Source organism: Periplaneta americana, chromosome 6 (assembly GCF_040183065.1).
Source record: "Periplaneta americana isolate PAMFEO1 chromosome 6, P.americana_PAMFEO1_priV1, whole genome shotgun sequence".
Taxonomy (NCBI): domain Eukaryota; kingdom Metazoa; phylum Arthropoda; class Insecta; order Blattodea; family Blattidae; genus Periplaneta; species Periplaneta americana.
Window position 1 is genome coordinate 103,167,547 of NC_091122.1, and position 288,358 is coordinate 103,455,904.

General features: G+C 35.8%; 2 protein-coding genes, 1 long non-coding RNA gene and 1 other non-coding gene across 6 annotated transcripts in view; 2 read left to right on the forward strand and 2 right to left on the reverse strand.

Moving 5' to 3' along the window:
• Nucleotides 1–22,995: 22,995 nt before the first annotated feature.
• Nucleotides 22,996–188,886, forward strand: LOC138701589 (cytosolic carboxypeptidase 2-like). Its single transcript, XM_069828630.1, has 18 exons — nt 22,996–23,448; nt 69,316–69,434; nt 95,408–95,583; nt 101,352–101,504; nt 101,598–101,830; nt 105,333–105,479; nt 113,843–113,981; nt 116,212–116,325; nt 119,451–119,561; nt 119,928–120,097; nt 121,765–121,924; nt 129,066–129,293; nt 135,554–135,645; nt 146,169–146,328; nt 151,982–152,201; nt 153,114–153,282; nt 156,434–156,799; nt 179,128–188,886. Exons 2-18 carry the CDS (start codon nt 69,407–69,409, stop codon nt 179,684–179,686), a joined length of 3,225 nt encoding a protein of 1,074 aa, XP_069684731.1. The 5' UTR covers nt 22,996–23,448; nt 69,316–69,406; the 3' UTR covers nt 179,687–188,886.
• On the reverse strand, nt 35,884–73,402 carry LOC138701590 (uncharacterized). The gene is made up of 4 exons (XR_011332626.1): nt 69,202–73,402; nt 69,014–69,110; nt 48,322–48,507; nt 35,884–37,541 (listed from the first exon to the last, which is right to left on the reverse strand). It is a non-coding gene; the product is annotated as an uncharacterized lncRNA (long non-coding RNA).
• On the reverse strand, nt 186,007–186,079 carry TRNAN-AUU (transfer RNA asparagine (anticodon AUU)). The gene has a single exon. It is a non-coding gene; the product is annotated as a tRNA-Asn (tRNA).
• A 15,077-nt stretch (nt 188,887–203,963) lies between the features above and the next one.
• The window catches only part of Synj (synaptojanin), a 137,345-nt gene continuing 52,950 nt past the window's right edge, over nt 203,964–288,358 (forward strand). For all 3 annotated transcript variants that reach the window (XM_069828632.1, XM_069828631.1, XM_069828634.1), the window contains exons 1-16: nt 203,964–204,162; nt 220,116–220,202; nt 223,211–223,478; nt 236,674–236,838; nt 237,142–237,286; nt 237,970–238,143; nt 239,914–240,083; nt 240,446–240,527; nt 242,389–242,541; nt 242,623–242,779; nt 246,138–246,320; nt 256,402–256,510; nt 257,982–258,169; nt 263,447–263,592; nt 271,823–271,960; nt 279,592–279,766. In XM_069828632.1, the coding sequence (XP_069684733.1) occupies nt 204,036–204,162; nt 220,116–220,202; nt 223,211–223,478; nt 236,674–236,838; nt 237,142–237,286; nt 237,970–238,143; nt 239,914–240,083; nt 240,446–240,527; nt 242,389–242,541; nt 242,623–242,779; nt 246,138–246,320; nt 256,402–256,510; nt 257,982–258,169; nt 263,447–263,592; nt 271,823–271,960; nt 279,592–279,766 (2,467 nt within the window). In that variant the 5' untranslated portion in view covers nt 203,964–204,035. The remainder of the gene's footprint in view (nt 204,163–220,115; nt 220,203–223,210; nt 223,479–236,673; nt 236,839–237,141; nt 237,287–237,969; nt 238,144–239,913; nt 240,084–240,445; nt 240,528–242,388; nt 242,542–242,622; nt 242,780–246,137; nt 246,321–256,401; nt 256,511–257,981; nt 258,170–263,446; nt 263,593–271,822; nt 271,961–279,591; nt 279,767–288,358) is intronic.

Below are 288,358 nucleotides of genomic sequence, written 5' to 3' on the forward strand. Positions count from 1 at the left end.
AATAGCTGTTGTACTTACAATGTCATTTGACAAAAAGTGATTGTATTTCTTCTATCAAGTAGTAAAGAATAAGTACCGGTAATGAAAATGTTAGCTTGAAATACTGATATAGTATCCGAAGTGTTGGCAGTGATATTTCTTTCATACAGAATGAAGAAAAATTACAGAAGAATCGTTATGAAATGAATTTGTTGCACAATGTTATTTTGTCGTTATCTCCTGCTGAAGTAGAAAATAATCATTCAGAGAATAGAGAAACAACAAAACTACCTTTCCCTCAGTCCCGCACAAAAGAAAGGCAGATTTATGATACTCATGTGTAATCATACTTCTGTGGATATATCAGCAGTATTTAATAATCTGAGTAAATGAATATCTGTATATGTTTTGTTTAAAAAGTGTTAGACTCTGAAAACATAGTAATGCAATGTAACATTGCTCTTGCAAGTCATTTTAAATATTAATTTTATCACGAAGCCTATAAGATCATGTAGATAATATTTGGGATCCATTATAAGTTCCATATGCCTCAAATGGAATGTCCAGTGCAGACAACTTCCGACTATCCCAAAATTGAAATGATCAAAGCCATTAAGATGTAATAATATAGTTATTCAAGTTTGTCAGTTTTCCACGAACTTGTGGCTGCAAGTCTGTCCAAATGCAGGTTTTTGTGTATCTGAACCGATGTCGAAAAAGGGTAGATTTACAAAATTATCTACGTGAGATGTGCAAAAAATTTAATCATCTAGTTTTATTTAATTTTACTGTAAGCCTTAGAATTGACAGAGTAGCAACATGAACATATTGTTTATCTTGGCATAGAAGCAAGTGATTACTTCTCTTCAGATTTTTTTTCTTTAATATCTGAACATAGCATTTTCCTTTCCTTGATGCTCAAGTTCTTATCAGTATCCAGTCTTTTCCTTTTTTTTCATAACTTAGTCTAGAATCTTTCGTTTAACTGTTCATATACCAGCATTTGCTAGACAGATAGTCATCTTCAACTGTGAATGTCCAGTAGATTTACGCACCTGTTACCAAGACTAATTTAACATGATAAGACTGAACTAAGCAGGTAACTCGTTCTCGAACATCTGAAGATTACAGTTTATGTATTGCAGCTTACTCTAATGAAGAAAACAGTAATTCAGTTTTAATGATGGATAATTCATTTCATTTGCCGATTACACTATGGTACTTTAAATGCCATGTTTCTACAGTAGATACGATTATAGTCATAACATCTACTGTACATTGTGAGTCTGTAACTATTTATGTGCATTTGTTCATTAAATAAAATTAATAATATAAATATATCAGATTTCATAAATCATGAAGCACAAGGTGGGGCAGAAATATCTCCCCATTTTGAAAGTTTCGTAACTTCAAGAAGTTTAGTGATTAATTGCGAAAATGTAGTAATACTTCTTGTGTAATGCCATTTTGTCACTGTACTTATGTTTTGAATATCACACCACGGAGATGACGTCCTTGATTTTGCACACTCTTTCTAGCATGTCTGCAAGTTTCCACACGCACGTTGCACCATATTTAGAGGCACAGCTGCAATTTCCCTTCAGGTGACATCTTTCAGTTCCTGAATGTTGCATGGCTTGTGAGTAAACACTTTCGCTTTGAGATAACCCCAAAGAAAGTAATCACATACAGACAGGTCTGGAGAGTGGGCAGGTCCAGAACATCACTACCTCTCGACACAACATGACCAGGAAACAAGCCACGCACCATCGCCATGGATAGTCTAGCTGTATGTGCTGTTGCCTCATCCTGTTGAAACCATATCATTGATGCTTGAATTCCATGACATTGAACTTCTGAAGAAAGAAAATTCTGACCATCTCATCATATCGAGCACAATTCAATGTCATCACATTTCCATTTTCACTTTAAAAAAAGTATGGGCCAATAATCCCGAACTGTGTGACACCACATCAGACAGTAATGCATTCACTATGAAGCAGTCGCATGCTGATCTCTTTCTGATTTTTCTCTGACCAGTACTGGAAGTTCTGTTTATTTACACTTCCGAACAAATTAAAATGTGCTTCATCTGACACTAACAGACAATATTGTTGGACAGGATTTCAGGAAACTGTTCAGCAAATCTCAGACAATTTCCCATATCACAATCTTTAAGTTCGTGGACCATTACCATTTTGTATGGATGAAAGTTTAGATCCTGTTGCAAAATTCTCCTAAGGTGTGATTACTTAATTGCAAAGCTGCTGCATGTTTTCTCGCTGAACATTGTGGGTTCTTTACGAATGCTTGACGCACAATTGCTATGTTTTGTGGAGATTGCACTGATCTTAGTCGCCCTGGTGGTTTCTGCTTTAGTGCTGAAGCCATATTCCAAAATGACGCAATCCACAACTTTATGGTCTTGCGGCTAGGAGCACGTTTTTTACATGAAATCTGAAAATGTGTTTGGAAAGCATGCTGTGTTATTATAACAGACTCGCCAGTCTTAAAATAATGTTCCACGATGTTGTGCAATCCACTGTTACATGTTTACTAAGCTATGCAGAAAGCACAATTACTGGATTTGTTTATCTGAACACTAAAGATAGTACAAATATTGCTTCAGTCACATGCTCACGATAACAATGAATTAATATGCATGCACGAAACAATTGAACTGAAGGATAAAATGGCATACCATAAGGAATAAATTTATGAATGAATGAACGTGTATACGTCACCAAACATCGTAAGATGAAGATTACATGAATAAATTTATATTACTGTTTGATATTTGAGTTAAATATTTTCCATTTTATGTGCAGTTGAAAATGGGAGATATTTCTGCCTAACCTTGTATATTGTAACAGTGAAATAAAATTTGATGTGCATAATATTGACATTGCAATTCATTAAACACTGATCTAATCACAACATATGTGATAAATACAAAGAATTAATATAACTATGAAACACAATTGAAACACATCTTCATTAGTCTTGTAATCATATTTTCACAAAAATCATCATAAAGAATATTTGAATATATAACTGAAAATTTATCATTATCATTAACTACGTATTTATGAGTTAGATAGATTACTATTTGGTCCTATGTATCTTGAGATAGTTGCTCTTGACTTTGCCGTCAATGCTTCGATTATCCCTGTTTTCATTGTTCTCTTAGAAGATAAAAATTAATTTTAGAAGTCTGTCTTTTCATGCAAAATTGTTTTTGTATTTCTCTATTGATTAGATGTGGTGAGACCTAGTAATGGTCTCAGAAGTGCATTTGTGCTTCGTTTTTAATAGACTATACATGTATGATCTAATCTACTATAATTCTCTTTAATCCAAAGTTTACTCACATATCAAAGTAGGCTACTGGTTTTGATGTTATATTGCATATCTGTGATTTTATGTCAATTGTCAAAACACCATTCATCATATATTTTTTAAAAACTCTTGAGGTAGAATACATCAATTAACTTCAATTAAAGTTCGCATTATATGCCATAAAGCTAGTAATGGAGTAAAAAGTGCTATTGAAGGAGGAGGAGGAGGAGGAGAAGGAGGAGGAGGAGGAGGCGGCGGTGGTGGTGGTGGTTGTTGTTGTTGTTGTTGCGCTGTTGCTGCTGATGATGATTATTTATTATTATTATTATTATTATTATTATTATTATTATTATTATTATTATTATTATTATTATTATTATTAGTTCAGAAGTAACCTTTTAATTGTACATAATTCTGAATATTTGTCTAAAAATTGGATCCCTCTACAATTTTTCCTGAGGAGATTTACATTTTGTTATACACATCTCCAGCAGATGAACAGCCAGAAAAACCAGACAGTATGGACAATCTTTTCATTTTGAATCCTGTGTACGTTGAGTATACATGAAAGCAAATTTAGACATCTGGCCAAGAGAGATTATTTGATTAAAATACAACTTTTCTCAGAACTTCTTTAAATGATAACTCTTTCCTTTCTGACACATTCAAGAAGTGGTCATAGGATTCATCACTTGTAAGTTTGTCTGTGTTAAATGTATTCTTTTTCCTTTAAAAATTATACAACTCTCATTGAAATAGTAAATATAACAATAAAAACTTTCCAAAACCTAGACAAGAAAAAGTAGCAAATTCATGAAATAATAGGTCTCTATTGTAAGCAAGAGAAAAAATTAAATCTCATCACTACTGAACAACAATAACAAGATAATAATAAAAGTAGCTGACTCCTATGAAACCTTTACCAACTTCATTTACCTGTGGGGAAACTATACATGTAGTAAGTCCAAGTATATGATATGAACATAAATATTTAATGAAAATTAAGGCATAATCTATGTGAAGATTAATTTTTTGGTCCTACAAAATTATCTGTGATGGTTACCATTTGTTATTAATGGAGAAAATTCATGCTTTAACTATCATGTATAGCCTATGAAGAAGACAAGCAAATTTGAAATATTTGTAGTTTTTACGTGAAAATTTAATATGCAAATTGTATTTATCTTAACAGTATTGAAACTGGTTATGTTTCCAATGTCAGTTTTTCTCTTCTGATTTTGACTTTTTTATTCCATGAAATTTTTCTTAAAATTAGTCATATTAATTTCTGAAATTATGAAAGTAAAGCATGATGAAGTGATATCGATTGGGAATGCCCAAGCGGTATGCTGTAGAACTTTCATGTGTGGTTTTCAACTTTCGAAAAGATTAGGAAGGCAAGTCAATCCCAAGTGTCACATTGATTGATTTTAAAATATCGTACATTTTGTATTCCACAATCAAAAATCTTTCATTATGAGAAAATGTACTGTATAACATGTTAGTATTATGTTAAATGTAAATTAATTTGTCCTAGTTGTTTCAGTATTTACCCCATTATAACATATAAATAGCTAGAGCATGTCTAAAGAGAGCATTTATAAATCAATATGGAATATTAATATGCTGTGCTATTACAATACACTGTGTCCACACTAAAAGTATACACAAATATCAGCTTATATCGTAACTTGGATAAGATTTATTAAATAAATTTCTTCTGCATTGTATAGAGTAACAGAAAAAGTTTTTATTTCCACTAGTACAATTCAACATGAACATCATTTATAGCTCGACAGGTACCAAAACGATACTCAACCTCTCGCCAGGTTTTCACCAACATATCAGGTGTTATAAGCTCAACTGCTTGAATGATACGCTGTCTCAAATCAATCAAATTACAAACTTTTCTGCTGTACACAAAATTTTTAATAATTCTCCACGCAAAAGAAAGCAAAGGAGTGAAATCCGGGGATCTAGGCAGCCAGGAAGTTGGCTCATCCCTACCAATCCAATTTCTTGGGAAGGTTACATCCAGAAACGTTTTAACATTTCGATGGAAGTGTGGTGGAGCACTATACTGCTGAAATGTTAAACCTGGCGAAAATTTCGGAATAGCAAAGTTTTTTCAGCTTTTCAAGGTGCGTGACTCCCATCACTGTGGGTCAATTACTCCATTTTAGTGGATTCTCAACCAGACATTGACGTTTGTCGAGTCCCTTTCATGTTCAAACACTCTGTAGGCATTCTGAGAACCCCATATGCGGCAATTATGACAATTAACCTTCCCGCAAACATGAAAGGTTACTTCATCATTGAATAGCCACAAATCGACATACTTGGGATTTTCATCGATATGCTGAATCATCTCATCACAAAAATTAGCTCTCATGCAACAATCATCTGGTTTGAGTTCATGAAGGAGCTGAAGTTTGTAAGCATGCATATGGAAACGTTTGTATAGAATCTTGTGAACTGTTGAATTAGGAATCTGCAGTTCCCTACTAGTCTGCCCAATTGATTTACGTGAGCTTCTAGCAAATGATTCACGCACCTGATCCACAGTCATTTCAGCCACATGCTTTTTAAAATGTTTCCCTGTCTTTGAAATCAAGCTTATATTATCTTGTAGAGTTTTATTCCACTCGTAAATGGATTTGCGTATAGGAGGATCCACATTCCATTCCCTCCATATGCGCTGTTAAACACGCGTAACTGAATTCAATTCTGCAAACCAGAGCATGCATTGAACTTTTTGCTGTACCATCCACATCTCTATTGACAAGGAACTAGACTGATAATGCAAATTTTCGTTCATGCAACAATAAGCTTGAAACGAAACATTTCACACAACAATGGCCATGCAACAATAAGCTTGAAACAAAACATTGTACACAACAATGGCCATGGAAAAGGTATGAAACAAAATCTTGCAGAATTTTTTCTATTGATTGAGCTTTATCTTAAGGAATTATAATATGTAGGCCTAATTGTGAAATTATAAGCTATTATTTCTGTATGCTCTTAGTATGGACACAGTGTATAAATCAATAATACTGATATGCTGCAGAAGAATGTTTTTCAACATAGTGTGACCCAAAGTGGGAAAAGCTGGGAATTCCTACTGTAGATATTTGAAAATTGATATCAAAATATAATTGTTAGGTGCATAACTCATAAAAATATATAATTTTATATACAGGATGAACCGTATGTAGTATCATTAATTTCAAGGAGTTATTCGTTGAGATATTTCAAACAAAAAAGTTCCACAAAATTTTGTTCGTTTTTGCTTCCTTTCCAAGATAAAAATTGTTTTATATGAAACATTTCATAGCATATTCTGGGAAAGCCATTGATTTAATTCCCAAAATGCTCAGTCAATTTAAAAGAGCAGTTTTTTATGGTAATAAATTACTTAAAGAATTTTGTTTTGTCCTTTCTGGAGAAATTTTATCCGAACAAATGTAACTTTTCGTTCTGCAAAGTAATTTTAAAATGTATACTTGTTTGGATGATGATGATGATGATGATGATGATGATGATGATGATGATGATGATACCAAATAAGATTACCATAATCCTGGTGAAATTCATAAAAATTTCGCATCTCGTTTAGTTTTGATACGAAATGCTTGTTCTCTGTATGTATTTTTTCCTAGAATTTCACTTCTGAAAAAATGTAAATCATTTCAGAAGCCATTAATAGGAGACTAATATAAATCTCATTCTACAAATGTGTTCATTCATAGAATATCAGCTGTCCAGAAGCCACAGTCATCAAAAGGACATAATTTAAGTCTGTAAAGTATTTTTATTCCTAAAATATTATGTTTCTTTTTTATCCTTGCTTTACTGCTAGAATGGCAAACACCACTTTTATTATCTTCAGCATATAGCTTTATCATTCAAGTTGGGCAATAGTCTTCCATTTCCTCATCCTCCATCTCTCTTTCTCATTATCGTCTCCAATTCTTCATTTCTTATAGACTAATGCTATTTTGTCTTCATTGCATTCTTTTATCAACAATTTAGCCTTCTGCAGATCTTTCTCAAAAATGTGCTCTCGCATTCTTCTGGGCATCTCTTGGTCTTCCATTTGAATAATAAATGGTTCACATTTTTTAGATTTAAATGACTACAATAACATGCAGTAATTTTTTTTAATTCACTATTTCTTCTGATTATCCAATATCTATTACCTTCAACTCATCGCAAATTCTTCGCAAGATTTTCTTTTGAAATGAAATAATTGTTAAGAGCATTTTGGAAATGGGTCCATGTTTTATTTCTATATAGCTGTGCTGGTCATATTATTGTTTTATACACCTTTATTCTAAGAACTATCAATGCCTCAATTATGACTTCGACCTACTCACAGCAATGGAAACTTGCTTTTGTCCACCCACTTCCCAAGACCAAAACACCGACATCTCTTAATGACTATAGACCTATCAGCATCCTATCTGCCATATCCAAACCATTGGAACGCATTGTACACAAGCAACTGACGGAATACTTAAACAAATACAAACTTTTCGACTCTTATCAATCAGGTTTTAGGACTGGACATAACACAAGTACATCATTACTTAAAATCACGGAAGACCTATGCGAGGCCCGGGACGAACGTAAATTGACAATAATGACTTTACTTGACTTCAGCAAAGCCTTCGATTCTGTATACATTGACTTATTAATATGTAAACTCAGAAGACTACACCTAGAAGAACACATCCTGTGGTTTGCCTCTTACCTTAATGGCCGCCAACAAAGTGTGATAGCTGGAAATTGTTCTTCCTCTTGGCAGGCCGTGAGGTCAGGGATCCCACAGGGATCAATTCTTGGCCCTTTACTATTTACAATTTATATCAACGACATATCAGAATCTCTAAAGTACCGGTACTGCCGACACCATCTCTATGCAGACGACCTTCAAATATACATAAAATTCCACACTGACAAAATAAATGATGCAATAACTAAAATTAATGACGACCTCGACTCAATTTGGACATGGACACGGAAATTCCGACTTAAACTAAATCCAGAAAAATCACAGTCAATCATTGTGGGCCATTCACGTTTGTTAAACACTATTACCATACCAAATTTGTCCCCGATTAAAATATATGGCACCGAAATTCCGTTCAGTGAATCAGTAAAGAATCTAGGTATTTATATGGATAAAAGTTTAAATTGGAACATTCAAGTTGCAGAAACCTGCAAAAAAGTATTCTCATTAATCCATTCGTTTAGGTGATTGAAGAATTTTCTACCCTTTTCCCTGAAAAAGATGTTAGTGCAAACACTCGTGATGCCCCACTTCGATTACTGTGATATTCTGTTTACTGACCTAAGCGTTACTTTGGTGCAGAGTACTGACCTAAGCGTTACTTTGGTGCAGAGACTACAACGTGTTCATAATATGTGCGTCCGTTTCGTCTGCAATATTCGCCGGGCTGATCACGTAACACCATCCCTCCAAATGTTGTCCTGGCTCTGTCTAAAAGATCGTAGGAAAATCCACTGTCTTTTCCTTCTCTTTCACATATTGCATTTCTCCATTCCTGTCTATCTTGCATCTCGTTTTCAAAATTTATCCACCCATCATAACCTAGACACACAATCACAACACTCCTCAATATTATCCATTCCCTCCCACCGAACATCCTCATACTTATCTTCTTTCACTGTGTCTGTTCCTCTGCTTTGGAATTCCCCTCCGAGTAATGTCAGGGACTGTCAGACATCAAACCAATTTAAGAATAGACTAACAAAATATTTTTCTAACAATTCTTGTTAACAATAATAGCTGTTTCAGGTTTCTCAGTGTTTAATGGTTAGGCTATATATATCACAGAATAAATATTTAAATTATCTCATTATTACTATTATTATTATTATTATTATTATTATTATTATTATTATTATTATTACCATCACTATTTCTTACCAATGTTTATTATTGTCACACTAACATTACTTATCCAACTTTCATTATTTATTTCATGTTTTTTTATGGTCTAGATATTAATGTAATAACTATGTAACCAATTGTATTCAATTAGAATAATAGTCTGGCTGGGTGGAAGGGAAGGACTATTGGTCTTAGCTCTGCCAGATTAAATAAATAAATAAATAATAATAATAATAATAATAATAATAATAATAATAATTATTATTATTATTATTATTATTATTATTATTATTATTATTATTATTATTATTATTAGATATAAGAATGGACACTAATGAAAAATATTATGTAATACATGTGCCTAACTGTAAATGAAACCATCTACTGATCTGTGATAATCATAATTTTTTCTTATTGATAATATGGAGTCCTATGTCCTTTGCTTGAGCTTTGAGTTCTGTTACTGAACTCATGCTAGATTTGAATGATCTTGTTAATAGCTCTATGTCATCTTCATGCTCTATCATTTGAAATGATTACTAGGGGTGTTGATTACTCGCCAGTGATAATTTTCTGACATATTTTAATGACAAATAAAAAGTACAGAAACAAGTTGATGCTTGATTATGAATGACTCTGCGAAATTATAATTTAGTTTTATTTGTGCTTCTGTATTTATCATTGTATTTTTTTTTAACTTTCGTGGAATTTAAAACTCCTGCAAAATTTTATACAACTTAGTCCTAAAAATACTGAACTAAATTCGGCGGAAATAAACACATATTTGGCGTACATTTACATTATATTCTCTGCATTTTTCTAGTTTGTTTTAACAACAAAATCTAATCTTTCAGTCAGTCATTCCACTTATGGTTGTAATTCCTTTTTTGATTACATTTATCTGTATTTTATTGGTGTTGTCTAGTAGAGAAATTCTCTGTAATTATTGGAGTTGATTTTATGTTCCTTCTCATATACCGTACATATATCGTACTAGTTATGTACTGCAGTGCCATTCTTTTGGAATACATTCTCTTTCCAAATATCTTGTTTTGTCATGCAACAATGACATTAATTGGTGTGAGGTTTTTGGTTCTTGCACATTCTCATAGATGCAGAAATATCTAATGGTTCAGAGCTATGTGCTAGTATGACAACCAGGGAAGATAAGGAAAGGAGAATGTAAACTAGCTATTGCGTCCACTGCAAAGAGTTAGTTTCCAGGACTAGGCATTGAATACAATAATTAGTGGTGGATGTAGGGAGCAAAAAGAGGTACTATTGATTATCATTCAGAAATCAGTAACCAGAAATCATACTTACAATAAACATTGACCCTCTTGAGGCCAAGAAATTATTATGCAGGACTGTGGAAGGAGAAGAGCTGCCAAGATCATTGATAAGAAATAATACCACAACATTGCTTTTGGCCCTTCTGAGGATCAAGTAAAAGCAGGCAGGACTGCAAGAGAAGAGCTATCATTGGTTATCACCAAGGAACTATGTCGTCCCTTTCAAGGGCCAGAAAATTGTACAGGACAATGGAAAAGAGGAAGTACTATTACTAAGTAATTCAGAAACCTTACAAATCTTGAAATATTGGTCGCCATGAAAACTAAGAAATAAGCAGGTCTGTGAAAGAATAAGAGCTACCAAGATTATTAAATGGTTACTTCTGATTAATCATACCAGAATATATCTTCCAGCACTTATGAGGATCCAGAAATATGCATATGAGGGCTGAGAGAGAATATGTACCATTGGTTATCATCGAAGTACAGTATATTAGTACATTTAAGGACCAGAAAATTGTGCAGAACTACAGAGAGAAGAGTTAACATGATAGTTATTATCTACATCTACAACATGGTGCAGAAAAAGCAAACTCTTCTTCACATGAAAGCCCTAAATCATAGTGATACTTATTGTTCACCACTAAATTTGAATATCTTAGTTTATATGTCATATATTCCATGTGCCCTTTATTCTTGAGACTTGTATAGGTGTTAAAATATCTTGTATTGAATCTTTGTACTTATCATCTTGTTGTTATGGAATTGCAAATATTTCAGTATAATTCTTTTTGCCTCAGTAGATTTTGAAAATAATGCTTCCGTCTATTTTGGATCCCTTCTGAACTGCTCAGAAGACGCTCTCTATCTCTACATAGATCTGTTTTAGTCATAAATCATGTTTTTATGCTTTGTGTGTTTCCTCTTGTCTGAAATCCCAATCTATTTTTAATAAATTGCCATTCATAGCTTGATTTCTAACTTCGGTAACTTCTTCATCATATAGCTCTATTGCTGGATTTTATTTTATGAAAGATTGGAGAATGCTGGGTTTGCAGTGCCCTTGGGCAGAGAACTATGAATGAATGAATATATTCTCTGTTGTCTTTATTATTAAGAGTTTTAAATAGTACCATTTCTTCCAAATTTTCTTTGTGTAATTCAATTTACTATTCGAACTTTAATTTATTTCAATTACTAGCTCTTTTGGCAGTATGACCTGTTAAAATTTAGATACTGTGTCAGGCTAATGTAATGCCTCTATAGTTAAGTTGTTTGGTGCATTTTTGCGTACCTTTTATGTACTATAGCCCTAACAAGATAGTGATTGGAACCACAAGATAACCTCTAATGATGTTTTGTTCACAGTGCTACTAACACCTCTCTTTGCAATCAGGATATGATCTGTCAGGCTGTTTCTCTATACTGATACTCATATGTATTTATGAATACTTTTATGTGGAAAGAATTTTAAGCTAATAAGATTTTTTTTTTTTTTTTTTTTTTTCCAAATTTACTATGAATCTGTCATTATTGCAATAACACCTATGAAGATTATATGTTCAAATAAATTGTCCCCTTATAAATCTCTTGTCTTCCAAACTTACTATTTAAGTTTCCAACTATTTTGATGTCATTAAATGGAATTGAGTTATATACTCCTCTCAAACTTTCATAAAAACACTCTTGAATTGACTGTTCTATATTTTAAGATTTATACATGCAGTATTTATTCAAAATTGATACATTAAAACATTTTGTTCTTAGTTGAATAGACAACTTTATATTTAGGCCTACTGGTACAAACTGTATAATGTTGTTTTTCACTAATTTATCAGTAATAAATGCTGTCCCAGTTTCTCTGGGTCTGCTCTCATTCTTATTACTTATGGTGGTGTAAATTAATATTCCTTATGGGAGGATAATATTAAAATGAATTTGAGGGAAGTGGGATATGATGATAAAGATTGGATTAATCTTGCACAGGACGAGAGTTAACCTGCGGGTTCCTTAAAAACCATAAGTAAGTAAGTAATGGGGTATAGTTTTCGGGCTAAGACACCATGGTCTACTGGTGATGTTATGTTCAGGCATTTCGTCTACAGCTGCTGCAGACATCATCAGTGGCGAGGCACTCAAAGTATAGTGATTTCTTCAGCATGCCAGGGATGACGACCTCTTAGTCCGGAAAACTCTCACCCCATTGACGCATACATTCGAAAAATATTCCTTATATTGTTTACTCCTCCGTATTTCTCTTATTGTCAGTATTTTGATCTTACTATTTTGTGATATGAATTGTAAAATTGATAAGAAGGACCAGACTTGCATAGATTTCTCACTTTCCCCATATCATTTACAATGCTTAGTTTCACTAACTTCTGTCATCTTTTATGTGACAATTTAATTCAGGGTTCCTGTTAGGATTTAGTAACAGCTCCCACCCCCTTCTCCCCCAAAGTTAGTTACCTTTGCATCCAAACCTCCAAAGTTTAAGAATCAGCTTTTTTTTTTCTGAGCATTCACCTTTGATCTGCTCAGCAGGGGAAACTTTCCAATAACGATGCAAACATAGTTTTCAAGATCATGCGGCCACAAGCTCCCCCACAACACTGCAACAAAGTAAAGGTACCTTCAGACTTTCAAAGGGCGTTTGTCTTTCGTCATGCAATTGTATCATGTCTTTCGATTTACAATAAACATTGAGGATAGTCAGGTTTCTGCAGTGTGCTGATAGATGAAACCAAAAGAATTATAATAATAGGCACAGAGGAATGGATGGATCTCTTTATTGTGTTGTTTTTTGTTAAACATATTTTCTTGTATCATAATGTTTGTACATACAAATGTATCATATTTTTACTGTCTATTGTGAAATAATTGTATACCAGGGTCGTCAGAAGAAAACATTCTGTTTTATTCATCCACTGCCAAATGGAGATGCATGTATGTCCAGCAAGACTCGTTCCTGTCAGGTTATTTTGGTGGTTTCAGATCATCACCAATTTTGCATAAAATATAACAAATTTAATACTTTGTGAAAATATAAAAGACTTAATGTATTTTAAGAGCTGTGTTTTAATGGCTTATACCTTAATACTCGTGTTTCAAAGTTGGCCTCACAGAACACAAGAGATGCACAATTGCACATTCACTACCACTCTGCTCAGGGCTTTTTTCCTTACAAAATAATTTCCAGAATGCATCCTTTCTGGGACTTTACTGGTATGATATTAAACGAAAGATGAAGAAAAGAGCATCTATTCTGTTATGTTTCCTAATACCATCCCCAAAATTATTTGAATATTAAAAGAGATAACTACTCGTAACTCATGAAACACAATTGACAACTTAATTTAAAACAGTACTGGTATACATGTTTTACCACTATTTTCGATTAAAAATCCTTAAAATTAGATTAAAAAATCCTTAAAATTAGATAATCAACAGATTATATGTTTGGTTATGACAAAAGACCAATAGTAAGGTTACAGGACATCAGGTGGAGCAGTTCTGTAGAAAGGCTCTGGAACATCATTCTGGTGTGTTCTGGCAGAAAAATAGCCCTGATTCCAACATTTTTTAGCCATTATCTTTACTGTAATAGTATGAACTACTCCTGCTTTTCGGATTTTACCTTTCTTTTGTAGTAGACTTCCTGCATGAAATTTTGGCATTAAAAATTACATTCTGACCATGCAGTTTAGGAGAATCGTGTGCAAAACAGAAACTGATTTAATTAATGTGGTAGTAGCAATTAACTTCTGCTATCATTCAAGTGTGCAGAATGTACAGTTCAAATAATTACAGGTATTCAGTGTTTTTCATTATTTTAAATCAATAAAAAGGCTGCCTTGATATTGTAATACAATATTATTGAAACCATATGACATGTTAAAATGCCAATAACGCGATATAAATTTGAGATGATATAGGAAAGTCTTCTCAAGAGTCTACATATTTCTGCATAATGATTTTCCTCACTTTTTGAGCTATGAATTAGGTCTCCATATTATGAATGACATGCTGAAGCTGTACCAGTAGTTCTTTTGCTGCTGTAGGCATTGCCCTTAGTGCACCATGGGAAGCGACCAACATAGCACCACATGCTGATGATTAATGGAGCAATGGTGGAATGCCAGTAGGAGAAACGGGAGTATCCTGGTAAAACCTATTATCAAGCACTGTCTTTGTTCACCATAAATTCCACTTGCACCCATCGAGATTCGAACCTGGGTTACCAATGTGGAAAAACTGCGGTCTAGTTCAATTTTTTCCTAATACAGAGAAACAATATATTAAGCATTTATCTCTCCATTTATGATTCTTCATAATGCTTACTAGAACTATCTTCTTGTATAGAAGCTTTATACTACTACTATTCTCTTATCTACATGAAAATGTTGGCAATTGCATACCTATTAGAGTGACTAAAATAAATCAGACATAGGGATGAGGGGGGGTCAATCCCCCCCCCCCGAAAATCAAGAAGATGAAGAAAATTAGTTATTACAACAACCTACATTTGGTGGTTCAGTTGCGTCCTAAGTAGAGTTCCTTTATGGTGTGTGGATAAGCTTCAGGGCTTCTACCGCATTGTCTTGGTGTTATTGGCTGATGTTTCGACCGCTGTGTTGTGGCCATCTTCAGAGCAGTTGTTGGATAAGGAAATAGTATGCCAGCTATTATATATATAGTAGTCTCGATGGAGGGAGTACTTGCTGTGATAGGTCGTAGGTTCTCCTTCTGGCATCTGATTGGTCCTACGTTGTGCAATCCGGTTGAGGTCTGTATGAAGCGGAGTATTCATATTAAATACTGGCCCTCATAAGGTCCGAAAGAGTGACCTTGATACCGTGCCCGATGTCCGGATGAAGGGGGGGGGGGGGCGCCGCGTACATGTGGAGACCTGGTTTCTCGTTCCTAAGTATAGGTCGTAGATTCTCCTTCTGGCATCTGCTTGGTCCTACGTGGTCCAATCCAGTTGGAGTCTGTGTGGAGGGGAGTATTCATATTAAATACTGGCCCTCATAAGGTCCGAAAGAGTGACCTTGATACCAATCCGGTTGGAGTCTGTGTGAAGGGGAGTATTCATATTAAATACTGGCCCTCATAAGGTCCGAAAGAGTGACCTTGATACCGTGCCCGATATCCGGATGAAGGGGGGGCGCCACGTACATGTGGAGATCTGGCTTCTCATTCCTATGTATGATCTTGGAATAGACTTCCCCATGAGTTGCTGAGTTGTAACCCCCTCGTCCTTGTTGATGTTGTTAGGATGTTGTTTGATGTGGAAGGCTTCTTTAACCAGTCTTCTTTATAAGTTTTCTTCTTTATCTATTATCTTGATATTGTCGAATTTGATGGCGTGGCCTGAATCTGCTGAGTGTAAGGCTATTGCTGATTTTTCGTATGGTCCATATTTGCAGAGTCAGATGTGTTCCTTCCTTCTATCTTCTACCGTACGTCCAGTTTGCCCTAATGTATTTTAAACTGCAGGAGCAAGGGATCATGTATATTCCGGCTGATTGGAGGTATGGAAGTTTATCTTTGGCTTTGACTAATGAGTGGGAAATCTTGTGTGGGGCATTGTATACCGTCTTGATATTGAATTTCCTAAGTAATTTCCCAATTCTGTCTGTGGTTCCTTCTATGTATGAGAGAAAGGCCTTCTGTTTCATGTTCATAAGTTCAGGATCTTGTTCATGTGCTTCCGGTCTTGAGTTCTTGTATGTGGACTGCCTTATAATGTTGTTGTCATATCCGTTGTTTTTGAAGGTTTTGTGTAGTAACTGAAGTTCTGCTCGTAGGTTGTCAGAGTCACAAATTCTATGAGCTCGCTCGGTGAGAGTTTTGATGACCGATCTCTTGACTCCTGGGTGGTGGTGTGACGAGGCGTGTAAATATCTTTTGGTGTGGGTAGACTTCCTGAAAACTGAGTGGCCGAGAGAGCCATCACTTCTCTTCTTAACCAGTACGTCCAGGAATGGGAGTTGATCTTCGTGTAGGACCAAGCAGATGCCAGAAGGAGAACCTACGACCTATACTTAGGAACGAGAAACCAGGTCTCCACATGTACGCGGCGCCCCCCCCCCTTCATCCGGACATCGGGCACGGTATCAAGGTCACTCTTTCGGACCTTATGAGGGCCAGTATTTAATATAATACTCCGCTTCATACAGACCTCAACCGGATTGGACAACGTAGGACCAATCAGATGCCAGAAGGAGAACCTACGACCTATCATAGCAAGTACTCCCTCCCCATCGAGACTACTATATATATAATAGCTGGCAGACTATTTCCTTATCCAACAACTGCTCTGAAGATGGCCACAACACAGTGGTCGAAACGTCAGCCAGTAACACCAAGACAATGCGGTAGAAGCCCTGAAGCTTATCCACACACCATTTACACCAGCTGCAGAAGCCTACGCGAACAGAGAGCTCCTTTATGTTTTATTTATTATAAGAAACGTGGAGTTTGTTTAGTTCTGAGCAGTATAATCTGGAAACTGAACACTTGAACCATATGTAGCTGACCGAGACATCCCATTGTAATGCATGCGTATGACTACTAAAATCAATTTTCAGTTACATTTTTTCAATGATACAAATATTGTCTGCTAAAGTTGCCTTAGAACTCAAAACGTTAACAGCTCTTCACATTATCTCATGTCAAACTCAGATCAAATATTGAAATTACTTGTGAAAGCAGCACTCCAGAAGATACATCAGAAGAAATGTCTTTCTGTCATTCCTGGATGATTTTTTTTTATTTTTTGTAGTTGGTTATTTAATGACGCTGTATCAACTACGAGATTATTTAGCATCGATGAGATTGGTGATAGTGGGATGGTATTTGGCGAGATAAGGCCGAGGATTCGTCATAGTTTACCTGGCATTGACCACGGTTGGGGAAAACCTCGGAAAAAACCCAATCAGGTAATCAGCTCAAGCTGGGATCGAACCCGCACCCTAGCACAACTTCAAACTGGCAGGCAAGCGCCTTAACCAACTGAGCCATAGCAGTGGCTTTCCTGAATGATTTAAGAGGACAATTATATGAAAGATTCATTAATAATAAATCAATGATTTCATCATTATCTTTGAAACTGCCAAAACAATGTACTGAACAGAAAAAAATTAGGAGAGTATACAGTTAAGTGCTATTACTGCATCGTTTTCTGTGCTGCTCCATAATGATGGACTAAAATCAGAATTTGAAATATGGAGTAGCAGTAGTAGTAGTAGTAGTAGTAGTAATAGTAGTTTTGAGTGGTTAGGAATGGGTTAGGGATGACCCTTCAGCACATCGACTCGACAGTGGCCTATTGTGCACTCCAAATTATGGGATGAATGAGAATGAGGTGTATCAACTCACTGGGTACATGAGACCCTTTATTCGCTCACCCAATGGGTCCCCTACATCTTCCCTCCCCCCCGCCTTAAGTTCATAATGCCAAGGTGGCTAAGCAGCACAGAATCCATTCTGACAATCCTTCTATGGTGTTGAAGCACCTTCGAAAGTGCTCTTAAGAAATTAATCCTGGCGAAAGGCTCGGAACCTAGAAACGGTTTCAGAGATGATGCCCCTCCTGCAAGATGTGTAGATGTTGGCAATGGTACGAGGTGAAGGACACCTTCGATCTGGGTAGTGTTCAGCATACAGTGTCACAGCTGTGGTTGCACTTCTGTAACATTCACCATAAATGAAAATCAGATGGGAAGTTTGAAGTTTGTTTGAAATTGTGCCGGAGGAAGGGTAAAGCTGCAGTTTGTTTACGGCAATCATCATCTGGTGCACATCGCTAGCGTTTGTTGCCTGGAGTTGCTAGCAATTGAAATGAATGGGCACAGTTTCTTTACAGCAATGTTCGCCAACGTAGATCGTTGGACGCAACACAGATCGCTGGAGATTGCTTCTGAAGCAAATTCAGGACGCACATCGCCACATACATATTCAATAATCGATATTTAGAGAAGGCCATGTAGAAATATTGAATCGAGTTATGGCAGCAAAACAAATGAGAATTGACAGCAATGTAGCTGATAAAGAAACCACTTCCTGGTGATCATCGCCGTAAACAAACCATAGCTTTAGTGTTGAAATCAAGTTGTGGGAATAATTTACCAGGTAATAATAATTGTGCTGAATTAACTGCATAATATTATTTAGGGGATCTTAGTACCTGGCTACCTATTGTTAATAATCGTTTATTAGAACTCATAATTCAGAAGGGATCTGTAACACCTCAAAATATAAACTTTCCTAAAAATGGCAATGGAAAATAATTTTCGACGTCTCAATTTATGAGACTCTTACATAATGGCGAAAAAGTTCAAAGAACTTGGTTAATCTATTCCGAAAAATTCAATAATGTGTTTTGCTTTTGTTGCAAGCTGTTCGCTTTGAAGAAAAATAAATTAACAGATAGTCAGAGGGTGCAGAATATGTGCAAAACTGTAAAAAGTGGTGTGAATTAAAAACCAAGGATAATAATTGTACAATTAACAAAGAACAACAGTATTTTGAGTCTGAAAAAATAAGATGGCGAGCCATCATTGAAATTGCACAGTTCTTAGCAGGGTAGTGTTTAGCTTTCAGAGGTACAAATGATAAATTACGAGGGTCATTCCATATTGATTTACACTTTCAAAGTTCCTCGTCATTTGGCTTGTCATTACAGTTGCAAGCATGTAGTACATTGATCTGCCTGCAGGTGGGAACACAATATAGACGAGTGTAATTCCTGCAAACTACAGCGCATTTCCCCAACTGCTGTCATAAGTGTCATTACGTGAGTGGACAGCATGGAGTCAGGGACTTGGGGACTCACCTGGCAGATACCTTCCCCAGCTTAAGGTTTTCATGCACTGCACGATGCAGAGTGATTCTGGCAAGTCCTGTGGCCGCCTCCAGTTCCGTGAATGTGATGCACCTGTTCTCTAGAATAGGTCTCTCCACTCTAGAGATGTTGACTGGCTTTGTCACAATCACTTTCCTTTAGAACTGGTTCCCTTCTCCATTGATGTGCTGCCACGTTTCCAGCTGTCCACCCAGTTGTACACGGTTTTTCGTGATGGTGCATGCTCACCACTCACTGTCACCAATCGTCTGTGAATATCTGCAGTGTTTACACCCTCTTTTCACAGAAACCACGTCGTCAAGCTCTGTCCTTAATGATCACTCTCCATGCTGTTCACCATGTAATGACAACAGTTGAGGAAATGCACTGTAGTTTTTTTTTTTTAATTAATTTAGACCGGCCAGAGGCCGTTTACCAAAGTTATCTTTGTTTTCTGTTTTCTTTTTCATTTGTTTTCTTTTTGTTTTACTGACACTAATACAAACACAACACCCATGCCCGAGGCGGGACTCGAACCCACAACCCTTCGGACCAAGCGATAGAGACATGCCGTGCCTCTACCGCTTGAGCCATCCGGGCCGGCATAATTTGCAGGAATTACACTCCTCTGTATCATGCTGCCACCTGCGGGCAGACCAATGTACTACATGCTTACAACTGTAATGACAACCCAAATGGCGAACCATGGATGGTGCGAAATTTTAAAGTGTAAATCAATATGGAACACCCCTCGTATATGAAACAAATAATTGAAATTCTTGAAGGCTATAGCAATGTTGGCGAAATTTGATCACATATTTCACAGCATGTCAATGACACAACTAATTCTCAAACTGCTAAAAGTCATATGCCTCATTACTTAGGCCATACTTTTCAAATTGAAATTATATCTGTTTTAGTAAGTGGTATTAAATAAAAAATTTAAACAATAGTAAATATCTATGCAGGAATGTGAAAGACCAGCAGGACCAAATGGTTGAGTGACAATAAATCATATTATATCATATCATAAATATCTATGCAATTTCATATTGGAGTTAAATGGCAAGTTGTAGCCGATTTAAGTGAACACCATATTTTAACGTTTTGTATTCCAATGGATACCATCCCATTGTGGAATCCTGGGAAACGGGAATGCGGATGCTTTAGCAAAGAAGGGCAGCACTGCTACTTACAGACCTGTTACTAAATCTACGTATTACTCTGTGAAGAGATTTATTAAATCTACATACTTAGACTTCAACAAACAAAATTTGATAACTCAATCCCAAGGGAAAAAATGGAACTCTCTGCATCAAAATCCACAGTTAATTCCCGATTTACCACGAAAATCGTCTGTAGCTGCATTTAGATTGGCAACAGGCCATGATTGTTTGGCCAAACACCTGCATAGAATTGGAATATATCAGTCCCCTAACTGCCCATTGTGCAACTCAAACCAAGAAATGGATTCGGAACACTCAAAATCTGTGCTTCAGTGGCTAGTCATGATAATATCTTTGAAAAATATTGGAGTGCAAGAGGTCAAATGACTTTATTGTCAAACGCCTGGCATTAGAAAACAACAACAACAACAAATATCTATGCAATGCAAACACACACTCTCAGAGACGCTCTGTGCTCTCCACTGAAGCTATGTAGTGATAATATCTTGAGATGTGCAACAAAATTTGTAACAATATTAATCTAAGAAGCAATTCGAATTTCTTGCTACAACCGCTTTTATTAACATTACATTATGTAATGACATAAAAAATCGAAGTCTTAAAAAAGTTTGAACCCAATAAACAATTCAGGCACCACATAAAAAAAATTTTAGTCGCCATGGCTACATGCTGCCCAAAATTTGTCTACCCCTCATTTTTACAGTAAGTAAGAGCCCCGTCAGACGAGGCCACTTTTAGAAGTGCTGCTGAAGTACTGCCGCTTGTGAATAATGGATTTAAATGGAGGCCTTCAGTGACAGCCACAGAATAGTGGCACTGCAGATGCTCTGAGTGGTTGGCTTCACCACTGGTGACGACCACTAAAAGTGGTGCTTCCCGTCGCAATACATAGAATTAAATAATTGTAGGTTTCAGATGGGGCCACAGCCAGGTCACTTTTAGTGGTGCATCTGTGGCGCTGGTAACAGACGACTGTTGGGCCACCAATTCCTTACACAGTAGCCTATACAGTCTGTTGTGCCACGGTGTCCTTTTTTCGAATTTCATTGGTAATTCCTGCTAGAAACTGATGAAATGATTTCTTAAACATGCGAAAATATGAAAAAAGAAAAGAAACTTTTTATCATCCTGATGTAAATCACCAAACAAAACCTGAAGTAGTCCTCGATTCTGTCTTTCCAAAACCAATCGATGGACCCAGACTCTTCTATTTTTACGTCTATTCTTTCTCCTTATGAGCAAAGTCCCCAAAAGTATCCTTGTTTGTACATATTCACTGGAAGACTGAAAAATTCTCTACAAAAATTATTAAGCAGGGCCACTAAAGTACGTTTGTAGCGCCAGTAGTGGCACTGCTAAGTGGCCTCGTCTGAAGGGGCCCTAAAACGCATTAAAATACTTTACATTTGATTAAAGTGTGGAATTAACAAATGGAAAAAAAAAAAAAAAAAAAAAAAACATAAATGTCGGCACAAACTTAAAATAAAACAAATTGTGAGTGTGTGCTTTACGAGTACCTACACATTACGATGAATGACATATCAGCAGTAACAAACACAAGAGGCAGCAGCTTACCGATCAGAGCACCAAACTAGGAAACAAGCATCGTGGGAACTGGCCTTCAGTGTTTCAAATGATAAATTTCTCCTTCTTTCTGATAAAATACACATTCTTCTCTCCTAGTGAAGTGCTGGCTACCAAATTCTTCTATTAAGGTGCATCTGCATGGCTCAACTTTTCTTTCAACTTCATGCATTCAAGATTGATATTTAATATTAATTGATATAGGTAGGTATATACACAGTGAAGGACCTTTGGGGAGGCAGAGACGTAGATGGAAGGATAATATTAAAATGGATTTTAGGGAGGTGGGATATGATAAAGACTGGATTAATCTTGCACAGGATAGGGACTGATGTCGGGCTTATGTGAGGTCGGCAATGAACCTCTGGATTTCTTAAAAACCATAAGTAAGTAGGTAAGTAAGTATACATATACGTAGTGAACATGACGTTCAAAACAGCGCACCACGTAGACAAAATCTTCACGCATGTTAATTGAACGCGCGTTTTAAACCTGATTATTTCAATATTCTTTTCAGATTGCATGTGTATGCAGATGGAAAATTGAACAGTGTAGATGCAGCTTTTTAGCACTGATCTTCATATGCCCAATTTTGATTTGTTTTTGCAAACCGTGGGGCTTTTTTAAGCGCTTCAGTAAAGATGAAGTCTTAAGCTATTCGTTTCCCATTTCATTATGTGTCGATTTTTGTATTTTGCCTTATTTGCGGGAAATTTTTCTCGAGAGGGAAATTTTAACCTCTATGGAGGGACCCTGGAGGGAGAAAGTCCTGTCGTCTGACAACATCTGAGAAGATAAAAAGAACACTCAACACAAGTATCGCCAATACAGAAGTTTTTCTCACTAGATCTGACATTTTTAGCGTGTAATATTTTTTATATTTGTATTGCCAATATAGGGATTCAGTGTTGTTTCTCAACACTCACAACGGCAATATAATATCATTTTACATCACAGATCACATACAGACATATTTTGACAATACAGCAAATTAGCGACTTCGCTATTTCATAGGGAGTTTTTAAGAATCATATTGGCTACCATACTCAAACTGCTCCTGTCACTCATTTTGTAAATTTTAGATATGTCAATTATTCCTTGAAAGTGTAAAACTGTGGTTGAAAGCTATTCCAGCAACATTTGACTACAGTACCAAACCTGTTAAAAGCTTCATGGGATCCTCATGTATATTTCTTATAAATAAGCTGTTAGCAGAGTGTTACAGTAATCGTTATCGATGGAAAACCATTGCAATGTCTTCACAACTGTCCAGATTCGAGTCACTTGGCCGGTTCTGAGGTTAGTATAATTTGCACTTTTATGCAAGCAAAACATTGAATTTTAGGCTATAATCATATTTATTACAATCTGTAGTATACCAATATAAGGAGTTGCTCATTAAATGAGTCGTACAGTATTTTGTGGATAATAGATGCCATTACCCATCTTCTGTGTTACAATTACATTGAAATAGGTAGGCTAAATGGTGGTCATTCTTGATATTAAAATATATTAGATATTATAAATCTTTCTGTTCTTCAATTGATAGATCATATCTTTTCGGAAATAATGAAAAAAAAAATTAATACATTTTACATGAGCACTGTAGCCTACTCTTTTCGCGTATTATTATTATTATTATTATTATTATTATTATTATTATTATTATTATTATTATTATTATTTTACTACTACTACTACCACCACCACCATATTATTTTCCATAGCCCTGAATTAATAATTTAAACATTTGTAAGTAGGCCTATTGCTTAACTTTTCCATTTCTTAAAAAAAAATACATTGACTTTGAAGTGTTATGATTTTTACTAATTGATAGGAAACTGCAATCACATTACATGAGAAGTACAACTGCGCGATTTTTTCTTGCAGACCTTGTAGTCTTGAAATAAATGTCTAATAGGCCTGCTGATTAATTTGTAATGGATAGTAATAGCTAGGGGACGGATGTTGATGAAAAGTCATCTTATTTTTCACATTAGAACGATGCTTTTTAATATAGAAATCCTTTCTATGTTGATATTAACGTAAAAAAAGTAATTAATATTGCATTTTTTGACGTTTTTTAACTAATAGGTCATTTAAAAATTTGTTCGGCATTTTTTTGGTAATTTTTAATACTTTGAAGAACTTTTAGATCATTCGGGATGCATTTTACTTCCTTCTTTACCGATAGGTGTGTTAAATCATTTTCTAACCAAATAGGTCAGAAGTAATTACCTACTGAATTAGTGAATTTAGTGAAGTTTGAGTATTACAGTTTGGAACAAACTCTAAAGTCCAGCCCCTCATTCCACTGAAGGCTTCATTTCACACAACGAAGTAATATAAAATGCTTGACAGTAGCTTCAGTGAGGACTTTGACCACTACTGTTCTTTTGTCGGTATGAGGATGTCTTTAGAATTTATATTTGAAGGGGGGAAACTTTCACTATGTCCTGGACAGGACGTTGTGTCCTCAACCTGGTTCGGAAGGGATGTCTACAGTACTGTAGAAGACAGTATTTTTAACACAAATATAGGAAGAATGCACTCTGCACCCACAATTTGTTTCGTCATTCACACTCCCTCATTGGAAGATTTGGTAACAAAAGTGAAGCGCAGAAGGAGGAGGAGACTGAGAATGAAGGCACTGACATGAACCACCTCTGATTGAAACACATTAAGCCTTATTAAAATCTATAGTTTTCCCTTAAAACCTTAATTTTGTTGCATGTTCTTTTCCTTTATCTTAGCCAAATTCCAGGAAGTTGCCTCCTCTCTCCGAGATTTGCAGGGCAGTCACTGAAACAAGGTGACTAATTTTTAAGAAGTTGTGGTGTGAGTACGGTGAATAATATTTAAATGTCATTTTCTTTTAATTTCATGTCATTTTCCATTAATTTAAGGGCATTTTAATGATCATTTTAAGTAGATTTTTATGTCATCAACATCCGCCCCCTAGTAATAGGAAATGCTGTAATATTTTAGTGTGTAAACATTTTTTAAAATTAGAAGTTAGAATTAAATTAGGCCTAAATTAGGAACTTAGTCTGCAATACTTTTTTTTTTTTTTTTATCCAGTGCCACCAGGTTGTCTTTTCGACATTTCTGGTCTTCTCTCCTGGCTGTGGCTTAATTGTAACTCACTTCTGAGGTTGGGGCGCCTGGAAGGCGGAGTTACATTACCCCGATGATGTGATAGGATGATTATGATAATGTAGTTTCAGGAGAGGTCTTAAATCTAAACTTAACCTAAATTCCAGACCATGGACGAACACAGGAATAATCCCCTTTAAGGAAAAATTCCTGTGCTCTAACCGGGAATCGAACCCGGGACCTCATGAACTATAGCCAGAAGCTCTGACCACTAGACCATGAGGCAATATAAGTTATGTGATTAGATATGGTTTCCATATTTGAGGATTTCCCAAAACATAAATATCTCAGATTCTTAGGGACGCTTTTTATAATTTTGCTACCGATAGGTGTTTGCACATCTGCTCTCCCAATCCCCATTTCTTTTTTTTTTTTTAATGTCTGAATCCCCTGAGGTGTTTTCTGTCATCACTCATGACTTTTAAATTTAATGAAAGGATTTGAAAAATCTTTGATATACCATATGGTGATAGCTGTACCTTATCACAACGAATAATTTTAGTAATTAGCCTATTATTTATTTATTATTCGTAATGTCGTAATAATATTTGATTTCACTTGGAGGATGAGGGGAGCATGTTACACTAAACTCGGCATACACAACACTAAAATCACTTTGCTGCATATCTTGTATCCTAAATAATGCAAATCGTATATAAGCCTATGTGTCAATTTTCAGCAGTAGGCTAATAAATAACCATTGTAGAATATCTCGCCATTACGGATGATTTTTAATCATACCCTTTTCCTGCAAAGTATTGAATTGCACTACTGATTGTCTTAACACAAGGCAAACTAAGAACTATATTAGTTTAATAATGATAATAATAATAATAATAATAATAATAATAATAAGTTATTCATAGATTTCAAAAAGACATATGACTCTGTTAAGAGGGAAGTTTTATGTAATATTCTTATAGAAGTTGGTATTCCGAAGAAACTAGTTCGATTAATTAAAATGTGTCTCAGTGAAATGTACATCAGAGTCCACATAGGACAGTCTCTGTCGGATGCTTTTCCAATTCACTGTGGGATAAAGCAAGGAGATGCACTGTCACCTTTGGTTTTTAACTTCGTTCTAAAATATGCCATTAGGAAAGTTCAGGATAACAGAGAGGGTTTGGAATTGAACAGGTTACATCAACTTCTTGTCTATGTGGATGACGTGAATATGTTAGGAGAAAATCCACAAACAATTAGGGAAAATACGGAAATTTTAGTTGAAGCAAGTAAAGTAATAGGTTTGGAAGTAAATCGTGAAAAGACAAAGTATATGATTATGTATTGTGACGAGAATATTGTACGAAATGGAAATATAAAAATTCGAAATTTATTATTTGAAGAGATGGAAAAATTCAAATATCTTGGAGCAAGAGTAACAAATATAAATGACACTTAGGAGGAAATTAAACGCAGAATAAATATGGGAAATGTGTGTTATTATTCGATTGAGAAGCTTTTGTCATCTAGTCTGCTGTCAAAAAATCTGAAAGTTAGAATTTATAAAACAGTTATATTACCGGTTGTTCTGTATGGTTGTGAAACTTAGATTCTTACTTTGAGAGAGGAACAGAGATTAAGGGTGTTTGAGAATAAGGTTCTTAGGAAAATATTTGGGGCTAAGAGGGATGAAGTTACAGGAGAATGGAGAAAGTTACACAACGCAGAACTTCACGCATTGTATTCTTCACCTGACATAATTAGGAACATTAAATCCAGAATTTGAGTTGGGCAAGGCATGTAGCATGTATGGGCAAATCAAGAAATGCATATAGTGTTAGTTGGAAGGCCAGAGGGAAAAAGGCCTTTGTGGAGACCGAGACATAGGTGGGAGAATAATATTGAAACAGATTTGAGAGAGATGAGGTATGATGATAGAGACTGGATCAATCTTGTTGAGGGTAGGGACCGATGGAGGGCTTATGTGAGGGTGGTAATGAACCTCTGGGTTCCTTAAGAGCCATAAGTAAGTAAGTAAACATTATAGTGATGCATTAAGAAGTCAAGTATTACTTGTGACTATTAAAAAATGATGCGGACAAAGATTCTTCCTTCGTTTATTTCCAAACGTCTCAGAGATATGGTCTCTTCAATCCTCTCAACATAATTATTGTTGTCATGTAGGCATATAATAAGTTGGTAATAATGTTTTGGGAACCCCGGAACAGAAAGAGAAATTAAGCATATTCGGTATACATACAAAGAAACCTGGAACAGCCTGTAACATTACTCCCCTGTGCCATTTGTTTTTTGTGGTAGTGCACGAGTTAAGAAATGAGGTGTCACTGTGATAAGTTCTGACATGGGACAATGGCAGTGGAATAGAATATAATTAGTGACAGTGGTCCTAGTAGGCCCTACTTCCAAAAAACTACATGCAGTGTACTTGAATATAAAAGTCATAAAAAAATTATATAGAAAATTATGCTGAACTACCCTTAAATTTACGTAAAAATTGGTTGTGTGGTGCCAAAATGAACTGTGAAAGGGTTAGATGTAGGTTCTGGTTCTTCTGTTGCTGTTCCTCCTGAGGAAGATTATGTCTTCCATTTCTTAGCATTGTCATAAATTAAGCAGGAAAAAGTGTTTAAAAATAATTTTATACACCCATATTTAATTTTTAGCAGTTATTTACTTATAAAAACTAAAAAAAAATAATAATTTAAATAAATCACTATCAAGGCAGTTTAGGTAAAATAATCCAAACAGATCTGGTTTTATATGTAGTGTACAATCCTCCACTGAAAAGTACTATAATTTGGAAGCACTTGTGCAATCCAATCAAGCTACAGGATTGACAACACTGCCTTGGAGAGATCACACTATATTATGCTGATAGCAGACGGATGTGAACCAGTATTACGTGGCTTTCAATCAGCTGATGTGTGACAAAACATACGTATAACATTGTATGATGTTTATGTTGCAGGCTTAGTGTTTTCATAATTTTTTTTAGCTTCATATGATTGTGCCTGTTATCCTTCTGAATCTGATTCCTATGTAATTAGAGTATTATTGAAACAGTTTCGACATGTTACACAGGCAGCTGAACCAGATCTTGAATGATGTCGTTCGCGAGCTGTCTAGCTACTCGTGAACGCACAAATTGGCAATCAACTCACAAACGAACTGATTCTTTTGAATGAGTCTCTCTTGAGAGCACAAACTGACAAGAGTCGGTTGGACCCATCCCTACTTAGTTTGTCATAGACCAGTTCTGACATGACAAGAAAAAATCACCAGCCTTTCCCAGCACTTGAAAATCACCAAACTCAATCTTTGTCATCTGAATCTTCTTGTAGAACTCCGGGATAGAGTGTCTTGATGTCTTCTCAACCGCCGGGCCTCGGCCCAGTCCCGGGTCCTGGCATCAATTATACTGAGCCACAAAATATTCTCCTGAGCATTTTTCGCAGATAAATATTTTATAGTGGAAATGTTCTTAGGAGAATAATTTTCGTAATTGTGTTGGATAGCACAGATCTAGATTGTCCTAAACACTACATTCTAAAATTTAACTTAATTACGTCGATGTAACAAGTGTCGGTGAACAAGCCACTTATTTTTTTCAGATTTATAACATCAGTTGTAAGGAAATACTGTGGTTTATGATCTCAAAAATTTCCTGCAAGCCGATTGCAACAAAACGTGTGAATTTTGAACCCTTTTGTCGAACACAAAGAGATAGTCTTTTTCCACGAAGAAACTCTTTAACTTCTTGAATTATCATCAAAGTACTGGAAACTAATTACTTTTAAATTTATGAGTAATTCGAAATTCTGGATAAGAATAAAAATGAATATCCAAATTTACATGAAATATAATCAGATTTCTTATTTGCTTTTCCATCACATCTCAATTTTTCCCTTTATATCCATACAACTCGAGTAGGCTGATCAGATGCCAGAGACCCACATCGAGTGCACACAAACTCTGTGACTTGAAATTGTGGTTTCCTATTAACATACCTACAGTAACATATATATTATGCAAGTCTAGTTTTCAGGTAAAGCTCCCTGTGAAGCAGACTTGAAAAATTTCAAGGGAAAAATTGTTCTGGTGTCGGGTGGAGTTCCTGGGTAGCTCAGTCAGTAGAGCACTGGTATGTTCAACCAGAGGTCCCGGAATCGATTAGTGTTCAGTGGCATTTCCAAATAAAGTACCAGATAAACTCAGCTACTGGGAAAGCCATTCGTAAGTGGTATGTGCAATTCAGAGATTCGGGCTGCATCTATAAACAAAAATTGGCTGGTCGTCCGTCGATTGGGGAAGAGATAGTGGAACGAGTTCCTGCATCTTTCATGCGGAGTCCACGGAAGTCCACCTACTGGGCAGCAAGAGAAAAGATTTATGGACCCTATTTTTTCAATGAACGCACTGTGACAGAACATGTTTTCCTTGATATGATGCAACAATGGCTCCTCCCGCAGCTTGAGGAGGATAGTGCAGACTTCATTCTTCAATTGGATGGTGTTCTTCCGCATTGCTATGGCAGCGTTCGGGACCATCTCAATGGGGCATTGCAGTAAAGATGGATAGGCCATGCATGTGTGAGGGATGTATATCTGCTTTGTTGGCCACCTCGTTCTCCTGATTTAACCCCATGTGATTTGTTCATGTGGGGCTTTGTAAAGGATTATGTTTACGTACCTCTACTTCCAACGACACTGGACGACCTGCATGCCTGCATCACAGCAGCCATTGCTGAGATTGACCGTGACCTGCTACAAGGAATTCCGCAGGAGATTGACTATCTACTTGATGTATGTTGTGTTACGCATGGTGCCCACATAGAACACTTATTATGTGTGTGAAGAAAGCTTGGAAATTTTACTTTCGAAGCATGTCTCTCAATACGATATGTTCATTAGATTTCACACAATAAATTACTGAAATCAGGTCCATCATTTTGACTTGCCCTGTATATATGTATGTAGCATATGTGTATTTCGAAATTTTTTCTGAGACCAGTGCAAACTTATTTAGTTTCTTGATGCCTTTATATATCTCACTGTTTTTGTTCCGCAGTAATGTATTTTTTTTTATTTTAGTAGGTTATTTTACGATGCTTTATCAACAGATTAGGTTATTTAGCGTCTGAATGAAATGAAGGTGATAATGCCGGTGAAATGAGTCCGGGGTCCAGCACCGAAAGTTACCCAGCATTTGCTTATCTTGGGTTGAGGGGAAAACCCCGGAAAAAACCTCAACCAAGTAACTTGCCCCGACTGGGAATCGAACCCGGGCCACCTGGTTTCGCGGCCAGACGCGCTGACCGTTACTCCACAGGTGTGGACCGCAGTAATGTATATTGTCCACTTGGGATATTAACAAGACAGTGTCTATCAGATCGAGAGACACATTTTAATATGAGAAGAACAAAGTCTGTGTTTGTGTGTATTGGAAGTAACTGACTGGCATGTATGAATTCGTGTGCAGGCAGAAGGTGGAGCTTAATAGTTTCTTGCAAACTGGGATGTGTGTATGTAGCAGTAGGATAGCCGTGTCTGTGGTTCGAGTGCTAGTGCACTCTTTTATCCAGGCGTTACAGGTTCGATTGCTGGCCAAGTGGTGATGGAATTTGTGGTGGACAAAGCAGATGGTGTAAATGGTTTTTCTTTGGGTACTCCTCTTTTCCTCTGTCATTCCACCAATATCCTCTCATTTTATCTATCATCTGCAATAGACTGGGATGAAGTCTTATGGTAATACTGGTTTCCAATGCTGATATAGGAAGGGTTTGATGCTCTGGATCCTGGGGCTTATCAAGTACTTATCTGAGGATGGGACCTGACTCTGTCAGCAGTGAGGCTGGATAGTCATCCTATCAGCATTGATTCATGAATGTCGCTCAAGCCGCCTGTCATATTTAAACAGTCACCTCATAATGTACCAATGTAAACCTAAGTGCAAGGATCTGTCCCAGATCGGCCCTTGAAAAGCCAAGCCAAGCAATAGGATAAGCACATTCCAGTGACAGAGCTTCTGTCCAGCGACTGGATTGAGTAGTCAACAGACCCAGCTGCAATCCATTCAATTTGTCGCCTGATTTAAAACTGGATGGTGTATGTGTTCCTTTGCTTTCATATACTTCACTACTCATCTGGCTTAACTACCAGTCCCAAACCGGAATGTGTGAAACTAGCCTTAATGATAACATTTTAATGGCCTATCAAATATCTGTACCATTAAGTTGATGTTTGGTAATGTTCATCACAGAAATGTACTGAACGAGGAGAGAGCATAATAATTGTTGTTTATAAACTTGTTGGTTCATGTTAATATTGATACTTGGGAACCGAAATGAAATCTTTACAATTTAATACCATGCAATATTAAAGTTTTGAAGCTGCAGAAAATCACCAACAAATTGAGATGGATTAACTTATAGACCTTTTGAATACATGAAGGTGCACAAAGTGAAAATTTCACACGTTATTAAGCATTTTTAAATCCTAGAGGGTATTTCTTCATCCAAAAGGGTAGTTAATTAGTTTTTCTGTAAGAGAATTACATGGTGTCCTCGTTTAATGTTGAGGTTAAGTTCTGAAAAATGACGAGGTTAATTGAAACAACGTAATGCGAGATGGTTTTTCTCGTAAGAAACAATAGCAAAAGAAGAGATTAGGTTCTAAATTATGCTGAATTCATTATGAAATACACAATTCTGACATACAAAATACAGTATTTATTATTAGTACCATACAGTACTGTAAATGTTACTTACATTCTATGCCCATTAATCCTTCACAACAACTTCTGAACAGTATTCATCATTCTTTAGCTGGAATCACTAACCACTTCCTAAGTCGTCTGTTCACCTCCTGCCTTGAAGAACGAATGGAGGGTTGACTGTTTCGTTGCATTTTTCTTCTTTTCTTGATAGCACCTCAGATCACATTACTCTGAACTTTTGAGAAACGTTCATGGTCCGAGTCTTCATCACCCAACATGTGGAGACCTTCCTCAATAAGCTGAAATGCTGCTGCCAACCCCTTCAGTGTCAAATGTCGCTTCAGTTCTCCTTCTTCTTTCTTGTTGCTTTCATTTTCTTCAGGATTTTGAGAGAGTTCTGTCAGATCCTCATTGCTAAGTTCTTCTGCATGACATTCTAACAGTTCTTCTATGTCACTTGGTTCCAGTTCCAAGAAACCTGCCACTCTTGCTATATTCAGAGTTTCTTGATTCACAACGTGTAAATTGTCTAAGACATGAAATTGTGTGGCACACTGAGTCCATAGTTTTTTCCATACACCATTCATGCATTTCTGGGAAACCTCCATCCAGGATTCTGCAATGTTTTCTATTCCTTTGAGGATATTATAGCTCCGCCAATATTCACGAATGGTTGGTTTATCTTCACTGTCGGTGTCCTTGACAAGTTGATCAGAAGTCCGGCGTAGGTAATATGCTTTGAAAGTGACAATGACACCCTGATTCATCGGTTGTATTAAAGCTGTAGTATTGGGTGGGAGAAAAACAACCTTCACATTCTCATGCAGATCATCTAGGTTTACTGGGTTTGACGGTGCATTGTCGATACGGAGCAAGATCTTAAAATCAACATTTTCTTTCGCACAATATTCTTTCCAGGCAGGCATGGCATAGTTTGTCACCCATTGGCTGAAACTGTGTCCAGTGATCCAGGCCTTTTTGTTTGCCTTGTAGATGACAGGAAGGTGTTCTTTTGAATACCCCTTAAAAGCAGGTGGATTTTCAGCCCTAGAAATTAACAATGGCTTCATCTTGAAATCACCATATGCATTTGCACTAAGAAGCAAAGTCAGACGATCCTTTGCTACTTTAAATCCTGGAGCTGTTTTTTCTTCTTGTGAAATGTAGGTTCTAGAAGGCATGCGCTTCCAAAATAGCCCCGTTTCATCAACGTTGAAAACTTGCTTCGATGTGTATTCACCATCCTCAATTATTTTCTGTAATTTTGTAACAAAATCGTTTGCTGCAACACTGTCGTAACTTGCAGCCTCACCAGTAACTTTAATATTGTGAAAGCTATAGCGGTGTTTGAAGTGCTGAAACCATCCCCGACTGGCATTAAATGTTTCTTCATTCTACTGTCCACCTTCACTTTTCACATGTTCAAATAGTGATTTAGCTTTGCATTGTATGACCGTTAAACTAACCGGAGCATTGCGTTAGTTTTGGTCTTCAATCCACATTGCAAGCATTTTCTCCATTTTTTCCATTATCACGTTTCGTGTATGAGTTACTTTAGAAGCACTGACAGCAGAGGCACTTTCAACACTTGATTTTATTTTTTCTGCATTGTCCCTTATTGTATGGACAGTAGTTGAAGTCAGGTCTAAAGCAGATGCGATATCTACAACATGCTCACCTGCTTGAAACCGATGTATTATATCCATTTTCATCGACAAGTTTATAGATTTCCTGCTCTTCTTCACCTTCCCTATAGTAGAGACAGATGACAGACGTTTTGAACTCATTCCGTTATGTATAACTCAGCGTAATTAAATCACTATCATACACACTGCACTGCAAAAAATAACTTCAACGTACAGTATATAGACTCTCTTCTTCACGTCAAGTGTAAACTGTTTTAAAATGTCTGTACAATACAATGTACATACGTATAAGAGACTGAGAAAGAAGTGAATGTACTTACTACAAGTCTATAAGCTTACACTTCAATGCTTAGTCGTTACGAACAATAACAAAAGAAACATTCCTACCCCGGCACAGCAGGTATTACTTACACAACACATCGACACAGAGCTAGTCTCAAACTATCTGATATTTTCAGCCACATTATAATTAAACATCATGTGGTGACTAAGATGTCATTTGTTTAGTGTCATAAGGGTCAAACTCGTAACAACTTATCTTTGGTCAATTCTGTGCTCCATTCATCAATACCTCCCCGCACCGCACCTAATTAAAATACATCTCCCAAGAGATTTTCTTGTCAGCTCCTCACAGTATCTTTCTGCTCCATTGCATTCCCATTATGCCAACACTAGCGACATTAAAACGAAACCACTACCAACTTTAAAAGAGGACTGGTGAGTAAAGTGACACGACGCAATAACAAAACGACATTCATTGGGGAAACATAAAGCAAGGACTTCCTGCATTTGGTGTATTTCCACTTCTGCCATCATTTCACCATTTCTCCATTCATTGTCATTAATAAAAGAAACAAACATATAGAGATCATACTATCACTTATGACATTCCCACCGTTTTAATGATCAATGGAAATTGCAGCAATTATTCGTCCAACAGGATAGCTATGAATGTCATTTGAAACTTCAGAAATACTGAAGGATTAGAAATTGTGTATGATATAAAATCATGAGAGAGAATTCGGAAAGAGATAGCTAACCTGTAAGAAGGTGCACCATTTGGTTATTACAATCACGTAATTAATTTCTTTGCGGATATGCAAAAAAACGATATTTCTACATAGTTTTTTTATAACAGTCATCCCTAAAACCGAATAATTTACTTATTCATTTATAAAACTGCACAGATGGTGATTTACAATTAACAAAGAGAAATTAAAATTTTGTGTAGATATATCCTGGAGATATGATGTATTAATATGAAATCTAAGGAAAATTTTGAAATAGATCCACGTGCTCCAAACAATAATCCAATCACCTCCCAGTGATATTCAGGTATATTATATTTTTCTTCCAGATATTTGAATGCCACGTATTTCATAATGCCTCTTTTTTCATGATCTACTTCTTTGCTCTGCATCACTTTTTTCAAAAAGTCAATTACAAAGCCAGTATTCTTCTTCCTGTCGATTGCAATGATGTCAGCGCATTTGTTTCAGCTGAGATGCATAGATTAAAAAATTTTCAGATTTCCTAAGGCATTTGGCAATGTTACTCCTTACCATGTGGTTTCTATTGTTTCTTAATAGTTCCCCTTTGTGACAGAAACAAGAACATGAAGGAGAGTTTCATTTTCATTGCAGTGACAGAAATGAGGATCTTGGTTCTTATCTGGGATCTGCGGATAGGGATAACATTACAATTCATTTTTATGATATTTGCCCATTAGGAAGATGAAAGGTCTTTTTCTGGTGGAAATTCAGAAGTTTGATTTTGACCATTCAGAAAATAAGTGACACCCCTCTATTATGATATAATTTTTTCCATATCTTAAACTGCTTGTTCCATATCTTTTTCCGAAGAATGCATATGTTAGACTGCTTCATCAGGAATGAAACCAAGACTTCTTAAACTGCCATTAATTTCCTGCTTGAAATGTCGTGTTCGTTTCAATAATAAGTCAACAATGGCATCTAGCCGATCACAAATGTTGATATGCTGAAGGAAAGCTTTTCATGAAGCTTTCATCATTCTCAATCCACGAACTTTTCTAGATTAGAGTAGCATGCTTTCTGCACCATCTATTGATTAGCCAATTATTAGCATATATTGTTCTATTGAGTATTTAAATTTGGCGAGAAATGTGTCGTTAATAAAGTAGTAAATGTTAGCAAGGAAATCACAAGTTCTATACAGCCAAGTTGATTTGCATTTATCTCAGATAGATTAGAATTTTGGGAATGCTTACCTGGTGAAATATTGCACAATTTTTCTTAATGTGAAGAACAATAAGCTTTCAACAGTGGGTCTTATGTACCAAGCATTATAGAGAATTTTTGTGTAGTAATAAAGAAAGAAAATTCGAGTAGGCCTAATAATGAAAAATCTTTCAGCAGCCAGTGTAGCCAGAATTTATTTTTGTTAAGTATACCTGTAGTATTGCGATAGTGCTGAAGCCTCTTATTGCATATCAGAGTAATATTGTGATTTTTAACAAACTTACAATTACAATAAAATTATGAAAAAAGATTGGTAAGGAACCAGTGATTGGAAGAAATGCCGCTTTTAATTTTGTATATAAGATAGGCCTACATACTGCAATATGATATTGACTGATCTAGTAAGGGAAGAAGCAATGTTAACAATCGCTCAAATACTGGAAAACATTGTGATAATCGGAGGTTGGTAGTTCAGAATAGTGCATTAGACATGTCTTTTTAACCACTTAATGCTAAGGACGAAATTACTGCTTTTGAACTATCACACAATTAAGCATCACCATTCTTTCACAATTTTTGTGATGTGCCGAAGTACATATGATATTTCCGTGCAGAAATTCTGCATTATCATATGTTGAAGGATGGGTGGAGTGGAGGAAAAAAAAATCTCCCTGGCACTGGGACTTGAACCCAGGTTTTCAGCTCTACTAAGCCACACCAGATTCCAGTTACAATGCTAGATTGTATCCTCTCAGTTTAAGTTCGACCTTTTAGTTTCCCTTTAGTGGCCAACCCTCATGCACTGTGTCGCAGATGTGTGACAGTGGCACAATGTCCAACACATTATGTGCAGAAGTGCACTCATTACGACTAAGTGGTTGGGATCCGATGGAATGAGTGCCATCTTAAATCACTAAGTGATTATTTACGCATATCATATTATTGTGATGTACCGAAGTACATATGATATTTCTGTGTAGGAATTCTGCATGTTCATATCATATGATGAAGGATGGGTGAAGCGGAGAGAACCCCTGGTTCGAGTCCCGTGCCGGAGAGAATTTTTTTTCTCCACTTGACCCATCCTTCATCATTCTTTCAGAAGTTTAGATTGTACTGTAGAGCCAAATGGAATAGGAAAATATTTTCTGCTTCTAAAATAGCCAATAAAGAAACATTAGCCTGAACAAAGGCAGCAGATGTCAGAAATTTCTAGCTCCTTCTCTAGGCTATGTAACTGCAGAAATTAAAAAGGAAGAAGATTATTTTTCCATATTAATAGATGCCAATAACAAAACAACAATAAAATGTTTTCCAATATTTTAGCAAGAAACTAAATAAAATACTGTCTTTCTGGACTTCTATCAAGATAGTGATGAATGATGATTCTTCAGAGGCAGTTATCAAACAAATTTTGAGGGGAAAAATAGTCCATCACATGGTGGAAAACCAAAACTTTTTCGTTTAGGATAAATCATAATACAATATTATTATGTGAAAACAGTTTATTCTTGTCATACTGCTGTTTAGCAATCTCTTAAACATGGTCAGATACAATCCTTGACAAGTTGGGTCACACCTTCTATATTGCAATCTTGTGAAATTTAAGCATTCATCCAATTTCTTCTGATTTTCTATTCCCTCTGTAAGCTTGGTCTCGATTTTTTATATTGTGAAAACTCCTTGGTTCTACCTGAAAATGAGATATAATATGTATTTAATATTGAAGCAAACCTTAATGCTGACCAATTAAAATATTTTGATTTCAAAGGTTTTAATATGAAACTGTTACCCAAAGGTAGACAGATCAGTAGTGGAATTCTCGCAGGTATATCAAAGAAATTAATTACAAATTTTCAAATCATAAAAGAAATGGATAATCAAGACAAATTAGAACTAATAAGAATTGAAGTATGGAAAAATCAACAACATTTCAAAATCTACAGTGCCTATAACCCACCTAATAATCCTCTTGATCTAACTTTGTTTGATATACAACCTAAAACTATCATAATTGGTGACTTTAACGCCCACTCCCAACTTTGGGGCTACAATAATGTAAACCAACCCGGAAAAATGATCATGGTCCTCCTAAATACTACAACCGCAGAACTTGTCTACAGAAAAGAAGATTCCCCTACTTTCATACATTATTCTGGTTCTGGTACAAATCCAGACTTATTACTAGTAACATCAGATGATATCCATCACGAAACCAAGAAAAAAATAATTGAAGACCCTGGATCTGGCCATAGAGTCATCATTGCTTCTATCCATCTCCACCAAAACCGAAGATAAGAACCCTACAATAATAATACAACATGGAACTTTAAGAAAGCGAATTGGAAACTATTTATTACAGAACTAGATGAACACCTCAAGCTCAACACACCGCTAATGGAAAATACAAACTCAGATAGATTGAATAAATATTTCTGTGAATCTGTTCTTAAAATTGCAAAAAAGCACATTCCACGAGGCAAACCAACAGAAAACCTGAATTTATTGAAACAAGATAGAGATAAAGCAAGAACCAAAGCAGAACATAGCAAAACACTGGAAGATACTCAAGATTGGAGGAAGAAGACTGCCATTCTTAAAAAAGCGGTAATAATAGCAAAAAAGAACAGTTTTAATAAATTTATTGAAAATATTAATTACAGAACCGATAGCGCTAAAACATATAAATTTCTGAAGAACATTTCCAATACACAGGAAAATACTAGCCAACCTATTATTCATAAAAACAAAACGCTAACAGATAGTAGAGATATAGCAAATGCATTTAATAAACACTACTCAAACTCTCACAGATTACATCCCAATATCAAAAAAACTGATAAATTTATCAAAAGAGAATTATATGAAAATAATAAAAACAATATTACTTACTAGCAATATCACAAAACCTGAAATATTTCATCAAAATTTTACTCTCAAAGAATTAACTATAGCTATACAAAATTTAAAAAACCAAGAAATCTCCTGGCCCCGACAACATTCATTCCTAATTTTTTAAACATCTGGGGGAAAAAGCCAAGTCTGTACTTTTATCCATTTTCAATTTATCATGGAACACCTCAATTCCTGCAGTTTGGAAAAAAGCAATCATTGTACCAATTCACAAAAAAGGGAAACCTGCTCATGATGTTAATAGTTATCGACCAATAGCACTATTAAGCATGATAGCAAAAACCATGGAGTCCATGTTCTCCAACAGATTAACTTGGTATTTAGAATCCCAAAATCTTTTATCACCAAGACAAGCCAGCTTTCGACAACTACACTCTACCAATGAACAAGTCACACGCCTCGGCCAAGAAATAAAAGATAGTTTTAACAAGAAAGAAGATACCTTGGCAATATTTATTGACTTTCAGTTAGCATATGACTCTGTTTGGAGAAATAAATTATTACTAAAACTCCAGAAATTAGGTATCTCCAGCAATATGTTCAGATGGATATCAGAATTCCTTAGTCAAAGATTCATTGCCACTAAATTCAATAACTCACTTTCTAGTTACAGACAAACATATCGAGGTCTACCTCAGGGCGCTGTCCTCAGCACAACTTTATTCAATATTTATATAAATGACTTACCCTACCTATTAGAAGAATCAAACATGAAAACAGCACTATTTGCAGATGATATAGTTTTGTGGACTTCCGGATCTTACAGACATAGAGACAAAACTCAAAATTCTGCTCTTAAAGCTCTAAATCAACTACATGAATGGAATATATCAAATTTATGACACTCAATTTAAGCAAAAGTAACTACCAAATATTTTCACTTGGTAAAAAAGAAAGAGAACTCAATATCCAATACAATGGCCAACACCTTCCTAGGACTTATGAATCCAAATATCTTGGAGTTATTTTCGATAGTAAGTTAACATGGAGCAACCATTTGAAATACATTTCTGAAAAAGCTCGTAAAAGATTCTCCCTTCTAAAAAGACTAGCAGGAAAGAAATGGGGATGCTCTAGGAATACTTTAAACACTACATACAAAATGTTTATACAGCCAGTGCTGACATACTGCGGAGAAATTTTAATTACTTCACCTTTCATAAACGAAATAGAATATGTTCAAAACCAGGCTCTCAGGCTCATTACTGGTGGAATCAAAACAACTCCAATAGATTCTATGAGATTCCTCACTAATATTAACAGCATCAAAATGACAATAGAAGAAAAAGCACTGATTCAATATGAAAAACTTATCAGATTACCAGGAAACAATTGGCATTCATACAGTCCTCTCTGTAGATTGAAAACTCAAAAAAGTTTCATATCCATGGTTCAAGAATTAAAACAGAAAATCAATATCCCGAATTTAAAAGAAAACTTACAAATTAAACCAAACCCTTTAACTCTATTAAATATAGAATATAATCTAAATTTAACAGAAGAAATACTGAAATCAGAAGTAAGCACTGAAATAATGAAACAGTTGTCTTTAAGACAATTAATATTAGGTACCTTCCACAAAACTGGCTTCATTTATACACCGACGGATCCTTGATCTCCAGAGAACAAGGTGCCGGTGCAGGTGTTACGTGCTGTCTCTTCTCACTTTATAGATCTCTTGGGTATGGAAAAACAAGTTTTGATGGAGAAATCATTGCAATAAGTGAAAGTCTCAGGAATCTTCTATGCCACATCAATAAATTTAAAAATGCAGTTATATTGTCAGACTCCAAAGCAGCTATTTTATCAATAGTCTCTAAACACACACCTTCATCTCTAACAGCAGAAATAACTAAAATGCTCTCTCAATTAATATCACTCAATAAAAGAATTGTATTCCAATGGATACTATCCCATTGAGGAATCCTGGGAAATGAGAATGCGGATGCTTTAGCAAAGAAGGGCAGCACTGCTACTTACAGACCTGTTACTAAATCTACATATTACTCTGTGAAAAGATTTATTAAATCAACATACTTAGACTTCAACAAACAAAATTTGATAACATAATCTCAAGGGAAAAAATGGAACTCTCTGCATCATAATCCACAGTTAATTCCCGATTTACCACGAAAATCGTCTGTAGCTGCATTTAGATTGGCAACAGGCCATGATTGTTTGGCCAAACACCTGCATAGAATTGGAATATATCAGTCCCCTAACTGCCCATTGTGCAACTCAAACCAAGAAATGGATTCGGAACACCTCAAAATCTGTGCTTCAGTGGCTGACCATGATAATATCTTTGAAAAATATTGGAGTGCAAGAGGTCATATGACTTTATTGTCAAACGCCTGGCATTAGAAAACGACAGCAACATGTATTTAATATTGCAATGTTAGCTTTTATGCACATTACAGTCTCAATATTTCTGGGTTTTGATTTGATTATTAAAATATATTCGAAGAAATTAACATATAATTCAGAATGATGCATTATTCAATGTGTGGTGTAGTGCATGGCCAGAAAGGAATACTCCCCGCTTTGGCAATACAGAATTGGAGCATGCCCATATGGGAACATAGGTTAGTAGCTGAGGTATCTGCAGTACTGTGCGGTGACGTGCACTATGTGGGACTGTATAGTTGTGCTGGACATTAGTGACGCGGCTGTGGAAGATCATGCTTATTTCTTATCAGTAGTACCACTGCTTGTGTGATTGCAAATAAATTGTAACTAATAAAATAAACAGTAGGTTAACTAGAGAAATAAACTAAATTAACAGTAACTAACCATGTTTATTCTACTCGTATTAAATTATAATGCTATGTATTATGCTTGAATAATGGTGGTGGTGGTGGTGGTGGTGGTGGTGGTGGTGGTGGCGGCGGCGGCAGTGGCAGTGGGGATGGGGATTGGGGGTGTCCAGGAACTTGGATTGTCTCTATTCTTCTTCTTGCTTTCCACTATAATTTTGATGCTGAGTCCAGTTGCAGTGGGATTAATGCAGTGCATTTGTGCAAGTGATCTATTGTTATTATTGAATTTTCTTCATTGCATAAGACACACGTTGGAGATGGATGTATGAAGATCTTATGTAGGTATGTTGCCAGTTAGTCGTGTCGTGTTATGATGCAAAATTCAGCCACTGCTTCATGTCTAGGTGAATCTGGGATTAATTAATCGTTAGTTAGGACAGATCATAGCTTGTTACTTTCAAATTGACGTCTTTCTTCTATTTCTTTTTTAATAAATAACATCACATTTAGAACATCTAAAACTTTATAAACAACATAAACGTACCTAGCAAACAAACACATTATAGTGAAAGTAATAAATAACGTAACAGAAACGAATACCTAAAATTCATACATGCCAACATTGATCATCAGAATACAAAATAATAAATATATATTATTGCCAAAAAAAAAAAAAAAGAGAGAGAGAGAGAGAGAGAAAACAGATTTACAAAGGTCTTAGATTTGTCGTCTTTCCTCTCTCTTTTAATAATATTTTCAATGGATCGTGTAATGAACTTTGATACAGCAAACCTCTCTACAGCTCTTAATCTACGAAGTGCAATCTGTTACACTTGCTCTTATTTGTCTTCATTCTTTTCATTCTCGGTATTATGCTTCAGGATTCAACTTTAGATTGTTAAACACATTAAATACAAATTGAAATAATATCACTTAGCCTGACGTCCTCACTTACTGTAGTACAGTGAGTAAATTCATCCTTTCATCACTAACAGTGTCTTTATATTTTTCAACATGGAACACATCATAATGCTGCTTTAAATTACATTTTCTGCTCGTGACATATTTTTACAAATAAGATACTGTCCTTCTCCCTACTTTGGTTCTTTAGAAAAAGAATAACAATTTTCAGTCATTGTTAAACTCAGTTCCATGTTTCTGCTTTGCGACATCCATGGAGATATATGTAGTACACAGTTCACCCCTGATCTGTAAGAAATGAACTGCCTTGTTTCCCCTTCTCCACTATCTTAGAGAGGGGTAGCAGTCCTCCCAGCGAGGGAACAAACATGATTTCACTTGCCTGTATGGGTAAAACGCTCATATGGGAAGCCAATTGCCAGCGCTGGTCTAGTGATTACCACACTCCACATTAGAGTCGAGGTTTTGGGGATTTACGAAAGTAATTTCCTAATTGATAGGGCTTCAAGAAAAATTGACTGACGATTTCTGACCCCTGTGGAAATTGAATTTTACTATTCATCATACTATTATTGTGAATAATGAATTCCATCTTACTAGTCACTCACTACAGACTAACAGATCTAGTTGACCATATTTGGAGACGATGGAAAATAATATTCGATGTGTAATGAATTTCTTTCCTTCTTTGTATGACAAAAGTATTTCTTACTTAAATAGTTCTGTTCTTTTTTGTTAATAATAATCAAATTACGACCACTTGTCATAACAATATTTTTATCACGCTCATAACAATATTTTTATCACGTTCATTTTAGCATTTTTCAGAGTATGACGCATGGACCAGGATTTTCAAGGCGTAGCTTAATGAATTGCAAAGTAAAACTAATATGTAGCAAACATTAATATACATTACATTTCATTAATTCAAAATTGATAAAAGATTATGGTCTACAAGTTCACAACAACTGGCATGAAATGAACATTCACAAGTACCTATCAACTTGACAGGAAGGTTTTTTTCAATGCCAAAATCTTCTTTTAAATAAGTTCTACAACTATAAAAAAGTTTGGTATTGCATACTTGTCAGAAAGATTTTTATAAGGACGTGTTTTAACACTGTTACATAATATTAATAATTATATAATATTGCCATAACCTATCAGTATCTAACAAGATGCAGGAATACGAAAGTTTGTGTTCTATTTTATGTTTTTGCGAAATATATTCATTAATATAATTAAAACTGACTTCAAACGGGGACGTAAAATAGAATGTTATTGTTGATTTTACTGCTAACCTTGTGGCATACATAAATGGAAAAATTACGGGGATACTCTTGGCATGGCTTTTTGAGGGATCAGACCTGGCATGGATCCTTGCATTTAGATTTATATTGATTATATGTGTCCTATATATGCGATGACTTCAAATTCGACAGTGGCCTATGTAGCAGTGGCCATCCTGTCAGCCCTGATACAGCCAGGTTTCATACTCAAAACAGTACCTGGTAAGCTTCAGGACTCGGAGCCCTAAGTCCTTTCTACAGAGTGGGAGAAAAGTCTGTATACCCCTGTCATCCATATAGATTAACTATGATTTAATATGCCTGTTACGGATCCAAAACATCCACATGTACTCTCCATGATCTTTGCACATACAGATCCATCTCCAGATCTATTTTCTCATTTTCCATGGCATTTGTAGCATCACAGTGAGCTATCAGATCTGGATTTAAAACAGCTCAAAGAAGCATGCAGCTTGCTCCTTCACCATTTCCAAAGAGATAAGTTAAAAGGAAAAGTTTTTTTTTTTTTTCCTGATGAATGTGATATTCGTCGAAGTTATAAAGACCTGAACTTTCCTTTTTTATCCAAGGAGAATCCACATTTCTATCAAGAAATTGAACAAAATCCATCTCACATGGGGGGGGGGGGGGGAGACTGCCTCTACCATATTTCTTTAATGGCCAGTGAATCACACGACTTACCTCCATATGGTTAACAAATTGTTGCTTTCTGAATTCCAGAGGAAAGACATATCTCACATTGTGTGGCTTCAACAAGATGGCGCACCAGCTCATTTCGCCATGAGTGTGAAAATGCGTTTTATCGAGCTTTTCGCAGATGGATGGATTCATCAGGGATCCGAAAACTTTTCTTCACTTTAGACATGATTATTACGAAGTCAAAATCTCACCACATTGTACAATTTTCTTTGGTGAATAATAAAGCAGGATGAATAATTTCAAAGAAAAAATTGTTCCATGGCCGGGTATCGAACCCGGGACTTTTGGCTGAGCGCGCCAACGCTCTACCAACTGAGCTACTCAGGAACTATATCAGACTCCGGCTCAATTTTTCCATTATATCCATATACGTCAAGTGGGTTGACAGAACGCCAGAGCCGAGCATTGAGTTCACACTTACTGTGTGACTTAAATTTGTGGCTTTTTGTTATCGAAACAGTAACGCATATTATACAAATCTGGCTTTTCAGGTAAAGGGGAAAATTGAGCCAGGGTCTGGTATAGTTTCTGGATAACTCAATCGGCAGAGCGTTGACATGCTCAGCCAAAGGTCCCTGGTTCGATACCTGGCTCTGAAACAATTTTTCTCTTGAAATTATTCAAGTCAACTTTACAGGGAGCTATACCTGAAAAGCCAGATTTTTATAATATTATATTGTGTTACTGTTTCGATAACAGCAAATTTAAGTCACAAAGTGTGCACTCAATACTGGGCTCTGGCGTTCTGTGAACCCACTTGAGGTATATGGATATAAGGGGAAAATTGAGCCGGGGTCTGGTATAGTTCCTGGGTAGCTCAGTCACTAGAGCATTGGCGCGCTCAGCCAAAGGTCCCGGGTTCAGTACTCTGGAACAATTTTTCCCTTGAAATTATTCAAGTCAGCTTTACAAGGAGCTATACGTGAAAAGCCAGATTTGAAAAAGCAGGATGTCCGCAAATGATGCTACATTTCAAATGCCAATTGAAGAAAGATGTGAGTATTGTGTTCACGACTGTCATGCCACAAATAGATATATAAAACATCCGTCTATGCAGAGACCATGAAAGAGTATATGCAGATGTTTTGGATTTGTAATAAGCAAATCAAATCATTTTAAACTTATATATATATATATATCAACATCAGAACCCCTATTACCTCCAAGAATTCACCTTAGCCTGGTTTTGACTATTGCAGATGAAAGATGAAATGAGGGGAAGGTGGATATTGTAAGTGGGATGTAGAGGGAAATAGAAGTACCCTGAGAAATATGAAACCAGGGATTGAAACCAGGCTACCTGGATAGAAGGTAAGCGTGGTGCTAACGCTTGAGTCACAGATGCAGGTTCACTCCACACACCCTGGGTCTAGAACTACACCTTCATATTTTCAGTATGATGCAGTACGTAGAAATTATCTTATTTATTTATGACTGATTTTTTTAACCAATGTCGGGTACTTGACTGTCGTCATTCACCATATGAAGCCAGTTGTGTAGACAAATTTACTGACAGAGTCGTTGTCCAGAATAAGCCATAGAAGACTGGTCTGTGCTACACCTGTGATGAGATGAGATGATGAAGATTTGTTGGGATGCCCCAGGGGAAGCGGAGTTTCCAGAGAAAACCCCTATGTTACCTGGACCGCATGCTTGACTAACACAAGTCATAAATTGAGGCTACACCGGAGTTCAATGCTATAACCATTGGTCTATAGTGGCAGCCTGATTGAAAATTAAAAGGTTATACAATTTTATTATTATAAAGATCATTGTAAAAAAGGCATCTAATAGCTTATTACCTATGGTGGTCCATGAAATTTTTTAAGTATTTCCTTCCTTTAAATAAGTTTGAGAAATCATTCCATGTGAAATAAAACACTGATTCTGACTGGCGTTTTCAGATTTTGATGAAACTGCCTATATCAGTGACCTTACATAGTTTGCTACGTCCTGAAATAGTTGATTATCATTTTCTCCAGAACCAAATGAGATTCAGAAGACCTGGGCAATGGGGTGGATTGAAATTAGATAAAATTTTTATTTTATTATATCCATTAACGCCTATATTCACAATAACTGCCTATTGGTTAGATAAGTTTTTCTGCAAAATCTGGTCTTGATCAAGTTACATCTTCAGGTGGTGCCACAGTGGTAAAGTTAATAAAAAATATTTAAAACAATTGGTAAACACAAAACATAGTATTTTACTTAATTTATGAAAGCCTATATCTACAATGGCGGCTGATTAGTTAAGTAAGAGCATATGTAATGTTTTAGTATCTCTAGGCACCATCTTCAGGTGGCGCCAAAACACTAGATTTTGAAAAAAAAAAACTGTTTGTCTCAAATTGAGATAAACAACAACAAGACTTCAAAAGGCTTCTTATAAACCCATCTCTAGCATTTTTCACCACAAATGCTCACTGAAGCTTCAGTTATCAGTTTTATATGTTGCTCAACTGCTTGAAAGTGACAGGGAAAGTTAGCAATTTCCATAATAGATCCCATTTTCATAATCTATTCAAGTCCATCAGTCATCAAATTTTGGGTAATTGGTGGCTCGCTTCAATGTTAATCTAATCAATTAAGTCGAAGTGTTCTTGTGTGTCAAAATTAATTTTGGCTCTTCGAATTGACGTACATTCCAATGCTGTGCCAGCAGTGCCTTACGCCAGTAGAGCATCCAGGGAGAATACGGACAGGTACCACTTGTGCTGCCATTTTGAGGGACTTCCTCCTTTCAGAAGATGACAGACCAGATCGCTTCATTATTCAAGAATTCGCAGCTGGTACTTCAGCAAACAGTTATACACTTCTATCTTTTTGAGGTTAATTACACACTTTTAAATTCTCTCATTTTTAGGATCTCTCGAAGTTGTTTCACAGAACAGGACGCCATGTCATCACAAATTTGTAGTTCAGATAAACAGTATTTTCTCACAGTAGAAACGTGTGGCTCATCCAAATTTTCAAACTTGTTATTAATATTAAATTGTTGAAGATAGACTTCCCAAGTAGCGTGCAGTATATCCAAGCCTTTATTTTTATGACTCATATAGAGCATACTGTTTGGAGTATCATTAGGCAGTTGGAGAATTTCTTGAACTGTGTGTTCTTAATCATATTATCTACCAATACAAGATTTTTTTGGGAACTCTGTTAGCATCAATTGATTGGGAAGTGTAGATTAATGTGGGGTCAATAAAGTCTAAACTCTGTTAATTTGATATGAAATGACTGAGAAGCGCTGGTTCATGTGATAAAATTACATGGATTGCTGTTGGAAGTAAAGTCAAACATTCTGGCTATTCCGGTTATTTTTTCAAATTAATTAAAATAGTAACATTATCTCGTAAATTCGCCCTATGAAGCAGAATGTACAAGCGAAATAAACTGCTCAAATTATAAAAGATTGAGCAGACCTCTGAGATATTTTAGACTATCTTCTTCTTCTGCTACTTCTTCTTCCTCTTCATCTATTGGACATTTCCATTTTTATATTTCGTTCGACTTAGCCTCCTTCAGACACCTCAATCCTCCCAAGATTTTTCACTCATCATTGTTGTCCATTCCATTCCTCCTGCATTTAAGTTCTCCCTTATCTGGTTCAACCATCTCTATTCTAGGCAATATGGATGAGAAAGCATAACTGGTTTCCATTGCCTTCACATAGATCATTACATATGACCTTAGTTGTCTCTGCAAGCATCTGCTTTTGTTCAAAACCATTGCTAAAATTAGTGAATTAACTCTGTTTTTTTCAAGTGTGGACTGACAGTAAGACAGAATGTTGTTTGTAAGTACTAATTAGTAATATGTTCAGTGACTCCAAGGAAGAGGAATGCTAATGGGAGATATACTATATTACCATGTATGCCGGTAGTCTTCCATTATTTGGCGATTCCGCTCCAGAAGTTTAGCATTGACCTCCTTTATGAATTTGAGATATGCTTGCCATTCCTGTACTTTCTGAGCTATTTCGTCAGCTAATGTGTAGATTCCCATTATGGTAGGCTCAGGACACAAGGTTGGCACAGGTACATAATACCATTTCCTATAGGAAAAGTAAGAAGTAAAAATTATGTTAAGCATAATCGAAGAAATGTTAGCATGTTTCAGAAAATACTGTATGTCATCCACATTCGACAACAAGAAAACGTATCTTTAAATTAGTTTTTTAAATGACACTGTATCAAGTATGTGGTTATTTAGCACCAATGAAATTGATAGTAACATGGTATTTTGACTTGACGGGTCTAGGAATTTTATGAGACATGACATTTGCCTTACAGTTGGGGAAAACTTCGAAAAACACTCAAGTAGATAATCAGTCCAAGCAGGATTTTAACTCATACCTAAATGTTCCCTTGGAACATTACTTGCTACTCCTACATCATGCTGGTGGCATTTCAGCTGTAAAGTACAATAGATATGTCTAATTCCCCCCCCCCCCCCCCCCCCCAGTCTTTGAGGAACTTATAAAGATCTGAACCTGAAAATGGAACTTTATGTTCGGACAAGCAAGGGTATAAATTTGATTTATTGAAAACTCAGAAGCCTGGAATAACTGAGTACTCTTGTTAAAATAATTATTCGCTATATTCAATAAACTTTGGGAACTATTTTCTGGAACTTGTGACAGGGTAGTAAGCCAATGATGAAGTAGTTCGATTTAAATTTTTATCACAGGTATAGCTTAAAACAGACTGTATAAAAAAAATGTCGAAAATTGTGAGCTTTTTGAATACAGTATGTGAATATTTGAAAATAATTTGGTGAGACTGAATATCTGATGAAATAGGGGTAGACACATATGATGGTTTTAGACCAGTGATTCCGAAACGTTTTTGATCATGGATCCCTTTCGACTCGAAAAAAGATACACAGATCCTCATATTAAATTAAATTAATTTAATCGCTAGATTAATATAGATATAAATTTAATATGCCTCCCAGCCACCGGCGTGGGTCAGTTGGTTAAGGCGCTAGCCTGCTGGTCTGAAGTTGTGCTTGGGAGCTGGTTCGATCCCTGCTTGGGCTGATTACCTGGTTGGTTTTTTTCCGAGGTTTTCCCCAACCGTAAGGTGAATGCTAGGTAATCTATGGCAAATCCTCGGCCTCATCTCGCCAAATATCATCTCGCTACCACCAATCTCATCAACGCTAAATAACCTCGTAGTTGATACAGCGTCGTTAAATAACCAACTTAAAAAAAAAGCCTCCATATTTATATTTTGTATGTATTTAACAGCGACAATATGTCTACAACTACATTAACACCATGGATAGCCATGAGTTCATAGACATGAACTAGTATATTTTATAAACTGCGTATATTTTTTCATTCATTACATGCATAAATTAAAAAAATTATAAAAAATTACTTTCAAATTGCTAATGTGAAGAATGGTGTTGTTTCCTCGCCTCACAAATTTATTTCAAGTTGGGGGAGATGGAAGAAACTTTAATTCTCATACCTGATGTGGCATCCAGACGATGGTGGAATTTTGATTTTGTTTCTGCATATAGTGAAAATTCTACTTCACACAGAGATATGTTGTTAGAAATGAGAGGAGTTTCGGCACTGCATATACGTAAATTTTTATTTTAGTAGGTAATTTTATGACGCTTTATCAACATCTTAGGTTGTTTAGCATCTGAATGAGATGAAGGTGATAATGCCAGTGAAATGAGTCCGAGATACAACACCGAAAGTTACCCAGCATTTGCTCATATTGGGGTGAGGGAAAACTCCGGAAAAAACCTCAACCAGGTAACTTGCCCCAACCGGGAATCGAACTTGGGCCACCCGGTTTTGCGGCTAGACGCACTAACCGTTACTCCACAGGTGTGGACTACACACATAAATCCAAGCTGAATATGATTAATCATGTTTTAGTTTTTTGGTTGATTCACCCGTTTTTAAATTAGCAGCAGTGGGGTGTGACACATAACAAAGTGATATACTGATTTCTGAATTTGTAGAACTATCATTTTTATTGTCTTTTATTAGCCACCGATCCATTGAGACAACACTGCATACTATGAAAATTAAAATTTTTCGTAATATTAAATTAATATTATTATGTTTGAAGTCAAAGACACGCTATTAACACACAGTTTAATACGAACACCTCACATAAGCCTGTTCGTACTGAATGAATAAAAACTGACTTCACAATAAAAGTAGCGGAAGTAGAATGTGTGCACAACAATGGACGAAATTCGTTTCTTTTTAAAAATACGTGTCAAAATTTATTGCTGACTAACATTGTCAGTCAAATTTATTTTACAATTAAGACATAATATGGTCGGTTTATTTTAATCTCATATAAAATAATTCTTGTTGTTTGATATTGATATCATCTCTCGGCATAATTTTATGCAACAGCAGTTTAGTGCTAAACTTCTCTAAAATACAGAGTGATTCAGTGGCTATGTTATAAATTTTTAGGAATGATAGAGGAGACAATTATGGATAACTTTCATATAGGAACCTATGTCCGGAAACGTTCCATTTACTAGTTACAAGCCTAGATATGTTAGTCTGTGTAACCAGCTAGAATCGAACTCAAGGTTTGAAGTTTGGTTGCAGACGACCTGTTCTTGCAAACGTTGGTGATTTCTCATAAACACAGGATAAGCTAGTTGGCATAAATGATATTTTGATTCATTAAGCCTTGCAACTTCGCTTGCATTTCTTTTTGCTCTTCCATAAATGAAATGCATATCAGCATGTTCGAATTTTGCTTCACTCCTGTCTATGACCTCACTATACTGCCTTCTTCCCGCATACGTCTGTGAAATGAATTAATATTGAAATACATGAAATATATTTCGGCCCTGATGTTTCAACTTTTGTTCATTTAGAAATGTATGCCTATGTGGGTTGTTTTTATCTCCACATATTACCGACTCTAATGCCACATTCTAGAAATTAATTATGAATACTTGTTTTACACATGAACATTGTACCTGGACACAGTCTATGTATGTACACATCCATAAATAAATAAATATATTAAAAATAAATTGCGGAAATTATAGTAATGCAATAAATTAAAAACTGTAAAAATAAAATTGTTTACACAGATTACTTTCTTCTTGAGTTCTTGTTTTGTATCGGCATATTGATGCCTTACTCACTGAACAGCAGACCTGAACTTTGTGTCTGGAGTTCATTGCCAATGTCCTATACTCCATACGCAACTACACTGTTTCAAGTTGCTTGGTGACTCTAGATAGCCAAACGCAGAACTCTAATTTACTGCCAGAAATAAATGCCGATAATAAGATGTTTCTGAAACTTAGTGACAATGTATGTAGTTATAATAATATAGTACTGATAATTATTATTCAAATTATAACCTACAAATTTTCATGTAGTGAATTATATAAGAAAATAGAGGGGCAATGAGATATTTTCATGTTTTGTTGTGTTTATGATGCTTAGTTTTTATGAAATGCCAATGGAATTGAAGCATTAGCTCCAAACAGGGCATACATACTGGTGTGTGCCCTTTTATGGAGAACACTTTAAAAGGTTTGCCATCTTGTTTTACACTATTCTTTGTGAAATCTTTAAGATATTTCAGTATTTGAGTGTGGTATCCCCATTTGTTTGGAAGAAGTGAGTACTGCAATAAGTCCCATTCTGATCACACATTTTGTTTCTTCTCATTTTGTCTGTGAACTATTATATTTTAGAAGAAACTTGTGATTGTATTTTTATATTATACGAGGGCTATTCAGAAATCAACTTCCGATTGGCTACAAAAAAAACACAAACAATGTTACAAACTATTTATTGCCTGGAAAACATTCCTGGATAGTGACACTATTTTTCAACATAGTCGCCATATAAAATCAAGCACTTGTCATAGTGTAGGACTAGGTTATGTATTCCTTCTTCATAAAAGGACACCGCCTGTGTACTCAGTCAGGTTTTCACTCCGTCCATGAGCTCCTCGTTGTCATTGAAGCACTGAGTAGCTAACCAGTTCATCTTGGGAAAGAGGTGGTAGTCACCCAGTCTGGACTGTAGAGGGGATGTTCGAAAGTTTCCAATAAAACCTTTGTGCGAGCAGCAGTATGGGGCCTCGCATTGTCATGGAGAAGAGTGACATCCTTGGAGAGCAATTCGCGGCATTTGTTTTGGATTGCTCTCTGAAGCTTCTTTAGCATTTCACAATAAACATCTGCTGTTATTGTGGTCCCAGGCACCATAAACTCTGTCAACAATACTCCTTTTTGATCCCAAAAAACTGTAGTCATCATCTTTCTGTTCGACAACTCCTAAGATCCTAGGATTAATTTTTCCCTGCAATATATATTTACTACACCCCAACTCTGGCTATTAGCAACAGGCATCTATAATGAACACCAATCAAAATACTCCTCATTTCTCATGAAAAGCAAAAACTGAATAGACTATAGAGGATGTTGTCAGCAAACAGCTGGATACATTAAGAAGATTGATTGATTGATCTTTTTTGTTCGAGAATATTTGTTTGAATTTTTTTGGCTTGTTTGGGGATTGGGAGTGCATCCACAGCTTTGACTGTTCTTTGGTTTCAGCATTTACGATCTGTACCTATGTCTCATCTCCTGTCACGAATCTGTCCAGAAATTGAACACCATCATTGTGGTAATGCTGAAGGAATATTAAGGCCGAGGTCATTGTCTGAACTTTATGCTAGTTAGTGAGATTTTTTGGCACGCATCGTGCACAAAATTTGTGGAAACCTAACCTTGCCGTAACAATTTCATAGAGACTTGTCCTTGAAATTTGTGGGAAATTTTCAGAGAGTTCAGAAATTGTGAAACAATGTCTTTCACACACAGTTTGTTCAATTTGTTGAACGAGTTCATCAGTCACAATTGAATGTCGTCCTTGATCTCCCTCATTGTGCACATCTTCATGCCCAGTCTTAAATTTTCTGCAGCAGTCCCGTACAGCACTATCACTTATAATGTTGCCATAAATACGACACCATCGACTGCGAATCTCAGGAGCATTAACTCCTTCTGCGTGAAGAAATCAAATAACTGAATGGACCTCACAACTCGTGGGACGAGTAATAACCGCATCCATTATCAACAGCTGTTTCTCACAGACTACTGAATGGAAATGTGTGTGCGATGCATGGAAGCATTATTATGTCTTTACTTGTTGCTACTGTGCAAGCGCCATCTTCCTGCAACGATCTAGCAATCCACAAGCGACAATCGGAAGTTGATTTCTGAATAGCCCTCGTATTTATACAGTAAAAGCAGTAATGATTAGGCCTACTGTTAGCTCATAACCACCAGTACAAGTTTCCAAACTTGGTGGAAAGAAAGCAATAAATAAAATTGACTAGAAACAGGAAGTAAAGAAGAAAAACAGAAACTCAGAAGCTGCCTACATCTACAGCTCAGTAAGCTTAAATTAAATGCTACAAAACATCTGCTGTCAAAGATGCCGTTCGAAACCAGCATTTTGCCCTTTTCGTTTCTGGAAAACAAATTCTGTTTCCGTGTTACGGTCTATTCATCCAGAAGGTGCCAAAACACCAGGAATTAAAAGTGCAAAATTGACTGACATAAGAGCATTGTTCAAGTTCATGGAAGCTGCATTAGACGAAGGTTCACCACATCTCTTACATGACGCTATTGTTAAGGAAATGAGCGATGAAGATAATGCTTAAACAATGGGGAACATCCAAAAACTTACTTTTTTCACTAATCATGTGAATCTGCGTCATGTTATCTCAGTAAACAAACAGTTGTTAAATGCGTTGTTTAACATCTTACATATTTTTCATTTTATTTGTTCTATGATATACAGTATATATATTCTTTTTTACGTAGTGAAGAAATTGGTTGTTCGTAGACACATATTTTTAACTCCTTATGAATATTGAATTTTATAGAAACGACCTTTTCGTAAAACAGTGAAAAATTTTATTAATTGAATATACTTACATCAGTTCAGGTGGTGCAAAACACACCACTTTTTTATCTTTTGTCATATTTGATGACATTATGCAAATTGTTTTCCTACGATTCCAAATCTTGTTTTAATTTTGTTTACCATTACGTAATTTTTAAGGCACAAGCTTACCAATAATAACCATAAAATTTACTTTCTGTGTGTAGTTATTGTTGCCCGCGTACGTAATATTAATTATTCCCAGTCGGGTTGAATTCCCTGGTTGAGGTTTTTTCAGGCTTTTCCCTCAACCGTAAGGCAAATGCCAGAAAATTCGGGCCACAACATCCCTGAATATCATCGGCCTCATTCATCACCGAAATAATATTCATAACAAATCAGCAATACATACACAGTCGCCATATAGTTCACAACAATAGAACCAGTCTCAACAATAGTACACAGGCCTTCGGATTTCACACAGAAGATTAACACGCGATATGACCAGAGATGTTAAAGCGAATATAAATAACAGCGAGAAAAAAAAATACAGTTGTCGTATGTGATACAAATTACTGTTTTAAATTATTGCAAAAAGCAGTTCTTGCATGGAAGATTATTTCGTTAAATATGTGTCCTTTTCATTCAGAATTAGTATGATCGTTTGGCATCTAAATTTTAGTATTTCGTCGTTTGACCTGCCCGTTAATAGAAGATTAGATTAGATTAGATTAAATCTTTATTAGCTGAATAGAATTACAAGCATTCATGGCGTCGTCAGTACACAAGAAAAATGACATAACATACAATATAATACAAAAATAGACTTAATTCTAAATAAATTTAACAGTTTAATATTAAGTGGCATGCAAAAAAAAAAAAAAAAAAAGAGAAAAAAAAAGAAAAAGAAAAAAAAAGAAAAAGAAATATATATATATATATATATATATATATATATATATATATATATATAGGACAAGCTTGATCTTCAGTCTCCACTGTTCTATCTAGTATCTTCTCTTTTTGCAAGTGCAAGTGGTGAAGGATTTTGTTTTTTCACATAATGTACAATATTATTTTAATTTATTATGAGCATTGATGTTAAAAGAGAAGGGAGACGGATGGGACGTTTTTTCAACTTGTTGCAACAATGCGAAACAATACAAATTGTTTTAGATTGTGCCAACATAATTTATGATTTATAATAATCGTAAGCGACTATAATAATAATAATAATAATAATAATAATAATAATAATAATAATAATAATAATAATAATAAATTAAACATTATATTAACTTTAATTAATGGATAATGGAATGTATTATACTGTGTATGAAGTTTCTTCGATTGAGTTTGAATTTTAACTTATTCAGACACTCAACAATGACCTGGGCACAGTAATATTTGGCGCGTTAACTAACGAATGCAGAGTTCAGATCAACGACAGTTTGCTTCTGCTCTCTGAATTTTTATTAGGCGAAATTAATTACATAGGGTGACCGCAAATTTCTTGACATAAAAGAGTAGGCCTATACTACAGTATACGCCTTGGTAAAGGGAAACAGTTGAGTGCGTACAGATCTTTTATTGTATCTCTGCCTCTGTGCAAGTGCAACATCACAGTTTTCGGTTATGTGGAAGGAGACAACAAAAGGTTGTAAAGCTTTTTAATACTCTTAATGCTTACCACTAAAATAAGCCATTTGAAATTTAATGGTCACTAATTTGCAGAGGTGTAATGCATCATCTGTACATGCCAGTTTCGCGTTCGCATTCGTGACTTCTTAGACACTAGACTGCGAAACTGATAGATTGGTCGTATCAGGATGATGATCACGAACTGTCATGGACTCCATGCTCTCTCGACTTTAGGCTTCCCTCCACAGACGCGATATTGAGTTGGGGATAGTATGGAATGATATCTGATAACATTGCGGTAAATGGAAGTCCCCACACTGGCGCAGAATTCCGAAGAGCACGATATTATCGCAATCGGTATATCACCTCGGTACTTCGGTCTACTAGGTGAGTTTGGTAGACTGCGCTGTATCGCTGTGATAATAGTCATGGGTCCATCTTTGGAGGAAGTTTTAGCTTTTGGTGGTCGGTCTTGATGAAGGCGAAAGTGAACTCCAGTATACCCTAAGTATTTTACTTACACTAAATTTGCGAAGTTTTTTCTCGATGGATTCAGAATAACATATTTACAGTTATTCATAATTATGTAAGGATTTTTTAAAATGAAATGTGTCTGTGGTTGCTATTTAATGTTATTTTCGGCAAAATAGAAAAAAAAAACACTCCGTTCCATGGTACAAAGATGTCTAGAGAGGAACTGGGAGAATTTTATACATTGAATCCCCCACTCCTGAAGGATAAAAACGATTTGGGGAGAATTCTCGAGGAATCTCAAATGGGTAGGGAATTTATTAATGACGATTTTGATCTTCCAGAAGACCTACCACTTCCCGGGCAAACAGAAGCTATGCTGCACATTCTTTTTGGAGACGAGGCTTTTGGACTTAAACCATACTTAATAAGGCCATTTCTACACATGTAATCCAAATTACGGAAAGATAAATAAATAAAGCTACAGTTTATGTCATGCACGGAGAATGATCAAAATTTGTTTTTGGTATCCTTTCCATGAAGTGGAGAATTTTTGAGGCCCATAGAACTGAAAGGAGAAAATATAAAACATATTTCGACCCTCCCAAATACTAACATTGTAACTCAATTTTTAATGTTTTTGAGTTATGCTAGTTAATATGATCTTAAATTGTTTCTTTTTCTTCCAGTACTATCATTGTAGCTCTAAACCTTCCCAATCGTATGTAAAATCTTATTGTTACTATCTGTATACACTGATTTACATGATCCTTTTAAAACTTCATTTGCTTCTCATGAAAAATGGAAGAAAGTGAGTTACAATGTTAGTACTTGTGAGGGTCGATTTGGTCCGATAAGTATGATATATCCATATTTGTTTATTTTCGTCAAATTACTTATCTTTTTTTTTTTTTTTATAAACCATCAAGCCATTAAATCATGACATAAAAATGGAATATATTGTAGAACTTACAAGAGACGAACGTTTTCACCATGAAATGGCATCATCAGGTATCATAATAGTGAGTAACACACAATGAACACTTAACAAATCTGGTTAATTTAACATTCTATCCTTAAATATACATTTAGACAAAGATTAATAAAGCAATAATAAAATATTGATAAAATGTAATATGTACTTATGGTTATTAAAAATGTAGGTTACATATGTAACATCAGTAGAATTTGGAGGTAATAATTGAGTCTATATTATAAAATGTAATTACATGGTTACATATAGAAACCAGTAAAAGAATGTTGAGGTAGTAACAGAGTATATATAATTTCTTAGAAGTAGAGTACACAGTGTGTAATGTAATTATCTTGAGAATATTCATGATTGCACACTATGGAAGATAAGGGAAACTTATTTGTTGGATGCCCCTTGTGTGTGTGTGTGTATACGCATGCACGCGCATTCACACACACACACGCGTCATTTTACGTAATCCATTCTATGAAAAAAATTACAAATTTAAAAAAGTCTTTGCAGCATGTTATATGTGCCGTGTTAGTGAAGGTGAAGTTGGTGAACATTAATTTGTCGTATCAACTGAAACTGTGTGATATTTGCCACATAAAAATTAAAAAACCCTAAACATGTAAGTAGTGAGCTGTGATTACTGGGGAGTAATTCACAAAATCTTCCTGAACTCCAGTCCCATGAAAGTTCACAAAGTGGTGAAAGTGGTGATAAAAACTCCTCTGGTACGGTTTCCATAAAAGAAGCTGAGAAAAGGGTCAACATATCCATTTTTAATGACAGCTTCATGTCATTAGGGGAAAATCCCATTAAGAAAAGAAAACTCAGTCAAAAACATTATCCATGTCAGAAATTTGAAAAAATAAAAAGTAAACTTAGAGATAAAGTATTTCATAACATTGAAAGTGACTCTACATCAGTCGAAAAACACGACAAAATTCATGACAGTTCAGATCATATAGCACAAAAATTGATTGACTTATTTCAATAGTACAAAAGTAGTTGTTGTTGTTTTCTAATGCCAGGCGTTTGACAATAAAGTCATTTGACCTCTTGCACTCCAATATTTTTCAAAGATATTATCATGACCAGCCACTGAAGCACAGATTTTGAGGTGTTCCGAATCCATTTCTTGGTTTGAGTTGCACAATGGGCAGTTAGGGGACTGATATATTCCAATTCTGTGCATGTGTTTGGCCAAACAATCATGGCCAGTTGCCAATCTAAATGCAGCTACAGACGATTTTCGTGGTAAATCGGGAATTAACTGTGGATTTTGATGCAGAGAGTTCCATTTTTTCCCTTGGGATTGTATTATAAAATTTTGTTTGTTGAAGTCTAAGTATGTAGATTTAATAAATCTTTTCACAAAGTAATACGTAGATTTAGTAACAGGTCTGTAAGTAGCAGTGCTGCCCTTCTTTGCTAAAGCATCCGTATTCTCGTTTCCCAGGATTCCACAATGGGATGGTATCCATTGGAATACAATTCTTTTATTGAGTGATATTAATTGAGAGAGCATTTTAGTTATTTCTGCTGTTTGAGATGAAGGTGTGTGTTTAGAGACTATTGATAAAATAGCTGCTTTGGAGTCTGACAATATAACTGCATTTTTAAATTTATTGATGTGGCATAGAAGATTCCTGAGACTTTCACTTATTGCAATGATTTCTCCATCAAAACTTGTTGTTCCATACCCAAGAGATCTATAAAGTGAGAAGAGACAGCACGTAACACCTGCACCGGCACCTTGTTCTCTGGAGATCAAGGATCCGTCGGTGTATAAATGAAGCCAGTTTTGTGGAGGGTACCTAATATTAATTGTCTCTAAAGACAATTGTTTCATTATTTCATTGTTTACTTCTGATTTTAGTATTTCTTCTGTTAAATGTAGATTATATTCTATATTTAATAGAGTTAAAGAGTGTGGTTTAATTTGTAGGTTTTCTTTTAAATTCGGGATATTGATTTTCTGTTTTAATTCTTGAACAATGGATATGAAACTTGTTTGAGTTTTCAATCTACAGAGAGGACTGTATGAATGCCAATTGTTTCCTGGTAATCTAATAAGTTTTTCATATTGAATCAGTGCTTTTTCTTCTATTGTCATTTTGATGCTGTTAATATTAGTGAGGAATCTCATAGAATCTATTGGAGTTGTTTTGATTCCACCAGTAATGAGTCTGAGAGCTTGGTTTTGAACATATTCTATTTCGTTTATGAAAGGTGAAGTAATTAAAATTTCTCCGCAGTATGTCAGCACTGGCTGTATAAACATTTTTATGTAGTGTTTAAAGTATTCCTAGAGCATCCCCATTTCTTTCCTGCTAGTCTTTTTAGAAGGGAGTATCTTTTACGAGCTTTTTCAGAAATGTATTTCAAATGGTTGCTCCATGTTAACTTACTATCGAAAATAACTCCAAGATATTTGGATTCATAAGTCCTAGGAAGGTGTTGGCCATTGTATTGGATATTGAATTCTCTTTCTTTTTTACCAAGTGAAAATATTTGGTAGTTCCTTTGAAAAATAAGAAACTACAGGGTGCGGCATTTAACGTTTCTCATTTTAAGTTGGCGATTCTGTTCACATTGTTGGTAAAACATGTTTGCAAACATAGGGATTCGGTGTAGCAAAGCCTTGGATTTAGTTAGCCACATCCCAACACAGGAATTCGGTGTAGCAAAGCCTTTAGTTAACCATGGAACGTTGGCCGGTGCAACAGCGCATTTTCTGTGTTGAACAGTTTGTTTCAACGAAGTCAGTTGTTGCTGTCCAGTGCGAGTTTAGGCGGATTTTTGGTAATAATCAACGTGGAGTTGCACCATCACGAAAGATAATCAGTGTGTGGGTGCGTCAGTGGCGTGAAACGGGATCGGTTCAAAACAAAGCTCGAGTTCTTCAGAAAATGGCGCGGACTCCTGATAATGTCGAACGTGTGAGAACGGCTCTGCAGATCATGAATTTGTCGGACAGAAGTGTGCGAAGAATATTACACAATGATTTACACGTCCATCCATATAAACTCCAGGTCGCACAAAAATTAACAGTAGTAAACAAAGCCCTGCGCGTCCATTGTTGTCAGAGAATGCTGCAAGTGTTTAACACTCACAATGACTTTCACAGCTGCCTGATGAGTGACAAAGCAAATTTCTGTCTCAATGGTTATGTAAACAAGCAGAACTTTCGTTATTGGGCCCCACAAAATCCACGTGAAATCTTTGAACGACCACTACACAGTCCTAAGGTCGTAGTCTGGTGTGCAGTTGCAGCAGAGGGTATCATTGGTCCTTACTTTTTCGAGGACGATAATGGTGCTGCAGTGACTGTGAACTCTGAGCGTTACAACATAATGTTGACAACTTTTTTCCTGCCTGAGTTGAGACGCCGTAACTGGAACATTCAGTGTCTGTGGTTTCAACAGGATGGAGCCACATCCCATACAGCACGTGTTTCAATGAACACACTTCGTGCTGCTTTCCCTGGGCGATTTATCTCCAGATTAGGTGACATTCAGTGGCCCTCTGTTTCCCTTGATCTCACTATACCAGACTTCTTTTTGTGGGGGTATCTTAAGAGTAAGGTCTACGGTCGTATCCTTCATGACATCGAGGACCTTAAAACCGCGATTCGTGAAGAAATTGCCGATGTTACACCTGAAACTTTGCGGCGAGTAATGGCCGGTGTGCAGGGAAGATTGCAACAATGCATTGACGCCAATGGAGGACATCTTAAAGACATTATTTTCAAAACATAAGATGTACTGTAATTCCAAGATTATAATGGTTGTAAACTGATTAATTTCTTGTAATTTACTTGTAAATTAAATAAGTTATGGGGGTTTGAAAATAGGAAACGTTAAATGCCGCACCCTGTATATTTACGTACTTTGCTTCTATTCGAGTCATATGTATCATAAACAAAAGAAAAATTGAGTGCTGACAACACTTTGGCATGGAAATAAGGATGGAAATTTTCTGTGAATGTGGGGTCCAGCAGAGAGATGTGGGCAGACAGGATTACTTCGTTGAGGTGGAATGAGTAGGTGGTGGGGAAGGGCAGCATATCTCATTTCCGTGCATTTCCATACTGATCATAGAAAAGGCGAGTTTTCTTAAGGTCGAATCAGTGATATATTAGTTTAGACTTTTGGTATACCTTGCATATAATTATTCACAATTGTATAGGAGTGTCACGCACCCAAACCTCCTCTCTTCCACACTTTCCTACAGTGTTTTTGGTGGTAATTTTTGTTATTCGCCTTGCTATGGTAACGCTATTATAAATATTTACCATTCATTAGAGTATCCAGATAAAGCGATTTTTATATTCAAAATATTTATGAATTTAAATACTATTAGAGTCACAATCATACCATGGTATGAAAGAAAAATTACACAACCTCGAGCGGGAATCGAACCTGCGACTTCCTGTTCTCTGGTCAGGCGCTCTACCACTGAGCTATCGAGTTCGTCTCACGCCAAAGGCTTGGAATCATCCTTTCATACTGGCGACTCTGTTATAGAGTACTGTCCATAGTGTCTGATCTAGTCAGCACTGCTTATGGGTGTGAAGAAACTTTTTTACAAATGTAATCATCTTACGATATTTGGTGACGTATATACGTCCGTTGATGTGACATATTAATGAATTTAAATACTATTATAGTCACAATATTTGTTGACTTTTATATTCAAAGTATTTGTTGTTGCAAACTAAACCACGTGTTAATCACTATATACATACCAAATGTTTATCACTATATATCTCACAGAAGTCAGTAAAACAAAAGAAAATTGTGCCTTCCTTTTTGTAGCTTTTCTGGAGAAACAGCTATGAGATTTAATAATTAATAGTAATCAAAACTATTGGATATACTGTATATTGGTTTTCACTTAAGGAAAATAAAAGCGTGTTGTGTCATGTTTTACTCAAGTTACAAGCTTAGAGGTAAAGATTGTTTACTACAGTTAGGGCCTATTTTCATTCTATAATATCTTAAGGTATAATAAATAGTTTTGCAAGGTGTAAAGACTGGGAAAACAATTTAATAAAATCGCCCAAATCATACTTGTTCATTTTATAGGCAGTCTTGCAGGTCACATTAAAAAAAAAAACTTCAGAATATTAACATTTCCTTCAGTATATTTACTAGAACTCTTGTTGTACGTACATGACAGTTTTGCTCTATAAGGGTATTCTTTTAAACTTTTCTTCTAGGAATAGCTGAAGTGTTTTAAATTTAGCATACATAAGTTCTGTATTTTAGATTAAGTTACTAGCACGTAAGTCAAATTTTTGACAAAACGCTAGGTTTTTCCACTTCAGGCGAAAACGTAATACAGCGAACGCCAGTAGAGGAAGCTATCCCCACCCACATGAAATGTGCATTCGACACAACACTAGCCTATCACGTACAGTGTGTGGTGAGCTTGTAGGGGAAAAGTGGAAAGGGGTCGTGGGCGGAGCTTAGCGTTCGCCGTATTACGTTTTTACCCCACTTCAGTTTAACTGATTTATGCAAACGAAATTTTGACTCCAACCTTACTTATCGTCACGCCCACTTTATTTGGGCACTTATTTTAATGCTGGATGCATTTTCAATTTTCTTCAAACATGGCGGTGCAATGGCCACTGTACGTGTGTGTGTGTGTGTGTGTGTGTGCGTGCGTGCGTGTGTGCGCGCGCGCGCGCGCGTGCTTTTTTACACTACAGAGTTCAGGTTTGAGAAGCTACTTTCTGAAAAAATAGGCACATTTATCGCATTATTTTTTACTTTATAACTACTGAAATATTTTTGTTTATATTTTTATGTTCAACGTTATGTTTACGTTTCTAAATACAAAATAAATGTATGTTAATAATGAATTTTTTGTTTTATTTTGTAAATCATCTCGTGACCCCCTCAGCTCCCTACACGACCCCACAATGAATCGTGACCCACACTTCGGGAACCACTGGTTTAATTTCATGGCCTACTCTGCACTGTAGAATGAGATGGAATAGATCAGTCATGTAATTATGAGAAAGACAATGGACTGATAGACTGTTTCGTAATAGACTGGGACATTGTTTGGCTGTGAATGGTTCTCATTTTGAGCATCTGTTGTAAAGTTTAGTTAGTAATAGCACAGTCCAGTATATACACTCACGAAGCACAATACATAGGGAATATGCATCCATAGATAATTGCTAACCACTAGGATCTCGAATAATTTCAAGGGAAAAATTGTTCTGAGGCCGGGTGTCGATCCCGGGACCTCTGGTTGAACATACCAGCGCTCTGCCAACTGAGCTACCCGGGAACTCCACCCGACACCATCTCAACTTTTCCCTTTATATCCACACAACTCGCGTGGGCTGACGAAATGCCAGAGACCCATATCGAGTACACACAATCTCTGTGTGACTTGGAATTGTGGTTTTCTGTTAACATACACAGTGACGCATATATTATGCAAATCTAGTCTTTCAGGTAAAGCTCCCTGTAAAGCAGATTTGAATAATTTCAAGGGAAAAATTGCTCCCGGGCCGGGTATCGATCCCGGGACCTCTGGTTGAACGTACCAGCGCTCTGCCAACTGAGCTACCCAGGAACTCCACCCGACACCGTTTCATGATTTTCGTGGTGAAGAGGTCTTTATTTTCTGAAAACTGACAGATTTCGCGGATTTATTTTTCTTACACCTAATTATGATACATGTGGTGAAAAGTGAAATGCTGCTCAAAATGACATTTGAAATGTTTTCAATTTCATTTTTGTTACCAAAAATTGTGCCCCTAATGATTGTGAATAAGAATAATACGTTTTAATGAATTTGTCTACAAATCTTGTTTCCATATAATTTCATTGAACAGATATTTTACCCAGGACAGATTAAATTAATTAACTCCATAATTAGCTCTATAATATAGTACATAAGGTTTAATGGGATAACGAACATTTTTGATAGTTTTGTCGCAACTTCTTTACTTTTGGTTTATTTATGGATATTGTTTGTTGCCTTGAAAGTTGTAGAGAACTTAGCATAAATGTTTTTGTATTATTCTTCCCATGTAGGTATAAAGGTAATATTGGTTCATAGGTACCCTTCTTATGAAGCACACTGTGGTTGACCACGTGGGATTTGTGTTGTTGTGGAATTGATTGCATGCACGAACAGTTTTCTTCTCTCATTAACGAAGTCAACCTGTGTTGGAGGACAGACTGTCTTTGATGGGGTGAGTTGAAGTGAGGGTTTGTGAATGAGTAAAATCAATACATTCGGAATTCTTGCAAGCTGGTGGTACCAGGAGACACCAGCGAGGGATGAAGAGAAAGAATGAAGAGAGGAGAACTTATTACATAAAGTGGCAGGACCCCGACTCAAAGGATCAAATGGTAATGAACTCGAAATAAAGTTTTCATTCAGTCAGAGATGGAATATTCTTAACCTATAGAATTGCAAAGTTTGAGCAAACTGCAAACTCGGTTTTATCCATAATAAATAATATCCATTTATTAAATACAGTTTCTAGTATATAATAATAATAATAATAATAATAATAATAATAATAATAATAATAATAATAATAATATTCATTTATAGTTGTCAGCTCAAGGGCAGATCTTCCACTGCAAACTCAGCTTTCTCCATTATTTCTTATTTTTGCCTTCTTAGTCTCTGCATATGATCCATATATCTTAATTTCATCTGTCTTTTGATATATTCTTCTGCCACGAACTAATAATAATAGATTAGATTAAATTTTTTATTAGCCTAATAATTACAAATTCCAGCAGAATTAATACAAGAGGATGGAAGGGCATTATCTAGCGAAATTTATAAACTTGTACTTGCTATTTGGGAAAAGGAAATTGTACCAGAACATTGGAAGGAGTCCATAATTGTACCTATTTTTAAGAAGGGGGACAAGACTAACTGTAGTAACTGTCGAGGAATATCACTTTTGTTGACGTCATACAAAATTTTGTCTAATATTCTTTTGAGAAGATTAACTCCGTACATAGATGATATTATTGGGGATCATCAGTGTGGTTTTAGGCGTAATAGATCAACTATTGATCAGATTTTTTGTATTCGAAAGATATTGGAGAAAAAATGGGAGTATGAGGGTACAGTACATCAGTTATTAATAGATTTCAAAAATGCATATGACTCGGTTAGGAGAGAAGTATTATATGATATTCTTATTGAATTTTGTATTCACAAGAAACTAGTTCGATTAATTAAAATGTGTCTCAGTGAAATGTACAGCAGAGTCCATATAGGCCAGTTTCTATTTTATGCTTTTCCAATTCACTGCGGGCTAAAGCAAGAAGATGCACCATCACCTTTACTTTTTAACTTCGCTCTAGAATATGCCATTAGGAAAGTTCAGGATAACAGACAGGATTTAGAATTGAACGGGTTACATCAGCTTCTTGTCTATGTGGATGACGTGAATATGTTAGGAGAAAATCCACAAACGATTAGAGAAAATACGGGAATTTTACTTGAAGCAAGTAAAGCGATAGGTTTGGAAGTAAATCCCGAAAAGTCAAAGTATATGATTATGTCTTATAACCAGAATATTGTACGAAATGGAAATATAAAAATTGGAGATTTATCCTTCGAAGAGTGGAAAAATTCAATTATCTTGGAGCAACAGTAACAAACATAAATGACACTCGGGAGGAAATTAAACGCTGAATAAATATGGGAAATGTGTGTTATTATTCGACTGAGAAGCTTTTGTCATCTAGTCTGCTGTCAAAAAATCTGAAAGTTAGAATTTATAAAACAGTTATATTACCGGTTGTTCTGTATGTTTGTGAAACTTGGATTCTTACTTTGAGAGAGGAACAGAGATTAAGGGTGTTTGAGAATAAGGTTCTTAGGAAAATATTTGGGGCTAAGAGGGATGAAGTTACAGGAGAATGGAGAAAGTTACACAACGCAGAACTTCACGCATTGTATTCTTCACCTGACATAATTAGGAACATTAAATCCAGACATTTGAGATGGGCAAGGCATGTAGCACGTATGGGCGAATCCAGAAATGCATGTAGAGTGTTAGTTGGGAGGCCAGAGGGAAAAAGACCTTTGAGGAGGCAGAGACGTAGCTGGGAGGATAATATTAAGATGGATTTGAGGGAGATGGGATATGATGATAGAGAATGGATTAATCTTGCACAGGATAGGGACCGATGGCGGGCTTATGTGAGGGTGACAATGAACCTGCGGGTTCCTTAAAGCCATTTGTAAGTAAGTAAGTAATTACAAATAGACTATTCATGACATCATCAGTTCACAGGAATAATTACTTATAAACACATCCTGCAAAACAAACATATAAATTGCATGCATAAATTTTAGCTTTGAAATGTGGCTTTCTGTTTTCAAGTATTGAAGAGGAGTCAGTACCTCAGTGCGTAATTTGTTTTAAACATTAGCAAACGCAAGCATGAAACCATCAGAACTTGAAAGGCATTTATCAACTAATCATCCAGAGTACATAAGCCAAGCCTCTTGAATTTTTTCAAAATAAAAAACGACATTATCATATAAGAAAATCTACAATAGAAAAGTCCATGTCAGGTCAGCAAAACAAACAAGCTACCATAGCGTCTTACCAGTTATTCTTGTTAATAGCAAAAAGGGGGCAGCTTTACTTGCTGCAGAAATTATATCCAACACTTTCTTTGTTGAAAAGTGCACGAAAAAATAAGGGAGATCCCTTTATCAAACAGTAAAAAAAAAAAAAAAAAAAAAAAAAAAATCTATGAAATATCTGATGCTGTCAAAGAAGCTATGATTGCAGCTTTGAAGGAAATTGAGTAGTTTTCGTTGTAGCTTGATGAAAGCACAGATGTTGCTGGTCAGGCTAATTTATTATCGTTTGTTCGTTTTGAGTTTAATGGGTCTGTAAAAGAAGAAATGTTGTTTTGCAGGCCTTTGCCCACAAGAATGACTGTACAGGATATTTTTGAATGTGTTGATTATTATTATTTTTTTTTTTTAGAAAATAAGATTGGCTGATCAAAATGTGTATGACAACTGATGGTGCTTGTACTATGTGTGGCATTTATTCGGGTTTAGTCGGCAAAGTTAAGACACAGTTGCTCCTTGAGTGCAAATGACTCATTGTAGTCTGCATTGAGAGGCTTTTGCCTAAAGAAAATTCTTGATGCTGCTGTGAAAATTGTCAATTTTATTAAATCACGGCCTAAAAACTCAGGACTGTTTGGTATCCTGTGTGATGAAATGGGCAGTGAACACAACTTCTCCTTCACTGTGAAGTTCGGTGACTGTCGAGGGGTAAATGTTGTCAAGATTATTTGAATTCTGGGACGAACTTAGAATGTTTTATTGGACGATAGTGATGCAAAATCCGAAAACATAAGCTACTTTATAGAATGCGTGAATGACTTGAACTAGTAAAAATGCTTTCGTATTTGGCAGATATTTTCATTGTTCTCAATGTCCTTAACTTGTGACTGCAAGGTGAGGACGTCCACAAGTTCTATGTGCAGGATAAAATAGAAGCAATGGTTAAAAAATTTCAAAGATGAGCCCGTAAAGTGCAGAAAAATTACTTCGATGTATTTCCAATCTTATATGACTTCCTGGAAACCGATGAAATTAAAATTGACAGTGAACTCTCAAGAACTATGAGGAGCACCTTGAAGCATTGGCCTCTAGCCTCAGGTAAGTATATTGTGAAACATATTTAAGTAGTGTTTAATCTTTCTTTAATTAAGTTCTTATGTACTATATTATAACTATGCAAGATGATAACTAGGCGACAATTTTACGTGTTATGACGATTTTTGTGTGTTTCAGGCACTACTTTTCTAAAATTGATGAGGGAACCAATGGATCAGAAATCCCTTTGAAAAAGATAATTTAAAAAAAAAAGTGAAACTGGTATCAGCTGAAGGAGACTCATTAATTGAGCTATCATGTGACTCATCTTTGAAAACTATTTTCAAAGAAGCAAGCTTAATCCCATTCTGGATTAATGCACGAGGAGAATACCCAAAAATATCAAAACTAGCATTGAGATGCTTGATGGGGTTTACTTATTTGTATCAACGTGCCTTTTCAAGTTTGGTGTTTTTGAAAAACAAATACAGAAACAAAGTTTGTGTAGAGAGCGATTTGAGGCTAAAATTAACAAGTTTCAACCCTGATATTGACTCTCTCGTTGGCGCAAAACAATGCCATAAATTGCATTGACTTTCAAGCTTGTATTTAACCTTATTAAACTTGTCTACTTGTGACAGTGTACTTTTGATTTTTTTGTAATGCATTCATTAATAAGTGTATTTTTTTAAGTGCTAAAAGAAAGATTTGTTTTATGATTATTCGACTTTCACATTAGGATTACCTATCACAGTCTTTTCGTGTAGGTCCATATGTTTTAAACGAAAGTTCGCTTTTTTCAAAAATAAATTATACAGAAGGCTGTATACATAGCCTATCAGGTGGGTCGTGAAAAGTTTTCAAACTTTAAGGTGGATCCCATAACAGTGAAGTTTGGGAACTGCTGACTTAGATCATACTTACATTTAGACAAGCTGGCACATTAGATCTCCTTTTCGTTGGACTTCAGTGATATTTAGAAGTTTTCTGTTTTAGACCTACTGTCTGTAAATATACTGACCTGAAAGCGAAGAAGGAATCAGTAGATTAAATACACAACACGATTGTCCAGTAACATATCTCCACAACATCAAATTTAAAAGATTCATTACCTTACGGCCTACACCAGCTGTGCAACAGTTCATTAGTACCATGTCCGATTCTCTGTTAGAGCACAGGGATTTTTTCCTTCAAGAGAACTGTATATTTTATGTTTATTATTTCAGATTTCTTACTACAATATTGAGTATTGTGGCAGTATGATTTGCAGAAATTTGTACCATATGCCACCTGATTGTTCGGTGTCAGCCATTCTCCATGTCCAGACTATCAGGAATACTTGAAGGTAAGGTGGATGGAGAGAACCAATAGTGATGTCTGCTAAAGATATAAATGAGGTTTAAGGTATTAGAGCTTCTTACAGATCTTACATTTTATATCTGCTGGTCAGTGACAATTAAATTTCAAGTGGCTTATCTTAGTTGTGGCCGTCAGCATATTAAAAAGCATTACAACTTTTCTGCCATCTCCTCTCCTCCCCACCGCAAATGAGACGTGACATTGCACAAAGACAGAGGTAATATATAAGATCTGTATCACGTTCCTACCTGCATCTCATTTTAAATTTTTTTTATCGAATATGTTTAGTCACAGGTCAGATTTTTTGCTGTTTATTTATGCTATCATGAGACAATATGAACTTCTTGTGTTATTCTTTTTTTTATACCGCACTACTTACACTCTTGCTTGTTTTTGTTGGGCACAGAAAGAACACGTCCGTTTCAGATAAATAAAATGCATATTTGATGAAAGAAATCAGTGTGCGAAATTTATGGTCGAGAGCAATACAATTTTAGACTGTATGCAATTCGGCTCCCCAATCATCAATAAATTTAATTTCTTTACATGTAGGTGCAGATGGCTCAAACTTCATTAAACCAAACAAACATTCAATTTATATTCATCTGTTGTAATATGCGTCCCTTTCTGTAAAACCATAGGACTGATACAATGTATCTGTTTTATTTCCTTATTATAAATGGCACTTATTCCTGGAGTTAAGTTATGAATTTATCTTATGCTCACACTGTGTGTACTGACTTAAAATCAAGGCCTGAGATAACAATATAACACAAAACAATTGGACTCACCTAATGCAAGAGAGTTGAGTTTTCTACTAGGTCTTGCAGTTGTTCAAGCAAGAATTTCTTTGTGGTGATCGTAATGGATGTTTCCCAATTTACTATGGAATTATGACCGTTTATGTTTCTCATTTACTCTATAATTCTGCCCATAAAATGTAAATATACCTCTATTTGAGGTACTGCCTGATGTGTAGGCTATTATCAGGTAGTACATCTCACTTGATGATATGTGTCAGAGGAAGAACAATTGTTTGTATATATCTGTAGTCTGATTAGTGTAATATGTTACTAGTCAGTGATGTATGCAATGGAGATGGAAAGGATCTGGTCACCCACTCCATTATTTCCTGGCTTAGTTGCCTCATGAGTGATGCCTTATTGATGTTACTTGTGAGGTTCAAACCTGTCTTCGGACCAACAGCAACACGTGTAAATAAGGTCTGCATAAAATGTCCAATTTTTTTTAAGTTCTTCTTGTATGTATGTATGTATGTATGTATGTATGTATGTATGTATGTATGTATTTATTCACACTGCAGTGGGTATATACCCGGTGGCAGTGGTAACTAATTACACTCAATAATGACAATAATAAACTTATTAATTAAAAATACAATTAATAATAATACTAATAATTAATACTAACAATAATTAATAATAATAATAATAATAATAACAACAACAAGAAGAACAGGGAATATACTAAATTAAATGAAACGATCACTTAAAATAACATTTGAAATAAATCTAATTTGTATCTTAAAACTAAGATCGAACTAAAACCCACGAGTATGATATGTTCATATCTGCACAAGTACCTTTCAAATTACACTCATTTCGCTGTCAACTCACTGCACTGGAACTACGACACTTTTCACTGATTCTATCCTGATTTCACTAACACTTCAAAAAAATTTCACTGTTCAAATACTATGCACTGACACTATAAACTATAAAGCTTCACTGACAGGAACATGTTTCACTTACACAGCACACTTCACTGACACGACATACTTCTTCATTGATACAACACACTTCACTGACACAACATAATTCTTCACTGCTACAACACTTCAATAACAACATATAATTTACACCCTTTAAATACTGTGTATAATTACCGTCTATTAGTAAGGTCCTTAAGCCTATTTTTAAATACATTTTTGGTTGTTGGTAAAGCCTTTAGTAAGTCTGCAGGTAAAGCATTCCAGTCCCTGATAGTGCGATTGAGAAAAGAAAACTTTCCAGTGTCCGTCCTCTGCCTTCTTTCCCTCAATTTATATGAGTGGTCGTTCCTTGAAGAGTAATTTGGCGGCTGCAACCTATTTTTTATTTGTCTCCAGGCAGGCTCACCTCTGTATGTTTTGAACAGTGCGCATAATCGAATTCGCGTTCTCCTGTCCGTGAGTGTGTCCCATTTTAATGGTGAATTTTTCCGACAACACTTAAGAGCCCGTTTTTGAATTTTTTCCAGTGTCTTAATATGTTCTAATCTGTAAGGATCCCAACATGCAGCACCATATTCTATTACTGGACGTACTAGTGATTTATATGCAATCTCTTTGGATTTATCAGAACCTTTTCTTAGTACCCTCATCACAAAGTGTAACGCTCTCCATGCTTTTCCCACTGTGTCTGTAATGTGTTCCCCCCAGCCGAGATCGCTGCTAAATGTTATTCCGAGGTATTTACATTTGTTAACTTCCGGAATGGTTTCACCCCCTAACATATACGATGCGACTATTTTATTTCTTTTCCTTGTAAAGCTGATGGCTTTGCTCTTTAGAGAATTTATTTTCATTTTGTTGGCTATTGCCCAATCGTTTATTCTATTGAGGTCATTCTGGAGAAGAGTAGTATCTTCATGACTTTATTTCCCTGTATACCATACAATCATCCGCGAAAAAGCGAACCCTAGACAAGATATTAACTGGCAGATCATTTACAAAAGCCAAGAATAGAAGAGGCCCCAAGACACTCCCCTGCAGGACCCCGGAAGTAATTTCAATTGGGTTCAATAATTCCTCCCCTACCCGTACTCTCTGAGTGCAACAAGTTAAAAATTCCTTGATCCACTGGAGCACTCTGAAGTCAGTCCCCGTTGATTGTAGTTTAACCAACAGTATATCGTGTGGGACTACATCGAATGCGCGTGAAAAGTCAAATAATCACTGCATCTACTTGGCTATTGGAATCTATTCCCTCTTCTAAATCCTGACATACCGTTACTAATTGACTCTCACATGAATAGCCCCCCCAAAATCCATACTGACAGTTATGTAACCAATTTGAGTCATCGCAATGCTGCCTTAGATAAGCTGAAATCTAGTGTTCCATCTGTTTGCAAACCACAGAGGTAAGGCTGACCGGTCTGTAATTTTTTGTATCTGAGCCAGACCCTGACTTATAAATTGGCACCACTATTGCATCTTTCCAATCTCGCAGGACAGTACCATTGTTAATTGATATTTCAAATATATGCACTAGATAGGGAATAATGGCTTCCCCTCCCAATTTTAGTACGTCTCCAGTGATACCATCAGGTCCTACTGATTTATGAGTTTTCAATTTAGAGATCCTTCTCCTTATGTCCCTAGGCTTGATAGAAAACTGACCCATATTTTCCACAGAAGCTAAGTGTGGTACTATTGTCCTCATTCCAAAAACAGTGGCATAATAGGAATTTAATTTTTCTGCTTTTTCGCTGTCCTGTACGATAAATTGATTGCGGTCGTTTTTTAGGGGGAGGCTCAAATAGTTTTCCTTGCGTCGTCTCTTCACATATTTATAAAATTCCCCTCACCCGTTTCGTTCACCTTTGAAAAGTTTATTTAGGTAATTTTCGTGCACTATCATAATAGTCCTGCAGTACATAAACTTGTTACGAAATTGAGAGGGGGGCACGGGGGGGGGAGGAGGAGTGTACGAGACAAAATGTATAGAAAGTGGTTAATATGTTTTCATCAGGAAACTCTAAAAAATATAACATTTCGCGTATTTTTAAAAATAAAACTATGTATTTTATTTTTGTTTTAACTGTAATAAATAACAGTTATTATGCCCCCAAGTTAAATTTGCGTCCTGTGAATACAAGAGACGAGAGCTAGTAGTTCTAATTGCTCTAGTTGTTAGTATACAACCTACTGTTTCGTCTATGAGTGAGGTCATGTTACAAGAGATAATGCAATGAGTGGGTAATATATATATATATATATATATATATATATATATATATATATATATATAATGTGTATAAGAAATATGGTTCATAATAACACTTTCACAGTTTTTATATGGGTACAACATTTTCAGCACCTCCTATACACGTGTATTCACCACTGTCTCACTGTCGCACCTTTTAAGGTGCGTACACACTTAGCGAACGAACAACGAACGAATGATGAAGCAAAACTTCGTTGTTCGTTCGCTGTTTGAAGCGACGTACAAATCATCAGCAAATTGTCAGAAAACATTCACATTCGCTGATTATTCGCTATAAAGGCAGACGAAAATATAATTATAGCAAGTGCAGGCCTGTTTCATAAACACAGTAATAATATTAAGTAATAATATTAAGTAATAGTATTGCAGTCATGAAAACAATTTTATTAACCGACTAAATTCTGTTTCATAAACGTTTTGCACGAGTCATAAAATACGTACAGTAGCCAGATGATTTGAGGTTAAGGCTGACAAACATAACCAAGTTGGTCTGCACTCTACAGCTATTTATATTATTCTCTCTGTTAACAATTGTTGAATGAAATAAGTTTTGAAGTACTATCTTAAACTGAGTAAATCGTAATAGGTGTGAAGGTTTGGGAGACAATTTATTTCAGATAAGATTGTAAATCACTGCAACTCGAAGTTATTGTTTCTGTTATTTGATTCAGTTGATTTACGAGTAAAAGAAACAATATGATAAATCTAAAATATTGTGAACAGATATTTATCATTCCTAATTGTTCACGTCTCTGCTGTTGTAAAGTTTGCAATTCCAAAAACAGTGTATCAGTGACAGAAGCGTGTGTGTGCGCGCGCGCGTGTGTAAAAATTGGACCTCGTTATCTAAAGAAGTACCATATGAAAATGTTAAGCAGTGAAAACTTTTGATGACAATATTGTACCAGCCTTAAGGACAGTGTTTAACGACAGGGTTAGTGGACCCTGCAAAGCGTCTTATGTAAGATATTTCAAGTTCCGTTATAATTCGGAATACTGCGCAAGTACTTAAATAAAAAGGCTTAAAAATTATTGGTGCAAGCGTAAATAAATACACATAAAAATTACTCTTTTACCAAAAATAAATAAGTAATGCAATAACGACATAAGTACTTACGCGGTGAAGTCGTTCCTAGAAAATATAGTGTTTGAGTTTGAAGGTGTGGATGTTGCAGAAGATTAATGTTATGACGAAATTAATAAAAATACTGAAATTGTCTTAATGGGTTTTTATTGCTGATTATGTTGTAAGTAGTATTTTCAAGAAGTTACCTGACTATACAAAATGCAAATACATATGTTCTAATTAGAGATTGTGATGTGGAATTGTGGATACGGTACCTATAAATCTCGTAAGTTAATTTTAGTTTATGCCCTCAATAGGGGTGGTTTAAAGTAGTCCACATATTTTGTAATAGATCTACTTGTTGATATATGTCTGCAAAAGATTTTGGCTCACCAAGATCTTCACAATGTTAATTAGTGAAGAGTATATAGATTCAGGTTGTCACAAGTATACATTGAAAAAACATTTCAATAGGTACAGAAAATATTAATATTACTGTATTTTGTTATGTAGATGTCCCATAGGCATATATTTCTGAACAATTATTATAATTTTAAAAATGACGAGAAAGGAGGGAAAAACGTTAAGTTCAATCATTCAAATAACATAAAATAATGTAAAATATACAGTAATTACTTTCTAACAGTTCTATACTGTAATTGAATTTAATTTAGGTTTCATCCTTTCCAATTGTTCCTCTTTTACAATTAGATAAGATAGTTTTCAATTTCAGCCTGGTCCACCTACATTGGCGTCTATGACAGTTTGTAAGTATTTGTAAGTATGGAGAGGGACTTTGTTAGTCATTCATTTTGTCTCTTATGCTTTTTAAAATGGGGAAAAGACGTGAAAATAACTTGAAGGAACAGAGTTTTTTGCGAAAAGTTCTCGAATTGAAAGGTCAACTATTTCATTATATTCGTAACTTTCTTGCATATGGTTGTAGGATATTCGTTGTCTAAAATTTCTTGGACGTCGGACAAACACTCCCTCTTCATCACTATTTGAGTCAGAATTATCCATTTCAAATGGTTTCATGGTTTTATCTTCAAAATCTAACCCTACATTGGCATTTACTTTTTACAAATTATTAAACTATTACTTAAAATACAGTCATGGAACTAACGTTAATATTATTAATAAATTTAATTATCTTTGCTGCTTTATGAAACGCTTTAGTAATATTATTATTTATTTTAGTAATAATATGAGCGTTTACAGTAATAAATAATATTATTAAATATTACTTTTATGAAACAGAACAGTAATAATATTACTTAATGTTATTACCTTTTTAGTAATATTACTTTTATAAAACAGGCCCCAGGGGAAAGTTTCAGTACACGGATACCTCACTGACAATAATTATCTTAAAATATTAAAAAGAGAGATTTGTCTGTGTTTGTCGTATGCGCATCATGCTTACGAAAAGACACTTTTCAGTGCCAATAATTTATTTTGTGTGCACAAGGTTGGAAATTTGTTTTTTCTGGGCGTGAATTTGTCCAAAAGGAACGACATATGTTTATACGCGAACCAAGTTGACTCGTACACTTCATCACTCCCCATTCCAGAACTTTTTATGGAATTCTGTCTTTCACTCCAGAATGATGTCAGTAGGGATTCAATTTTCTTTTTGACTTCTGCTCCCTACAATAAACAAAAAACATATATCCACTGAAAATAAATAAACAAAAATAATTTTCAAATTTTGCACGTGTTTGACTCGCCTATCTTGCAGCTAAACATCTTTCCAATAGGTTCTTATTTTATTGTGGTAAGTAGGATATTTGGGATTCCATGAAGTTTCCTGCTCCCTATATGCATTAATAAGATTTATAACAGCGTCTTCCATCCACTCCAGTTTCGACATCCTGTTAGTGAAATTGAACTAAGCGCTGCGTTCTGCTACGAACTACAAGCTAGTGGCAAATCCCGTCCACAACGAATACCAACTTCCTTTGATGTACCGACAGGCGACGGATCACTTCCGAAGGCAAACCAAACGATCGGTTTGCCTTTGCTGCGACGTACACACGTACCGATTTCAATCAACGAATGCAATCGTTTGTCTTTCGTTCGTTGTTCGTTCGCTAAGTGTGTACGCACCTTAACTCCCTGGTACGAACAGTAAACATCTCTTTATCAGCATAGTATTTACCGTTGCTTACGAGATTATCCCGTAAGCAATGGTATTTACTCACAGAAGCCAGAGGGAGAGGGAAAGGTGATTCACATTCTTTCAGAACACAGATTTAACTTGGGTGCATAGTAGTGGTAATGATGTGTGACTGTTCAAGAGGTTCTCTTGTGACTATCTTGTGGATTGTATGGAAGCCAGTAACACAGGTGAAAAGTAGAAATGTTGGTTAGTGGTAGGATAATAAAAACAGTCACATTCTACAAAAGAGGCAATATTATCATATTACGTTTATTTTAAAAGTTTTTGAAGGGTAATATTGTTTTTCTATATTATTATGATGGTGATTATAACAACTTATTTGTGTAGAGATCTATTAGTATTCTGTTGATTCTTCTCCCATCAGAAATTCGCAATTTCATGCTTGGTGTGCTATATTAAATTTATGAAATATATCGAGGTTTGTACTTGTATGTTTAGTCTACTGTCTGAAGACAGGTATGAACCTCACAAGTGATACCAACAAGGCACCACTCATGAGGCAACTAGGCTAGGAGATAAAGGGGTAAGATGGTCAGTTCCTTTCCCCCCTCCTTTATATACATTACGATTAGCTACATATCACATTAATCAGACTTCCGATGCATACAAACAATTGTTCTTCCTCCAACACAAGAAAATACACTTTTTGTGAGATTGATGAATATTGTATGTCCTCATGGAGTGAAAGTCTCATCTCAAGTGGTTAGAAATACTGACTGATGAATAGAACAGAAAGAAGAAAATATTTTGCTTTTGTCTTTCAAAGACGGGTTCATACTGGGTTATAGTTTGTCAATGACAAAATTAGGTTCAGTCTTGAATAATGAAGTTCTGTGAGACAATCAGTTAACGACTTGATGGAGAAATATATCCGGAATGAAATTTTTGTAGATATCAGTTATTCTTACAGGACCATTTATTGGATTTTTCTGTAATATTTTTCAGTGATAAAACATTGTTTCATCAAATTAAGTGTTACTGAAGTAAGGAAAATGTGCATGTGTGAAGTCAGTGCCCAAAGGATTATTGGACTATTACTTTTTAAGGAACAGTAAATTCAAAATGATAGTTCACTTTGATAATGACTTCATTTCTTACCAAATTGACTGGAGAAAAAATAGTTATGCATATTTTATCGTCAATAATACTACTGCACACATCGTCATTATTCATTGACTGCAGTTTGTTAAGTTCTTTGCAATGTGAATCGTGGTCTGTAGTTTAAGAGCTCTCCTGATTTGAATTCGTTTGATTTGTATATGTGAGGTAAGTTTAAAGAGAGTGTGCATGAGAGAAATTCTCATACTCTATATTATTTTAAGTTATAAAGGTTGAAATTAGTTATTTCGAACATTTGCTGTAAATAATAGATGCTAGTTCAGTAAAAGACGAAATTTTCGTAGAAATCAGCGACTTAGAGTTGCTGCTCATGGTCATTTAATTGCCAAAAGCTGATATATCCACAATGTGTTTTAAAATACATTATGACAAAAAATTATATGTAGACTAGTCAAGTTCTGGAAAAGACAAATTTTGAAATTTTCAATACGATATTTTATCAAACATTATTTTTAGACATACCAACTTTTGGCAACTAAACGAGAACCATTCAAAACATATCAGGAACGAGAGAAGTAAAAATCGTCAAAAACTGACAACAGCTTTTGAAAAATAACCACAGAATTATTTTCTTAATTTCTGCTATTTATTAATAATTCTTTTCTTCTATTCTGACTTTAAACATTGAACTTCCTATTTTCCCAAAGCTAGTAAGTTTCTCGAGCTGATACATTTTTTCAGAATAAAGTAATTACTCTGAGATTATATTCTTCCCATGCTTTGCATGTCATATTTCCTAGTTACATTGCTTGGAAAACTTTTATTTTAAATTCTCAAACAAAAGGCACTGAAATTACAGGAGGCAATAAATTTAAAAAATTTTTTTTTTTTTAATGTGGAAAAATGTCGTTACCATTCCTACAATACTCTACGTGCATCTTGCTCCCTAGCAGGAGTGTGCCAATGTAACTTGCAACATATCCTTGCTCCTTAGAAGCAGCAGACTGATTAACCCTCAAGATTCCATTACTACTTAGCAGCAGTGGACTGATGCAATCTACAACATACCATTATTGAAAAAATAAATGAAGTTTGAGTATCATCGTATATGTATTATATTCAAGATATTATTAATGGCTTGAGCAATTTATAGGGAAACTCAAATCCTCTGTAGGCATGCAAACAGCCGTAGGCTTATTGTGCAGTCTCCTTATTTGGGATGATTTTTGAAGTTCTTACGACTGCTCTTCAAGCAGATGCCATCTTATAGATTCAGCAATGGCATCCAGTTCTGACGAAGTCTGCTTGAACAGGAACACCTCTTCATCTCCCTGTTAATATGCTGCCTCCTCAAATCGATGGCATCTGTTTGCTGTTCACTTGCTTGCATTCTGCTGCATCCTCTGACTCACCAACGTGTTATCTGTCCGAGGTAGCTACACTTCCCAGTCTGTCGTAGTCCAGTCTCTTGAAGTCCCTATTGTTTTCTGGGATTTGTACAGATCCTGCAGACAGATAATACCTGTAGATGAATCTCAGAACCACGTCTGCTGATCTGTAACTATTGAGATGATACATGAAATGATGCTAATGAAGGTGGAATGAGTCTGAGGTCCAATGCTGAAAGTTACCCAACAATTCTGCCTTAGGTGGTTGAGGGAAAATGTCGGAAAAAAACCACAACCAGACTTTGAACTCTGACCTGCTCGTTTCACAGTCAGGCAGGTTGACTGTTACTCCACAACTCTAGACCTGATCATCCAGTAATCATCAATAGAAGAAAATGCTGGTGTGCACTGTGCAGGACAAAGTGCTCATCAAAAAAAAAAAAAACAACAACAACAAAGAAGAGAATGTGAAGAGTCTTGGAAGTTCATTGTTGGACACACCTCTGTTTTTATTCATAAGATTTGCAACTACACACATAACTTGCTCTGCTGAACTTCTAGGATTGTCCGAAAAGATACAGAATGTAGTTATCCCTTTGAAATTACTCAGAGCCAAAACGATTGGAACTTCTACAGATTAGCGACGTAATTACTTAAATAATAGTTTGGGAATAATCAGAGAGGGAGTAACCTCAACAGAATTTGCTGTGATGTTTGTTTAACTAAGGCTCATAACACACTACAGCGAAAAATATGTAATGCATTTATCGAGCTATGAAAAATGCTTTCCTTTAGCATGGAGTAACACTCGAAATAAGACATAGCTGACATTGGTTGGCTAGCGATTTTTTGAAAACATAGCTACCCCCACCCTCATCCACAGATAACATCTGAATTATAGCCTATAAAATTTATATTTGTTGAATAAAATTGAACTATTAATAGAAAGTCAGCTCTTCAAATTTATGTAACTTAATTCTATCAGCTCATATCAAAATTGCCTTCCGTATGGCATAATAAAATTCGTGTTTGAATTATGTATACAGAGATGACTCCACTGTGTAGCAACATATTTCCTACTGTAGTGTGAAGACCACATATTACATAGTTCATAATTCTCTGTGTAGTGTGTTATGGGCCTAATGCTGGATTGTTTACACATTTAGAGAATGGTTATATGCATTCTTAAAAGAGTTCTTTCTCTAATTGTGTGCATTAATAATTATTTTCTGCAATATCGAAGTATTCATTGATTGATCTTTTGTCAGATAACTTATATTCAGAAATATTCATACGGACGGTAGATGAATAGTGGGTTGGGGATTAATTCCTAATACAGTTAGGTACTACTTTGTAGTGATAAGCCCATCCATTATTGTAGTCAGAAAATTTTGGTAGCTGTAGGCTGTATCATCCTCTGTTCATCATCCCCTTCCTCCTTCTCCTCCTCCTCGTCCTCCTCCTCCTCCTCCTCCTTCTTCTTCTTCTTCTTCTTCTTCTTCTTCTTCTTCTTCTTCTTCTTCTAATCACCACCACCACACCACCACCCTTTTCAGATTAACTAGAACATTTTGAGGCTTTGAAATGATGATAATTACAATCACAAACAAAATACCGGTACCGCTACATTTACATTAAGTAATGCTGAATTAAAAATTAAAATCTCTAATTGGCTTGTTACCAAATCTTTTTATGATTTATGTGAATGTTTTATTTTATATTTTTTTTTTTTACAGTAGTCTATTGAGGAAATTAAACGCAGAATAAATATGGGAAATGCCTGTTATTATTCGGTTGAGAAGCTTTTGTCATCTAGTCTGCTGTCAAAAAATCTGAAAGTTAGAATTTATAAAACAGTTATATTACCGGTTGTTCTGTATGGCTGTGAAACTTGGACTCTCACTTTGAGAGAGGAACAGAGATTGAGGGTTTTTGAGAATAAGGTTCTTAGGAAAATATTTGGGGCTAAAAGGGATGAAGTTACAGGAGAATGGAGAAAGTTACACAACGCAGAACTTCACGCATTATATCCTTCACCTGACATAATTAGGAACATTAAATCCAGACGTTTGAGATGGGCAGGGCATGTAGCACATATGGGCGAATCCAGAAATGCATATAGAGTGTTAGTTGGGAGGCCAGAGGGGAAAAGACCTTTGGGGAGGCCGAGACGTAGATGGGAAGATAATATTAAAATGGACTTGAAGGAGGTGGGATATGATGATAGAGACTGAATTAATCTTGCTCAGGATAGGGACCAATGGCGGGCTTATGTGAGGGCGGCAATGAACCTCCGGGTTCCTTAAAAGCCAGTAAGTAAGTAAGTAAGTCTATTGCACTATTAGTTGTGCTCAAAGACTATAATACAAATATCACAATGACCATAATAATAATAATAATAATAATAATAATAATAATAATAATAATAATAATAATAATAATAATCATAATCATAATCATAATAATCGTCATTATCATAAACTCTTCTTTGCTTCTTCTTCTTCTTCTTCTTCTTCTTCTTCTTCTTCTTCTTCTTCTTCTTCTAATAGATTTCTTTCACCCCTTCTCTTTTTCATCCTTTGTTTCCCTCATGCTTATAATTTGTGTCAGTATTTCTTCGAGCTTACTGTGTTTACTTTTGTTTGTTTTTTATTCTGTATTTTCTTTTATTTCTTTCCTTATAATAAAATACATGCATGAGTAAATATATGCTATTCTGTTTTTGTTCCCTTCTCATTAAGGTATAAAATATTTCTTTCCGTTATGTTCATGCTTCTTTAGTCTTGTAATAGCTCATCTTTTATTGATTTATTTTCTTTATGCGTACATTAGGTCAGAGATAAATGTTCCATGAAGTTTCATCTGTCTCTCTCATGTTCCCTGTCTAACTATGTTACGTATTTTATTGTCGGAATTTTAAATGTACGTATTTCCTAAATATGAAAACTATTTTCCAGATAAGAAAAATAATTATTCTAAAATTTTATTTCATACTACAATTTTTGCGTTGTATTTGGAAAAACATTTTCGTAATTCGCCTCTCTCCAAATTTATACGAGTGTGGGAAAGTCCAGATATATTATGTATAATGATATATAGTTGTTGCGGTGTTATTTACTAGACATAGGCGTTATTATTAAGCGATGCTAAAAAAAGTCTATCTACATGCTTGGAAATTTGGTAATACTTTTCCGCAGTAGTAACTCATTGTTGTTAATTGTAATATGTAAGTAATTCTATAAGTCGTTAGTTTGAATCACTGTAATTAAATGAAAAAGTTGTTAAGAATCAATATTTCATTATTATTGTTTTCATATATTCAATTGTGAATTGTTTCCTAGAGGTGTTCGTAATTATGTTACACAGTGTTTATCCCACTTAATCTGGTGCTTAGTGTTTTTTTTTTATTATTATTTTCTGATATTGATTTTTTTGTCAAATTGTTTTGTCAGTGATAGAAGAAGCGTGTATCTAGTCTTGATATCGTTTGAAGATAGTGAAATTCGTTTATTTATGTATTGATTGATTCAGCTTGCTATGGAGCAGCAGTTGTTTATACTCCTGTTTCAATATCCCCTAATGTGAGTTATGACAGTGGTTGCATGTGCTGGCGAGTAGGGGGGTTAGAATTGATCAGACCAGTAGTTGTGGCAGGAATGGAAGCAGGAGTGGTGAAGGAACTTCAAGCAGCTCTCTTTCCCGTGTGTGCCAAAGGTCAGATCTGGGGATCGGGTTGGTAATGCAGCTCTCTCACTTAGATTCACGTAGCTTCAGGTCGTACACTATCCTAAAGGAAGGTAAATTTTATTGTTCGCAATGTTTTAATTATTTTATGAAGATTTATATTATGTTCAGTGACTTGATTTATAAATTATAAGTAATCTTTATTATTAATTGATTTTGATTTGTTTCCAAGACTCCTGTATATACTCGTATTTAATTGTTATATCTCAATTAATTTGAACATTGAAGTACAAATTTATTTAATGAAATAATATTTATATATTATAATAGTGGAGACACTGTGAATTGTTGAATTTTGTGTAAAATATGATAGATCTCTTTCGAATAGCACTTAAGTAGAATTTCGAATTAGAACAAATTGAATTAAACAGGACGTTTTGAAATTAATTTCTTTTCTACGTGTTTTATTAGGCATTCCGTGAATTAAACTGTCCCCTGGTTTCAAATTCAGATATTCACACAAATTTAAACATCAACAGAGAGCCGTAATATTGAATAATACCTCTGTCGAATTCCTCTGGGAATGGTGGGACATAAAGTTGCTGGTCTTTGAAGGAAGAAAATAATTTTCTATGAGTTATAAAGTAATATGAATCTACTGAAGAATGAAGTAATCTCAAAAGAACAGTAGACCTACATACTTTCACAGAAATTTTTTAAACTGTGTATATGAGGTGCTATTTTGGAACCAAGATATCAAAGAATAAATATGTTACGATTTACAACTCAGATTAAATCTCGTGTATATAAAATTATTATATTTTTATAACACGAGGCAATCTTAGTATTTAACCAGCATATTTAAATTTTGATTTTTATATTCTGTTAAAATATGAGTAGCCTACTTATTGTGTTAAATTTCAGTATAAATATGCGCTTTAAAATAGTATTATAATAATGGAAATTATAATGTATATACACAGTCGAGTCCCTATAATTCACGTGCTGTTACTTCTCTTTGCGGGTAATTCGCTATCCTTTTGGGGGGAGGGGGGAGGAGTGGGTGAAGTAACATCATTTCGGTTTTTACTCGATTTATTCTCTCTCCCTCTTAAGAAATGTGCGATCTAAAAAAAGGAAAATGAACAGTCCTCTAAGAAAAAAACCGATAACATTATTTTTTCTTAAACTAGTGTCTTATGAAATTTTGCAAAACATGTTTTTCCTGTTTTAAGATTCTATTCCACTGCAGTACTAGGCTATTATATTGTTTGAACACTTAATTGAATCTGTCAGAGTAACTTTCATTGAACTTTAAATAATAATAAGTTTTGCGGATAATTTGCGATTTTCGAGATTTCGCGAAAGCTCGTGCATTAATTATCGGTACCGTATTGCGAATTATCGAGAGTCGAGTGTATATAATTCGCAGTAATTAATGCACGAACTTTTGTGAATTGTCCGCTATGCTTTTTATTATATATAGTTTTAGAACTATCGTTTCATGGATATTTATTGTACTCGTTTAAGAGACTTAATGTGCTGTTATATTGTTTGATTCTATACATTTTGGAACATTATTGTTTTTAAAACATGAAGATTGTATGACTTTGAACCTTGAAAATATGCCATATTCGTTCAAAATCATTTGTTGAATTAATAATTCACGATGCTGTTTAATATGATAAAGTGACTGTAATTATTATATTATAATTATATATTTCATCTCAACATTTACATACATGTAATGTGGACCTCACAAGTGATTCTAATTTGTAGTTTCCGGAGAGTCTTCGGAAAGCCAGAACTGTGATTGTGACAAGTGAGAAAAATCAATTATGAAATAAAGTGAAAGTAGTTTTTTCATTCATTTCATTCATTTATTTTATTCCATAGATCTTACATGAGCAATGAAGCTTTAAGATGTGGAACATGTCAACATTTTACAATATTACAATTACAATTTTTACAAATTTTTATAGTTTTACAATTTAGTAATTTTCTACAATTTTTACAATTTTGTACAATTTTTTTACATTTTTTTACATTTTGGCGAGATGTAGTGAGATGAGATGAGGTCCGAGGATTCGCCAAAATATTACCCGGCATTTGCCTTTTCGGTGGGGGAAACCTCGGAAAAACCCAACCAGGTAATCAAATCAAAGGGGGTAATCAAATCAAAGGGGTTGATGCCAAGGACTCGCCATAGACCATCCGGCTTCAGTCCCACGGCTGGGGAAAACCTCCGAAGAAACCAAAGTCCAAAGGGGGATCCAACCCAAGCCCGAACGCAGCTCCAGATCAACAGCCCAGCGAGTCTGTCGACTGACCAACATCGATGGCTCTACTAAAAGTATACAATACATAGCCAATCAGATTATTAAATTTACAAACGCAAACGATCATTCATAAGTTGAGCTATATTATAATACAAAACAATTTAATTAAATTTAAGGCATAAACAATTCAACCAGTTGTGATATACAGAAATTGATAATACATATCATGCAAACTACTTCAAATTACAAACACAAACAATTTATCAGTAGAGCTATATAGATTACTATTCAATTTAAGGCATATACAATTCATCGGCCAAATCTATACAAATATATACAATACAAAGTAGCATACTTTCATTAAGCTATACAAATTTGTGCAATTAATATCAAGTAGATTAATTCAATTTATAATCATAAACAATTCATCAGTTTGAGCTATACATATTACCATTCAATTTACAGTAGGCCTATATACAATTCATCAGTAGAGCTACACTGACTAGTAATCATTTTAAGAACATATACAATTCATCAGCCAAACTATACAAACATATACAATCAAATTAGTTCAATTTACAAACTTATTTTCGTTAAGCTATACAATTCATATGAAGTAGATTAATTCAATTTATAAGCTTAAACAATTCATCAGTTGACCTATACAGTATACTATTCAATTTACAGTACATACAATTCATCAGTTATGCTAAACAAAAAATACAATACATAGTAAACAGATTAAGTCAATATAAAAACATATTTTAGTTGAGCTATATAAAATTGTACATGTCATTTAAGTAGAATAATTCAATTCACAAGCATAAACAATTCATCAATTGTGTAGAAGGTATGAGTATGTAGAAATTTGGTTAATTCTTTTCTGAACCTTTTCTCGTTGTTCTTCAAATCTTTAAGATAATTAGGCAGTGCATTGAAGACTGTTATACATGAATAGCGAACTCCTTTTTTAAAACAGCTTAGACTAACAGAGGGTAGATGAAGATCTGATTTATGTCTTGTATTAAAATGATGAATGTCTTGATTAGTACTGAATTTATCTTGGTTCTTAATATACAGCATCATTAGGGAAAGAATGTATTCACAAGGTAAAGTCAAGATTTCTAAGTTTCGGAAAATATTTTTACATGAGGTCCTTTTATGCACACCGGCCATTATTCTTATAACTTTCTTTTGTAAAACAAAAACGTGTTTAGCTTCAGACGAGTTACCCCAGAATATTAATCCATATTTCATTACAGAGTGAAAATATGCAAAGTATGACATTTTAAGTAAGTTTATATCACCAGTAGTAGATAAGGATCTTAATGCATAACAGGCAGAGCTCAATTTACGAGTAATACATTCTATATGCGTTTTCCAGTTCAAGTGATTATCTAATTCTAAACCAAGAAACTTTGTGCTTATAGATTCTTTGAGATGAGTTCCATTTAATCGAATACTGTAGGAAACCTGAGCACTATTGTGTGTACTAAATTTGACTGCACTGGTTTTATCAACATTAAGTGCTAGTTTATTTGCATGGAACCATTCATTCATTAGATTCAGCACTGTATTAGAAGTGTTTATAAAATGATCGTATTGTTTGCTTGAAATAATTACACTTGTATCATCTGCAAATAAAATTACATGGGATGAATTGTTTATGGTCAAGGCTAAATCATTAATATAAACTAGAAACAACAATGGACCTAAAATTGACCCCTGCGGAACACCATGTTTAATATTTCTAAATTCTGAATAAGTAACTTTATGACTATTTGGTACATTTATTTCTACTTTTTGTTTTCTATTTGATAAGTACGATGTAAACCAACCCAACATCTCATCTTTAATGCCATAAAACTTCAATTTTTTTACTAATATACTATGGTCTACACAATCAAATGCTTTAGCCAAGTCACAAAAAATCCCACCTACATGTAGTTTCGAATTTAATGAATTTAGTATTTCATCCACCAAACTAAAAGCAGCATTCTCTGTCGATTTTTGTTTTCTAAATCCAAACTGTTCTAAAACTAATATATTGTTGGACTCCAGGTAATGATATAATCTATTATACATAACTTTCTCAAACACTTTTGAAAATGTTGTTAATAATGATATGGGTCTGTAATTAGCAATAGTACATTTATCTCCCTTTTTGTATATTGGTTTTACTATTGAATATTTGAGTCTTTCTGGAAAAATACCACATTGCATTGACAAATTGCATAGATAGCTTAACGGAGGGGATAATATTTCAGAACAAGCTTTCAGAACTTTACTTGGAATTTCATCATATCCAGAGGAATATTTTGTTTTTAGTTGTTTTATCACATGCATGATTTCTGCTGCGGTAGTGGGAATAAATTTGAGACCTAAAAACTCAGTGTTAAATGCATCAGTTAGGTAACCAAGTGCAGCATCTTCTGCACAATCTTGAATGTTTAAGCTCTGAATAATATTTATATAGAAGTCGTTAAAATGATTTGCAATTGATTTTGGGTTATCTATTTTACTATCATTGATTTTAATGCAAGTAATATTTTCACTCTTTGAATATCGATTAGTTTCATTTTTAATAATATCCCAAATAGTTTTAATCTTATTACTGAATTTTGTATTTTTTCATTCAGATACATTTTCTTTGCATCTTTTATAACTTTTGTCAAAGTTTTACAGTAATTCTTGTAGTAATTAAGAACATGAGGATCATCACTATTCCTACTCATTAAATATAGATTCCTTTTTCTAGCACATGATATTTTAATTCCCTGAGTTATCCACGTGTTTTTACTTTTACATTTTTTCACCACCTTGACTGGAAAACATTCATTGAAATAATTCGTAAATGTAGTAAAAAATGCATTAAATTTAGTATTAATATCAATGGTATCGGTACTATATACATTTTCCCAAGATTCATTTTGTAGACATGTATTTAAATGATGAAGAGATTCAGCATTTATAATCCTTTTTTTTTTATTTTTAGATTAACACTTTGGAATTTTTCACTCATATTGAAAACACTTAGAATTTGTGCATCGTGATCAGACAGGCCATTGACTAATGGTACTGTTGAATAGGAATTCAATCTACTTTTATCTATAAATATATTATCAATGGCAGTACTACTTCCAGCTTGTGTTCTGGTTGGAAAACTTACTGTGTGACTAAGATTATAAGTTTCAAGAAGTGAGTTTAATTTTCTTTTACGTGAGCTTTCTGATAGATAATCTATGTTTATGTCACCACAGATTACAAATTCGGTATGTGGTTTATAAAGTCTTTTCAATAATGAATCTAAGTTAGTTGTAAATTTCTTATAATCTCCCATTGGCGCCCTATAAACACATAAGATAATTAAATTTGATATCTCATAACCAATTTGTATTCCACAGATTTCAATATCTTGTTCAAGGCAAAAATCAGATATATCAATTTTACTAAATAATAGATCCTCTCTGATAAAAATACAGGCACCCCCTTTTTGGAAGACATGTCTACAGAAATGGGAACCTAATACATATCCATGTAAAGACAGTTGTAGTATTTCCTGTTGCTTCATATGATGTTCAGTTATACATAATATCTGAGGTTTATGCTTTTGAGTTGCTAAAGAAGTGATCAATTCATCAGTTTTTTGTTTTAATCCCCTAATATTTTGATGAAAAATAGTGAAGTTACTGTGTTCATTACTAGAAACATCAGAGCATTTACAATTTAGTTGAACTTGTTTCAAACACCTTACCGGTGGGAGGTTTAACCTAAAAAAGGAGAAGCCCTAGCATTAACTAACACAGGAATATTACAACTCTGCTTTTTAACATGGCTGCCTCTGATGCTATTAGCAATAAGAACCGAAAGGTGCTCCTTGCCTCTACCATTCAGATGCAGGCCATGTGACGTATATTCATACCTTCTTATAGGGCTTACATCTATCAAACCAATGTGTGATGCCCCAGGTCTCATCAGAGCCCGCTCAAGCTGCATATTCACGCTCCGAACCCTCCTGTGAAGATACGGCTTGTCGTACCTGCTGAAAAGACTGAGAAATCCCACATTGGTATGGCTGCTCATCTCAATTATGTTGTTGACATCTTTCTCAATAGAATAGTTACAATCGTTATCAATACTATTACCTGGCCCACCCACTATAACTACATGATCCCTCTTAGAAAATTCTGAACTCAATTTCATCATATCCTCAACAACATTCTTGAGAGGAGCATTAGGCTTACATACACTAGATACTTCAAACTCATCACCCAGTTTCGACTTCAAAAGTGAGGAAATACCTCTTGCATGGCTGCTTCCTAAAATCAATACTTTACTCCTACAATCATTAACCTTATCTGTTTTCTGACTTACCTTTACTAGTGTCGATACTGGGTCTGAGTTCTCCTGATCAACATTCATTGCTTGAAGAGCACTGAATTTGTTGGTCAGTTTGATTGATGCAGCATCATCCGCAGAGAAACGTCTACTCCTAGATTTGGAATTCTTCGGTTTCATCCAAGTGTGAGATCTCTCTTTATTCGAAACACTAATGCTATCCTTCAAAGCTCTCAATTTATTAATTTCACACTTTGCCTCATCTAATTCCAACTTCTCTTAAACTTGTACAAAATTAAGTTGCATCTGGCACAACCTGGGATCAGGGAAATTGTTCCAATTAAGATTAGAATCAGACATATTTAAGGTGAAACTTTCGTTCAGTATTACTTTACTTATGTTTCTCTTGAGTCAAACAGATTAAAGAACGAAAATGCAACGAAACTATAGCATGCTTAAGTTTGATTTAAGACAGAACCATCACATTTTAAAGTCAGTGGGTCACATTGGCTCTGTGAATTATTCAATAATCAGTAGTAAAACTGCCAATGATAATCGTGTGTATGTAAGTGCTTGTGTCTCTCCTATAACTAGAATATTTTAGTGTGTTTAAAAATGTTATATATTTACGTTATAGGATTGACCTACCGTTTCGAGTAGTTGACACAGTTATACAGAAATTCGTAGTAACACCAAGTTATGTTTTTTAATGGTGCAGCCTATATTTCATTCCATAAATTTGTTGCACTCTTCATCCTGATTGAAATGATATACGCATGAAGTATCATAACTTTGTATCCAGATCATTAATAAGATAAAGATTCTGTGTAGATATTTAACTTGTGATGAAAGTATAAGTCTCTCTGATGGAAATTCAGCAACTACAATTTCATGGATACGTTATGTAACACTTGTCTTTTGAACTATTTGCAAGTGTCATGATAAAATCATTATAGGATTAGAAAGTAGAAAAGAGACTTAACTTCATAGTGCTATTTTTTTATATCAGTAAATAAAACTGAAATATTAAAAAAAAAGCTAAGTATGCATGCATTAAGTTAGATCCGAGAATCAGAATGGCGTGTTTATTTCTTTGACGTTTAAAAGTTTCACTATAAATCAGTTGGGAAGTTTTATGAGCCATAAGGTAATTGGACTACGAAATTCTATGTCAGCTTGTCTGTCTGTCTATCTGTCAAAACATTGTTTCAGTTGACTAAAGAATTCTGTGAGTGATTGCATATATAGATTTTATTTCTGTTCAGTCTATGGAAATGACTATGAAGCTCATAAATGCATTAACTTTGGGTCATTGGTAGTGTGCATGCTATTGTATTGTGTGTGTGCATGCTCATTTTTTAAGGTACTTAGGTAGTATCTGCGATCTTTTATTATTTTTACTGTGTTAATGCAGTTTGTTTATACTTCGTAATGGACTCGATTCGGTATGAATTAATTTCATAGTTTGGTTTAGTTTCCATTTTTTTTTACTTCCGTATTAAAGAAAGCCTTCCTCTCTTTAAATTTTGTTTTCATTTGATATCACCTTTATACTGTCTTCTGTGTATTAATGTTTGTGTATTTCATGTTTAGTAGTACCGTATTTTAGTATGTACTGTACTGCTTGAAACTGATACTAAATACAAATTTTTGGTTGATTGGTTTTAAATTTTTTGAGTAGGCTTAATTGTTATTTATACTTCAGATGTAGTTTTATTTTATTAATTAAACCCGTACTTCCTTACGAACCTAAAGGAAGATGGAAGTAGGGACGACCATGGAATAGATGGCGTGATATGACTTAAGGTGGGAGACGGGTAAAATTTTAGTCCTTTTCAGTCAAAAACATTTTTTTTTTTTTTTGAATCAGCAATCTCTTATTTATATGTTGAGCAAGTTACAGTGTTCTGTGGTGCTTGGAATCATAACAATTACATGTTTAAATGGCTGCACCCCGAAGTGTAAAGACTCTCACAGTTTTGGTACTAGGTACATGAAATTTTTACTACATGTTCTATATACTGTGGTTAACGAAACACTGTGGCTTTTTTTTGATAAACTAAATACTCTCGAAATTAAAAAATAAAACATATTTAATGGAAACTATAAAAATTTAAATTTTTAAATTGCATGTTTAAAAAAAATCATTCTCTTCCTTTATAGATGTAAATTTAAAATTTTAAATAGTTCTTTTCTAACCTTATCAGGTATGTCGTGGAAGAAATAGTCATGCACGGAACTTAAATTTTGTAAGAGATGAATTTTTAGAATGTGCAATTTTTGTTTTAAATTTGAATCCCTCAGAAACCATTCATCTGATCGCAATGAAACTTACATGCAAAATGCGTATAAAAATAGTATGAAATGTACAAAATATGAAGTTTCTGCCTTATACATTGTAGAAAATATATTTTTATTTGGGTCAGCTGGCTTAATCCATGATGATGATGATGATGATGATGATAATGACGACGACCTTTTCTGAATATTTAATTTTATATATATATATATATATATATATATATATATATTTTTTTTTACATTTAGTCTATTTTTTCTACAGTATGAATTCTAGTCCAATAGTGTCTAGTCGATGGTTTATTTTAATTTTTATTTTTTCAAAATTTTATTTCCTCTTGTAATTTTGTCGAATTTTCTTGTAGTTTTATATCTGTATTACTTATAGAAGGGTGGCAAAATACATTGTTATTACCAAATAAAGAAAGACACTGGTGTAGTAAGAAAGTACAAGATATTTGTCTGAAGATGTTTAGAGAAGTTATGGCATGTAATGTAATTTTCATGATTCTTTATGGACATGTCTTGTCAAACAGTTCACCACATTTTAATCCGTTAAATCAACTCCAGATGTTTCTCTTATTCAGAAAGTGTGTATACATACATACATACATACATACAGTCGCCCTCGGTAGCGTAGTTGGTATAGCGCTGGCCTTCTATGCTCGAGGTTGTGGGTTCGATCCTGACCGAGGTCAATGGCATTTAAGTGTGTTTAAATGCTACAGGCTCATGTCAGTAGATTTACTGGCATGTAAAAGAACTCCTGCGGGACAAAAGTTCTGGCACACCGGCGACGCTGATATAACCTCTGCAGTTGCAAGTGTCGTTAAATAAACCATATTTAAAATTTACATACATACATGCATACATACATACATGTGTTCTGCCCATGGGCAGGTATATCACTGCAAACCCAGCATTCTCCAATATTTTCTATTTTTTGCCTTCCTCTTAGTCTCCGCATATGATCCAAATATCTTAATATCGTCTATCATCTTACATCTTCTGCCCTGAACTCTTCTCCCATTCACCTTTCCTTCCAGTGGATCCTTCAGTAGACAGTTTATTCTCAGCCAGTGACCCAACCAGTTCCTTTTTCTATTTCTGATCAGTTTGAGCATCAATCTTTCTTTACCCATTCTTTCCAACACAACTTCTTTTCTTATTCTGTCTATCCACTTCACATGCTCCATTCTTCTCCATTCATATTTCAAATGCTTCTATTCGTTTCTCTTCATTTCGTCATAATATTCATGTTTCTGCCCCATACAATGCTACACTCCACACAAAGCACTTCACTAGTCTCTCCCTTAGTTCTTTTTCCAGGGTCCACAGAAGATGCTCTTTTTTCTATTAAAAGCTTCCTTTGCCATTGCTATCCTTTTGACTTCCTGGCTGCAGCTCATGTTATTGTTTGTAGTACATCCCAAGTATATGAAGCTGTTCACTTGCTCTACTGCCTCCTTTAGAATTCGCAAGTTTATCTTCTTTATTTTTATTGCGACAACCATGGTCTTCGTCTTGTTGGCATTTATCTTCATTCCATAATGCTCACAGCTGTCATTTAGCTCCAGTAGCATATCCATTAGTATTGTCTCCTCTTCTGCTAATAACGTCATATGATCAGCAAATCTTTTGCACTTTATTCTTCTTCCTTTTATTTTTACCCTTCCTGGCCTGAAGATTTCACGAAGACAGTGTTGCTTCTAATACTGAAGAAAAATAATGCCAAGAAATGTAACGAGTTCAGGACTATCAGCCTGATATTGCACTCAGTGAAGTTTCTTCTGCGAGTACTGAATCGATGTTTATTTTCTCAGATGGAAGAACAGTTGGAAGAAGAGCAGTTTGGCTTCAGGAAGGGAAAAGGTACGAGAGATGCAATTGGACTGCTACGAGCAATCGGCGAAAGGTACCTAGAGAAGAATAAAGAAGTGTATATAGTATTTGTGGATTTTGACAGAGTGGATTGGAATAAACTGGTAGAGATTCTAAAAAAAATTGGCTTGGATTGGAAAGAGAGGAAGCTGTCCAGTAACCTTTATATGAAACAACAAGTCAAAATTAGGATAGGAGAAGAAATGTCAGAAGGAAGTGAAGTAGGAAGAGGAGTACGACAAGGATGCCCTTTATCACCTACCCTGTTCAACATCTACTTGGAGGATTTAGTAAAGAATTGTTTTCAAAATGTGGGAGGAGTGATAGTAGAAGGAAGAAGAATAAAGTGTGTAAGATTTGCTGATGATATGGCGTTGTTAGCAGAAGAGGAGATGTTACTAAGTGGTATGCTACTGGAACTAAATGACAGTTATGAGTAGTATGAAATGAAGATAAGTGCAAACTAGATGAAGACCATGGTCATAGGAAGAAAAGTAAAGAAGGTAAACTTGCGAATTCTAAATGAGGTAGTAGAGTGGACAGGTTCAAATACTTGGGATGTACTATAAGCAGTAACATGAGCTGCTGCCAAGAAGTCAAAAGGAGAATAGCAATGGCAAAGAAAGCTTTTAATAGAAAAAGGAGCATCTTCTGTTGACCTCTGGAGAAAGAGCCTAGTGAAGTGCTTTGTGTAGAGTGCAGCATTGTATGGGGCAGGAACATGGACATTACGATGAAGTGAAAAGAAGCAAATAGAAGCATGTGGATATGGAAAAAGATGGGGCATGTGAAATGAACAGAGTAAGAAACGAAGTTGTGTTGGAAAGAGTGCATGAAGAAAGAATGATGCTGAAACTGATCAGAAAGAAGAAAAGGAACTGGCTGGGTCACTGGTTGAGAAGAAACTGCCTACTGAAGAATGCACTGGAAGGAATGGTAAACAGGAGAAGAGTTCGGGGCAGAAGAAGATATCAAGTGATAGATGACATTAAGATATATGGATCATATGTGGAGAAAAAGAGGAAGGCAGAAAATAGGAAAGACTGGAGAACGCTGGGTTTGCAATGAAAGACCTGTGCTTGGGCAGAACACTATGAATGAATGAATAAATATGTTGAGTATCTCTTTAAATAATTATTTTCGTAAGTAGAAAAATGTTATTAGATGCGATTACAGTGTATGAATAGTTGTTCTGTAGAAATTTGTGCAAAATTAATTCATATATCCACTTTAACCATACAATTTATAAATTTGGTCAGTTATCGTACATTTTGGTATTATTGAAAAAAGTTTTTTTGGGGGAAATGTGTGAAACGAAAGTCCAGCTTCTTATTTGTGTGCACAATAGATGGTATATCTATATCTTTACTTATAGTTCATGTGATGCAGGTTAAAAGAAATGAATTGTTGCAAAATATGTGGAAGATCGAAGATTAATTTAATCTTTGAAATGCTGTAAAGTCTGAATTTTACTAACAGTGGAAAAAAATCAAATTCACATTCCTGTTTAATATTCCATCATTCTTCCCCCATTCCTATTAAAACAATAAGGTTGATTATTATCTTTTACTTACAAGTCTCTAACATATTGTGAAATAAATTAATAAATCTGAAACAGTATCTTTGCAGAACTCTTATTGTTGCCACATACGAGTAAGAACTACTTTCATAAAAAGTTACTAACTCAATTTATTCTATCATATATGGTAATCTTGTAAGTTGTGGTAGTTGTATTATTTTTTATTATGAGTAACTGACTGGCAGTATTTTTTTACAGGTAGCTACCTGAGTAGTTTTCTGCAAAACACGCTCAAGACTAATCAAGTAGAGATTAACACAGACAATAGAACTTTGAGACCAATAGCTAAGCTAAAGGAACCAAGAGATTTGTTTGCTCTACCCAAGGAATTAGACTGTCCACAGCAAGCTGCACGATGGCCTTCAGAGTGTCAAGTACTTCGCATTGTTAATTAAATTTGTTTTTAGTTCGTGATTTTTCATAGTAGGGCTGTTGAGTTGGAGTCTTTGAAAATGTACTTACTGTGATGTATATACAGCATTAAAAAAATATGATTTTCGTACTTTGACTACCTTGTGAGCTTTTGATTGTTCTACGTTTAGGGATAGTGACTCATTTAACATCAGCCATATGGTGTGGAAATAATGGCAATTTAGATATAAGAGTTTCATACATACATATTAAAATATGTCATAAATAATCCTTTTAAATTCAGTTCTTAATGTTTATAAATTAGGATCATGTCCCACATTGTTGAGTATTATAGTATTATTAAAATGAGTGATAATGAACAAAAGCAGTTGGAATACATCTTTAACTCACAACTCACACATTCAGTGCTGTAGTTGGGTCAGTATGGGACTGTATGTCGTACCATCTAAAATAAAAACTTGCTGTTACTGTACCGGAAAAAAATATAGACTCGAAAATGCATTAATTATATTTAACTAGTCTGTAATAGACTTTAAAATGGAGGATGTTAGCTGTTTGGAAAACATTTATTTTGATTTTGATATTTGGCATAAAAGTAGCGGCTGGCATCTCATATCCTTTGCTTGAACACTTTTTTTATCGAAAGCCATGGTCTGGCACCTCAGGAGTAGTGATTTGTTAGTTTCAAGCTTGCAGACCGTTGTAGTATTTCTAATTAACACTAACCTTATGACATAGTGCCTCAAGAAATTTGCTGCAGCGATTTGCTAATTATTTTAAAACATGCTCAGGTGTAATGCTGGCTGTTTGCTAGAGGAAAGAAATAATGGTACTTTGTGTGCATTCATGACTCTTGAGTTTTAAGGTAGAGGTTGGAACATTGAAAGTGTTGAACTACTCTGATAGAGGACATTAAAGTCTTGATTTGTGCGTTATAATGAATTTGCTTAATTGGTTGAGTACTTCAGAAAGAAAAGAAACAGAACATAGTGCTCATGATGAAAAAAGTGATAGGGACGTGTGCAAAATCTTCTAGAACACGAGACTTAGATTTGGAGGATGACTCTTTAGGAGATGTATTGGAGTCAAACAAGTAAGTGACATTTTGAAAGCTTTACCAACAAATTTTCCATAACGTTGGTCAAAAGCACATGTCAGTGCATGTAGCCTATTTTAAGAAAGTAAACAGCTGGTTGGTTATAAGGATTGAAAAACTCGATTGTTTTGTGTGTGTTCAAGTTTGTAAGCTTGGCTTAGGTCCATCTCAAGGCACATGCTTAAAATCGGCCAAAGAGTGGGTCAATTGTGACATTAGATGTTTTGGAAACTCTAAGAAAAACAGCAAAATACTCTGCAGATAACAAAAAAGAATTACTACTCTTACAAAAGCAGAGCAGATTAAGAGTGATGCTAATAAGAAGTCTTCATAAACTGGAGTAGACAAGATGAATGCGGTGCAGTATGGAACAACTACGTATTAGAATTTAAATCAACATAAAATTGTAAAATTTGGTAGACCATTAACTGATTTTCCAGCAGACATTGAAGCCCAGCTGTTAAATGGATTAGACATGGGCAGTGTTTTACACTTCAAATTTATCCGCACTGATGTCTTGAATCACATATCTACTAAAATGAGAATTAAAATAGCCAACAATTGAATTTGAAACAATACGAAATTCAGTGTTATTGTAGAACTACTATCATCCTGTACTGATCATATGCTTAAAATTTGCAGTCACAGAAAGTACACCTGTGCATTGTTTTTTTTTTTGGAAATTAATTGAACTTTGAGACACAATTAGCAGTTCAGTCAAGGATGCATAATATAGAATCTGATTTTTTATGGTTCTCGTAAAAGTATGTTTGGATTTACTTGTGATGAAGCTTCTGTTATGTTGGGAAGGAAAAATGGTGTAGTCATTGAGTTACATAAAGTTTTCCACAATTTGATTGAATGGCATTGTGCTAACTGTAGATTAGAACTAGCAGTACATGATACAAGAAATGAAGTACAGGGCCTCAACCATTTTAAATTTTATTTAAAAATTAAATACGTCGTATAAAGTATATTCTCAAAAAATCAAATACAACTTCAAGACTGCAGCTAGTTGAGTAAAAGTTCAGTAAAGTTGGGAAGATATTTTCTATTAGATGAGTTGCCTCCAGTACCAGGACAGTGAAGTCAGTGTGGAAAAGCTGCAAGACTTCTAAAGTATTTCACTGAAGCCTCCAGTGGTAAGAAAAGAGACTCTAAAGAAAGATGTAAATATGCATGTTTAGCTAAAATCATGATGTCTGTTGATTTTGTTTAGAATATGTCATAGTCTGTGATAATCTTATTGTGAGAAATATAACAATTCCAGAAGCTGATAAAGCTATTAAGATTACTGTTAAGGTCTTTTAATCTATAGTACATTCATCAGGATCTTATGTTAAGGAAGCATTCTCTGCTTCGAAACAGAAAGTTTTCAAAGATATTGAGCAGGAGAAAGACAGTTGAAATAAAACCTGCTCAATTTCACAGAAGCCTGGCAGAAAATCTCAAGCAGAAACTTATCAGTTCCACACAAACATTCTACTTACATTCAGATGCTCTGTGGATGTTCAGACCACATGGACTCAAACCACATTAAGACTTGTCCAGTGCTTTCATATGCCAGCTTTGTGGATAGATACTGGGAGGGCAGAGAAAGAATGCAGTAGTGCTGACATCCTCCCCTTCGTAGTTTCACTTGCACATTGTTCATTTTATTTTGTTTTCTATCTTTCATTTTAGTTTTAATCGCCATTGTACGGCCAATGACTCCAGTCAAGTGCCACTGCATTGAATAAAAAAAAAGCTTACATTCAGAATCTAAGATTAGTGATACAAATTGGAAGACAGGTAGAAAAAAGAGACGTTGAAAGATTTGGCTGTTGTAAATGCAAAGAGATATAATCTGTAGTGATACAACCATCTCAAACTTGTGTGAAAATTTCCATCTTGAAGACAAGCGAAAGTACATTCAGGCTATCAGGGAATATACTGACATAAACGTGAAACCAACAAAACTTTGCAGTTCGTTACATATTATATATTCTATTTACATTTCAACTTCTGAATGCAAAGGAGCATTATTGTAATGAACGATATTAGGACTAAGAAAAGGAATATTCTTCCGGTAATAAGTTGTAGCCTTTTGTTCCCACCTGCAGAGGAGACTGCATATCAAAGAAGTAACCTCGAAAAAGAAGTGCATTACGAGTCTCCGTATGGAGTCTAGTCTGACCAAAGAGATTTCAACAGTACCCCCTAAAATTTTTTCCAACTACAGCACTGCACACATTACATGAGTTGGAAAGAGTGATGGTGCCAAATTTACGTAAGCACCAAGTACTAAAATGGTTACGATTTTTATAGTGTAGCCAGTATTACAAAACAAAATGCTGCTTTCTTAACAAATTTGAGCATTAGAATAAACATCAGTAAAAGTAAGACTGTGAGATCTGAACTGGAAGCAGTTTTGAGTGAAGTCACTGAAACTGTATTTTATATGTACGTAGTGTACATTTATCTACGCAGACATTATTTTGACTGTATATTTCTTAAATAAATACTATTTTATAGGTTTAAGAAAGTGTTTAAAGTAGCTTGTTGGACAACATTTAAAATAATTGTATTATTTTGAGATTATACGAGGCGCATCCAGAAAGTAAGTTTCCCTATTTTTTTTTAAAAAAAGAACACACACTTTCAGGAAAACATTTATTGGCAACAGGTGCAGCAATGTTTCAGCTATTTTTCAAATAGCCACCATCAGAATTGAGACACTTGTCGTATCGTGGGATCAACTTTTGTATCCCTCTGTCGTAGAACTCTGCCGCCTGTGAATGGAACCAGCGTGTGATAGACGTCTTCAGCTCTTCGTCATTGCGAAAACGCTCACCGGAGGACAGGAATTTCTTGAGGTGCAAGAAAACATGAAAATCGCTGGGAGCAAGATCAGGACTGTAGGGTGGATGATCAGCCAAATTCCGTCAAAACAGCTGCTGTGTCCCGAGCCGTATGTGGACGAGCATTGTCATGGAGGAGCACAACACCTGCAGTAAGCATTCCACGCCTCTTGTTTTGAATGGCACATCGCAATTTTCGCAGTGTTTCACAGTAACGGTCAGCGTTCACTGTTTCACCTCTTGGAAGGAAGTCAATGAGCAGAATGCCTTTCCTGTCCCAGAACACCGTGCACATCACTTTCCGTACCGACAGCGTCTGTTTGAATTTCGTCCTGACCGGAGATCCACTATGCCGCCAATGCATTGACTGCTGCTTGGTTTCTGGGGTGAAGTACGAAATCCAAGTCTCATCGCCCGTGACGATCCTGTCGAGGAACTCATCGCCGTCATCGTGATACCGTTGCAGAAATGTCAGTGCTGCTCCTAAACGTTGCATTTTGTGTTCGGGTGTCAGGTTTTTCGGCACCCACCTGGCACACTTTTTTGAACAGCAGGTGCTTAGTGACAATCTCATGCAACAAGGATCGCGATATCTGCGGAAAATGACTGCTCAGCTCAGTAATCGTGAAGCGACTGTTCTCCATGATGCACTGCCGCACCAGCTCAACACGATCATCATTGATGAGGGACGGTCGCCCACTGCGCTCTTCATCATGGACACTTTGACGACCTTCGGAAAACTGCCTACACCAGCGACGCACCATCTGCTTACTCATGATGTTCGGGTCATAGACCTGACAGAGCTGCCGATGAATTTCAATTGGTGCAATGCTTTGTGCATTAAAGAACTTTATCACCGACCGAACCTAGCAGGCGGCGGGAGAAGGAATAAGAGCTTCCATTTCGGACCACTGCTGCCACGCTACTGGCACCAGGCGGGACCTGTCCGGCTGGCATATGATTGATACATTTAGATCTGTTATGCATGTGCAATTGACACGGCTAATTATGTTTACTTTCAAGGGGAAAAAATCAGGAAACTTACTTTCTGGATGCGCCTCGTAGTACTATAGAAATTATATGTAATTATTTAATAGTAGTGATATTTCTCTTACTGTCCACCTAATTAGCTCTGTGGTAGGGCATCTGCCTCAAGACCAACTGGCCGGGTTCGATTCCTAACGGGTTCAGACGTTTTCATGTAAAATTTCTACCTCAGAACTAGGAGAGGTGGTGATACACAACTTCTAATCACTAGATAGTACACAAATATGCCGGAGTTGAATCCCAAATCTCTCTGCAGTGCATATAAGAGAAGACATGTCACTGTTGATGGTGATTTGTCCATCAGATCGGGATGTTAAGCCTGGCTATTGGTGTTGGTGCTATTCAGCAGGAATAGGCTATGTGCTGGCACTGGGTTTCCCCTTCTCCCTTCCTCATCTTCATCATCCTCACCCATTCCCTACGCTACACTAACATGAACACTTACACATACACTCACCCTAATACACGACATAACTCTCCACAGACATGGCCTATTAAAGTGGTGTGCAACTTGAAAATGGGTTATAGTTCTGCTATATATCCGCAATTTGGAATCCAGTTCATGTAAGTGAAGTGGGTAGGCATTGGATACACACATACACACACATTTCTATTACTTCCTGACACATGTTTCAGTATAGGGAAATGGATGTTTGCAGAATTTTAAATTGTAGATATAAAAGAAAAATTTCACCTCTAGAAGATACATTATATGAAAGTTAATTGTGCTTAAGTGATTTATTTGTTTACAATTTGTTTATGTTTTAACTGGAATTTTCATGTCTAGGTTCTGGATGAACGAATTCAGCACATAGAATCGTCACTATCAACACCAGAAGGATATTACCAACCTACTGGTCGTGAAGTGCAACCAAAACCAGTAGGAGAGGAGGCAGGCCAAGTTGTATTCCAGTACTACCCTGTCAGTGCTGTCAATTATGTAGGCATTTACTGATTATGTAGATTATAATAAGTGAAACATTACTTTGGAAATCACAGTCATGTGTTTCTTCTCACTTTTTTTTTATTTAAGTTTAGCCGCTCAAGTGTCGGAGGTAGTAAATACTTTCTGGATGCTTGCCCCAGTGGTGATCAGGTGGATGGTCTTCACTTTGAGTCCCGGTTTGAATCTGGAAATCTGGCTAAGGTGGTGAAGATCACAGACAATTACTATGAGCTGTATCTGCGCACAGATATGTATACCAACAAGCACATGCAATGGTACTACTTCCGTGTGGAGAACACAAAGAGCCATATGCTATACAGGTGAGAAAATATCAGTTACCGGTATCCATAAAGTAGTCACGACACTTTTCCATCTGGTAGTGAAATAGAGACACTGATAAGTAGTTGAGAAAATTTCCTGTCAAAATATATATAAGAGAAAATTTCCTGTCAAAATCGATATAAAATGCTTACGGATTAAAATTCGATATCAAATTCCTATAAACAAGTGATCCGAGATGACATGTGCATATTGCCTCATCATAAATTTTATACAACATATTTTTCTAATATTAAATTGTACGTTGTTTAGTTAACTGTCCGAAGATAGGTCTGAATCTCACAAGTGATACCAACAAGACGCCACTCATGAGGCAACTAGACCAGGAGATAATGGGGTAGGGTGTCCAGTTCCTTTCCTCCTCCATTGCATACATCACCGATTAGCTACATATTACACTAATCAGACTTCAGATGCATACATACAATATATTGATATTAATTTAAGACAGTAAAACTGTGTTTTCCTTCATTTTATATATAAAACTTCCAAGCTACATTTTGAGCTTATAATTGTGGACAATCTTATTTTTGTGGATGAGAGAAAAGGATCTGGAAAAGAATATCATTGGAACACGTTTTAAACAAACTGTCATTCATGCTGAAGGGCTCTAAATATAGTAAAGTTGTTCTGGTGAACATTATCAGATTTGATTCTCATGCCTTTCTGAAAAATAAACGTTTCAGTATCTAGTTTTAGGAGAACAAATTAATTTACAGTCTAATAAATACAGTGAAACTTCTTTTATACATTTTACACTTACACATTTTTTCTGAAGTTCCGGAAAATATTCTATACTTTCCTTGTTAATTTATGTCTGTTATTATACCAGCTGTTCTGGAAAGAGTGGATGAAGAAAGAATGATGCTGAAACTGATCAGGAAGAGGAAAAGGAATTGGCTGGGTCACTGGTTGAGAAGAAATTGCCTACTGAAGGATGCACTGGAAGGAATGATGAATGGGAGAAGAGTTCAGGGCAGAAGAAAATATCAGATGATAGACGACATTAAGATATATAGATCATATGAGGAGACAAAGCGAAAAGCAGAAAATAGGAATGATTGGAGAAAGCTGTGTTTGCAATGAAAGATCTGTCCTTGAGCAGAACACTAAATGAAATGAATGAATTATACCTTTTTCGTTTATACGTTTTTTTACACTTATACAGTCGTATTTTAAGCTCCAAGTGATATGAAACGTCATTTATAAGTTCTTAATCAATTTTGTTCGAAATTAGGTTTGCTGTGAATATGTAAGAACGAAAAAATACATTAATGTGCATTGTTAAGATACAGCCCATTTTTAAATTCGTGAAAATTCGAAGCTGTCTATGCTTTCCTCGAACAATCTTGTGTCCTTTAACGATGCTGTTCCTGCTTTAAAAACAATGAAACATAATGTGACACACCATGAAGTAACTGAACAAATTTGAAACAGTTACCACAGTTTGAGTGCATGGTTTATTCCTTAGGAGGAAGCAGTCCAAAATAACTTGACTTTTTGTAAAATAATATGTTATTAAATGACGATCACACTGGAAGAACAAGGTAAGTCAGTGTCATAAAATTTTCAGGATTGAAGTTTGAAATGTAATACAGTAAAATCCCTCGTAACTGGCACCAAAATAACGACAATACCAAAACAACGACACTTTCGACTGAGTAAAAAAAAAAAGTTTAAATCTGCCATGTTGCTACAGTCTGGGCTGTCAGTTTTGCCATATTAGGAAGTTCGCACAAACTTTCATTTTCAGTGAATATTCGAACCTAAAATTAGTGTATTATTTGTGTTGTGTGATGTTTTAATAAATAAAATCCACACAGTTTTTATGTTTATTTAACTATATTTGGGCCGTCAGTGTTGCCACATTAGGAAGTTCGCATGAACTTTGTTTTCAGTGAATATTTGAACCTAGAATTAGTGTATTATTTGTGATGTGTTTTAATAAGAAAAATCCACACAGTTTTTTATGTTTGTTCAGTTATAAGTAAATTATAGAGAAATAAGCTTCACAAGGCTGTAGTTTCAACATTTGGGATCATGAAATACGAACTTTTTTTTTTTGTATATACCAGTATTTATTCAATTATCCAGAAAAATCTCGTATCTGGAACTAGCCTGCATTGGAATATATCCCTTTGGTGCCAGTTAAGAGGGATTCTACTGTATATAAACCAGCTTTGGCTCTAAGCAGGTAAGATTTCCTACAAATAATTTTACATTCTTCAAGAATATGTGTTATACATTTGGAAAACCTGTCTCTTCTTTGGAGCGAGAGGCACCATTCCGAAAACCTTTGTAAAGTGGAGGAAAAATACAAGGTGAAGAGAGAACTTCAAGACACCATCGTCACTACTATAATAAAATTTTCTGTAGTGATATTTTGCCAGCATCTTTATGTCAATTTAAATTGTACTAGGTTTTTTTTTTTGATATGTCATAATTTCGTTTGTTTGAAACCTGTTTATATAATTTTTCATTTTAGTTTTTATTATGAGCTGTTCTGTGTCACAAGGTAAACACAAAATTTTGGGTCAGACTAATAAATAAATAAATAATAGACTCAAAAGATGGCTTAATAATTATTAATTATTGTCAAGTTCTAAATTTCTCTTGTGAAAACATTACTAAATTGAATGAACTCGTTCTTTGCGTATAGTCTTCAAATTCTATTTCAGTTGTTATTGTTATTTCAGTTATATGTTTTTCTCACTTGTATTTTTTTTTCTTCTTAACTGATGTTATACCGCCAGCATTCCATTGTATGATATTTAGTTGAAATTTAGCAGCACTGCTACTTACAGACCTATTACTAAATTTATGTATTACTCTGTGAAAAGATATATTAAATCTACATACTTAGACTTCAAGAAACAAAATTTGATAACACAATCTGAAGGGAAAAAATGGATCTCTCTGCATCATAATCCACAGTTAATTCCCGATTTACCACGAAAATCGTCTGTGGCTGCATTTAGGTTGGCAACAGGCCATGATTATTTGGCCAAACATCTGCATAGAATTGGAATATATCACTCCCCTAACTGTCCATTGTGCAACTCAAACCAAGAAATGGATTCGGAACACCTCAAAATCTTTGCTTCAGTGGCTGACCATGATAATATCTTTGAAAAATATTGAAAATATTGAAGTGCAAGAGGTCAAATGACTTTATTGTCAAACACCTGGCATTAGAAAACAACATGTTTTTTTTCTTCATACCCCTTAAAAACGTATAAATGAAGTTTTACTGTAACATACCGAAATTCGTATGTCCAGTGTCAGTATACTCTGCAATGAAGAAATCAATTTCCATTAAGAATTACTCATTTATGTTTTACTATATTTCAGTTAAATTCAGTACTGACTCATTGGTAGGAGATAAAAATATATTATTTTCTTATTTAGCTTCTTGGCTTGGTAGATTTCTACACCCATGAATTGAAAGTATCATTGTACTTAAGTTTTCTTAATTATTTATAGGTTTTCATTTGTGAACATGTGCAAGGCAGAGAGTCTGTACAGTGTTGGTATGCGGCCTCTGCTTTACTCAACTAAAGATGCTCAACTGAAAGGCATTGGTTGGAAGAGGTGTGGGGACAACATTGCTTATTATAAAAATGAACCTTTGTAAGTATACATCTAAAGGTTATAGATCATAAATTAATTGAAGTCCACAGTGTAACAAATTTAAATAAGGAACATATTGTAACTTTATTTCCACTCAACAATAGGATTTTATTCTTCCAACAATAATTCCTTTCTACAATTGACCTTAAACGCTGTCGTCAACAATAGAATTTTCACTCAACACAGTATTCGTTATTGCACTCCACTGACGGCAATGACAATTTACTTGGACTATTACGAACAACAATGAACTGTTAATCTTAACTAATATTTACAAAGCACTATTTACAAATCAGAACTATCAGTTCTCAGTTCACAGTTCTTCTAGCTCAGTCACTCGAGTTCACAGTATCTCGAACCACAGACCTTCAGAGACAGTTCACTGTACTCGAACTCAGGTCCCCCCAACTGCGGTCCACTGCACTCGAACTCAGGTCCCTCCAACTTTGGTCCACTGCACTCGAACTCAGGCCTTCGGATGCTGACACAGTAGCGGACGCACACTCGAGTCGAACTCTGGTACACAAGACTGGCTTGCTTGCTCTGGCTTACTCACTGAATGGCTGAATAAACTGATACTGCCTCGCGTTCACTTGCGCGCGTAATTTATACTCACACCACAGTTTCTGGAAAGTACGACGTCTCGAATTATCTGGCTATCTCCACTTCGGACGGACTTCTCTAGAAGATTCGGGAGGGTCCGTCCCCCTTTACTCCGTAAGTAGCAGCTGCGCGCGCACTCTCCCCTCGTCGCGTTGACGTAATACACCCCCCTCTCTTCTCTCCGCCGCGCGCCGTCCCTCAGTGCTCCGCGCGATCTGCTCTCTTGCGGGACGCTGGTCGTGAGTTCGAATCTCACGTCGCTGTCACATTGCTCCCTCCTTAGGGCTGCTCGTCCCGTCCCTTGGTAGGCTGCTAATCGGTCCAGATGCACCACCATCATCTTCCCTCGAGGTTGTCGCTGGATGCGGTACACCACGTCGTTGATCCGGGTCACCATGCTGTATGGTCCATCCCAGGCACGCTGCAGCTTTGGTGATTTCCCTTTGGTCCTGGTAGGTCGATACAGCCACACCAGGTCGCCCTCCTGGAATCCTGCAGAGTTGGCTAATCTGTCGTAGCGCACTTTCATCCTGTTGCTGGCCATCTTGAGGAGCTCTCTGGCCTGTTGGTGAACTCATTCAACTTCTCGGTGAGTTCTGCCACATAGTCAGTCGCTGGCTGGTCGGCGCTGGGTGGCGTGCCAAACAGCAGATCACAGGGCAGGCGCAGCTCTCTCCCGAAGACCATGTTTGCCAGTGTCATCCCTGTTGTATCGTGGACCGAAGCTCTGTAGGCCAAGAGGAACAGTGGGACTCTGGCATCCCAGTCTCACTGATGGTTGGACACCACCTTCCGCAGGTGCTCCTCCACGGTTTTGATGTATCGTTCCACCATGCCGTCGGACTGTGGGTGGAGGGGAGTGGTCCTGGTTTTATGCACCCCCAGACGCTCGAGCAATTCTCCCATCAGGTTGTATTCGAAGTTGCGCCCCTGATCGCTATGCAATTCCCGGGGCACCCCGAATTGGCAGATGAAGTTGTCAAGCAGCGCGTCGGCCACCGTCGAAGCCTCTTGGTTGGGAATCGCGTACACCTCTGGCCATTTTGTGAAGTAATCCATGGCGACTAGCAGGTAGCGGTTCCCGCGATCCGTGACCGGGAACGGTCCAGCAACGTCGATGGCGATCCTCTCAAAAGGAGCTCCCACGTTGTACTGATTCATGGCTCCCCTGCTGCGGGTCCTTGGTCCGCGACTGGCTGCACAGGTGTCGCATCTTCGGCACCATTGTTCCGTGTCGGTTCTCTGATGCAACCAATAGAACCTCTGCCTTAACTTGTCCAGCGTCTTGTTGGCTCCCAGGTGGCCTCCAGTCACTCCAGCATGAGTCTCCTCCAGCACTTCCTTCACCTTGCTCCTTGGCAGGACAAGTTGTTCTATGTGGGTCCTTCCATCGGCCGACTCCCAAGTCCTCTTCAGGATACCGTCCTTGACAGTGAAGGATTCCCACTGGGCCCAGTAGCTCTTGTAAGTGGTGCTACGTTTGGCGATATCGGCCCATACTGGTCTCTGGCCGGACTCCACATCACGCAGTAGCTGTCCAATGTTTGGGTCCTCCAGCTGCTCCCTCCTTATGGCGGCGTTATCCCATCCTGGGCTCGGCTGGGCGGCAATTGCTCGGACTGCGTGAGCGCCATCCCGCTCTTCTACTTTCAGGCAGTGTTTGCAGCCATCCGGGCACGGACGTCGTGATAGGGCACCAGCATTGGAATGTTTCTTCCCTTGTCGGTGTTCAGAGGTGAAGTTGTACTCCTGCAGACGTTGAACCCAACGGGCGGTCTGCCCCTCCAGATTCTTGATCTCGAACACTTTCCTCAGGTTCAACAGCTGTTCGCCGAAAGTCTTGCCCACCACGATGACGTCATCAAGGTACAGCAAACAGGTGTCGTATGTCAGGCCTCTCATTACGGACTCCATTAGTCTCTGGAATGTAGCTGGAGCGTTGCAGAGGCCGAACGGCATAACGGTGAACTGCCATAGTCCCTGGCCTGTAGAGAATGCCGTTTTCTCCTTGTCCTCAGGATGTAGCGCCACCTGCCAGTATCCTGACTTGAGATCCAACGTCGAGAACCACTCTGCTCCGGCCAGGGTGTCCAAGGTGTCGTCAATTCGTGGAAGGGGAAAGCAGTCTTTCCTGGTGACGTCATTCAGTCTTCTGTAGTCCACGCAGAAACGCAGGTCCTCATTCTTCTTCTTCACCAGCACTACAGGTGATGACCAAGGGCTGTCGGATTCCTCAATGACCCCTCTTGCTTTCATGCCCTCCAGTTGGCTGTCAATCTCCCTCTGTTTAGCTAGAGGGACGCGTCGAGGAGGCTGTCTGATTGGGCGAGCATTTCCGGTGTCGATGCGGTGCTGAACTTTCTCCGTTCTCCCGTAGTCATTTTCAGACAGACTGAACACGTCTTGAAATTCTGTCAGTAGATCGTGGACTTGTCTTCTTTCTCCTTTGCTTAAATTCTCCGCCAATTCTCGAGCCAGCTCTTTCAGTGATGGGTCTAGATCTGGACGTGGTCGGTGACACTCCTCGTTATCTGCTAGAGACGTCACAGACACCACCGGCTCGACGCTACCTAGTACAGTTCCACTAGGCACCTCCTTGTCCCGATTGGTGACATTCAGGACCCTCACCGGTACCACCTTCTGATTCGGGAGTAGGGATCTGGCCACATAAACCCCATCTATCGGAGTTGTCTGTGAATCGAGGAGCAGGTTTCTCTTAGGCTGTCCGTCCAGTCTTGCCATCACCACCATCTCGCAGCCTGCCGGAATCGTCACATGATTCTCCAAGGTGAATCTGCTGGCCATGGGTTGGTCTTCGACGTCCCTCAGGAACACTTCATCCTGACCGAAACGGAGGATACGCCGCCGGACGTCCACCGTTGCATCGAAGATCCGCATGGCGTCGAGTCCCAGGATGACGTCTTCAGTGATGTTGGCGACGAACACCTACATCTCCAGTCTCCTCTTTCCCAAGGTCAAATCCAGGAAAACCTCTTTCTGGATGGGCAGGCTCTCGCCTGAGGCAGTACGTAGCTCATATCGGCGCAGCGGCGTCCTCCCAGGTAGGCCACGTACGACTTCCGGTCTGGCGATAGTGAGCGATGCCGCTGTGTCTACCAGTACTCTGCATGGGCGGCCTCTTATCCATCCGTCAGCAATCAGCCCATCGTCGCATCTTCTGTTAACAGTCTTCAAGATCAGCCGAGGGGATGGTGATGACGGCGCCGACGTGCCCCTCGTCGCATCGGCCCCTTTTAATTTTCCTGTTTGTGACCAGATCGGTCACAGTCCCTCCTCAGGTGTCCAGGCTCGCCGCAGGACCAGCAGGTGGGCACTCCTCGTCTTCGTCGCTCGGGTGATTTCACGTCGGCCGCCACGACGCTCCTAATCCGGTGCGATGCCGAGACGTTCGCCGTCAACTTGGCTGCCTCCATCCTGAGGGCCGCCGCCAGAGCTGCATTGATGGTGCGATGCTCTGCCAAGAGTAGCTGTTGCTTTATTTCCGGGTCTCGAACTCCGCTGCCGAAGGTGTAGGCCGCCTCTCCAGCGATGAAGTCATTAGGTAGGCCCCTGAGCGCCTTATGGGCCAGTTGTTCCACTGCCATCGCAAATTCTTGTAGGGACTCGCCTGACTGTTGGACCCTCGTTTTTAGTTGGGTCCTGAATGCTGCCGCAAGTTGATGGTCACCATAACGTCCCTCCAGGGCCGCCATTATCTCAGCGGCTGTCCCATCTTTTGGAACGCTGTGAAGAATCTCCAACGCCTGTCCCTGAAGCGCGGCCAGCAGCTGAGTGGTTTTCTCTGCTGGCGTCCACCCATTGTGCTCTGCGATGGCCTCGAACTGGCGATGGAATATCGCCCAAGACGTCGTACCGTCGAACTTCGGCGTCTTGACGTTGCAATGTCTGGCTGAGGGCGATGGTTCCACATGGCCACTACATGAGGTCCTCAATTCTGTCGTCGATCTTTCCACAGCCCGTTGAACTTCCTCGGCAATTATCTGTTTCTGTTCTCTAGCCTGGCGATCCACCAACGCGAGGATGTGTTTGTTTTCTTCAGCATGTTGGTCCATTAACGCGAGTATGTGCTTGTTTTCCTCAGCGTGTTTGTCCATCACCTCACTCGTCTGCTCTTGACGACGCTCGAGATCGCGGATTTTGCCGTCGAAATGGTCTACATCCTGTCTCAACTCGGCTACTGTCTCGTTTATAGTTGTAAAATTCTGGTTTAGTTTATCCAAATCGGCCTTAAGTTCGTCTTTTACGATGGCGACAATTCCATCTACGTGGGCCGAAACGCTTTCAATTTGCGTAGTGACGTCATTTTTCACTCCGCTTATGTCGCCTTTCACTCCGCTTATGTCACTTTTCATCTCTGTTTTCACTTCACTTATGTCGTTCTTAACCTCACTTATGTGCTTGTTCATGTCGTTCATGTTATCTTTTACTTCACTAATATGCATGTTCATTTCTGCGATGGCTTGCAGGATCTGCTGTAGGTTCTCCATTGTCGATATTGTCCCGATTCTGACACCAATGTAACTTTATTTCCACTCAACAATAGGATTTTATTCTTCCAACAATAATTCCTTTCTACAATTGACCTTAAACGCTGTCGTCAACAATAGAATTTTCACTCAACACAGTATTCGTTATTGCACTCCACTGACGGCAATGACAATTTACTTGGACTATTACGAACAACAATGAACTGTTAATCCTAACTAATATTTACAAAGCACTATTTACAAATCAGAACTATCAGTTCTCAGTTCACAGTTCTTCTAGCTCAGTCACTCGAGTTTACAGTATCTCGAACCACAGACCTTCAGAGACAGTTCACTGTACTCGAACTCAGGTCCCCCCAACTGTGGTCCACTGCACTCGAACTCAGGTCCCTCCAACTGCGGTCCACTGCACTCGAACTCAGGCCTTCGGATGCTGACACAGTTGCGGACGCACACTCGAGTCGAACTCCGGTACACAAGACTGGCTTGCTTGCTCTGGCTTACTCACTGAATGGCTGAGTAAACTGATACTGCCTCGCGTTCACTTGCGCGCGTAATTTATACTCACACCACAGTTTCTGGAAAGTACGACGTCTCGAATTATCTGGCTATCTCCACTTCGGACGGACTTCTCTAGAAGATTCGGGAGGGTCCGTCCCCCTTTACTCCGTAAGTAGCAGCTGCGCGCACACTCTCCCCTCGTCACGTTGACGTAATACACCCCCCTCCCTTCTCTCCGCCGTGCGCCGTCCCTCAGTGCTCGCGCGATCTGCTCTCTTGCGGGACGCTGGTCGTGAGTTCGAATCTCACGTCGCTGTCACAATATTATTTTCTTTGCATTAATATTTTTGTTTTTATATAAAAGTTATTTTTTCTCCATTATTACCCAATGAAGTTTAGCACATATTTGTGGCCATCCATACAATTAGAATTAGATCACTTCTTTGTTATAGCCTATATTAATTCAGTACTGGCATACGTAAAAACAATAAAATAAAAATATACAGCTGTATTATGTTTCCAACAAATTTTTAGTTAGATTCTGTAGTATTTATTTAAATAGGTTAAATTCCTTTCCCTCCCATCCTATCCCCTCAAAGGTCTCATTATATGATTTTCACCTCATACCTTGCAAGCTTTAGAGCCTCTTCCATGTATGTGTGTGTGCTTGCAAACTGAATGAAAGGAGAAATTCGTATTTTTCCAATGGTTACTGTACTATAAAGGTATGGTTACACATTGTTACTTTTGCAGCACTGCAGTACAAAATACTGCACAACTCTAGTACTGTGACGTGTGAACAATGATGCAACCCAAGAAGTAGTGGCTGCCAAACCAACTGCTCATTGCTTTTTCATGCTGCGTGCAGCTTAGAAGTAGCAATGTGTGAACAGGATTCTCAGGGTTGCAGTCGCAGCATTTTTTATATTGATATTGTTTAAACTTTTGCAGTGATTGCAACCAGTGTTGCCACCCAAATGTGTCAATGATACTTTTATTGTTTGGATATATTTTAATATTTGATATGATAAAAATGAATGATTTGTAACAGTTACTAAATGTACAACACAGTCAGAATATATTTGCTGATGATATAATTAATTTTTTTTAATTTCTGTAGTGTAGTTTCATACAGGAGGGTTGCCAACATTGATTACGTGAATATGCTCTTGGTTATCATTTAAGTATATAGGTGTTTTTTAATAGCTTTATAGTAAAAATAATGCAAATTTCTGAATACTAGTTAGGACAGAAAAGCAAATAATAGATAAGTAAGCTATCGCCTGAGTTTCATAATCTGAAACTCTAATGCGAACATAACCAAAAAATGTAAATTGAAAAGTCAACACAGAGATGGAAAGCTGCAGCTAGACTGTGACTGCAAAAGTAGCGCCTTGTGTGTGAACAGACTCGCAACCTCCAGTTGCAAATTTTGCAGTGCTCAGGTTGTGCTGCACGAAAAGTAGCATGGAGCGCACTACTTTTGGCTTACGTGTGAACACAATGCACAACTTTTGCAGCTGCAGTACAAAAGTTGTACAGCAAAATTAGCGACGTGTGACCACATCTTAAGTTTATTGCATACCTGTATCTTTCTGTGAAGTCACCTGGACAGGAAGTGATTCCTATAGGTTTATTATTTAATAGCTAAATTAAGTTTAAGAGTTAGGATTTCAAACACAACAATGTGAATTTCTCCTTACCTGCCTGCAAGGCCATATTTAGAGAGTGGCATACTGGGCATTTGCTCAGTGCAGCTGATTTTAGGGAGCAGCAAATTTCTGAAAACATGTACAAAAACTTGTGTGAAATGAAACATATATCTAGTATAGAGTATTAATAATTGTTGTTTGCCAATGACAGAGCAAGGAGGAAGTTTTTTGTGATATAAATTAGTGTTCTGGATCTTTTCATTTAAAAGAGTTAGAATGAAAGTGAAATATTGATAAGTAATGTTTTCTGAATAAATTGTGTTTCAACAGGAGACACAGCACTACATGCAAATGGTGAACCAATATTTTTTTATTTGTATTTATTTATATATTGGACGAGAAATTTACTATGATTCATATATATTTATTCAGATTCAAACTTCTTTTTTACGTTTTCAAAACATACACTTTTCTTTAAAGCTTTTTAACTTCGGAACATGTATAAGACTTTCTTGTGTTAAATTTTAACTTATTTCTCTGTTTAGGTTTTCTCAAATTTTTGTTATTATAGGGATAATAATATAATATTGGGTTACCAGTGTAGACACATGAAGAATTAAGAAGCAACAATAAAATCTATCTAAAAAAGACAACAGCCTGTACGTGAAAGTACATTGAACCCATTTTTGTAAAAGTGACTTACTCCACTGCCATTCTGACTTCATTATGTAATCATTTATGTTTATAATTTCAGTTATGCAAAAAAATTACTTATTTTTAGAAAATTGCAAGAAGTCAGAATTAAAATAAATCCTATTTATATTTTATTTGGCGAGGGCAACAATTTTTTTTTTTTTTTTTTTTTTTTTTTGCCCAGGGGCTTTAGGAACTAATGTACTTGCATGCATGTCTCCAGTTAGTAAAGGAACAGCAAATTGGACATAGAAAAGAAATTTGTCTTACTTTTAAAATATGATTTCTGCTTTCTGTATGCATTGTTTTTATCTCCTAGAATTCACAATTCGTGTTTCAGCTGTATGTTTGTTTTTATATTCCAGAAGAAGATTAAATCATTTAACATAAATGTTCTATATTCCAGGCCTGGTGAAGAGGACCAATTGCCTAGTTACACCTTAACTTTCAATCTCGAATTTCCACATGACAACGATCGAGTGTATCTAGCTCACTGTTATCCCTACACATACACAGACTTGCAAGATTACCTTATAAGACTGCAGGTATTGATCACACATTGTTTCACATTATTTTATTTTTTTTGTTTCTAATAAAAATTATAAAACAAACATAATTATGCTGTGGCTCATTTTCAACTTGGTGTGAGTTTGTGTCCCTTATCTTCTATTGTTCTGTGATACAAAAGTGTCTTCACTGAATGCTAATTGTCTATGAGGGTAACTAAAATAATGCCTTTCTTTTATTCTCCTTAATAGTATCGGCACTAGGTAAAATAAAATTGGCTTCTGTCATAGTTCATGTCTTTGTGCTATTATTGTTATTTTTCGCTGAAATCATGACTATGTTCTGTATGGTATCTTTTCTCCAGTACTGAACAAGTTTTTATAACCCTAACCTGAAAAAGTTATCTGCATGAGTAAATTTTTAACAACTTTGATGACAGCATCAGTATCAGAGAAAGTGTTCTCAAAATCAATCTTTAATCAAAGCCTTGTTGTGTCTTTTTAAGGGAGAGGGAGGGAAAAGATTACTCTGTCCCTCTGTCAGAGCATTCCTATTGCTCATACACTTTTATCCCAATCAGAGATTATAATTTGTTCCTCCTCTCCACTGTATTTTCTTACATATGAATTTTTGAATATGCATAATTGCAGAAGTTGTTAGTTGTTGTAATTATTATTATTATTATTATTATTATTATTATTATTGTTCTTATTATTGTTATTATTATTATTATTATTATTATTATTAATCAATAATATTATGAGATTTGGTACTTGGAATGTTACATGTCTATATAGAATAGGAGGGGTAAGATTAGTAGCAAAAGAACTAGCTAGTTATAGAATAGACTTTGTGGAAGTACAAGAGGTTAGGTTAGATGGGAATGGCATATCACAAATAGGAGATTACTTGTTGTATTATGGGAAAGGGAACAATAATCACCAATTAGGAACAGGATTCTTTGTTCATAAAAGAATAAAATCAGCAGTAAAAAAGGTCGAATTTATCAGTGACAGGTTATCGTATTTAGTACTTAAGGATAGATGGTGCGATATCGTAGTTATAAATGCTCATGCCCCTACAGAAGAGAAAGACGACCATATAAAGGATAGCTTCTAAGAGGAATTGGAACACACTTTTGATCAGTTATCTAGATATCACATTAAAATTTTATTGGGGGATTTCAATGTTAAAGTAGGACGGGAGGATATTTTTAAACAGACTATGTATGTACTCGGACTTCTCCAGATGGATTGACATACAACCAAATAGATCACATCTTGATAAATAAACAAAGATATACTAGTATAGTAGATATTCGAACCTTCAGGGGGGCAGACTGTAATTCTGACCATTATATCCTAATTGGAGAATTAAGAGAACGACGAAAATGAATAGAACAACAAGTTAATATTAGGAGATCCAATATTCCGAAATTAAAGGTCGAGGAAACTAATACATACATACATACATACATACATACATACATACATACATACGTGTTTCATTGCAAACTCAGTATTCTCCAATCTTTCCTATTTACTGCCTTCCTCTTAGTCTCCACATATGATCCACATATCATAATTCTTAAATCATCTAATATCTTCTTCTGTCCCGAACTCTTCTCCCGTTCACCATTTCTTCCAGTGCATCATCCTTCAGTATGCAGTTTCTTCTTAGCCAGTTACCCAACCATAACCAAATCACACAACACTTCCATATACACAGAAAACATCACAAACGCCAACTACACCTATAACAACATAGACACAGACATGAAAATTCTACGTATCCAACTGAAAAACCAGAAACTAAACACACTAGAACAATACCAAATATACAGATACACAAAACACACCCATAAAAAATCCTCAAGACACAACTGTATTTCAGAACACACACACTATTTGACTCCACACTACACAACACATATTTTTCTGTAGAAAATTGAAAATGAAAGTGAATGTTGAATAATAAACAGTTTTAATGTAAATTTAAATAACATGTTAACACTGTGTTGAATTTAGTGTGCTGTAGATATGGTTTGGATATTGGTAAATATGGAACGAGGCAGAATAATATATATTTGTAATGTACAGTTATTAAGCAATTCACTGAATAAGATATTGGCTAATGGACCTCTTAATTTTAAGACTTACAAAAGGCAGCACAATGCAGAAGTGAGGGGGACGAGAGAGAGAGAGAGAGAGAGAGAGAGAGAGAGAGCGCATATGCATGTGTACTCATATTGAATTATGTTTGTTTAAGAACCACCCAGTGAAATCGACATACAGTAAACTTCGCCTTTTGTGCCGTTCACTGGCTGGCAATAATGTATACTATCTGACTGTGACAGCTCCATCACTCCAAGATGAACCCAAGGTAATTCAGATTTTTCTTTAATAATGAGTTTTCTTTTTCCCCATTTTCTGCATTATTATTACTACAACTACTACTGCTGCTGCCGCTTAATAATAATAGCATGCACACAATTATATTTTCATTTCATAATGAGTACTGTCTGAAGTGTAATTAGTGTAATATGTAACTAGTCATCGATGTATGCAATGGAGGGGAGAAAGGAACTGGCCACTCTACCCCATTATCTCCTGGCTTAGTTGCCTCATGAGTGATGCCTTATTTTTTTCACTCATGAGATTCAGACTTATTTTTTTCAGTAGTTGACTAAACAACAAATAATGAGTACTGTACTAAGCTGTATTATAGAAGTTGTTCAAAATGGTGTCTGTCTGCATTCACACATTCCTGACAGCTTTTGATTGTACCAACAGCAGCATACTTTGAGGACAGTTTGTATTATATTCCTGCTCGAGCTGTATTTGATCCATCATTCTGTGATCCATTAGTGTATACCCTTAAACATTCCTCTTTGGGATATGTTTTGATCATTTCCAGGGCAAAGTATTTCATTTTTGGGACAGGTGTATCGTTCCTCTTTAGGCTGAGCGCACACTTGTCTAGCAAAACTGCTTTAAGCAGAAACGTTTTTGCTTAAAGCAGAAACTTTTTTTCTGTAACCGAAAACAATTTTGTTTTCCCAAAAAGCATTTTGCTTAACGTTTTTGTTTCATATTTGAGCGTTTTTGCTGGAAACAAAAACGTTTCCTTTATCCAAGAACATTAGAACCATGGCAGACTAGGAGAAGAAATAGAAATCAGTCTTGCAATGGTGGTGGAGGATGATGTGCTTGTAGTGTTATGGCATTGTATGGATTCAGGTTGAAATCCATTTATGCTTGTCATTTTCGGGCTGGGCTTGGGCCTTAAAGATACGAAAATAATCTTTATTCTGTACTGATTAAACAAATAATACAAAGGTTTTAATGCATGCATGATTAGATGTCCACCCGACATCCATCCAAAACAGTAGGCTACCGGTATGGTAAGTTATTGTTTAGTGTGACTTCGTATTTGTAATGGCGTTTGTATCGTCTCTACTATCATAGACACAGAGCATTGATTATTTGTTTCACCTAGGAAATTACTCTTTCTCACTCTCCAGAGTGATATCTCTACTAGCAGCTACACCTGGCCTATGCTGTATCTGCTAGTCTGCTGACAGTAACAAAATAAATAAGTTTAAGTAGCATAATTTTGTTTCTATGCCCAGTGTATTAATTCTGCACTTCTCCATGTCTTTCTAAGGTAATCTCGGGTTTCGGATCGGACTTGGGTGATAATTATAAGCTACTCTTGGATTGGATTCGGGTCTGGTTCAAATTGAGCCTAAAAATTTCGACTCGTGCAGATCTGTATAATCTATAGTGTAAATAACTCATAGGACTTATGTAATGGATTTATATACTTCCATGAAAAGAACTTCAGGAAAGCTGTATGTAAGCTTGGTTGTAACTATCTCACACCACAGCAAAGCAGTTTTGCTAGATAAGTGTGTGCCCAGCCTTAGATCTTCTGACGGGAATAGATTTGTAGGTATAGTAATCAACTCTATTGGGTTGATAGGTTGTTTGATAATTTGGGCTTGCCTTGGAACATTTAATTGCCTAGAAAATATGTAATGTAATATTTTTGGCTGCACTATCACCTTTACTTTTTAACTTTGCTCTAGAATATGCCATTAAGAAAGTTCAGGATAACAGAGAGGGTTTGGAATTGAACTGGGTACATCAGCTGCTTGTCTGTGTGGATGACGTGAATATGTTAGGAGAAAATCCATAAACTATTAGGGAAAAAACGGGAATTTTACTTGAAGCAAGTAAAGAGATAAGTTTGGAAGTAAATCCCGAAAAGAAAAAGTATATGATTATGTCTTGTGACCAGAATATTGTACGAAATGAAAATATAAAAATTGGAAATTTATCCTTTGAAGAGGTTTTAAATATTTTGGAGCAACAGTAACAAATATAAATGACACTCCAGAGGAAATTAAATGCAGAATAAATATGGGAAATGCCTGTTACTATTCAGTTGAGAAGCTTTTGTCATCCAGTCTGCTCTCAAAAAAGCTTAAAGTTATAATTTATAAAGCAATTATAGCCTATTACCAGTTGCTCTGTATGGTTGTGAAAGTTGTACTCTCACTTTAAGAGAGGAACAGAGGTTAAGGATATTTGAGAATAAGGTGCTTAGGAAAATATTTGGGACTAAGAGGGATGAAGTTACAGGAGAATGGAGAATGTTACGCAATGCAGAACTGCATGCATTATATTCTTCACCTGACATAATTAGGGACATTGAATCCAGACATTTGAGATGGGCAGGACATGTAGCACGTATGGGCGAATTCAGAAATGCACATAGTGTGTTAATTGGGAGATCGGAGGGAAAAAGACCTTTAGGGAGGCCGAGACATAGCTAGGAGGATAATATTAAAATGGATTTGAGTGAGGTGGGATATGAGACTGGATTAATCTTGTTCAGGATAGGGACTGATGGCGGTCTTATGTGAGGGCAGCAATGAACCTCCAGGTTCTTTAAAAGCTGTAAGTAAGTAAATCTTGTAAATCTGCATTATTTCGCTATATTAATAAAAATATGGTGTATCAAAATAATTTATATGCAATTGAACGGAAGAGTTAGTTTACTGCAGTACTTTGTGGATTTAAAACAATCATTGTCTTGTTATTAAGTTATCAAATGTTATCCATGTTGCTGATACATGGTAATAAAATATCTCTCTACCATCAGAAAAACTCCTCTTCCTTTAGTGCATACTACATTATGATAAATATACTCGTATCACTAAAACTGAAATAGAAATATTTGTAGTGCTTTTAGACGTCAGTGTTACTAGTAATAACAAAAGTTTTTTTTTTTTTTTTTTTTTGTAGTTGGATGTATATAATCTAATTTCATTTCTCTGTTTTCCTTCGGCTCCTTAGGAGCACTTGTTTATTTTTTTACTCTTTTGTATTGTGTTTGTCAATTTTTAGATCTTAAAAGAATTGTGAAGTCTGAGAGTTTACCATTGTTGGCCTTGCATTCGTTATTATTTCGTGTATCAGGTTTACTTACTCTGTCTACAGAAAAAGAAGGCGATTGTGGTAACTGCTAGAGTGCACCCAGGTGAGACACCTGCCTCATGGATGATGAAGGGCTTCATGGATTTCTTAACTGGGGACAGTTTGCAGGCTAAAGTAAGTGAAGACCGAATTATGTACATGTATTTCTTTGTTCACCAGAAAAACCCTCATGATGCATCTATAACACTTTCTTGTTCTATTAAATGGAATATCGTTGGTACTAAATGATTACTTACCCTATTTTCAATCACAGAACTCTACTTCAGCAAGACTGTATTGAAAGTGTGTGATTTATATATAAAATAAGGTGTTCTTATTTTTAAAATTAATCACTTACTCTACCTTCATCATTTATCCCAGATTATGGGGAGTGCACCATAGTGTATGCTGAATAGTTGAACATGTGTGTACTGAAGGAATTAAAATGCTAGGAGCTGAAATATTGCAACCTGTTCTCTAGATCATGTTCATTGCTGCTAGGAGCTGCGGGACAAATTCATCTTCAAGCTGGTGCCCATGTTGAATCCTGATGGAGTGATTGTTGGCAACAACCGCTGCTCTCTGACAGGACGTGACCTGAACAGGCAGTACCGTACCGTCATCAGGGAGACCTATCCACCTGTCTGGCACACAAAGCTTATGATTCGTAGGTGAGCATTATGCGTATTTTGACAGCAGTTTTCATTTCATCTTCTACAAATGCTTTTTTTTTCTGTGTCAGATGGCTTATATGTTCCCTGTATCCCGCAGCTGACCTTAAAGCTTAATCAGGAGCTTCCGTTGATCTGAGACACTATGTTTATATTCCTGCAGCATGATCTGTCTCTTATTGAGTTTCTATCCATTACCTGATGTGCCAGGGTAGAATTATCACAGTTTTCACTTTTCTTCCCTTAAAATGTCCTGGTTTCTGTGATTCAATAGCAACAGTGGGCCTAACTTCACCTTTTTTTTTTACATCTTTTTGTACACCTATCAGGCCTACTTTTTCAAGTATTCTGATTGTGCCTTCTTACTAACCTCTACTCTACAACACAGAAAACTATATAAAAAATATTGAACACAACTATTCAGTTATTCTAATGCACCTCACCATGTGACTTACTATACGTAACTTAAATCTGCTATGCAGTTACCCTAATATAATGTAAACTATTTCATTTTCACGTAACCTATATATACACAATATTTTATCTACACTAATTATATAAATCTTATACGATAGAAGATATGAAAAACTGCCAGCACTTTCTATTCTGAGCACAAAAACAATCCAAATATCACATAGAAACAATGTGTTTACATGCAGCGTTCACTCGGAAGTCATAGATTTTAGTAAATATTTATCGATAATATTGAAATTCAAATCAATCTCGCATTGCAAAGGGATGTGCTGCCTCTAGTATTCATATTTCCTACCAATACAAGTTGATACAGCAGCAAATACGCGAATTTTAGAATTATGAAAGAAAGTGGGCATTGCCATGTCTGAAATTTAAAGAGCTCGTGTGCACAGGGTTTTAAAAATGACCTCATATCACGTATACGTCATATATGGATTTAAATCAGTTGGCATTATATTCCCTAGGTATTTAGGGGGTCATTTTATGAAAAAATAAAAATTCCTAAGAATTCATTTTTGCCTCAAATTCAGTGTCTTCTCCAATTCTATTTGCAGGGATTGGTTACATATAATGTAGAGCAAATGTGTACAAAATTCCAGAACCATATTTTTAATAGATAATGAGAAAATTTTCCTCATATTTTGTGACATTAGGTTAGGTTAGGTGGGTTCGTAATTAGGCTCCCTGACATGGTAAAGTGTTGCAATTCAGTATCATAATAGAGTCAGTCATTGTAAATATCTGTACAAAATTTCAGGTGAATCCCTTAAGCGTGAACTACTTGAAATTCATCAAATTGAACTACCACATTCTTTCCAGCACCATCAAACTACTGGAGAGACAGATTTTGCAATTGAGAGAAGGAATGAGGGATTACAAAAGTGTAAGAGAATTTAGCAGATTGCTAGAAAGAGGTATGTTATGGACAGTAATCGCAGTGTGTTACAGACTTTCCGTTTTGCCACATCACTTCATATAATATGGAAAGAAGTTTGTAAATGCTCACATATGGTTTTACTCACAGATAAATAGATTAGATCTAAAAAATTTGAGAACGTCATGGTTCCATTTTTTTAGTGCAAAATAGAAGTAGGTTCCCCTTTGCAAAATGATTTTAATTCAACAAGTATTATAATTCTCAACACTAGTAATAAGAAAGTGCCATTCAGTGACACCCAATTTTTCTTTCACAGATTGATGGAAGAAAGTGGAATTGAGATGTACTGTGATTTACATGCACATTCTCGCAAACACAATATTTTCATTTATGGTTGTGAAAACCGCCGAACAACAGACCGTCTTCTTCAGGAGCAAGTGTTTCCTCTCATGCTACATAAGAATGCAGCAGATAAGGTGGGTAATGTCAGCAACAGCAGTAGCAGTAGTGGTAGTATCCTTTAAATCTCAGGAAAGCTTTCTCTCTAACGTACATGACATTAAGAAAGAGATAAATCACCCAACAAATAAAGAAAATCTCCAAAAAGTCCTGAAATTGCTAGCATTGGAAACTATTCATAGTAGATTCCCTAGGAAGAGTGGCTCCATATTTTCACTGATGGATCCCTACTGTCCATCTAAACTGGAGCAGGTGCTAGAGCTATATGTCCATATTTCTCGTTTTATTAATCCTTAGGTTGTGGAGGTACAAACTTTAATGGAGACGATGAAGCTATCTATTCAACATTTCAAAATGTTTTGTACCAGATCTCTTATTTTCAACAAGCTGTTGTATTCAGTGATTCTAAAGCAACTATTACTGCGGCAACAGTTAAATCTGTCACCTAAAAGTAAAACAGTAACTGATTGTTGGCAAATTATGTATCATCTGATAAAGCTTAACAAAAGGATAGTTTTTCATTGGGTGCTGGCATACTTTGAATTATCTGGTAATGAAGCTGCTGACTGCCTTGCTAAGAAGGGAAGTAATATCTTATAAAATTCCGTGTCAACTTTACCATTTCCAACAGCTAAAAGATTAATCAACTCAATATATCAAGATAAAATATCACACCATTTCCACGAAATTTCAGGTAATAAATAATGATACTGTCTCAATGTACAAGACAATATAATTCTTGAGTATCCAAAGAAAAATGCATTTGCATCCTTTAGATAACTCAGAGAACATGACTGTTTGTCAAAGCACTTGAACAAAATTGGAATTATTTCTTCACCACTTTGTCCATTAAGTAGTTTTCAGGAAGAAATAGACAGAATCATCTTCAGCAATGTTCACCTCTTTCTTCTAAATCCATTTTGTGTGAGAAATATTGAAGAGCAAGGGCTTTATTGCCAAGAACTCAGTATTAGTTAACAACAACATATTGATGGGTAATTTCCTAGTATCGGGGATCTGATAGGCCTATATGATCTATTGCCATCTGTATGCCTATCTTTTTGGGGGTCTTCCTTTTTTTCTGGGGCTTTCCATTTCATTACTAATTTGAACGGTTGTCCTTGGGGGGGGGGGTGTCTTGCAGTTACCTTGCTTGCCATTAGAAATTAGGTTCGTGGACTTGAGCCCGGCCAAGGACGATAAAATCTTAAGCATGACTTCCTCCAGAATGGAAGTAAAGATGTGGGCCCGTATTGTAGATTTACAGCATGTAAAAGAACCCTGACCTTGACAAAGAGCTTCAGATAAAATTCATCAGCCATGTCTGATCCACGTTGAATTTAATGATGATTGACCTCTGCAGTTTAAAGTATCATTTAAATGTAAGTTATAGCTCCTGTAAAAGTTCTGAAAGCTTCGCGACAGTTGAGATTTAAACTGCAGGTATCGGTTCCTGGTTAGGCGTAAAGTCCATTTGCAAAACATTTCTCTTTGCCTAACAGGTTCTTGTAGTGAATCACTTTTGTGTTACATTATGGAAGTTTTAAAAATATTCAGTAGTAGAATTTAAAGGTGTGTGTATTTAAATTGTGTGTGTGTGTGTGTGTGTGTGTGTGTGTGTGTGTGTGTGTATATATATATATATATATATATATATATATTTGTCGTATTAACAAAAGCCGCCCTAAATAAGGATTCGATAGATCAGCCTACTAATCAGTTCACAATGAACAATGATTAAAAACAATTATGTGACAATTTGAAAGAAAAAAAACTTTAACCCTTTCTGGTCGGATTTAAATGTCTTGGCCACTGTGCGCCTGGTCCATTTAAATGACGCTCGCCAGTGCAAATTGAGCTACTATTTTACACTGCTTGATTTTCTTTTGTAACTTTCATGAAAGTGAAGAATCTTTGATATATGTGGTTAAAATATTATATGAAAGGTTCACACATTCGTCTCACTGAATATTAACTGTCTACTATAATTCGTTTTCGACTGTACGGGCTTGCCTTTATGGTCTCTTATGAATGTGAAGTCATGTGCTTGCTCGCGGTCGTCAGATAATAAACTCAAGGCTAATGAAAGTAATATGAACTTAGAGATGTGAAGAGCCTTTTAGGTCGAGATATGCGACATGTAAACACCCAAAGTCGTAATCTTTGGTTTATATATCACCGTCATTATAAGACAACACTTCCTTCTGAGCTGGCAGTGGTCAGGTTCGAAGATCTATATTTAGCACTGTAATAGTAAGATAACTGAAAGATAAACACATGAGATCTGTAGCCATAGAGAAGACGTGGTAAGAGAATGAATATATATACGAATATCAGTGGCAGATTGTTAGAAGAACATAATTCATAAAATGTAATACATTACTGGAACTTTCGTGCCAATATATATTGGCGTATTTTTTCTACACATACCTTTGCTAGATATTCTACATGCACATTCCAAATAAATATAACTAATACATACCTATCGATACTTCTTCTCTGTATGGTAAAGGGCGAAACACTTGTTGGGGTGAAGTCCTGGCTTCCTCTCACATGTATCACAATAAAACTACGTTTCTTTCCTGCCACCTTTTACTTTTCTGTTCGAACAAACTGCACAGTCCTTGGTAACTTTCCTTTCGTGTGCCCGGATCAAGTGTAATTTTCCATTGAGACGATCTTCTGTATCACTGGTACTTGGTCTCCCACGTTTTCGAGATATTTTGTTTCTCACATTCCCCACCAATCCTTCGATGATCTTCTTACGAAACTCCAGGTGAGACAAAGCAGGAAGATTTTTTGAGTTTTGATTCAAATTGTATAGGTGGAAACTGTTTACAAGGGAAATCTCCAGAATCCAGAAGTATAATTTTCGCCACCATTTCAAACTTTTCTTCAGGAAACCGTAGCTTGAACAGTAGTGGTCTGCTCTATCGACTCCTCTCATTTTTGAAGTGTAGTCTATAACAGCAACAGGTTTCTGAAAAACCTCTACTTCCTTCGCAGTTTTTCTCTAGACTTCACTTGTGTTTGGATTATGCCATGTACTTAGAATGGTAACAACTCGCTTGTCTTTCCACGATAATGTCAAATATTTGTCTTCCTTCCTGTAGGCTACTACTTCATGTTTCTTTATTTTCAGTGCTTTCTTCTTCATTTGTTTCGGCAAGCCTTTCCTATTCTGCATTATTGTACCAGTCAAATGAACGTTTGCTTGTAACAGTTCCCGAGCAAGATCCAAGTTTGTATAAAATCTGTCTGTGTACAGATGGTATCCTTTCTCATTCGTCACACTCTGTACTTTGTTTATAAGTTGAAGAACTATTCTGCTGGTGAATGTCAGTTCTGGATGAATCAAACTTTTTGTAGTTACTGATCCATAATAAGGAATCAAACCACAAACATAACCATTTGTCGAATCAGCAATTACATAAATTCGAAGACCCCATTTTGTTGGTTTCTGTGGGTTGTACATCTTGAATACTACACGTCCTTTGAAATTTACAGTAGACTCATCCACACATACATATTGCGATGGACTGTAAAATTCCAAAAATTTTGATTCAACGTAATCTACAACGTTTTTTACTTTACTTGCTCAGGACTGCATTTGTCTGTCTGGAGTTCCATCTCGAGGAGGGGGAGAGACATGAAGACCCCAATATATTTGCAGAAATCGCTTTCTTGAAAATATGTCTTTGTAGAACCGCGAACTGTCTAACCATTGTTCCGAGAAAAAGTCTTTGATAGTACTCTTCATATGTTTTCCCATATTCAGTATTACTCCATGAAAAGCCATTAGCTCTTCAGCGGTGACATCTTCCCAACCGTTCCAAATTGAATGTTTTTGCAAAGGTGTGACTTTTTGTATTTTTTGTCTAATGTACCTGTTGGTTTCGGTAGCTATTTCTTGAAACAATGTCTGGCTAAAAAATAGCAAAAAAAAATTAAAATGGTGAATCAGGCTTTCGTCCAGTCTGGGGAGGTTTATAAGCTGCTGTTCCACGAAACGGTATATGATGAAAGTCATTGTCATTAGCACCCCAATGATCCCAACCTTCATTGTCAACATTGTCTATTTTATCATCACCATCATCTTCAACTTCACTTGAACTGGACTGATTGTCATCAGAATCGTCACTGTCACTTTAAATGGCTTCACTTACTTGAGAATCAGAGTCATTGTCTTCAATTAGTTCAATGTCTGAATCATCACTAGAAGTTTCCCAATCCCCATGCAAGTCTTCATGTATCTCATCGTCGCCCAAAGCCTTCCGTTTTTTTTTTTTCACTATGTGTTTAGTTTTCTTGACAACACTTCTGCTCGTAGACGCCATTGTGATAACAAGAACGATAAAACTTTCGCAGCCACTTCTAAAATGTATTTTAGAGCACAGGAAAAAATTCTAATTCACACGAAAATAACACCACCGCACAGATCGTAATCTCAATAACATACTGACGCAACATGCATTCCTTGCTCCGAGTTCGGAGTGTTTATAAACATTGTAGGAAATGTGGCAGACTCAGTCCGGCGCAGGACTGCAGCTGACATATTTTAGTGGCGGACTGACGCCGACATAGGAGCGCTAATGGTTAAGATAAATGATAAGAAAACATAGGACATCATTTACAATAAAAGTTTCTTGGATACAAATGATTACTAATTATAGCTAAGGATGACTTTAACACATGAGATCCTATGGCATCAGTCGTTGCATCAGAAATTTTAAATTAAGTTTCTCGTGGGATCGTGCCACAGGCACCGAACATGAGCCCAAAAACTGTCCTCTGTGTGATGTTGTATTGTGCTCTGAGATGCTGACAACAAGGCTCATTATGACTTGTTTTTCACGGCACACCTCTTGTGACTGTTGCTCATGCATCTCGAAACGGATTGTGGGATCAAGAATAACACCCTTATCCTTCTGCCGATCATTTATGATGTTATCAGAACGTCTAGTAGAGCCATCAGAAGAGACGCAACCAACCTCCTCATAAACCTCATGGGAAGCATTCTGACGGATTGAAGCTGCGATGAGAGAATGAACTGTATTATGTCTGTTGATTCGGAGCAATTCTCCATGATGGCAGAAACCCAAGACGTGAGGAAGCTTTTCTTGCTCGTTGCATGTTCTGCAATGGCTTGAGTCAAGAGTTCTACCAGAGAGTACGTACAGGTATTGTATTACAGTTCATCTTAATGGCTTGCATCCACTGACTGCATGAAAATCCCTTTTTGGTTGAGATCTACGAATTACCTCTCTTCCAGTGAGAATAGAAAACAACTCCCAAACCTTTACTTTTCAATTTGCTCCATTGGTGAAAAGAATCTTCACGCAATGCTTTTCTTAGTTTTTGAGAAGAAATATGTTCAGAGCAATCGAAGGTAATTGGTAATTGTTTGATGCAATGTTCAATTTCGTTTGGAAAATTCCAAGTGGCTGCTACATGAGGGTTGTCAACATGTAAAAGTCTTTGAAAAATATTTAAATGCTGAAGGTAAGCTTCCCACTGGGCTTTAAAGACTCTAAACCTCACAGTCTTCTTGGTGTAAATATCATAACATCCGGGGTGTCAGTAGGAATGTTAATTATTTCCTTAACATCACTGCGAATTAATTTGTCTATATCAGTTAAAAATTTCACTTTAAGATCTTTTAAAGGAGCACATTGGAAGGAGTAAACCAACTGAGGCCAGATATATTGATTTAATATATTTATCTTTTGGCCCGTCATTAGTAAGGGTGAAGTGATCAGCTGATTAAGATTTTTTGTCAGTTTTTCAATTAGTTTTGCCGCATTAAATTTTATTTCATCATTAAAAGTAATGCCAAGATATCTTATGACTTCATCTGATTTGATGCAAGATATTTCTTGTCCATCGATCAAGGTAAGGAAATCAGAGCAGAGACATCCTTTAGTGTGTAACATTACTTTTATGCAGGTTTACTTCAAGACCAATTCTAGCTCTAGAATTCATAGTGAGTGATGTTGAATATTGAGCAGCAGAGTTAATTTAAGTGTTCATAAGTTGCAATTATTAAGAAAATGGTTCCAGTTACTTCAAAATTAAAAGGAAAGAAGCTTCATAGTCAACCCAAAAAAGTTATAAACAATGTATTGTTGTTTATGTCTAAAGAAGCTTCTCAAGAAACTGAAATTCCTCTATACAAGGTTCAAGAGCAAGTGGCAATGACTGCAGCCGTGTCCCATAGTAGTGTCAAAAAAATTGTGACTGAAACGAGAAAAATAGTGTGATGACTGTACGTCTTTCGAAACATAGGATAAGAAGAAAACGATTAAAAACAGGGTCTTGAAACTAGATGCATTTGATGAGAGTGTAACGCGAAGGGTAGTGTATGGTTTTTGCATCACCAAGAAACGCATTGCAACAATTCTGCAAAAAACTGAAAGACACAAATGGCTTTAATGGGGCAATATTAATGTTAAAACTCTGTAAAATTTTCTCGGAAGAAAACTAAAACAAATACGTCGTTATTGGTTGAAAAATGCAATATTAGGCAAAAGAAGATAAAGTATGCCAGGCCTAATAATCATACACACTACTAATTTGGAAAGCTCAGCAGTTATCTGAGGATTAATATTTTCGAATGAAATTTGCGTCCGCTTTGCGAAAATGTTAAAAATAAATTGAAAATGATTATATGGCACAAGAGATTTTCTGACGACATCATAGATCCCATTATCATAAATCTCGGTCATATCAATGATGATGATGATTTTTATTTCAGCTATGACAGTGAAATGTCTGGGATAGCAGAGCTTGAGCTAGAAGCTTGTAGTGAGAGGTCATTATTTTCAATTAGGTGTTTAGTGCGCATCTTTGTCGTTTTCACTCAGTTCTCTCCCCTTTTCAGGCTTTCAGATCTTCTGCACGAGCTGTAAATTGTTTTCTACAGAGCTGGAAGTTTCTCTGTTCAGTAATTTGAATATTCGAGCAAAGAAATTCTTCAGTGTATGGGAGTAATATATTTTTATCTAAATGTGTTAGAATTAGCAATTGTGTTAATCATAAAATATATTCACTAATTAAGTTCTGTGTGTGCAATAATTTCAATTTTATTACAGTGAAATTTTAAAACCTTACTCTTTGGTTTGGTAGTTGTTTTGTATATTGTTTTCTTATCTTTTGCAGTTCTCATTTGAGAACTGTAAATTTCGGATCCAGCGCTGCAAAGAGGGCACTGGCAGAGTAGTAGTGTGGATGATGGGCGTTGCAAACAGCTATACAATGGAGGCGTCATTTGGAGGCTCTGACATGGGAGGTCGTGCAGGCACCCATTTCACTACACAAGACTATGAGCAAATGGGACGACACTTTTGTGAGACACTCCTTGACTTCTGCGATCAGGATCCCAGCAAGGTGAGGACAAAACTGTTTATTTTGACTGAGGATCCTCTAAAAATTTCTTCACTTACAACAAAACAAAATACTTGTCACAATGAATGATGTGACCAGCACTACAGCAGTATAGAAATGAAGTTTTTAATTTGCCCTCACCCATTTGTGCATGTGTGCGTGTAGATGTGTGAATTCTACCACAACAAAATTTTGTTTTTTATATTTTATATAAATAAATATCAAATATGAAATCAAATAAATTAGCATGTTTATATGAATATAAGACTTGATCGGATATAAAAGCCTCTTACTTTTCAAGGAAATAAAGAAAATAATTACTTTGCTTCGATTTTGGGATTTATAGTTGCAGTCCAAGGACAGTTTCTTTTTCCTCAATATCTGTTGGATCATCAACTCAACTGTTTAATGTTAATCTTTAGTCATTAGTCATTATGAACATAGATAAAAGTGTTAGAAATCAATTGAAGAGTTAATGCTCTTATTGCATAGATAGGTATTCTTAAGCTTACATTATAAGATCTCTCATTTTATCCAAATATAAGTCCTTAACATGAGATTAATTATTTCCATATGTAAAGATTTTGTTCCTAACAATTTTAAAATTTGTGTCTTAATTTTTCTCGAAAGCGATTTTTTACATTAATGCTGAAATTGCACCCAACTCCTCAATTGTAGACTGAGCAACTATCGAAAGACTAAGTTATGATCTATTTTTGTGGTGTAATGGAATTTAAGAGGACCAGAATTTATTTTCCTTATTTAGGTTTCCATTTTAATGTTATATAAGATAGTTACATGTTGACAGTCTTCGCTGTACTTATGATCGAGGGTAGAATGTATTTGCAGATCAGTTGTTTTTAAGGCCAAATATTGTTAAAATTTGTAATATATATTTATAATCACAGTGTTCAAGGCCAAAACCACTTGTGATTAGTTTACATATTATGTGTCCATATTTTAGACCTGAATACAAATTTCTACATATTTAAGGAAAGTTGTATTTTTTCCAATACTTTGCACACATCTACATATATTTAAACAATCATGGATTCATTTTTCGTTGTTATATATAATCTATATTTATACAGGCAAAGTGATCATCTTTATCATATCACCACCACCACCACCACCACCACCACCATTATTACTATTGTCGTCTCCACTGCTGTCATCACTATTATTACCACTTCCACATCTTCATCTTTTTGTTGTTAGGATACACTCGTTGTGTTCTTATATTTCTTTGTAAATGTTTGTCAAGGCAATCATGTTGGGTAAGAAGTTTAGTGCGTGTAAAATAGAATATGAGGGAGTACATGTGATTTGCATTGTGCTCTTTGAACAACATAAGAACTATTTCAACAATGATAAAAATAAATAAATTAAATTTACCAGCAAATACCTATGTAGATGTAATTACTTGAAAGTTAAGTCTTTGTTATTTACAGTGAGAGTTGTCTGAGTTTAGTGCTTGCTTTCATTTCTGGACTGATTGTGTATGTGTACTGTTTTTACATGCTTCATTTATGGATACGTTAATATGGTAAGAAATTTAACCGATGCTTTTTCCCCTCACTAGACCAGTTTTGTTATCCTAAGAAAATTCCAGTATTTAAACTGAACCGAGTTAAAAGAGGTGCATACGCACTTAGTACCTTAACGACATCTCAAAAACACAATCCTGTCACCTTAATTATGGAAACTGTGCTTGAGGAAATCTTACAACATTACTTCCTTTGATTATTTCAATAGAATTTAAGATTCATGATTCATGTAAAAAACAAACATTATTTTAACTTTCATATACATACACTGTTTGAATATAGGACTACATAAAAGTAGTCTGATATAAAATTTAGAAACTTATTTGTTTCTTTTGAAAATTGGCATAGAGAAGACAGAATGCTTATATTATTGGTTTGATGCAAAAGTTCGTAGGGTTTTTTTCCCCTGTGACAAAAGTTTTTGAGATGAATAGAATATAGAAATTAATCAGTAATATATTCTCCTACATTATCTGTGATTCTCTACTTACGCTGGAGTAGTTTTTTGTTTTTGCATCTGAAGAAATCTGCTGATTTGAAGTTAAAGAAGTCAAGCCAAATTTGTAAACCATCTTCGTCATCAAAGGAGTTTCCTTGGATAGAGAACAAAAAGCGTGAAAATCGGAGGGCACAAGATCGAGAGAATATGGGGGATGTAGTATCACCTCCCAATCAAGCTCCAGGATAGCTGCTTTCATAATGTTAGCGGAGTGCAGGTGTGCATTATCGTGTTGCAGCAGCTCTTGATGCAGTCTTTCCTGTTGTTTTTCTTCAGTTGCGGCTGCAGGGCATCTGAGTTGTTGGCAGTTAATGTCAGCAGTAATGGTTATCTTCCTGGGAAGCAATTCATAGTAGACGATGCCTTCTTTATCCCTCTAGTGCTTTTTTTTTTTTTTTTTTTTTTTTTTTATTGAACAACATGCTCCATTACAGAGTAATACTACAGGTTTTAGATTTTCCGTTTCCTACGATAAATATACATTTGGATACATTGATATTACCTAAGGAAGATAGAGAATTAATACAAATACATATATATGGCTTAACCGAAAAAAAAAGAAAAGAAAGTATATATACATGATTGGAAATATTGCAATTGGTTTTTTTTTTAACAAATTGATAATTGTATAAAAATTGAATGATAAATGTGTGTATCCTAGTTATAAATGCATTGCTACAATTGTTCAAAATCTATTGAATTTATAAAGGCAATGAATGGTTGAAGATGAAATTTTACAAGTTGATATTTGTTAGGTGGCCAACTTGCTGTCTTCGAGATGCTGTTTCTTAGAATTCCCCTTTGTTTTCTTAATATTGTGCAATCATACAGCAAGTGATCTACAGTCTGACCTCTACTATTACACGGACATGTTGCACTCTCCAGTAACTTGAATCGATGGAGGTAGGCTCTAGTCATCCCGTGTCCTGTCACCATTGACGTGAAGATGCCTGTAATATTTAATTCCATCTTAAGCCGCTCTTTTACATTAGGAAAGTAGGATTTTGTTATCGCTGCCTTTGTGGTGTCGTCCCATCCTTTCTGCCATTTTAGTTTTCCTTCTTCCTCTATTTCACTTTGAATGATACTTTTTTGGTATTTTATCATAACATACTGCTGCATCCTTGTTTCGTGCCGCTGCCTTCGCTAGTCGATCCGCAAGTTCATTACCGTATGTTCCGACGTGGGCCTTGATCCAGAAGAATTCTATCGTCCAGTTTACTTTCTCCAAAATTAAGACTTTCTTCCTGATTTCTTCTATAAGATATTTGTGGTTGTGATTGTTCTTTAAGGAGTCTATTGTTATTCTGCTGTCTGTGAGAATTGCTGCTGTGCGTGGTCTGTTGTCCCTGATGTCAATTGTTTCTATTGCTTCCAGTGCTTTAATGACTGCTACCTGCTCGGCTTGATTGTTGGAACATCTGTAATTTAGTTTGAATTTTAATTGGTTGGTGAGTTCATTTCTGACGAAGATGGCGATACCTGCTCCAACTCCATACTCACTCTTACTCCCATCCGTGAATATTTGAAGGGTGTAGTCCTTATCTTCTGATCCCTCGTTGATCTTGACAGCGTCTGCTGGGTGAGGCCAGTTTCTGATTTCCACTTCTCGGTCTATGGTATAAGTTTGGTTTTTTACTCTTCCTTTCATTATGTTGTATAATTTAAGTGCCTCCTCAATTTTTATGATAATGGGAGTTATTCCTGACAGCATACACAGAGCTTCGGTAGATGTTGTGCGAAAGGCTTTTGATATCCTTATGTTGATTAGTCTTTGGACTCTAGTATATTTCGCTTTGTTAGAATCGTACTTCATAGCTTCAGCCCATACTGGTGCTCCATATAGCAAGAGAGGTAGTATGGCTCCCTTATATATCGTCTTCAGAGCTTTATGTTGCAGTCCCCAAGTTATTTTGGCTGATCTGGATAAAGTATGGATTAATTTAGCACATCTTTCAACTGCGTAGTTTACATGTTCACTGAATTTAAACTTGTCATCGAGGATTATTCCTAGATATTTCATCTTCGTGATTTGTTCCAGCCGTTTGTTATTTAGGTAGATGTTGATTTCCTTTTTTTCTTTTCGTTTCCTTCTCGATATTAACATTACCTTAGATTTCTCTTCATTGAAGATTATCTTTGTTCTTTCAGCCATGTAGCTATTTTTTTGATTTCCATATTCGTGTAATTTTCTGCTTCAACTACATTGTCTGCCTTGATTATTAATATTAAATCGTCTGCAAACGCTACCGCTTTTGTTCGTTTCATGAAGTTAAGGTTCAGTAATGAATTATACAAAATATTCCACAGAGTCGGCCCAATACACGATCCTTGTGGGCAGCCTTTACTGGCTTCTCTTTCTAATTTTACGCTGTTGGTTGTCATTACTACAGTTCTTTCATTAAAATAGGATTTAACTAAGTTGTATAGATTTCTTGGGCATCTGAGTTCTTTAAGAGAATATAAGATACTAGGCCACCACGCGGAATCGAAAGCACCTTTAACATCTAGGCTTACGACGACTGCAATTTCTCTTGCTTTTAGGCTTTCTTCTACGAAGTCCTTCACTGCCATTGCAGCATCTATTGTGCTTCTTTGTGGTGTGAAGCCATACTGATTGCTGTTCATCAGATCATGAGAGAATACATGATGATTTATTCTGTTTACTAGTACTTTTTCTAGTATCTTTCCGCCGATATTGAGAAGACTTATAGGTCGGAATTTTGATGGTTCCAAACTGTTCTCTTTTCCAGGTTTTATAATTGGAACCATTTTCGCCCTTTTCCATATCTTAGGAAAAACTGCTCTTTTTAAGCACTCGTCATACAGAGTCGTTATGAGTCTAGGAAATATTTTGAAAGTTTGTTGAAAAATCTCACAGGTAATCCCGTCTTCCCCTGGCGCTTTCTTTTTTTCCATATTTTCAACTGCATTTCTGACTTCATCGAAGGTAAAACCTTTGTCATCGGTCGTGTCTATAGGTTTCTGAGACTGTGTTCTTATTTTCTTGTGGTATTCAGTTTCTTGTTGCTCGCTGTCTTCTGGTGTGAAATACTCCAACATGTACTCAATCGTTTCACGTATGTCAGCTGTTAGAGATCCATCAGGCTTGCGAAGTGTTGTCATTGTTGTCTTGTTGCTTCTTTTTCCGGTTGCTAATTTGTATACTTCGTTCCATGGGTTAGCTGATGAAGTCATATTGCAGAATTCCTTCCAGGAGTTTAACTTCTCCTTTTTGATTGTTACTTCATACATTGTTTTCCCCTCGATATACTGTATTTTACGTTGTTCCCTCAATTCTTCATTGTTTCTTGTTCTTTGGTACCTCCGTCTTAATGCGTTCGTGCATAAATCAACTAATGTGGATGGACACTAACTTTCGTACAGGATGTTGTGTGTTGAAACGACAGAACCATTTTCTTGCAGTGCTTCCAATGGCATTCTCCGGCACAAATGTTTCGAACTGCCTTCGCTGCCTTTATTCCCCTATATGAAACTCAAACAGAAGAATATGTTGGAAGTGTTCGTTCTTTTTCCACTTGACACTCCATCTTCTTTAGCCTACTAATAGCACCAACTTCCTTCAAATTCACTAAGTTCAAGACGTATTTACAAGCACAACACTTCAAATGACAAATGAAAAACAATGATAATGAACGAAAATGCTACGAACTTATGCAACAGTCTGATATATGAAATCAGGCTAAAGTCTGGGATTGTATTTTTAGTACGCGCAAATTGTCTCTTTTATAGGTGAACGCACAGGAGAGAAATTCATTGTCTTCTAAGATCTCGATATTCAGTGTTTTGAAAATGTAATAAAAGTCGTAAATGAAGACTACATTGTAAAGTGAAATTTACTTGTTATAGAAATTGATTGTCTCTTACGTGCATATATGGCCAAGATCCAGTACATTATTGTTGTTAGTATGATTTATGGCCAATGGCAGCATGTATGGTTTGTTAGATTGGTTTATATTTATGTTGCAGTGTGTTAGGTATGTTTTTATTTCAACATATCCTTTGCTTTATTTCCTGGTTGGCATTTCAGAAGTACGTGTTAACAGTGTTTCTTGTTTATTCTGTGGAAGAGATTGCTAGGATATCCTAGACAGATGGTCACTTTAAACTTGTGATTGTTGTAGTAGAACATACAGAAGTTTCTAAAATGTGTACCACATGTGTGATGTGCAGGCCATACATTGGTACATCTTTAGGAGCGTCTTCGCTGCAAGATCATCAGCAGACTGGTGCGTGAAGGCTCAAATGCTGATGAACCTACTAACATCAGTCTTTCTGATTATTCTAGGTAAGTTCAGAATTAATTTTCATTTAGCATTTCTATTCTATTAAACTGGACTCAATAGTCTAAACAACTTGGACAAGTATCCAAGTATGATGATTAGTTCCTAAGTATACATCTTAATTTTGAATAGGTATAGAGGTTTGGAGATTTGTTGAGCTAGTGACACCAATGAGGCAACTAAGCCAGGAGGTAATGAGGTAGGATGACCAACTCCTTTCCCCCTCCATTGCATACATCGCTGACTAGATACGTATTACACTAATCAGATTTGAGATGTATACAAACAATTGTTCTTACTCTGACGCATATCTTCAAATGAGATGTACTACCTGATAATAGATTTACTGTACATGTCAGCCAGAACTTCAATCAGAGGTAAATTATTAGATTATGCAATTATTTCTTCATGTTTGTTATTAGCATACAATTTTCGTTATCAGAATACGAATTTTAATTAACGTCAACATATTCGTAAATTCTGATTTTAGGAACCTGATTGCTAAAATTGTTAGTTAATAAGCTTTTATTTCACTTTTTGTAATCTTTTCATTTTTTATAATTTACTGTTCTTTTATATAAAAGTTGGAAATTTATCCTTTGAAAAGGTGGAAAAATTCAAATATCTTGAAGCAACAGTAACAAATATAAATGACAATTGAGAGGAAATTAATCGCAAAATAAATGTGGGAAATGCTTGTTATTATTCGGTTGAGAAGCTTTTGTCATCCAGTCTGCTGTCAAAAAAGCGGAAAGTTAGAATTTATAAAACAGTTATATTACCGGTTGTCCTGTATGGTTGTGAAACTTGGATTCTCATTTTGAGAGAGGAACAAAGATTGAGTGTTTGAGAATAAGGTTCTTAGGAAAATATTTGGGGCTAAGAGGGATGAAGTTACAGGAGAATGGAGAAAGTTACATAATGCAGAACTGCATGTGTTGTATTCTTTACCTGACAAATTAGGAACATTAAATTTAGATGTTTGAGATGGACAGGACATGTAGCACGTTTGGGCGAATTCAGAAATGGATATAGAGTATTAGTTGGGAGGTTGGAGGGAAAAAGATCTTTGTCGAGGCCGAGACGTAGATGGGAAGATAATATTAAAATGGATTTGAGAGAGGTGGGATATGATGATAGAGACTGGATTAATCTTGAATAATTGCAAGGAAAAATTGTTCCGGGGCCGGGTATCGATCCTGGAACCTCTGGTTGAATGTACCAGCACTCTATCAATTGAGCTACCCAGGAACTCCACCCGACACTGTCTCAATTTTTCCCTTTATATCCACACAACTTGCATGGGCTGACGAAATGAGTAACATATATATTATGAAAATCTAGTTTTTCAGGTAAAGCTCCCTATGAGGCAGATTTGGATTAATCTTGCACAGAATAGGGACTGATGATGAGCTTATGTGAGGGCGGTAGTTAATCTTTAGGTTCCTTAAAAGCCACAAGTAAATAAGTACTGTTCTTTTACTCTTCGTTTACTCTTTCAGTCATCCTTCTCTATCTCACCATGGCATTACGGAAATGTTTTAATATGAATATATAGTGCATACATTTTATTTTCCTCTCCTCGTGGGAGTAGAGTCGGAGCGGCAGTACACAGTATAGCTACTCACAACCTCACATTCACATGCCGTGCTACCAGTGAAGTATAGAAAACGATGTTGAAAATGTTTCCCATTTGCTGTGAGGCAGACATTGTAGTGCTTAAACATACTGTATTTTGGTTCACACATTGTTGGCTATTTCTTGTCATATGTTCTGCATTTCATCCAATGTACGTGGATTTGATTTATAGACCTTGCATTTTAAACTGCCCCATAATTTAAAATCGCAAGGAAAAAGACCTTTTGGGAGGCCGAGACATAAGTGGGAGGATAATATTGAAATGGATTCGAGGGAGATGGGACATGATGCTAGGCACTGCATTAATCTTGCTCAGGATAGGGACTGTTGGCGGGCTTATGTGAGGCCGGCAATGAACCTCCAGGTTCTCTAAAAATCATTTGGAAGTAAGTAAATAAGGTTGTTAAATCTGGGAATCAAGCAGGCTACAACCCTATAGTAATCACCTCATCAAACACATCAGCAATCACACACAATGAAGTTCGAGCTGTATGGGCTGTACCCCATCTTGCTGAAACACACTGTATATTCTTTCTTCATGTGTTAATTAAGGAGAAAGAAAACGAGTTGTAAAAATTGATTCTCCTATGTGGATCCCCAGACTCTAGGGCGTGGATTTCTGTAACTTTGTATGGATGAAATTTTAGTAATTTTGTCGCATTATGTGCTGATGTACAGCTGACCCCAGCTTGTTGTGCTAACTTCGTGAGAGATTTTCGCTGTGATTATTCTAACGAGCACTGTTATCATCTAATTTTTCCTTAGAAAGCATGGTGCGTTCGTCTTCTTTTCTTGTCCAATACTGATCGCATTGTTTTGAATTTATTCACTATTGAACAAACTGTAAGCCTATCAGATGCATCAATCCCAGGAAAACTTTCTTGAAATCCTCTGATTTGTATTTTAGAAAGTTACAACAAATGAAAATTCTTTGCTCTATATTAAATCTCTGAATTATGACTCAAGCAACAGATACAAACAGAGAAATGAAAGTCAATACTGCACTGAAACTCAAGTCAATACTGCACACAGTAAGAAGACAACCATCTATCAGCTGCTATGCATATCCTTAAATGGCACTACGGAACTAGGTATTGCTGTGACACAAGTCCCATAAGCAAGCAGGGGAAGATAAAAGATATAACACACTAAAACTCTTATCCCAAAACATAACTATATCTGTCCGCAAATGTATTACGAATCACAACCTGGTTGATGTACTTCTTAACTGCTGTGTAATGCTGTTTCAAGGTCCCTGGCTGTATGGCTCATGTGGCAGAAATTGGTGATATCATGGGATAGTTTCATGGACAATTCCATAAAATGCGAGCTCCAACATATGGTGAAAGAACTAGGAAATCATAGGTTCGGTGCTGAATTAAAAAAGAAAATCGAAAAAATTCATTGTGTTAATGGGTAAAAGTCTTCAAGATTTACAGAATATCTTGAAAGAACTTCTAGAATACCCTTAATAAAATTTATATACGGAAGAGGAGGGGAGGAAATTTACAGAGTGGAATAAGTCCAAAGTTTAAGTCATAGAGATTCTCCCATCAGAATCATTTTTTGTGATACGTTTTTCAGTCAATAGACTGTGGAATCGTAATCTATATTGCTCAAATGAAAATTGAAGACTAATTCTAATTCACTTAACGTGCAGCACACGAAAATATGTTGTTCATTAGTTAGACAAAAAGTCACTACTCGTACAGTCATCCCAAGAAAAAAATTTCTTGTCTCTTGTTTGTTCAAAATCAAACTTTCAACGTGTGGTTCACTCATCATTTCAAAGCAAGATGTATATGTAGACTCCTAATCAATAATCGAGGGTTAATTGAATGCTAGTTACTCGGATGATTTTTGCAACGCTGTCTGTGGCCTAGTGCAGTGGTATTCAATCAACGATGCACGTACCCCGTACTGAGTATTGTTTCTAGGGGTACACATCCCACTGACTACGTATGTAAAAAATGCTGACACTTATTTTATTATTCTTGTTGATAATTATTGCAGTTTACGTATTTTCTTTTACAATATCAATTTTTTTTTTCCTATTTTCAGTAACATTTTACATAATTCATTACTGTTAGGCCTATTATTGCATCAGTAACTATTGTATTATATTTATTATTTATTTACAAATAGCTAGTACATGACCAATGGAATCATTGACTACAAACAACAAAAAAAACAGTAATAGAAAAATTTTACAGATAACTGAAATAACACCACATCATCATCATCATCATCATCATCATCATCATCATCATCATCATCATCATCATCCTCATCCTCCTGGCTTCCCAGTAATGGTCAACTTCGGAGGAGGTGTAGAGGGCTTAACAGTTTCCCAGGTAATGACAGTCCATCTCTTTATTAAGATTGCAGAATATACAGTTTGGGGATTGCATTGTTTTAATGCGATTTAGGTGTTTGTCTAATATATCATGTCTGATAAAAAGGTGGAATATGGCGACTGCTGATCTTCTAGGACCAACAGGAGTGTTTAATATTTTGTTTCCCCAGTGGTGTTGAGATGATGCGTCATTTAGTTCTTGATGGAATTTATTTTTAAGTGTATTTTTAATATAATGCTTCACTGAGTGCTAAGACATTGGTCTCAGTAGGTGATGCTTGATAAGGACACCCTTCTAGCTAAGGCTTCTGCTTGTTCATTGCCAAGGAGTTCGCAGTGACTAGGAATCCACTGGAGAATGATATGTTTATTCCTTTGTGTAAGGAATTGTAAAGGGTCTGACAGCTCATAGTCCTGGGAAGAAAGGTATTACAGATAGAATGAATAGCCGCTTTTGAGTCTATAAGAATAACAGCGTTTGTAAATTTGTCTAAGTATAAGTAAAGCTGACTTAATGCAACATGATTGTTACAAGTGTTATCAGTGCTTGCGCAGTTCTCGACACTATTACATATTACTACAAAGGATTTTTATGTACGACACAAATGTGACAACAAACTCTTGTAGGGAAGTTAGACAATGATTTGAAACAAAATTTCCCGTTTACCTATCCCACACAGAGAAACCATGCGAAGACTTGTGAAGAAATTCAGAGAAACAGGGTTGATTTGTGATAGAAAGCGAAGAGTAACACGATCCCCTGATTTAACTCTATGCGATTTTTATCTATGGGGGAACTTGAAAAATAAAGTGTATGCAATAAACCCCCAGTACATTGGAAGAACTAAAAGAAAACATAAGGCGAGAAATTGACTCATTTTCGGATATTGAACTCTCGAGTGTGAATGAAAATTTCCTGAGAAGATTCCAGAAATGTGTGGATAGAGAAGGACAACATTTCCATAATCTCTTATGATAAGGTATGTGCTTATTATCATTGTAATTAATTTAAACAAACTTTCCCTAAAATAGGGGTTGCCCTGAAGGACAAAATATACCAAATATGCAGGTATTAGTAAATGCGTAAAATTTTCTTGAGAAATATAATTATTATTGTTGTACTATTAATTTACTTCATATATGCGATTTCTCAGAAGATAGATTGAATATTTTAGAGCTGTCAAAGAAACAATCTTGGCCAAAGAGGATTCGAGATTGAACTCTTTGCTGAAATTAATAAATTTTTTTGTAATCTTGCTTCTAGCGCCCACTAATAATCCAATAATTTCAATAGATTGTAACTTATACTTATTTAAATAATAAGGAACAGTTTGACCATAAATTTGATTCTTCTCGTTGTTGACATCTTCTGGTTGAGTTATATTCAATTCGAAGCAGATAGCAGGATCTATTATATAGTCTGTTGTGTTATTAAAGGCTAATATATCAACCCACCGACAGCTTCCTGTTTCCGATAGACCACGGATTTCTTCATAGGTAGTATATCCCTTGTCACGAAGAGCTTGAGTGATTGCGGACCTGATTTTGTGATGCCTCGCATTGCATAATATCTCACCATGCGGGCAAGATCCTAGAACGTGGACGAGAGTTTCTATCTTGTTGAAGCAGTGGTGACAATGGTTACTGTCCATGGATCTGCCCGGAATAGCACGTATGTACAGCCACAAGTTACCAACCATTTTTATAGCATCCCTCCAATCATTGCAGCTCAGTTTTTCATGATGAGTGATCCACCGGTTTGTGGCAGGATGTTCCACGAAAAGATAAACTTCTTTCCCTTTTTGAGAAAGCGCACTTCATTTATGAAATTCTAGATCTCTTTGTGTAGCCCTCACTTTCCTTGAATCAAGAAATTCCTCTCGAGAGTTAGTGAGACTATCATCGTATGTTAAATTTAGCCTGGTTAAGCAGTGTTTGCTTTCATCTATTGGGCTTCTGGCATTTAGAATATAGGGATTATTTGATTTGTATAGTGCTTTCAAAGCATTAATTTGCTGCAGAACTGCTTCCCATTGAGATCTGAAAAGTCCCAAGCCTTTAAATTTTCTAGGGTTGTAAACCATGTTGTCAGAAAGATCAACAGGGAGTTGTAAAATTACCTTTAAAGTGCATTTTATCATTTTGTCAAAGTTTTCTAGAAATTTTTGGGGAATCTGACGAAGAGGAATAGTTTGAAGAGGATAGATGAGTGTAGGGCAAATCGAAGCATTTAAGATAAAGAATTTATGATTGGCTTGGAGAAGCAGTGAAGATGCGAGTAATTCCAAATTTTGACGTAATGTTTGCATAGCTGTTAGAGGATTAAATGCAATCTCATTTTCATAATTTACACCTAAATATCGGATTGTTTCACCAGCGGATATCATTTTTACGTCATCCTTGTCTGTACTGAAGTATCCACCTTAGAGTTCACCTTTAACAATATTAATGCACATACATTTAGACATATTTACTTCTAAGCCTATCTCTTTGAAATTTTGGATAGCCATTCTTGATGATTCCAATGCAGACGGTTTGTTTTTCCCTGTGATGACGATGTCATCTGCAAACCCTAAGACAGTTAAAGGTTTGGAACCTAGAACAAGAAGGAATGCATATTTATTTGCCACCGTATCCCCTGAAAGTTCCTTGGGTATGTAGTCTGTTGATAAGTTGTATAAGGCAGGTGATAGAGGGGAACCTTGTAACACCCCTCTTTTAAAACTTATAGACTTTGAATGCAGATGATTGATCTCAATTACAGTTTTATTTCCTTGTTGTAATGATAAGATGAGTTCTGTAAGCTTAGAGGGAATGGAAGAATTTTCAAGCGTTTTTCGTAGACTTAGATGTCCAGTGTTATTGAAGGTTTTAGTGACATCGAGGAAAATTACAGTAGTGTTAGTTTTATTAGTTTTAGCATTCTTAAGGATGGATTGAAGTAACGTTGTGCTCAAAAGTGCTCCCGGAGAATTGTTGAAACCTCTCTGATGTTCGTGAAATAATGTATGTTCTCTTAAACGACAATCTAAAACTTATTCGATGACCCTTCTCAGAACCGAACATATAGTAATGGGTCGCCAATTAGAAACAATCTTCTCAACTCCAGACTTATTAAGAGCACCATTCTTGCCTTTTGAAAACAGAGTGGGACATATGTTAAATTCAACATTATTGTTGCTATAAGCGCAATAATATTGGATATTAAATCTTCTCTCACAACCTGCACTAGAATGTGATCTGGTCCTGGTGAGGTATCAACAGCGATTCCCTTTATTGCATTAGAAACTTCTTCCTTGGATATGATTAGCTGATAGATCTCATCTAAGGTAATCCTGTCCACTTCAGATAAAGACGGATAATAATCTGTAACTATGACAGCGTGAAGCAGTTGCAGGGATATTATAACTGTTCCGGCGGGAGTCTGAAGCTGCTGCGGCTGGTGTGTGAGCCGCAGTGTGAAAGAAAAGGGGGGGTGTGTGCGTGCGTGTGCGCACGCGCGCGCCGAAGGAAAATGTAAAATTTCTTGAAGTGAGTGCACTCTTCATAAATTTCGTCACTATTTTGTATAATGGTTCTAGGAATTTATTTAATGGAATTATTTGTAGACAGTGTTTGAGAGTTGGAGATATTGAAGAATTTAAGACTATAAAGTTCTGATCTGGGTGTAGTAGCAGTGAAATAGTGATTGTTTCAACTTTGTTTCGTAAATTCTTAATGGTCTGATGTGAGTCAAAAGTGATCTAACCTGTAGAGTTACACCCAAATAACGTCTTGAGCTTCGATTTCACAGTTGTCATAAAGAACTAGGTTATGATTACATAATTTACCTTCCCAAATTGAAAGGACTGATGATTCTGAAATGTTAATTTCGAGACATTTCTTGGAAACGTTGAATGACCAGTCTTGCTAATTCTCCTGCTGCCGAGGCTTTGTCAAGGAGATTGTATAAAATTAATTCTAGACATTAATTTAGAACGTGAAATTTGTAATTGAAGTCAGAGGTGCGTACTTATTTTTTCCGGGTTACAAGAAGAAGTTTTATATTGAGTGCAAAAATTGAAAACTTTTCATTATTTATGTGCACAGTATACTTTCATTTCTATATTTTTTAAATGGGAGTTCAGTATAATAAACTACATATTCAGAAACAGTGGTTTCAATTATTGCAAATAGCTTACCACGCATAATGAGAAAGAATTCTCCATATTCATAGAACTGATTTCTGTATTTTGTGAATGTTGGAGTTCACGTTGTCAATGTTAAAATTAAGCTAGAAAGATGAATTCATAGTAGTTTTCTGTATGCGTTACCTGTTTCTTAATTGTGACTTTAATTTCAAGGATTCCCATTAGATTATTTGTCCCATGGGACATATTTAAAATTATGAACATATAATCATAAAATTCAGAATATTTCCTACAGTTTAACAGTTCATTTCTAGTGCTAAAAGATTTAAAAAATTGTGTCTAATGATCTTGAGTTCAGAATACGTGTAGTTGTTTGTAAATGTAATAGTGAGTGTGTATGTACATTTGCATGTTTATGTGTATTTTTCACTGAAAGGCTTCCTTCATCTTTGTAGTTATAGGATGAAGTTTTTCCTTCAGTGTAGAGTAAATGTGAATGGGTTACTAATGTCAGATCCTCAAAGTTTTTATCCTGGCAGTTACCTACTCACATACATTAATATACTGGCAAGTAATTACGTATTCAATACGAAATTTTGCAGGGATTTTCACTTTATATTTCTAGTATTATATCTTGATGAACTTCAGAATTATAGAGAAAGAATGTCAGAAACCTGTTTTGTCAGAATATTGGTGTTTGATAAAAATTATACACACGGACCATAAGTCAAGTTTTCCAATTAAAAAATGACAAAATGTTGATGAAATTACGCTGAAATTCAATATTTCATACTGGACTAAGATGGATAAATAGCAGAAATCGAGAATGAATCACGTGAGGTTACAGTTACAAAGTTTGCCTTTCCAGGCAATAGTCTTGTGTATGGTGTGGGAAGTGCTTAAAGTTCTTGTTCTGGGCAATGTATCATCGATGTCTGCTGGTCTTTCTGTGGTAATCCTTTAGTAACATTTCCTACAGCAGGAATGATAATGGTGTAATTTTTGTTTTAATTTTGTTTAATGTCTTGTAATAAAAGAAGCTGATTTACTGTTCATAATATAAAGATACCGAGTATTTATTTTTTTATGTACTGATGGCTTGTCAACTCTTCCGAACAATCTCTGTCCTGACGGACTAGCTGAGTGTCTTCCATACCTCATGAAAGTCTTCTTCACTGGTTTTATTTCGAAATATACTTCCAACAGGTCGACTACTGTTTAAGACTTTGATCACGGACTATGGGTACTATCAGATCAGACTAGTGACCAATATTCCATACATGCTAAGCATGCTCTACTTGCTCATTAATTTTATAATGTATACACGTTTTTTACTTGTAAATTCTGTATAAGTTGATAAAAAATTTAAGGGGGGGGGGCGACAGGTGAAATTTTGATCATTTTCAGTCAAAAATCGTATTTTCGTATTCTTATAAAAAACGAATCAGCAATCTCTTATTTATACGTTGAATCAGTTTTAATGATCTGTGGCACTCAAAAGCATAAAAATTACGCAATATATAAATGGCTTCATCCTTGAACTTCAATCCCATGAAAATTTTACAAGCTGTTTTCTCACATTTTTTTCAGCACATTTTGTCTGGTTCGAAGTCTAAAGGCTCTTACAATATTAATGTTAGGAACATGAAATTTTTACTGTATGTTCTATACATTATGATTAACGAAATAGCTCACGGGTTTTATGATTAAATGAATACTTTTTAAAATAAAAAATGAAATATTTATAGTGGCAATGGAGAATTTCTATTTTTAGGTGTGCAGTGGAAGATTTTGGTGCTTACTATCACTATGGAAAGTGAACAGTCATTGGAATCATGTGTTATTCGCAGTCTTTTAACAAAAACTTACAATGCAGGAGTGTTTAAGAGAAGACAGAATATTATTAAATAATAGAAGGATGTGTCCTGTACCATCAGATTTTAAAACTCAACAGAAGGAAAATGTAAATATATGCATTGATTCAGTGTATCTCAATACAACAATACACATTGGTTGACTGAGTAAATAGCTATATAGTATTTTATTTGTCATGTAGTGTGTGGTTTAAAGTGACTTTGAAAATTTAAACATACTACTACAGAGAGAGAGAGCGCAAAGATACCGCACTATGCAAAGTATGTCAGGAAACAGATCCATTGCTCGACTCACCGGTAAGCTGTAGCAGCGCAGGCAGTCATTCATTCAGTTTCATTACAGTAGGCCTGAATTATTAGTTAAGAGTTACCTAATGAATGAATGAATGAAGTTCAAAACTGATGTGCGTAAATAGATTTCAGTTTCTTTCTGTCGTCCAATATTCTTTTATCTTAAAATTAATTAAAATGAAAAACCGCTGTATGCTTTAATATAAAATATTAATCTTAGAATGGTGTGTTTTATTTAGTGATGTAGGGGACACAAGTAGTTCGTCTGAAGAGGAGGGTGCAGGAATGGGCAGTATACCAGAGGCAGATGAATGCTGTGTTTCTTTACGAGTGCCTCCTCCTTCCCCTGTTTTACCCAGAAGAGAGCATCACAGGACAGGCATTCCACAAGGAAATAAGGTACCATAATACATATTATATAATCCATTAAAAATTTATACCTAAGTTCATTAGTCGTGTGGTTGGTTACTATGTTTGACATTAGGTCCAATGTTTGTGGATTCAGACCTGTCCGAGTGCGATGAATTTTTAAGGTAACTATTACACTTTTACTACTTCATATTACCTTTGACCAATAAAATGGTATGAAAGGACATCTTTCAACCAATCATTTTATCGCATCTCTAGCATTTGTTTAATTTTATCGCTTCCCTAGCATTTGTTTATTTTTATCACTACCCTAGCATTTGTTTCTTTGTTTGCCAACATTTCAAATTGCACTGGTCTGGACATCAAAAAACAGAAAATTACAAACCACTCCAGTCGATGCACAGCACTTTCAAATATGACTTGCATTGGCATTCAAGAACAAGAATTTAATAAAGTTCACTGGTCATAGCTATGCATCTTTCCTGAAACCCTATTTACAAATAAATGAAGAGCACCATTCGGAAATCCTGAATAAGTTGAGGGATACATCATTTACATCAACGAGTTCACTTCTTTTATGCACACGTCCAATATAACATCAACTGAACCACCAACCACTAAAACATTCAAATTTGAAAATTGTACTTTCAATAATTGTTCCTTTTAAAATTATTAATGTTTATTTTTTATTTCAACATCGTTAATTAAAGCTTTTCTTGTTTATTTCATCATCCCTAATTAAAACTTTTCTAACACTTGTTTATATTATTTAGGCTATGTTATAGCTTCTGCTATATGATATTATGGATAGTCTCGTATCAGAGATTGTTTAATACTAAGATTTATTGAAAATCATCTGTCAAGTGACATTGATTACTGGGATCGGGATAATTGAAGTGGAATGCAACTGTTTTAATAAAAATGAAATTGAATCAACAAAGCCTTCTTGACCACTAACGGTCCACAGAGTTCAATGAAGATTCCATAGTTGGCACAACTGATAACAAGAAAACAGCTAATCATAACACACTACTGCCATCTACTAGCGTAATATTTGTAATGTTGAGATGGTACAAATTTGAAGACAGTTTTGTATTTTCGTAAGTCAATTAATATTTTATTGTATTGGAGTACTTCGTTACTTCTAATCTTTATATTCTTTCTTCTAATCGTGTAATAGTCAATTAAATCCCACTCGAGTTTTGATTTTCTCTAGATAAATCAAAACCTCTAGTGAGATTACTGTTAATAAAATCCTAAGCAGGCATTGAACCAATTTTGTGGCTCGTAATAAAACATTGTCTCTGAATGAGAAGACTCCGCATAAAATAATTTACCAGTCACTTCCTATCCTTTTCAAAATTCAGCTACTAGTTGTCGTCATCATTATCATCATCATCATCATCATCATCATCATCATCATCATCATCATCATCGTCATCGTCATCAAATATAGGTTGTTAGGAAATTATTGTTAGAAACGTGAAGTGATTTATTAAAAAGAAATACACAGCAGTGTTTCTATACACTTATGTTCTACAAAAATGGGTTACAGTCGCCTGGTTATCACTATAGTAGATTTTCAAAATGCATTCCACCTGCAGTATATTCATAAATACTTGGGCAGGGCACTGCAAGTATCCTTAGGAATGGACAAAAATGCTTGGTATCTCTCAAAGTGTGTTAGACATCTCTTCAGTACGTCTTTGCAGGTCGTCCACATCAGATGTCTCTCCAATACGTCTTTGCAGATCGTTCACATCAGATTTTTTCACACATTACAAAGTGGCCCCACAATAAATAATCTAGCAGGTTAAAGTCTGGCAACCAGGGTGACCATGCACTATTTCGATCACGATCTATCTAATGGCCAGGGAAAACATGCTCCAGGTGATATACCACATTGTGCTTTAAATGAGCAACAACAAATTCCACAATTTGGGACATCTGGCCGAAATCTACGGCTGACCACTAGGATCCAGAATACAAAGCAGAGGTTAAATGAAAAATACAATATGATTGCGGAGAGAATACGGAACAATGATAAATTTAAAAATAAAGTACAATTTGAGTTCGGAGAAACATGAGATAAAAATACATTGAAGAGTAATGAGATGAGGTGAAAAAAAATTACATACTATTATATAAGTGATTGTGTAAAATGGATAATGAATCTCTCAATACCATTAGACAAATTTTGTTAATGTCCTCATTAGAAAATTTAAGAGAAAGGAGAATGGTTTTGGTTAACTTAAATGAAGTTCCCCTAGTGCCAAAAAGAAGTCCTTTCACTTCCCATGTATTAATATTCATTTTTTATCTCTCACTGAAGTGAGGAATACATGGGTTGTAAATAGACTTTTCATTGTTAACATTGTTGGCTTGTTGATCATCCTTCTCGAAACGGACAGTGGGGTCAAGAATGAGGCTTCTTTGATTCCGGCGATCGATGGCTATAATGTCTGCTCTTCTCATTGACCCATTCTCAGCCAAGCAGTGCACTTCTTCGTAAACCTCCCACTTTGCCTTCCGAAGAGTGGTTGCGATGGAGCTTCTCACTTTATGGTGGCGATTGTTCCTCAGTAGTTCTCCTTTAGGGCAATAACCCAAAACATGCCCAAGGGTTTCTACTTTGCTGCATCCTGGATGACGACACTTTTGATCTTGAAAGGAACGACCTGGCACCGATCGTACTGCTGCAATGTTTGTGGACATCTTTATGGCATTGATCCACTCTGAGGATGATATCCCTCTTCTATTACTAACCCAAGAGTTGTTTTTTGGATCTTCACTGTAAGTTACCACTCCTTTGCCTTTTTGTGGAAGACGACACCAATTATTAAACGATCTCCGCCGTAACTCATATGTATGTATAGTATAGTAACTTATACAGTAACTGATAAAGCAAGAATGTGGTATGTGAGGTCAGTTATACTGGACTCTTGAGTAACGTCATGGCCACAATATGGATGACATAAACTTCTATTTACTGTTGTCTTTCAAACAAAATACACTAACATAACATGAAACAATACACAATCACATTATAACATCAGGCACTATCCACAGATTCACCTTATAATGCACATGGACGTTGAAATATGACATTTGTTTAGCCTATATGTTTGTAGTTCATTTTTCTTTTGCTGAGAAATCTCCTGATTTATTGTAATAGTTTGTAAAAAAAAATGACAGCCTGTACTTATATAATTTTTGGTTTAATAATGTTTACACATAGTTTCTTCTTACTCTCTGATTCAACTGATTTCTTTTTCTCGTCCTGATCAGTTTAGGCATTATTGTTTCTTCACCCACTCTTTTTTTTTTTTTTAGCGCAAAGAATATTAGCTATAAAGTCATAAAGTCACTAAATTAGAAAATAACAATTCACATACCCAGATTTAAAAATGATTTGAATTAAACAATGCTGCCATTACTGATTAATATATTCCAGGACCAGATTATAGAATTAAAAGTCAAAGTCTATGAACATGTACTTCACATCTTTCAGAGAACAATGAAGTCTGTGATAATTTCTGCAACGATATAACTAGCTGACTGAAGTTTCCGAAGTCTTGAAAACTGAAGACATAATTTTTTTTTGTGACTTATTTTGGTCCAATAGTTGGCGGAAATAATCTATATTTTTATTTGCTAAATGGGAATGTTTAGTAGAAAAATATTGCTTCAGTTTACTTGGAACCATGCTTTGGTTACTAAATGATTCACCACAAACGATACAAATTGGAGATGGATAAGATTGATTATTAGAACAGGTGAAACCGAAAGACAAGTAACTTTCATTATATTGACGGCACACTACTTCAGATTTTTTCATAATTTCACCAACATTTCCTTCACTTTCATGTTCTTTGGGTCGCTTTGTTATAAACTTATCCATGTTGGATTATATTGATTCACTTCAAACTCTGCACAACACACACACACACACACACACACACACACACACACACACACACACACACACACAAGAAGCAAGAGAAACTACTGAAAAACGTATTTGTTCTCAGGCTTTCCTAAAGCTGAATTTCACAGTACCGTTACCATTTATTGCCGCAATAAATAGCAGCTATTGTAGCTCGTACCACTCCACCACATGAAGGCAGCTCAACTTTCTTTGTATGAGAAGGGTTCCCTTTTGTTCACTCATATTTACAGTGGGCGGTATTTGGTAAGTGCCTCTATTATTTCCTGGAACTAATAACATGTTTTGTCCCGAACTATAGTAACTTAACTCTTAACATTCCACCAAAATGAAATATTAGGACGAAATGTGCAACACTCATGATTTCGAAAAATATTTTAATATATGTTTTTTAAGTTTCATATATTTTGCGGCACACCTGGTCCTAAGAATTGGCACACCAGTGTGCCGCAGCACACCGGTTGTGGAACACTGAGGTAGTACATAAGTTTTAATCCAACAAAGCACTGAGAGTTCTCAGCACAAGTACAAGTGGTGATGGTAGTGGAGGGTACCTACTTCTGGTCAGCCGATAGAAATGCCAGGAGTGTTCGCTGGGACTCACTGTACTTAATAATACTTACTATCTGATCATCAGAAGCTTTTTTAATGTCTTATATCTCAATTTCGATGTAGTCTGAACACAAGATATTTTATTCTTTTGTCATATTATTTCGTACTCATGCTGTGTATCTAATTACAGTTTTCCCAATGAAACCAATGTACATTTCAAAGGACTATATTACATGACAGTGATAATACAACTACTGCTGATTGGAGTGCTTTCGATTATGAGTTGTTTTCCCGTCTCTTGGGACTAAGTTATTTTGCTTCATATACATTGTATGTGCTATACATTTTGTACCATTTTTGCATAACTGTCAGTAAGTAGGTATGTATTCAGTTGTGTGTTGTTTTTTTCAGTTCATTTACTTGGTTATTATATCCTGGACAGGACATTTTGCTGTAGATATAAGCATCATCATCATCAGTCTATCAATTTTCACGCAATCATCACATTTTGAAAATGTATCTGAGGTCTTAACAGTTAATAAAATTAATAGTACTATAACAACATTGTTAATTTTGTATTATGTAGATAATGACTTGCACTATTATGAAACATTTACAGTAGAACTTCGATTATTATCGTTAATTAGCGGTTGTCGAAATTAAGCATTATTTAAACCCATATTATAGCAAACATTTATTCTGAAAATTGAACCCAGTCACTTGTAAACTTATTTTCTTAGTTCATAGTTCTGAATGTAAGTAGGCCTATATATTACAAGAAATAGCGTTCTTCATAACAATGAAATTAAGTATATTTAAGTCATATGTCTTGTAGCACTATCACATAAAAGCATAATCAATTCTATATTGCTACAAAATTCACTGATTTGTCTCATCTACGATTCTCTGAGATCTGGTCACTTGATTCATAACTTCACAAAACACTCACATGTGTGACTGGTACACTCAAGATCATGTAATTAGTAGTTATTGACCAGGAATGTACCGGTCAGTGATTTGACAAGAATAACAGTTGTTGTTGCAGTTTCGATCATAATGGAATGCAGTGCTTGTATATACCAACATGATTAGTAGAAATGACAATAGTCTAGTATTTAAAGTACATTCCGTTTTAGGAAAAATGTGTCTTTTGATGCCCATTAGAGTATTTTGTCCATATTTCAGTGTAAGTCTGAACAAGCATCAACTGCGCCCACTGCCTTGGATCGGAGTTCTCCACCACAACGAACTCGTGCAATTCTTTTCATGCATCGGACCACCATTGATTTGGGAACAGATCCCGGCAGTGATTTTAATGATGCAGTGACTGACTCTGGAGATGATAGTTCATCATGGCAACATCATAACCGAAGTCGTGCAAAAACAGATATTTCTCCTGGAAGGAGTAAGTATGTTGAAATCCTAATTACAAAGATATGGATGTAGTCATCTTGGTAGTTGAGTGGTTACTATTCATGTGTGAAGTGAAGCTTGAGGTCATGTACTGTAGATACAATAGGATGCTTTACACTTTCTGTGGGTTGTTTATTTGGGTACTCATTTTCCATGCAACTTGGCCACTAACTTCACTCTCCTTACAGCAGCATTACCTATGTACGAAATGTTTTTGTATAGTGTTCCGCCATTTCCATACTCTCTCCATCAGGCAATAATGCATCACTGCTGGGCAGAACATTGGATGAACTCAACGGTATATTCAGTAGATTGTTAAGTAGGTTACTGTATGTTTGTGTTAAAGTTTGCATAACATTGACATGAAATCTAGAGACCATTCCATTCCTCACAGTTAATTGTATCAATTCTATTATGTTGATCTTTTTGGCCTAAGTGTCTGGTGTCCCCATAATGTTTGTTGGAACATGCAAAATCCCATATTTTAATCTAACTTTATTTCATAATGTAAAAATTAATAATTTCTTTAACTTATGTTTACTTCATACATTAATATTGAAAGCATTATGAATTTTTCTATCTAAAATCTATTGTCTTTGATTGAGCTTGAACTTGTGATACTTAAGTATGAAGACATGCACAGTAACCACTAGATCACCAAGAACGACTGCACTTGTAAACATTGATAACAATATCACTTAGTTGAAGATGAAAATTTATGAGGTGTTGTAGACACTCGGAGGAGGGGGAGAAACATGTTTTTGTGCGTTGTAGTGGAACAAACTTTATAAAATCATGGAAATTGCGTCTTTGAATTGAATTTTTAATATTTAGTAATAACAGTGTTGAACGGGAATTATCAAGAACATATTTTGAAGAATTACATTTATTTTATCAATTGCAGCAAGCAAGTGTATGGTGAGTGGTAGCATGCCTCCCGAATTGATAGTGACACCTGCTCAAGTACAAGTGTTGAATGTTGAATCCTCTGAGAAACCACCAGACAAGGCACCACAACCTCAGCAGACGAGCAATAAGCTTCGAGAACAGAAATCAAGTTGCACTTCTACTTGGTAAGTTGTAAAAGGGGCAAGGATTTTATTTGCTGTTATTGTCCAGACTTACATCTTTATCAAATATTATCGTCACATTTACAGACATGTCCTCGTTTTTTGTCTCTTAATCTTTAGTCAGCTAAAGCAAAATGAAGATATGTTTAGTTAACAGTCCGAAGATTGGTTGGAACCTCATAAATGACACCAATAAGACAACTAAACCAGGAGATAAAGGGGTAGAGCGGCCAGTTCCTTTCCTCTTCCATTGGAAATATTGTTGACTAGTAACATATTTCACTAATATGAAGATATATAGGAGGGTGCATAAGTGGGTATACAGTAATACAATATAGTTTTATTAAGTACAAATGAGGATTACATACCACTTGTAGTTACATGACATCAATGAACAATTGGCAATCGACATCAATAATTTAACTGCCTGATTGATCCATAATCCTCATAAAGCTATATTTTATTATTGTATATCTACTTATGCACCACCTTGTATATGTACAGTATATGTGTCCTTGTTTTGGTTTGCAATGCTGGGCATCTCCTTGTGCCACAGTAATAAAGAGGCGATAATGGAGAATTAACAGAGTGATAAGAGGGGAAATCGTCGTTTGAGAATTTGTTTGTTCTGTGTCCACAAAAGCTAATTTTAAAATACAAGCATGAAAAAGTTTAAAAAATTCTGTGGCTTCCAATTTCATAAAAGTTGCATTATTGTTTTTGTAGTGATGAATCAGTACCTCTTGGACAATCAGTACTGTAGAAGAAAAGTGTCTTAAAGAGCTTTTAACTTACCTAACTAAAGTAATTAAAAATTAAATGAAGATAGAAAAAACTTGTCATCTTATGCACAGATGTTGAGAGTTGGCTTGTACTATCTTCACCTATTAAATTAAAAGGAGTAATTTTGAGTTTTAAACGAGATTTATTATTGCTGAAAATCATCAAAAGTATATTTTTTGTCACATATTTAGTTTCTTTGCATTCCCATAAGAGATTTATAATAATCACAATCAATAGAAGGCATGTACTTAAACATATCGATGATGTTTCTTTTTTTCTTTTATTCAGAAATATTCACTGTTCCTGAAATTCTCTTTGGTGTAGGTATTTTTATGTTTGTCTTGTGTGGCAGTAGTTCCTTCCGGCTAGGTGGTCTTCTTAGAATAGACATTGTGGAATAATCTTCTGACAAATCAGTCTTGTAATCTATGAAGAAAGGCCTTTCGGGAGTAATGCAGTATTTTCTGATCAGAGAGAAGGGAAGTATTGCATAGTTACAGATATTTGCAACAGTTTGAAAATCATAAAAATTGTCAGGTTTCATCTGAATAATTTTCATTGGAGTTTTTGAGATTTCAGCAAGCTATTGAGCTGTCTCATTAAACTAAGTGGGATGACATAAGTCTTTTTCAGACTTATGATCATTAATTTCTTGTGTCTGAGTTTCGTTTGGATTTGTAATGAACCTGTGACTCTCACATACGTCACATCGATCTATTTTAGGTTTATGAAAGGAAAGGTTATATTCCTTATTAAAAACAACATGATAAATATTTTCTTTCACAGGATTAGAAGCAGTCAGTATCCTTGGAAAAATTCTCTTTTACTTTCTGATCTGACGTAATGTGACTCAACCTTAGGAAAAGATTCTATATGTTTCCTTACTACATTGAGTTGCATATCAAATGTAATTTTTTTGTATTTTCATCTTTTACTACGGATGTAGAGACACCAGCTTCTGTCATTGGAAACTTTTTAAAGGAATACGAAATTCTTCTTGCACTAATATCCAAAGTCTGCAGAAAAAATTATTTGCAAACTCTAGCAGTGATATCACAATGTTGTAAATTATATACAATTGACCACCATGACAACAACGAAAAGCACAACTAATGCCTTTGCCACCGCCACCACCACCACCACCACCACCACCACCACCACCACCACCACCACCATCATCACTACCACAAACACCACCAGCACGAACATGAAGACATCATGAACACCAACACCATATGACGAATATGACCACCACCTTGACAACAATGACCACCACCTCATCGACGACAACCAACATGAACCACATCCACCACAACGACTAACACCACCATGATCACTATCACGAACACCACCACCAACACAGCAACCACGACGACCATCACCACCATGACCAAAACTATTTTCCAGCACATCCTTGGATATCAAGCTTCAAAATGAGGAGTCATTCATTAAAATCTGTTCAGTCGCTTTTCGGTAGTTTCCATTACCACTTCAAATTATTTATATATATATATATATATATATATATATATATATATATATAATATAAAGAGTACTGCAAATCATTTTCTGTGGGTGTTATTAAAACCAAATCATCTGCAAAAATCAGGGAGTCTATTTGTAATGTTCTGTTTATTGAAAATAGCTACTCTTGGATAATTTTAGCCCTCTATATTATAAAAAGCAATGGGGAAAGGCTACATCCTTGTCTTACTCCAGTGTTAATTTCGAGCCAATCTGTTGTAACATTGTTAGTTCTAACTGCAATGAAATTTCTTTTGTAGATCTGTATATTTGAAATGTACTGTTGTGGCAAATTATTATGTGCAAAAATTTGTAACAATTCATTCCTGTTGACTTTATCAAAGACATCAAAGGCTTGTTTTGAAACTTGAAAGCTAGTAATGAATATGCTCAATGAATTGCTGGCCCATAGTGGTAGAATTGCTTATTGATACCAAATTTTTAAGTGGCGAAACTAGTATTACTACACAGAGAAGGCACTGAGATTTTGATTAGACATGTTTTCATTCTTCTCTAGCAAAAACCTCTACAGTCGTTAATATGGTGAAATGTGTTATCAAAAGCTGAGAATGGAATAATAGAAGGACTGATTATACATTTTTGTTTTTATTCCTTGAAAATAGTAAATCTACTACATGAGGCCAACATTGTTACCTCATCAAAGTGGAGGCTGCATTTTTATTTTTTTCTCCTAAATATCCATTGACCATGACAAGTTTTAAACCCATGTTACTTGGTTCTAGAGATACACATTTTAATTATAGAATCTCCCAGGACGATTAATATTTATATCTTTGTACTAAATTGAAGAAAGGCATAAAAATCTCATTGCATGCATTTGTTGTAGTGTGAACCGAACCTGCAGAGCAGTGCACCATGCACGGACAGTAACAGTGGAGGGAACCCATACAAAGCAGAGCTCACTGCTGCGCACCAAGATCTGGACTGGAATCCCTTGCTCTTGTCATGATCCTGGGGCAACTACCCACTGGAGTGGCCGAGGTGGGGAAGCTTCACTGCTGCGGGCCTGCTCACAGAAACTTTCCAGTGTTCAGAGATGTGAACCAGCAGATAGAACCAAGAAGTCTTGCAAGAAGCTTCTCCAGCAAAAGAGAACTGCCTGTAGAGTTCGGCGCGTATCCCTTTCTGAGACATCTGCAGGGGAGGAAACAAAGAAGGTTGAGAGCAGAGAGCAGAGCAGGGGAACCACCAGGTATAGTAGTCGCCATTATAGGCATTACAATATTGGATTCGTCTTGACTTTCACAAAACAAAGTCTCCATTTGAAACAAAAATTATTTTGTAATGAAAATTGCTTCTTCGTGTGGAAATTGGCCACTCTGTTGTATCTTCTTCTCATTACCCAAAGAATACCACTTGAAGGTGAATATTTCGTCTTCCATAGGGAAGAAACAGGCAGTGCAAGATAAAAAGTATGAAAGGGTACAAGACATGAATGTGAAAGTATTGAAATTAAAGGATGTTCTTGAAGTAGATGACTTTCACCTGTTTCTGATCGACTATTTAACAAAGTATCTAGTTAGGACAACAAATGTAACATCGGTAAGGAAGAAGAAAAAAATCAAATAAAGACTACTGGTACGTCTTGCACTTGAAATTATTGAAATTACGGACATCCTGCAGATAGAGAACCTCAGTGTGCTTTGCTGGTATGCAAGAAAAAAAAATTCGTAGGACATGTCATTGCCATTGGTAAACAACATATTTTTTCATATTTATTTATTTACTTAGGTATTTGTTTATTTATTTATCAGATTTATTTTTTCGGAGCAGGGCTCATAGGCAGGCACTGCAGCCTTAGGCTTATTGTGCAACTCCTTATTTGGGATGATTTTTGAAGTCCTTAGGACCGCTCTTCAAGTACATGATTTATGCTTGGTGCCATTTTATTGATTCGGCTATGATATTCAGTTCTGATGGAGTCTGCATGAACAGCAACTCCTTTCCATATACCTGTTAATATGCCGCCTCCTCACATAGATGGATAGATGGTATGTGTTCACAGTACAGTGACACCATAGACTCTGTGACTCACCAAGGTGTCATATATCCAAAGAGCTACACTATCCAGTCTGCCATAGTCCACTCTAGAAGCCTCTATGGCTCCCTAGGATTAGTGCAACTCTCCCAAACAGATGGCACCTGTAGGCGAATCCCGAACCATGCCTGTCACGATTCTCTGCTCTGGTCGACCTGTAAAAGTAAGCGTTCACTACATCATCTCACTCCTCGTACGAATCGCATGCAACAGATATTTTAAGTGCAGTGCGTTCACTGTAACGGCTTCACCTCATCGCCTCATCAGATTCCCCTATCAGCTGTTTAAAACATGACATCGTACGATATTGACATTACTGAAAGCAGAGGAGTTGAGGTTAGGTCTATTAATTATGTCTGTTAGGGAATAAGAATTTGTAATTGCTTCATGCGTCTTAATTGAAGAGGAAGAAACGAAAGAAATATTGGTTACATAATATATTTGCAAGAAACGACTTGATTACTGTAATGGGAATGCCTCAAATTATATAATTCTTTGCAATTTTCTACACGCGAAATAAGTTTTCCGTCTGCCATTTTGGCGCGACACTGAACATGGCACAACATAATAGTAACAGTTGACCAATTAAAATTGATTTATTAAAGAAGGCCATGATTGCACGCATCGGAAAAGTTGTCCATCTGGGAAACATGGACGGATTTGCCAAGAGGCGTTGCGTCCGATACGATGTAGTGAACGTGGTTACATAACAATTACAGCAAAGATAGTCTTTTTCCGATCCGTGCAAAACGATGTAGTGAACGCTTCTTACCTTAATATGGAAATGATGAAGTGATGCTAATGAAGGCGAAATGAGTCCAAGGTCCAACACCAAAAGTTACCCAGTAATTCTGCTTCAAGTGGTTGAGGGAAAACCTCGGAAAAACCCCAACCACGATTTGAACTTGGGCCTGCTGGTTTCACGAACAGACAAAGAGGCAAGGTAACTGTTACTGCAGAGTGGTGGACATATACTGTATTTATTTATTACTTGATCTTGACTTATACTTGCCATTTTTCTTTCTAACTATATGCATTCTTTAACACCAGTTTATTTTTAAGCTCTTCATAATTCACTTTAAATATCTGTGCTCCATTCGTTTTCAAAAATTTTATCTGTAGATTACATAATTTGCACATTTCTTGTGTCTCTCCACCTGATAATCTGTTGAGAATAGTCGCATTTATTGACACTGTGTTTTAAGTGACTCAGTGCTAGAGTGGTTAAAATCCCACTTTACCCTGAGCTTATAACTTGTGTTGGACAAGCCCTTGGTCCAGACAACAAGAGTTTTCTCCAGGTACTCCTGTTCTCATATGGCATCCCAACAATTCTCCGTCATTATCATTCATTATGAGTGTAATGTGGATCCACTACCTGTGGTACACTATGAATAGTCTCTGACGAACTAAGTGGTGTATGCTTCTCAGCACTAGCAACTTTGTGAGCTTCTCCTAGAGTTGAGGCAAATGGTTTAATGTGATTTCATATTTTTGGACAAGAATCAGATTAAATCATCAGTACCAGTTGCAGAAGACAAGGCTCTGCAGTATATATTGACTATACCCCAACTCTGGCTATTAGGAACAGGCATCTATAATGAACACTGATCAAAATACCCCTCATTTCTCGTGAAAAAAAAGAACTGAAAAGACTACAGTGGACTATAGTGGACTTTGTTGTCAGCAAACAGCTGGATACATTAAGAAGATTGATTGATTGATTGATTGATTGATTGATTGATTGATTGATTGATTGATTGATTGATTGATTGATTGAATAAGATTTTAAAAAATACACACACACGCTCATAGATGTATAATCTGTCTATGTGCTTGTGTTTAACATCATTAATGTTTTACCTAATTATTTTAGAAAGAAAGTATGAAGTAAGCAGTTCTGCAGATCATAATTTGCGAAGATATAATGGCATCAAAATTAATTTAGGATAACGAATAGGCGTGTGATGTTGAAAAGGACAAAATCAATATCACATGAGATGAACTAAGATTCAAAGATGAAACATTCATCAGGACTTGAATATGAGAAATGATCTCCTTCCTTCATGAGTCGGGATTTGAACTATGGCACTGTGAACTCGTATTTTTTTCACCAAGTCTTTACTTGAATTTGGAAGAAAGAAACCAAGTAGAGAATAAATTGATATGTGACCAATTTCTTTTAGGGCGCAGCCTAACATTTATATTTGCATTTTCTCGAATATGAAGGACAAATCACAGACAGGTTGGAATGGTCCCTGAGACTTGGCCAATTAACTATTTCGTTGACTCTATGAAAATGTGGTTAATATTTAATAAAATTCAACTATAAACACGTTAATTATCATTGCTGCTTGCTTCTGTTATAAAACTTTAAATATAAAACATAATAAATTACTTGTGCCGTGTTAATAGTCGGAGGCTTAAAATTTATCACAGTAACTATGAGCGCATCGCTGTATTTAGCTATTTATATTTGCATTTTCTCGAATATGAAGGACAAATCACAGACAGGTTGGAATGGTCCCTGAGACTTGGCCAATTAACTATTTCGTTGACTCTATGAAAATGTGGTTAATATTTAATAAAATTCAACTATAAACACGTTAATTATCATTGCTGCTTGCTTCTGTTATAAAACTTTAAATATAAAACATAATAAATTACTTGTGCCGTGTTAATAGTCGGAGGCTTAAAATTTATCACAGTAACTATGAGCGCATCGCTGTATTTAGCTATCTAAACAGAAAGTGACGATATAAATAAGTAGAAATTTACCAGCATACCGTAATCATTTTCGTGGTTCTTTAATTAAATAATATACCAGCACCACAACAGCTAAACTGGATGTGTCATTAGTTAAATATCTTCCCACACTGGAAACTTGGGTCCAAGTGGAATTTTGGTGAACAAAAACGAAGCTTATAGAAAATATGTTTTTAAATCACAAGTAAGAAGTGTAAATATTTTATTAATTCATCCTTAAATTAATAGAACTAAAAAAATACATTAGCAAGTATTAGCAAGTTGTCGTGCGCCAGTCTCTGTTGACGTCCCTCTGCTGTGGTCACAGGTGAAGAGAGGCGAAACGGGAGTGATGGACAAGATGGGCTGAAGCTTGTGTGGGGAGGTCATGCGACGATGTAGAAAGGAAGAACTCTAGTTATAGATGTAATTATTTATTTCAACAATTAGTTTTCTCCACTGGGTCATGAGCAGGGGAAACGGGAGTGGCATTGAGATAATCTTAAATATTAAAACTTTTGGTCCTATGACTCTAATGGCAGCTAGCCGAAGATGTGGCGATACTAGGAATGGAGATATAAGAAGTGAAGGGTAACGAGAATGCCTGGGGAGTAGAATGACGCTTGCCCTGGGAGGGGGAGTTAGTGGGTAGGAATTTGAGAGACAGGAAGCATGTTGCGGGAAAGTTCTCGTCTATACGATCAAAATTGACCTATGGGTGTGAAATATGGAGAGGAACATCAGCAACTCATCTACAAAAAAATATATATAAATGCGCCAGACAATTTATTTCTGGTGGCATTTGTTTTATTGTTTTGTTGTTTCTTTTTAAATACTACTTAGGGACTAATAACTTCTCACTTTTATGGTTTTTTATGCTTCACCGTGTTGAAACTGCATTTGTTTGCCTCGTTTTAACCGTGACAACGCTTTTTAGTTTTTTTTTTTAAGCATTCTGGTTATTGTATTATGTTCGTGTTTAGTGAATGATTTTAGATAAGGGCGCAAATAGCCATAGTAGCTGACGCGCCCTTTTTAAACCCCACTAACTAACTAACTAACTCTACAAAAAATATCTGTTCTTCAAAACTCAGCCTTCAGATTATGCCTAGGAGTACCAAAAACAACATCAACTGTTGCTCTAGAAATTTAATGTAATATTCAACCAATCACATACTATGTATTACAGAAGGATCTCTTGTTGTTGTTGTTTTCTAATGCCAGGCGTTTGACAATAAAGTCATTTGACCTCTTGCACTCCAATATTTTTCAAAGATATTATCATGACCAGCCAATGAAGCACAGATTTTGAGGTGTTCCGAATCCATTTCTTGGTTTGAGTTGCACAATGGGCAGTTAGGGGACTGATATATTCCAATTCTATGCAGGTGTTTAGCCAAACAATCATGGCCTGTTGCCAATCTAAATGCAGCTACAGACGATTTTCGTGGTAAATCGGGAATTAACTGTGGATTTTGATGCAGAGAGTTCCATTTTTTCCCTTGGGATTGTGTTATCAAATTTTGTTTGTTGAAGTCTAAGTATGTAGATTTAATAAATCTCTTCACAGAGTAATAGGCTACGTAGATTTAGTAACAGGTCTGTAAGTAGCAGTGCTGCCCTTCTTTGCTAAAGCATCCGCATTCTCGTTTCCCAGGATTCCACAATGGGATGGTATCCATTGGAATACAATTCTTTTATTGAGTCATATTAATTGAGAGAGCATTTTAGTTATTTCTGCTGTTTGAGATGAAGGTGTGTTTAGAGACGATTGATAGAATAGCTGCTTTGGAGTCTGACAATATAACTGCATTCCTAAATTTATTGATGTGGCATAGAAGATTCCTGAGACTTTCACTTATTGCAATGATTTCACCATCAAAACTTGTTGTTCCATATCCAAGTGATCTATAAAGTGAGAAGAGACAGCACGTAACACCTGCACCGGCACCTTGTTCTCTGGAGATCAAGGATCCGTCGGTGTATACATGAAGCCAGTTTTGTGGAGGGTACCTAATATTAATTGTCTCTAAAGACAATTGTTTCAGTATTTCAGTGTTTACTTCTGATTTCAGTATTTCTTCTGTTAAATTTAGATTATATTCTATATTTAATAGAGTTAAAGGGTTTGGATCTAAAAATACATTTAAAATTGCAAGCCTCATCCAGATCTCAGATGTTCTTCAAACTGTCATATTATCGTATGATTTGAGGCTTTCTCGGTGTTGGTTCGCTAATATGTTTTCGCGGGATATCAGCAGTATCCCTGAAGATGGCTGCAGAGATAGCAGTTGAAAGCTTGGAACATTCCAAAATTTTAACTCGGCTGATATCCCACGAAAACATATTAGAGTCATATTATCCTTTGTAATTTCTATAAAATAAACAAAGAACAAATACCAATCTATATTATAGACACACTGATTGCTAAAACTCTAGCTGTGAACGAAATTCCTTCATTGAAATTGGTGATTCCAGAACATAGCATACATTCTTAAGTTAGATGCCATGGAACTACTCTGCAGCACATACAAGGATCATCTTCAAATTTATATAGATGGATCTCTAAATCCTAATAATGGGACATCAGGAGCAGGATATTATATTCCAAAATAACAAGAAAGTTATTTCATACCATGTTCATCCTTCTCCAGTCTTGACACTGAATTGCAAGCTATTGATGCTGCTCTTCAGTGTGTTACTCAAATTTCTGAAAAATCTATTTGCATACTTACCGACTCCAAGGGGGCTATATTTAATATAATTAAATATGTACCAAACCTATACACACACAGAATTATTCCAATTCAGAAGCAACTAAGTAAACTAAACAAACTCCAAAAGGAGATAACTTGGTATACCTGAAAACGAGAAAGTCGATAATATTGCAAAACGGGCAACATATTTCCAACCAAGACCTCTTCAAGTGATATCTCTATCCTGTGCTTTTGCTTCAGTAAAGTCTCATTTTATAAACCTATAGATCAACAATTGGCTCTCTTCTGAGAAAGGAAACAATTTTACAGTCTGTACAAAACAAACAAAATGACCTGGAAATGTACAAAACATTTCCCAGACATGTTCAAACATTTTTAGCAAGAGCCAGAACAGATCACATTGTCACACAATTGTACCTACACCTATTTCACATTTCTGAAAATGGCTGCAAAAGGGTATCTGTCAGATACAGGGGGGAGAGCCATTAATCCTCCCCATTGAAGGCTTTAAGGAACCAACCTGGACAAATACCCAACGTCCCATCCCTATCTTCCCGTGGTGCAGTTGTTAGTAAGCATAATTTTACAATCCGAACTAAAGGGAGGGGCTACTCATCCATTAGCACTGGTCAGCTTGATGAGTTAATGACTGAATTTGGTATAATTTTCCTCTATTCAATACCTAATTCCCTCTTTACCCTTTCCTATCCAGTCCTCTCACTGAACTCTTACTTTCTTCGACCCCGACGGCATTAGAGCATTCGAGGCCTAGGGGTTCATTTCCCTTTCCTTCCTCCTCTTTCTACTTTTCTGTTCCTAGTGCTGACCTGCTATGGCACTAAAATCGTCCTCCAGTGGCTTAAGGAGGGAAAGCTGGTGATCAACAAGATCTCCCAGTTAGGTCCAATGGACCCGTCGACCAACAGCAGGTGTGGTCCTCCAGACATTCTGGGGGTTGTGTGTGAATGAAGTAGCCACCAAAACGTTGAAATATGGTGTTCACTTAAATCGGCTACAACTTGCCATTTAACCACTCCAATATGAAATGAGTACCATTAAGGTAAAATTATCCGGAGGTAAAATAGTCCCCCAATCGGATCTCTGGGCGGGGACTACTTTAATGGTACTGAATCAACTAAACATCTTACAATGGAATGCTGGTGGTATAACATCAGTCAAGAAGACTGAACTAGCCAATATACTCTCAGATAATAATATAGATATATTCCTTATTCAAGAAGCAAACCTTAATGCTGACCAATTCAAATATTTTAATTTTAAAGGTTTTAATATGAAACTGTTACCCAAAGGTAGACAGATCAGTAGCGGAATTCTCACAGGTACATCAAAGAAATTAATTACAAATTTTCAATTCATAAAAGAAATGGATAATCAAGACAAATTAGAACTAATAAGAATTGAAGTATGGAAAAATCAACAACATTTCAAAATCTACAGTGCCTATAATCCACCTAATAATCCCCTTGATCTAACTTAGTTTGATATACAACTAAAACTATCATAATTGGTGACTTTAACGCCCACTCCCAACTTTGGGGCTACGATAATGTAAACCAACCTGGAAAAATGATCATGGACCTCCTAAATATTACAACCGCAGAACTTGTCTACAGAAAAGAAGATCCCCCTACTTTCATTCATTATTCTGGTTCTGTACAAATCCAGACTTATTACTAGTAACATCAGATATCCATCACGAAACCAAGAAAAAAATAATTGAAGACCCTGGATCTGGCCATACAGTCATCATTGCTTCTATCCATCTCCACCAAAACCGAAGAAAAGAACCCTACAATCACAAAACAACATGGAACTTTAACAAAGCGAATTGGAAACTATTTACGACAGAACTCAACAAATACCTCAAGCTCAACACACCACTAATGGAAAATACAAACTCAGATAGATTGAACAAATATTTCTGTGAATTTGTTCTTAAAATTGCAAAAAAGCACATTCCACGAGGCAAACCAAAAAAATACACCCCATTCTGGACAGAAAACCTGAATTTATTGAAACAAGATAGAGATAAAGCAAGAACCAAAGCAGAACATAGCAAAACACCAGAAGATACTCAAGATTGGAGGAAGAAGACTGCCATTCTTAAAAAAGCAATCATAACAGCAAAAAGGAACAGTTTTAATAAATTTATTGAAAATATTAATTACAGAACCGATAGCGCTAAAACATATAAATTTCTGAAGAATATTTCCAATACATAGGAAAATACTAGCCAACTTATTATTCATAATAACAAAACACTAACAGATAGTAGAGAGATAGCAAACGCATTTAATAAACACTATTCAAACTCTCACAGATTACATCCCAATATCAAAAAAACTGACAAATTTATCAAAAGAGGATTACATAAAAATAATAAAAACAATGTTACTAGTACAAAATCTGAAATATTTCATCAAAATTTTACTTCCAAAGAATTAAATATAGCTATACAAAATTTAAAAACCAAGAAATCTCCTGGCCCCGACAACATTCATTCCAAATTTTTTAAACATCTGGGGGAAAGAGCCAATTCTGTACTTTTATCCATTTTCAATTTATCATGGAACACCTCAATTCCTGCAGCTTGGAAAAAAGCAATCATTGTACCAATTCACAAAAAAGGGAAACCTGCTCATGATGTTAATAGTTATCGACCAATAGCACTGTTAAGCTTGATAGCAAAAACCATGGAGTCCATGATCTCCAACAATTAACTTGGTATTTAGAATCCCAAAATCTTTTATCACCAAGACAAGCCGGCTTTCGACAACTACACTGTACCAATGAACAAGTCATATGCCTCGGCCAAGAAGTAAAAGATAGTTTTAACAAGAAAGAAGATACCTTAGCAATATTTATTGACTTTTAGTTAGCATATGACTCTGTTTGGAGAAATAAATTATTACTAAAACTCCAGAAATTAGGTATCTCCAGCAATATGTTCAGATGGATATCAGAATTCCTTAGTCAAAGATTCATTGCCACTAAATTCAATAACTCACTTTCTAATTACAGACAAATATATCGAGGTCTACCTCAGGGCGCTGTCCTCAGCACAACTTTATTCAATATTTATATAAATGACTTACCCTCCCTATTAGAGGAATCAAACATGAAAACAGCACTATTTGCAGATGATATAGTTTTGTTGACTTACGGATCTTACAGACATAGAGACAAAATTCAAAATTCTGCTCTTAAAGATCTAAATCAACTACATGAATGGAATACATCAAATTTGATGACACTCAATTTAAGCAAAAGTAACTACCAAATATTATCACTTGGTAAAAAGGAAAGAGAATTCAATATCCAATACAATGGCCAACACCTTCCTATGACTTATGAATCCAAATATCTTGGAGGTATTTTCGATAGTAAGTTAACATGGAGCAACCATTTGAAATACATTTCTGAAAAGCTCGTAAAAGATTCTCCCTTCTAAAAAGACTAGCAGGAAAGAAATGGGGATGCTCTAGGAATACTTTGAACACTACATACAAAATGTTTATACAGCCAGTGCTGACATACTGCGGAGAAATTTTAATTACTTCACCTTTCATAAACGAAATAGAATATGTTCAAAACCAAGCTGTCAGACTCATTACTGGTGTAATCAAAACAACTCCAATCGATTCTATGAGATTCCTCACTAATATTAACAGCATCAAAATGACAATAGAAGAAAAAGCACTGATTCAATATGAAAAACTTATTAGATTACCAGGAAACAATTGGCATTCATACAGTCCTCTCTGTAGATTGAAAACTCAAAACAGTTTCATATCCCTTGTTCAAGAATTAAAACAGAAAATCAATATCCCGAATTTAAAAGAAAACCTACAAATTAAACCAAAGCCTTTAACTCTATTAAATATAGAATATAATCTACATTTAACAGAAGAAATACTGAAATCAGAAGTAAACACTGAAATACTGAAACAATTGTCTTTAGAGACAATTAATATTAGGTACCCTCCACAAAACTGGCTTCATTTATACACTGATGGATCCTTGATCTCCAGAGAACAAGGTGCCGGTGCAGGTGTTACGTGCTGTCTCTTCTCACTTTATAGATCTCTTGGGTATGGAACAACAAGTTTTGATGGAGAAATCATTGCAATAAGTGAAAGTCTCAGGAATCTTCTATGCCACATCAATAAATTTAAAAATGCAGTTATATTGTCAGACTCCAAAGCAGCTATTCTATCAGTAGTCTCTAAACACACCTTCATCTCAAACAGCAGAAATAACTAAAATGCTCTCTCAATTAATATGACTCAATAAAAGAATTGTATTCCAATGGATACCATCCCATTGTGGAATCCTGGGAAACGAGAATGTGGATGCTTTAGCAAAGAAGGGCAGCACTGCTACTTACAGACCTGTTACTAAATCTACGTATTACATACATACATACATACATACATACATACATACATACATACATACATACAAATGGCTTTTGAGGAACCCGAAGGTTCATTGCCGCCCTCACATAAGCCCGCCAGGAGTCCCTATCCTGTGCAAGATTAATCCAGTCTCTATGATCATACCCCACCTCCCTCAAATCCATTTTAATATTATCCTCCCATCTACGTCTCGGCGTCCCTAAAGGTCTTTTTCCCTCCGGTCTCCCAACTAACACTCTATATGCATTTCTGGATTCGCCCATACGTGCTACATGCCCTGCCCATCTCAAACGTCTGGATTGAATGTTCCTAATTATGTCAGGTGAAGAATACAATGCATGCAGTTCTGTGTTGTGTAACTTTCTCCATTCTCCTGTAACTTCATCCCTCTTAGCCCCAAATATTTTCCTAAGCACTTTATACTCAAACACCCTTAACCTATGTTCCTCTCTCAGAGTGAGAGTCCACGTATCACAACCATACAGAAGAACCGGTAATATAACTGTTTTATAAATTCTAACTTTCAGATTTTTGGACAGCAGACTGGATTATAAGAGCTTCTCAACCGAATAATAACACGCATTTCCCATATTTATTCTGCGTTTAATTTCCTCCCAATTGTCATTTATATTTGTTACTGTTGCTCCAAGATATTTGAATTTTTCCACCTCTTCGAAGGATAAATCTCCAATTTTTATATTTCCATTTCGTACAATATTCTGGTCACGAGACATAATCATAGACTTTGTCTTTTCGGGATTTACTTCCAAACCGATCGCTTTACTTGCTTCAAGTAAAATTTCCGTGTTTTCCCTAATCGTTTGTGTATTTTCTCCTAACATATTCATGTCATCCGCGTAGACAAGAAGCTGATGTAACCCGTTCAATTCCAAACTCTGCCTGTTATCCTGAACTTTCCTAATGGCATATTCTAGAGCGAAGTTAAAAAGTAAAGGTGATAGTGCATCTCCCTGCTTTAGCCCGCAGTGAATTGGAAAAGCATCAGATAGAAACTCGCCTATGCGGACTCTGCTGTATGTTTCACTGAGACACATTTTAATTAATCGAACTAGTTTCTTGGGAATACCAAATTCAATAAGAATATCATATAATACTTCCCTCTTAACCGAGTCATATGCCTTTTTGAAATCTATGAATAACTGATGTACTGTACCCTTATACTCCCATTTTTTCTCCATTATCTGTCGAGTATAAAAAAAAATCTGATCAATAGTCGATCTATTACGCCGAAAACTGCACTGATGATCCCCAATAATTTCATCTACATACGGAATTAATCTTCTCAAAAGAATATTGGACAAAATTTTGTACGACGTCAACAAAAATGATATTCCTCGAAAGTTACCACAGTTGGTTTTGTCCCCCTTTTTAAAAATAGGTACAATTATGGACTCCTTCCATTGTTCTGGTACAATTTCCTTTTCCCGAATAGCAAGTACAAGTTTATAAATTTCGCTATATAATGCCCTTCCACCCTCTTGTATTAATTCTGTTGGAATGTGATCGATACCTGGAGACTTGTACTTTTTCAGATTTTCTATCGCAATTTCGACTTCTGAAAGCGTGGGTTCGGGTATAAATGGCTCAGCAGTTTGTATTTCAATTTCATCCCGATCATTTCTATTTGGCCTATGTACGAGGGGGATCCAGGAAATAACGACCGTTTTGTTGTAATAATTAAAAAAAATATATTTATTTGAAAAAAAAAAAAACAAAGTCTGTTACATAACTGAAGCTTCCTTTACTTCTCTACATAATCACCACCTACATTTAAACATTTGTCGTATCTGTTCACTAGCTTTAGAATTCCCGTGTTATACTCCTCTGCCGCCAGTTCATTAAGCCAGGTGTTCACTGTCTTCTTCAATTCTTCATCACTTCCAAAATGCGTACCATCCAGAAAGACTTTCAGCTTAGTGAAAAGGTGAAAATCGCTAGGAGCAAGGTCTGGACTATAGGGCGGATGATCAAAGATTTCCCAACCTAATTGATCCAGCAATTCTCGAGTTGAAGCAGCAGTGTCCGGGCAGGCGTTGTCGTGAAGAAGCACAACTCCTCTCAAAAGCATTCCTCGCTTCTTGTTTTGGATGGCTCGCCGTAGTTTTCGTAAAGTCTCACAATAACGATTTGCATTGATCGTAGTGCCTTTTGGCATGAAATCTAGCAAAAGAACACCTTTGCGATCCCAAAAGACAGTAGCCATGACTTTTTGTGTTGAGAGAGTCTGTTTGAATTTTCTCGGTTTCTTGGGTGATGAGGGATGATGCCACTGACGTGATTGGCGCTTGATCTCTGGGGTGTTGTGAGACACCCAGGTCTCATCACCAGTCACAATTTGATCAAGAAAGGCGTCTCCATCTGTGTGATATCGCATCAAGAATGTCAATGCTGAGGCCGTTCTCTGAGTTTTTTGTTGGTCACTCAGTTGCTGTGGAACCCATCGTGCACAGATTTTGTAGTAGCCAAGATGTTGCGACACAATTTCACCAAGCAAAGAACGTGAAATGTCAGGAAAGGCAATATGAAATTCGTCGAGTGATGTGTGCCTGTCATGCAAGATTCTGTCGTTCACTTTAGTCTTCAGGTCTTTTGTGATGAGTGATGGGTGTCCGGGTCGAGTTTCATCGTGGACATTTGTTCGCCCATTGTTGAACATTTCGCACCATTTTCTCACATTTCTTTCATTCATTACAGTATCACCATACACTTCTTTCAATTGCCTTTAAATTTCTGCAGGTTTCAAATGTCGGGCATTCAAAAATCGAATCAACTCCTCACCTCACAGTCGGCGGGATTATCAATCACGTCGTTCATTTTGAAGTAACACAAAATGCACAATGGCGACTTGTTGCAACCAGTACTCACAACATTATGAGAACACATGTTAAGGAAGCCAGTTGACCTTCAAACAAGGAAGGGGAGTCAGCTGCACGGCGGGTATGCACGAACGGTCGTTATTTCCTGGATTCCCCTCGTACATTTAGTAGTTGCGCAAAATAGTTTTTCCATCTGTTTAGGATTGATGGAGAGTCTGCAAGCAAGTCACCATTCTCATCCTTGATCACGTTTACCCTTGGCTGATATCCGTTCTTAAATTCCTTTATACCCTTATATAAATCTCGAATGTTTTTATTCTTACTATTTGTTTCTACTTCATTCAGTTTTTCCTTCAAGTAACCTCTCTTTTTATTCCTAAGTGTACGACTTGCTTCCCGTCTTTCATTGAAGTAATTATCTCTCTTCTCCTCAACTGGATCCTGTAAGAATTTCAATTTTGCCTGTTTCCTTCTTTCTAATACCATGCAACAATCTTCATCAAACCACGGTTTCTTTTTCTTAGTTTCATAATAACCTATGCTCTACTCAGCTGCAATTTTGATACTATCTCTGATATTTTCCCACACGCTATTAACATCTAATTCTTTCTCAACTTCGTCGGAACTTTCTAAAGTGGCAAACCTATTCGAAATTTCGGCCTGATAATTTCGCTTAGCTTCCTCGTCCTTTAATTTCAAAATATTGAATTTAGTAATATTAACTTGTTGCTCTACTCGCTTGGCTACTGATAATCTTTCTCTTAATTCTCCAATCACCAAATAATGGTCAGAATTACAGTCTGCACCCCTGAAAGTTCGAATATCTACTATACTAGTATGTCTCCGTTTATCTATCAAGATGTGATCTATTTGGTTGTGTGTCAATCCATGTGGAGAAGTCCAAGTATATTTATGTATATCCTTATGGGGGAATGTTGTACTTTTGACAATTAAATTTTTCGATGTGGCAAAGTTAACTAATCTAACTCCATTGTCACTACTAATTGCGTGTAGGCTCTCTTTTCCAATAGTTGGTCTAAAAATATCCTCCCGTCCTACTTTAGCGTTGAAATCCCCCAATAAAATTTTCATGTGATATCTAGGTAACTGATCAAAAGTATGTTCCAATTCCTCATAGAAGCTATCCTTTATATGGTCGTCTTTCTCTTCTGTAGGGGCGTGAGCATTTATAACTATGATGTCGCACCATCTACCCTTAAGTACTAAATATGATAACCTGTCACTGATAAATTCGACCTTTTTTACTGCTGATTTTATTCTTTTATGAACAAAGAATCCTGTTCCTAATTGGTGATTATTGTTTCCTTCCCCATAATACAACAAGTAATCTCCTATGTGTGATATGCCATTCCCATCTAACCTAACCTCTTGTACTCCCACGAAGTCTATTCTATATCTAGCTAGTTCTTTTGCTACTAATGTTACCCCTCCTGATCTATAAAGACTAGTTACGTTCCAAGTGCCAAATCTCAAAACCTTATTCCTTTGCTGTGGTCGTGCCAGAGAATCAGTCCTATTCCAAGGCTTATTGTAGGGATTCGTAACAAGCTGTTTTTTACGGTGATGGGTTGTTAGCCCTTCGCCCAACCCCCAAGCTGGAGGACCACCCCTTATCGGCTGTCCACGACTGCTTATTCAATATATTCACAGCTACCCTCCATATCTGGAGGCCGTCTCCTCTATCCACAAATCTACGTATTACTCTATTACTCTTAGACTTCAACAAACAAAATTTGATAACACAATCTCAAGGGAAAAAATGGAACTCTCTGCATCAAAATCCACAGTTAATTCCCGATTTACTACGAAAATCGTCTGTAGCTGCATTTATAGTCTCGATGCTGTTATTTCCGGCGTGACTCCGCCTCTTTGCCTACGTTTTAGAAAGTGAAGGCTCTATAAAGTCTAGGTAGGTAGTATCATTCGCCATTTTTGTTCTTACGCTGCCGAGCTACCATACGAGGAATCTATTTGCCACACTGTTAAACATTATCATGTCGTAGCTCCTATGATAAAACAAATGCAATGTAATTTAGCAAATAATTGAGCGGCAAATAACGTCTTTGTGTGCTTTCTGCGAATGCCAACGGAAGAGCTAAAATGGCGGGCGATTATATTAAGTATTTATCGAGCCTTAAGAAATGAATCAGCGAATCACAAGATGCACGCGTTTAAATGTAGCCGACCTGCAACGTGATTGGCTGCCGGAAATTAGAGCGACGGGACTGTAGATTGGCAACAGGCCATGATTGTTTGGCCAAACACCTGCATAGAATTGGAATATATCAGTCCCCTAACTGCCCATTGTGCAACTCAAACCAAGAAATGGATTCGGAACACCTCAAAATCTGTGCTTCAGTGGCTGGCCATGATAATATCTTTGAAAAATATTGGAGTGCAAGAGGTCAAATGACTTTATTGTCAAACGCCTGGCATTAGAAAACAACAACAACATTTCTGAAAATACTACTTGTCTGTGGTGTAATAGTCATGATGAAGATCTGGAACGCATTATTTTATACTGTCCATCCATAAACCACAAAAGAAGTAAATTAAAATCATCGGTACCAGTTGCAGAAGACACAGCCCTGCAGTATATATTGACTACACCCCAACTCTGGCTACTAGCAACAGTCATCTATAATGAACACCAATCAAAATAACCCTCATTTCTCGTCAAAAACAGCAACTAATAGACTACAGTGAACTAAAGTGGGCTTTATGTTGTCAGCAAACAGCTGGATACATTAAGAAGATTGATTGGTTGATTGAAGCTCTGCAAACAATAGCCCTCGATTCGACAACTGTCTAGAACTATCTTCAGCTGTCGTAGCTCTGCAGACAATGGCCTGTGATTCAATGACCACTGAAGGGGCATAGGGAGGTTACTCTTTGCTAACGAGGTCTGCTAGCACATGGCCCGCAATCGGCATCCACAGAGTGGTATTTTCAAAGAAGTTGGTGGCCAAGGCAAGCTGAGCTAAACAGAAGGGAATCGCAGGTGGGAATGTTCTAAGAAAGAATTGTGAGAGATTGAAGCGATAAAGGAGAGATGAGAAGCAGATGGTTTGAAGGTGAATGATCATGGGTCTGCCGAGCTCTTTTTATATGAAGAACTGTTAATGAACTCATATCGAAACCTTCCCTGAAATTGTGCACATAGATCTCCACAGTAGATAAACAAATGTAAAAATAATATACAGGGTGATTCACGAGGAAAGGTAAAAAATTTGGGATGTGAATTCTGAAGTCATTCTGAGTCAAAAAGTTCATATGAATATAGGTCCATTTTCAAACGGTTATGGAGATATGGCTCTTTGATTTCACAAAATCTTCTGGGATTCTATTGTACTAACTCACATTAGACAGATAAAGGACAAATTTAAAGTTTATATTCACGTATGCATACATACCTAATATTCTAGATGTCGGAGTCGATGTTTTCGCACATTTTCAAATGTACCTTCTTCTGCTTCAATGCACTGTTGCGTTCGGGCATGAATTGCGCTCATTGCTCGGGAGAGTTGCACATGACTGTTCTTTGTGGCGTGCAGCATCCAAAATACGGTCGATTAGCGACTCTCTCGTTTTCACCTTCCTTTGGTATACCAAGCCTTATATCCAACACCATAGATAGTAAATACTCTTCGATATGGTACTCTTCTGTTCGGAAAGCGTCGTTCATATTCAGCGACGGCACGTAAGGAACTTCCATCGCAAAAACCATAAGGATACACAATATCGGTGTATTCTGCAGTCGAAAATTTATAAGGCATCTTAAAAAACACAACTTAACACTTCCGATAACTGTACCTGTACTACTGTACTGTAAGTAGCTGACTGACCTGCTGTGAACTGATAAGCGATAGTGTAGCCTATTTGTGTTATGCGCGGGATCTGTGCCATTACATCAGATAAGGGCAGGCAATTGGACATTTGTAATGCCCCATCACCCGGTTTGTGAGGTGAATGGATTTATCCCCGTCGCTCACAATGCAGATTCCAATGTTACGTCATTCATTGCCATCTGTGACCTTGTCTCATATCTCACATCAGCACCATATGGTAACGTCTGATTCACATTGGGGTGAGACGTTTTAACAAAAAAATGCATCTAGCTCTGCTATCGTTCGAAAACAGACCTATGTTTTTTTTTTTTTTTTTTAGTAGGTTATTTTGCGACGCTTTATCAACAGCTTAGGGACCTATGTTCATATGAACTTTTTGACTCAGAATGACTTCAGAATTCACATCCCAAATTTTTTACCTTTCCTCGTGAATCACGCTGTATGTGACCATACTATCTGTAAGATTGCGAAATTGAAGCTTGAATAAAAGATTGTCGAAAAATTCAGTAGATAGTGCTTGCTTAGCTGACACAACAGGTTGTGTGCTTGATCTTGCTTCATATGTCATACAACAAGTAAGAATTCATGCAAAAAGACAACTCAACTACTCTTTTCAAGTATGTGCTTTCGTTTCTTAATGGAACTTTTCAAAAGTTTTCACATCCTTTTAGATAGTTTGTGGAGCTAATTTTACTTTTTTTAATTTTTCATAAAACGAAGTACAAAATATAAAGTAATGTGGTGCTGCAAAAAATCAATTTCGAGACTTTTGCGAAAATAAACGTTTTCAGTATCTCTGAGATTTCATTTCATTTAGCATATGTAAACTGTTAGCATACACTCTCTATTTCAATGTCCCCTATAAATAGAAATCTCAAGAATTTAAATTGGGTAACCAACCACAATCTTGACTAATAACATGATCATCAAAAATATTATCCCAATTTCATTCATTGAGATACCTTCAGCATGCATGCTGCAATATGCTGCATAAAATAAATAACTTTTTTTTCTTTTCTTTTGTCAGTTCATAAAATATTGGAATCCATATGTTATTAATAGGTTTGTAATGTTGTTGTTGTTGTTTTCTAATGCCAGGCGTTTGACAACAAAGTCATTTGACCTCTTGCACTCCAATATTTTTCAAAGATATTTTCATGACCAGCCACTGAAGCACAGATTTTGAGGTTATACTGCCAGCATTCCATTGTAAGATGTTTAGTTGATTCAGTACCATTAAAGTGGTCCCCGCCCGGAGATCCGATTGGGGGACTATTTTACCTCTGGATAATTTTACCTTAATGGTACTCATTTCATATTGGAGTGGTTAAATGGCAAGTTGTAGCCGATTTAAGTGAACACCATATTTCAACGTTTTGGTGGCTACTTCATTCACACACAACCCCCAGAATGTCTGGAGGACCACACCTGCTGTTGGTCGACGGGTCCATTGGACCTAGCTGGGAGATCTTGTTGATCACCAGCTTTCCCTCCTTAAGCCACTGGAGGACGATTTTAGTGCCATAGCAGGTCAGCACTAGGAACAGAAAAGTAGAAAGAGGAGGAAGGAAAGGGAAATGAACCCCTAGGCCTCGAATGCTCTAATGCCGTCGGGGTCGAAGAAAGTAAGAGTTCAGTGAGAGGACTGGATAGGAAAGGGTAAAGAGGGAATTAGGTATTGGATAGAGGAAAATTATACCAAATTCAGTCATTAACTCATCAAGCTGACCAGTGCTAATGGATGAGTAGCCCCTCCCTTTAGTTCAGCTCGTAAAATTATGAGGTTTGTAATGTTGGGGACCGATTACAAAAGTTGACTCCAGCATGGTACATAGGCCAGGGACATGAGCTAGTACAAGGACATTGACTTGGGTCTGCAATTGATTACGCAAATAACAAGGTGCACATAAACAAATCTGATCAGCTCTAAAAGTAAATATATACACTACATAGCATTAGAAAGATATATTTTTACGTATCTTTCGTTATGTGCAGAAGAATTATCATAGAATTATTCGTGGGTTTGAGTTTCCTCCTTTCTTTTCTTACGCTACAGTGTCTCTGTATATAACATCGCTTGTCACCTCGTATGTTTGTATTACATAATTTACTTGTAATGTTCCCGTTGCCAAAGCCCGGCATTAGAGAACAACATGTTCCCGTCATTCACTTAAAAGACTCTCCAAATTCCACTGCAAAAATATACGACTGAGAACCTTTAACCTTCAGCATTATTATTCAGCAGGTACACTGTTTATGCATGCTAGAGACTGACTGGTGAACAGATAGTCAACTTGAAACCATCGTAACACATCCTATCGGTCCCCAACATTACAAGCATAGTTATTAACATATTGTTCAGAATTTACGGTATTCTTGAAAAACACTGAACTCAGTAATACTGTAAACACTTACTGCTCATCGTACCCTGATTTTCACGTCATGTAATGGAAACTCATGCAAGATATGCAGATTTCCTGAGCTGCAATATCAATTGTTTTGGCTGTTAGTATACCCAACCAGTTTTCATCACTGTAAAACACCAGTTCTGGATCAATAATTCCGTCATGTACTGACTGTATATGCAATAATATAATCTTGCTTCTACATCTACTGGCAGAAGGTGATAAACGACGATTGTTTTATACAGCCTCAATTTTAACAGTTTTGTTGCCAAATGTGCAGACGCTTTTGATACCCTTGTTTTTTTGTGCTACTCATGATTAGACTTTCTCGTACTAGCTTCTAAATGGGTACATATCTTGCCCAATTTGTCTTCAGTAAAAACATATCTATATTTAATTTTCTTTCTGTTCAGCAGTGATTCTATTGCACAGAGTTTTGCCATCAATTTTTAAATTACAGACTTACTACGTATTGGGAATTTTGGAAATTTTCTACGAAAGTATCTTTGACATCCAATTTTTACGTTTAGCAAAAATATTGCATATAAACACACACTGCGCAACATGTTATCACAAAATAGTCAATGACAGTATTGAGCAAATACATTATGACTCGTCAGTGGAAATGAGAGCTTGTTTGTCATTATGATGGAGTGATATGCTTATGGATCTGATAATAAACAGCAGATTTAATAATTACAGTAGAACCCCTTTTTTAACGAATCTCTGGGGAAATTACTTTTTTTTTTAAATAGGGGTTTTCCTTATAAGGGATTTTACATGAAATGGGAAGGTAAGGCTAAAATAAGTAGTAGTAACTTGTGTGTTATATACCAAACTTTATTATAACCATTTAATTAGACCTGCAATTATTATTTACAATTAATTTCATTACAATATTTTCTGACTCTTCAAATGGTGTAGCACGAATGTTTTTCTGTTTGGTTGAACCCGAACCACACTGAAACTCGGCATTGAAACTTTATTCTTTAAATTATTCCCCATAATGAAGTAGTTGGCAAATCATGCTTTTTTGCCATATGCAATAGTGTTATTTGAATATTAATCTCGACATTTTCATTTTATGTCCAATAATTTTCTTCCATTTAGTCGTCATTATAATGATGCATAAATAGCATAAAGTAACAAAAAAAACTTGGAAACAGGATGCACACAACTCGAAAAAACAAAGTGAACAAAGCAACCACTCCAGGAAAGCAGCGCAAAGAACGATAAAGAATAATTTTGCCGCATGGCACCATATGTCAATTGAAATGTGCTATCAAATATGTCGGTACTATTGATATTATTGAAAGTCAAGTCGGTATTTCGAGCTTCATTATCACAAAATTACTTGAAAAGCTGGATTTTCCTTAAACCAGGTTTCCTTAAAAGCTGATATTTATTTGTTTGTTTGTTTGTTTGTTTGTTTGTTTGTTTGTTTGTTTGTTTGTTTGTTTGTTTGTTTGTTTGTTTGTTTGTTTGTTTGTTTGTTTGTTCGTTCGTTCGTTTGTTCGTTCGTTCGTTCGTTTGTTCGTTCGTTCGTTCGTTCGTTCGTTCGTTCGTTCGTTCGTTCGTTCGTTCGTTCCAGCCCCTGCAAAAAGTAAATAGATAAACTAAGAGGGAGTTACTCATCACTACTGGCGGGCTGGGTCACATAGATCAGGTGGCACAGTCATAACACCTAACACTGCCTTCTTATCTTGCTGCGGTACACTCCGTCTTAAAGCACAATATTCATCCACATGTCGCGTTACTAACCACTATGTCTGTTGACTAAACAATTTCATGATGATTTATATTTTCTTGATATGGGTGTCCCTCAGCTTCGAGCATAGATATTATTTTCATTCTTCCTCTTTCCTCTCCCCCTCCTATGCACATTTGTGAATAAATTTCTTTCTTATGACGCAACACACAGTTCGCTCACTAGTCAAACTACCAAGGACAGGAGCCATTAACGCTGAATCCAGCTGTACTTATTTATTTTTTTATTTTTTTTCCCAATGACAGGTACTTAGATTTACATCTTTGACCTAAACACAACTTTAGTATAAAAAAATAAATAAAAAAATGAGACACAGAATGTAAAAGGAGAAGAAAATGTCCTTCATTGTCTCATTAAATTCCTCGCCTCCCAGTATCAGTCACACTCTTTCACTTTGGTTAAGGTTGAACAGCGAATTAATATTAATTACATTATACTTACGGCAATTTGGCTGAGACTTCACAGATTATTCCTTAAAAAACGGGAACATTAAAATGAGGTTTTACTGTACCTGTTTATGAGAAGTTATTAATGTATTTCATCTAATGGATGTAGAATATTATCCGTTCGTGAGAAATTATCTATACATTTCGTCCAATGGATCTAGGAATAAGTTATACGCACAATAAAACTTATGTTAAAACTAGACCTGAATGAAACATGTAACAGCTAGATTTATGTGATTGTGTATGGTATTCTCAGGAAACAAGATAAACGACGCAGCAGTGTGAGACAGACATGCAGAGACTCGAGCAGTGACACATCTCCGGGGGATGAAGTGGAAGCCAGTCTTGCAGAAGTGAAGAGATTATTACAGCGAAAAAGCAAGCTTCAGAAATGGAGAACTACAGCTCTCACAAACAATTCAAAGTACATGATAGAGACTGTTGGTAAGACTGTTTCTACAACGCATCAATATAAAGCTCACCAGACAGAATCTTCAATGCAGAATCGTCAAGGCAAGGTGCGCAGCAAGCCGAGCCTGAAGTGGAAGTTCTGTCATGCTGTTTCAGCAATGGTGACTAGTCAGAGCAGCACTGTGATGAATTCAGGCAATAATCTGATCGTCTCTGCTTCAGAATCAGACACAGACTGTAGGCCTGTGGTACGGACAGCAAGAGCTAGCAGTGCCAACACCAAGAAGAAAAAGAAACGAAAACCAAATGCAGGCCAGAAAAAACCACGGCGTGTGTCTTCTGCATCATCTGTGCCAACATCCTCAGGTAAACAGACAGTTGGTAAGAAGCTGGGGAAGACATAACAGTAGTAGTGTTATGTGCACATATCACCAGGGTGAAGAAACTAGTCAGGCCTAAGATATCTTTATTGTAGTCAAGATGGTTGTACATTATTATTTATGCATTTACTTACCTACCAGTCAACTTGCTTGTTTGCTTGCGAACTCACACTTTAGAGATACAGAGAAATGTTGTGCATGGTATTTCACTGAGGAAGCAGCATGGTAAGAATTTAAGATACTATGCGATTCAGGCTTACATGATGATTGTGTTGTGAAGATTTGGATTTTTTCCTCGAGTGTTGAAATTTAATATCTCTGGGTTTTTATTTCTTCAGAATTGTTGAACAACATTGTTTCTGGATTCTGGGCCCTCAGTCTTCTGGCATTCCAATATAGTTAGATCAAATTTCCTGGAGGTTGCAGATAAGTTTCCTGCATTTCATAATGTGATTTTTGTTTATAACTGTTTCCTCTAGACTTAGAAGGATCACTTATTCTGTTGGGTTCATTATACATGGATGGCCCAAACAATTTGACAAAGAAGCCAACCAACTTGGTACTGTGGGCCATTTTTCATGGTTTTCAGTGACATGATGCTAAGGATAGAATCTTTATATGATACTGAAATATCTGAGGTATTAGTAATAGTAAATCCAACACACTGTTGAAGTCAGAACTATCTTCACAAGTTGCAGGACAATTTAAGTCAATTCATTTGAACTATTTGGTATATTCCATGGTTATGATATGGTGTCCAGTGGAAAATTTGCCGAAAAGAAAAAAAAAAAACAATCTTAGCGGTCAGTCTTTGTACCAATATGAAAGTACTAAGACAATTCATGTGGATAGACTTGTATTATGCACTCCATTTCTCTATGCCTGATATCATATGCGAGCATTAGTGGTTATCCAATGTTGATGGAATCATATGATGACTACCTACTGATTAATGAAGAAGAATGTATTTAGAAAGTAGTGGTTGTGGCATATTTATAGACTCTATTCCAGGATTTGTCAAAAGTGACTATGAAAACTTCCAGAAAAATTCAGGACAGTCAATTTTTAGATCAAATCTTGGACATTCCACATAGTAACATGAAATTGCTTATGCAATTAGTAATGAACTTTCTATGTTTTGATCTGTAAGAATGAAATAAGCTGTTTTACAACAACAAAAAGGAAAAAGCTGTGGTTTTGAAGAAATAGATGTTTGGAAACGTAAGAAATGTGTATTTCTCAGTGATCTAGTGCTTACCGTGTTTTCGAATGTATCACAGAATCAATTCTAGCTGAGAATAATTGAGTTTTAAATTTTTTTGTGGTTTGAACAAGCAGCATACATAGCAGAAGTGGAGAAGATTCTCGCATTATCAGCAGCTCTTTTACTGTAGTTACAATATACGTTTCTATGTATATTTTTTTCCATAAGTGAAATTCAAAATGTTAATACCTGTGCTTGTATACATGCCTCACGCCTAAGAAAAAGGTTTATATTAACTTTTGGAATTCCTTTCCTGTTATTTGTTGAATTCATGGAAATATTTTCGTGAAGATCTTCTAATATTTGTACTTTTTTTTTTTTCTTCCCCTCCTAAGGTAAAAATCACACAGCATTAAAGACTGACAATCTGCTCACATTTGCTAAGTGTGAGTTGGTGAAATGCATAGACCCTACCATCTTTCCTCATTTAATATTTACACAAAAGGCTTCACGATTGTTTCAGCATAGAATTTAGCTTCAACTGTAATGATAACATTAAAAAGAATTGGGTCAGTCACACACACAATTTGCGTTGAAATTGCACTATGCATCAATCTTTTCATCATGAAGAGAAAATTTTGTGAATAATGTGGAGATTTTCTGTGAACTAGTATCTTATTTTATGTCAGTTAAGAAGTCCACACTATATAATTATAACCATACCACATTTGGAATCATCAGTTACTGAGAATCTATCTCAGGTTCATGAACATTCCTTAAAAAGCATTAACAATATCCCCCATTTAACAGAGTTATGAACAAATAAAGAATGCACAGTTCTTATTTTATATGGTTGAAATTTTAGTAATTTTGTTGCTGTATGAACATATGGAAGAGAGCAGAAAATGAGTCAACCAGACTGAGATATGGTAAAGTACTGCCAAAGGAGCAGTAATTGACCCTGGGATTTCCCTCAATATCTACGACTCCTTGACTGAGCCTGTTGAAGGTCGCTTCTTAATCAGATTCCTTATACAGAGACATTATTATGACGTGGGCAAGAAAATGGTCGGCGACTTGTGGTTTCCAGCAAGCGCATAACCATTTCTTCAGCACTTCTACAACACATAATAGTACTAACAATAATTTGGACTTACCATGCTCGCAATTGTTGCTGAAAATGGCCCCCATTTGCCGCCTCACACAGCTGACATCTTCTGATAAACAAATGAACAACACTCTGAAGTTCCACATCATTGATAGCCTCGACTTCTTCTCGTATATAGTCTGCTAATTGTTTCGGCAGAAGGCACAGGTGTGTTTGAAAACTTTATTAGAAATTTACGTCTTGCTTTTGCACATGACCTGCCTTTTATGTACTTATGTATATACACATTCACGCAATAAGAATTTGTTGGTAGGCATTATCTAAATACACAATAATCACTAAACTTTACACACTAACTTTGTACACTTGAAGAATCAAGACTTTTGTAACACAACTTGCGACTACAATGAATGCCATATGGTGACTGAGGATCTACGTTGCACCTCTAACAGTCGCATATCACAGACCATGCAGCGAGCAGGCCACCAGTAACCCACCGTTTTCTCGTCTCACGTCATAATAATGTCTCTGTATTAGGATATAAAGCCATTTGCACCATGTAATAGATTTTCTTCACGTTAAAGGTATTTTTGTTTATTAATAAAGACAAAAATTCTGGATCCAAGCCCACCAATACTTCATTCTTAAGTCTTCATAACAGACTTAACACGATAACAGTTGTGGAATCCTCTGGTGGAAAAGAGCTGAAGCATGTTGATTAGAATATCCATTTAATCCATAGCCATCCATGTACAGATTTGTCTCATAAGTAATGTCAGTTTTGGAGCAGAAGTTGTTTTGGAGAGTGTTGTGACAAGAAATTAACCTAATCTTCAAAGTAAAGGCCATTAGATTCTGTGGTCTTGAGCCACCTTTCAGCGAGGTTTGTTATCCTGCAGTGGTACAGTTTTTTGTTTCTGATGCGAAGAATTCAGTGATACTCATTTCAGTGGCTTCCAAAGTTTGAAAATTTCTTCTACGCAGGAAGTGGGCCTTGGATCGAAACAGATGGTAATCTGAAAGCACAAAATCAGAGCTATAGGCCAGGTGTGGTAGCAGTTCGATTCCTCCCAGTTCTTGGATTTATTCTATGGTTGTTCAAAAGGTATGGGATCTCACAGTGTCCTGTTGCAAGAGAATTCTATTTCTATTAATTAGTACTGGGTACCTCTCGCTCAGCATTTCATGAACTTGTTCTAGCTGTTGCGAATGAGATTTGCATTGACTATATGTCATTAGGAACAAACTCCTAGTGAATCACACCTTCAAAATTCCATCAGACACATAACATTACTTTGGGGCCAAACCAATTTTGTTTAACAATGACTTTGGCAGTCTAGGAGGGATCGAGCCACTGTTTTGAGGCGTTAAAGTCGCGGTAATATACTCAATTTTCATCACATGCAACAGTTCCCGTGATAAATTTATCATCCATGGGATTAGCGATAAACTGACAACAGATATTCACTAGGATGTATCGAAAAATAAATAAAGGTGTCTAGTGAGGAAAAGTTGCGACTTGTGGCACAAAGAGCATAGAAAAAAGAAAATAGTAATTCGACAATATTCTGTGTCTCTGCATGTGCTCTAAAGATTTGCAAGCCTAATGCTGTATGTCTGTTTTCAAATTTTTTTTGTAGTGCACCTCTTCGCCTATTTCTTTAAATTTACACTCAGAAGTAACCCAGGGCTCACTACGAAGAGGTGGCAGCTGTACTTCGAGCCCCATCCCTCCACCCACCCTCAGTAGTATACTCCGGTGTCAAATGTTGACAGATTTTGTTCCGAAGCATGGCATTTCTCAGCTATGCACACTAAATTATGTGAAGGATTCCAACAGCTCACATACAAGTAAAGAATCCTATAAGCAGTTGTAAGCTATCGAGATTGAACAACTAGCCTTGGTTTCTTCCTTTCAAGCTCTGTCGAACAATGGCCAGAATGAACAGCTTGACAAATCTCCAGAAGGTACTTCTGGTCAGCACCAAGATCGGCGAACCATTCCACGTTAATTTTGTTGATCCAAACTACTTCAATAGCTTTGAAATTCGCCACTGATTTTGTCTCACAATGGAGTAACTCTTCTCCAATAGATCCAGAACGTGTTCCTGGACTTGTAATGATACAAGCGAAATGTTTCATTAGATGGCGGAGTGGAAATTCATTTGCATGGAGAAGACAAATTAATATTCACTCTTAAATAGTGTCTTGGTCATCACAATGTCATATTACCAATCATCATATTTCGTTCATTTCTCTGGTCTATTAGAAAGGATAGTTCTATCGATGGATCTTTCCTACTTAACTCACATTCACAGAGTCTGCGGGATCGAGGCACTTACAAGTACATATATCAAACAATTTTCGACCTTTATTAATAAAAGCCTACTCATGCGCCCTTGAGGTTGGCCCAATTCGTTTGTGCAGTTTCAGAATATTCTGATATTTACTATGATACAATTTTATCATTTCCACTACTTTATGCTTGCTGATGGTGGGAAGGCTTGCTGTTTTCGAAACCTCGATAAGCTTGTTGACAGTAGCATGAGCGATGTCTTTTACTGAAAGGTGTTTTCCACCTAGTTTGTTTGTCTTTAACACTCTGATCCAAAGAAAATGTGTTATCACATCCTTATAAGTTGGAAGTTGTGACTCTCTTATCGGTCCTGGTGTACTGAACAAAGGACTCTCAACAGTAGGTACGGCAAGTACGGAATTATTTTTTCCACTTATGACAACACAATGCATAAAAAATATTGCATGTATCATTAAACCACTGATATGATACACTATTTCACAGGCACAACAGTGATACAAACCTGGCCAGTGTAGCTTACCAAATATAGACAGCTGGGCAGACACTACCCTGACTGCCAGCATTCCTCTCTTCTCTCACTCCACAAGAAGATAGTGGTGCCAGATGCTTCTCTTCTTGTACTATCTTTGCTAACTTTTAAAAGATCTGGTTGATGGTGGGGGTAGCTGTATAGGTATGCAGGCTCTGGTTATAATAATTTTTACAAGTATGCGTTATAAATTCGAATCTTCATTATTGATGCGGAGACACAAGATATTGATTAAATTTAATTTTCTTTCTCCTGCAGTCTTTCTGCCACAAGTCGCAACTTTTCTGCACTAGCCACCTTCATTAAAAAAAAAAAAAAATTCGATACACCCTAATATCCACTCTGTATTGAGCCTATCCAGGTGTCAATTCATGAGGTAAAGCTCTATAGCTTCTATATGATTTTCTAAGCATCTTAATGTGGCAGTGTATTGTATATTTTGAAGTAACAAGTTCTTCTGATAACCTATGAGTACTTTTTGTGGATTTTCTTCCAAAACTCTGCATGTATTCTCAATATTCCATACCTTAGGTTTTCCAGGACATTGTAAATCTTGAATGTTTCCTCTTTCATTATTGAAACACTGCACGCTCATTAACGACACCACCCTTCTATGCTTGAGTTTGCTGGTTCGATCCCGACTGAGGTCGATGGCATTTAAGTGTGTTTAAATGCGGCAGGCTCATGTCAGTAGATTCACTGGCATGTGAAAGAACTCCTGAAGGACAAAATTTCGACACACCTGTGACGCTGATATAACATCTGCAGTTGCAAGCGTTGTTAAATAAACCATATTTTTTTTTAACGACACCTTCGCCTTCACATAATCGAGCTGCAGCAGAAGTTTTATAATATTGTTTTCAGTAATGCTTTAGAAGGACTCTAATCTCAAACTTCATCACCTCAAGTTTATATGCTTTCTATTAGCAATTAACGACTGTCACATGCTCACAATATGCAATAATAGCGATGGTATCCTATAAATTGTATGCCCAACTAAAGAAAATCAACAAAACACCAAACTTAAAAAAATCGACATTACTTATGAGACTATCTAATAAAATTATGCTTACCATGTACATATATGTACATGTGCACAAATTCAAAATGGGTATTAATTAAGCTGACAAAATTAATAAGAGCCAGTTATTTTGTTCTTAATAGAATAATTTCAAGGGAAAAATTGTTCCAGGGCCAGGTATCGAACCCGGGACCTTTGGTTAAATGCACCAATGCTCTACCAACTGAGCTACCCGGGAACTCTATCAGACACTGACTCAATTTCTCCCTTTATATCCACAGACCTCAAAGTGGGCCGACAACCGTCAACCAACCAACATTGAGTGCACACAAACTCTGTGTGACTTGAATTGTGGTTTTCTGTTAACGAACAGTGACGTGTATTATGCAAATCTAGCTTTCAGGAATAGCTCCCTGTGAAGCTGATTTGAATAATTTCAAGGGAAAAATTATTCCAGGGCTGGGTATTGAATCCATGACCTTTGGCTAAACTCACCAGTGCTCTACCAACTGAGCTACCCAGGAACTCTACCAGATAGCTCAGTTGGTGGAGCATTGGCATGTTTAACCAAAGATCCCGGGTTTGATACCCAGCCCCGGAATAATTTTTCCCTTGAAATTATTGAAATCAGCTTCACAGAGAGCTATAACTGAAAGCTAGATTTGCATAGTTCTTAATAGCTTGGCATTGGAAACCAAACAGTATTCAGAAATGCTAAAAATAATCCATAATCATAAAATACAGTATTATAATTTTCCGCTTGTGTAATGCTTATAGAACATTATTGAAGGAATTTGGCATATTTCAAAAGTGAATTCATCATATTGGATGAAACAGAGTTTCTTTAGAGTGGTTTTTTAGTCATAAATGAAGCATTACATTTAAAAAGTTCCTTAATTGTGCAGTATTTCCGTACAATTGGTATTACAGTATTCTGTTTTCTCTTAGCTATAAAGTCAGTCCATAACAGAAATTCAGCATATGTATGTTCTCTATCTTGATCAACAAAAAAAAGACATCTGATCCTGTCTGTATTGCTGGATATTTTCTGCACAATTGCAAATGGTTTCACAGATGTCAGAAATGGCTGTACATTTAAACAGACATTAAATATCATGCCTGCAGTAGGATATAAATAAATCTACCTAATGTCACCTGAAGTAGACACTTCTTGTACTATGAAATGGCCAGTCGTTTTAATTAGTATAAGGTCACTTCAGTAAGTCTTTACTTCGTACATGTCAGCTCCTTGGACTGCACCAGTAACAGATAGAAACTCAGATCGAATGACCATGTGTTAAACTAGAGTAACTTTGTCTTATCATTGGATTACTGTTCTCTGCCCTTGTATTGTTTACATTTTCGGTTATCTCGTTTTCATGCAAAACAGAGAGAGGTACATCATGAATGTTTTTCAAATTCCCGGTATTTCTTTTTTCTCATCTAACCTGTCTTATCCAAATGTGTGCTATTTCTACACATCTTAGATTACTTTAATTTTTGGCAGCAAGCTGTAAATTAAAGGTCTTACATATGTCAATAAATCAGTTTCGAGATAATAATATGGAGTGCAAAAATACATAGAGAAATATCACTATTTCGCTTTAGTTGATGCTACCTTTGAAACAAGTTTCCTAAGCAGTGTCTTTACATTATGACGCTGAGACAGAAGAATATTTAAAAATTCCGTTTTATTGTGGTGTACACAATATTATAAGTGTTTTTGTGATACAGTTTCTACAAATATTTACGGCCTCTCACCATTCTCATTCCACCATTGTTCTTTTGTTATAAGTTTATTAGCGCCTATGAGTATTCCTTCTAGTTTAATAAAATTGAAAAGTATGATTAACATTGTTTTCTTCTGTTGCTTGGTTGTACTACTTGAAGTTCATTTTCCAAGCAGTAATCTGGCATGTGTAGAGAACTACATTAATTAAGAAAAATTAATTACTTTCCAATTTTTTACTGCAATAGTAGTAATAGTTAATTGAGATGATTATCAGCTCATAACAGGAGAATATAATACAGAGAGAAAGCTTTATGCAGTCTTCCCTCGTCAAGTACCTACTGTAGTAACTTATGTTCCCAGATTGTTCGTTTAAATGTAAAACATTCGTTTTGACTGTAGTTAATTGAGATCAACTGCAGCAAAGCAGAAGCGAAAGAAATGGAACATACATATGCGAGATCACATTCTCATAGTTTTTATACAGTTATGGTTTTTTAACTTATATTAAATTTTGTTTCAGCTTTGTAAAATTCATTTAAGCTTTGCAGAACATTGAAAATTCTTGCAATTTTTCATGTATTTGAAACACTTCATAAAAGGAACATGCACATGGATATTCATGTAAGAAGGATTATATTTACAGTAGTGTAGTGTGGTGGTGTAATTTCTGCAATTTCATATTCAAGTTCTTTGAACATCTGCTACAAGTTTGTTCAGTATGTTTACAAATATGCACAGTTTTTCTCATTCTCCACCATTGAACTCTACATTGAAAAGAAAATGTGTATTTTTAAAGCAATGCCTGCCACCTGTATTTACTGTAGTGCAATAGATTTTTGTTTCATAATAGTGTCATGAAAATATAATTTTACAATATGTAATAATATGAAATTTCTCTCTGAATTAGGTACATTTCATTTTGGCTGTAAGTGTAAGATAACCAGGAATACACAGAATATATTGTAATGTGTACATGAGTGAAGATCATGTACAATAATGAAGATACAGCAGATCAGAAGATGCCAAATTTTTGGTTCCTATGCAAACTGCCATAAAAATGTTTTCGTAATAAAATTGTCCAAAGACGAACTTCAATTTAAGTTCCTTTACTTATTATAAGTGCTTTTGTGATACAATTTGTTAAAAAAATAAAATTAATAAAGAGTTTAATAAAATATAGTATTACTAAGCTATAAAAATGAAAATGTGTTAATTTTATTGATCCTTTTCATGAATATGGAGTCTTCTGTGAGAATAAAATAGAATTATGTATGCTGCAGTGTGTGGAACTTTGGGCTTCGATCAGGTTTAACTTCAGTGTTAAAGGAATGTCGGTATTCATCATGATTTGTTATATTTTACTCCTCTAAATAATATGTACTTGTAGTATGCACTTTATAGGACTTAAGTCACGTGCTTATGCAATACAGTGTATCCCATTTGAAATGCTCTATTTTTATTTCACTCTTTCTCCGAAAGTATGCTACATATCGAAATGAACTGTATAGGCAGTTTAAGTGTGACTCATCAAGTTTGTGTACAAAAATCAATACACTGTCATGACAATTGCAGGAAGGAAATCCAGCCAGTGGTTGATTTCTTCCCAGGTGCGCACAAGAATTTTAGGCATGATGGTTGTGTTAATATTTTGAATGCTGTCTCCTAGCTGCTGAATATTTTTTACTTGTTTCGCATACACCCTGGTTTTGATATATCCCCATGAAAAAAAGTCAAAAGGAGTTGTGTCAGGCTATCTGAGTGGCAACAGAATGAGTCTGCCTCTTCCAATCCACCTGCCGAAGTATTTCTCATCCAGCCTTTCCTGCACCCATCTGTGCCAGACAGTGGTACTCTGTTTTGATGGAAGAGAATGTGTGGAGACTGATGCTGAATTTGAGGGAACACTTACTGCTTCAACATGTCCAGATATGTAATGCCCAGTACAGTAGTATCAGCAAAAAAGAAAGGTCCTCTGACTCTCAGGAGGTCACACCACATGGATAGTTCATAGCTGTCCCTCGAACTCCATGATCTTGTGAGGAAGTTCTGACTCCCCAGATTCACACATTATGACAATTGACGTGCACTGATTTGTGAAACTTAGATTTATCAGAAAATATAACTTATGAAAAAGCATGGATTGTTGCTGTTGCATTTCAACACATCTTCAGTAAAAGCTGCTCTTTTCTGTCTGTTGTCGGATTTCAGTACTTGTAGCAATTGCACCTTGTTAGCATACAACTTCAGACACTGTGCATAATAATTATATAGACAGATGATTTTTGTATAGTCACTCCCATGAGCCTCTGTGCTTGGACTTACGTGGGTTCTTTGAAATGCTTTGGTGATGCATTGCACTTTCCCTTCTGACAGTTTTGGTGAATCACAACTATGCGTTTAGCCACTGAATCAGTGCACAAAAACGTCAGTTTTCATGCTTTACTTTTCTTCCTATTGAGGGTGGATACATCTCTGCAATACATTTGATACTCTGTACAGCCACAATTGAGACAAGATCTGTATACCACCAAATGACCTATGCCTTCTCTGCGAATACTGCCATACCACCAAACGACCTGTGCCTTCTCTGCAAATACTGCCATACCACCAAACGACTTGTGCCTTCTCTGCAAATACTACCATACCATCAAACAACCTGTGCCTTCTCTGCGAATACTGCTATACCACCAAACGACTTGTGCCTTCTCTGTGAATACTGCCATACCATCAAACAACCTGTGCCTTCTCTGCGAATACTGCTATACCACCAAACGACTTATGCTTTCTCTGCGAATACTGCCATACCACCAAACGACTTGTGCCTTCTCTACAAATACTGCCATACTGCTATACCACCAAACTACCTGTGTCTTCTCTGCGACTGCTGACATTTACACAGACCACTGCCACAGCAACCTGGTTGCACCAAATTAAAATTTTTCTCCAAAACTTTTACAGTCACCCACCACAATTATGACATATACAGTGTACATTCATTTATTATTATAAGTTAATGTTTAATGGAACACCATGTACATAATTATGATTAGTGTCAAAAATAGTTACTGTAACTATTACAGAGTGATCATTATATCAGCTTCAGAAATTTTTTTAATATGAAATGCTTCGATTTGGAACATACTGGAACAAGTCGTGATTCCATGAGAGATATTTTTAAAGACATTTTAAAGCAATTGTTGAAGGTGGGGAATCCTTCTTCCTTTTGCCCTGCACCATTGAAATTTTGATGGAAATAGATTATAAGTAATAATATTAAATTTGGTACTGATTAACATACAGTCCATATTCCATTTTCGCACCACCTAGGTGAGAAATAAAAATGATTTCAGGCATAACATTTCTATGGGTCTGATTCAAAATTTATTAAAGAATTTTGATCAGAAAATTAAATTATGTTTTCGAAAACTCACTTTGATGAGAACATACTTTCAGGATTGGAAGATCAACAATGGATTTAATCTTTTGTTTAAGACAGCTTATTGAAAAGAAATGGGAATGTGGACAAGATTTATACATAACTTTTATAGACTTTCAGAAAACCTATGATTGTGTAAAACGTGTAAAAATATGAGAAATTCTAGAAAATTTACAAGTTGCGAAGATATTAGTTTTATATATGAAAAAATTAATGAAAACTGTATTAGGACACTAGTAGTAATACACAAATTGGTTCAAAACAAATGTAGGTGTGAGACAAAGAAGTGTCCTGTCACCAGTTTTGTGTAATATAGTGATGGACGAAATTAAATTCAGCAAATAGTATAATAAATTGAAAATAAATTTAAAAAATCGTAAGGTAAATCCTAGAAAGTGTAGCATACACTTTATATAATTTTCAGCACCATACAATGCTGACCTACTGTGGTCATTAGAGAAGAGAGGATTTCTTCTTCAGCTTACTTTTCTAATATAATGTATTTTGTTTGAATACATTTTGGTGTATGGTGTACAAGATTTTTTATGTTTTAGGTAATAGTTTAATTCTATTAAATGTAATAAAGGCAATTCGTTACTAAGCTGCTTCTGAGTGGCAATTGGAGAATATGGTCAGTGGATCTGATATCTCAGTCCTCCCAGTTAGGTTAAATAACCCATTGACCAATGGTAGGTGTGGTCCTCTGTACATATTGGAGGTTGATGAAAGATGTTGTAATCACCAAATTGCAAAAACATGTTGTTCTTACAAAAAAAAACTGTTACAAATTGCTCAAACCAAAAATGATTATGCTTCCCAAGGTAACATTTTGCAGAGTAATAGTTCCACAGTTGGATCTCCGGGTAAGGACTATATACCTTTGGAGCAAAAAGAATTCAAATAATGAAGTAGTGAAGATACTACAATGGAATGCAAGAGGACTGCATCAAGACAAGAAGACAAAACTCACGAAATTCCTATGTAAAGAAGATTTACATGTATTTGGAATTTTGGAAGCTAACATTTCAACAGATCAAAAAAAAAAAGTATTTAAAATAAAAGGATATGTAATTGATGTACTTCCCAAATTTATACAAATAGCTAGTGGAATTATAATTGGAGTAAAAAATAATTTTAATATCGACATTTGAAATTGTAAAAGAAGTGAATGAAACTGATAAAGTGGAAATAGCAAAATTAGAATTATAGAAAAACAAGGAACATTTTAAAATATTTCTTGTATATAATCCACCAAACAACACACCTGATTTAAATTATAGAGAAACTTCACATAAAACTGTGATAATGGGAGACTTCAATGTACATTCCAAAATGTGGGGTATGAAGATATTGGTAATTTAGCCAAAGCAGTGGGAGAATGGATAAATATTAATAGAATGATTAATATTTGATAAGGAACATGATGCAGCATATTTACTTCATACAGGTACCACGACCAATCCAGTCTTCAACTTCTATTACCAGGATGTCATGTTCGCATTTTGGAAAATCCTCTGGTAATCGAGGCTTAAATATTCATATCAGTAATGCTCACCCTACTATCTATAGAGAACTTCTTGTACCTTGGCAGCAAAATTCGCATTCAGGGGCTTCAGGCATAATTCAGGAAATACCCATTTTTTCCGATACAGCTGTCCCTTCCACTGCTCTTAATTTGAATCTTGAAACATTTAAGAAGTGTATAAAAAACTGAAAATTAAAACTTGAAGAATATTCAAATGATTCTTTTTCAGATCTTGTCGCTGGTTTTACTGAATTTTTACCATTGACATATTCCCTGGTCCTAAGTATGCTGCTCGTAATTTCTATGACTTAAGGAAACATAATAAAGTCTTTAATGTACAGCAAACATTTGCTCAGTCCTTAAACCCAGAAAGACAAACCAAAAGGAAGGCAAAATTTGAATATCAGTTAGCCCAATTTCAGTACTACAATCAGAGAAGGAAAGTAGTCCGCTGCATCCTCAGTGATAATGGGTCACAATGTAAAATCCCTACCAAAGATAAGTAATAAAGATCACTTTATCCGATTATACTCAACAGCTATTGACTGCGTTCGAAGTAATTACACTTGTTCTCTGTCTCCATCTGATAAACTTATATTGGATGAAACTAACTCATTATGCATATCAAGGGAAGAAGTCTGTCACGCAATTAAAGGAATCGGTGTAAATACATCAGTCCTGATTAGATATTAATGAAAGTTGTAAGAGAAGATTCTGTTTCTGATGTCATTTCTACCATTGCCACTAGGATGTTAATGACATCATGCATTCCCTCCTGTCTTTAGAAAGCAAGAATGATCTTCTTATTTATAAATCTGGGGCTAAAGAATATGCTTCCATTTGGTATCCTATAACAGTCTGTTCTGTTTTCGATTCGTTATTGAGCTCATTTATGTGAGGGATATCACTGCAGAGAGGAGAAATTCTTTGAATAGGCTCCATATGACACCTAAGGAAAATCTATTTAAACAGAAAGATGGATTCTTAGACCCCAGGAAAATCAGACGTAAGCTAAAAGATCTTGAGTTCAAAAAATGGTGCGCCTTCCAAATAACGGAAAAAAGTATTGAGTATTGCTCTGTTTGAAGACCATCCACCATCAAACAGACTACCAAATCACCACACGGAACTAATCTGTAGCAAATGGAGAGATGCCATAAAATGATTGGCAGTGATACTTTTGTATTTGCCACACCCAGTAGAACCATGAATAATAATGTTGTCGACATTGCCGTAACAAGATTGAAACTCTCCCCATGTCCTTGGTTCCTGCCCTCATGGTGAAGTTCTCCATAATACCAGGCATCACAAGTTTAGGTCAACTGTCGCACAGAGTACAGGATTCCGGCTTCGTGGTGTATGAAGAAATTCCCATAGAATCGACATGCTTACAGTCCAAGGTCAATAACAAGAATACCGATACATTATGTATCATACAATCACATTCAAATCCTACAGGAATCAGCCTGAAGACGTCCATTCTAAAAAAAGAGCTATATACGAACCAACTTTTCTTTATTACACCTAAGATTACCAACTTAATTCAATTCAAGTTATCGGATTTATAGTGAGTGCAAGAGAGACTATAACCAATCAGTTTGTGAGCTTCTGTAAACATTTCAATATTGACAAGTCAGTGATGAAGAATATTTCTCTCCTCGCAATGAAATACTCCACTTACATTTTACAGAATCATTTATACACATCGTAACAGATTATATTGATTTGGTGGCTGACTGACCTGTGTTATACATACTTTGCTCTTCTTCTTTATATTTTCTATTCTTTCTTATTTGAGCCGTTCAGAGCAGAAGTGGTGTAAGTCAGAAATGGGTAATGAGATCTAAAGTAAACATTCTGTAAAATACAGCGCAAAGTAACAATTAATATTCAGTTTATTTAAACTATTAGTAGTCAGTGGATAGCACGAAGGACTTATTAACTGTTACTTTGCGCTGTATTTTACAGAATTTTTACTTTAAACTTCATTATCCAATTTTGACTTACACCACTTTTGCTCTGAACGGCTCATTTATTTATTTCAATTTCTTCCTGTAACCACTACACGTTGCCATAGACAAGAGTACCATGATACAACAAATATGGAGTAAATGTCTTGGGGCTTAATGAAATATACATGTTGAAAAATAAATTGAAATAGATTGAAACACATAATAAACAAACAACATCAAGCAGATGTGAATTAGTCATGGTCCAATGTATGATGCCTGAAGGGGCCACCGACGTAGCTCAGTCGGTTAAAGCACTTGCCTGCCAATCTGGAGTTGCGCTCAGGCAAGGGTTCGATTCTCACTTGGGCTGATTACCTGGTTGGGTTTTTTCCGAGGTTTTCCCCAACCGTAAGGTAAATGTTAGGTAATCTATAGCGAATCCTCGGCCTCATCTCGCTATCACCAATCCCATCAACACTAAATAACCTCGTAGTTGATACAGTTTCGTTAAATAATCAAGTTAGAAAAAATTATGCCTGAAAATAGCTATTGATCCTTTGAGAATTGCAATTATTATATCTCTTAAAATATCTTCATGCATGCCAAAAGATTTACAGAAGTTGACTAAAAACTGGGGTATGGTCCCACGGGCTCCTATTATTATTATTATTATTATTATTATTATTATTATTATTATTATTATTATTATTATTATTATTATTATTATTATTATTATTAGTCCCATAATGACGATGGATTCCAGATGGTATTTTCCCTTATAAAAATTAATTGTAGGTTCATATATAGCCTTTTTTTTTCCTCGTGTACTTGTGGTTGATGTTTATGTGATTCGAATCTCACAGTAGGGTCTATGATGTTACCTTCAAGAGAGGGAGATTTAAATGCAATTACTGTATGTCAATTTTTTTATTATTGCCCTCACTGGATATACCTTGTACTTTTTCATAAACTGAATAACATTTGTTTCTTAAGGCATTTGCTATTATAGATCTTACTGTATGATGCTGCATATTTCGTAGAAGTGGACAGACCTACAGGACATGGTCAAGGGTTTCAACCTCTCTGTCACAACGTCGACAGAGGTTACTGCCAGATGGCCTGCCAGGCACACTACGCACAGCTGACACACAGTCATCTTGATTGCTTCCCTCCACTCGTTATAGGAAAGATCCTTGTGATCCTGGATCCACTTATTGGCTGGTGTATGTTGCCAGTATAAGAGCACGCCTCTCCCTTTATGTTGTTTCTGGCTCCAATTCTCAAAAGCTTTTTCTCTTATCGATTGTCATACCATTCTCGTATCTACAGTGCCATATTTGTCTAAAATATTTGCTGATTCAGTGACATTTAGTGCTGTTAGGCTAGATGTAATTTCTTGGAATTATTGCCTTGTAGCATGTAGGAAAGAATTATTCGATTTAAGTGATATCTTACATGCATTTATATGCTGTAAGTATAATTCCCATGCTGAACAAAATAAACCTAATCCCTTGAATTTTGTATCTGTATACAACATATCTGTAGGAAGGTCATTATAATAATCCATGGCGCTACAACCTATGAAGGGCCTAGACCTACCAGCCGGCTGCTGGCCTCACGCCCACATGCCGAAGCAGAGGTGGACGATCATTCAACCAGAATGGAGGTATCATGTGGTTAGCATGATGATCCCCTCAGCCGTTACAGCTGGCATTCGCAACCGGATTTCGCTACCTATCGTAGTGCTCCCCAAGTGCATCACGATGCTGGGTAGGCACTGGTCCCATACACTGGTCGAAATTTCATGAAAAATTTCTTCCCCCATGAGGACTCGAACCAGTGCACATTCCGTAACGCGAGTCCTAGGCAAGATTCCTTAGACCACGAAGCTGGACAGGAAGGTTATTAGGCAATTGAAATATTTTTTTCAGCACATCTCGTATCGTATCTGCATCCACTATGAATTTGTTAGAAATTTTTTGGAGGTACTGTCTCTTTGCAAAGGCAGCCCTCTATTGGGGCAAGTAAAATAAATAATAATATTCTAATATTGCATATAAAACATATAGAAAGATGTTAGGTGCCTTAGGTTCTGATCATAGAACTGTAATTGCTAGTATTGAAGCACAAAACAAAATATTTAAAGTGAAAACAAAATTATTTTGGAATTTTAAGAAAGGTAAGTAAAGACAGGCCAAGTCTAATAATGGAAGAATAACGCTGCATTTTTAAGAAAAATTTAATCAACACAAAAAAATATGCATATAACAAAATCATAGAACACTTAGATTATAGAAAAACAGTACCAAAATTTACAGATATATTTCTTCAATGCAAAAAGAAGATAACCCAAAAGAGCATATAATATTTGCAAAACAAAGTCAAAAGACAAAGCTGCAGTTGTGGAGGTGTATCAAATTCTAAAATTTGGAATTTCTCATTTGCAAAGCAAAGTCAAAAGACAAAGCCGCATTTTGAGATCTTTCCTTCTCCACTCTGTCCTAGGGTAGCAATTGACAGATTTTTGTCATCACACTTTCCCTAGCTGAAGAGGCGAACTGAAGCCTGAACAGAGAAAACTCAAAATTAGAATAGAGTTTGCACTCTTTAAAATACAAGTTTGTGTTTATCACTGGATCTTTGCCAAGATTTAATCCTTGTCTGCATTTGATATTATTATCTTTGTAGTCTTTGGATTTCCAAAGACTTTGGCCAATGATGCACAAAATGGGACAATAACTTTTACCCAGTTTGCGAATCTCCGGTTTCAAACTGTTCGCTCCTCATCAGCACGACAAAGAAGTCATGGAATGGTAATTTTGTCAAAAACATTGCTAAAGCAAAGTCAAAAGACAAAGTAAAAGCAATTGACAATTTTGCTGAGTAGGTGGTACTACTTCAAAACATTTGCAAAGCTAAGTCGAAAGAAAGCCGCATTTGTGGAGGTGTATCAAATTCTACAATTTAGAATTCCTCATAAAAAATAAACAAAATAATACTTTATCTATTTGAATTCAACAGAAAGAATTTTCTACGAGCCTTTTAACAAACTGAGCTTTGATACAGCAATTAACAAACTTAATAATGACAAAACACCAGTGACGTGCAGTCCACCCAAGCACAGTTTGGGCAGCACTGATCGATTATAAGAATCACGACATATACGTAAGTCCATGATTAAACTTTCTGTTTATTTAATCATAAAGTCCTGAAACGTTTCTAAATACGTTTTGTTAATTGTAAGTTGCACGATGGGGCATGTATAATGCACATACTGCAGTCCTGAGGTGGCAGCGAGCGTGCCAGCATTGCAGAATGCAGGTTAGCATGACAACCCACGTCATCATAACTTCTAACCAATGAGGGAAGCTTCACGAGACTCGTAGTAGATGCATATATCCCAAGCAGCTAGTAGCATGCCTGGGCTGGCTGTGTGTGCTAAGTCGAGTGAGTGTAAAACATACTGTTTCTCTCGTGTTTGTTTGTACTGGTACTTGTAGTTGCATTGTGTGCGTGTATATAAGTGCAGTAAAACGTTTTGATTATGTCTGGTGATAATGATATTATAGCCGATTTGTTACAAATACTGTTTTCCCGAAGAACATTCGAAGAAAAGGAAACTTTAATTTCTAAAGGAAGACCAAAGCCTGCATTGCCAAATTTAATTCAGCAACAAAAGAATATTACTCGCCATTTTCAGAATACCAATTACAAAAAATGCGATTGGCTTACTGGAAGTGTTAAGTGTAATAGACTATTTTGTTGGAATTGTTTGCTGTTTAGCTGTGTACAGAAGCTCCACTTGGACAACTACAGGATACAGCAAGCTAAATAATTTAACTAAAGCTATTGCTCATATTCGTGCTTCTAACGCACTCGCGACTTTTGGAACTGTGCGCATTGAAACTGAGCTAAGTGACCAAACACAACAAAGTATTATTCTACATAATTAAAAGGTAACACGTAATAGAGACATTCTGAAAAGGCTTATAAACGCCGTTTGTTTACTTGCAAAACTGGAACTTACATTTAGAGGAAACAATGAGTCGAAAATGTCCAACAACCGCGGTAATTATTCAGAACTTTTGGACTACACCACCCAGTACGACCCTCTTCTAAAAAGTAATTTGGCGATATCTACAGTATTCAAAGGTGTATCAAATCGTATTTACAATGATTTAATTGAATCTGTTGCCAGCGCACTTAATAAAGAAATTAAACAGCAATTACAGAAATCTGATTTTTTTGCCATATTAGCTGATGAAACAACTGACGTCTCGAATAAATCACAATTTTCTCTCGTTTATCGATATACGATTGAAGGAAGGGTGGTAGAGCAGCTTGTGTGCTTCCGTGATGTAAGTGAGGACAAAACAACGGCAGCACTTTCTGAGCTTATTTTAAGACATATTCAAGACTTTTCAAACTGCAATAAGAAACTTGTCGCACAGAGCTACGATGGAAGTGCAGTGATGGCCTCTTCATTACATGGTTTACAAGCTAATATTAAGGCGTCTTTTCCACAAGCTCTCTTTGTTCTCTGCTATGCACACTGTTTAAATTTAGCATTGTCCCAAAGTGCTTCAATTGCAATGGCGTATATTTTTTGCTACTCTTTCTGGGCTTGCAGCGTTTTTCTCCAAATCATCAAAGCGCACAAAATTTCTCGATGAATTTCTGGGTCGACGATTACCACACGTTTCCCTAACAAGGTGGAATTACTCGTCACGACTTGGCAATACTGTTTACGAAAAAAAGGATGAGCTTCGCCAAGTTTTTCTCACCATGTTGGATCATCAGTCAGAAGTGGAACGTGGTACTCTTTCTGTTATTCAAGGACATTTATCAAATTTAGAAAACGTTGAATTTTGCTTTCTTCTTGCAACTTTTCAAAGTATATTTTCTCTAACTGATGTTTTGTTCAGTGTCCTTCAGAATGCTTCACTAGATATTGCTTACTCCAGAAGAAAGATAACAGAAACGCAAAATAATGTGAAATTTCTTAGAAACCGTTTTCAAGAGGTTTATAACGAAACAGTTTCCGATGTTGGTCTTCCAGGAAAACGAAACAGAAATCTTTTTCCAGACATGACAACCAAATACCGTACAGAAGATTGTATTTTGAAATTTTCGATAACATCGAACAACATATTAATACAAGATTTCAGGATTATGGAAAGCTTACCTTTTTGTGCTTTTTAGATTCTTCAAAGTATAGCTCTTACATTCGTGCTTTCCCAACTGATGGTTTTAAAAGTTTACTTGAAAATTATGGTTGCTTCTTCGACGAAGTACGTCTGAAAAACGAGTTTATTGTAACATACAGTTCAAAAGAATTTTCCGATAAGCACCTTCTCACCTAATGAAGATGTTAGGAACTTCAGCACTCGGAAAATCGATGCCACAGCTTTATCTATTGGCTTCGCTTATAAGTGTGATATCAGTGTCCACTGCAACAGTTGAAAGATCGTTTTCTGCATTAAAGCGAATTAAGACAGATGCACGGAACAGAACAGGACAAAAACGATTTTCGGATCTTGGACTGATATCAATTGAAAGTGAACTATTAAATACCAGTACTCTGAAAGAGAGAGAGAGACACATTTTTCGATTCTGTAATTGAACATTTTGCTGCACGTGATCGACGAATGGAATTCACTTATAAATAGGAAGGTACGTTAAATGGATTTGATTTAGCTCTGAAACTACTAGACTCTTATGATAGTAGGACTATTTAAACAGAGTAGTCTTTTATAGTAGTATTTTTAATTTAAGCTGTAGTTGCAGTAGGTTTAATCTTATTTCTACCAAATACCAACCTATTTTTTTATAATTAGTAATATTATAAGTATTTGAATCAAATATAAATAGTAAGAAGGAAAAGAAAACTTGTCTACGCGGCTGCTTGGGTAATCTGCTGGGCCACTGCACGTCACTGCAAAACACATTCTTAATTTATAACACATGTGGATACTAAAGCTAAAACTGTATTGCAGTAGAATCCCTTTTAACTGGCACTAATGGGACCAGGCAAGTTCCGGATACGAGATTTTGCTGGGTAATTGAATAAGTATTTTAACAAATTACCTGTTCGTATTTTATGATGTCAATCTGTTGAAACTGCAGCCATATATAGATTATTTCTCAGTCACTTGATCATAACTAAATAACATAAAAGTGTGTAGATTTTCCCTATTAAAACACACAACACAAAAATACACTAATTTACATTTCAAGTCACAGTGGTATAACTGTTTCATCTAAAATGGAGGAAATGCCATTTACATATGTGCTGGCCTATCACAGCTCAACAGCATCCCTCAGTGGCACATGAGGGAAAGGTCAGTGGATCTAAATAACATCTATTTAATCCTCCCGGCTAGGTCCGAAGGACCGTTGACCAATGACAGGTGCGGTCCCCCTTGCATAATGGGGGTTTAAGTCGGGTGATGTAACTGCCACATTGTAAAAACTGGTGCCCGTTAAGAAAACAGTTACATGAAAGCCACATGTTCAAAAGTATTGGAAAGCACGACTGCTAATGGCTTCATTGCCAGATGCAAGGCACTAGACAACAACAACAACAACATTTCGAATATTCACTGAATGATCTTTGTTTTTTTTTTTTTTTTTTTTTTTTTTGAAGCCTTTGGGCGAGGTTTCTTAGGCGAGGTTTCTATCGCAAACTCTAGTGTTGTTGTAGGAAGACACCTCCATAATAAAGCAGTCTCGTCGGCATTATGTATTTGTTCTGCACTAGCATTATTCTAAGACACAATTTTCTGGAACTGGTTAATAAACTGATCTATGGACACTTCGTCGACACTCCTTTGTTCACCGGATACATCTAGTTTTCGTATTCCATGCCTCTCTTTGAATCTGTGGGATATTAATAACCAGACATAGGATTTCGGGTCCTGATACTGAATGTCAGGTGTATGACAATTGCAGGGAGTTCATTGAACTCATTTCTAAGCTTCCTCCGTAAGTAAGGGACGTGACATCTTGTTGCTGTGTAGTGACCGAAAACCCACTGTCTGGTAATAACATCATCCAAAACAAATCAAGAATTAATTAAGCACACTCAAAATAAAGCATTTCTTCGAATCACAGGTGCAATCAAAACTACACCAATTGCTGAATTCAAACTCTTACTAATAATAAGTAGCCTAAATTATGTTAGAACTAGAAATTCAAGCCTTATTCTGAAAAATAGAACAAATATCAAGATTATAAACATACTCTGAAAACTCAAATGGGATTTATTCAAGAAGTAATGAAATTGAAAGAACTACCAGTACCAGTACTAGAAATGCCAGACCAAAAGCAACATTAAATTTGTTGAATAGCTAAAATCCACTTCATCATATAAATATACAGTGCAGTCTAAATTTAACCAAGTCATTGAATAAGAACGATATATCTCCACATGAAGCTAAGGTTCTAACAATAGAAATTTTAAATACAACATGTCCGTCAAATAATTGGACTCGTGTATATACAGACAGATCTCTATCAGATCAGAAACTGGAGCTGAAGCAATTGGAACTTGCCAATTCTTTTCCTTTTATAAGAAAGCTGGAAAATACTTTCAGACTCCAGGACAACATTGCAGGCACTAGCATCAACTACTTCTTCAAAAACGGAAAAAATTAAAGAAATTCACACCATGATTAGGCAAATCCACAATTTAATTAAAAGCATATATTTCATTTTATGGGATAAATGAGAATGAACGAGCTGATATGTTAGCAAAAAGATACTGTAATATTGAACAGATTGTATGCCAGAAATGTTGTTGTTGTTTTCTAATGCCAGGCGTTTGACAATAAAGTCATTTGACCTCTTGCACTCCAATATTTTTCAAAGATATTATCATGACCAGTCACTGAAGCACAGATTTTGAGGTGTTCCGAATCCATTTCTTGGTTTGAATGCCAGAAATGTTTATATGAATCTATAAAACGAATTATCAAACACAAGATTAATCATAATTACAATGTTAAAATACTACAAGAACATAACCAATCAAAATGGAAAGACTATACAATACTAATTTAATTCCCGAACTACCACGCAAATCTGCTGTAACTATTTTCAGACTCTTTACTGAACATGATTGTTTAAGTAAACATTTATACAGAATTGGTACCGGTGTATTAACTACTACATCAAATTGTATGTTATGTTCTCAAGAAGAAGAAATGGACCTCGAGATCATCTGGCAAATTGTGAAGCACTAACATCAAATCAAGATATAACATCAACATATTGAGAAGCAAGAAAGAAAATAACTTTATTGTTAAATCATGAACATTAGAAACAACAACATTTTCAGCAACATTATATTTTCACCATATTTCTCAGGTCTGTTACGAAATTGTGTTGTATTGATGCTCTGATTCACAAAAAGCTGAAAGTTAGAATTTATAAAACAGTTATATTACTGGTACCGATTATTCTGTATGGTTGTGAAACTTGGACTCTCACTTTGAGAGAGTAACACAGGTTAAAGGTGTTGAAGAATAAGGTGCTTAGAAAAATATTTGGAGCTAAGAGGGATGAAGTTACAGGGGAATGGAGAAAGTTACACAACGCAGAACTACATGTATTATATTCTTCACCTAACATAATTAGGAACATTAACTTCAAACATTTGAGATGAATAGGACATGTAGCACGTATGGGTAAATCAGAAATGTGTATAGAGTGTTGGAAGAGCTGAGGGAAAGAGACCTTTGGGGAGCCTGAGACATAGATGGGAGGATAATATTAAAATGAATTTGAAGGAGGTGAGATATGATGGTAGGGACTGGATTAATCTTTTTCAGGATGGCAGGCTTATGTGAGGGCAGCAATGGACTTTGTGTCCTTAAAAGCCATTTGTAAGTAAGTAATTTTGCGCTGATTACATGTCATAGGTATGTATGAAGTGCATAAGGTTAAAATGCCTAAATGTCTGAAACATAAGGAAGTATTATTTTATGTCTGCAAACTAAAATCAAGTACATTTATCACTATACATCTCAAAGAAGTCAGTGAAACAATAGAAAATGGTACTTTCTTTGATGTAGCTTTTCTGAAGAAAAAAACTGGTTGAGAAAATCCATAGTGCTGCAAACACACGCTCTAAGATTCATAAAGACAACTAAGACAAGTGAGCCTTCACTGTGAGAGTTTAATGGGATCTTCTTTAAATCAACCCTGTTTTACAATTAAAAGGTACCGGTAAAGAAAAAAAGTATTTACCTCTTCTTTGACATAAAAACATTCATTAAATGACAGTCAAAGGAGTAGAGAGAAGAAAGTAAAATATCTTTTGAAGGGAGAAAAATGCGGTGTGAAAAAAATTACCATTAGAGCATTGAGTGATACATTGTTGCTGGTCTTTTTAGTTGACTTTGTCAATATAGTTGTTGTAGATGGCAGACTTGGACAGTAGTGCGTCGTTTCTGCAGTACATGCGTAGATCGCAGCACAGATGCGTCAGCTGTATTTTGCAGGAAGAGGGCCGGCTAATAACCGCTAATAACCCTCGCTGTGTTAATAATGGCGATGGGTAAAGGGTTTCGTGTGTGTGAGAAAATAAACCCACCAAACCCATACAGCGTGCTCTTAGAACAGAGGAATAAAGAAGAAACGTTACTATTTGAATCGCAAGCGGTAGCTGTTCTCTGTACGTATTACGTCCCTGCAATCATGTTTTTGACATAGTAGGGAAAAGCTGTCACGCAAGTTAAACTGTTAATTCGCATTTTTGCGGTTTATTTAAACTCACTATTGCAACATGCATGGGTTTTTTTTAATACTTAGCTTTAATATTTTTACGTTTCAGAAAATTGTACTGTACACTCCCTTATTAATTGTCTCATATAATAAGTAATTTTTGTTCACTCCCAGCAAATTGTCAGGAAAGCACAATCCTCGCAATTTATAGTAATTGCGTAATAATATAGTTCTGTTAATTCTCATTAACATTTTTTTTTTGTTATTGCTTCACAATTAGCAAATTAACTGCATTAAAAATGTCAGTATGTATGCACTTGTGGATAGCTAGAGTTCAGAAAAAATTATTATTATTATTATTATTATTATTATTATTATTAACACATGCTTACAGAATGTTACTTAGGATAGTGCTTTGTAAAAGAAAATAAAACAAATGTTTTAGAGGCAATCTGTTTTGTGATTGACAGATTGACATAATTCTGCGCTTTCCTGCAATAAGAGCTTCCCTTTATCGTGATAAGGTCTGTTGTATTAATCTGTGATATATTTCCTGTGCAATTTAATACACAAAATTTTAATTCCAATAAAACCTGCCCAGTTGTTCGTATGAAAATATTTTACCCGAACATAAGAGCTACTAAAACCATTGTGTCAATATCAAGAATAAAGAAAATGCATGTTTTAATACACGTAAAACGGAGCGAGATTGATTTAAATCTTTGGAATACTATAACTTTTTTCCTAATTTTTTAATATTATAGTCAAAAGCACCCATTATTTTGCGTATGTCGTAGCTATCCATGGTGTAAGTTATAATCATTTTGGTTTCGTCTGATATATTGATATTAATTAAAATCTCGTTGATCAAAGTCATACATCGAGTTCCATGTAACTGGCTTGTGCAAGAAACATTTTGAATTTTTATATTATTTTATAAATTATATTAGAGGATTTGGATTGAACGGGTTACATCAGCTTCTTGTCTATGCGGATGACGTGAATATGTTAGGAGAAAATCCACAAACGATTAGGGAAAATACGGGAATTTTACTTGAAGAAAGTAAAGCGATAGGTTTGGAAGTAAACCCCGAAAAGACGAAGTATATGGTTATGTCTCGTAACCACAATATTGTACGAAATGGAAATATAAAAATTGGACATTTAGCTTTCGAAGAGATGGAAAAATTCAAATATCTGGGAGCAACAGTAACAAATATAAATGGCACTCGGGAGGAAATTAAACGCAGAATAAATATGGGAAATGTCGGTTGAGAAGCTTTTGTCATCTAGTCTGCTGTCAAACAATCTGAAAGTTAGAATATATAAAACAGTTATATTACCAGTTGTTCTGTATGGTTGTGAAACTTGGACTCTCACTTTGAGAGAGGAACAGAGATTAAGGGTGTTTGAGAATAAGGTTCTTAGGAAAATATTTGGGGCTAAAAGGGATGAAGTTACAGGAGAATGGAGAAAATTACAAAACGCAAAACTGCATGCATTGTATTCTTCACTTGACATAGAGTGTTAGTTGGGAGACCGGAGGGAAAAAGACCTTTAGGGAGGCCGAGACGTAGATGGGAGGATAATATAAAAATGGATTTGAGGGAGGTGGAATATGATGATAGAGGCTGGATTAATCTTGCACAGGATAGGGACCAATGGCAGGCTTATGTGAGGGCGGCAATGAACCTCCGGGTTCCTTAAAAGTCATTTTAAGTAAGTAAATATATTATTTTATTGTACTTTTTTATTTTTTAAGTTTTTTTTTTTTTAGTTTAGTGACTTTGATCAGGATTTTATTTTTATATAGTGATTACATAATTGAAAATAGTTTATTTCAACACACAAAATAATATTAGTAATACTGGAATGTCTTCACCAATTTATTTTCTTGCATTAAACACAAATTAACATAATACCTTTTATACCAACATCTTGTTGAAATTTGTAAACAAATTTTTTTTTTCATCCAAAGCACAGGATTTAAATCTGATTATATCATTGAAAATGTTTTATTACAATAACTATTAAATATGAATAATATAGCAGTGACTTTAACAACTAGTTTGTGAAGTTTAACACAAACGTATCATAATGATAAAGTTTAAGTAATCACTTTGTGATTCAAGACTGCGCCATGTTCGTCGGATCCCGGCCACTTAGTCACTCACAGGGTGCGAATTAAGATTTCTGATGAGGGGGGATGGAATCCTAGATAGAGAATACCATACATAAAATTATTATTATTCTCATTCGATATGCCTCAACACTTGGTCGCACTGAGTTGCTTGTCTTGCATGTTGATCATAATAATAATTACCGGTACCTATATCCATGAGCAGGCTTAAGGTAAGATGTGTAATTCGTAAGTTATTGTTTTTCAGCTTGCCAGTGATGATAATTAGACATCGGATTTTTAGGCACTAAAAATTGCAGTTTTAGGCGCCTAAAATAAGCTCAAAATTTGTAAAATTAGGCTCTATTTTTATGAAAATAAGCATTTTAGGCACATCAAGGTATCATACTTATTTCTTTCACTGAAATTTTTATACATTAAAATACGCACAAAAAAGTATGTTTAAACATTAAAAAAGAATACTATATTATATTTATAAACAGAGCTGCACAAATTTAATATATTGAAACTAATGAAATAATGATTATTGATATCAAGATTACTCATTTTAAGTTATTGAAATTCAGTTCCATGCTCAGACTTTATTATAATTATCTGCACAGTACACCACCAGAATTTTTTCTAAATTCTCCACAGTTAACCTTTGCCTTCTGTCACTGAGAATCATTTTGAAAGCAGAAAAACTTCTTTCAACCGAAACTGATGTGAGAGGCGCAAATTTTAAATTAGGTACAATAGAAACATCAATACTTACTGGAACATTTACACTTTCCCCCGATATCACTCTTGATACTTTTTCCAACAATGAAAATCCTACATTCTTGTTTAATACGTTGTCCCACTTATTTTTAACTTTTTTCCCAGTTTCGCCCAAAGCAGAATGTATGTTCACTTGAGCTTCCTTTACTATTGCTATTTGGCTACAAAGAGATTGTTTTTCACGTTCTAATTGTTCAATGCTTGCAGGTATGAAAGAAAAGTTTGATGTTATGTAGGCAATATCGTTTTTCACTCATGAGTCATTCAGACAATCTTTCACTGCTTTCACACACGCTGCACTATCAGTTTCAGGTAATTTATCAATAACTGTGACCACTTCTTTAAAATACTTAGAATAATACACCACTGACTGAATCCTGGTTCCCCATTGTGTAACAACCGGCTGAGGTGGGAGTGGGATATCTGGAAAGTTCTCTCTGAATATTGAAATCCTGGATGGGGCTTTACAAAAACATTTTTTTGTGTTAGAAATAAACGAATTGACAAGAGGAAATTCATTCCGGATTGTTTCAGAAACCCTGTGAAGGCCATGTGCTAGACAGGTTACATGCGTGAGGTTAGGATAAAATGTTTTAAGAAGTGGAGCTGCAGCAACCATGTATGAGGCAGCATCAGTACAAAACAATAGAACTTTAGAATCGTCTATATTACCTGAGTATAAAGACTGTAGGCCTTTATTTACAAAATAAGCAATGGCTTGGCTATTCACTTTCGAAAGTTCCTTAACACATACGAGGTGTGGAATCGAAGGTCCATCAGGACTAAGTTTTCCTACTACTATATTTGCTATATACCTATTCATAGGATCTGAGGTTTCATCCACAGAGACCCATATGTAAGAATCACCTATATCCTCCCGAATGGAATCTAAAGTTTCATTGTATATTCTAAGTAATTTTTTCTTAGGGTCGACTCAGATGGGATATTTTGTTAGCAGTATTTTTGTAAAAACTGTCTTAAAACCGGATTTTCAATTGCATTCCAGGGAATGTTAGCAGCAACAAACGCCCTGGTTAAATCAGCATAGAAATTGCTGCTGAGATTGGATGAAGTAGGCTGTGTTAGTAAAGTTTGTTGCAGTTGATTTTTCTGCTGAGCTTTAGCCTTATGAGCCGCTCCTTGCACATGCTGCTTTAGGTGGCACTTCTTTTCTTGCGAAATCTAAAAATGTAAAGTAAACTGAATTAAAATAAAATCCTAATTGTTGTATTGCCGTATTTCTATTACAAAGTTAGTGGGTTCGAAAAATCAAAATTTTAATGACCTGCAAATACTTTGACTATCGGAATTTAAAAGGTTAAAGTGTAGTGGTCTTAAAAAGAATTATACCTCAGGATAGCTCAGTCAATGTATAAATATTATAGGCCTACTCATTAAAATTAATAGAATTTATATATTTCAACTATTGTTACATACCTGTTTGCTACAAATCTTGCAGAATATTATTTTTCCATCATAAGTGAATTCTGAATATTCTGTTAGCCATTGCCGGATCAATGTAGATTTTGCACTTATATTTTTCGGCATTATCGCGTTAAACTTCACAGGAAAACGTCCTACCGCTCAAAACTTCTCAACACAAATAAGGTGAGGGAAAGAGCAACTGTTAACGAGCATTCAAATGAACCGTTGTTATTGAGATTCAATTGGACAAAAATACAAAGTTCCACTTATTGTTGCATTTCCTGGTAGTGTTAACACTAGGAGGGCCATTCTTTTAAATATTTTGTAACGGTTTACCCTACTAATTCGCAGTTTTACGACTTTTCATAAATATTTCAAAAACACTCTTTCTCCAAAAATTGTGATTTTATGACACTCTGAAGGGCAGTACAGCTAATCGGTTTCAGACTGAAAACAGTCATTTTTATAGTATAGTATATCTCTGAATCGGTAGCAGCACATGTTGTGATTGTTGCCTGCTTCAAAACTAAGGTTGGTTCTTTGTCGGCATTTATGCCTCCAAACATGTTAAATTCGGTGAAATCTATTGCGAGTGTCGTGAGATTCAAAACATTTTGTTTCCTTTATCAATGGTTTCATGGCCGGTGTGAAGCAAACTTTCCACTTTTTAAATGCCTTAAATTTCGCAGTGAATGCATGTATAAATTATAAAAAGTAAGAGTAAAATGCGAAACTTTACAGTGAGTTAGGCATTTTTAGGCGAATATTAACAAATTAGGCTCTAATAACCGTTTTGGGGCATTTTAGGGCACTATAAAACTCTTTGAATACCTTTCAATTTCCATGAAACACAAATATTAATAATTATTTTTACTTTTCTCCTAAAGAAACAAAATAGGCATTTGCCCTAGAATCCGATGTCTGATGATAATACATCAATATTATTTTCTTTGCCTACTTTATACTTTATAAAGTGCATATACTCGTATTAAAACAGTTATATTTTGTGAGGAGGGGGATAGAAGTTATCCCTGGCAGGGATGTTAACATGAATTTATGAGAGGGAGATAACTTTCTAACAGGAGGGGAAATCCCCCTATCCCCTCCGTTAATTCGCACCCTGGTCACTCGTAATGAGTGCACCTCTGTACTTGTAGTTGGACATTGTGTCTACTGTCACACAGACTGTGACACGGTACACGAGAATAGGCCAACATAGGGGAATACAGTAGGTAGAACTTAAAATTAGAGGGATTCAGTCTGGCATTGGAACTTGAATCTGGTGTGGCTTAGTGGATAAAGCACGAGCATGTAAAGCTGGAAACCCGGGTTCGAGTCCTGTGCCGGAGAGAATTTTTCTCCATTCTACCGATTCTTCACCTTGTTGAAGAAGGCAATTTCATTTAGCATCAAAAACAGATTAGGCCTATTACCTACTGAACCTACAAGATTTGACAGCATTGTCTTTTTCCCATCAGATATCACCTTTGGTTTGCCTCACTCAAACATTTGCAAAAATTGAGGAAAATCGCATTGATCCTCAAAATAACTAACTTTATGATCGAACCCAAGACCTCCCGAACACAAACATGTAATGTTACATGGTGGCACGACCCAGTTATGTTAATTCGTACTCTTGGGAATTTGAATGTATATAAGCAGTAATGTATATCATCTACCACATACGTCCTGATCATAGACTAGATTTAAATTAGGCCAATATTTGGTACTAACCTAGGGCTCAATTTCAGCCGGGGCTCAGATCCAGAACATTTCATCGGTCACAAGAAACGAATATCAGTTCTGTGGCACTGTGCATGAAACTAGTAAGCCTCAAATTAAAAAAAAAAAAAAAAAGAGATAATATTATTAATATGACGCTAAACCTTTCATATATCATTCCTCAAATTGTGTTGTGTACAGATTTGCAGTAGAGATATAGAGATGAAAGCATACTGTAGACACATTTAAAACAACAGACTTCCGTGCATTAAATTCTTGATTTGCTCAGAATGGGCTAAGTGAGGGTTATGGGCAGAGACCGGAACTTTGGCGGAATACCTTTTTAAATGTCTTAAATCCATCTTCATTTTGAAAGTAAATCTGTACGAATTATACCTTTGTGATTGAAACGTCACAATTTTATGTTGCTCTTTTCTGCCTTTTTAAATATAAATGCCTAATTTACAAAATAAATGTTTTTTGCCTTTATTTGATTATTTATTAATTTATTATTAAAAATTGCGTACAGGTATATTTTAATTTATTTCTGTAACTGCTACAATGAAAGTGACTTCACCGAATGTATATTATTGTCTTTCAGTCATTTCATATTCTCTTTGCAACAATGAGTGCTGCCTTGCAAAAATGTATAACAGTAAGTGTTTTAATTATCACTTGTGTTTTCTTTGATGAAAATCAGTTGGATACCTGAAAGGAATAGACACCGATAAAATAAAGTAAAAACATTTTTTCAGACTGAAGTCAATTCAAAGTTTTCATGAGATGATTTCTATGACATCAAAGAAAACATTTCTTTCTTAAAGCAAGTACAGTAGTGGCAAAAAAAAAAAACCGGACTGACCCTTGTAGCTGATTTCAGAGCCTTGTTCACTCAGAGCACGATAGACTGGTAACCAAGACTTTCGTGGTTCGAATCCTGCCTGGGAAGGAAACTTTTTTTTTTTTTTGTTCCTTATTCAAATTTATTCCCAATACTTTTCAATTGCAGCAATATTTTACTACTTAATTAACTTATTATTCCCAGAGCATGAATTTTACCAGCAATCGAAAAGTATTGGAAATAAATTTGAATAAGAAACAAAGAAAAGTTTCCTTCCCAGGCAGGATTCGAATCACGAAAGTCTTAATTACCAGTCTATCGTGCTCTGGAGTGAACAAGGCTCTGAAATCAGCTACAAGGATCGGTCCGGTTTTTTTTGCCACTACTGTACATTCTTCCCAAAAGTATGAGAATCATTAATGAATGACATAATTGATACTGTGTATGTTTGAATCAATCAGGGTAGCCTATAATTTGTAACTATTAGAATATTACTTTATGAGAGTAGAATTATGATACATTCCATTACGCCAATGGTTTCCCAAAGTGTACTCCGCGGATCCCTGGGGGATCTGCCAACACTTATCAGAGGATCTGAGGTTGGTAATATATATTTTGAATTAAATAATATATAATACTACTTCTTTCTCGACATGATTGTACAGTATTGTATGACTGTACTTGTGAAAGTTAGTATATCGGTAAGAGTAGATGACCAGAGCTCACCATTACGTCAGCTGGTCTTCGAGTTGTTGTAAAAAACGCGACTTTCTTTTTTCAGTTAAGGTAGTTAATTCTATTGACAGTTTTTGTCTGCTTGGCGAGGATGACAAGTTACTAATTAGTTCTTATCTGCTTGGTGTATGTGAATATTTGCAGTTTTTCTCTTGAGATCAAAAGAATAAGTTTTTGTAAATGTGTTCGGAGACTTAATGTCTTAATTGTAAAATAAATTTGATTGACAATGTTATTTAATCAGCAATAAATTTTGACATGTATTTTTAAAAAGAAACCAATTTCGTCTATTGTTGTGCATGCGTTCTGCTTCTGCTGCTTTTATTGTGAAGTAATTTTTTATTCATTCAGTACAAGCAGGCTTATGTGAGGTGTTCGTGTTAAACTGTGTGTTAATAAACACGTGTATTTGATTCCGGACATAATAATATTAATTTAATATTATACAGTGTCGCCCCAATGGATCGGTAGTTAATAAAAGACAATAAAGAAAACAGTTCTACAAATTCAGAAACAAGTCGATCACCTCGTCATATATCATACCCCAATGCTGTTAATTTAAAAACAGGCGAATCAACGAAAATATGATGAATTCATATTTAGCTCTTGGATTTACATATATAGACAATAAAATTTCTCTGGACGCCCATTGTGTGCTATGTAACAAAGTGTTAAGTTAACAGTTCTTTATTTATTTGAGAGTTTGCTGGATCTGACATCAGACACTACTTTAAAACAGAGATTTAGCGAACTTCCTGTCACTGAATCCAGGAATAAGCCTATTGGGAAATTTCTAAATGTCCAGTGGCGAAACTCCTCCCATTTCCAACAACATATCTGTGTGAAGTAGACTTTTCACGACATGCAGCAACAAAATCAAAATTCTGTCATTGCCTGGATGCCACATCAGATATGAGAATTGAACTTTTTTTCATCTCCCCTAACTCGAACGAAATTTATGAGACTAGGAAACAACACCATTCTTCACATTAGCAATTTGAAGGTATTTGTTTGTATAATTATGCATGTAATTACTGAAAAAATACATGCAGTTTATAAATACTATAGCATGTTTATGCACTCATGGCTATGCATGGTAATTAATGTAGTTGTAGATATATTGCCGATGTTAAATACGTACAGAATATAAATATGGAGGAATATTAAATTTATATCTATATTAATCTAGCGATTAATTTAATTTAATTTCAGAATCCTTTAATCTTTTTTCGAGTCGAAATGGATCTCCGATCAGAAAAGTTTGGGAACCACTGCATTATGCTTAATTTTTTTGTATTGATGTAATGTAAAAGGTAGTCTTTTCTTAATGCAAATGATATCCCCAATTTTTGAGAAACAAAAATGACCGCATCTTTGTATTCAGTATTATCGCAATCCTATCTAGTAAATAAATGCCAGCGTATTTGTTATGTGAAATCATAGCTGACAAAGAGACAACACTCCACCCTAGACACTAAATCCAAAGAATGGTCACAGAAAGAACATGATAAAGACAATTATGTACTGGAAATGTTTTTCGTGAACTTCATTTCATATTTCCTTATGTACCAGTCAGTAACTTGAATGTCAATATCTCCTGGTCCTTGTGCAACAGTGAGCATTTCATAGCTTATACATATGTATATCTTAAATGCTTAATGTTTTAATTTCCATTAAATAGTATTCTTTAAATCTGTAAACATTGTGGTTAAAATAATGTAATCCCCTGCCCACTAACAAGATTTATTGCCAAATGTTACAAAATAATGAAAACATAGCTTTTTTTTTTTTGAAGGCGTTATGCATGAAAAGTGAATTAATATTGAACGTTAATAATAATAATAATAATAATAATAATAATAATAATAATAATAATAATAATAATAATAATAGTAATAATAGTAATAATAATAATAATAATAATAATAGTAATAATAATAATAATAATAATAATAATAATAATAATAATGTCAGAAAAGCTATTAGGCTATATAAAAATACAGAGCGGTCTTTTATACTCTCTATGCACTCGGCAGCAAGCGGGCTTGGCATCAGTGCTTGTTATTCCTGGTGACCAGGGTTTGCTACAGTCGCTAGAGTCGACTATTAACATTACAGTATTCATATCGTTTACTAAACTTGACTACTGAAGATGTTGAAAATGATGTCCCTCTGCTGCAATACATTCCTGATGTCTCCGAAGGAAATTGGCATTTACATGTGCAAGTTCGTTTTTTGTAAGTCTCTCAATTTCTCCTACAGTACTGTCTTTTAACTTACAGATTGTGTGCGAATTGTCTTTGTATACTTTATATTTTAGATTTTCCCATAAATAAAAATCGCAGGCTGACAAATCGAGAGATCTAGAGGATCATAATCCTCTACTAATAACCCTGTCCTCGAATATTTTGCTTATCAAATTCAATGTTTCGGCTGCTGTGTGGGCATTTGCTGAATTCTGCTGGACATAAGCACTGTGATACTCGATATCGATTAACTGTTTAAGAAATGGGTTGAGTATTGTGTTCTGTATCTGTCACCATTGATTGTATCATAAAAAAATATAGGACCTGTAATCCTTTGTGCAGTTATAGCACACCATATGCCAACCTTCTTATCATGTAAAGGAGTTTCATGAATGAGATGAGGATTTTCTGTACTCCAGTATCTATTATTTTGCGTTATAACATGGCCATGTGAGTGAAACCATACTTCATCTGTGAAAATAATTACTGGAAGATTCACAATGTCATCGGCAACACTTTGTAAAACCCAGTTACAAAAATTCACACGACTACATAATCTCTAGGCTGTAATTCATGCACTGTTGTCACTCTGTAGGGCTTAAAATTAAGAATTTTAGTGGATCTAAATGCTGTGGTTTTCGAAACACCCGTTTCTTGTGAGAGACAGCAGAGAGATTTTCGAGGAGAATGTTCTAACCTTTAGTTAGTTTTTCATCAAGTTTCTCCTCAGTGAGTACACTTGGATTTCCCTTTCCACGTTTATTCAGAACTGACCCCATTTCTCTAAACTTTTTTATGAGGTTTAATATAGTCGACCTATGTGGAAGGTAACTGAATAGCAGCTATTAGCCACAATGTGACCATGTGCTGTGTCCTTGAAAGCAGGGAAAAAGAGAGAAGGCATGGACAGAGAGAGAAATACTGTAGTGGACCCCTTTCACCGGGAATGACGAGCACTGATGCCGGGCCCATTTGCCGCCGAGTGCCGTAGAGAATTTCATAGATCATTTTGTACATATAAGTCAAATTAATATTCTTGGTTTTATTAGCATTTTTTAACATGTAAATTATTTCTAGGCCTTATTTTAGAATTAAATGGGAAAAACTATCTTGAAAGAGGGGTCCCCCTGGACTTATCTCCACCAGGGCCAGATTTCAAGGGCCCAGTACCTTTAATTTTACAAATTAAGCATAGACTTAATCTTTTTTAATTTGGCTACAATTTATATCACGTAGTATTTTTCTGATTCATTGTTAGTTTGTTGACTCATGCCAGAGATTATGGTAGTCTTTTGATTGTGGTCCAAAGGACAATATCCTGGGGTCACTGAGTACAGTAGTTCGCGAAAAATGTAAGGAAAGAAAGTTTACAAAAACAGGACGTCACAATTTTCGTTATTCATTATGCATACTTACGATTTCCAATGGCTGTTGGAACTATTATGTATGTTTAGAACAATGTTAAATCGAAAAGCAGGGAGAGCACCTAGTTTTCTTAGTACATGGACACCTCACTACAGAAAAGAAATTTCAAATCTTTGCCGAAGTGGAATTTCACCATGGACAAAACAAGTGTTATGTGAGATTATCTTGAGTATTTTCGTATTCCCGTTTTCTCTGTCATTGTTCCACCATTTCTCCAAAACAAGAAACAATCACTTCGTTCTCCTGGATATCATCAGTGGAGGCCCTCTACAAAAATATTTACTCATTAAAATTATGAACAATATTTGACGGACATAAAATTACTATTGAATTTATGGTGATATTTAAGAAGAGGAAAAGTATATGAATATTTCATGTTAAAGGTTTAAACAACACTGTCCTGGAATAACATGAAAGTAATGGAAAACAGTGTAACATTATTTTAAGATTGTATGGTTAGTATCTGCCTTCCTGCTCACATAAAACAGTTCAGTTAGATAAATGATGGGCAGTAAAGGGTTATCATTTCCTCTTCATATTATATTATCAAAGTACAAGCCTGGCTGATAAACAGATATCTAGTTTACAGTATGTTGAGCATGTAAATGTGTCAGAGTCTGTTTGCTTTCAAATCATTTCGTATTCTAAATATATACCAAATGATTTAATTTAAACAAACTCTGCCATTTATATGCTCAACATATCTGTTCAAAACTTGTTACATTTTTTGAAGAAAATACTTGACTGAAGATTATGTACCATGTCATATTTGTTGCTACAAGGGGAGCAGCGACGTGCTATATTAACAGTTCTACAGGCCAATGCTTTAATTGAGCTGTTACCTGCCACTGTACAATACCGGTACTGATAATTTGTAAAATTCGTCGAGCAGGTACTGGAAGTTTTTAGTTTATACTGCTGTCCCTTACCATTACCAGTCCTCATTTTATTTCAACCATAAAAGTATTTCAATATCTAATATTAATTTAAATTATTTATGTAAGAATTTATTATAATTATGTGTAAGAAGTACTTTTCCTGTGAGCTTAAATTGAACGAAATTATTGCTCCAATTAGAAATGCTCTTTTGGTGAAACATATTGTGGACTAAATGTTTATTAATTTAACTGAACATTCCTCTTACCCCATCAGTTTGATCCACTGTCATACATGAAATCCTGATTATACTCTTGTAGACTATCAGCAGAAGATCCCAACACTTCAAAAAAAAAAAAAAAAAAAAAAAAAAAAAAAGAAAAGAAAAGAAAGCTGCATTGACTCGCCACCTGCTAATAAAAATAATAGGGATCGATGTTGCCTGAAATATATTATTAGTTACTCCACTGCACTGTGGTGAAAATTACCTACAGCTCCCTTCGTAGATGATTTTATAACTTTGTAATATTCTAGAAAATTACTTTTTAGAAATATATTATGCTTCAAAATACTACTTTAGATTACACTTCATTAATAATTAAAAGCCCCTTATCCAGGCAGATCATACATTAAAGTTATCTTGTGTGACTTTGTCTTCAACGTAGATCATGCAATAGAACTTGACAAGATGTTGTGATGAAAGATTTATTTTAAAAAATCCGCTTTCTAACCAGTGTTACCTCAAGGATCCAGAACAATGATAACGAAGTTTTTACAATTTTGAAGACAGTTAACGTAGTGAATACAAAGACAAATTAATTTGACAATAATGAATATTTAAGTATTGGCTTATTCAAAATTATTTAATCAATAGATGAAATTTTAGAATTTGTAGTGAGACCTCTATAATGCTGATTAAGATTTTCTGAATAATAGAATAATTGAAACTTAAATATTTCTTTATGTCATAGATATATTCGTATTTTGATAGCCTTGTGCACCAAAATAAACACCTTGAATATTCCATTTAGTTGGTGAGATGTTATATTTCTGACTGAAAATTCTGCTGTAAATTTACCAAGAACATTATTCACAAGTGAACCTCCTTGTAGTAATGAATAGCCTATGCTGTCACACTAAGGGGAAAAAAGGCCTACTTATTGTATGAAGAGTTGTCATTTCACTTTTAAGTAAATAATAATAATAATAATCTGTAGCTTCTTCTTTTCCAATGGCATCAGGCTGGTGGTATGTAAACCATTCTTCTTCGAGCATCTCAATACAATACCAACAGTAGACTAGACATTTGCAATATCCAGCCAAAGAAGGCAATGATAAGATTGGAAGAAGTAGCATTCTTCAAGCTGTACAAAATGACAACAATTTGTGCACTCTCTCACTGCATCCTTTGCAGTAACCTTAGCTCAAAAATGGGCATACATTATTTGCTGCAACATCATGTCATCAAAAAGATTGATGCAGAACCAGACATCCAACGCAGCTACTGCTGGTATTGGAAAGTGCAATCAAAACCTTGTCATCAAAAATATTGATACAGACCGTGGTGTCATTCAACCGGTTTGCACCAGTTCACCAGAACTGTTTGTTAAATTTGTTGCAGTTCATAGAACTGGTTGTTAAATATTTCATATTAAAAAAAATGAAGCTGCTAATTAAGCTTTCAGGTATAACTCCCTGTAAAGTTGATTTGAATAATTTCGAGAGAAAAATTGTTCTGGGGCCGGGTATCGAACCCGGGACCTTTGGTTAAACGTACCAATGCTCTACCAACTGAGCTACCCGGGAACTCTACCAGACACCAATCCTGAAAGCTTGATTTGCATAATATACATCACTGTTCGTTAACAGAAAACCACAAATTAAGTCACACAGAGTTAGTGTGCACTCAATGTTGGTTGTTTGATGGTTGTCAGCCCACTTTGAGGTCTGTGGGTATAGAGGGAAAAATTGGATACCCGGCCCCGAAACAATTTTTCCCTCGAAATTATTAAAAAATGAGGCTATTTATAAAAAAGAAAAACATTAATTTAACATGATATTCTATAGCATTTTAATATTGCCGTAAACATGAGTAAAAATAAATGAAAATACAGCTCGAAGCGCAGAATATTTATTATTACATTGTTGTTTTCTGGCCAAGTATGCAGTCAGAACAGGAATATGATATGCCCGCAACCTTGGAACTCATCTACGACTACTTTGGCAGTCGTCTACTCTTTCCCCTTCCAATGCTAATACTGCATACACAACAATGAAACATAGCCTAGTATTAAAAAGTACAATTTTATTAAATAAATGGGCTTTTAACTACAAAACACACTATTAAAAATATTTCTTGTATGCTTCATTTTCCTCTTTTAATACTTCTCCTATAATGTTTTATTCTATTTGAATGAAGTAAATTATTCTTCATTAAGAGTATTGACAACACTAAATGCTTTATTGGACATTGGCCAAGTAACATTCGGATCATTTAAGCTGCACTTATGTTAAAATCCCAGAGAACAAGCAATTAGTGCATTAAAGTGTTTAAGTGCTCAATCAGTTTTTTTATTAGTGGTTGTAGTGGTACATCTAACAAAAGTGAAATAGATAACACTGTGATTAATATTTCGGAAACTGAAAAGTTAAATTGGTAAAGGCTTCGTACAGCACTGCTACTTAAGAATGCCATATTGTATTTTTTGTGTCCAGGAAAGACTCACTCCTGCCACTTCGTAGCAGTGCTGTATTGTATTTGCCCTGGACCAAAAGTATAATATATCATTGCTACGAAGTGAACATTTAATGCTGAATTAACTTTATGTAACATTAGAGGCTATAAGTGCAGGTACAGATGTATCTTTGGATGTTTCAGACATTTTGTCGGTGTCATCAGATATTCAAAGCTGGTTAGTTTTTGTTTTGTACTCCCTCCTTCATGATACAAGTCAGCATTTGTGATCGTTTAAATTATTCTACACATAATTCTGCAGTAAGATGATGCATTACAATTGTCCTTTATTTGTAGCTGCTTATTGTTATGTTATTTAGTATTTTTAATATTACAAAAATTAAATTAGCGGTTATTAGCAGAGAACACTTTGTTAAAAAATCACAATGACATCACTGGATGCAGAACCAAACATTTAAATCATCAACTACTACTGGAAAGTTTAATGGTTGGCAAAAGAGATTCAACAGCTAGAGCATTAGCAGCGGCTTCTGCAAAATTATGTTACATTCGAGACCTAAATCACATTGCTTTCATTGTTTTAAACTGAATACATTAAGCAACAAAGCACTTGTTTAAACTTTTTTCTTATTATCTTTTTTCATTTTTTATTTTGAATTATTAGTTACCTTACATTGAAAGGAGATCATTCTAAGTTTTCCTTGTAATCATTTTAATTTTTTAACTTTTCAAGCTTCATTTGTTGTTACATAATTTTTTTTTCTGTATTTTAAAATCATATTTTATCTATTACAAGTATGGAATTATGTCATTGGATATAGTCATGAGTTTATGAAATTCGGTATTTTGCTTCATGTCACATTCTTGTTACATTATTTACTGCCATTTTTAATGAACTGTTTCTGATTACAAATTATGATTTTGGACATCTTGCAATGTATTTTGTCACTCATGCTTAATGCGTCATAGTGGTGCATATATTTATTAAGTTTTTGTAGTTAAAATTCAAATTATTGTGAAATTTGTTTGTGTATTTTAGCTCTACAAGAAACAGAATCTGTTAAGAAGCAGTATACGAAATTACTTGATGCTTATGGTTGCCTGGGAGTTCTTCAGCTAAATGCAGGTACAGTTTCGACTTATTAATGCCCAGTTTTCTCAGTTTTTTTTTGGGGGGGGGGGGTTATTTTACGACGCTGTATCAACATCTAGGTTATTTAGCATCTGAATGATATGAAGGTGATAATGCCGGTGAAATGAGTCCGGGGTCCAGCACCGAAAGTTACCCAGCATTTGCTCGTATTGGATTGAGGGAAAACCCCGGAAAAAACCTCAACCAGGTAACTTGCCCCGACCGGGATTCGAACCCGGGCCATCTGGTTTCGCAGCCAGATGCGCTGACCATTACTCCACAGGTGTGGACTCTCCGTTTCTTTCTCGTCTTCTTTGTTGTATGTGAAGAATACTTGATACTAATATTATTGTATCTGTTCATCAGTTCTCTCTCTTTTTATTAATTCGTACACAAATAATCGGTGTTCAGATAACACTTTCTCATTATATGAGGTCTGTTCAAAAAGTTTCAAGACGTGGTCACCCTTGACGAAACAGGTTGCTCCAGCTAACTGTTACTTCTAGGGATTGAGGGAGGGGGTTTACTGAAACTGCATTCCAAACTTCAGCACCCGGAACAAACAGATGGACGGCAGTCTTTTGTCTTTCTCAGTGAGTTGCAAGGTCGTTGTCGCATGAACAAATAACACCACACAAGAGCAAAGAGTGTGCATTAAATTTTTCTTGAAAGAATAAAAGTGTTAGAGAAATGCTGGCAGTATTAAACACTGCTTCTGGTGAACATTGCTTGAGCCATGCTAATATTTACGCATGGTACAATTGGTTTAGATAATATCGGAAGTTAGTTGAAGAGGACCCTTGTTCTGAGTGGCCCTTGACATCTCGAGCAGACGAGGTGCGCAAAAAAATTCTCTCTGATTGACGATTGACAATCCAGAACATTACTGAAGAATTGAATACAGTATATTGTACGGAACTTGTTAGACGATATTGACCGAGGATTTGAACATTAGACATGTTTCTGCGAAAATGGTGCTGCGAATTTTGTCTGAGGACCAACAGCTCCAGCATGTTGAAGTGTGCCAAGAACTAAAAACCTAAACTTTTTGACACGCATCATAACTGCTGATGTAATATGACCTGGAAACAAAGGCTCAGTCCTCACAATGGAAATCACAAAATTATCCTTGTTGCAAGAAATCGAGACAAGTAAAGTTAAATGTCAAAACAGTATTGATTGTCTTCTTTGACATTAGAGGTGTGGTACTGGTACATTACGAATTTGTTCCCAGTGGCCAAACAAATAATTAATACTTCCACAAAGCAGTTTTAAAGTTTTTGCGCGAGAAAGTGCACCGAGCAATTTCAAAATGAGCTTTGGATCCTCTACCATGACGTCACACCAGTCCTCTCCATCCAAGACATCTGGCCGAAAAAGAAAATCCATGTATTATCTCACTCTCCTTATTCACCAGATTTGGCTCTGGCATACTTTTTACCTGATTAACAATGAAGCTGATAGATAGTAGGTTCGATGATATTCCTGCCATTAAAGGAATATAACAAGGGAACTAAACAGGCTCCAGGCAAGTGACTTTCAAAGGTGCTTTCAAATATGGTTAGAATATTAGCAGACCTGTATTATATCAGTACTTTGAAGAAGGTAGGAACTATGTAGTTATCTTGTAACCATCTGATTGATTTCTATATTAAGCAAATCTTGAAATTTTTTGAGCAGACCTCGTATCTTTTATGCTGTTTGTAATAATTCAATTCTTCATCTTTATATCAATGACATTTCTGGTTGTAAAACTTATTTTTCTTGTAATTTACAAGACATAAAATGAAACCATAATATATGATGCACCCAAAAAGTAAACTTTTCAAGAGAAAAAATATTTATCAACAAATGCTTGAAAATACAATGTGGTCTTGTAAAGACTGTGGAAGACTTGTAATCCTTCATTAAGAGTGACGTGAAATGGTTGTTCCGTCTTGTCTGACTCTAAAATTGTGTATGGAAAAGAAGGAATTTGGACAATTTTTACAGCTGGTAAGAAAAGTACATTTTTATAGGGAAACAGTCTTATTTTTCTCTGTATCCATTCACAAATTTTTGCAAAGTAATTCGTGTAGACATCAGTAAGTCCTAAAATTTGTCAGAAAAAAAATTTAATCGGAGGAGGTGTAATTGTGTAGATACCTTTCTTACAGAAGAATAAAGTCTTTTCTTTGCTCTAATTGTAAAGTTATTGTTCATTTTGTAAAGTAATCTGTATAAATATCTCTAGCTTACTTTATCTGAAGAAATTTTTTAATTTGATACATACGAGGACTTGTTACTTCTTAGTGTGTGTCCAGATAATGCTGATTATACAATGTCCTCTGTAAATGGAATGTGAATTTGATGGGTATATGTAGCCTATGTAAATGACTATAAATTTCTGTGAGAATTTTTTATATTCATACAATATATATAATTTAATTTATTTAATACATTATCTTATGAAAGGAAAAAAATAGTGAAAAAAATCTTCTCACCCTATTTTCAGTAAATTGTAATTTGTGCATGCGTGCATGTGTGTGTTTTTTAATACAAGTCCAATAATATTTTAGCAAAAATTATGTGCCATGTGTTTCATTCCCAGTTAGTTTGACTTGTAAATAATAAGTGTTAAAAGTATCCATCCAATAAAAAAAAATCGCTGTTCACAAAATGCCAAAAAGTACTTTACAGTATGAAGGATTGAAGCAGTAAAAGTTCCATAATTCAGAGTTCACTTTTATTATGCTAATTACTGTTAGGCTACTACCCAAAACATATTAAAAAAAAAAAAAGATAAAGACAAATGTTTTGTGCATATTTTGTACATTATTTTACAAGTTATATTCTAAAATACTTATTTTTATTAAATTTGTGAAAATGATTATAAGGTATATAATTATTTATGTTTAACTTGAACTGACATTCCATGACAGATATTTAAAAACACAGAAATATGTTTTTTTTTTCTTTAACTAATAGTTCGTAACTCTAGGTGTGATATCTTATGTTTTCAGGAGAAAGCACGGTACTTTATTTGGTGCTTGTTACTGGTTGTGTGTCTGTTGGAAAAATCAGTGATTCTGAAGTGTTTCGGATAACTCAGACTAGTTTTGTCTCACTGCGCAACCAGTCACAGGATGAAGAACGTATTGCTGAGGTCCGTAAGGTCCTCAACTCAGGAACTTTTTATTTTTCCTGGTCGTCCTCCGGAGAGGCATTAGATATCACGCTTTGTGCTCAACGAAGAAGAAAGATGGCTGCTACAGATAACAGATTCTTCTGGTATGTATTGACAAAATTTACAGTTAATTATCTGAAGTACCGTACGAAGTATTTTAATATAACTGGTTTTTACTTGTTTTGTCATTGTTGTTATAATGGTTAGTATGTTGGCTATTGGTTCGAAGTTCATAGATTCAAAGTCATCGAAGGATGATAGGTTTCTAAATTACAATAAATATACTTTAGAATAAGTATTTTAGAAGAGACATAAAATCTCATTTGTCAAGAAAAGTAAAGTGATAGCAGAACCATCTATCTCTTGAAAAATCCGCATACTGAAAAATAATTAATGGACTCTTTTAAGGTTTTAGTTAGCAGCAACATTTTTGTGTGGTTCTTCGAATATTCTCAGTAATTAATATGGGCGTGCCAGGAGAAGTCTCATTTACTCGATACATGAGGGGACAGGAGAAAAACTGGACATGCGCACTAGTGCTGCACCTCTTCACCTAATGCTAAAATGTACAGGCGCTCCATCATGCTGGAAGAACATGCTCATCCTTGTAGCCAAGGGAACCTCCTGCAACAATATTGGAAGCTCGTTTTGCAGGAAAGTTAAGTAGCTGCATCCTGTAAGATGATTCGGTAACACAGCAGGCCTGATTAGGTGACACCATCTAAATCTCACATTCCCTCAGTGATGGATCGGCTGCTATGGTCACATTCATTGGCTACCAATCCCCAGACCTTACTCCTGTCGATTTTTTGTCTATGGTCGAAATGGGAGGTGGATGAAAGGCGAAGTATACAAAAATAAAGTAAATACAAGAGACGAATTGTTCACTTGCATTATGAATAATACTCTCTCATAAAAGAATAGGACACTACAGAAGAACAATATGTACTGTTGTCAACAGAGCATAAAAGTGCATTGAAGCTAGAGGTGGAATTTTTTAACCATTATTTTAACTGTTGAAATGTATTGATACCATGTAAATAAGCAGTAAATGGAATCATTAAATCATTTGTCTTTTCTTCTTGCCACTTGTAACACTTGTTATGCGTAATATTCAAACAGCTTTATCTCTACACCTATTAAAAATTCGACACATGTTTATATGTACTTTTTGACTCGGAATAGTCCATACTGCCACCCCCTAAAATATTTACTATTCCTCCTGAGCCACCCTGTATATATTATTACAGTAAAACCTGTCTAAAGTGGTGGTTTCCAAGAACTACGGATCCAGTGACTCATATGTGAAATTCTGTTGATGCTTATGGTATATACAGTCGACTGGTTTTTATAACAGCTTGTCATTGCATCGAGTCAAGATGGCTGATAACATGGATTTAGCAGTTACCAGTATTTGTTTGTTATAATGAGGCAGATATAGAGGAAATTCTAATAACACTATTAATAATTATTTTTATATGTAGTCTAAATATCATTATTAAGTATTATTATTATTGTTGTTGTTATTATTATTATTATTATTATTATTATTATTATTATTATTATTATTATTATTATTTCGGGAGGAAATTAAACGCAGAATAAATATGGGAAATGCTTGTTATTATTCGGTTGAGAAGCTTTTGTCATCTAGTCTGCTGTCAAAAAATCTGAAAGTTAGAATTTATAAAACAGTTACATTACCGGTTGTTCTGTATGGCTGTGAAACTTGGACTCTCACTTTGAGAGAGGAACAGAGATTAAGGATGTTTGAGAATAAGGTTTTTAGGAAAATATTTGGGGCTAAGAGGGATGAGGTTATAGGAGAATGGAGAAAGTTACACAACGCAGAGCTGCACGCATTGTATTCTTCTCCTGACATAATTAGGAACATTAAATTCAGACATTTGAGATGGGCAGGGCATGTAGCACGTATGGGGGAATCCAGAAATGCATATAGAGTGTTAGTTGGGAGGCCGGAGGGAAAAGATCTTTGGGGAGGCCGAGACGTAGATGAGAAGATAATATTAAAATGGATTTGAGGGAGGTGGGATATGATGGTAGAGACTGGATTAATCTTGCTCAGGATAGGGACCAATGGCGGGCTTATGTGAGGGCAGCAATGAACCTTTGGGTTCCTTAAAAGCCAGTAAGTAAGTATTATTATTATTATTATTATTATTATTATTATTATTATTATTATTATTATTATTATTATTACAATACAAGTAAGAGATAAACTTTTCAAGTGGAATGTCATAAATCAAGGAGTACGTCAAGGATGTTGCTTATCTCCCTTATTATTTATAATATATTATATTAATGCTTTAGTAAAAGAATAGAAACAAAAACCACATGGCGGCTTTTATACCAATAGACATTTAAATTTAGATATATTACTATTTGCAGATGACATTATACTTGTGGCAAACTCAGAAAATGGACTACAACATTCAATATATCAACTTCAACTCCTTGCTGAAAAAATATAATATGACAATTTCAACATCAGAAACCAAAGTTATGGCGTTTAAGGGACGAATTCCTGTTTATACCAAGATATGTATTTATAGTAAATCTATTAAACAAGTTTCTTCATTTAAATATTTAGGATATCATGTCAGTTATGAAAATGAAATAGACATTTAAATAATAACCGAGCAATGGCAGTCATCAACAAAGTGTTTAAACCCTCACTAGTCAGAGACATACGAGGATTAAAGCTTATCATTGGCAAGACCAGTACTAACTTACGGTTTTGAGGCCTAGACTTTGAGGGAAAGAGATGAAACCCAAATAGTACCCAACGAGATGAAATTCCTGTGAAGAACAGCTGACTATATCAGATTAGACTGCAAGAGGAACGAAGATGTTCTTCAAGAGCTTGAAATATCTTCTATTTTGGATTACATCTATAATTACAGAACTAACTGGCAGCAACATGTTCACTGCATGGAAAGGACTCGCATTCCTCATCACAGTTATGACTACTGTCCAAGAGGGAAGAGAACACTAGAAAGACATTTAAAGAGATGGCTTGAGACCATAATACTTGTTAGGACGACGATGATGTTGATGATGTTTATTATTATTATTATTATTATTATTATTATTATTGTTATTGTTATTGTTATTGTTATTGTTATTGTTATTAAATGCATTTCCCATTTTCAACACGTTTTAAATAGTAGGCTACTTAACATTTTATTATCTTCATTACCCTATGTTACAGTATATCCATGTTAACTATTAAATTATAGTAATATCATTAGTTTTAATCTTGTTATTTATTGCAGAAAGAGCAGTGATAAATGTTGTTGTTGTTGTTTTCTAATGCCAGGCGTTTGACAATAAAGTCATTTGACCTCTTGCACTCCAATATTTTTCAAAGATATTATCATGACCAGCCACTGAAGCACAGATTTTGAGGTGTTCCGAATCCATTTCTTGGTTTAAGTTGCACAATGGACAGTTAGGGGACTGATATATTCCAATTTTATGCAGGTGTTTGGCCAAACAGTCATGGCCTGTTGCCAATCTAAATGCAGCTACAGACGATTTTCGTGGTAAATCGGGAATTAACTGTGGATTTTGATGCAGAGAGTTCCATTTTTTCCCTTGGGATTGTGTTATCAAATTTTGTTTGTTGAAGTCTAAGTATGTAGATTTAATAAATCTTTTTACAGAGTAATACGTAGATTTAGTAACAGGTCTGTAAGTAGCAGCGCTGCCCTTCTTTGCTAAAGCATCCGCATTCTCGTTTCCCAGGATTCCACAATGGGATGGTATCCATTGGAATACAATTCTTTTATTGAGTGATATTAATTGAGAGAGCATTTTAGTTATAGAGCAGTGATAAATACATTTTATTGTGTATAAGAATCATCACTGTTTCTGACTACATGAGGAAATATGAATGAATGAATATATTTGTCTTTAAGCAATGTAGCTTTTGGTGAGGCAGCACTTCACATTATTAGTATACAGTGCCATCTCCCTGTTTTACAACGCCTATCCTACAAGTCATTTAGGTCGTTACTTATTTTGAATTTATTATTGCAATTCTTCCAGTAGTCTTTTCTTGTCAATCATCAATTCTTCCACTAACCTTACTCCTCACCTATTATCATACCAGAAATACTATATTTCCCTTGCTTCACATCTCTATTTGCACTTTTCACTGCTAACTTTTTCCACATTGCTACTTTATTTTAGGTTTTAATTTTCTTTTCTCTCGATTTATTTCCCTTCCACATCATTTCTTTAAGTCATGCTGCTTTTCACCTTGTTTTCCCCTCTTCCTTCATCACTGCTTTCTGAACTATCTCCTACTTGCATTACTCTATTTCTCGTCAGCCTTGATTTGGATCTTAGTTCCTTCACCTGCTTCACATGAGGAAATATATTTTTTTAATTTTGTGTTAATTGAACAGCCAGAATAACTTATCAAAACATATAACAAGAAACGGTTTATTAAGTTACAGAAAACTTTCTAGGTTTTCCCAATCATCTGGTACACATTCTTTTTTAATGTCTTGTTTTTATAATTATTATTCGATAAATTGTATAAATGGAATGATTCCGTACCAAATCTATAAATTTTTCACTCAGATGTCATTTCTGTAACAATCCCACCGTCAGGTGTTGGAACAGTTGCCAGCTATTCAAGCAGATTGTGATACAGTCTTGTGCAGACTGAGTGTGCGCAGCGGTGTGGCATATTAGAAACTATCATAACATATTGTCCATAAGAAATACCTTTGTATGTATGTATGTGTTTATTTATTTATTAACACTACAATTGGGTATACACACGGTGGCAGTGATATATAATATACAATAATAACATTACAATAATTATATTAATAAAATTTACAATAATTACAGCAATAAAAAAAATAAAACAAACGTAAATTTAATTCTAATTAGAAATAAATAGATGCAATAAACCTAGGCCTATAAATAAAAACTATATTATAATAACGCCTACAATAAGCAAAAGTAAACCTAACTTATAAGTACTTCTATTTTAAACCCAACTATTACCAACTTAAATAATTACATATCACCTTAATTACATACAGTACCAACTTAATTAATTACATGACATCTTAGATAATTACACTGCACCTACAATTACATTTTCAGTCTAATCTTCTCAACCTTTCCTTAAATGTATTGATTTTGAGAGGACCACCCTGAAAGATTGCCACAGGTAAGCTGTTCCATTCTACTATTGTGCGGTTAACAAAGGAAAATTTTGCCACGTCCGATCTTTGTTTTCTGCATTTAAACTTCCTAATATGATCAGCCTTGCCTAAGTATGATGGTGTCACTAATCTAGCATTGATGTCGGTCCATGCTTTGTGTCCCATTTGTGCCTTAAACAATGTGGTCAGTCTGGTTTTTCGTTGCCTTGATTTGAGAAATTCCCACCCTAAGTCTTTTACTATCTCTTCGCCTTGTTCCTTTCCCATTTTGACATATTTTGCTACCCTGTGTTGGACCTTTTCATGGAAACGAAATTCCAGCCCCCCATTACCTGGCAGGACATGTGTGGCTCTTGGAAACACTGTTTAAAGTGGTTGTCTGAAATTACCCTGCAAAATGCCTATTGATCCACCACTATGGACCAATGGTTAGCATGCCTGACCATGAAACGAGTGGGCCTGGGTTCAAATCCTGGTTGGGACAAGTTACCTGCTTGAGACTTTTTCGGGGTTTTTTCCTCAACTCATTAAAAGCAAATGCTGGGTAACTTTCTGCACTGGACCTTGGACTCATTTCGCTGGCATTATCACCTTCATCTCATTCAGAAACTATATAACCATAGCTGTTGAAAAAGCATCATAAAATAACCAATTTAAAAAAATTGCTGTTTCATCTGGTAGGCCACTTGCTTTTGGTTATGGTGTTCCATGAATCAGCACAAAAATACTGATTTTGATCGACTTTTTGGGATATAAGTGATTTGCCTATCATTAAGGGCGGTTCTTTTCCACTTGCAGCATTACAATAAAAGAGCAGTTATTCTGTCATTTGCTAACTTTTCCCTTTACACACTTCTTTTTTAAAACTTAAAGTTTTTTTTATATAGAAAGGGACCTGTCTCGTGGACATTATAAATGTCTCTGAGTTCATATCGCACAGGAATTGAAGGGCAGTCTGTTTTTCCCTTGTTCAATATCAATGGTTGAAACATCACCCTCACACAACACAGAACGAAGTGCAATGTTATGACGCTTTCTAAGACACTCTAACAATCCATTGCTAGCTACAAAATGCTTACATTGAGTTCTTTGACAATTTTAAAATCTTTCTCTCAAACCATAGTACAGTGTTTCCAAGAGGCTCAGAAGCTGGCCAAAAATGATTTTTTCACTTTTAATTTTATGGTATTTGCAATGTACCCCAACTATCTCCAAGGTCTGGCGGTCATAAAACAGCCACACTCGTAGCAGGTCTAATTCTACGCAGTTGTATTCGAACCTTTGAAAGTAGTGCATGAAGTGTCGTTTTTGCTGTGTTGTGATTGTATGTTTTTCAATTAGAATTTCAATTATTATTTTTTGTACTTCTGTGGTTGATTTTCAGGTAAATGTTATTATGGATTGTTAGAGTTATATTTCTGAATTGAGAATACGTTATTATTATAATGATTAAGTATATTATGCTTCGCTGAGGAATCGTAATCATATTGTGTAAAATTTTATTTTGTGATTCCTTATGTTCGGTCTTTATGCAGATGAGCAAAAATTGCCTCACGTTGCCCCGTGTTATTTCCTTGACCAATGTGTAGTCTGACATGTTTACTTGATGATCTTGAAAGGTAAAATTGCCCATATTTGCCCCTTTTGATAAAATTTAGATAAATATATGTATTGGCGTATTTCAAATTAATTGTATAAAATACGAATATTCTCAGTACCAGTTAATTTCTTCTCCACAGCACAACTATGTTCAATTTGGCTATCAAATAGTTATAAAAGTAAAAAAATAACAATTTTAGTCATTTATTTCAGTTTCAGAATGGAGTACCGTTGCAAAAAGAAAGAATTGTTTGATACTTTACAGAAGTAAAAAAGTGGTCGTATGAAATAGAAAGACGTAGTATTGCAGTTTATTATTACAAAAATCGGTCTAGAAGTCTCCCATGATCAAATTAAATTGTTGTTGTTTTCTAATGCCAGGCGTTTGACAATAAAGTCATTTGAGCTCTTGCACTCCAATATTTTTCAAAGATAGTATTATGACTAGCCACTGAAGCACAGATTTTGAGGTGTTCCGAATCCATTTCTTGGTTTGAGTTGCACAATGGGCAGTTAGGGGACTGATATATTCCAATTCTATGCAGGTGTTTGGCCAAACAATCATGGCCTGTTGCCAATCTAAATGCAGCTACAGACTATTTTCGTGGTAAATCGGGAATTAACTGTGGATTTTGATGCAGAGAGTTCCATTTTTTCCCTTGGGATTGTGTTATCAAATTTTGTTTGTTGAAGTCTAAGTATGTAGATTTAATAAATCTTTTTACAGAGTAATACATAGATTTAGTAACAGGTCTGTAAGTAGCAGTGCTGCCCTTCTTTGCTAAAGCATCCGCATTCTCGTTTCCCAGGATTCCACAATGGGATGGTATCCATTGGAATACAATTCTTTTATTGAGTGATAATAATTGAGAGAGCATTTTAGTTATTTCTGCTGTTTGAGATGAAGGTATGTATTTAGAGACGATTGATAGAATAGCTGCTTTGGAGTCTGACAATATAACTGCATTCCTAAATTTATTGATGTGGCATAGAAGATTCCTGAGGCATTCACTTATTGCAATGATTTCATCATCAAAACTTGTTGTTCCATATCCAAGAGAATCTATAAAGTGAGAAGAGACAGTACGTAACACCTGCACCAGCACCTTGTTCTCTGGAGATCAAGGATCCGTCGGTGTATAAATGAAGCCAGTTTTGTGGAGGGTACCTAATATTAATTGTCTCTAAAGACAATTGTTTCAGTATTTCAGTGTTTACTTCTGATTTCAGTATTTCTTCTGTTAAATTTAGATTATATTCTATATTTAATAGAGTTAAAGGGTTTGGTTTAATTTGTAAGTTTTCTTTTAAATTTGGGATATTGATTTTCTGTTTTAATTCTTGAACAATGGATATGAAACTTTTTTTGAGTTTTCAATCTACAAAGAGGACTGTATGAATGCCAATTGTTACCTGGCAATCTGATAAGTTTTTCATATTGGATCAGTGCTTTTTCTTCAATTGTCATTTTGATGCTGTTAATATTAGCGAGGAATCTCATAGAATCGATTGGAGTTGTTTTGATTCCACCAGTAATGAGTCTGAGAGCTTGGTTTTGAACATATTCTATGTCGTTTATGAAAGGTGAAGTAATTAAAATTTCTCCGCAGTATGTCAGCACTGGCTGTATAAACATTTTTATGTAGTGTTTAAAGTATTCCTAGAGCATCCCCATTTCTTTCCTGCTAGTCTTTTTAGAAGGGAGAATCTTTTACGAGCTTTTTCAGAAATGTATTTCAAATGGTTGCTCCATGTTAACTTACTATCGAAAATAACTCCAAGATATTTGGATTCATAAGTCCTAGGAAGGTGTTGGCCGTTGTATTGGATATTGAATTCTCTTTCTTTTTTACAGAGTGAAAATATTTGGTAGTTACTTTTGCTTAAATTGAGTGTCATAAATTTGATATATTCCATTCATGTAGTTGATTTAGAGCTTTAAGAGCAGAATTTTGAGTTTTGTCTCTATGTCTGTAAGATCCGGAAGTCCACAAAACTATATCATCTGCAAATAGTGCTGTTTTCATGTTTGATTCCTCTAATAGGGAGGGTAAGTCATTTATATAAATATTGAATAAAGTTGTGCTGAGGACAGCGCCCTGAGGTAGACCTCGATAAGTTTGTCTGTAACTAGAAAGTGAGTTATTGAATTTAGTGGCAATGAATCTTTGACTAAGGAATTCTGATATCAATGTGAACATATTGCTGGAGATACCTAATTTTTGGAGTTTTAGTAATAATTTATTTCTCCAAACAGAGTCACATGCTAATTGAAAGTCAATAAATATTGCCAAGGTATCTTCTTTCTTCTTAAAACTGTCTTTTATTTCTTGGCCGAGGCGTATGACTTGTTCATTGGTACAGTGTAGTTGTCGAAAGCCGGCTTGTCTTGGTGATAAAAGATTTTGGGATTCTAAATACCAAGTTAATCTGTTGGAGATCATGGACTCCATGGTTTTTGCTATCATGCTTAATAGTGCTATTGGTCGATAACTATTAACATCATGAGCAGGTTTCCCTTTTTTGTGAATTGGTACAATGATTGCTTTTTTCCAAGCTGTAGGAATTGAGGTGTTCCATGATAAATTGAAAATGGATAAAAGTACAGACTTGGCTCTTTCCCCCCAAATGTTTCAAAAATTCGGAATGAATGTTGTCGGGGTCAGGAGATTTCTTGGTTTTTAAATTTTGTATAGCTATATTTAATTCTTTGGAAGTAAAATTTTGATGAAATATTTCAGGTTTTGTACTAGTAATATTGTTTTTATTATTTTTATGTAATTCTCTTTTGATAAATTTGTCAGTTTTTTTGATATTGGGATGTAATCTGTGAGAGTTTGAGAAGTGTTTATTAAATGCGTTTGCTATGTCTCTACTATCTGTTAGTGTTTTGTTATTATGAATAATAGGTTGGCTAGTATTTTCCTGTGTATTGGAAATATTCTTCAGAAATTTATATGTTTTAGCGCTATCGGTTCTGTAATTAATATTTTCAATAAATTTATTGAAACTGTTCTTTTTTGCTGTTATGATTGCTTTTTTAAGAATGGCAGTCTTCTTCCTCCAATCTTGAGTATCTTCTGGTGTTTTGCTATGTTCTGCTTTGGTTCTTGCTTTATCTCTATCTTGTTTCAATAAATTCAGGTTTTCTGTCCAGAATGGGGTGTATTTTTTTGGTTTGCCTCGTGGAATGTGCTTTTTTGCAATTTTTTTTTTAAGAAGAGATTCACAGAAATATTTGTTCAATCTATGTGAGTTTGTATTTTCCATTAGTGGTGTGTTGACCTTGAGGTGTTCGTCGAGTTCTGTTGTAAATAGTTTCCAATTCGCTTTCTTAAAGTTCCATGTTGTTTTGTGATTGTAGGGTTCTTTTCTTCGGTTTGTGGTGGAGATGGATAGAAGCAATGATGACTCTATGGCCAGATCCAGGGTCTTCAATTATTTTTTTCTTGGTTTCGTGATGGATATCTGATGTTACTAGTAATAAATCTGGATTTGTACCAGAACCAGAATAATGAAATTAAGTTGTTAGAAAGACATGTTTCTCGTTTTTGCATTAATTTGTTTCTCAGAATCGATAAATCTAACAGGATGAGTGATAGATTTAAAAAAATAACGAGCAGTGGTTAGATAAAGAGTTTGTATGCGATTTAAATGCTATAAAACCTACTCTACAGAAAAGAGGAGGACCACAGGCAAAGTTTGGGGAGAGCAGTAGTAGGTCTAAGCGTAGAAAAACTCAAAATGTAAGAAAATCTGCAGAGATTGCGAAAAATTTAACATTCGCTGCAAAAATAAAGTAAGTGCAGTAATAACCACCATTGACAGGAATCTCATCCACAGATGTGGAATTATACTTAAAACCATATCCTGTGGATCTGAAATAAACACAAATGAACTTGAAAAATATGCAACTGAGACTGCCAGATTATTTGTCTCACTGTACTCTTTGTATCCCATGCCTGTCACTGCACATAAAATACACATTCATGGTTCGACTATTATTTTCGAGGCATTACTTCCAATTGAATGGTGAAATTACAAAACGACTTATGTCCCTAGAAGTAGTTTTGAGAAAATTAAAGAAAACTGTTTTTGACTTCGCTGAACCATATATTGTTACAATATTATTTTTTATATGTAAGAGAAAAATTTTGAGTATAAAAATTCATACTTTTGTACTCTTCTTCAGGTTGTAAAAAATTTAATTATCTTCAGGACTTAACTTGTTCTGCAAATTAACTTCAATTCTGCATCATAATTATTAGGTTATTGACACATAAACATGTTTAACTAAATGTATTTAGCCTATACCAAAATCATAAAATAACCTTATTGCAATTGTTGAACAACACTATTTTGAACAATTTTTTAATCACAAGAGTACAGACCTCTGATGGAGAAAAGTATGATGTTGAAGAAATATTTCTGAGCACTTATTGCCATTAAGAATTGGATTAGTGGGCTGTTATTATTTTGTCCCCGACAGTTCTTTAATACACTGGATGTGACATAGTTATCGAAGTAGTGTACAGAAAAAATTACATACCTCATTAAGACGTTTCTTGGCCTGTCCCTCATGGTAGACACAAAAGGACATTTCACTAGTTTTCATATTGTGCACAGAGAAAACTGAGACAGTGAGCTGGCGATAGTAGTACGTATCCTGAACTGGTGTTAGGCAACCATACATTTTTCATGTAGTCAAATGTGACAGCAAGAAAATCCTCTCTCTCTAGGTACTTAACTTGGCTCCATATTGCAATACTTTTTACTTCAGCTACAAGTTTAGCACGATTACTGAACATATTGCTTTTCATTTTCATGCTGTTTTTCAAACGTAATAAATTTTCTCAATTGAAGAATTACCAATGACAACATACAAAAAACATTTTGTCAGCTGATTGTATAATTAAAATTACATATTATGTAAGTTTCTTCAGTACTTGACAGGCAAAACAACTCAAGACCAGGACTAAGTTCATTTTACCCCTTAACCAAACATTCTGCTGCTAAGGAAAACTATACAAAAGTCGTGGATTAAAGTCATTCTGTTACTAAACGATGATCCTTGCACATAGTAACATAATCATGCTCTCAACTAAAAACCCCCAAAATGTGGACTTAAGTCGTTTTGCAAATTTACCATTCAATTGGACAAATGTCGGAAGAAGCATAAGAAGCAAGGTACAAACACCTTAAGCAATTTCGTGAACAGTATGCCAGAAAGATTTCAAGAGAGGCCACTAATCGGGGTGTATTCAATCGACTCCTTGCCACCTCTGATCCTTTTATAACATCCTTCCGCCAAGAGAACCGAACAAAATACAAGAAAAGGATCCTACATGTGGAAGTAATAAACCTATTGAGTTTTGAAACAAACAAGGGACGGCTCAGGCCTACTGCAAGCGCAGTCACAACTTTCGGAGGGGAGGACAGTACCAATACTAGTAACAGTGATCAATGAACATTCTTTACCCTACTAAAATGCTAAAAGTGTTTCTGAATCTGTATTGTGTACGTGCTCACTTAGAATTTGTTATTTATTAAGTGCCTCCGTAATAAATATAATAAACAGTGTAGTTACTTTAACGTGTAACAACCATTAAAAAGTTACTATTAAACAGTCATGAACATAATCGTAAAATGTTTATAATACTTAATGCAAAAATTAATTCAATGAATACTATTAATATATATAAAGTGTTAAATTAAGCACCTTTATTATGGAGAAAAAAACTGGGTCTACCACTTCACTGTTCAAGTATACCCAGCGGAACGCGAGCCATCAGTTGAGAAACACTGTCCTAAGATAAGCAAGTAGACCTGATATATTGTTAATATGATATTATCTTTCAGTTGGTACCAAAAATTGGTAAAAAAAAGTGTTAAAGTGGCTTTCAGTATTTTTGGCCAGCTTTTATGCCTCTAGGAAACACTGTGGCATAGGCCCACTTACTAGCAATTTCTTCACCCTCACTTACTTATTTCATTTACAAAAATGAAATCGTTCACATCACTGAAAACAAATTCTCTATGCCTTTCATGGCCACTGCGCTGACTTAATAGGCCTACTGTAACATTTTCATAGAAAAACTCGGTGTTTAAAAACGAGTAAGAATTTACAGTGGTGTGGGGTCAGAGTGGAAGGTGACGAAAGAGCCATAAATAGTAACTAACTTGCCCGAAGATGTCGAGGGTGTACTGTTGTACAGTTAACTATTGTCCTGTGATATCGAAAATAGGTCTACAGTATCCCTGAAAATATTTTTGTTTGACAATGACCATTGTAGTCAGGTTCCTATCCAAATAGACCTTGGCCGCTGGCCAGCACATGACATGGCTACTAAATAAAGAGAAAATTTTTGTTGTTCTTATGGGAAATACAGCCAGTTCCAGAGAAAATTGGCCTTTCGGCCAGGTGGCCGCTTAAAAGAAGCACTCACAAAGGAAGGTTTCGCTATATGTGTAATGCTCCTTAATGTTATAGGAATCGTATGTTGCACATCCATCTGCTGCGGTTCAGTGTGGACTGCTCCTGCTGGCTGCTGAAAGCAATGTGTGGTAGCGTGGAGATTAGAACAGTGTATGTGGGACATCGACAAGCTCGCGCTGTCATTATTTCACGTCTCAGTTGCGAAAGGGCTGGTACCAGGTACAGTGCATGTGATACATTGATTTATGTTATAGTGTTCAGAAAAATCTAATGGATAGATTGCTACTTTAGGTAAAAATCTTTCCTTTCCCTGAATTTGTATCATCCTGAGACATTTCATATACATGTTTCATGGATATTTAGGCTTAGGAATATGTGTTTCGAGTGTTTAAAGCGCCTGAAATGATGTAGGCTATGAACCAATTTTTTTTTAACTATTTTCTGAGTGTGTACTAGCGCATTTAGTGAATTTTGAAGTGGTAACATCAATGGAATACTCTTACATTGTTTTTGACATTGCAGATTCAATGTTAGAGGCTGCAATGACGAGGGTCATGTAGCAAATTTCGTAGAAACTGAGCAAGTGATATTTCTGGACAAAGAAGTGACATCTTACGTGCAAACACGTGGTTCTGTACCTCTGTTCTGGGAGCAGCCAGGAGTGCAAGTATGTTTTCTGTCTCTGTGCTCGGTATCAATAAAAGAAAAGATTAAATTTATATTGAAGCATAAATGTCGAAAGACAACCTGGTGACATTATTTCTGAGTGAGAGAGAGAGGAGAGAGATTCTGTGAATGACGAAATGAGAAGCTTGTGATTTACAGTTTCAGAATGTATTCAGCTCTAAATTGCAAATGGAATTATTTTGAAGGATATAACAGATGTTCCAATTATCTGATTTTGAAAATTTAGTGTTTCTTTATTGGGTTGCTCACTATTATGTATAATTGAAATATGTCGCGATGTAGTCCATTATCAGCAAAAGTTCAGTTATTTACCCCTTTTATATCATTCTTATTAATTAATGAAAGAGACGAAGGATGCCTTTATGAAGCATAAAACCCGAAAAATAGTAATATTTTGAATGGTGTTGATCAGTATTTTCTACATTATCTGAAAATCCAGAACAGAACCTGAATCACTAACATGTCTGTGTAAAACAGTCTCCATGCAGTCTAATGTAACAAGAAGTACACTTGTAAGTTGTCAAGTTCATATTTGCTGCATTTGTGCAGTGCATTGTGATGGCTGTTCATAAGATTTACCAAATAAGGACTAGCCAAAAATAAAGGATTGTATTCTCACTCCATATTAACGCATTGTGATGCATTAATTACACTTAATTTTAGGTTGGTTCTCATAAAGTAAAAATGTCTCGTGGGTTTGAATCATCTGCAGCAGCTTTTGATCGGCATCTGACAATGATAAAGGAGCGATATGGAAATCAGGCAATCGTGAATTTACTTGGATCGAGTCTGATTGGAAGCAAAGAGGGAGAAGCTATCTTGAGTCAATTATTTCAGGTAAGATAATTGAGACTTTAGATATGTGAACCTTTCTGTAGTACTGTTTAATGTTCTTTCTTCAGTCACATTTATTGTTGCAGTTTTATTTTTGCACTCCAGTTTCAACTTTAATTTAGCTTAAATTAATGAAGTTATGCATACATGTTTCTCACTACTTTAAATGAACTGCTTGCTTGTTACGCATTCCCATGCTCAATTATGAAAACGATTTCATGAAGTCCCCTGTTCAGACTATTTCTTTTGGTATTAGATTGGGTATGATTTTGGTGAAGCCAGTTTCTTCATAGGTGTTAATCCATTTCTTTAGTCTTTTTCTAAGGAGATTTTGTATAAGCCATCCTACTAATAATACGTGTTTGAAAATATCAGTTTGACAAACTTTATGAACTGAACTGTCTGTTATGTAAAATCTGTGAAGATACGATTCTGTGAATATGTATCTTATTCTTATTAATGCTCCAAATATTTGAATTTTTAGGTTTTGGCCTTTTATAATGTTTTTCTTCAAATTTATTTTTGGTATGTTTGTATTTACATTTGAAGATAAACAAATTTATTTTGTGATGAAGCTCAGCATTTCATATTTTCTTAATTAATTTCTGGGTTATTGACATAGATGTATATATTGTTTGGAGATTTGTTTGGTGGTGGTGAGAAGTTGTACTTATTACATGTTTTCTAGAAGCTAAGTTTTTTGGCATGAGTGTATCCATATCTTAGGAAAATTAATATTTATTGTGTTGATGATGGAGCATAGTGTTTCCTGTTACTTTGAAATAAGTAATTATTTTTAAGCTTCTTTGGTTGATCTGCTTAAAATGTATTATACTATTTCATTCTTTTTTGAATAGATTCTTAATTTTATTACATGATAAGAAATTCTGAAGATTGTTAAATATTTTAAAATTTATTTTTGAAACTGTGAATAAATTACAATGATTGTAGCATAGGCTGTAGTATTTGTGCTTTGAGAATGTGACATAAGTACATCCAAATTTGTTGCCAGACCAGGACATATATTATGTTAGCAGTTTGGAACCACTTATGTTGTAAATCTGTGTATTCACATCGGAAAGACTGACTGACCACTGTCCAGAGCAATATACGTGTTCACAAAGACAACAGCATTCTGTAACCATGACAGCTAGAAAACATTTTGGAAGTGAGTGCCTGTGATTCTCAAGGGTCGCTCCCACTTAGCGGAATCGAACCGAACAGAATTTCTCTTAACAGTATATTCAAATGGAAGATAGCAGAAAGTAGCGCATTGAATCGAATCAAAGCGTATTGAACAGAACAGGATTCAAGAGCTAGAATATTATTCCACTGCCGGAACAGAATTTCTTGTTTCGGGTATGGTCGTAAGTTCTCGTGAAGCCTTTGTGAAAAAACAAATGAACTATATCCACTCTTGGCAGCTTAATTCATTTACTATTGAGAGCTATTGCTGAAATAGTAGGCCTACATATATAAAAATCACAATTTAATATGAACGGAGAACAATTAATAAATTTTGTGTAGAATTATCCACTTTGTATGACAAAACACAAAAGTACTGTTCGGTTCGATTCCACTAGATTTGAGCAGCTGTAGATTTTTCGTTTCAATTTGTTTCAGTTCGATTCCGCTAAATGGGAGCAGGCCTTAAGACACCTCACCAACCTCCTCCATAATCAACCTTATGTATATAATCTTTCAATGCATTGCCCTTTTGGATATGTTTCTGAATGAACTTAATTACATATTACACATCATCTATTGTTACAGGCCCACCATAAGGCATCAGTTCATGCCTCTGATGTTCCTCATATATTATTTGATTACCATCAAGAATGTCGAGGTGGAAACACCAAGAATCTAAGCAAATTGAAAGCTAAAGTTGAAAAATATATGAAATCATTTTCTTTATTCTGTGTCAATGGTGATGAAGTTTCAAGGTAATATAGCTTTCATTTTTAAGTCATATGTTTAGAATCTGAAGTCTGATTAATGAAATATATTACTAGTCAGTGATATATGCAATGGAGGGAGAACTGGTCAACTATCCTGTTATCTCCTGGCTTAATTGTCTCATGCCTTATTGTTGTTACTTATGAGGTTCTAATCAGTCTTCGGACTGTTTACTAAACATACATGTTTAAAATTAGAATTGCAGGAGCAAGACCAACATCTTTTTAGATTGTATGTAATACTAATAAGTTACGTATAAGATGAACATCACAACTGTTTTCTTAGCTATGACATGATGTTCTTACATCTTGTCATATGTATTTATTTATACTTTTTAATTTTGTTACAGTGAACAGAAAGGAACAATACGTACAAACTGTTTGGATTGTTTGGATCGAACAAATTGTGTGCAAACATTCTTTGGATTGGAGGTATGACTTTTGAACTGTGTGGTTTTCCTGTCTAGAGAAATTGGATTAATGTGCGTATTATAATATGACAGTTTCATACATGGACTTTTCTGAATGTGTTCCTGAAGATAAAAGAAATTGTAAAATATTTTTAATTGTCACACAGAATCATTTTTCTTATAAAAAAGTTATTTATTACACTTATCCTGAAATGACGACTTCTGTAATTCGTCTCTCTTAATCTTAATCAACGTTCACTTCACAAGTAGTTAGTTGGTTAGATGTAAAGTGATGAGATATTCTATGCTTATGTTGTGCAGGACAGCAAGGCTACAGTATTGAACTTGGTGTTCTAACATTTGACCCAGGATTCTGACTACCTGACAGTGCGACTATTTTTGTAATTACAAAATGTAGCATTTAATTAAAATGTGTCTCAGTAAAACTTATAGCAGAGTCCATATAGGCCAGTTTTTATCTGATGCTTTTCCAATTCACTGCGGGCTAAAGCAAGGAGATGCACTATCACCTTTACTTTTTAACTTTGCTCTAGAATATGCCATTAGGAAAGTTCAGGATAACAGACAAGGTTTGGAATTGAACAGGTTACATCAGCTTCTTGTCTATGTGGATGACGTGAATATGTTAGGAGAAAATCAACAAACTATTAGGGAAAACACGGAGATTTTACTTTGAAGCAAGTAAAGTGATAGGTTTGGAAGTAAATCCCGAAAAGATAAAGTATGTGATTATGTCTCGTTACCAGAATATGGTACGAAATGGAAGCATAAAAATTGGAGAGTTATCCTTCGAAGAGGTGGAAAAATTCAAATATCTTGGAGCAACAGTAACAAATATAAATGACACTTGGGAGGAAATTAAACACAGAATAAATATGAGAAATACCTGTTATTATTCGCTTGAGAAGCTTTTGTCATCTAGTCTGCTGTCAAGAAATCTGAAAGTTAGAATTTATAAAACAATTATATTATCGGTTGTTCTGTATGGTTGTGAAACTTGGACTCTCACTTTGAGAGAGGAACATAGGTTAAGGGTGTTTGAGAATAAGGTTCTTAGGAAGATATTTGGGGCTAAAAGGGATGAAGTTACAGGAGAATGGAGGAAGTTACACAACGCAGAACTGCATGCATTGTATTCTTCACCTGACATAATTAGGAACATTAAATCCAGACGTTTGAGATGGGCAGGGCATGTAGCACGTATGGGCGAATCCAGAAATGCATATAGAGTGTTAATTGGGAGACCGGAGGGAAAAAGACCTTTGGCGAGGCCAAGACATAGATGGAAGGATAATATTAAAATGGAATTGAGGAAGGTGCAATATGATGATAGAGAGAGGAACAGAGATAAGGGTGTTTGAGAATAGAAAAATGTTTGGGGCTAAGAGGGATGAAGTTACAGGAGAATGGAGAAAGTTATACAATGCAGAACTGCACGCATTGTATTCTTCACCTGACATAATTAGGAACATTAACTCCAGACATTTGAGATGGGCAGGTCATGTAGCATGTATGGGCGAATCCAGAAATGCATATAGTGTGTTAGTTGGGAGACCGGAGGGAAAAAGACGTTTGGGGAGGCCGAGACGTAGATGGAAGGATAATATTAAAATGGATTTGAGGGAGGTGGGATATGATGATAGAAACTGGATTAATCTTGCACGGAATAGGGACCAATGGCGGGCTTATGTGAGGGTGGCAATGAACCTGTGAGTTCCTTAAAAGCCATTTGTAAGTAAGTAAGCATTTCTTATAAATATTATAAACATATTTATAGTTTATCAATTCGTTGACATATGTTGCGAGTTGACTTCATAAAGGAAGAAGCCACAGTTTGTATCTTCTGAATATATTTGTTTCAGACACTTATCAAGCAGTTGCATCTGCTCCATCTGATGGATAAACAGCAGATGGTGTCTCGATTTGAGGAAGTGTTCCGCCAGATGTGGATCAACAATGGCAACGAAGTTAGTAAAATTTATGCTGGTACAGGTGCAATACAAGGAGGCTCAAAGGTGAGACACTTGCTAAAAATGAATACTAGTAGTAAATATTTAATGTGAATAATCTCTGATAGGAGTATATTGCTGTTACAGTTGATGGATGGAGCTAGATCTGCAGCCCGCACCATCCAGAATAACTTGTTAGATAATAGCAAACAGGAGGCTATTGACGTGCTTCTGCTGGGAAGCACCCTCAACAGCGAGCTGGCAGACCGTGCCCGCATCCTGCTGCCATCCAACATGTTGCATGGTATTCAAAATATTCCTTTTGTGAAGAAAAGTACTGTAATTTAGGGATGGAACAAAAAGAATATTGCTTTAGAATGAGTAAAAATTAATTCTTGAAATATATTGCACCCTGCCTTTCTTCTCTAAAAATAATTAATCTCCTCAATAGAAATAAAATCATGATTATCAGTTGGCCAGGAAACTCACTAGGCCTCAACTGCACTGAAGTTTTTTTTTTTTTTTGTAATATAATACCAAGGAAACATGGAATAATTAACAAAGAATGCGATGATATACTGTATGAGAGTGATGAAGTAAAATAGGTTGTATCAGAATGTCGCAAATTCAGTAACTCCAGAATTCATAAACCATACAAGGACGCAGAATGTAAATTGATGTAAGAAAAGAAGTAAAGCATTAATTTACCTTTTTTTTCTTAATTAATTTTGCACACTAATGTATTTAGTTCTTAGTTACTGAGATCAATAAAGAAATTAAAAGAAAGAAAAGCAAATAACGAAATGTTACATGAAAAAAAAGAAAAAGAAACATTAATAGAGGATTCAGACAATGTTGCATACCACCTACATTCCTTAATATTTATATGGATGAAGTACCAGTATTCTCAGAATGGAATAGAGTACATACAAAAATAATTTTAATACCATCTATTATAAATTCAAATACTTTATCAATAGTGATGATACAATAATCTTATGTAATTCAGAAAGCAAATTATTTTGAAAGTTTTCGATGTTAGTATGAACATTTCTTTCAGAGAGTCTGAAACATGGCCTTTATAGGACAGTTCATATACAACAAGAATGTATTAAATATCGTAATAAAATGTAACAAGTAATTATAATAAATTTATGAGATCAATTATCATATGAATATAGAAAAGATTTTCAGGCCAAGGTATAATTTAATTAAGCCTACCCAAGTTAAGGGAACCCCTAAGTAATTTTAACAGGAAACATTAATTTTTTCTTCAAAATAAACCACTTCATTTAACATTAAAAAAAAAACTATTTTTTTTTCTGTTAGTCTGTTCAAATATTATGGACTAGAATATATTATTATGTTACTTAATATTCATTTCTCTGAAGTATGTGCTTTATGTGTGCATTGTTCAAGGATTTTTATGTACTGGTACTGTTACTGATACAAACAGAGGAAGATTGCAGATGATGTGTACATTTTGTTGTAGTTAATCTCTCACATCTTTGCAAGTTAACATTTTCTGCATTCTGTCACAAACCTCTTCATAATTTATGTGGAACGAAAAGAGAGGTGACTGATTTTGTTTAACTTAGTGCATTTTCTTTATCCAATGGTAGTTACCTATTTGACTTACATTCAAGCATGCCCATCCAATCCTCATTCACACATGAAGCATTCACGTCAGGTAACAGACTGCTAGGATATTATGATGTTTGAGCCCTGAATTACCGACAACTAGCTCTACCATTATAGCTTGTACTATCACATATGTTGTAGGACATTAACAACACTCAATTTCAATACTGCACAGCGCTGACACCATATTGTGTAGATTACCAGGAACATATAGAAACTGGCACCACTATTCTGGGTTTTGTTGTGAGTTGTGATGCCGTTATATATGATTACACAACTTCCCTGTCATCTTGTTATGCCAACTGTCAATGCTCGTCCCCACCTACAAATTGCATTCCTTCTTGACCACCTTTATTGCTTTTCCAGTGGCTTTGTATATCGTATTTCCTTTTCATGTTTAGAAAAACAACACGTTTCCTATCAACTCCTCGAACATACAAGTTACAAGTTATTGTTTTCAGACTGAGAACTAATAAACATCGCGTTCTAAACGCAATAAAGTGGTTCTTTGTCCTGCAGCCAATAGAATGGACTTCTGACATGTACATTTGTTTGCATGCTGAATCATCTTGTATGGAATGAAGATTAGGAGAGACGTGCCAAAACTGTAACTCTTTTTGCCACTATAGGTGTTGCCTGTAGGGATAGGGACCGATGGTGGTCTCATGTGAGGACAGCAATGAACCTTGGGGTTCCTTAAAAGCCATTTTTAAGTAAGGCGTTGCCCTTGATGCACCATCGGAGGCGAACTACACTGCTCAAAAAAAGTCTTGCACCATTTGATTTTTTAAATCACAGTGAAGCTAATGACTCTAGGGAGTAAGAGATGAAAAGCACAAACCTTTTGAAACTTAGATAAAGATTTATTGTAAAGGTAAAACAAAACACTGACAAAAAAAGGCATTATTCGAGAAAGTGTATCTGCCTGTAAAATTCTGAAATTAAAACGTCTATTCCTGGCTAGCTTTAGTATCTGTTAGCCAACCCAACCCCGTGCTTGCTGTCCAGAAGGTAATCGAGGCTGTTGTGGTCCAGTCTGTCCCATTCTTCGACAACGATTCTCCTAAGGTTACCCAGCATTTGGGGCGGATTCCTATATCGTTGCACTGCCCTCTTCTTCAGTTGGTCCCAATCATGTTCAGTAGGATTCATATTTGAAGACATCGCAGGCCATTCCATCAGATTGATTCCTGCCTCTTGAAGGAAGGTGTTTACAAGGTGGGAGCGGTGTGCACGGATGGCGATAAGCAGTGCTCAATATTCATACATGACATCAGCCTAAAACATTACTGATCCGCCTCCCTGCTGGAACCATGCAACTGAGTACTTGGCTCTCTGGACACTCTTCTCTGACGATTGTCAGGCATCAGACAAAAATTCTGCACTCGTTGCTGAAGGAAATTTCGTGCCATTCTTCCAGATTCCAATCCAAATGCTCCCTAGCCACAGTGCAGAGAGTTATTGTTGCTGCTCGCAAAAGTCCCCTGGAGTGTAAGTTGTCCATGTGCAGACGGTTTCTGATTGTGTGAGTTGTCACAGCCCTTTCAGTTGCCTGCAGTAAAGGCATGCCGTAGCTGTGTTGAGTTGTCTTCTCGAATTCTATGAGCCGTTACTTGCAATAGTGGTCTTAGTTGGAGTTATTGATCGTGGGTGACCACTTTTCAAAGAGGCAAGTCTTCAACATTTTGTGTCACACGATAGTGATTCCATGGCCTAACAACATCACTATGACTTCTTCCGATCTCGCGACCAATTTCCCTCATGCTAAAGCTTGCTTACGAAGGAAGACTATCTTCTGTCTGTTAAAGGGCAGAATAGACTCTCGTGCTACTCTATACATTGCTAACTTAACTCAAAATCTGCTTGCATGATGATAATGATGATTAATAGAGCATGGTGGAGTGCTGGTAGGAGAAACAGGAGTATCCCGCAAAAATCCACGACCTTAAATTTCTTAATATGTCTTACTTATTGCGAACTCACCAGATATTATTATAAACTGGCTGTTTCTTTCATTTCAGCTTCAACAAGTGTACTGCGACAGATGTGCAAGCGCTACAATGAATATATTTTCCCCATGAATGCTAGAATAGCTGTTGGAACATACAATGTGAATGGAGGGAAGCACTTCAGAAGTGTTGTCTACAAGGATCTTTCCCTTTCTGACTGGCTGTTAGATGCTCCTCGTGTAGCGAAATCACAATGTGAGTACTAGTACATGCTCTCATAGTCTAGTTTCTTTTACAGGAAAAAAGTTTACTGCCAGGTTTTAAGTAGCCATTCCAACGTGGAACAGTGATAAAAATAAATGGCAGATGTGCAAGCACTACAATAAATATACAATAATAGAATAGCTGTTGGAACATATAATGTGAATAGAGGGAAACACTTCAGAAGTGTTGTCTACAAGGACCTTTCCCTTTCTGACTGACTGTTAGATGCTCCTCATGTAGCAAAATCACAGTGTAAGTACTAGTACATGTTCTCATAGTCTAGTTTCTTTTACAAAAAAAGTTTACTGTCAGATTTTAAGTAAACATCCCAATGTGGAGCAGTGATAAAGGAATTAAAAAATAAATATTCTTTGCTTTAACAATTTGGCATACTAGCAGCCTGTCATTTTGCATGCAATATGTGAAGGAAATATTGTAGAAAATAACATTTCAAGTGGCAACGATTTTAAATTAATTTTTTATTTATACTGTATATATAATGCATAATGGTAAGACGAACTAATGAAACTTATCATGTATAGAGAAAAACTGAAATAAAATATATTGTAACTTAGGTACATCAAATTATATGGCCTGTATCGTAGGCCTAGATAGAAACAAATACATTCATTGCACGCTGATCGGAAGACAGAAAGCACTTGTTACAAAATGTTATGACCAGGCTGAATATTTCGTGCCTTTCGTACTCATACACTTTGCTGCAGCTGCAGAGTGTTTGTGAAGAGTGCATAAATAAGTTGTTGTTGTTGTTTTCCAATGCCAGGCGTTTGACAATAAAGTCATTTGACCTCTTGCACTCCAATATTTTTCAAAGATATTATCATGACTAGCCACTGAAGCACAGATTTTGAGGTGTTCCGAATCCATTTCTTGGTTTGAGTTGCACAATGGGCAGTTAGGGGACTGATATATTCCAATTCTATGCAGGTGCTTGGCCAAACAATCATGGCTGTTGCCAATCTAAATGCAGCTACAGACAATTTTCGTGGTAAATCGGGAATTAACTGTGGATTTTGATGCAGAGAGTTCCATTTTTTCCCTTGGGATTGAGTTATCAAATTTTGTTTGTTGAAGTCTAAGTATGTAGATTTAATAAATCTCTTTACAGAGTAATACGTAAATTTAATAACAGGTCTGTAAGTAGCAGTGCTGCCCTTCTTTGCTAAAGCATCCGCATTCTCGTTTCCCAGGATTCCACAATGGGATGGTATCCATTGGAATACAATTCTTTTACTGACTGATAATAATTGAGAGATCATTTTAGTTATTTCTGCTGTTTGAGATGAAGGTGTGTGTTTAGAGACAATTGATAGAATAGCTGCTTTGGAGTCTGACAATATAACTGCATTCCTAAATTTATTGATGTGGCATAGAAGATTCCTGAGACATTCATTTATTGCAATGATTTCACCATCAAAACTTGTTGTTCCATATCCAAGAGATCTATAAAGTGAGAAGAGACAGCACGTAACACCTGCACCGGCACCTTGTTCTCTGGAGATCAAGGATCCATCGGTGTATAAATGAAGCCAGTTTTGTGGAAGGTACCTAATATTAATTGTCTCTAAAGACAATTGTTTCAGTATTTCAGTGTTTACTTCTGATTTCAGTATTTCTTCTGTTAAATTTAGATTATATTCTATATTTAATAGAGTTAAAGGGTTTGGTTTAATTTGTAAGTTTTCTTTTAAATTTGGGATATTGATTTTCTGTTTTAATTCTTGAACAATGGATATGAAACTTTTTTTGAGTTTTCAATCTACAAAGAGGACTGTATGAATGCCAATTGTTACCTGGTAATCTGATAAGTTTTTCATATTGAATCAATGCTTTTTCTTCTATTGTCATTTTGATGCTGTTAATATTAGTGAGGAATCTCATAGAATCTATTGGCGTTGTATTGATTCCACCAGTAATGAGTCTGAGAGCTTGGTTTTGAACATATTCTATTTCGTTTATGAAAGGTGAAGTAATTAAAATTTCTCCGCAGTATGTCAGCACTGGCTGCATAAACATTTTGTAAGTAGTGTTCAAAGTATTCCTAGAGCATCCCCATTTCTTTCCTGCTAGTCTTTTTAGAAGGGAGAATCTTTTACGAGCTTTTTCAGAAATGTATTTCAAATGGTTTCTCCATGTTAACTTACTATCGAAAATAACTCCAAGATATTTGGATTCATAAGTCCTAGGAAGGTGTTGGCCATTGTATTGGATATTGAATTCTCTTTCTTTTTTACCAAGTGAAAATATTTGGTAGTTACTTTTGCTTAAATTGAGTGTCATCAAATTTGATGTATTCCATTCATGTAGTTGAATTAGAGCTTTAAGAGCAGAATTTTGAGTTTTGTCTCTATGTCTGTAAGATCCGGAAGTCCACAAAACTATATCATCTGCAAATAGTGCTGTTTTCATGTTTGATTCCTCTAATAGGGAGGGTAAGTCATTTATATAAATATTGAATAAAGTTGTGCTGAGGACAGCGCCCTGAGGTAGACCTCGATAAGTTTGTCTGTAACTAGAAAGTGAGTTATTGAATTTAGTGGCAATGAATCTTTGTCTAAGTAAGTAAAGTAAATAAATAAGTAAGTTAATAAGTAGTATGGGTCGGAAAGCAGGGTTGTCCAGCTTTGGACAAGATCAGGTTAAAGCCTACGAAGAAGAAGGTTGTTAGTCTTGGGAAATAGCAAGAAGGCTTGGCAGGTCACCATGCGTGATAATTATCTTCCTGTAGTTAGGAAATAATTATGGAATGATAAAGTTGCCTGGAAGACCTCAGAAACTTATGCCTCGATAGAAGAGGCATGTGATCAGAAAGCTCAGTGCTGGCGGATCTTCGTTGGGACAACTTTCTCATGATCCCATTATCAATGTTCATAAATCAACGTTATCCAGGCTAGTCAGACGAACATGTTGAAACACAAGAAAAGGAAGATGCAACCCTGTCTGACAGTCCACCATAAACAGAGATGTGTTGACTGGGCTAAGGAACACGTCACCTGGAAGGAATGCTGGAAGTGTATAATATTCAGTGATGAAAAAAAATTCAACTTAGATGATCCTGATGATTCAAGATTTTTGAAAGTCATAATTAGTATCGTGAATTAGATACATAGTATCAGCCACTTGATATTTGGATCGCATCATTATCTCCTATGAAAATCAAATTTTATCATCTCAGGCAAAATCATGAACTTTGTAAAATATATTCACTTTGTTATTAATATGATATATATGATATGATATTTGTCAGCCAACTTTACAATTCATGGTTATGGTGGACCTTTACATTTTTGCTTTTCGGTTCACCATACTTTAATATCTACCCATATCCTGTACAATCTTTGTTCATTACTACTACTACTACTACTACTACTACTATTGCTGCTGCTGCCGATTTTTTTCACTATCATCTAGTCTAATTCTTATAATCTATTTTGTACCTCACTATTTTGTGTTAATATATTCATTTACCAAGTATTTCTCGTTTAATTCGTATCCTTCCCTATTCCCTATCTATCCTCTTCTATTCTCTCTCATACCTAAACTGTCTTTCTTCCTTTTCCTGCTTTCCTATTTAAATATTGCATATTCTTTTCATTAATTATTTGCATTATTTTTATTTTCAATTTTCAAATTCACTTACTCTTATTCCTTCTTTCCCAGCTATTCTCTTCTAAATTATTTGTATACATTTTCATTTTCTCTATTTTACAACACATCACCTATTATTTCAATACTATTCTCTCCTAAATTGATTTACATACTTATTCCTTTCCTTCGTTCCTACTCCAAACTCCCTCTTTTTTTTTTGTTTTTTTTTTTTACGTATATTCATATGTATATAAAATACTCTTACACTTACAGTACCCCTGATACTACTCCCAACTCCACAACACTGATTCACATTAATTATCCAACTCACATAATTTCACTACTGATTTCTCTCTCTTTCACTTCTCATTTGATTCCGATATTCATTTTTATTTACTTACAAACTACTTGTAAGGAACCCAGAGATTCATTGCCCCCCCTCCCATAAGCTCGCCATTGGTCCCTATCATGAGCAAGATTAATCCAGTCCCTACCATCATGTCCCACCTCCCTCAAATCTATTTTAATATTATTTTCCTTGGTCTCCGCAAAGGGCTTTCCACTCAGGTCTTCCAACTAACACACTATATGCATTGCTAGATTCGCCCATACGTGCTACATGTCATCTCAAACGTCTTGATTTAATGTTCCTAATTATGTTAGGTGAAGAATACAATGCGTGCAGTTCTGCATTGTGTAACTTCCTCCATTCTCCTGTAACTTCATCCCTCTTAGCCCCAAATATTTTCTTAAGTACCTGATTCTCGAATACTCTTAATCTTTGTTTCTCTCTTAAAGTGAGAGTCCAAGTTTCACAGCCATACAGAACAACCAGTAATATAATTGTTTCATAAATTCTAACTTTCAGCTTTATCGAGAGCAGACTGAATGACAAAAGCTTCAATTGAATAATAACAGGCACTTCCCATATTTGTATCTGGGAACCGAAGTTCCTCTTGGCTTAACATAACATCAGGTATACTATAGGGATCGGTACTCAGATCATTGTTGTTCATAATACATGTCAATAATATTACATCACTTATAAGACATTGTAACCATCACGTGTATGAAGATGACCTTCAGTGCCACAGTTCTTCCGCTTAGACCGAGTAAATGATGACAAACTGAACGAAGACATTGACAAAAAATCTCCATCTTAAAATCAATCCTGGAAAGACACAAGCAATTATATTAGGACACAAACAGCAAACCGACACCATAAAACACTTGACATTTCTTCCTTTAAAGTAACCTAGTTTTAACACGTGAAAGAAATAAATTATATATTCCGAAGTGCATATTTCTTTCAGTTCTTCAGTAAAAAATCTTGGCATTTACATGAATAGTAATCTCAACTGGGACATGCAGAAAAGTATGTTCTATTATCCATGTGCTGAAAAGTATAATTGTTCTTCTTCCTTCTTGTTTAAAAAAAAGTCCCATGTGTAGATGCTGATATTGCTCTATTTTGACTATGCCAACATTTTACTGACTGACCTTTCCATCTACAACAAAACGAAACTTTGTGCTCATAATTTGTGTGTACGTTTTGTAAGCAGTGTTCGCAAATATGATCATATTACTCCATCCCTAGAAGCAATAGATTGGCTTAAACTAGATAAGAAAATAAATTTACATTCACTTCTCCTTCTCTTCTTCTCATACTCGTACTTCGATTTTTATTTAATTGTAAATGTAATATTACTTGTAATATTATAATTGTAGTTGTATTCTTGATATTGTAGTAGTAATCCCCTGGGAAAGGGGAAGAGAAGGCCTAGTGGCCTTATCTCTACCAGGTTAAATGAATAAATACTAATACTAAATACTAATGTTTATTCTGCGTTTAATTTCCTCTTAAGTGTCATTTATATTTGTTACTGTTGCTCCAAGGTATCGAATTTTTCGACCTTTTCAAACGATAAATTTCCAGTTTTTATATTTCTATTTTGTACTGTTTTCTGTTCACGAGACAAAATCGTACACTTAGTTTTTTCGGAGTTTACTTCCAAACCTATCTCCTTACTTGCTTCAAGTAATATTCCCGTGTTTTCCCTAATTGTTCGTGGATTTTCTACTAACATATTCATGTCATTCGCATAAACAAGTAACTGATGTAACCCATTCAATTCCAAACCTCCTTGTTTTCCTGAACTTTCCTAATGGCATATTCTAGAGCACGAACAGGAAACAGCCACTCTCAGAGAGCTTAGCTTCTCCCGCTACAGTTACTGTTTTACGTAGATACTCATACTGACTGCACTGTTTACAATACGAGTTTACGCTGACTCCCCTGTTTACAATACGAGTTTCCCACCCCTGTTCTACAGCAAAGTTAAAAAGTAAAAGTGATATTGCATTTCGTTGCTTTAGCCCGCAGTGAATTGGAAAAGCATCTGACAGAAATTGGCCTATACGGACTCTGCTATAAGTTTCATTGAGATACATTTTCACTTTGATTTATTGTATCTATGTCCCTCTTACTACACTCTCTACACTTTCTTCTCTGTTCTTATTTTATCACTTTCGCTACCCCTGACTTCCTTGCACTCTCTTTTTATCACTCTCCTTCTTCACTAATTCCACCGTTCTTACTATCTTGTCCTCCATTTTGTCACTCTTATTTAATATCATCTCAAAAGCTCTATCTACCCTCTCCTTACAATCCCTAATATTCTCCTTAATTGATTCTTCATCTTTATCCAACCTTTTTTTTTTTCACTTCCTCATCCTTTCGTCTCATAAATTTTCTCCTCACTCTCACTATGTTTCTCCCATTCTATTCCTAGTAGTTGCTTCGTTTCTTTGTTCGTTCTTACCATGTCTTCTACTCAGTGGTAGCTCGTGACCAAATTACTTGGTGGGCCAAAACTTAAAACACTAATATTGGATTAATTGAACCCATAGGTTCCTCACTACACGAACATAGGCTTGCCATACTGAATATTTGCTGAAAATTTCAATAGCAAAATGTAAATATCAAGAATGCACTAACCTTTCTATTTATAGATGACGTTCTTAGCTTGAACAAATACTTCGATAACTCGCTGGTTGAAGTTAGAATTCAAACACACCATTTTACTCTCAATTGAAAGCATTGCTAATGCTGTCAGTCTTTCTTGGCTCGAATTCTGCTGTCGTAATCTAATTGCCTTCCAATTAGTTCACTAACTTCATTCATATTGAAATGAACAAGTACACAAGCACACAACAAACACTAATGTAACTAACTTCACACTTAAAATAAAAAGGAAGAGAATTATTAATAACACTTGGAATTTTATAATCACCACTACGAATATAAATGCGGGAACCGAGAACATGTATTTCGTACAGTTGTCAATGTTGCCAACATTCTTAATAAATAAAGTAGCCTACAATAATTTTGAATATAGCTAATCTTCTATATTAACAATGTTAAACAGTTTAATTTTAATAGCTAAATTAATGGAAAAACATAGTTAAGCATTGCCTCCTCCGATATGAAATATAGCAATTACAGTAACTAATCTAAAAAAAGCTAGATCTAGCTACAGAATAGCTAAGATGGCAACTCAGTTGGTTCTTCGGGCCATGGCAGTGTTATGCTTAATGCATAATGGTAACATTGCGTTCTATATACACGTTGTTAAAACCATTTGCGCATGTGCAAAGGATGACCACGCGAATGACTAAGCCTTGGCTGATGCTTTCCCTCTCATCTTCTCACCCCCATATCCATCACCTCACACCACTCTTCTTGCACTTGAAACTCTAAGTTATCTATGTGCATGTGCAAAGGATGGGCACTATAACTACGGAGCCTGAGCCGAATGATTCCATAATTCCACTCGCTCACCATAGCTGAAAGCATTCACATTTCACTGTATGTTTATGTCTGATTGGAAGCTCTTAAATCATTAAGTTTTCAGCCGATAATTTTAAGCAAAAATTGCTTTATTTTTTTGTGGGAAAAATAAAATGAATGGGGAGCATGTGCCCATGTGCCCCTTAATGTGAGCTGCCACTGCTTCTACTTCATTTCTTTTGTTAGTCTTGTCTATGCTCCTGACTTCAGATACTTCCAGCTGTTTCATTAATCCATTGTCAACAGAATCTACTATCCACTTCTTAGTGTCGTCTGCATTTCTTTCTTCCTAGCATGCTGCCTTCCCTCTACTGACCTATGCATACTTTCATGTTCATTGTCCTTCTGTTTCATTCCTAGATGCCTTTGTTCAATTCCAGTTCAAAACTCTGGCTTGTCACAATTTTTTTCACAGTATTCGAGATTATAAACTTTATCATTAATTTTCAATTCTTCATCTATACAACACAATAAATGCATTCCCATTTTACTTTCGTCTACTGCTGCACCTGTTGCTCCGATGATCCTGTATTAGCTTATCTTAGAGCATCGTTCTCTATGCTGATTACTGCTATTCGAAACATGTTTTCTGTACATCTACTGGTCTTGGCTTCTAGTTGCTGACTCTTGTTATTAATATAAATTGAGTATTTTGACAGCTGAAAGCATCGGATTGACATATGATCTAAGACCTTCACAGGTCAGTTCTGAAGAATAACTCTCGATAACAGATTCCCCTTTCCTTGTCTTCTCTGATGATGGAATATACAAAGTTCTGAAACATTAAATGTATCTGCAAATATGACATGGCATAAAAACCGAAAAAAACTCGCACCACGTCGAACACCTTGAAAATATTCCTGGAGAATACTCTTAGTAATGAATCCAAGAATAAGTTTCCTTTACCTTTCTTGGTAACCAGTAAACTTCAGATACTGTAATATTTTGGTCAGTTGTTTGTTTACATGTGTGGTTTCGTAACAAACTGTTTTTTACAGTGATGGGTTTGATTAATTAAAATGTGTCTTAGTGAAACGTACAGCAGAGTTCGTATAGGCCAGTTTCTGTCAGATACTTTTCAGTTCACTGCAGCCTAAAGCAACGAGATGCACTATCATCTTTACTTTTTAACTTTGCTCTAGAATATGCCATTAGGAAAGTTTAGGATAACAGACAGGGTTTGGAATTGAACGGGTTACATCAGCTTCTTGTCTATGCGGATGACGTCGATATGTTAGGAGAAAATCCACAAATGATTAGGAAAAACATGGAAATTCTACTTGAAGCAAGTAAAGGGATAGGTTTGAGAGTAAATTACGAAACGACAAAGTATATGATTATGTCTCGTGACCAGAATATTGTATGAAATGGATATATAAAAATTGGAAATTTATCCTTCAAAGAGGTGGAAAAATTCAAATATCTTGGAGCAACAGTAACAAATATAAATGACACTCAAGAGAAAAATTAAACACAGAATAAGTGTGGGAAATACCTATTATTATTCATTTGAGAAAATTTTGTCATCTAGTCTGCTGTCAAAAAGTCTGAAAGTTAGAATTTATAAAACAGTTCTATTACTGGTTGTTCTGTATGGTTGTAAAACTTGGACTCTCACTTTGAGAGAGGAACAGAGGTTAAGGGTATTTGAGAATAAGGTGCTTAGGAAAATATTTGGGGCTAAGAGGGATGAAGTTACAGGAGAATGGAGAAAGTTACACAATGCATAACTGCATGCATTGTATTCTTCACCTGACATAATTAGGAACATTAAATCCAAACATTTGAGATGGGCTGGACATGTTAGTACGTATGAGTGAATCCAGAAATGCATATAGAGTGTTAGTTGGGAAGCTGGAGAGAAAAAGACCTTTGAGGATGCCGAGACGTAGATGGGAGGATAATATTCAAATGGATTTGAGGGAGGTGAGATATGATGATAGAGACTGGATTAATCTTACACAGGATAGGGACTGATGGTAGGCTTATGTGATAGCGGCAGTGAACCTCCGGGTTTCTTAAAAGCTATAAGTAAGCAAGTAAGTTTGTTTGCATGTTACCAAGTATCTGATGAAAGGCAGTCAACAACTTTCAGCATGAAGTGTAGGAATGACATGTAAGCAATAATTAAAAACTGATATTGTTCACCATTCTACTTATGTGTTATGGGTTTGACATACAGCAGATGCGTGATATGATGCTGATTTCATTTATGATGGTAACACTGCTTTTTCGTCTGCTAGATTTCATAACAGTAACCATGTTAATTTAATAAGAGAAAGCAAAAATGATGAATGAAGAAAATTATTTTATTCTGAATTAACTATTACTCTAAATTATGAAACTGTGTCATACCTAACATACCTATAAAGTAACAAAATGGCTGTCACCACCATCACTATCATTGTTATCATCATCATCTTCTTCTTTTCTGTCCCTTCTGTTTTGTAAAATTCATCAGACATTGTTTATGTTCAACTTTAGCCATTCTTTCTACGTTGAAAGGATAAAGCTGTACAAAGACTCCAAATGGGAGCTAATTTATTGTTATAAAATTGAAGACCTGTGTAAATCTTGAAATTGTGCTGTGACGTGGATACAATTTTTTTTCAGCTCTTGTTGATGTTACTAATGTACCTGAGGACGATTCTCCTATTGACATTTTTGCAGTAGGATTTGAAGAAATTGTCGACCTGAATGCCAGTAATATTATGGCTGCTAGGTAAGTTTCCATCTTTTATCTTCCGCAACATAAGTTATCCTTGGTAATATAGTGGTTACTTGCTTGCCTGTGAACTTATGGGGAAAATTTTAAGTGTGGCTTCTAATCAATGAAAAAGTAGTCATTAAATATAAAAGATTCCTTTGTCCGTACAAAAAGTTGTCTATGCATGCAAATATTCTCCTTTCACCCTTGGTAACAATGTCAAATAACAATTCTGAAACCTCCAATGAAGAAGAATGGGAACATGTCTACTAATAATCTTGCTATATGTAATGAACTCCTCAACAAATACTGTATGTGCAGAGTTCAAAAATTTAAACTAAGTATCAGCTAAACCGAGACCAGTTGAGAAGAACTAATGACATAGTTGTCAAGTAGTAGACATTAAAAACCAACTAATTCAATAATGAAATTTTTGCATTGATTTATTTTAATTAGTCTCGAACATAGTATGTTTGAAAAATAGTGTAACATTAAAGATGTATTTATTGCAATGTAAGATTCACTGTAGCCTACAGACAGACAGAATTATCAGATCAGATTATCTGAAGTCACACGATAATGGACTGAGGAAAGCTGTGACTGTAGGGATTTTTAGTAAAAAATTGCTCCTATGGATTTCTTTACTTTGATTCTTAAAGACATGTTCTAGAGGCCTGGATTTATGGGACCTCTTTATAGATGTCTAAAATCCATTTTAAAATTTAAAATAATTTAATTCATAACTCTATTACGAATATACAACATATAATTTTAACTCTGAAACTGAAACAGATTTTGAAGAATATATTATTACGATGTACCAAAGTACATAGGATATTTCCATGCAGAAATTCTGCGTCATCATATGATGAAGGATGAGTGGAGCAGAGAAAAAATTCTCTCCAGTACTGGGATTTGAACCCAGGTCTTCAGCTCTACGTGCTGACGCTCTATCCACTGAGCCAATCCAGATTCCCATTCCGATGCTGGATTGAAGACGGCGCTCATTCTGTCAGATCTCGGCCACTCAATCACTCGTAATGAGTGCACCTCTGCACATTAATGTGTTGGACATTGTACCACTATCATATCTGTGACGCAGTGCATGAGGGTTGGCCACTAGAGGGAACCCAAGAGGTGATGGAGCTTAAACTGAGAGGATTCAATCTGGCATTGGAATGGGAATCCAGTGTGGCTCAGTAGATAGAGTGTCAACACATAGAGCTGAAGACACAGGTTCGAATCCCGGTGCAGGGGAGAATTTTTTCTCTGCTGCACCCACCCTTCATCAGACTTTGAAGAAGCCTAGTTCTTGTAGATGGTGATGACAATGACAATGACAATGACAATGACGATGACGATGATGATGTATAATTCAATTTGTATTTTTTTTGCTCAACTATTTTCTCTATGTTAATTGTTCGTTTTCTTCTTCTTTGAGATGTACAATGGATTAAGCATGAAATTATTAACTTTTAATTTTCAGTTCGGAAAATGCGAAAGCATGGGGAGAAGAGCTGCAGAAAGTGCTTTCGCGAGATCGTAGTTACGTAATGGTGACATACGTACAACTAGTAGGAGTCTGTCTATATTTGTTTGTTCGCCCAGAACACACTGCTTATATTCGAGATGTAGCAGTGGACTCCGTCAAAACGGGACTTGGTGGAGCTACTGGTAATTTTTACTTCTTCTTTAAGTTAATTTTTACTTTTCTTACTCCTACAGTAGAACTTCGATTATCATTGTTCACTTGTTTTAAAAAATTGTGATTATTATCAAAAGACAATAATACTAGGTAAAACTGTTTTTACCTTTGAGAAAGTAACAACTATTTTTTTTTGTCCATTTCTGTTTTTACGTTTATATTCTGAATCAATCAATCTTCTTAATGTATCAAGCTGTTTGCTGACAACATGAAGTCCAGTGTAGTCTATTCAGTTGTTGTTTTTCATGAGAAATGAAGGGTATTTTGATCAGTGTTCATTATAGATGCCTGTTGCTAGTAGCCAGAGTTGGGGTGTAGTCAATATATACCAGGGGTGTATTTTGCAGGCTACCGGGGCTACCGACGGTAGCCCAAGGAAATTACAAAAGAAAAAGTTCATAGTATAACATAATGTAATAATTTTGTATTATTAGTTTTACCATAGTAATTAAAATTAAAGTAATTGTTAGATATATTTTGTGTAATAATAGGGTCAGTGGTAGCCCAAACCCTTTAACCAGTATACGCCACTGATATATATTGCAAGGCTATGTCTTCTGCAACTGGCACTGATGATTTTAATTTACTTCTTTTGTGGTTTATGGATGGACAGTATACTCTGAATATGAGATTTGAAATTATCTGTTGGATCTGACCGTTTTGATACAGTTCAATTCTCGATAGTAGCTTCAAATAAAATTTGACATTTAATACTGTGTTATTTGTTAAATTTAATTCAATATTAGCTAAATTTAAGACATTTGCAATTTTATCATAGCTTTATTGTGTATGATATACTCTTAGACATAAATTTTCCATCCATCCACACACATATACTAGAAATCATTACTATTGCCGTACCTGAAATCATGATGGTATAGGAGACACTTTTTCTGTTGAATAATAAAATACTGTATGTTTTATGGCATTATGAGTTGCTAATTGATTTTGAATATGTTATTATATGGAAGGAATTTCAGTGAAAGATTGTATTCAAACATGTCTAATAATGTACTAATCATTGCAAGTCGGTATTTTTTGTAGGTTCGAAGTTCTCAATAGATTGATTCAGAATGATGATAAACGTGGTTGTAAACAATATCTCAGTCACTTAGATAGTTTCTGTTAAGTGTGTATGCGGTTTACACAGTAACCCTAAAAGAGAAGAACTTCCACTGTTACGAAAATCGTATATTATTCTTTGTCTTTTGTTGTAAAACTGGTAGTTAAGGAAAGATGTGGGTATTAGAACTAATTTTCATAATCTGCACAACTAATCTGGGAGTAAGTCTTAATCTCTGCTCCCCCCCCCCCCCCGTACTAGTTAGTAAAAGCTATAAGACCACGACTGCTAATTTTAACGGAAGTTTCTCACTTGACTAGATAAAAGAAATCCAACTTAATACATTCTGGTGACCAGATCACTCTCTTGTGGTGTGTGGTAAAAATTGTCTTGTTGAAACACACCATTACCTTCTGGAAATGATTTCTTCAGCTGCAATAAGACTCTTAAGTCTCCAATATGCGAATATAATTGTCACTATTCATCATTCCCTTGATAGAAATTAATGATCTAGGCCCTTCGTGTGTAAAACAACTCCAAAACATTTTTGGGAGATGTTTTTGTGCTTGTTGAAGATGAGTTGATGAAACTTTTTTGGATCCTTTATGGACGTAAGTAACACAGTGGTCATGAACCTCGAATTGAGATCCATTGGAAAAAATACCTTCTTCTAGTCATTCACTGTCAGTTTCTATGTAATTTCGCCCATATTAAGCATTTTTTGCACATATCAGGGGTTAGCAGTTTTTTTAATGGCTTACGAGTCTTGCCCAACTTCCAAAAGTCTATGAAGCACTGTTGTAACGTGAATGTCTATCCCAGTTGTAGCTATTAACTCGCAGATTGTAGACAGCAGATAGTCTAGGATTTATTTTACTTTTCCTGAGAAACTGTCATCTTGTGGTGAAGTTTTCCTTATATTTTCATCCTCCCCAAATGTAATCGATTCATGTGAATCCATATGATTGTGACAAAAGGTTGTGATATATAAATGTTCCTAGAAGATCAACCCAGTTACCTTGAAGAAACTTCGAAAAAAAATTATCACAATTAAGAATTATGCTCTTTCATATCATAATGCCATGACGAACTTTCATTACCTGTGGCCCTAGTCATTGCTAATTTTTCCAAATTTCTATACTAATATTTCACATTAATCATTTTTCTGATATTTATAAGAAATTTTATATGTACGGTTTATGTTCACTATTCGCTAGTCGAAATCACTAGTAACATTTAATTTAACTTCTAAGGAAGTAACGTTTCTAAAGCTGTCTACTATTTTCACACTTATAGCACTTTTCTCTGGAGCTGTTTTGTGTAAAATAAAACTACATCATCTGTGTAAAAAGAACATCCTTCAATAACTTTACCAATAAGTACTGAGTTGTTTCATCTGTGATTCTGTAGGATCTGGACTTGGCAGTGTGATTCATAAAACTGTAATATAAAACATTTAGCTAAGAATGTATTGGTAGGTATATGGTCTGGCAAAAATTACTGTTACAGTACAAAATTTCGAAGATAATCGAATTTAATAATAATAATAATAATAATAATAATTGTTTATTTAACCTGCAAAGTTAAGGCTATACGGCTTTCTCTAACACTCAACCAGGAGGAATAATATTATAAATGGCAAATGACAATTAACAGAAATGGCAGTGTTCAAAGACGACAATAATCGAAGTTCTGCTGTGTATAAAAAGGTATAATGATCTGATTTCAACATATAGATATTTTTAGATTCCATGGTAAATAGGTTTTGTATATTTATAATTTTATTAATTACCAATATCATAACAGTCAGCATTTAAGGCTTTTATTGCTCTGTCTACACTGATGTAAGATATGTTCACTAAAGAAGAAAAAGTTGTAGACGCAATAATGTAAATACTAATAAAAACAATTATTGTGAGTACACTGTTAGCCAAATGGCTATAACTCTTGCTTCCCATGCTTGTAACCCGAGTACGAATCCTGGAGGATCTAAGTGAAATTTGTGGTAGATTTTCATGGAGTTTTTCCCCTTTCCCCAACTGGCATTCCACTATTACTTCAATAATTATCATAATCATCATACTGGTGCCCTGTAGACCATCTCCCATGGTGTACCAAGAGGTATGCTAGGGACAGAGAGTCTACAATTTTATTATTGTGGCATGTTCCCCTAGAGTGAGATGCTTGAGTGAAATTGAAGTAAGTCAGCACCGTTATTAGAAAAAAAAGTTGAAGAAAGACTGGTACCAGTAGAATTTGTTCACGAAATCAAGTTCGTTTTTAGTTTTTTTTTCTTTTCTTTTAAGGTGTTATATTAAAAGTACCAGGTCTCTTGAACCCTTGCCTTTTACAAAATATATGATGATACAAATTGAAATATAAATATGTAATATTAAAGAAAATTGATTGATAAGACCGTTAAAGATGAAGGTATTAGATGGAAGTTACGTTATTTCTCTTAGTAAAGGGTTGACATGAAGAAGTAGCTTATTCCTGTAAGTAGACTGTAGTTTTTTAATATGAGCAACCAGGAAGGGTATATAAAGTTCATTGTAGAGTTCGACATTGTTAGTGAGGTAATGTGCACCAGTCATTGTTATGCCGACGGCTCTTTGAATTCCTTCCAGACTCTTGATGTGACTGGGATGAGCTTTTAAGGGTTATCTTACACAACTTTTCTACTTCCTCATATAAAATACTGCAAAAATAATTTCGATATTCTTTGTGAAAATACACACTTCAACATTCTTGAAATAACTAAAATGCTCTCTCAATTAATAACACTCAATAAAAGAATTGTATTCCAATGGATACCATCCCATTGTGGAATCCTGGGAAACGAGATGCTTTAGCAAAGAAGCGCAGCACTGCTATTTACAGACCTGTTACTAAATCTATGTATTACCCTGTGAAAAAATTTATTAAATCTACATACTTACACTTCAACAAACAAAATTTGATAACACAATCTCAAGGGAAAAAAATGGAACTCTCTGCATCATAATCCACAGTTAATTCCTGATTCACCATGCAAATCGTCTGTAGCTGCATTTAGATTGGCAACAGGCCTTGACTGTTTGGCCAAGCACCTGCATATATTAATTGAAATATATTAGTCCCCTAACTGCCCATTGTGCAACTCAAACCAAGAAATGGATTCGGAACAACTCAAAATCTGTGCTTCAGTGGCTGACCATGACAATATCTTTGAAAAATATTGAAGGGCAAGAGATCAAATGACTTTATTGTCAAACGCCTGGCATTAGAAAATAACAACAACAACATTCTTGATTTCAGTTTAATTCCTGATTATATTATCCAAGATTAGGCGTTACAGAATTTAAATTTGTCATTGAACATGATTGTCTAGCAAAACCTAATATCTTCAAATTGCGTGGTGTGTACTGATACATATAAAAAAAATGCTGATCATATCAGAACTATTGAAGGTCTAGCAACCAACTAGAATATTGTGAAGTAGTATTGGAGTACAAAGCGAAAAATGACATGTCACTGACATTGGATACAAATTACCGATAAATATTTAAGTAAGTATCCCTCTTACCAAATAAAAGTTTTTGGGATGCTGTCTGTGTACAGCCTGTTTTCCCCTTCCTATTGGGCAGATTTAATTCATTCAGTATTTACGAGCCAATTTATTCAAGAATTAATATAATTTTCACTCGAAAAATAATATGTTTTTAACCCTCAGATATTACAATCTCGTAATATTAGTTTCTTTTGTGATTTTTTAAAATAAGTATTAGTCCGAATGAAATAGCATACACAGTATAACCGCAATTATGCTCTATATAGAACATTATTTGCTAAATACAGTTCTACGTTATATTTAATTTGAATAAATTTAATTAAAATTTATGTGTAGAAAATAGTCTTTATTTTAATTACTCCATAAAATGTATTATGAAAAAGTTTGTCATTTGCATAATACTATTTATTTCATTATATTGCTGTTGTGAGATTCCATTGTTACATAAGCTATATTTGAAGATGTGTTTAACATGAATGCAACCACCTCCATTGACTCAGTCATCACCACCATAATTTTTATTAGTTTTGTTGTTTCTGCTGTTACTATTACTGAAATTTCAAAGCTACGGTACTGATAAAAATGTTATGGAACGAGTAATAATGATAGATTTTTTGTTTGTTTGTTTGACAGGAAATAAAGGTGCAACAGCCATCCGCTTTGTTTTCTACAGCACATCTATGTGCTTTGTGTGTGCTCATTTTGCAGCAGGTCAGTCACAAGTTGCCGAAAGAAATGCAGATTATGCCGAAATTACCAGGAAGATAACATTTCCTATGGTAAATGTGTTGTTTACTGTAATTATTGCTTTTTTCTTCCTTCTTTCTCCATTTCCATGTGTGTATGCATTTGATGGAAAGGTAGGAGTACAGTTGGGTACAGTTGTAATTGTGTGTATGCATGTGGATGTGAGTGGAAATGTACGTGTCTGTGGGTAGTGGATATGAATGCAGGTACATGGGATTGTTGCCAACTTCTTTTTCCAGAACCTTCAGTCTCTCTTAGTCTGTTCTTCACTTTCACCTGTCAGATTTGGTATAGAACCCTGTAGTACAGAATAAAAATTGTTTGAGCGATAAATGTGTTAAATTTAACCTTTTTGTTTATTTTGCGCATCCTTTTGCTTACATGATTTTTTTTGTTTTTTTCGAAACAAAAGTCAGATAGTGAATCTGGACATAATGAGACTGGGGAAAGGAGAATTTGTGTGGGAGATGTTTCTTGCTATGCGTTTCCATTTCAAAACATGGCAACATCAATCAACGATTTTTCCTGTATATTTCTGGTGCAATATATTGTCCAGAATTTCGTGTATACTATAGTATTCACAGAACTTCACTGACTGTCAAGGTGCTGAAAGTAAGTCATAGCATGAAATGAGTGGCAGCCAGTGAGGCATTCTGCTGGTGTTGCCAAAAATGAAAATAGATTACACACAAATCACTCAAGTGAAAGGTGAGAGTCACGAAACATATTAATTAACCCAGCTATTTTATTAGATGTACAGTTAATAATGCATCTAGTATACGAAGCCAAAAATAGCAATTAAGTCTTTAAAAATGTACCTATAAAAAAATTTACCACTTGGATGTTAAGAAAGGAATTTAACTAATCACTAATTTCTAATTCACCAAAGTGCCAATTCAATGCCGAGAGACATCTACATCTGGATTAAAAAAAAGTACTGGAAATCCAGTCATCGTTTTTTATACTTTTGCATTGAAATCTTCATTGTTGCACACGAATTATTTTTCGCATGATAACATTCCTAAAGCCAAATCAAACTTCACCCTATCATTCTGCAAAAATTATAATTAAAAGAAACTTCCTGAAAGAACTGTTGGAGCACTTCAGAATTCAAAGTAATGACAAATCATGGGCAGTTATATTGCAAAATAAATACTTAATTCCCCGAACACTCAAGACTTGATGCTGTAGCAACGTTTAGATTTTTAACAGGTCACGACTATTTGGCTGCATACCTTTATAAAACTGGAATCTTCAACTCTCAAAATTGTATCCTGTGTCGTGAAGACAATTCTATAATGAATAAGTGTCACCTTTCGAGTTGTTTTGCTTTCAAGACGTCGCCTACAAGATCTCTGGCTGGACTTAATTGGGAAGCAAGAAAGCAAATGGAATATACCCAAGTGTTTGGACATTAGATTACTACTACAACTACATTCCTAAAGCACTTAATCTTTCTACCTTTATAGTGTTTATAAGAAATGTTTTTATTCTTTTCAGCACAGAAAAGCATTGCTCAGCTTCTGAATTGGAAATGGGCATTGTAATTAACAATTTCAAAATTTTGATTGTCTCTTCGAAAATATCACACAGCGCATCTTCTAGGATTAAGGAAAGAAATGGAACTGCTCCAGAAACTGCTCTTAAATCAGGTCTAGCATGGAACACTTCTAGCTCTCCTTTCAACTTTCTTTTGTCCAGAAATGAATAAACTTCTGTCATTTCATCAAGATATTTATCCAGAAAATTTCTAATATATTTGTCAAAACTTCTAACCTCAAACAAACAAATTGATGTATGTATGTATTTATTCACACTGCAATGGGTATATACCCGGTGGCAGTGGTATCTAATTACACTCAATAATGACAGTAATAAACTTGTTAATTAAAATACATTTAATAATAATACCAATAATTAATACTAACAATAATTTATAATAATAATGATAATAATAATAATAATAATAATAATAATAATAATAATAATAATAATAATAATAATAATAATAATAATAGGGAATATCCTAAATTAAATGAAGCATGATCACTTAAAATAACATTTAAAATAAATCTAATTTGTATCTTAAATCTAAGTTCGAACTAAAACCCACGAGTATGATATGTTCATATCTGCACAAGTACCTTTCCACATTACACTCATTTCGCTGTTAACTCACTCACTGCACTGGAACTACGACACATTTCACTGATTCTATCCTGATTTCACTAACACTTCAAAAACATTTCACTGTTCAAATACTTTGCACTGCCACTATAAACTATAAAGCTTCCCTGACAGGAACACGTTTCACTGACACAACACACTTCACTGACACAACACACTTCACTGACACAACATAATTCTTCACTGATACAACACTTCAATAACAAAATATCATTTACATCCTTTACATACTGTGTATAATTATCGTCTATTAGTAGAGTCCTTAAGCCTATTTTTAAATACGTTTTTGGTTGTTGGTAAAGCCTTCAGTAAGTCTGCAGGTAAAGCATTCCAGTCCCTGATAGTACGATTGAGAAAAGAAAACTTTCCAGTGTCCGTCCTCTGCCTTCTTTCCCTCAATTTATATGAGTGGTCGTTCCTTGAAGAGTAATTTGGCGGTTGCAACCTATTTTTTATTTCTCTCCAGGCAGGCTCACCTCTGTATGTTTTCAATAGTGTGCATAATCGAATTCGCGTTCTCCTGTCCTTGAGTGTGTCCCATTTTAATGGTGAATTTTTCCGACAACACTTGATAGCCCGTTTTTTAATCTTTTCCAGTGTCTTATGTTCTAAACTGTAAGGATCCCAACATGCAGCACCATATTCCATTACTGGACGTACTAGTGATTTATATGCAATCTCTTTGGATTTATCAGAGCCTTTTCTTAGTACCCTCATCACAAAGTGTAACACTCTCCATGCTTTTCCCGCTGTGTCCGTAACGTGTTCCCCCCAGCCGAGATCACTGCTAAATGTTACTCCGAGGTATTTACATTTGTTAACTTCCGGAATGGTTTCACCCCCTAACGTATATGATGCGACTATTTTATTTCTTTTCCTTGTAAAGCTGATGGCTTTGCACTTTAGAGAATTTATTTTCATTTTGTTGGCTATTGCCCAATCATTTATTCTATTTAGGTCAGTCTGAAGAAGAGTAGTATCTTCATAACTTTTTATTTCCCTGTATACCATACAATCATCCGCGAATAAGCGAACCCTAGACAAGATATTAACTGGCAGATCATTTACAAAAGCCAAGAATAGAAGAGGCTCCAAGACACTCCCCTGTGAGACTCCGGGAGTAATTTCAATTGGGTTCGATAATTCCTCCCCTACCCATACTCTCTGAGTGCTACAAGTTAAAAACTCCTTGATCCACTGGAGTACTCTGAAGTCAATCCCCGTTGATAGCAGTGAGATGTCTGTCTGGTGAATGGAAATCGGATTTTCATCTCAGAAAGGATGGAATCACATACTTCCAAGATACCTCTTTTTCTGTAGTCATCATCAGTTCGCAATCTCTTAGCAGGCGCTGTGCTCTCACACTCATCGAAAACTGTACGAATATCATTTCTGACTCCCTGAATTATGATTTTAAAATTCTGAATGTCTTCTTTTACTTTAATTCGTAAAGTGTTTTTTTTTGTAATAAATTGATTAAAAATTATATCTACATGAGGCATTATCTTACTGCAAAATGTCAGCCAGAAAATAAAATTTGTATCTTAAAGTCTTTGTTTGTAGAAATCTTCTTTTTCAATAGTAGATGTTTTTATTATTTTCAATATTTGCATCACTTTAATAAGGTCTTCTCTGTTCTCAAACACATCTTTGACTACATGTGAATGGTAATTCCTTCTGGTGAGTGATAATTGGGGCAAACTTTTCTCTATGATTTCATGCATCACTTTTGATTTTTGTGGTGAATTCGAAAAATAGGAAAAGATTCCTGAGAGATGTGCAAAAAATAAGTGAGCCTTAATGATTAACAGAGGCAGCTGTGGATGTATGAGATTTAGTTGGTGCACATATCAATGGATGTAATTTGCATTTGGGTACTTATCTTTAATCAACTTTTGTACACCTCTCATAACATTTACCCCATTGTAACTCTGAGCAATAAGTTTTCCTGGATTGTCAACAACTAAGGGCTTGAGTTCTTTGAAAATGCAGTCTGCAATAGCATTCTCATTTTGAGCTTCAGGATTAATGAAGTTCCAAAATCTTTCCACTGATTTCCCAGTGATCACATACCATAAGACATTAACCAATTGAAATTCATAAGAGTGGGTACTTTCATCAGATACTACAGCTTAAGTGGCACTTTTTATTTCTTTGGGAACTTCCCCATGATATATCTGCAACATACATTCGAGAAGTTCGTTTTGTATGGTCTTGAAAATACCTTAAACATTGAAAACTGGGAATGATGACTTCTTATTTTTCTGAATTAGGGGTATAAAACAATAGCACTTACAAGGGAACCGTCTCAAATCGTGTAGCTTGAATGTAACGAAAATGCATATTTAAGCTAATTTTCATTTGCTAAGGAACGTGGTGATAGTCATTTGTTTTGCTTTTTCCTCGTTTACAGAATATAATGACTTCGATGCTACTTACACCACTTCTTGCGTACACTCGGATCTTGATAGTTCCGCAACACTGTAACACAAGCTCCCACATTAATGCTGTAATGAGCTAGTCTATTTTATTTTTCTCTTAACTCATATTAATAGAGAACTCTTGCTGAAATAGAAATTAAATTTGAATTTAAAATATTTATTAACTTTGTGACTCACCTTAAATATGATAGTGGGATTCGAAATGAAGTGGTCGGAACAAAGAGCCATTGAACAGTACAAACATTTTATATAGGCTGGTTCTTCACACTCTTCTGTAACACACACACACTGTTTCCAACATGAACATTGATGCAAGAACTTCATCAAACTTTCTCACATGTTTCTCGATCACATATCCACACATCTGCCACGTATATATTAGCATGTCTTTGAGGACAGGTGAATGAAACTGTTGATAAACAACAGAATGAAATGTCATTATGAAGTCCTATCGTGCAATGTGTCTGGAATGTTTTCACAGAAATTTTATGTCTGAAATACTCTTCTACCCTTCGAATTACAATTTTATATTGCCTAAAAATGTACACATTCAAGAGTTGCAAAAATCTTGTAGTTTTTGGAGGGATAATTTGTGTTTTAATTGTCTTACTATATGTGGCTAATGTAATATTTTAGTAAAGCTTGTTTTAGTGGTATTGATCAGTATTACATTACGAGGTGTGATTATTAAATTTCGAAATAAAATTACTTGATTTAAATTTGGCTGCCATCCCTTTCAAAGTAGTCCTTTTCAGTAGCTATACACTGATCCCAATGTGCCTGCCATTTTTAGAATGCCTCCTGGAAGTCGCATTCTTGAAGTCTTTCAAGTACCTTCTGCGATTCATGTTGGAACTCCTCCACCATGCCAAAACAGCGACCCTTTAGCTTCAATTTCATATTCGGAAACAAAAAAAGTCGCAGGGGGCCAAATCTGGTGAATACGGGGGTGAGGAACGACGATCATCTTGTTAATGGTGCAAAACTGACATGTTGCGAGAGCTCTGTGAGCTGGCGTATTGTCGTCATGGAGCATCCATTTCTTCTCTGTCAGAGTTATAGTCGTTCATGTTCAAAATGGACGTAAGGATCATTATGCACAATTTGTCGAATTATTTCGACATTTTCGGTAGTGTTGCATGTGTGTGGTTGATCTGGCCTCTCATCGTCCTCCAGCGATGTTCTGCCATTTCTGAAACGCGAATGCCACTCAAAACACCTCACCCGGCTCACTGCTTCATTCCTGTAGGTTTGTTTCTATATTCCATGGGTTTTGGTTGCCGATTTCCTGAAGAATTTGATGTTGGCTCTCTGTTCCATTTTGGAGTCCATCGTGATTTCGCAAATCCGCGAATGCACGTGCTAACAAAACCGTGTGTAACACAGGTCTCAATGAAGATAGCTCTTTGAAACTTTGTGTTGCATCTCTTCAAGGTTGTCTAGTGTCACTGTTGCGCCTGCATGTCAATCACATGATCCCTTCATCCACAGCAGACACAGATTCGGAATTTAATGACCACATCTCGTATTTGTGAAGTAGACTGTGTGCATTGTGATGTCAAGGTTTTTTGCTTTCTAGAAAGAGTACTTGTTCATTGATACATTTTGTCCTAAAATAATAATTACTGGCTTATTTAACTGTAAAGTTTAAGGCTTGCTCTAAGTTTGTGGGAAAACAAGTTATCTTTTTTTTTTTTTTTTTTTCCAGTGTAATAAAAGGAACGAGAGAAGTTAAGGATTTAGCAGGTGGGCTGGATGGATTTGAATCCACCCAAAATCCTACAATAAACTTTTTTTTCCGTTGTTTAAAATAAAAATTTCTTTGGAAACCATGTTCAAATGAATTCTTACAGTATTCCTTTTAGCTGGGATGACATGTATGCAAAGAAATACAAAATAGTGTGCAATGATTCCTTAATGTTGTTAGGCCTGTGAACAATTGCTTTCAGATTAAATACTTAGAAGGTCGAAATACAACAGTGTTCATAAGTTAAGATTTAAAATAATTATCTTCATTATTTTAAATTGCTTTCAGATTTTACTTTTTCTAATTACCTAAAATAAAATTTGAGAGTTCTGGCAAAGAAATGTTTTTTTTTACAATCAACACTGAGGAAGTCAGATGATAGTCTGAAAATATTTTGACTGGAGCTGCGCTCCAGCATGAGTTCGATTCCTACTTGGGCTGATTTTCTGGTTGGTTTTTTCCGAGGTTTTCCCCAACTGTAAGGCGAATGTCAGATAATCTATGACGACTTCTCAGCCTCATCTCTTCCAAATATTATACTCCTATCACGAATTACATTGACACTAAAAATAACATAGTAGACCCTAGTTGATACAGCATCGTTAAATAGCGTACTATCAGTTTGTATTTGGACAATGTAGCTACAGTAAAACCTCGATAAGACGCGCCCGCTTATTACGCCCTGCACATTTCATATATAACGCCTTTATAAAATACCCCGTTTGTTGCGCTCAAGTCCTGCATAATATGCTGTTTTTGTGGAATATTTTCGATGTAATTTTCAGCAATGTACTGTAACAGCAATGAAACATCTTGGTCACTGAACTTACTGGTGCCATTAACCTGAAAAGCATTGGTATTCGACCCTTTACCTGCGCATTTAAACCTTCATACTTCATACCTTAGTATACCCCACCCTCTTGTTACGCTCTCTTATTCGACTCTTTACCTGCGCGCTTAAAGCCTACATACAGTTACAATACCTCACCCTCTTGCTAACCCTCTCTCAAACAGCATTCCTCACTCGGCCGTAATAAAATTCTGGAATTTTTTGCTGAGCAGTTTGTTGTCCTTTAGTGTATTGAAGTGTCTGTGAATGTCATTACAATGCGTGTTAAACAAAAAGCGCTTTCTGTGTCGGGAAAATTGGACATTTTACGAAAGTACGATGAGAACAGTACTCTTACTCAGAAACAATTCTCTGATGCATTAGGAATCCCATCATCGACATTAAGAACGATAATAAAAAAAATCGCGAACCAATCACAACAGTTGCGACGTCGTCAGGAGGTTATAATCGCAGGAAACTGAAATGTTGTAAACATGAGGACTTGGAGAACACGCACGCGGCAAACAACTATAAATGACTTTTTTTTTTCGAAAGAATTAAGTACAGTACATATTGTAAATGTCTTTGACTTACAGTACAGTAATTTCATAATGAAGTAATACTATATTACCTTTCATGAATCATGTATTCCAATAAAGAAAAATGCTAATAGATACTGTATATAAGTCAAAATTAGTATACTCGCCTAATACGCGGTCTCGGTTAATACGCAGTTTACACCCGGTCCCTTGAACAGCGTCTTATTGGGGTTTTACTGTATATATATTTATAGACAACTATTAAAAACTAAATATGCAGAAAACTTTTTTCACGTTGAAGTCCTACTTTCGTAATTACTATTATAAAGTTCTGGACATCCCAACCAAATGTTGAACTTGCTGAAACTTGACATTTCTCTCTAAACCATGCAATATATTAACAATCTTTGTCCGATTTTTCTTTTACAATATTAAAGATCTATCTATATTTATTTTGTTATTTGTGCCACTTCTTTTGTTTGTACTTATGTGAAGTATTAAAGCAAAATCTTCATTTAGGGCCGCACACTCAATTCCCATGATTATGTGTTCTGGTGTGGTGATTTCAACTATCGAATTGATATGGATAAGGATGAGATGAAGGAGGCTATCAAGAAGGGGGATTACGACGAGATACTGCAGCATGATCAACTCAGGGTGAGCATTATGAGACTTATCACATATTGTCAGGAGCATGTCATTAAATTGATCTAGTAATGTATTTTTTTTTAGTTGTTTTAATAATTGTCAATTTTAGTCTGTATGAGAATATTAGATGACAATGAACTTGCTGGCCAAACTTGAATTGCACTCTGTTTCCGGTGGTGTGTGCTAAACTAACACTGAATTTTATTATTCTCTTTAGAGAGAGAATACTACGAGTTCAATTATTATATTATTACACCTATTTGCCATAAGTTCTGTCCCTCATACAGAGGCGCCTACTGTATGCAGAAATGACAACTACAACAAATGTACTATATATGTAATTTATTCATTAGAGAGTACACATAGTATAAAATACACAAATTACTCAAAATGTCCACCTTTTACATTGACACATTGCTTCAAATGCTCCAGCCACTCGTCTATCACAGCATGCATGATATCTAGGGATATTGGGGCTGCTGCCTTCGCCAAATCTGCCTTTAGGGACTTGATATTGCGGTGAGATTTAGAGCAGGCCTTCTCTTCTAAAATATCCTGCAAGTAATAGTCCAGTGGATTTAGATCAGGGCTTCCGGAGGGCCAATCGCTAGCAGAGAAAAAGTCATGAATTTTGCTCTCCAAGCAACGCTGCATGGACTTTTCCTTGTGGGCGGGTGTGGAGTCCTGCTGGAATATCCAGTGCTTTGGCGCGAACAAGGTGGTGTTCAGGGGCTTCACAGCCTTTTCCGGAATATCGATTTGGTAGTTGGTGGTATGTGTTTTCATCCACTGTTTGCAGAAATGCAGTGATGTGACGCCCTCATATGCCCCCCCCCCACCAAACCATAACGGACGCTGGATGGTGACCTCTTTCCACTTTCGGACATTTCGCAGCAGCTTCCTGAGATATGTGAGCATACACACACGATTTAGTTTTTTTTCATGGTGAAAATGTTATCATCTGTGAAGAGAATTTGACGTGACTGCCATTTGTGTGTTTCTCCAGTAGTCTCTTGGCTCTTGTGGCTCTTATTTACCTTAAAGCTGTTGTCAGTCGCTGTCCCATACTTCTTCGGTATGCTGAAAGTACAGGGTCTTCTTTTATTATGCATGACATCATTTGCAGAGCGATGTTCATTTCCCGTGCCATTATTTTTTCCTAGTGGTGCGGATTTCTCCGAATTCTCTCGACGACGTCTCTTTGATGGCTGTTGGTGTCCTGGTTTTGTGTGGCCAACCACTTCTAACTCTCATCACAAGAGGAAGTATGTGTGTATCATTTGATACATTGATATACAAATTTCTTTGTTATTTGCAGCAGTTGCAACAAGTTGAAAATCTCTACTGGAGTCTTGCTACATTTGTCTAGCGCAAGCACTGTGATGTGATTCTCTTTCACTCCCCACTTCATATTAACTAAACGGCATCTGGTCGTGAACTGCATGAACGCGGGAACTGGAAGTGTAGTGTCGCTCTGGTGAGCACCAAGCCGCAGGTGTGGCAACCTAATATGTTCTGGCAGCAAATCAAACTTAGGGACAGAACTTATTATTTACTCCATCATCCATGGTCTCTTGTCTTTGATAAAGAAACTGCCAAGCTATAGTCAAGGTCGAAAACTTTAATTCTTTCCTCATGCTTTTATATTCTAATTGTGAATATTAATGAGTTAAATACGTAAATTTGTTAACTACAAACTTATAAACAATATTTAGTGTTGATAATATCTTTGAAAAATATTGGAGTGCAAGAGGTCAAATGACTTTGTCAAATGCCTGGCATTAGAAAACAACCACAACAACAATATTTAGTGTTTTTATTTTCGGTTTGACATTTATATTTAATGAAGTTTTTAGTGTGAGACCATGTAACTTTATTTTCACGATGTCAGTAGAGTAAACAAGTTATTTATTTTATTTTTGTGTTAGATCTTTCTTCGTGAAACAACAGATAATTGATAGGATAACCATGTTCTTTTCTTAGATCGATTTCTCATTTGTAAATGTAAAAAACAAAAACGAGAGTATATAATATATTTGTTCTGAGTATGAAAAAACTCGCATGTTAGCACGTTGTGAAATTAAACAGATGAATTATTATTGGCTACATCTGTTATTTAGTATAATCAGAATGTGTGTGGACAAAATACAGATACAGTAACTTACATATTTTTTGACACATTCTTGGAAGCCTTGAAAACTCCATTATGTTAGAACAAACCGAACCATTCATCATTTGAATATAGAACAATTGATCTTAAATTGTGTCAGCAAATGAAAGTACCTGTTATAATAGAATAACTCTTCTCGGGTTCTCAGCCAGGTGAGTTGGAGATTAGCTTCCAAGCTTTCGACGGCTAGCTCTGCCATCTTCTTCAGGGACGAAGTGATGTGGGACCACGTCTAGCCGGTATATATGCAAAAGTAGGGCTTCCCGCTGCGGGCCAATCAGGAGCTAGTTCCTAGTCCCGACTGTCTGCCGTGTGCTGGTAGTCTAAGCGTATTGATGGCAGGTTTCCATGCTGTACTCAGCTGTAGACCCCCATCTCTGCTGAAATTATTGCCATCTAGCTGGATTTCGATGGCTTCCTTGATAACTAACTCCCAGTAACCTGATGTCTTGTCCAAGATGGTGGTGGCACTGAAATCTATCTTGTGACCAGTTTCTAGGCTGTGTTGGGCTACTGCAGACTTATCAGGATAATATAGTCTTATGCTGCGTTGATGTTCCTTGCAGCATTCCATAATAGTTCGTCCCGTCTGCCCGATGTAGCATTTCCCACACTCACAAGGTATTCTGTAGACACCAGGTGTCCTGAGACCAAGGTCGTTCTTAACTGGTCTCAGCAAGTTCTGGATCTTTGTGGGCGGCTTACAGATGGTTTTAATCCCGTGTTTTCTTAGCATTCTGCTAATTTTGCCCGAGATGGGGCCGTAGAACGGGATGTATGCCATGCCCTTTGTCTCCTCTTGTTCCTCGGCAGGTGGTTTGTCCGAAAAGGCCCTTCTGAGGGCCAAACCAATTTCCCTGTTGCCGAAGTTGTTCTGTAGGAACGTCTTACGTAGGTGACAGATCTCAGAAAGGAGACTCTCTTTGTCCGAAATCCCTCTCACCCTGTGTAGAAGAGTCGACAGGACCATTCGTTTCTGTGCCGGATGGTGGTGGCTGTGTCCATTCAGATATAGATCGGTATGAGTCGGTTTCCTGTATACTCTGTGACCCAGTGTGCCATCTGACTTCCTGGAGATGAGAATGTCTAAGAAGGGAAGACATCCGTCTTTTTCCACCTCTTTCGTGAACTGGATGTTCGGGTGGATATTGTTCAGGTATTCTTGGAATTCCTGAAGTTTTTCTTCTCCATGAGGCCAGTATACAGGAAACCGACTCATACCGATCTATATCTGAATGGACACAGCCACCACCATCCGGCACAGAAACGAATGGTCCTGTCGACTCTTCTACACAGGGTGAGAGGGATTTCGGACAAAGAGAGTCTCCCTTCTGAGATCTGTCACCTACGTAAGACGTTCCTACAGAACAACTTCGGCAACAGGGAAATCGGCTTGGCCCTCAGAAGGGCCTTTTCGGACAAACCACCTGCCGAGGAACAAGAGGAGACAAAGGGCATGGCATACATCCCGTTCTACGGCCCCATCTCGGGCAAAATTAGCAGAATGCTAAGAAAACACGGGATTAAAACCATCTGTAAGCCGCCCACAAAGATCCAGAACTTGCTGAGACCAGTTAAGGACGATCTTGGTCTCAGGACACCTGGTGTCTACGGAATACCTTGTGAGTGTGGGAAATGCTACATCGGGCAGACAGGACGAACTATTATGGAATGCTGCAAGGAACATCAACGCAGCATAAGACTATATTATCCTGATAAGTCTGCAGTAGCCCAACACAGCCTAGAAACTGGTCACAAGATAGATTTCAGCGCCACCACCATCTTAGACAAGACATCAGGTTACTGGGAGTTAGTTATCAAGGAAGCCATCGAAATCCAGCTAGATGGCAATAATTTCAACAGAGACGGGGATCTACAGCTGAGTACAGCATGGAAACCTGCCATCAATACGCTTAGACCACCAGCACATGGCAGACAGTCGGGACCAGCAAGTAGCTCCTGATTGGCTGCCGTGTCCACCAACCAGAATGCGCCTGGTGGTCAGGACTAGGAACTAGCTCCTGATTGGCCTGCAGCGGGAAGCCCTACTTTTGCATATATACCGGCTAGACGTGGTCCCACATCACTTCGTCCCTGAAGAAGATGGCAGAGCTAGCCGTTGAAAGCTTGGAAGCTAATCTCCAACTCACCTGGCTGAGAACGTGAGAAGAGTTATTCTACATCAAATGCCGGGAAAGCCTCAAGTCATACCTGTTATAATTTTCATAATGAAGCAGTGCTAAAGAACAAAAGAATTTTAAAATGACACTGTTTGTGTTTATTATATAGCAAGACCAGAAATGTTCTTTAGGGAGTATATTATAGGTCCGAAAACAAAGGAAATTACATAGAATTGCTCACAGTTCGTAGTGAATATGATGCTTTGTTGACCAGTGACCTGAAACAAATCACGGTTTTTCGTAAAATATTGTTTCTAATTCAATGTAATCTGATAAAATGCATTTCAAATATACTTCAGCTTCTAAGAAAGAGGAAATCACTCATTGTAATTTTGTTTCTATTCTGCTGGATGAAATTACAGATAATAAATCATCTAAATTAGAGCTCTTTACGTGCCTTACATATGTAAATTACAAAGGAAATCCCAAAAAGGCTTCCAATGTAAATGTCGAAGCATTGGTCGTGTTGTTAATATTGTAAAGAGCGTGATTTGGAAACAGCACAAAGCGATAGTTCCTTATACAAACATAATCGCAGTTTGTATATTAAAAAATATGCTACCAGTATTGTAACTCCTGTACAAAGTTTCATAAAATTCTGTTATCTGTTAGGCAGGAGATAAGTTGTTAATTTTGTTTAAATGCACCCCCTGTAAAAGGATAGTTCTTCTCATACAATCATAATCAGAGTTTATACACAAAAAATATATGCTGCCTGTAACTCCTGTACAAAGTGTCCTGAGAAAATTCTCTTAGGAGAGAAGTTATTAATTTTGTTAAAGTCCACTCTTTATAAAGTGGTCAGGAAAAGCCACCCGCATGGCCCAGCCTGTCTGAAGTTGTGTTCAGGTGCGGGTTCGATCCCCACTTGGGCTGATTACATGGTCGGGTTTTTTCCGAGGTTTTCCCCAACCGTAATGTGAATGTAAGGTAATCTATGGTGAATCCTCGGCCTCATCTCTCCAAATATCATCTCGCTATAACCAATCTCATCGAGACTAAATAACCTAGTAGTTGATATAGCGTCGTTAAATAACCAACTAAAAAAAAAGTTGTCAGGAACACTCCTACAGTATAGTCAAAATCTCCTTATGTTTGGGGCATGTTCACTCATATGGCAATAGCCAGTAACAACAACACTGTGTTGCCGCATACTGACATTCGTTACTTTTCTGAATGAAACAAGAATCTCATTTCTACGCCAAGCGGTTTGCATTTTATGCATCTCAGTGCATCTCAGCTGAGACATGGTTTTTATGGTTTTCCACCAGTGATGTTTACGCAGCTGCACAGCTGCTTGTTCATAAGAAAGCCTTATGAAGCATCAAGACCATTAACCATAAACAGCAGGGGCTTCCTCAATATAAACACCCGAGAAAACTATTTATGAAGCAAGAGCAAAGAATGCCAGTTCTGTTTCTGTTTGCTTTGTGTGTAGTGTTCAACATGCGTTGTGTCTGTCCGTGAAATCCATAATTCGTTTGTAATAACCATTTTCTGTGTGTTCTTACCAGTTTATTACTTTATTTGTTTATCAGTAGTGTAAAATTCAATTATGTCGTTCAGCAAGGCCAGTACTAATGAAAGTAATCAATCCAGTGGCTGTAATAGCAAAGTTTGGAAAATTGTATTTAGTGTCTACAGTTTCTTCAGAAAATACTCATCCGAAGAAAGCCGTAAAAATCTTAATTTTTCTAAGTGTCAAGAACTAACTGCCGAGATGTGTTCAATAAGTGTATCAACCGTGTTACATGTATGCAGAGAAGTGCAAAAAGCAGAAACACAGGATGTTAAGAATTTGTTTGTCTTGCCTAGAAAACATATCAATAAACCTAAAAGAGTGACGAATTTAAGTGACTTCGAGAAAGACGATGTATGACGCACCATTTTTTAATTCTATGATAAGAAAAGAATTCCCCACAACTAAGAAATTAATACTGCTGAACGAAAAAATAGGTTACAGTGATTCTGTTTCTTTCACTAAGAGACTGCTGAAACCAACTCGGATTCCGATACAGAAAAACTAATGATGGACGAAAATTCCTAATGGAACGAAATGATATACTGTAGTTGCGTCCAGGTTGAAGTTCTTGCGCACTATGCACCACATCAGGAAATCAGGCGACACTCTGCCGATATTTTACCTGGACGAAACGTGGGTGAACTAGAATCATACAGCAAAATATGTTTGGCAGGACTCATCTGGAAATGGAGGTCTGAAAGTGCATGTAGGGAAGGGAAGCAGATAAATTATTTGTCATGTAGGATCGACGAAAGCTGGTTTCATTCCTGATAGCAAATGGTTGTTTAGGTCTAAAAGGACTAGCGATTATCATGAGGAAATGACGTCAGATTCATTTCGTGATTGGTTTTTAAACAGATTTTTTAATTTTTTAGAAGAAGGCAGTATAATTTATAATGGACAATGCACCATATCATTCTGTTCGCATAAACAAAATCCCCAATACATCCAACAGAAAACACGAAATCATTGAGTGGCTGAAACATACAGGTGTTAATTTCTCTCTCTTGGAAACAAAATCTGAACTTTTGCATAGAGTGCAGTCATTGAAAGGGGACATGAAGTTGTGAGGCTCCTGCCGTATCATTGCCAGTATAATACGATTGAACTTTTGTGAACTAGTTAATGACGAACTTAATAGCGTGACTAGGGAAAACTGGATTGCTTATGTGAAACATGCAGAGAAATTGCAAGAAAAGCATTTCGCGAATGAAATAGGATGTCAAGATATTTTAGAACCAGTTATTATTAACTTACAAGATGAGAGTGACACAGATGATAGTGATGATAATGATGACAGTGATATTGGTGGTGGTGATGACGACAATGACGGTAATATTGGTGGTGAAGAGGATGAGGACACACCATTGGCTTTTCCCTTGGAATAACAAACATAATTTTAAAGGTATACTTTTTAATATATTATTATGTATGAATATATTATTTATTATTGCATTACACTGCTCTGATATTGGGAAAGGAATCTGTTTTCAACACTGGCAGCTCATCCCTCAAACCAGACAAGTTCGGTGCAGCATGTGTCACTCACTCTGTACATTTGACGATGTCGTGCTTGCATGTTATTGTTGCTCGTGAAACATCAGGAGATTTGAACTCCACTGTAGTCACCAACTATGCAACTTTTTCTTTAATCCATAATTCAAGAACTCACTCTAACAAATGTCCAGTATACATCCCTGCATATTGTAAATTTAAAACACAAAAATCTGCACAATACATAATTTTAATTGCAGTCTTATCATTTCAGGTTCAACAAGAGCAAGGAAATGTGTTCAAGAATTTCTTTGAAGGGGATATAAATTTTGCACCAACATACAAGTACGACTTATTCTCTGATGATTATGACACAAGTGAGAAGTGTCGTGCACCAGCATGGACAGACCGAGTGTTGTGGAAGAGAAGAAAACAGATTCCAGATACAGGTACATCCAAATGGGAATGGCTGAGAATTGTACATTTGGCCAGGGCACAGTTCACTCAGCTAACGATTTTTCAGTAAAGACACAGGGGTTAGATCTCTCGCATTTTTCATGTACACAATCATTGTTTCCTCATACGAAATTTCAAGATTCTATGGTGATTTGGCTGTGAAGAAAATTTTGTGCTTTTCATTTGTGTGTTAAGATTTACTTTTTCCGACATTTCAAAACTGCTAATAGGTATATCATAAGGGACATATTGCCCAAGATCTTAAAGAATATCCTGTACTTGCTTGGCTATCTAAATTTCTAAATATAAAATGTAATTCTCTTCAGTTACCTCTCCAAATAATTAAAGCAAAATTTGTATGACAGTGAATTCTATGGCAAGCAATTTAATATTATTTTTGTGTAACCCGAATCACTTAAGTGAAGTGGGTAGGCAATAAATACCTACATACATATTATTTTAGTGTCGTGGAAGGTCAAAAGAAATTATCATGACTCTGTTTTTCGTCCTTCTGAAGTGAAGGTGGATGGAAGTGAAACAGGATTATGGACCTGAGGCTAGTAATAAAATGATGAATATCTTGTTGTTACTTGAATTTCATTATCCACAAGTCTATTTCCAATGGCTAATGTAAGAGAATAGGTGAAGTAACTGTGAATATAGAAGACTTTGAGAGTTGACTAAGAGGAGGACAGAAAATCAACTTATTCAAGGTCAACCCTCCTCTTGATGTCTGTGGATGAGTAAGATGTTCTGAACAACATATTTCCACTCTTTTCTCTTAGAGCAGGAGAGCGGTAAAGACTCTTGTGATCATGAGTGACTTCACAAAATGTGCTACCCTTAAGGATTGTTTACATATCTCATACTGATGACGATAGAGAGATGAGTGTACTGAGCAGGGGTTGAACAATTATGGCAGTGCGCCATATATATCAGAATTGAATAACTTCATTATTGAAATAATCTCAATAAATAAATTGTGTCCCACCTGATTTAGTTGCAGTGTCGTAGTAGCAGTCTGTACAACAACTTACTTACTTACAAATGGCTTTTAAGGAACCCGAAGGTTCATTGCCGCCCTCACATAAGCCCGCCATCGGTCCCTATCCTGTGCAAGATTAAGCCAGTCTCTATCATCATACCCCACCTCCCTCAAATCCATTTTAATATTATCTTCCCATCTACGTCTCGGCCTCCCTAAAGGTCTTTTTCCCTCCGGTCTCCCAACTAACACTCTATATGCATTTCTGCATTCGCCCATACGTGCTACATGCCCTGCCCATCTCAAACGTCTGGATTTCAAGTTCCTAATTATGTCAGGTGAAGAATACAATGCGTGCAGTTCTGTGTTGTGTAACTTTCTCCATTCTCCTGTAACTTCATCCCGCTTAGCCCCAAATATTTTCCTAAGCACCTTATTCTCAAACACCCTTAACCTATGTTCCTCTCTCAGAGTGAGAGTCCAAGTTTCACAGCCATATAGAAGAACCGGTAATATAACTGTTTTATAAATTCTAACTTTCAGATTTTTGGACAGCAGACTGGATGATAAGAGCTTCTCAACCGAATAATAACACGCATTTCCCATATTTATTCTGCGTTTAATTTCCTCCCGAGTGTCATTTATATTTGTTACTGTTGCTCCAAGATATTTGAATTTTTCCACCTCTTCGAAGGATAAATCTCCAATATTTATATTTCCATTTCGTACAATATTCCCGTCACGAGACATAATCATATACTTTGTCTTTTCGGGATTTACTTCCAAACCGATCGCTTTACTTGCTTCAAGTAAAATTTCCGTGTTTTCCCTAACCGTTTGTGTATTTTCTCCTAACATATTCACGTCATCTGCATAGACAAGAAGCTGATGTAGCCCGTTCAATTCCAAACCCTGCCTGTTATCCTGAACTTTCCTAATGGCATATTCTAAAGCGAAGTTAAAAAGTAAAGGTGATAGTGCATCTCCCTGCTTTAGCCCGCAGTGAATTGGAAAAGCATCAGATAGAAACTGACCTATACGGACTCTGCTGTATGTTTCACTGAGACACATTTTAATTAATCGAACTAGTTTATTGGGAATACCAAATTCAATAAGAATATCATATAATACTTCCCTCTTAACCGAGTCATAAGCCTTTTTGAAATCTATGAATAACTGATGTACTGTACCCTTATACTCCCATTTTTTCTCCATTATCTGCCGAATACAAAAAATCTGATCAATAGTCGATCTATTACGCCGAAAACCGCACTGATGATCCCCAATAATTTCATCTACGTACGGAGTTAATCTCCTCAAAAGAATATTGGACAAAATTTTGTACGACGTCAACAAAAGTGATATTCCTCGAAAGTTACCACAGTTGGTTTTGTCCCCCTTTTTAAAAATAGGTACAATTATGGACTCCCTCCATTGTTCTGGTACAATTTCCTTTTCCCAAATAGCAAGTACAAGTTTATAAATTTCGCTATATAATGCACTTCCACCCTCTTGTATTAATTCTGCTGGAATTTGATCGATACCTGGAGACTTGTACTTTTTCAGATTTTCTATCGCAATTTCGACTTCTGAAAGCGTGGGTTCGGGTATAAATGGCTCAGCAGTTTGTATTTCAATTTCGTCCCGATCATTTCTATTTGGCCTATGTACATTTAGTAGTTGCGCAAAATAGTTTTTCCATCTGTTTAGGATTGATGGAGAGTCTGCAAGCAAGTCACCATTCTCATCCTTGATATGCCATTCCCATCTAACCTAACCTCTTGTACTCCTACGAAGTCTATTCTATATCTAGCTAGTTCTTTTGCTACTAATGTTACCCCTCCTGTTCTATAAAGACTAGTTACGTTCCAAGTGCCAAATCTCAAAACCTTATTCCTTTGCTGTGGTCGTGCCAGAGAATCAGTCCTATTCCGAGGCTTACTGTAGGAATTCGTAACAAGCTGTTTTTTACGGTGATGGGTTGTTAGCCCTTCGCCCAACCCCCAAGCTGGAGGACCACCCCTTATCGGCTGTCCACGACTGCTTATTCAATATATTCGCAGCTACCCTCCATATCTGGAGGCCGTCTCCTCTATCCGCAACCTGAGGACGCGCCATGCCGTGGTGATAGGGACCCACCATACATGGAGCAGTCTGTACATGTACAATTAATTTATTCTTCGAAATAATAATAATAATAATAATAATAATAATAATAATAATAATAATAATGATTTATTTAACCTGGCAGAGTTAAGGCCATACGGCCTTCTCTACACTCGACCATGAGTAAAACTTCTTTACAAAAACAATACAAATTTACAAAGTATACTACAATTTTACACACAAAACTGAATAAGATAATAATAATAAAATGTAAACAACAAGTAAGTAGAAATCAGACATAATATATAACATACAGAAAGAAAGGAAAAAGCATAATAAAATGTGAACAGCAGGTCAAAATAAATGAGATATATAAAGTATAAAGTATAAAAAAAAAATTAGACAATTATTGATAATAATAAAAGGTAAGGTAAAGGTATCCCCGTAACATGCCATGAAGGCACTTGGGGGGCATGGAGGTAGAGCACCATGCTTTCCTTGACCTCGGCACTAGAATGAGGTGGTGTGGTCGGCACCACGCTCATTATTGATAATAATAATAATAATAATAATAATAATAATAATAATAATAATAATAATAATGATGATGATAAAAATAAGAATAGTAGTAATAATAATAATAATAATAATAATAACAATAATAGTAATAATAAAATATTGTAGTACAAAGCATACAATGAATACAGTATTTTTAAGTACACACAGTAAGGAAAATTATGATTATATATATAGCTCAACTTATCACATTATAGATATACCATTATCGGAAAATATGAAAACAAAAATATAAAATAAGTTAAATATCACTAGAACATTTAAAAAAATGTGAATACGTGGAAACATGCAATACAACACTTGTCATAATAGTAAGTTAGTTTGGCAACTCGTCATAAAATAATTTTCTAACTTGGATTTGAAAGATTTCAATGTTCGGCAGCCCTTGACTTCAGGCGGCAGAGAGTTCTAGTGACGAGAGGTAGCAACAATGAAAGATGAGGAATACAGAGATGATGTGTGAAGTGGAATTTCTAGCGTGTTATCGCGTTGTGATCGAGTATTAATATTATGATAGCGAGAGAGAGTATGAAAACGAGCGAATAAATAATAGGGGGATGAAGTGTGCATAATTCGATATAAGAGAGAAAGTGAGTGCAGATTTCTCCTCTCATGTAACCTAAGCCATGATAACTTCTCGAAAGAAGGTGAGATATGATCATAGTATCGAACATTACAGTCCACACCTGTGGAGTAACGGTCAGCGCGTCTGGCTGCGAAACCAGGTGGCCCGGGTTCGAATCCCGGTTGGGGCAAGTTATCTGGTTGAGGTTTTTTCCGGGGTTTTCCCTCAACCCAATACGAGCAAATGCTGGGTAACTTTCGGTGCTGGACCCGGACTCATTTCACCGGCATTATCACCTTCATCTCATTCAGATGCTAAATAACCTAGATGTTGATACAGCGTCGTAAAATAACCCACTAAAATAAAAAAATCGAACATTACAAATGAAGCAGATGCACGCGTTATGAACATACTGTAGTTTCTGAATGGAATCAACCGTGAGATCACTGAACAAAACGTCACAATAATCGAAGTGAGGTAGAATGAGTGTGTGTACCAGTGTCTGTTTTAATTTAGATGGATAATGATACAATCTTTTTAGTCAATGGAGAATAGAGAATGCCTTCTTACATGTATATTTAATATGCATATCCCAATTGAGATTAGATTCGAAATGCATTCCGAGATTTTTTATGGTAGAGCTAAACGGGACAATTGTTTTATTCAGTTTCACAGGTGGAATATTCAGGTCGTTGACATCATGAATTAATCTATGGTTCGCGAACAGAATAGCCTGTGATTTACATGCGTTTAGGTTAAGCCCAAATTGTTGAGACCAGGAAGAGATGGAATCAAGATCATTAAGACTATTAATGCTCTCATTTAGTGCATCAGGACGGGCTGAAATATACAATTTAATGTCGTCTGCATATATTTGATATCTGCAGTGCTTAAATGATTTAGAAATTCCATTTATATAAATAGAGAAGAGCAAGGGGCCTAATACTGATCCCTGAGGAACTCCTGTGTCTACAGTACGCTAGGATGAGAAACGGTTATTAGATATGACACGCTGCTGGCGGCCAGTAAGGTAGGAGTACATCCAGGTGATAGCACTATCAGAAAGATGTAGCATTTGTAGTTCAGTCAAAAGTAGATCGAAGTCAACAGAATCAAAGGCTTTGCTATAGTCCAATAAAACTAGTACAGTAGCCTGTCATTTATCCATGGCTGCCTATGTCCTCGTAACATTCAACAAAGCAGTGGAAGTGCTATGGCCATTTCTGAATCCTGATTGTAAAGGGTCTAAAAGATTAAATTCTATTAGGTAGTCTGACAACTGCTTATGAATGATGCGTTCCAGGGCTTTAGATAAAACAGGAAGAATGGAGATTGGCCTATAGTCTTTTGCAGAAGTAGGTGAATTTACTTTAGGAAGTGGGCGTACTAAAGCTGTTTTCCAGAGTTGCGGATAAACAGACGTGATAATTGAAGAAATGAATATATGGTTATTACAGGAAGCACAACATCGACTAACTTATTGATAAGGACTATGCTTATATTATCAGTGCCTTGTGCTTTAGATTTAATGCTTTTAAGAGCCCTTCTTACTACAGAATCAGTAATGTGCGAGAAGAAAAATTTATCGCGAGAAGGACTCCTCCTTCTCGTTATAAATTGAGAGTATTAATTGTATTTAGTTTTGACTGTTTTTCAGGTCGTATAGTGGGAGGTGAGGTAAAGTATTCATTGAGTTCATCAAGTGTATGTTTATAACTTCAGCTTCTGATGCTTTCTTCCCTACTCCCATATCACATAAGTTATTCCAAAGACACCGCGGGGGAATGGACGGGTCGACGAGACTCAGGGCGTGATGGCATTTAGCATTCCTAATGCTTTGTGTAGTTCTGTTTCTAAGTTTTTTGCGTCACGTGACGTCATAAGATTACGAATACTGTCATTCAGCCATTCTTTAAAAGTGCATGTTTGTCGAATAATTGTATTACCATGTCATTAAAGGTTGCAACTTTTTCGTCAACTGTGATTAAATTAAAAATAGTATGGCATTTGTAAGGCGTAAGTAATTACCTTAGCTGCATTTTTTGGGCACTGAAGAGAGTACTCGGCAAAAATAAGATCATGACCAGATATTCCCGGAACTGGTAACTGTCCTGAAGTTAGAATTCTATCAGAATTATTCGTAATGATTAGGTCAATTAAAGTATCGGAAGTAGGTGTGTGGTGGGTAGGATTGAGTGGAAGAATTGTTAGATTGAAAGTTTCAAACAAATTACGGAGTTGATTAGTCCCATTTGATCTGACAGTCAGAAGATTAATATTGAAATCCCCCATAACTAAGACATGTTCATATTGCGGTAAAAGATCGGCTAACTGGCTTTCTAAATCAGATAAATGTCCAGCTTTGGGAGGCTTATAAATAACTGCTAAGAGGCTTTATGAAGACTTGCTTGTATTTCTACGAACAAATATTCGGGTCGTAATGCATCGCCTTGTGATTTTAGAATAATTTTAGGGTGTAGATCATTCCTAATATATGCGCAAACTCCACCCCCTCGTTTGTATAATCTATCATTTCTACATAAAGTATAGCCGTTGAAGTGAACGAGTAAGGAAGACAATGAGGGTTTTAGCCACGTCTCGTTAACAAGAATACATTGGACATCTATATTGGTGAAAATAGAAGACAATTCCTGGAAGTGTGGAATAATGCTCTGAGAATTCAAGTGTGCTATTTTCAAAGATTTAGGGTCAGGTGAGAAAGACTGCTTTAACAGCTGAGAGGTAGATAATAGAGGGGTTGGTGAGGATGACATACAAGTGGATAGAGTTTTGGGAACAGGTTGAGCAGGGTCGGGGAGGCTAGACTCGCCATCAGCCTGAGGGCATGCCACAGAAAGGGGGACGATGTAGGCAATAGTGCCAACCTAGCTAAAAATAGACTAAATTTACTGAGGTAATGCAATGCAACTAAATATAGTATTAATACAATAATTAAATAATTAGTATTAAATTATTAAACTATTATTTTCTTAATATAACACACAATTTATGAGGAGTTGCCTTGACTTACTAATTATGTAACTCAGCCATACAGGTGATCCTTCTTTTCGTGTCGCAACTTTTTACAATGATGACGCCATCTTGAGTCCACACGTTGGTTTGTCCAAATTTGGTAATCGCTTCGTGTAATATGTTGTGGCGAGTTTTCGTCATGTCTTTGCGAATTGTCCAACCAGAATTTTTTTATTTTCTTTTGTTTCGGAAGACCTCACTTTTCTTCCTATAACTAGCGAATTTCACAATAATTGGTCTGGGTCGATTTTCGTCTCTCCTACCAACTCTATGACTCCTATCAATGTCTGCCAGACTCAAGTCCACCCCTACCTTCTCCGCCACACTAATCGCTAACACGTCTGTGTCCTCATCATTGTTCTCACCTACACCAAAAATATGCAGACACTGGCATCGCTGGTATTGTTCCAAATCGTCCAGTTTGTATTCTAGCTCCTCGATCCGACGATCTTTTTGCTCCAGAGCACTTTTAAAGTCACTAATTAAGTCTTTGTTGAAGTCGAGATTTTTCTGGAGTTCCACCACCACTGCACTCGTCACCGCGTCCTTGATCGTGTCGGCAAAAACTCGAACCATGCCCACGTCTTGTAGCATGTCCCGTAGCGCGTCCTTCACCACTCGTTGCACGGTAGATTCAATTTGCTCGATTTTTGGGCCACAGGGAGACATGTTGATAAAATGTACAGACAAATGTAAAGCTTAGTACAAAGAAATAAATCTGTGCTAAAAATATTTGGCCTGTATACAGACTCACCTGCTAAAAATCACTGTTTAGTCAAGAGCCTCATTCGCGTGGTTATTCACTGTCTGCCATTACTCGAGAGAGTATATATTTTATTTCGAGAAATATGTAGTACTTATAACATGTTACTTAAGAAAATTAATTGAATTATTCTGGCAGACGAAATTAAGGAGAAAAAACATTGTTTTTTGTCAACAGAATGTAACAAGGCCAATAATTGTTATTGGATCATAGTAAATAGATATTTTATTATGGTTTGCACACTGCTTAAGCCAAAATTTACTAAAACAACAGGTTTATGTTATATAAAAACTTGTTTAATTAAGAGAATTCGTTACAGTTTTTATCTTCGTTTTGATTTTAGCAGGATGTCATACGAATTTCTACTTCACTGCACTGTCTTAGATACTTCAAACTTCATCATCATCATCATTGACACTACAGCCCATTATGAGCCCTGGCCTCCCTCAGTAGGCATTGCCATCTGTCTCTGTCCTGTGCAACAGTCCTCCAATCCTTCGAACTTACTTACTCTATAATAAAAGAACGGTTTTTATGTTTTCGAACAGTATAACGAC

Excerpts from the sequence above, each read along its gene's own strand:
- LOC138701589 (XM_069828630.1), top strand. The coding sequence starts at position 69,407 with ATGTCCAGACTATCAGGAATACTTGAAG. Across the intron at positions 120,098-121,764 it reads ACAAAGCTTATGATTCGTAG|ATTGATGGAAGAAAGTGGAA; the intron begins GTGAGCATTATG and ends TTTCTTTCACAG. Across the intron at positions 121,925-129,065 it reads ATAAGAATGCAGCAGATAAG|TTCTCATTTGAGAACTGTAA; the intron begins GTGGGTAATGTC and ends TATCTTTTGCAG.